At 41.4% G+C, this 288,358-nt stretch overlaps 3 protein-coding genes across 10 annotated transcripts; 1 reads left to right on the top strand and 2 right to left on the bottom strand.

Annotated features, from left to right (window-relative positions):
• Positions 1–86,164: 86,164 nt before the first annotated feature.
• Positions 86,165–196,193, top strand: RNF24 (ring finger protein 24). Its single transcript, XM_027559383.1, has 6 exons — positions 86,165–86,300; positions 154,140–154,289; positions 167,491–167,533; positions 169,663–169,704; positions 191,133–191,212; positions 191,974–196,193. Exons 2-6 carry the CDS (start codon positions 154,147–154,149, stop codon positions 192,110–192,112), a joined length of 447 nt encoding a protein of 148 aa, XP_027415184.1. The 5' UTR covers positions 86,165–86,300; positions 154,140–154,146; the 3' UTR covers positions 192,113–196,193.
• A 4,839-nt stretch (positions 196,194–201,032) lies between these two features.
• Positions 201,033–230,449, bottom strand: PANK2 (pantothenate kinase 2). 4 transcript variants are annotated; one of them, XM_027559377.1, is made up of 7 exons: positions 229,792–230,449; positions 216,650–217,002; positions 211,366–211,619; positions 210,154–210,330; positions 207,871–207,994; positions 205,371–205,496; positions 201,033–201,496 (listed from the first exon to the last, which is right to left on the bottom strand). In XM_027559377.1, the coding sequence occupies exons 1-7, from the start codon at positions 230,072–230,074 to the stop codon at positions 201,446–201,448; spliced, it is 1,368 nt and encodes a 455-aa protein (XP_027415178.1). In that variant the 5' UTR covers positions 230,075–230,449; the 3' UTR covers positions 201,033–201,445. The 4 variants fall into 4 exon arrangements, 3 of the variants coding, with proteins under 3 accessions (XP_027415178.1, XP_027415179.1, XP_027415180.1); XM_027559378.1 differs by lacking the exon at positions 229,792–230,449 and adding an exon at positions 229,267–229,677; XR_003514085.1 differs by having other exon boundaries at positions 201,042–201,496; positions 207,760–207,994; positions 229,792–230,158.
• Positions 230,450–258,962: 28,513 nt separating this feature from the next.
• Positions 258,963–274,627, bottom strand: MAVS (mitochondrial antiviral signaling protein). Of its 5 annotated transcripts, none has more exons than XM_027559375.1 (7): positions 274,523–274,627; positions 270,414–270,587; positions 269,329–269,503; positions 267,873–268,045; positions 267,008–267,164; positions 264,673–265,175; positions 258,963–260,916 (listed from the first exon to the last, which is right to left on the bottom strand). In XM_027559375.1, exons 2-7 carry the CDS (start codon positions 270,555–270,557, stop codon positions 260,419–260,421), a joined length of 1,650 nt encoding a protein of 549 aa, XP_027415176.1. In that variant the 5' UTR covers positions 270,558–270,587; positions 274,523–274,627; the 3' UTR covers positions 258,963–260,418. The 5 variants fall into 5 exon arrangements, with proteins under 5 accessions (XP_027415176.1, XP_027415172.1, XP_027415177.1 ...); XM_027559371.1 differs by lacking the exon at positions 274,523–274,627 and adding an exon at positions 272,809–273,084; XM_027559376.1 differs by lacking the exon at positions 258,963–260,916 and adding an exon at positions 262,209–263,799 and having other exon boundaries at positions 274,523–274,626.
• Positions 274,628–288,358: the final 13,731 nt, after the last annotated feature.

The following is a 288,358-nucleotide window of genomic DNA, read 5'->3' as shown; positions in this document are numbered from 1 at the left end:
TAACTCGGCTCTTAGAAGAGCTGAGGCTCTGAATGGAGACACAACTTGCCCCAAGACACAGAAGCAGAATTTGACCCAAGTTTGTTGTTTCCCAAGTTCTATTTCTGTGCTCCATCCTACAATGAATCCTTGAAGCTCCCCCAGGTCCACAGAGGTGGTCTCCAGGACCCAACCCTTGTTCTTTCCCCTCCATTTCATCCTCTTCTGTTCTGACTCGTTATTGTGGGAGCCTGCAGGGCTAGAATGTGCTTGGGCAGACATACACTTAAGTATCAGGGTTGGAGAATATCCACACCTGCCGTTAATGATACAGACACCTACAGGGCCCTACAAAACCTGAAATATGCCCTCTGTCTACTTGTGTTTTCTTCATCAGCCAAAATGACAGGTTGATAGAATACCTGGGGTGGAGGTGTGTGGGTGCACTGCAGAAGTTGGACTGTGTATCAGCTAGCTTTTCCTGTGTACAAACCACTCCAAAAAACTCTGTAGCCTGAAACAGTATCTATTTAGCTCACAGTTCTGTGGGTCAGCAGTTTGGGCTGGTCTCCGCTGGGCAATTTGTTCTTGGCTCAGTTCCCATGTACATATGCAGTCAGTTGCTAGGTTGGGTGGGGCTTGCCATCAGCTGGCACAAATCATCTTTGTTCTGCATGGTCTCTCATCCTTAGTAGCTAGCCCGATTGTTCCCTTGTAGCTGGGCATAATTCCAAGAAAGTGAGTGCAGTTGAGCAAAAGCTCTTGAGGCTTAGGCTCACGACTTACACATCACCACTTTAACCACATTCTATGGCCCAAAACAAGTAGCAGACCAGCTATGATGGTTAGTTTTTGTGTCAACTTGGTTGAGTCACAGTGCCCAGATAGTTGGTCAAAGGTTATTCTGGATGTTTCTGTAAAGATATTTTTTGGATGAGATTAACATTTAAGTCAGTGGGCCTTGAGTAAAGTAGATTGCCCTCAATAATGGGGGCAAATCTCATCCAATCAGTTGACAGTTAACCCCCCACCCTACCCTCCTATCCTTCCTTACTTCCCCCCACCCCCTCATCCCACAAGTAAAAAGGAATTTTGTCAGCAGACTGCCTTGGGCCTCATATGCAACTCTTCCCTGAGTCTCCAGCTTGCAGGCCACCTGGCAGATTTTTGGACTAACCAAGTCTCCACAATAGTGTGAGCCAATTATTTAAAATCTCTCTCTCAATCTCTCTCTATAGATGAGTAGATAGATAGTTCCTCTATCTATCCATGTTTCTCTGCTGCTGCTGCTGCTAAGTCACTTCAGTCATGTCCAACTCTGTGAGACCCCATAGACGGCTCCTCTGTCCCTGGGATTCTCCAGGCAAGAATACTGGAGTGGGTTGCTATTTCCTTCTCCATGTTTCTCTAGAGAACTCAAACTAATGCACAAGCCCAGATTCAATGTATGAGGAATAGATTCCTTGTGGGAGGAGCTGTAAAGCCATATTGCAAAAGGAGGGAAATGTTACAGTCCTTACAGGCTGGGTTTAGGAATGGGATAGATTTCCAGGGGATTCTGCTGGACCAGTCAGGTGGAGCTTCCAGTGACCCCCACTTCCTAATTTAGTATCAAAGACTTCGGAAACAAAACTATTTTCTAAGCGTCCCTGAACAGGGAGTGGCTCCACACCTGGATTTTGGAGTATGTCCCCCTGCTCAGACTAGAGGCTCCCTCAGAGCTATGCTGTCTTCCACCATCCAACTCAGGATTTGGTGTAGAATCGGCGAGTTCAGGTGGAAGAAAGCTGTCCTACTCCCACTGCAGGATGCAACAGGTTCTGAAAGTAGCCAATGCCCTGATTCCTCCAAAAGTTCCCCAAGGTGGTTGGCACAATACCTAGAATATAGGGGGCCTCACAAGTGATCCTCAAGTGGATGAACACCTGAATGATTAGACAATGCTCTATTCTGAACCAGGCAGACTTCAGTGTTGAAGCCTGAAACATCTGCTCCAGTTATGCAAAGGGGCCCAGGTCTCAAGTAACCAGGACATGGCACAGGGGACTCAAACCTGCCCAGCCCATTTCACAGTCCCCTTGGGTGCCCTCCACACCGACTCTATCCTGTCCTGTGTCTATCTCTGCTCAGCACACCCTGCCCTACAGCTTGACCAGTGGGCTACCTCCCAACTCTTGACCCACTCTGTTTCCCACTTACCCTTCTCCTCAGGCTCTACAAGCTCCATTTAGGCCCTTGGTGCATGCGTGCTAAGTCGCTTCAGTCATGTTCGACTCTTTGCGACCCCATGGACTGTAGTCCTCCAGTCTCCTCTGCCCATGGGATTCACGAGGCAAGAATACTGGAGTGGGTTGCCATGCCTTCCTCCAGGAGGTCTTCCGAACTCAGGGATCGAACCTGCATCTCCTGCATTGCAGGCAGATTCTTTACTGCTGAGCCACTGGGGGAGCCCTTAGGTAAGGAAGCCAAATACTGGCATATTTGCATGTCCTACATGCTCTCCCTTCCTCTAAATATGGCTCTGAAGTCTGGGTAGACTTGGAAAGTGGGGAGTATACAGGAGACTGAATGTAGCAGGTGGGTAGATGGAGCAACAGGAATCAACCTATGAGACACAAAGGAAGGGCCTCTCCTGCCCAGAAGCTCCATGACAGCAGGGACTGGCTAAAAACTAGTGGAAGACACTGGACCCACAGGTTCTGAGTTCTAAACCCACATTTGTCACAAACCTGCTGTATGATTTGGAGGTTTCACTTTGCTTCTCATTTTCCCTATGTGTCAAGTGGAGATGATAACCATCTTTAGTGCGTTCTATAGGTACCCTGCTCACCTCTTTGGGATCTTAGCACTTCAAGAAGCTCCAGCTGCCTCCCAACTTCAAGTGTGCATATCTGCACCTGAGAGCTTTCATTTCTGGGCTTCAAAAAGCCAGGTAGCCGGCTGCAAGTGCCAGAGATCCCTTGGAGGAGCCCTCCATCTGTGACTTTCAGGAATTAGTGGATGAATTCCCCAGTTCCCTTTCCATTCAGACAGCATAACTCGGTGGCATTTTTTCCACCCTGAAGGCCAGGACCCCCCATCAGGTTTAAGTTCCAACTGCCCACAGTTGGAACTGGCTCCATAATACATTCCTTATGGGCTGCTTCTCTCCCCTTCTCTCCCCTGTCTCTCTTCCCTACTCCCTCCCAGTGCAATGAACTCTTGCCACTCAAATCCTTGCCTCTTATTTTGGGAAACCCAAACTAAGACCACATCCCAGCCTTGCCTGTGCTGCAATCAGCCTATGATCAAGATGATGGCAGGGGCTACCAGCAAGTGTCTGAGCCTAGGGCCAGGGAAGGGACTTCCCAGTCCTCATTTCTGATCTGGACCAAATGCCACAAGGAGTATCACAGAATGTTGGTGGGATGTCCCCTGTCATTCTGGAATGGCAGCCAAGGCCTAAAACTGAAGACAGGAGATGCCTTTGTACCCATATTCTACTACAGTAAGCAACCAGTGAGTCACCAACAGCTAAGCAACCGACTCCTGGCTTACTAAGAGGCAGCACAACCTGCTCTTCCACTTTTCTACGTAGAGCAGAGCGCAGAGCGTAGAGCGAGTGGGTGGGGTGGGGGCAGGAAGTACACTGCCAACAGGACAGGATTTCTTATCACTCCCTAAAGGTTTAGCTTGGAAGGGGTTCCAAGGTAATCAAAAGAATATTCAATGTGTCACTTTGCAAATCCCTCCAGACCCAGCCAAGTCCTACTGTTTAGACCAGCCACTCTGCATTCTGTCCATTTTACATATCTAACTCATATCTTCTCTTTACCACTATGATTGCCACTGGGGCTCCTGCCATTTCTTTCCCAGCATGTTCAGTAACCTCCTTTCCAGCCTCTGTCTCGTGTCTGTTTCATGTCCACCTGATCCATCCTTCTGTTAGGGGAAGCACACTGATTGGAACCACCCACCCTGGCCAGGCACCACAGTAACCATTTGCATGAGTTGTTTTATGACAGGAGATCCTGATAAGGAATACAGAACTAATAAGCCACCACCAACCGGAAGAGTTTGGGAAAGGTCTAAAGGAGACACCATGTGTCTGTCCACTTCCCAGAATCCCTCTCGCTAGCATCCATCTTGGCTGAGCGATGCGTGCGCCACCAGGAAAGACTCTGAATTAGAATGATTGGTCAAAGGCCACCCAGAAACTAATCCCATCACCATAAAACCCGAGACTGCGAGCCACGGGGCAGAGCAGTTCTCCTGGGTTCCCTTACCCTACTGCTCTCCGCCCGGGTGCCCTTTCCCAATAAAATCTCTTGCTTTGTCAGCACATGTGTCTCCTCGGACAATTCATTTCCGAGTGTTAGACAAGAGCCCAGTTTCCGGCTCTGGAAGGGGTCTGCCTTCCTACAACACTTCTAAAGTGGATCTTTCCGAAAGAGGCCATCAAACTACTATGGGCCAAAGGCTGCCTGAGGCCTATTTTTGTGCAGCGTTTGAGCAAAAAATGGTTTCTACATGTTTGTGTGCTGTGCTTAGTCACTCAGTCATGTCCAACTCTTTGCGACCCCATGGACTATAGCCTGCCAGGCTCCTCTGTTCATGGGGATTCTCCAGACAAGAATACTGAAGTGAGTTGCCATGCCCTTCTCCAGGGGATCTTGCCAACCTAGGGATCGTATCCAGGTCTCCTGCATTGCAGGTAGATTCTTTAACGTGTTTACATGTTTTTTAAACAAAAGGATAAAACTATGTGACAAAGATATTTGCCCACCTCTGTTCTAAAGCATAAATCTCATCCCACTTAAAGAAGTGGCTTGCCTGCTGGCCTCATCCCATGCACTTACCCCTACACACCTTATGCTTGCTTTCTGTGCCTGAAACATCCACCTTTCCTCTCCCAATTTTCTGGTCAACTACCAGCACTTCAAGTCTCATTCTAAGTGTCCATTTGACTGGCCCTTGACCTGTTGGCCTCAGACCATGCTTGACTTCTCCTGCTTTATTCCATATGACAGGGGTTGGCCCCTACAGCTTCCAGTATAGATTGGATCACAGATGAGTTTGGCCAATGGATGGAAGATAGGAAGGCAAGAAGAAGGATGTTTCCAATGATATTTCTCCCCAGACTCTCCAGCCATGTGTCTTCACCACAGCTCCAGCTCCCATTGGGTGACCTCAGCCCCAACAATACCATCTCCTCTCTTCTCTTCCCTGGGGTGGTAACAGCTTCCTGCTATTGCTAATCTCTCAGTTCCCCTGGTAGACATCTCAGCTCTTCCATTAACTGTGCAAAATTTCTTGCATTTAATTACCTTGGTTTAAAACCTGGTGTTTGTTTTCCTGGTAGGACTCTGACTAATACACCATTCCTCCAGGCACCATGGATCACAGGGACTCAGGTGCCTGCGGCTACTCAAATAGCACACTTCAGTCGTTGCTTCAAAAACAGCTATTGGATGCCTGTGCTATTCTAGACTGGGGGTCAGCAATCCATGGTCTGCTGGCCAAATCCAGCCACCGCCTATTTCATAAATAAACTTTTATTGAAACAGTCTTGTCAGTCCATTCACATATTGTCTATGGCTGCTTTCAAAGACAAAGTAAATAGCTAAAACAGAGATTATGTGTCCCACAAAACCAAAAGTATTCACTATCTGGTTTTTTACAGAAAAATCTTCATAGGCCCTAGCTACTCAAAATACAGTCCTGGGACCAGCAGCCTCAGCTTCACCTGGAAACTTGTTAGAACTGCAGCATCTCAGACCCCGCCCTAGACCTGTGGAGTCAGATTCTGTACTACAGCAAGATCCTCCTGAACACGTTGAGGTTTGAGTAGCACTGTCTTAAGAAGTCGCCCCCCCCTTATCATAGCACTCTTCCTGCCTATCAGGAATTATTGACTAATTAATTGTCTTTCCTACTAAAGAAAAGCATAAGGATTATTCATGTGTTGTTTTCCTTTGGATTCCCAGCACCTGATAAGATACCTGGCCTACAGAAGATGAATTCAATGATTATAAGACAAATGTAGTTGAAGAGAACCATGGAAACTAAAGAAAGAGAGAGCTTCATAAAGAAGAGTTTTGGGGACTTCCCTTGTGGCCCAGTGGTTAGGACTGCTGGTGCTTTCACTGACATTAGTTCCTGTAAGCTGCTTGGAGCAGTCAAAAACAAATGAATAAAAAAAAAAGTAGTTATTTCTTACACATCAAATTGGCAAATATCAGAGTTTAACATGTGGCATTGTGAGAGTAAGGGAAATAGACCCTCTGTTATGTTGTTAACACAACTCCTCTGTGGAGATCAGTTTGACGTATTCATCAAAATTACAAATGCATATATCCTTTGATCCTACATTTCCACTTGCAGACATTTATCTTCCAAATAGACTCACATCTGGAAGAAGTAATAGGATACTAAGATATTTATTGCGCCACTAGTAGCAAGAGCAAAAAATTGGTATCAAGTATCCATCAAAAGGGATTTGCCCAGTAAGTTATGGTATATAATGAAACTGTGTGACTTTAAAAAGAGAAAAAAGGAACTAGAGTGAAGTTCAAGATATGCTGTTAAGTCAAAAAAGCAAACTGCAAAACAGTATATATCAGAAAAGATTACGCACGTTCAGGATGGTACTGCCCTAGACCAAAACAGTATGCATCAAGTAATATACAAGGGCAAGGAGAGAGAAGAGAAAATATATACTTGCTTGAATGTTTATAAAATATCTCTGGATGGATATACACAAAAATCAACAACACCGATTGGCCATGGAAAGGTATCATTGGGTTGTTGGGGACAAAAGTAGACTTTTTTCACTGTCTATGCTCCAGTACTTTGGGAACTTAAAAACAAAACAAAACAAAAAGTCAGGAAAACCTGATTTATATATAAATGTTTTAGTTTTTATATATACATTATCATGTGCAAAGTAGTTAGTGGGAAGTCACTATATAACACAGAGAGCCCAGCCTGGTGCTCTGTAATGATCTAAAGGAGTGGTATGCGGGAAGGTGAGAGAGGGAGGGTATATATATATATATATATATATATAATATATATATTAGAATCAGTCATAATTTATATATGTATATATGTTGTTGCCCAATATCTGATTCATGTTGTTGTATGGCAGAAACCAGCACAACATTGTAAAGCAATTTTCTACCAATTTTAAAAAATTTTTTAAGAATGGAAAAAAGAAGTTTAGACATGTTTTAGATGTCCAGTCTAGACTTTTGCTACTCAAAATATGGTCTACACGCTGGCAGCTTCAGAATCACCTAGAGCTAGTTAGAAATGCAGAATCCCAGGCCTCATCCTACATGGACTGAATCAGAATCTGCATTTGAACAAGAGCTTTAGGGAACTCAAGCACATAGTACACTCTAATACATACTTGTCCAGCAACAGGAGAACTCACTTCTACAGAACCACCTGGGTTGGTAGCATGGCCTGCTATTAATAAACAAGCTGCTTTTCTCCTCTAACTGGGGCTCCATCCTGGTGAGACACCAGGGCCTAGGCTGTTCCCATGAAGAGGGAAGATTTCAGGAGCTCCTCCCAGGCCCTGGCTGGCCCTGAGCCCAGTGCCCTGGCAGCTTCCCAACTAAAGAAACAGCTCACTTCCTTCTCCGAGAGCCTCTGGGAGTGGTCAGAATGGAAACATTTGAAAGTTTTCCACTCCCCCAGTTATAAGCTCTTTCCAACATGAATAAAGATGCATCTGTCTGGCTCAGGTTTATTCATAACTGGTATTTATTTATCCATCCACAAGGCATCTGGTACCCTGACCTAGTGAAGGAAGGGAAGCAGAAGAGGGAAAGCATTGGAAAGGCCCCACTGGACGAGGGAGGAGGAAAAGCCGGGAGACTGACTGTAGTCTCTGCATCCTTTATCTGCCTGGAACAGTTCCAGGCCACATCTGGAGGCCACATCTGGAAGCAGTGATGCCACTGGACTTTTCAGAGCAGCAGGCATAAGGAGGGAGAAAAGAAGGAAGAGTTTTACTGACCTTGGTCCAGACCTCCCAGAAGTTTGCCTTTGGAAAACTAAGCATGGAAAATAACTTCCACCACACTGCCCCTACTCTGGCTTCCAATTCTCTGAGCCCAGTATCTGAACAAGCAGAGAACAGCCATGAGTGAACACCCCACACTGTGGCTGTCCTGAGGCTTCCCCAACCCCAAGTTGTAGAGATGGTGGACTCGCCATGCTCTTTCTTTCTCTGGATCCTTCTTTTCTTCCCAGCTTCTAGTAGCAGGCCTTTCCCTCAAACCTTGTCTTCCTCTTCCCTCTTCAAGCTTCCTCTTCGTGAGTTAGGAAGAAGGAGGGCAGGGCACAACCTTTAAAAGAATGATAGAGCTGTTGAGAACATGATAAAAACTGGTTAGAACCGTAGAAGCCCAACACGGTGGGACATTCCTTGAGCCTTATTATATGCTCATTGTAATACATTAGCATAAACTAAATGACACACTCACCAGCACCATGACGGTTCTGAGATCATAAAAGGGCAAAAAGTGGGTAGTGGCCAGTTCCTGAAAATCCCCATCCCTCCCCAAATAGTTGGAATAATCCTCCCACTCTTTGCCTATGAAATTACCAAGCCCATAAAGTGAAAGTCACTCAGTTGTGTCCAATTCTTTGGGAGTTCGTGGACTATTGAATTCTCCAGGCCAGAATACTAGAGTGGGTAGCTGTTCCCTTCTCCAGGGGATCCTCCCAACCCAGGGATCGAACCCAGGTCTCCCGCATTGCAGGTGGATTATTTACCAGCTGAGCCACAAGGGAAGCCCAAGAATACTACCCTGATAGCTCAGTTGGTAAAGAATCTACCTGCAATGCAGGAGACCCTGGTTCGATTCCTGGTTTGGGAAGATCTGCTGGAGTCCATAAAAACTATCTTACGTTTTGGGGCCGCTCTCACCTGTTCATGGAGTGTGTCTCCCAGGGCCACTCTTGGCTTAAGAGACAGATTGTGTTCTGCCTACGGGATGTATTTTCGTTTTCACTTTACTGTGATTCACTCTTGAATTCTTTCCTGCGGGAAGCCAAGGACCATCACTTGGGCCCATCCCAGGAACTTGCTCAAGATTTGGGACATGACCAACTCCTTGTGCCCCATTTTCCTGCAACCTCTTTACAAAGGTTATTAATAAATCTATCTGCTTATTATCTTTACCATTCATTGAATTCCTTCTGAGACTTAAAGAACCTGAGCTTCATTAAGTCCTGAGATAAGGTGGGTGGTTTCAGTTGGAAGGTTGTGGGTTCAAGTCCCATCTGAGGTGTGACTGGCTTCGAGTGAGTCCCATTGCTTAGGTCCCTCCTAACCACCATCCCTAGGTGACTAATATCTCTTAAGTTAAAAACAAAACCAAGCCATGAAACCACTAATAAGTGTTCATCCCAAAAAGTTTACAAAATGCTTCCACATATTGTGCCTCTAAATCTATCATCTAACAGCCCTTTAAGGTTTGAATTTCTCTCCTTACTCTATAGAGGGAAAAGCCAAGCCCAGGAAATGTTAAAGGGTTTGACAAGATCTCCAAGCCTATAGACAGCAGAGGCCTCAGGTCTCAAATGCACATGATAGCTGGCATCTCTCAAAACCTCCAAGGCCCTTCCAGTGTAGGGCTCCAAATCAGACAGGTCTTTCACCAGAAGCCACCTGCTGACATGTCAGCTCTGTAAATGGCTTTGTTTGTCCTTTGCCTGGCCTGGTCAGCCTCCAAATTCAGAGACCTGTTTCATCCCCATTTCCTCTATTGTCTCCCATCTAGGTCTACTCAATCTTAGAGTCTGGGCAAACATCTTATCCTTCTCTTCCTGATAACTACTGAAATTGTTTTCCAGTCAGTCTCCCTGTCCTTGGGGCTCTTCTCTTACTCTTTCATGTTGTACCAACTACCATCAAAACCCTGTGTGATAATTAATTGCAAACATGGCTACACTGTTTGTAATGTGACTGTATCTCTTCCCATCAAGAAGCAGAGTCTATTTCCCTATTCCTTGAATCTAAGTTTGCCTTGTGAGTTGCTTTGGCCAATAGAATATGGTAGAAATGACAAAGTACCAGTTCCACATAGGCTTCAAGAGGCCATGTGCATTTCCACTTCCTGGAAATCTATCCAGTCACCATGTGAACAAGCCCAGGCTAGCCTTCTGAAGAATGAGAAATCATTTGGCCCAGAATCCCACTGGCCCAGCCAATAGCTAGCCAAATGCCAACCATGCGATGAGGCCATCCTGAATCAACCAGTCCCTAGCCTACCCATTAACTGACCTAATATGCTTGAGGGAACCACCATAATCAGCTAAGCCAACCCAGACCAGAAGAACCAGCTAGCCAACTCAAAGATTAGTGAGAAATAATCATTGTGGTATTAAACCAATAAATTTAGGCTTACACAGCAAAAGCAAACTGATATAACCTTTGTTCCCTCCTCACTGACTCTAAGGGGCTTCCCAGACCAAGCTCCTCATCCCCGGAATTCACAGTCTTCCTAATGAAGTTGATACCTCAGTTTCATTCACTGCAGTTTCTCCAAAGCCTGGTCTCCACAGTGTCCCCTGATATTTCTGGCTCTTTCCACTCTTGAGCTTCTCACCTTTACCCCTCCACACACACCTGAATACCATGTCACCCTCCTCTCTCCATCTCTCAAAATTATGTTTTTCCTTCAATACTTCACTCTGGAGTCTTCCACGATAGTGCCTCTTGTTGCTTTAAGGCCTTTGCATGTTAGTCTCAAACTTCACTCTATTTTGCTGTGCTTGCCAAAGAAGCACTTAATCATATCCCTGTCCTGCCTTGCTTTATTCCTAATTGGCTTATATAGTTCATTATAGAGCAGGAAGAACAAACTTGGCCTCACATGTCTACACGGATGAGTTAGCAGAAGATGCCTGCAGAGGCATCTGCTGGAAAGATTGCCATGATTGATTAATAATGTCTGCCACTGGGACAGACAAGAGGGGTCCTAGCATGCAGGTCAATATTGGCCTTTCATGGTCTAATACAGGGACTCTTGAACCATTTGTCTGATGAACCCTGTAGATCCTTTCTAAAAATAACAAAATGCATAAAATAAAATACATCAGATTATAAAGAAAACCAATTATTTTGAAATACTTTTATCAAAATATTTAAAAATATATAACATGTGCTTCATCTTTAATATACTATACAACAAGATCTAGTGGTGGGAAGGATAGTGTCTAATAACTATTGCAATTTTGATATACAATGATCTTTCAAAGTATTTATAACTGTACTGTGATATGAAGATACTGTGGCTTCTGTTGGGAACAAAGATTCAGCTATGTGATGTGTTGCCTATACTCAAAAAGGAAACTTTTTATTTAATTTGGAACAAAATATAGATTTAATTTTTTTCAATTATGTCTCATGGACCCCCTAAATTGTATCCATAGTATCTTAAATTAAGAACCCCTGGCCTAGGCTGTAATATACATAAAAGGCAGGGGCTGCTTTCAGATTGATTTACATCCCTGAGACAGATCAAGGTTAGATATTGATATGACGGTGGATGATCAGTAACACTGTAAAAGAACAAAACCCACTGTTGCCATGCAGGACCTACAGGGGTTTGACACCAGGTTAAGGAGACTGTGGTCTGGTTTGTCAGTGTACCTTTTCTGTTACATATTGTGGCTTCATCAGTTTTCTTCTCCTCACAGGAGCAAGGCCTCAGGTACCTATTAGGACACACTTCACTTCACACCTGGCCCAGGGGATCACTCCTGGCCATTTCCTCTTCATCTCCTAGAACCCATTACCTTTCCCACTATCTTGCTTGGGCCTCTTTGCCTAGCCCCGATGAACTACCTTGATAGAGCCCCTTCTTTGCTCAGCAACCTTTCAGGGTTGCCCTACTCCTTGGCCTTCCCTTAGCCTCACACTCTAGATTTAGAGGGGGAGGTCTGCCATAGCCCTTGCACTACCCAGGACCTCAGAATCCAGGCTCTGTGTTATCTAGGCATTGAATTCAGCCCAATCCTTACAGAATCTCTTTCTTATTGTAAAGATGAATGTGTCCAACACTCTTTACATACTGCCTCAAAAACTTTTTGGCCAAACCTCTGCCTCCAGTCAGTGCTTAGCTGACCTGTTTTAGGAAGCCCTCACCCTAACCTGAGGCTTCTCCAATACAGCCAAATGGAACCCCAAGAGAGCCTGCCTGGCTCTCATGCATGATCAATACAGAAATGTGGGAGAAGTATGAGTCAATGGGGTTTCCCTTGGCTAATGGGAGTTAAAAAGCAGTGAATGCTTGTTGTTGTTTAGTCACTAAGACATGCCTGACTCTTTGCAACCTGATGGACTGTAGCCCACCAGGGTCCTCTGTTCATGGGATTTCCCAGGCAAGAATGCTGGAGTGGGTTGCCATTTCCTTCTCCAGAGGATCTTCCCAACCCTTGTCTCCTGTTTGGCAGGTGCATTATTTCCCACTGAGCCCTAACTCATGTGTACTTTAAGAAAACAGAGGGTTTTTAATCATTTTTTTTTTAAGTGAGCTGAACTTTTTGATGTCCCTTTAAAATATAATCCTATCATTCCCTACTTCTCCAGGCACACGTAGCTGAATACCCAGATTTACAAAGCAGGCAAAGCAGCTTCCCTTGATTTATAGGAAGTTGCTTTTCAGCCTCGGAGAAGGCAACGGCACCCCACTCCAGTACTCTTGCCTGGAAAATCCCATGGATGGAGGAGCCTAGTAGGCTGCAGTCCATGGGGTCGCTAAGAGTTGGGCACGACTGAGTGACTTCGCTTTCACTTTTCACTTTCACGCATTGGAAAAGGAAATGGCAGCCCACTCCAGTGTTCTTGCCTGGAGAATCCCAGGGACGGCGGAGCCTGGTGGGTTGCCGTCTATGGGGTCGCACAGAGTCGGACACGACTGAAGCAACTTAGCAGCAGCAGCAGCTTTTCAGCCTCCTTTAACCCGTGAGCTCTTTCAACAAAAAAACAACAATGAATCAGTGGGGTTTCCCTTGACCAATGACAGTTAAGAGCCAACGGATGAATGCTTTTCCCTTTTGCTCCTCAGTATGTTTTTCTTGGCAAAATTCTGTTAGCCTTTGCCCTGCTTCATTTTGTACTCCAAAGCCAAACTTGCCTGTTACCCCAGGTATCTCTTGACTTCCTACTTTTGCATTCCAATCCCTTATGATGAAAAGGACACCTTTTTTTGGTGTTAGTTTTAAAAGGTCTTGTAGGTCTTCACAGAACCATTCAGCCTCTTTGGCATTAGTGGTTGGGGCACAGATTTGGATTACTGTGATGTTGAATGGTTTGCCTTGGAAACGAACTGAGGTGATTCTATTGTTTTTGAGATTGAACTCAAGTATTGCATTTTGGACTCTTCTGTTGATTATGAGGGCTACTCCATTTCTTCCATGGGATTTTGCCCACAGTAGTAGATATAATGGTCACCTGAATTAAATTCACCCATTCCTGTCCATTTTAGTTCACTGATTCCTAAGATGTTGATGATTACCCTTGCCATCTCCTGCTTGACCACGTTCAATTTACCTTGATTCATGGACCTAACATTCCAGGTTCCTATGCAATATTGTTCTTTACAGCATCAGACTTTATTTTCACCACCAGACACATCTGTAACTCTGTGTCATTTTTGCTTGGCCAAGCCTGTTCATTCTTTCAGGAGCTATCTCCCCACTCTTCCCCAGTAGCATATTGGACACCTACCAGCCTGGTTGGGTCATCATCTGGGGTCATATCTTTTTGTTTTTTCATACTGTTCATGGAGTTCTTGACACAAGAATACTAGAGTGGTTTGCCATTTCATTTTACAGTAGACCACATTTTTTCAGTACTCTCCACTCTGACCAGTCCATCTTGGGTGAATCTGCACAGCATGGCTCATAGTTTCATTGAGTTACACAGGGCTGTGATCCATGTGATCATTTTGGTTAGCTTTCTGTGATTATAGTTTTTGTTTTGGATGCTGTGGAATTATAGTTCTTGCTTCTTCTGTCTGTCCTTTGATGGATGAGGATAAGAGGCTTCCTGATCAATTGCAAACTTCCTAATCAGAGAGATTGGGTGTAGGGAAAACTGGGTCTTGCTCTGGTGGGCAGGGCCAAGCTCAGGAAATCTTTAATCCAATTGTCTGTTGATGGATGGGGCTGTTCTCCCTCCTTGTTAGTTGTTAGGCCTGAGGCAACCCAGTCCTGAAATCTATAGGCTCTATGGTAGGGCTAATGGTGACCTCAAAGAGGATTTATCCCAACACACACCTCCCAGGACTGATGCTGCCAGTGCCCCTGTAAATGTGGTAGGCCACTGCCAACCTATGCCTCCACAGGAGACCCTCAAACACTCACAGTCAGGTCTGGCTCAGTCTCCTTTGGGGTCACTGGTGTGCACAAAGGTTTTGTTTGTGCCCTCCAAGAGTCTGTTTTTCCCATTCCTGTGGAAGTTCTGCAATCAAATCCTGCTGACCTTCAAAGCCAGATTCCCTGGGTATTCCAACCCTCTGTGCTGGATTACCAGCTTGAGAAATCTGATGTGGGGCCAGGAACCTTCAGAGCATTGTGAGAACTTCTTTGATATTATTGTTCTTCAGTTTGTAGGTCACTCACCCAGCAGGTATGGAATTTGATTTTAACATGATTGCCCCCCTTCGACCATCTCGTTGTGGATTCTCATTTGTCTTTGGACATAGGATGTCTCTTTTTGGTGGGTTCCTACGTCCTCCTGTCGATGGTTGTTCAACAGCTAGTTGTGATTTTGGTGTTCTCACAGGAGAAATGAGTGCATGTCCTTCTACTCCACCATCTTGGAATTGAAGGTATGCAACTATAATTAATCCAATTCACGGACCACAGCCTTATCAAGGCAAAGGGGCTTGTGCAACTCAATGAAGCTATGAGCCATGCCATGCAGGGCCACTCAAGATAGATAGGTCTAAGTGAAGAGGTCTGACAAAATGTGGTACACTCAGGAAGGAAATGGCAAACCATTCCAGTATTCTTGCTGCAAGAACCCCATGAACAGTATAAAAAGATGTGACATCAGATGATAAGCCCATCAGGTTGGTAGGAGAAGTAAGACAGGGAGATTGAAGCCTCCCCACAAACACATCAAAAACTCATCAAGATATGGAACAACTCCTACAAAGCAACCTCTAGGAGACAGCAGAAGATGCCAGGCCTCCAGGGGGTACAGCTAAGCTCCCTGAAATGAGGTAGCAGAGAGGATGGAGACATATAAAGGGAAAAGACTGAGAACTTCTGTATGGAAGCTTGTGCCCTGAGGGAGGGAAGGAGTCTTGAAGAAGGAGGAGTTCCCATGTACTGGGAAGCTCCCTCGCAAACGAAGCCCAAGGGGGAGCTGTGGAATCTCAGGAAGCTGGGTAAAGCAGGGACCGAGAGAGCAGAAAACAGAGAAAGCTGCACTTCTCAGCCCATAAACAGCTCACATACTGTGGCCCTGACCAGATGGCGGGCTTGGGGAACTGAGAGAAGCCCACAGAAACCCAGCAGTGCAGAGGGTGGGTCCAGGGTGCCAAGAGAGGCATTCACACAAACCTCTGCAGTGCGTACAAACCATGCAGCACAGACTGTGGGCCCCCAGAACCAAAAGAAGAGTGCACAAGCCTCACGACATAAAGGGCGAGCTCAGGGGGCTGAGGGAAGCCCCATACAAGTCTCTGAGATGCAGAAGGCAGGGTTGATGAGTTGAGAAAAGATCCAAACAAGCCCCTACCTAGCAAGTTTAAGCCTGCAGTGCAGGCCAGGACAGTGGACAGAAGCACTGGCATACATTCAATGGACAAGTAAGGGGCTAGCAGCAGTGAAGATACGCTGAGAGGGCCACTTTGACACGGCTGCAGAAATAGACGTGTTTAACACTGCCAAAGTCAGAAGGACTGCCCAAAGACATACTGAACCCATAGACACCCCGAAACCTACTACTGGACACTGCCCTGCCCTTCAGAGAGATGAGATCCAGCTCAGTCATCCAGAACACAGGCACAAGCTCCCCCAACCAGGTAAACTTCACAGGAAACTAATCCAGACCCATCCACAGGGGCAGACTCCACAACCAAGAAGAACTACAACCTTGAGAAGCTTTTTTTTTTCCCCCTCTTTTAAATATGCCTATTCTCCCTACATATTTTTAACTTCACATTAGCCTTTTGTGGCACTGTGGAGTTCTTCTTTGTTTTTCTTGTTAAAAAAAATTTTTTTAAGATTTTTTTCATCCGTTTTTTGGTGATTTTTCTGATTTTTATTTTGATATATTTGATTGCTTTTCTTATAGCTCTTTAAAGGCTGTAGCTATTCCTGAATACATATAAATCTTTTTCACATATGTATATTTAGCTTTGCTTTTCTATTTTTATTTTCTTTATTTTTTACCTTTTCTTTCAACCCTTTTTCTCTTTTCTTTCCCTTCTCCTCTTTTTTTTTCTTTTTCTTCTCTCTTTTTTCCTTCACTGTTTCTTTTTTCACCATATAAGTTAAATTGTTGTACTCTCTTTACTATATTCCCCAACTGGCACTCTGCTCAGTCTCAGTTTTTCAGATTGAGTGTTAGTTAGTGCTGCTTTTAATTGACTGATATCACTTTTGGTTTCCTTCTTCACCAAGTCAATCTCCTGTACTCTTTTCTTTAGAATACTCTGGTTATATCTGTGTGTGTGGAAGTGTGTGAAAATGTACCATTATTTCTGTAATTACCTGCTGGATCTTGTATTAACTATCTGGGTTCATCTTTTATTTCATGTCATGCTTTGCACTTTTGTCTTGGTGAGTTTGCTTTAACTCCCTTTAATCCCATAACAAGCGACTTATGGAGCCCCGATCTCCTGACCAAGGATCACACCTGAACCACTGAGGTGTGAGCATTGAATCCAAGATCCCAGACTACCAGACAATTCCTAAGCCCAGGGGGTATTAATTATTAAGAACTTCAACAACTGTACACAAAGCCTACTATCACCCTATGTTGACAGCATACACTCCAGGACACTTTACCCAAACAAAAAGCAAGACAAAAACACAGAAACAATCATCAACAGACAGGAGTCCCATAGACACTCAAAAATATACCACCTTACACAGTCCTGCCCATTATAGGAAAAAAAAAACCTCACTTCCTCCCACTAGAACACAGGCACAAGTCACCCTTAACAAGAAATCAACACAAACCACTCAACCAACCTTTCCCTCGAAGGGCAAAAACCAAGAGGAGAAGGAATACAAACCTAAAGCCTGGAAAAAGGAGACCTCAAACCTCAAGCAGAGTAAGTTAGGGGGAAAAAATGAAAAGACAGAAATACAGCACAATGAAACAACAAACTCACAAGACCAAATAAACAAAGAGGAAATAACCAATCTACATGAAAGAGCATTCAGAATAACGATAGTAAAGATGATCTGAAGACTTGACAATAGTATGGAGAAAATGCAAGAAACCATTAATGTAGTTAATACAATTACCATGGACATAGAAGAAATAAAGAATAAGCAGTGATGAATAGCACAATTACTGAAATTAAAAATACTCTAGAAGAAACCAGTAGCAGAATGACTGAGGCAGAATATTGGAGAAGTGAGCTGGAAGATAAAATGGTGGAAGTATTTGCTGAAGAGCAGAATAAAGGAAAAAGAATGAAAACAATTGAGGATAGCCTCAAGACCTTTGGGACAATATTAAATGCATCAACATTCAAGTTATAAGGGTCCCAGAGGAAGAACAAAAATAGAAAGGCCCTGAGAAAATTATTGAAGAAATTATACTTGAAAACTTCCCCAATATAGGAAAGTAAGCTCAGTAGCTCGGTCATGTCCGACTCTTTGCAACCCCATGGACTGCAGAAAGCCAGGCTTCCCTGTCCATCACCAACTCCCAGATCTTGCTTAAACTCATGTCCATCGAGTCAGTGATGCCATCCAAACTATCTCATCCTCTGTCATCCCCTTCTCCTGCCTTCAATCTTTCCCAGCATCAGGGTCTTTTCCAATGAGTCAGTTCTTTGCATCAGGTGGCCAAAGTATTGAAGTGTCAGCTTCAGTATTAGTTTTTCCAATGAATATTCAGGACTGATCTTCTTTAGGATGGACTGGTTGGATCTCCTTGCAGTCCAGGAGACTCTCAAGAGTCTTCTCCAACACCACAGTTCAAAAGCATCAATTCTTCTGTGCTCAGCTTTCTTTATGGTCCAAAGCACACATCCTTACATGACTACTGGAAAAACTATAGCTTTGACTATATGGACCTTTGCCTGCAAAGCAATGTCTCTGCTTTTTAATAGGCTGTCTAGGTTTGTAATAGCTTTACTTCCAAGGAGCAAGTGTCTTTTCATTTCATGGCTTCAGTCACCATCTACAGTGATTTTCAAGCCCAAGAAAATAAAGCTTGTCACTGTTTCCATTGTTTCTCCATCTATTTGTCATGAAGTGATGGGATCAGATGCCATAACCTTAGTTTTTTGAATGTTGAGCTTTAAGCCAACTTTTTCACTCTCCTCTTTCACTTTCATCAAGAGGCTCTTTAGTTCCTCTTCACTTTCTGCATAAGGATGGTGTTATCTGCATATCTGAGGTTATTGATATTTCTCCTGGCAAAATTGATTCCAGCTTGGCTTCATCCAGCCCAGCGTTTTGCAAGATGAACTCTGCATATAAGTTAAATAAACAAAGTGACAATATACAGCCTTGATGTACTCCTTTCCCAATTTGGATCCAGTCTGTTGTTCCATGTACAGTTCTAACTGCTGCTTCTTGATCTGCATACAGATTTCTCAGGAGGCAGGTCAGGTGGTCTGGTATTCCCATCTCTTTAAGAATTTTCCACAGTTTGTTGTGATCCACACAGTCAAAGGCTTTGCCATAGTCAATAAAGCAGAAGTAGATGTTTTTCTTCAACTCTCTTGCTTCTTCTATGATCCAACAGATATTGGCAACTTGATCTCTGTTTCCTCTGCTTTTTCTAAATCCAGTTTGAACATCTGGAAGTTCTCAGTTCATGTACTGTTGAAGCCTGGCTTGGAGAATTTTGAGCATGACTTTCCTAGTATGTGAAATGAGTGCAATTGTGCAGTAGTTTGAACATTCTTTGGCCTTGTCTTTGGGATTGGGAAGAAAACTGACCTTTTCCAATCCTGTGGCCACTGCTGAGTTTTCCATATTGGCATATTGAGTTTTCAATATTTGCATATTGAGTAAAGCACTTTAACAGCATCACGTTTTACTATTTGAAATAGCTTAATTGGAATTGCATCATCTCTATTAGTTTTGTTCATAGTGATGCTTCTTAAGGCCCACTTGACTTTGCATTCCAGGATGTCTGGCTCTAGGTGAATGATCACACCATCGTGGTTACCTTGGTCACAAAGATCTTTTTTGTATAGTTCTTCTGTGTATTCTTGCCACCTCTTCTGCTTCTGTTAGGTCCATAGTGTTTCTGTCCTTTAATGTGCCCATCTTTGCATGAAATGTTCCCTTGGTATCGCAAATTTTCTTGAAGAGGTCTCTAGTCTTTCCCATTCTATTGTTTTCCTCTGTTTCTTTGCATTGATCACTGAGGAAGGCTTTCTTATCTCTCTTTGCTATTCTTTGGAAATCGCTCATTATTAGAGAAATGCAAATCAAAACTACAATGAGATATCACCTCACACTGGTCAGAATGGCCATCAGTAAAAGGTCTACAAACAATAAATGCTGGAGATGGTGTGAATAAAAGAGAACCCTCTTGCAATGCTGATGGGAATGTAAATTGATACAGTCACTACAAAAGATGGTATGGAGATTCCTTTAAAAACTAGGAATAAAACCACCATATGACCCAGCAATCCCACTACTAGGCATATACCCTGAGGAAACCAAAATTGAAAAAGACACATGTACCCCAATGTTCACTGCAGCATATTTACAATAGCTAGAACATGGAAGCAACCTAGATGTCCATCAACAGGTGAATAAATAAAGAAGCTGTGGTACATACATACAACGTAGTTAAAAAAGGAATGCATTTGAGTCAATTCTAATGAGGTGGACAAACCTAGAGCCTATTATACAGAGTGAAGTAAGTCAGAAAGAGAAAGATAAATATTGTATACTAACACATCTATGTGGAATCTAGAAAGATGATACTGATGAATTTATTTGCAGGGCAGTAATGGAGAAACATACATGGAGAACAGACTTATGGACATGGGAGGAGGGGAAGAATGAGAGGGTGAGATGTAAGAATGAGAGGAAGAGAGTAACATGGAAACTTACAATACCATATGTAAAATAGATAGCAAATGGGAATTTGCTGTATGACTCAAAGAACTCAAAGAGGAACTCTGTAACAATCCAGTGGGGTGGGATGGGGAGGGAGATGGGAGGGAGTTTCAAGAGGGAGGGGACATATGTATACCTATGGCTGATTCATGTTGATACTTGGCATAAAACAATAAAATTCTGTAAAGCGATTATTTTTCAAATTTAAAAAAAAAAGATATGACACCAAAAGATTCCCCCCGGGTTGGATGGTGTCCAATATGATACTGGGGAAGAGTGGTGAGCAATTATTAATAGTTCCAGAAAGAATGAAGTGGCTGGGCAAAAGCAGAAACAACACTCAGTTGTGAATGTGCCTGATGGTGAAAATAAAGTCTGATGCTGTAAAGAACTATATTGCATAGGAACTTGGAATGCTAGATCCGTGAATCAAAGTAAATTGAACATGGTCAAACAGGAGATGGCAAGGGTAATCATTGACATCTTAGGGATCAGTGAACTAAAATGGACAGGAATGGGTGAATTTAATTCAGGTGACCATTATATCTACTACTGTGGGCAAAAATCCCATAGAAGAAATGGAGTAGCCCTCATAATCAACAAGAGTCCAAAATGCAATACCTGGGTGCAATCTCAAAAACAATAGAATCATCTCAGTTCATTTCCAAGGCAAACCATTCAACATCATGATAAGCCAAGTCTATGCCCCAAGCACTAATGCCAAAGAAGCTGAAGATGAATGGTTCTATGATGACCTACAAGACCTTGTACAATTAACACCAAAAAAAGGTGTCCTTTTCATCATAAGGGATTGGAATGCAAAAGAGGAAGTCAAGAGATATCTGAGGAAACAGGCAACTTTGGCCTTGGAGTACAAAATGAAGCAGGGCAAAAGCTAACAAAGTTTTGCCAAGAGAACACACTGGTCATAGGAAACACCCTTTTCCAACAATACAAGAGATAACTCTATACATGGACATCACCAAATGATCAATACCAAAATCAGATTGATTACATTCTTTGCAGCCAAAGATGGAGAAGCTCTATACAGTCAGCAAAAACAAGACCTAGAGCTGACTGTGGCTCAGATTATCAGCCCTTATTGCAAAATTCAGGCTTAAGCTGAATAAAGTAGAGAAAACCACTAGGCCATTCAGGCATGACCTCAATAAAATGCCTTACGATTATACAGTGGAATATACAAAATGCCTGTAGAACTATGGACAGAGGTTCATAACACTGTACAGGAGGCATTGACCAAAACCATCCCAAAGAAAAAGAAATGCAGAAAGAAAAAATGGTTGTCTAAGGAGGTTTAAAAAGCCTCTTGATGAAAGTGAAAGAGGAGAGTGAAAACGTTGGCTTAAAGCTCAACATTCAGAAAACAAAGATCATGGCATCTGGTCCCATCACTTCATGGGAAATAGATGGGGAAACAGTGGAAACAGTGTCAGACTTTATTTTGGGGGGCTCCAAGATCATTGAGGATGGTGATTGCAGCCATGAAATTAAAAGATGTTTACTCCTTGGAAGGAAAGTTATGACCAACCTAGACAGCATGTTAAAAACCAGAGACATTACTTTGCCAACAAAGTTCTGTCTAGTCAAGGCTGTGGCTTTTCCAGTAGTCATGTATGGATGTGAGAGTTGGACTGTGAAGAAAGCTGAATGCTGAAGAATTGATGCTTTTGAACTGTGGTGCTGGAGAAGACTCTTGAGAGTCCCTTGGACTGCAAGGAGATCCAACCAGTCCATTCTAAAGGAGATCAGTCCTGGGTGTTCTTTGGAAGGAATGATGCTAAAGCTGAAACTCCAGTACTTTGGCCACCTCATGAGAAGAGTTGACTCACTGGAAAAGACTCTGGTGCTGGGAGGGATTGGGGGCAGGAGGAGAAGGGGATGACAGAGGATGAGATGGCTGGATGGCCTCACCAACTTGGTGAACGTGAGTTTGAGTGAACTCTGGGAGCTGGTGATGGACAGGGAGGTCTGGCATGCTGCAGTTCATGGGGTCGCAAAGAGTGGGACATGACTGAGCGACTGAACTAACTAACTAAGGGAAAAACAGAAGTGAAAAGCAAGAGAGAAAGGGAAACATATACCCAACTGAATGCAGAGTTCCAGAAAATAGCAAGGAGAGATCGGAAGGCCATCTTCAATGAATAGGCCTTCAAAGAAAGAGAGGAAAATAATAGAATGGGAAACACTAGAGATCTCTTGAAGAAAACTGGAGATGTTAAAGGAACATTTGATGCAAGTGTGGGCACAATAAATGACAAAAACAGTAAGGACCTGACAGAGGCAGAAGAGATTAAGAAGAGGTAGCAAGAATACACAGAAGAACTATACAAAAAAAGGTCTAATGACCTCAACAACCACAATGGTGTGTTCACTCACCTAGAGCCATATATCCTGGAGGGTGAAGTCAAGTGGGCCTTAGGAAGCATTACTACCAACAAAGCTACAGGAGGTGATGGAATTCCAGCTGAGCTATTTCAAATCCTAAAAGATGATGCTGTAAAATTGCTGCACTCAATAGGTTTGCAAACTTGGAACACTCAGCAGTGGCCACAGAACTGGAAAAGGTCAGTCTTCATCCCAATCCCAAAGAAGGGAAGTGATAAAGAATATTCAAGCTACCAGACAATTGCACTCACTTCCTATGCTTGTAGGGTTATGCTCAAAATCCTTCGAGCTAGTCTTCAGTAGTACTTGAATCAAGAACTTCCAAATGTACAAACTGGGTTTAGAAAAGTCAGAGGAGCCAGAGATCAAATTGCCAACATCCACTGGATCATAAAGAAAGCAAAGGAATTCCAGAAAAACATCTACTTCTGCTTCATTGACTACATGAAAGCCTTTGACTGTGTGGATCACAACAAACTGGAAAATTATTAAAGAGGTGGGAACACCAGACCATCTTACCTGTCTCCTGAGAAACCTGTATGTGGGTCAAGAAGCAACAGGCAGAACCTTACAGGGAACATCTGACAGGTTCAAAATTCAGAAAGGAGTTTGGCAAGGCTGTATACTGTCACCCTGTTTATTTAACTTAAATGTACAGTACATCATGCAAAATGCTTGGCTAGATGAGTTACAGGTTAGAATCAAGCTTGCCAGAAGAAATATCAATAACCTCAGATATACAGGTGGTATCACTCTAGTGGCAGAAATTGGAAAGGAACTAAAGAGCCTCTTGAAGGTGAATGAGGAGAGTGAAAAATCTGGCTTAAAACTCAGTATTCATAAAACTAAAATCATGACATCTGGACTCATAACTTCATGGCAAATAGAAGAGAAAAAAGAAAAAGCGACAGAAAAAAGAAAAGTGACAGATTTTCTTTTTTTTTTTTTTTTTTCAGATTTTCTTTTTGAATTCCATAATCATTACAGATGGTGACTGCGGCCATGAAATTAGAAGACACTTGCATCTTGGAAGGAAAGATATGACAAACCTAAACAGTGTATTAAAAAGCAAAGACATCACTGCTAAGAAAGGTCCATATAGTCAAAGCTGTGGTTTTTCCAGTAGTCTTGATTGGATGTGAGAGCTGGACCATAAAGAATACTGAGTGCCGAAGAACTGGTGCTTTCTAACTGTGGTACTGGAAAAGACTCTTGAGAGTCCCTTGGACTGCAAGGAGGTTTAAACAGTCCATCTTAAAGATAATCAACCCTGATTATTCATCGGAAGGACTGATGCTGAAGCTGAAGCTCCAATACTTTGGCCACCTGATGCGAAGAGCTGACTCTTTGGGAAAATATCTTGATGCTGGGAAAGATTGAGGGCAGGAGAAATGGGGGGCAGAGGATGAGATGGTTGAACAGCATCACTGACTCAATGAACTTGAACTTGGGCAAACTCCAGGAAACAGTGAGGAACCGAGTGGTCTGGCATTCTGCAGTTCATAGAGTTGCAAAGACTCAGACAGGGCTTAGCAACTCAACACCAAAACCACTATAATTAATACTGCCTGCCTGAGCATTTGAATGGGTAAGTAGTGATGTTATGTCACTGCCCCAGCTCTAGAAGCAAATTGGTAAAGTTGCCCAAATTTTTCTTTAGCATTCCTAGTCCACCAAGTCTATCTCTGTCTCTTGCTGAGTTATTTCCTTCATCTGACTTGCCCCATCCCAGATAATATCTCTGTGCATTAAGCATGGCCACCCATTTTCTGGATGAGGAAACTGAAATTCTGAAATATTCAGCAACTTACCCAGCATCACAAAATTTATACAAATAGAGCAGATGTTTTTAATCCGGTCTACTTGACACTATAGTTCCTACACTATAATGTTTAACATAGAAGGCAATAATAAAGGTCTTCAACCAAAGAGAACAGCCCAACCTTCCTCTTTTTGTTAGGAGACGTCTTCTGCCAATAGGTGCCCCATCTTTTCTTGTATCCAATCAGATGAAGTAGAAGGCTCTAAGGGGTCCAGCAAGGAGCCCTTCCTCCACTCCACAGCCATCCCCAGCAATTCCTCTGCCAGGCTTTGGCTCCCCTCTCCCAGTTACAGTCTCTCTCATCTCACCTATTTTTTATCCTTTAAGCATCTGTCTCTTGGAGAGGGCTGGAGACCATCTGGTAAAGAAAGAGCAAAATTCTAACTGGAACAGTGTCAAACCTCCAACTTATGGAAAAATCCATGGTGACTGAACATTCCCACAGGCAGGGGGCTATAAATAGGGGTCTCAGACCACAGCGTAGGCCTGGAGGCTGCTGACAAGGAGGTCTACCTGCCTGGATTGGCTAATACTTGCTCCCAAGGAGCAGTTCAGGATTTTTGAGTCCATTGTTGCTGTACATCTGGCCTCCTACTCCTGAAAGCTGAGACTCAGCTCTGAGAGTCTGAAAATCCAGACCCAGAGTCTATGATAAGTGTAATCTTCAACTTGTCCCTTCCTATCCCCGTGAAACTACGTAACTGGGCAGCTTGTTGCTGGTGCTGTGTTTTGTCACCAGCTGGGGGTGAGCAAGCAAGGGAAGAGTGACAAAGCCACCAAGACCTTCCTAAAAGCTAAGACTCTTCTCTTTTCCTCAGCTAAGACCCCAGCTCCCCAGGAATGCATGCATACCTACCAGCTTACCATCCTCAATGATGGACAATGCAGAGGTTCAATGGGCCAGCTCTGAACCCAGCTAGACTTGACTTTAAATTCCTCACTGACAGGTATCTTAAATCCCATTCCCTAGAATCAGAGCCTGATATGGAGATTCATGAGTACATGATTTGCAGAGGAAATGATCTCAATAAAAAATGAAGAAGGGAACTAGGACAGGAAGGGGGGAATGATCAGCAAAAGATGAGGTCTCAGCTGGAGTCTAACCTCCACCTGATCTCATGTGGAGCTCTGCAGGGGCTCCTTAAAAGGAGTTGACCCCTTTTAAGGAAAACAAGTCAGACTCTTACATTCCTGTGTCAATCTGTCATTGTCCACCTTTGAAGAACAGGATGTGTGATGGAAGAGGACGACAAAAGTTCTCAGGAGGTTCTGGACAAGGACGTCAGCCCAGAGAAGGTCTCAGATGGAAGCTTTAAACCACTGCACTGGCAGCAGCTGAAGAAGGGATTATTGGATGGGAAAAGAGAGCCAGCTGAGGTTCAAACATTAGCTATCACACTGAGCAAGATTCAGCCAATTCTCTATAAAACAAGCATAACACTTATCATGTGGGTGTGTTAGGAGGTAAACTCAAGGTTGCCAACACAAGGTAAGTTCTCAGTGGCTGCAAGCTACCATTCCTATTGCTTGGTGAAGTCATTTTAAGTCAGGAGGTTAGCTTGACTAGTCTGTGGGGTGCCCATACATTTGGACAAACATTATGCTGAATATTTCTGTGAGGGAGTTTTGGATGAGAGTAATATTCCAATCCCCAAATAGGGCAATGCCAAACAGTGTTCAAATTACCAATTGTGCTCATTTCACATACTAGTAAGGTAATGCTCAAGATCCTTCAAGCTAGGCTGGCTTCAGCAGTACATCAACCAAGAACTTCCAGATGAGCTGTGGTACATATATACAATAGAATATTACTCAGCCATAAAAAGGAACCCAGTTGATTGAGTCAGTTCTGATAAGATGGATGAACCTAGAGCCTATTATACAGAGTGAAGTAAGTCAGAAAGAGAAAAACAAATATCGTACACTAATGCATATATGTGGAATCTAGAAAGATGGTACTAATGAAATTATTTTCAGGGAAGCAATGGAGACACAGACATAGAGAACAGACTTACAGACATGGGAGCAGAGGGAAGAAGGGGAGGATGGAATGTATGGAGAGAGTAACATGGAAACTTACATTAGCTTATATAAAATAAATAGCCAATGGGAATTTGCTGTATGACACAGGGAACTCAAACCAGGGCTCTGTAACAACCTAGAGGATTGGATGGGAGGGGGGTGGGTGGGAGGTTCAAGAGAGAGGGGATATATATGTGCTTATGGGTGATTCATGTTGATGTGTGGCAGAAACCAACACAATTCTGTAAAGCAATTATTCTTTGATTAAACAATAAATAATTTGGGACTTCCCTGGTGGTCCAGTGGCTAAGACTCTATGTTCCCAATGCAGAAGGCCCAGGTTTGACCCCTGCTCAGGGAACTAGATCCAACATGCCACAACTAAGACCCAGCAAAGCCAAATAAAATAAATAATTTTTTAAATTAACTATTTTTTTCAAAAAAGAACTTCCAGATGTACAAGCTGGGTTTAGAAAAGACAGAGAAACCAGAATTCAAATTGCCAGCATTCACTGGATCATAGAGAAAGCAAGGGAATTGCAGCAAAGCATCTACTTCATTGACCAAGCTAATGCCTTTGACTGTATGGACTAGAATAAACTATGGAAAACTCTTAAAGAGATGGGAATGCCAGACCACCTTACCTGCCTCCTGAGAAACCTATATCCAGGTCAATAACAGTTAGAACCAGACACAGAACAATGGACTGGTTCAAAATTGGGAAAGGAATACATCAAGGTTATATATTGTCACCCATGCTTATTTAGCTTATGCAGAGTACATCATGCAAAATTCTAGGCTGCATTACTCACAAGCTCAAATCAATATTGCCAGGAGAAATATCAACAGTCTCAGATATGCAGATACCACTCTAATAGCAGAAAGTGAAGAGGAACTAAAGAGCCTCTTGATGAGAATGAAAGAGGAGAATGAAAAAGCTGGCTTAAAACTCAACATTTAAAAAAACTAAGATCACAGCATCCAGTCCCATCACTTCATGGCAAATAGATGGGGAAAAAGTGGAAGCAATGACAGATTTTATTTTCTTGGGCTCCAAAATCACTGCGGATGATGACTGCAGCCATGAAATTAAAAGACACTTGCCCCTTGGAGGGAGAGCTATGACAAACCTAGAAATCATATTAAAAAGCAGAGACATCACTTTGCCGACAAAGGTCCATATAGTCAATATACATATTGTCAATATTGGTTTTTCCAATAGCCATGTACAGATGTGAGAGTTGGACCATGAAGGCTGAGCACTGAAGAATTGATGCTTTTGAATTGTGGTGCTGGAGAAGACTCTTGAGAGTCCCTTGGACTACAAGGAGATCAAAACAAGCAATTCAAAAAGAAATCAACCCTAAATATTCATTGGAAAGATTGATGCTAAAGCTCCAATACTTTGGCCACCTGATGCAAAGAGCCAACTCATTTGAAAAGACCCAGGTTCTGGGAAAGATTGAGGGCAAGAGGAGAAGGGGACAGCAGAGGATGAGATGGTTAGATAGCTTCACAGACTTAATGGACATGAATTTAAGCGAACCATGGGAGTGAAGGGCAGGGGAGCCTTGCGTGCTGCAGTGCATGGGGTAGCAAAGAGTCGCACATGACTGAACAACATTCAAATCAGTGACTGAGTTGTTCAGTCGCTCAGTTGTGTCCGATTCTTTGTGACTCCAGGGATTGCAGCACGCCAGTCTTCCCTGTCCTTCACCATCTCCCAGAGCTTGCTCAAACTCATGTTCACTGAATCGGTGATGCCATCCAACTATCTTGTCCTCTCTCATCCCCTAGTCCTCCTGCCTTCAATCTTACCCAGCATCATGGTCTTTTCTAATCAGTTGACTCTTTGCATTAGGTGGCCAAAGTATTGGAGCTTCAGCTTTAGCTCCAGTCCTTCCAATGAATGAAGTCCTTCTACAAGGGCTTCCTTTGTGGCTCACCTATAAAGAATCTGCCCACAAGGCAAGAGACCTGGGTTCGATCCCTGGGTTGGGAAGATCCCCTGGAGAAGGAAACGGCCACCCACTCAGTATTCTGGCCTGGAGAATATCATGGACTGTATAGTCTATGGGGTCACAAAGAGTCGGACATGACTTTCACTTCACTTGCAATGAATATTCAGGGTTGGTTTCCTTTGGGATTGCCTGGTTTGATCTTCTTGCAGTTCAAGGGACTCTCAAGAGTCTTCTCACCACAGTTCAAAAGCATCATTTCTTTGGTGCTCAGCTTTCCCTATGGTCCAACTCTCACATCCTTACATGACTACTGGAAAAACTATAGCTTTGACTATATGGACCTTTGTCGGCAAAGTGATGTCTCTGCTTTTTAATAGGCTGTCTAAACTTGAAATAGCTTTTTTCCCAAAGAGCAAACGTCTTTTAATTTCATGGCTTCATTCACCATCTGCAGTGATTTTGGAGCCCAAGAAAATAAAGTCTGTAGCTTTTTCCATTGTTTCAACGTCTATTTGCCATGAAGTGATGGGACCGGAGGCCATGATCTTAGTATTTTGAATGTTGAGTTTTAATACAGCTTTTCCACTCTGCTCTTTCACTTTCATCAAGAGGCTCTTTAGTTCTTCTTTGTGTTCTGCCATAAGGGTGGTGATTCTGGGGTTACTGATATTTCTCCCTGCAATCTTGATTACAGCTTAGCTTCATTCAGCCCAGCATTTTACATAATGTATTATGCATATAAGTTAAATAAGCAGGGTGACAGTACAGCCTTGACATGCTCCTTTACCAATTTGGAACCAGTCCGTTGTTCCATGTCCAGTTCTAACTGTTGCTTCTTGACCTGCTTACAGGTTTCACAGGAGGCAGGTGAGGTGCTCTGGTATTTCCATCTCTTTAAGAATTTTCCACAGTTTGTTGTGAACCACACAGTCAAAGGCTATAATAGTCAATAGAGAATAAGTAGATGTTTTTCTGGAATTCTCTTTCTTTTTCTATGATCCAACAGATGTTGGCAACTTGATCTCTGGTTCCTCTGCTTTTTCTAAATCCAGTTTGAATATCTGGAAGTTCTCGGTTCACATACTGTTGAAGCCTGGCTTGGAGAATTTTGAGCCTTACTTTTCTAGCATGTGAAATGAATGCAACTGTGCAGTAGTTTGAACACTGCCCTTTGGCATTGCCCTTCTTTGGGACTGGAATGAAAACTGACCTCTTCCAGTCCAGTGGCCACTGCTGAGTTTTCCAAATTAACTGGCATATTGAGTGCAGCTCTTTCACAGCATCATCTTTTGGGATTTGAAATAGCTCAGCTGGAATTCCATCACCTCCACTAGTTTTGTTCATAGTGATGCTTCCTAAGGCCCACTTGATGTCACACTCCAGGATGTCTGGCTCTAGGTGAGTGGTCACATCATTGTGGTTATCTGGGTCATTACGATGTTTTCTGTATAGTTTTTCTGTGTGTTCTTGCCACCTCTTCTTAATGTCTTCTGTTTCTGTTAGGTCCATAGTGTTTCTGTCCTTTATTGTGCCCATCTTTGCATTAAATGTTCCCATGGTATTTTTAACTTTCTTGAAGAAATCTCTAGTCTTTCCCATTCTATTGTTCTCCTCTATTTCTTTATATTTTTCACTTAGGATGGCTTTCTTATCTCTCCTTGCTATTCTTTGGAACTCTGCATTCAGATGTGTATATCTTTCCTTTCCTCCTTGACCAATCACGTTTCTTCTTTTCTCAGCTATTTGTAAGGCCTCCTCAAACAATCTTTTTGCATTTCTTTTTCTTGAAGATGGTTTTGATCACTGCCTCCTGTACAATGTTATGAACCTCATGAACTCCTTATTGCCAAATTTGGACTTTAAATGAAAATAGTTGGGAAAACCACTAGGACATTCAGGTATGACCTAAATCAAATCCCTTATGATTATACAGTGGAAGTGACAAATAGATTCAAGGGATTAGACAGAGTGCCTAAAGAACTATGGACAGAAGTTCCTAGCATTGGACTTTGAGTAAACCAGCGGATTTGAAGAAAGTGTATTGCCTTCCATAATGTGAATGGGCCTCATTAATTAGTTGAAGGCCTGAATACAGAAAAAAAGCCTCATCTTCCCTGAACAAGAGGAAATTCTGCTAGCACTTGGCCTTTGGACTTGAACTGCAACATCATGTCTTACTTGGGTCTCTAGCCTGGTGGTCCGTTCTGCAGATTTTGGACTTACTATGAGAGTCAGTACATATAACACACATATATATATACTTGTATTTTATACATTAAGATACATGTGTGTGTGTGTTCAGTCATTAAGCCATTGGAACCCCATATACTACAGCCCACCAGGCTTCCCTGTCCTTCACCATCTCCCAGAGTTTGCTCAAACTCATGTCCATACAGTCAATGATGCCATCCAACTATCTCATCCTCTGTCACCTACTTCTCCTGCCCTCAGTCTTTCCCAGAATCAGGGTCTTTTCCAGTGAGTCAGCTCTTTGCATTCAGTGGCCAAAGTACTGAAGCTTCAACTTTAGCATCAGTCCTTCCAATGAATATTCAGTGTTGATTGCCTTTAGGATTGACTGCTCTGATCTCTTTACTGTCCAAGGGACTCTCAAGAGTCTTCTCCAGCCTTGGAGAGAGTTTGGCCCTCTTAGCACTTTGATTTCAGATTTGCAGCTTCTAAAGCTATGAGAGAATAAATTTCTGTTACTTTAAGTCTCCTGTCTGTGGTTCTTTGATATGGCAGTCCTAAGAAACTAATGGATGCGAGAGTTGGACTGTGAAGAAGGCTGAGCGCCAAAGAATTGATGCTTTTGAACTGTGGTGTTGGAGAAGACTCTTGAGAGTCCCTTGGACTGCAAGGAGATCCAACCAGTCCATTCTGAAGGAGATCAGCCCCGGGATTTCTTTGGAAGGAATGATGCTAAAGCTGAAACTCCAGTACTTTGGCCACCTCATGTGAAGAGTTGACTCATTGGAAAAGACTGTGATGCTGGGAGGGATTGGGGGCAGGAGGAGAAGGGGACGACGGAGGATGAGATGGCTGGATGGCATCACTGACTCGATGGACGTGAGTCTGAGTGAACTCTGGGAGTTGGTGATGGACAGGGAGGCCTGGTGTGCTGTGATCCATGGGGTCGCAAAGAGTTGGACACGACTGAACGACTGAACTGAACTGAAGAAACTAATACAGTGAGTTTAGTAGATACTGCCTAACAGTTTGACAAAGTGCCACTCTCTAAATTTCTGAGAAAAGTCGAGGATTAGAGTCCATAAATTAATGGCCACATCCAGGTACTGCCCTCTTCAAGGATCTGTCAGGGCAGACAGCTGCACTTCCCCAGGCCAATCCTTCACCTTGAAACTACCACCATTGACCCTACCTAGAAACAAAGTCTCAGAAAAGATTACTTATCTAAGGTCACACAGCTGGCAAGTATTGGAACCAAGACTTCAACTCAGACTGATTCTAAAGCCGGGTTTTTGTTACATTTAGGCCCCAAAGTATATTCCCACCTGACACCACATTATGTAGGCCACCAGGCAGACTCCTCCTCAGAGCCCTACCCTCTAGTTCACCCCATAGATGTCTCATGCTGTGAGTCAGAGCAGCTGGAGACTTTATGAGGCCTCTAATGTACTATCTGCTAACCTGATTATACAAAAAAAGCCATATGTGAAACTCCCACTTTTATAACCACATAATTTATAAAGAAATGAGTGTACTTTTCCTGGGGCCTTTGCCTGTCCACCCTTCATGAGGGCTCAAAGATACCACAAAGCTTTTAAAATACAACAGGATTATAGGTCACTGTGAAGCAAAACATTCATTTAACCAAAGTCACACACACACACCCACAAAACGAATACAGATGACTTAGGGCAAAATTCATACAATCTGTTATCAAAAAGGAGCACTCTATGAAACTTCATTCTTTTAACAGAGAAAGAAATCAAATTCCAGTCTTGTACTAGATTACTTAACAATAAAATCCACTCACTTAATCAACTTCAACCTAAATTTAATAATCCTGACCACATATAAAATTTTTCCCTCAGGATTCCTTTCTACAACCTTTCATCACTTTCTGTATCAATATCAGTTTGTCCTGTTTTTCCATTCAAAACAGTCAGCTCTAAAACATACTTTCTTTCTTTTCCCTCAATAAAATGTATTTCACTCCTCATACCTTCTTTACTGAAAACACACATTCTACTTTCCTACTGTATAGTGAAATGCTTCGTTATTTCTACTAGCTTTAATTACATGTTTAAATTAGAATCCTCAATTCTTAAAATCTTAATATCTAGTGAAAACTAAGAAATAAGCAGTTATGAACTATCTTTTACTTTAGTATTTGAAGATTGGTGAACATAAATTACCTGTAATAATTTCTTCTTTTTGTCAATGCAATTTTTATAACTTTAAAATTTTTATTAAAAGTTCAAACTTATAGAAAATTTGAAAAATCAGAACAAAAATTCCTATACACCTTTCCCCAAATTGACTACTTATTGATATTTTGCTCCCTTCACTTCATTATCAACCTAATTTTATAAACATGCTACTGCAGAAGAAAATTATTTCATAGCAACTACAATTAATCAATATTTTTAAAAATGGTTCAGTCTAAATTTAAAGAGAACACCACTTTGCTACCAGGATCATCAAGTGGAAATTAACCCACAGGCTTGAATTGGAAAGTTTACTGGATTCAACCAAATCTGAAGCCCATACTTAATTATGGACAACCATCTATGTCAGGACACCCGAACATTTCCAAAGTGACCAAGTTGATGTCCATTTCAATGTGAGTTTTATTGTTTTCTTTTTCAATGGAGAATCACTCTAATGGCCTTTGAAAAAAGAAATTATTATTGTTAAAACAATATTTCATTTTGAAAAAAAACTCGCAAATTATAAAAGACTCCTACTCAAAAAGTAATTGAATGCTAACATTCAATCCCACCAAACTTACCAGCAACAGCAACTATATGGCCACCACCATGAAATCTCTTTCTGTTGTGACGTTTGAATCTCCATTTCCTCTAGAAATAACAAGAAGTTTCATTTTGATCATCTGGTATTTTTCAAAACTAACCATGAGAGCCAACGTGACCTCACAACTTTCCACATCTGATTCCACAGATACTGCAGTGATCATATATCTGTGATTCACTTAAAGGGCTGCATATGGACAGGATCTTTTTGGGAACAGGAGAGACAGTTGGGTTAGAACTGGTTCATGTGATGCACGAACTGTGAAAGGAAGAGCTAAAATCACAGTCCTGGTGCAGACTACACAACACCTAGGTATAACTTTGTTAGAGGACATCGCCTGAGTACACAGCCTTCCCTGGGAGAATGCACTGTACAGATTCTTCACCGAGTAGTTAATCAGACACCTGAAAGAAAGCAGACATATTTCCTGGCTTCTTTAACTTGTTTCTTATTGCCTGAAGTTCCTGAAAATACAACCTAGATTCCCTCCGTATCGGCCAATGAAGTCACATGAACAGTTTGCTCCTATTCACTCTTGTTGGTGGATTTCCAAAGGTAAAAGAATGCAGTCCATGTCTTCTCAGTCATGAGGAAACCACTGTCACTGAATATCCCTGGGATACTTCCTACATCCAACCAACAAAGAGAGTGACAACTGAGGTTTTCTAATCAAAAACAAATGTGTCCCCTTGCTGAGAGATGGTGGCAGTGATATTTGCCTTGCAGAGCCCCTCAGCATCCCTTAGTGAAAACAGGAAGTGATAATTGGTTGGGCTGAAGAGTTCCCTGTAAGTTGACAGATAAAAGGAAACCACACAGCTTTGTCGTGTACAGTTGGTACATCCTCTTAACAAGTCAGGTGCTGGCTTACTATAAAGAAGAGTGGACTTCCCTGCATCCATTTAAAAAGGCTTAGTCATCTCAGAGCACACAGGCTCCAGGGAACTCCATGTGTGGACTCGCACAGTGAGCGTCACATTATGGTCTGAGTGAAGGTTGACGCACCAGAGATGAAAAACATATCTTCATCCTCAAAACCCACAGGCAACAGCAGAAGGAAAATGTGCTGTCCAAAGTAATAAAGCATTTTCCACTTTCCTCCATACTCTAGAAAAGACCAAGAAGAGCCTGCCAGATATCATTCAGCTCCCAATAAAATGCCCCCATGGTGTGCCTTTCTCCATTCACTATCTCTCTGCAACTCTGGCAGTAGAATTCAATTTCTGTTTTGACACAGTGGGCCTTTGTCACTCACACATGCAAATTATGAATAATAGCATACAAAAAGGCTATAATATTAACCTCAGAAATGGTGGGGAGTGATCAGTGCAAAAAAAAAAAAAGAGGAAAACAATAGAATGGGAAAGACTAGAAATCTCTTCAAGAAAGTTAGAGATACCAAGGGAACATTTCATGCAAAGATGGGCACAATAAAAGACAGAAATGGTATGGACCTAACAGAAGCAGAAGATATTAAGAAGAGGTAGCAAGAATACACAGGAGAACTATACAGAAAAGATCTTCATGACCCAAATAATCACGATGATGTGATCACTCACCTAGAGCCAGACATCCTGGAATGCAAAGTCAAGTGGGCCTTAGGAAGCATCACTATGATCAAAACTAGTGGAGGTGGTGGAATTCCAGTTGAGCTATTTCAAATCCTAAAAGATGATGCTGTGAAAGAGCTGCACTCAATATGCCAGTTAATTTGGAAAACTCAGCAGTGGCCACAGGACTGGAAAAGGTCAGTTTTCATTCCAATCCCAAAGAAAGGCAATGCCAAAGAATATTCAAACTAATGCACAGTTGCACTCATTTCACACACTAGAAAAGTAATGCTCAAAATTCTCCAAGCCAGGTTTCAACAGTACATGAACCATGAACTTCCAGATGTTCAAGCTGGATGTAGAAAAGGCAGAGGAACCAGAGATCAAATTGCCAATATCCATTGGATCATCGAAAAAGCAAGAGAGTTCCAGAAAAACATCTACTTCTGCTTTATTGACTAGTCCAAAGCCTTTACTGTGTGGAGCACAAAAAAACTGTGAAAAATTCTTAAAGAGATGGAAATACCAGACCACCTTACCTCCCTCCTGAGAAATTTGTATGCAGGTAAAGAAGTAACAGAAGAACTGTACATGGAAAAACACACTGGTTCCAAATCAGGAAAGGAGTATGTCAAGTCTGTATATTGTCACCTCACTTATTTAACTTACATGCAGAGTACATCATGAGAAATGCTGGGCTGGATGAAGCACACACTGGAATCAAGATTGCCAGGAGAAATACAAATAACCTCAGAATCACAGATGACACCAGCCTTATGGCACAAAGCAAAGAGAAACTAAAGAGCCTCTTGATGAAAGTGAAAGAGGAGAGTGAAAAAGTTGGCTTAAAACTCAATTCAAAAAACTAAGATCATGGCATCCAGTCCCATCACCTTATGTCAAATAAATGGGGAAACAATGGAAACAGTGACAGTCTTTATTTGAGGGGGCTTCAAAATCACTGCAGATGGTGACTGCAGCCATGAAATTAAAATATGCCTTCTCTTTGGAAGAAAAGCTACGACAAACCTAGACAGCCTGTTAAAAAGCAGATACATCACTTTGACAACAAAGGTCCGTCTAGTTAAGGCTATGGTTTTTCCAGTAGTCATGTATGGATGTGAGAGTTGAACTATAAAGAAAGCTGAGTGCTGAAGAATTGATGCTTTTCAACTGTGGTGTTGGAGAAGACTCTTGAGAGTCCTTCAGACTGCAAGGAGATCCAACCAAGCCATCCTAAAGGAAATCAGTCCTGAATATTCATTGGAAGGACTGATGCTGAAGCTGAAACTCCAATATTTTGGCCACCTGATGCAAAGAACTGACTCTTTGGAAAAGACCCTGATGCTGGGAAAGATGGAAGGCAGGAGGAGAAGGGGATGACAGAGGATGAGAGAGTTGGATGGCATCACCTACCTGATGGTCATGAGTTTGAACAAGATCTGCGAGTTAATGAAGGACAGGGAAGCCTGGCATGCTGCAGTCCACGGGATCACAAGTAGTCAGACGTGTCTGAGCAGCTGAACTGGGAGTGAAAGCAGGGTATTGTGCATGATCCCAGCACACAGCACCACCACAGGGGTGGACAGACCACCTAAACTCTGCCTCCTGCCCAACCCTATCAGTGATCATTTCTAAAAACATCTCAAGGTGACACCAAACATTTTCATTAATAGTCCTAAATACTCTTGTTTCTCTGTTTAGTAATTGCTCTCTTAGTATCTTATTTTATTTGGGAATGACTGACATATTCATAAACTTCTGTCACTTCAATGAGCAAAACTCTAGAACTTTGTTACCAAAGTTCATTTTAAGTAGACATTTAAACAGACATTTCTTCCTAAGAAATCATTTTAAGTAGACACTTCTTTTTTAAAAAACAAATAATTCAGGTTGAAACTTTTTTCATTTTATTTCTTTATTTATGTATTTTTGGCTGCACTGGGTCTTGGTTGCTTTTGTACAGGCTTTCTCTAGTTGCGAGAGTGAGGTCTAATCTTCTTCGTGTTGCGCAAACTTCTCATAGCAATGGCTTCTCTTGTTGCATAGGCTCTAGGCACACAGGTTTTAGTAGTTTCAGCACGTGGGCTCAGTAGTTATGGCTCATGGGCTCTAGAGCATGGGCTCAGTTGCTGTGGCACACAGGCTTAGTTTCTCTGAGGCATGTGGGATCTTCCCAGACCAGGAGTCAAATCCATAGCCCCCACATTGGCAGGAAGATTCTTATCCACTGTGCCACCAGGGAAGTCTCTAAGTAGACATAGCTAAAATATAATTATTCTGAAAGAGTTTACTCAAAAGCTCTTCTCTTATTTACATTTACCTTAAAGTTTCATCATGTCAAGTTATTTTCCTTGCAACAGATACATTGTCTCATTGTTGTTTAGTCACTAAGTTGTGTCTCTCTTTTGCAACCCTATGAACTGTAACCCACCAGGTTCCTCTATCCATGGGATTGCCCAGGCAAGAATACTGGAGTGGGATGCTATTTCCTTCTCCAAGGGATCTTCCAACCCAGGGATCAAATCTGCATCTCTTACATCTCCTGCATTGGCAGGGGGATTCTTTACCACTGAGCCACCAGAGAAGCCCCTGCAAAAGATACAGTAAGGTCTTATTTGACTTCTGTTAAACCTAGATACAATAAAGTATTATACTGATACTTAATGTTGATGACTCTAAAGACATGTCTATATAAATTAGATCAACAAACTTTAACTTTAGTACCAGATATCAATTTAATATTGAATATTCCCCAGCATGAATGAATCTGAGTCATTTTGGCTGGTTTCTTTTATATTTAATTTGTAAACACTTTCAAATTAAAATGAGCTCTTTATAAATTCAGTTTTGATAATACTTTCTGGAGGTAAAGATATCTCATATGTATAATGTGTACAGTTCAGTTCAGTCGCTCAGTCATGTCCGACTCTTTGCGACCCCATGAATCACAGCACACCAGGCCTCCCTGTCCATCACCAACTCCCGGAGTTCACTCAGACCCACGTCCATCGAGTCAGTGATGCCATCCAGCCATCTCATCCTCTGTCGTCCCCTTCTCCTCCTGCCCCCAATCCCTCCCAGCATCAGAGTTTTTTCCAATGAGTCAACTCTTCACATGAGGTGGCCAAAGTACTGGAGTTTCAGCTTTAGCATCATTCCTTCCAAAGAAATCCCAGGGCTGATCTCCTTCAGAATGGACTGGTTGGATCTCCTTGCAGTCCAAGGGACTCTCAAGAGTCTTCTCCAACACCACAGTTCAAAAGCATCAATTCTTTGGCGCTCAGCCTTCTTCACAGTCCAACTTTCATATCCATACGTGACCACAGGAAAAACCATAGCCTTGACTAGACGGACCTTTGTTGGCAAAGTAGTGTCTCTGCTTTTGAATATAATGTGTACACAGACCTATAAATGGGCAAAACTAGAGATCTCATGGCTTACCTTTAGAAAGAAAACGTAGTTATGAATCAGGTAGTACAATATAAGCTTACTATTTTACAAAGGACAATTGGAATCATTAAAGTTGCTTGCTCAGAAGACTAAGGTTTTATTCTTTGAAAAGCTTGGCTGAGGGAGCATTCCCAGTGGCTTGAACAGCCACTTTGTCATTTTTTTTTCCTTTGTTTCAAATTCTGCCTGATTGAGCTAATTAGGCTCAGCCTCGGGTCCATGTGACCTCTGTTTCCATTTCTGGTCTGTAGAGCTTTATAAGTGATCAACAGTTGCTTTAGTTCCCCAAAGAACTGGTCTGTCACCTGCTGCTGCTTTTGCTAAGTCTCTTCAGTCATGTCCAACCCTGTGCGACCCCATAGACAGCAGCCCACCAGGCTCCTCTGTCCCTGGGATTCTCCAGGCAAGAACACTGGAGTGGGTTGCCATTTCCTTCACCAATGCATAAGAGTGAAAAGTGAAAGTGAAGTCACTCAGTCGTGTCCGACTCTTCGCGACCCCATGGACTGTAGCCTACCAGGCTCCTCCATCCATGGGATTTTCCAGGCAAGAGTACTGGAGTGGGTTGCTATCTCCTTCTCCAGTCTGTCACCTAGATGAATTTAAAAGATTGATTTGTCTGACTATATATCAGTGAAAAGATTTCTAACTAAACTGAAATTTATGAATTCTATCTTCTAGAGTTTAATTAATCATGCCTTCAAAAGACTGTATAGGACATTCAGCAAAGACCTTTCACCTTCCTAAGTTTACAAGTTAAACCCAGAGCAAAAGTCACTAATTTTACTTTAATTAACCCCTGAATGCTAGTTTCCAGTTTTTGCTTATTTGTGTGGATCAGATTATCCTATTGGTTTCTTTTAGTATGTTTAGTTAATACTTCCTGAGAGACAGATCTATATGCCTTGTTTTATAATAACACACAAGGGAAGCATTTCTCAGTGCTATCAACTTTTATACAGTTAAATTTAGCTTTCATTAGGATCCAGTTGACAAGTTTCAATCTTTTTTTTTTAATAGATCAGCTTAATTTTATTTATTTTTTAATTTTTTATTCCTTTATTTCTCATGTGTTCCCCATCCTGAACCCTCCTCCCTCCTCCCTCCCCATACCATCCCTCTGGGTCGTCCCAGTGCACCAGCCCCAAGCATCCAGCATCGTGCATTGAACCTGGACTGGCATCTCGTTTCATACATGACATTTCACATGTTTCAATGCCATTCTCCCAAATCTTCCCACCCTCTCCCTCTCCCACAGAGTCCATAAGCCTGTTCTATACATCAGTGTCTCTTTTGCTGTCTCGTATACAGGGTTATCGTTACCATCTTTCTAAATTCCATATATATGCGTTAGTATACTGTATTGGTGTTTTTCCTTCTGGCTTACTTCACTCTGTATAATAGGCTCCAGTTTCATCCACCTCATTAGAACTGATTCAAATGTATTCTTTTTAATGGCTGAGTAATACTCCATTGTGTATATGTACCACAGCTTTCTTATCCATTCATCTGCTGATGGACAACTAGGTTGCTTCCATGTCCTGGCTATTATAAACAGTGCTGCGATGAACACTGGGGTACACGTGTAGGAGAAGTTCTAGAAGTTTTTCTCCTTTATTCCCTAACCATTTTATCTAATTTTATATAAAGTACTCTGGGGTCCCCAGAGGGGGTGAGAAATGAAATATTTCCTGCCATATCAGTAAACACGGATGTCGCAGTCACCAGCAATTGCAGCCACCACAGATGGTGAGCTGGTGAGCCCTGGGGGAACTCAGGAAGATAATAATTCTTGCCATATAGCAGCCATCAGACAGTTCAGTTCAATTCAGTTGCTCAGTCGTGTCCGACTCTTTGCAACACCATGGACTGCAGCACCCCAGGCCTCCCTGTCCATCACCAACTCCTGGAGCTTACTCACACTAACGTCCATGGAGTTGGTGATGCCATCCAATCCTCTTATCCTCTGTTGTCCCCTTCTCCTCCTGCCTTCAATCTTTCCCAGCATCAGGGTTTTTACAAATGAATCAGTTCTTCACATCAGGCCAAAGTATTGGAGGATCAGCCCTTCCAATGAATATTCAGGACGGATTTCCTTTAGGATGGACTGGTTGGATCTCTTTGCAATCCAAAGGACTCTCAAGAGTCTTCTCCAACACCACAGTTCAAAAGCATCAATTCTTCGGCACTAAGCTTTCTTTATAGTCCAACTCTCACATCCATACATGACCACTGGAAAAACCATAGCTTTCTCTAGACAGACCTTTGTTGGCAAAGTAATGTCTCTGCTTTTTAATAGGCTGTCTAGGTTGGTCATAACTTTCCTTCCAAGGAGCTAGCGTCTTTTAATTTCATGGCTGCAGTCACCATCTCTAGTGATTTTGGAGCCCAAAAAAATAAAGTCTGTCACTGTTTCCACTGGTTCTCCATCTATTTGCCATGAAATAATGAGACCAGATGCCATGATCTTAGTTTTCTGAATGTTGAGTTTTAAGCCAACTTTTTCACTCTCATCTTTCACTTTCATCAAGAGGATAATAATTCTTGCCATATAGCAGCCACCAGACAGTACACACTCCCTACGTTGAGCCCTGAGGAAACTCAGAATGTGAAAACAGAGGATACTGGTCCCAGATAGCTGACGTGCATATCAAAGGAATGCTTCAGTGAGACAGACTCTTGCATCTTCCCATACATAGAAAAGCACAAAATTCCTTACCTTTGGATATCTGGTTTTCTTTAACAATAATCTTTTGATGTCCAGACTATTTTGTTGCAAAACTTCCATATAAACTGGCTCCTCCCTTTACTTACCTCCTCAGAGTTCTGTCAGTGTTCTTTGAGATGCTCTCTCTCAGCCTAAAGTCCTAAAAATTCCTCCTGAATAAAACATAATTCTCAACTTTTAGGTTGCTAATATTTTTTAAGTCAACAGAGGTTTGAGTCAAGGAATTCAGGCTCTTGGCCTAACTGTTGCCCCAAGTAATTGTTGGTTAAGCATCTCAGTGTAAAAAAAAATTTTCCAGCCTCTTAAATATATATTTTAAAAACTGGGGTAAATAGAGCAGACTCATGTGATTTTTAATGTTGGAGATTAGTAGGGGATCCCTTTTGGCCCATTTAATCTTAGTTAATATAATATCAAAACCTTGTGTTTTAATCACATACATGTCTATTTTATTTATCCCATTTTAAATAACCATCTGAAGATTTCTTTATTTTTTGAGATAAGTCCTTTTTAAAATTTCTTTCTTGTCCCAACAAGTATCTAGACTTTCCTCACAGGTTTTTTTCTTGTTAACATTCATTATTCTAATGTTTTATTGGCATCTGTAAAACCCATTGAGGGGAAGTGAAGACCACAAATAAAGCTTCCCAAACTGGTTTTTCTTACTTGCTTTAAACTAAAGAAGTTTGTAGGTTAACCATTAAACATATTTCTTTTTTCTCCCTTTAATTTGATTTTTATACAAGTACCAATAAAAGAGCTATTTGTAATGAGAGTGCTCTAAAATTTTACCAATTTAGAAGTTTCTCCAGTTTAAAGGATCCATATTTGGCTATTAATGAGATATATATTAATAGTAATTCAAACCATTAAGACATAAGAGGCTTTTCCATAAAAGAATGGGGGACGATGTCACCTAAATAAAAATATCCAGAAAGTTTACTCTTAAAAATAGTATGACAGAGATCAAGATTTCTACACACACACACATACACACAAAACCCCCTAAGAAGATCAGGTAGAACATTTTCATCTCAAAGACACAAGAAGAGAAATGCAAGTTTCCCCAGAAGGCCTTTGTTTACAGTAAGAATTCTGAAAAACTATTTTTATCAAGCCAGTGTTTTAAACTTAACTACGTATGCAATAAAAGAGCCTCCTCATTTTTAATGTGGATTTCCTCTAATTCCCAATGAAAGTACTTGTAAATTTTGCAGATATATAAACCTGGGTGGGATATTAGGTGGGGGCTGGCAATATGTCTTTCTTGTTTTGAAAACTTTTATTCCCCATTCAGAGGTCAGTTTGTCAAAATAATATCACTAGTGTAGCCAACTCAAGGAAAAATGGCAGGCCAGTCTTCTTAATTACCCAATCCAACACTACTCAGTCTTTTAAGTGAACAAAGCCTTCCCAGTCCTTCAACCAAGGATAAACCAGTCAGTCTAAACTGAGTAAAATCTTCCTAGTGGCTTTCACTGAGGATAATCCACTCAGTGTCTAAACTGAGCCCCAGTGTTTTTCAACCAGGCTCCCCCAATATCTTTCAATTGCAGGGGTCATTCCCCAATATCTTTCAACTGCGAAACAAATTACTTGTTAGACACTGCCAAATAAAACTCAGGATCATCAACCAAAAATAGGGAGATCTGAGAACCAGTAGAGACTCACCCAATTCATCTGGATTCTCCAAGGAGACAGAGAGGCACAGGAGGCCTCTGCTGGTATCAAGGCTCTGGATCCTTCTAGAGTTCAGGCAAAGGAGAGAAAGTTGCTCTGGTCCCTTCGTGGTTACCATAACTATCAACTGAAAAAAAAAAATGCACAACCTAAAAGTTGAGAGTTATGTTTTCTTTTTTTTAATATATATATATTTTTATTGAAGTATAGTTGACTTACAATGTTTCAGGTACACAGCAAGGTGATTCAGTTATACAAATACACATATATTATTTTTGAAATTATTTTCCATCATAGGTTATTATAAGATATTGACTATGGTTCCCTATGCTGTACAGTAAACCTTTGTTGCTTTGTATATACACTTTTAATTAGAAATCTAGCATTCTATTCATACTAAGTCAAGCAAGTAGAATCACAATGTCATAACTTTTTAATTTAGGCAAAAATTCATACATTTTCTAAAATATATATTATAAATATTTATATATATATGTATACAAAAGTTTTTCTACTACGCTTGATAAAAGCTTGAGAAAACATCAAAGAAAAAAAAGAACAGATGGAAAAATTGGAGAACATAAATGAAATGGGAGCACTGAATATGAAATAGAAAGAGTAAAACAAACATAAAAGTAAAAGATCATCATAGAGTCCAGTTGTTTTTAAATATGACTGCTCATTAGAAACTATCTGGAGCTCTAGAGAAAAAAGGCAACACCTGAGCATTTGTATTTTTCAAAAAATTTCCATATAATTCTGACAAGCATCTGCATTTTAAAAAGTGATTACAGGTGTTTGTTTGGTTTTTTTAGATACTAGTTTTAGGGCTTCCCTGGTGGCTCAGAGGTTAAAGCGTCTGCCTGGAATACGGGAGACCCGGGTTCGATCCCTGGTCGGGAAGATCCCCTGGAGAAGGAAATGGCAACCTACTCCAGTACTCTTACCTGGAGAATCCCATGGAGGGAGGGGCCTGGTGGGCTACAGTCCATGGGGTTGCAAAGAGTCGGACATGACTTAGCAACTTCACTTTCTTTAGTGATATAGAGTTCTATTATTTTTCTGTTGACCAATCATGATACAATGATATTAAGTGAATAATAGAAACATAGCCACATGAGACAGGGTGCTCAGGGCTGGTGCACTGGGATGACCCTGGGGGATGGGATGGGAAGGGGGTTCTGGATGGGGAACACATGTGCATCCATGGCTGATTCATGTCGATGTTTGGCAAAAACCACTACAATATTGTAAAGTAATTAGCCTCCAATTAAAATAAATTAATTAATTTAAATTTTAAAAAAAGTTACATAACCACAATAGAAAAAGACATTTATCAGTTTTCACAATCAATAACCAGACAAATTAAGAAAAAGATAATTACAATTGCAAGCCATAATGGGAACGTGATTAACTTAACAATTTAAAATAATTACGTACAATTGGGGTGGAGGGTGGAGAAGGAAATGGCAACCCACTCCAGTATTCTTACCTGGAGAATCCCAGGGACAGAGGAGCCTGGTGGTCTGCCATCTATGGGGTCGGAAAGAGTCAGACACAACTGAAGCAACTTAGCAGCAGAAGCAGCAGGGAGCAGGGTCAAGCAGAGTGATGTGGTAAATGGAAGTGCATACAGGCACATGTTTTCATTCACCCAGTCAGTCTGTGTCTTTTGGTTGGTGCGTTTAATCCATTTGCATTTAAGGTAATGATTGATATATATGATCCCATTACCGTTTTCGTAATTGTTTTGGGTTTATTTTCTGTAGGTCTTTTCCTTCTCTTGCATCTCCTGCCTAGAGAAGTTCCCTTAGCATTTGTTGTAAAGCTGATTTGATGGTGCTGAATTCTCTTAATTTTTGCTTATCTGGAACCTTTTGATTTCTCCATCAAATCTGAAGGACAGACTTGCTGGGTAGAGTAGTCTTGGTTGTAGGTTCTTCCCTTTCATCACTATAAATATATCATGCCATTCCCCTCTGACTTGTAGAGTTTCTGTTGAGAAGCCAGCTGATGGCCTGATGGGAGTTCCTTTTATGCTATTTGTTTCTTTTCCCTTATTGCTTTTAATATTTTATCTTCGTCTTTAATTTTTGACAGTTGGATTACTATGTATCTTGGTGTGTTTCTCCTTGTTTATCCTTTTTGGGACTCTCTGTGCTTCCTGGATTTGGTTGATTATTTCCTTTCCCATGTTCAGGAAGTTTTCAGCTATTATCTCTTCAAATATTTTCTCAGGTCCTTTCTCTCTCTTCTGTTTCTGGGACCCCTATAGTGAGAATGCTAGAATTTAATGTTGTCCCATAGGTCTCTAAGGCTGTCCTCATTTCTTTTCGTTCTTTTTTCTGTATTCTGTTCTGTGTCAGTGATTTCCACCATTCAGTCCTCCAGGTCATTTATCCATTCTTCTGCCTCAGTTATTCTGCCTCTGCTATTCTGCTATTGATTCCTTCTAGTGCATTATTCATCTCTGTTTGTTTGTTTTTTAGTTCTTCTAGGTCTATAGAAAACATTTCTTGCATCTTCTTCATTCTTTTCCCAAGATCCTGTATCATCTTCACTATCATTATTTTGAATTCTTTTTGGGGAAGTTTGCCTATCTACACCTCACTTAGTTGTTTTTCTTGGATTTTATCTTGTCCCTTCATTTGGGACATAACTTTCTGCTTTTTCATTGTGATTAACATTCTGTAATATGGTTTTTGTTTTAGCCTCCGTGGGACTGTGTTTCTTTTTGCTTCTGTCTGCCCTCTGATGGATGAGGCTAAGAGGCTTATGTAAGCTTCTTGATGGGAGGGACTGGTGATGGGAAAAACTGGGTCTTGCTCTGGTGGGCAGGGCCTTGCTCAGCAAAGCTTTAATCCAATTATCTGCTGTTGAGTGGTGTTGCACTCCCTCCCTGGTAGTTGTTTGGCCTGAGGCGACCCAGCCTGGGGTCTACAGGCTCTATGGTAGGGTTAATGGTGAACTACAAGAGGGTTCACCAAAGGGGACCTTCCAGTGCCCCCATCCCTGTGGTGAGTCCCTGCCAACTCACACCTCCATAGGAGGCCCTCCAACACTAGCACATAGTTTTGATTCCTATGGGGTCACTGTTCCTCTTCTGTGGGTCTTGGTACATGCAAAATTTTATTTGTGCCCTCCAAGACTGGAATCTCTGTTTCCCTCAGTCCTCTGGAAGGCCTATAATAAAATCCCACTGGTCTTCAAGGTCAGATTCCCTGGGGATTCTCAGTCCCTTTGTCAGATCCCCAGGCTGGGAAGCCTGACATGGGGTTCAGAACCTTCACAATAGTGCAAGAACTTCTTTGGCATTATTGCTCTCCAGGCTGTGGGTCACCCACACAGCAGATATGGAATTTGATTTTACTGTGATTGTGCCCCTCCTATCGTCTTGCTGCAGCTTCTTCTTTGTCTTTGGACATGGGCTATCTTTTTTGGGTGTGTTCCAGCATCCTCCCATCAATGGCTGTTCAACAGCTAGTTGCAGTTTTGGTGCTCTCACAGGAGGAGATGAGCTCATGTCCTTCTACTCTGCTATCTTGAACCAGAACTGACAGTTATGTTTTTTTCAGCAGATATTATTAGGACTTCAAGCCTAGGAGACAGGCTTTCACATAAGCTCTAAGAAAACTGTTCTGAAGAGGAAGTGAGGGGTTGGGGGAGCCAGGATATACAGAAGTTTTTGCAAAAATACCACATAGTCAGAACAAAAGGCTACTGCTTTGTTTCTGTTTGGGGGAGGTTGAGAATACTTTATTAGTTTCTGTATCAAACTCATTAGATAAGATCTTACATATTTAATACCATTAAATACATTGCCCCTATACAAATGGAAAAAATTATGTTAATGTTTCTAGACCAATATGGCTGTTAGTTGCTTTTTTTTTATCATTATATAAACCATGTGCCAGGGCATATTAGTTACCTATTGCTGTGTTACAAATTACCCTAAAACTTAGCAGCTTAAAATAACAATACTGATACAGTCTCACCCAGTTTGGGAGGGTCAGAAATTTGGAAGTGGCTTAACTGGGTAGTTGTAGCTCAGTGTCTTCTATGTGATTGCAGCCAAGAGCTTGGCCAGGGCTGTGGACATCAGAAGGCTTGACTGGGGCTGGAGGGTCCATTTTCAAGTTGGCTTTTCCATGCAACTGGCCAAATAGTGCTGGCCGTTAGCAGGAGACCTCAGCTCCTCGCCTTATAGACCTGCCCAGAGGGCTGCTTGAGTGTCCTCCTGACATGGCAGCTGTTCTTCCAAGAGAAAAGGATCCAAGAGAGAACAAGATGGAAGTGGCAGTGTCTTTTGTGACCTAGCTTTGGAAGTTACACATTGACATTTCCACACTGGTTACACAGCCCAGCCCTAGTCCGTGTAAGAGGGGAACACCAGGAGGCCAGGATCACTGGAGCCATACTGGAGGCCAGCTGCCACACAGGGACTCTATTGGCCACTTATATATATTGCTTCTAATCCTACGACACTGCTATGGGCTGGGTTTTTGGTCCTCGCTGAATGGATAAAAAAAAAAAAAAAAAAATCCCCAAAGTAATTAAGTGTCTTGGGACTTCCCTCGTGATTCAGTGGTTAAGAATCCACCTGCCAAATGCAGAGGATTCGGGTTCAATCCCTGGTCCGGGAGGATTCCCCATGCCAAGGGGCAACTAAAACCATGCTCTACAACTATGGAAGCCCACACGTCTAGAGCCCATGCTCCAAAATAAGAGAAGCCACCACAATGAGAAGTTCATACTCTGCAGCTAGAGAGTAGCTCCTGCTTGCCTCAACTAGATAAAGCCCGAGTGCAGCAACAAAGACCCAGCACAGCAATGTGGCTGTCAGTTTCTGTACAATGTCAACCAACATGTACAACTGGGATATTTTTCCAAAGTTGACAGCACAGCTGAAGTTTCTAAAAATTCAAGTTAGATATAGATAGATTCATTTATTCACATAAAAGACCAATAGCAGTATGTCATACATCAATATCATCCACAGCTTTTCTAGGTTCTGCAGTCATCTGAGCAAAATTAGAGACACATCCAGCATTCTCCATTAAAAAAAAAAAAAGATGAAAAACAAAACTCCAGAAAATAGCAAAGTTCTGTTACTGTTGTGGTACTTGGCACCATTTTTTTATTAGCTTTTCAATCATAATCCAGAAAGAAAAAAATTCTAGAACAGTGTCATTAAAAATAGCTGTGATATAGCATAGTCCCTACTACATGTCATAAAGCAGGTACAAGATATTTTACATTCACAGAAGTATGATACAGTACTGTCCTACATGTATAATATTAGCAGATGTAATTTAAAAGATTTTATTTGAGACTTGATTCTACTTTTGCAGCAGAGGACCCAAAGGATGGCTATGACACAGCTCTGGCTACTGTTATAAAAAGAAAACTAGATATCTCAAGTTAAGGAGTTTATCACTTTTCTATGTGTGGAAAGATGCAAGAGTCTGGGCTCACTGAAGTCATTCCTTAGATGTGCACCTCAGCTATCTGGGATCAGAATCCTGTGTTTTCTCATCCTCAGTTTCCTCAGGCTGCACCTTTGGTGGTAGCTACAGTCTGATGGCTGCTAGATGCTTGGCATTCCTTGTTTCCTTCCTGAACTCCCTCAGGCTCACCGTTAAGGGTGGTTGCAATTGCTGATGACTGTGACATTCTTTGTTTACTGATATGGCAGGCAATATTTTATTTCTCACTGTCCAATCCCCTTTAACAATCTCTTTCTCTGGTATTCAGGGTGAGGGATCATCATTTTTTTTCTCTCTGACCTCTGTCTCCTTCACTGCTTCTTCCTTCCTTTCCTGTGCACCCCAGGAGCTTTCCTCATGGGCAGACATGTCACTGGGGACATTGCAATGAGCAGGACCACAGTTCCTACTTCTTCCAGTCTACAATTGAGTCTCCATCTTCTTCCAGTTGCCTAAATGCCAGTGCTCCCTGGGGGCCCAGTCTATAGCACTCCTCTCTCCCTCTCTATAAGACTCTTCCATATGTAAAGAAATCTCTAGGGTATATGACTGGAAGTGGAAGCACTGGGTCATAAAACACTTTGTCTTCTACTCTGTAAGATATTCGGAGAAGGCAATGGCAACCCACTCCAGTATTCCTGCCTGGAAAATCCTATGGGCGGAGGAGCCTGGTAAGCTGCAGTCCATGGGGTCGCAAAGAGTTGGACACGACTGAAGAGACTTAGCAGCAGCAGCAGCTGTAAGATATTATCAAATTGATCTCCAAAGTATTATACCAATGTGCATTCCCTCCAGCCAAGTATAAGTTTATCTGCTACTTTACAAATGTTTTTGTGGACACTGTTGCTGCCTCATACAGATCCCCTTTACAATCTGATATACCCTGTTATAGCTTTTGGGCACATTGGCTGCTAATGGCTCCCAGATGACCTTTGCTGGACAACTGCCCTTGGCAATGGGAGTCTCCTATCTTGTATTCCCTGCAGTAGGCCTCTACACATTTTTGTTTTTTAAGTTGGGTCCAAGATGGAAAGAAAAAAGTGGAAGCAAGAGAAGGACACCATAGTCTCTGTCTCTTCCAGGCTTGGTCCTCCCAAGCTCCAGGAAGACATGGGAAGAAGAAAAGGAGGAAGGAAAATAGAAAGGACTTCATGGAGGAGGAGAATGGGGAACGCTGGTTTAAATCTGCTCTCCAGGCCAGATGGGCAGGAGGATGGGAGCTGGGCAAGCCTCTCTTTGCAGATGTCAAGGATACTGAAAACCCACATCACCTCCTGCCAAGAAAAGCCTTTTCTGCCTCTGTCATCTACTCACCCACTCCCTCACTCACCCACTTGTCTTCTCTTTCTTTTTTAGCTATTTCCCTGAGTCCTTTCACTCTCCTTCTTTGTTCACTGCTTCTGTCTCCAGTGCAGAGAACTGCTCAGTGCCAAGCAGCAGCTCAATGTTTGTTACATGAATTCATGGATGAATCTCACTTGATATGCAAGGATTTTTAATAAAGAACAAAATGTTTTATAGAAGTTGCAAGTGTAATATTTCTTCCTCAACCTGTTGCTAAACCCTACACTTACTCATGACACAGAGTGAAAAGTAAAAGTTACAGTCCCTCAGTCATGTCTAACTCTTTGCAACCCCATGGACTGCAGCCTGCCAGGCTCTTCTGTCCATGGGATTTCCCAGGCAAGAATACTGGAGTGGGTTGCCATTTCCTTCTCCAGGGGATCTTCCCTACCCAGGGATTGAACTCAGGTCTCCCAAACATAAGCACTTCCAAATGTGAAACTGCAGCCTTATTTCCCATGACAAACCTAGCTTCTCCTTTTTCGTCTCCCTGGTCTCAGAGCCTTGCCTCTTTGTCTCTCTCTGCAATCCTGGACACTTAGGGAAGGCTCTACCAACCATCTGGTCTGCCTGGAGCCACAGACCACATACCCTTTCATTTTTTTTTTCATCTTGTGCACCTTCCTGGTGGTTTTTAAGATGTCTGTCTATAAAATCCATTGGCTTCACTTCTCTGCAGTCCTACCTCGAATAGGGCCACTTCCTTAGACACAGACCCATCCTACCTGTTTTCTCCTTAAAGTTCCTCTTGTTCCTTCCAGATCCTATCACTATTCCATTCACTCCACCTCACTCCCCGAAGCCACATGTGAGTGAGCACATGCACACACACACATTCTTTCTCTCTGTGTGTATTTATACACCAATAATTTGTTGATAATATATTATATACAAATTGTATAAATATATGATATGTATGTTGATGCTTAGTCTCCCAGTTGTGTCCAACTCTTTGCCACCCCATGGACTGCAGCATGCCAGGCCTCCCTGTCCTTCACTATCTCCCAAAGTTTGCCCAAGTTCATGTCCGTTGTCTTAGTGATGCCATCCAACCATCTCATCCTCTGACACCCTCTTCTCCATCAGCCCTCAATCTTTCCCAGCATCAGAGACTTTTCTAATGAGTTGGCTGTTCATATTCCATGAGCAAAATACTGGAGCTTCAGCTTCAGCATCAGTCCTCCCAATGAGTATTCAGGTTTGATTTCCCTTAAGATTGACTGGTTTGATCTCCTTGCTGTCCAAGGGACTCTCAGGAGTCTTCTTCAGAACCACAATTTGAAGGCATCAATTCTTTGGTGCTCTGCCTTCTTTATGGTCCAGCTCTCACAACCATACATGACCACTGGGAAGACCATAGCCTTGACTATACGGACCTTTGTCAGCAGAGTAATGTCTCTGGTTTTCAACACACTGTGTAGGTTTGTCATAGCTTTCCTGCCATGTAGCAATAACCTGATTTCATGGCTGCAGTCACCATTCACAGTGATTTTAGAGCCCAAGAAGAGGAAATCTGTCACTAGTTCCACCTTTTCCCCTTCTATTTGCCATGAAGTAATGGGGTTGGATGCCATGATCTTAATTTTTTAATATTAAGTTTTAAGCCGGGTCTTTCACTCTCCTCCTTCACCCTCATCAGGAGGCTCTTTAGTGCCTCTTCACTTTTGCCATTACAATGGCATCATCCACATATCTGAAGTTGATGTTTCTCTGGCCTATCTTAATTCCAGCTTGTAACTCATCCAGCCTGGCATTTCTCATGATGTTCTCAGCGTATTAGTTCAGTTCAGTTCAGTCACTCAGTGGTGTCCGACTCTTTGCGACCCCAAGAATCCCAGCACGCCAGGCCTCCCTGTCCATCACCAACTCCCGGAGATCACCCAGACTCACATCCATCGAGTCAGTGATGTCATCCAGCCATCTCATCCTCTGTCGTCCCCTTCTCCTCCTGCCCCCTATCCCTCCCAGCATCAGAGTCTTTTCCAATGAGTCAACTCTTCACATGAGGTGGCCAAAGTACTGGAGTTTCAGCTTTAGCATCATTCCTTCCAAAGAAATCCCAGGGCTGATCTCCTTCAGAATGGACTGGTATCAGTGTGTAGGTTAAATAAATAGGGTAACAGCAGACAGCCCTGTCATACTCCTTTCTCAATCCTGAATCAATCAGTTGTTCCATATAGGTTTCCAACTGTTGCTTCCTGACCCACATACAAATTTCTCAGAAGACAGGTGAGATGGTCTGGCATTCTCATCTCTTTAAGAGCTTTCCACAGTTTGCTATGATCCACACAGTCAAAAACTTTAGTGTAGTCAATGAAATAGAGGTAGACTTTTTTTGAAATCCCCTTGCTTTCTCTACAATCCAGCAAATATTGGCAATTTGATCTCTGGTTCCTCTGCCTTTCCTAAACCCAGCTTGGACATCTGGAAGTTCTTGGTTTGTGTAATGCTGAAGCCTAGCATGCAAGATCTTAAGCATGACCTTACTAGCATGGGAGATGAGTGCAAATGTCCAGTGGCTTGGACATTCTTTAGTTCTGCTCTTCTTGGGAACTGGGATGGGGACTGACCTTTTCCAGTCTGTGGCCACTGCTGGGTATTCCAGATTTGCTGACATATTGAGTGCAATACTTTGATAGCATCATCTTTTAGGGTTTTGAATAGCTCTTCTGGAATTCCATCACATCCACTAGCTTTACTGACAGCAGTGCTTCCTACGGTCCACTTGGTCTCACACTCCAGAATGTTTGGCTCTGGGTGACTGACCACACCATCATAATTATCTGATTCATTAGGATCTTTTTTTGTACGATTCTTCCATGTATTCTTTCCATCTCTTCTTTTGTCTTCTCTGTCTACTAATTCTCCAATGTTTCTGTCCCTTATTGCGCCCATCTTTGGGCAAAATGTTCCCTTGATATTTCCAATTTTCCTGAAGAGATCTCTAGACTTTCCCCTTCTATTGTTTTCCTCTATTTTTATGCACTGTTCATTGAAGAAGGTCTTCTTGTCTCTGCTTGCTATTCTTTGGAACTCTGCGTTTAGTTGGATGTACCTTTCCCTTTCTCTATATGTATATGTGTGTGTGTGTAAGTATATTATATATGAAAGTGAAAGTCGCTCAGTTGTGTCTGATTCTTTGCGACCCCATGGACTATACAGCCCATGCAATTCTCCAGGCCAGAATATTGGAGTGGGTAGACTTTTCCTCTCCAGGTGATCTTCCCAATCCAGGAATCAAACCCAGGTCTCGCTCATTGCAGGCAGATTCTTTACCAGCTAAGCACAAGGAATAATGTGTGTGTGTGTGTGTGTGTGTGTGTATACAGAAATATGTATATATATAAGAAATATGTCTTCCTCTATGTATTTCTCCATTTTATATCATAACTCTTTGGCCACCTTCCTCTCCCTCACTGTGCTTTCTCTGCACAGGTGTTGCCACCTCATACATAGGCTCTTTATTCTGGACCTTTGACTATGGATGCTGTGGTAAGCAGACTAATAACCCCCCAAGAAGTCTACATCTTCAGAACCTGGGAATATGTTACCTTATATGGCATAAAGGTCTTTGTGATATACTTAAATTAAGTATCTTAAGATTATCCTGGGTTATCCAGCTGAGTCCGACGTAATCACAGGAGGTCTTTTCAAAGGAAAGAGGGAGGCAGAAGAGTCAGATAAGGAGATGTGATGGTGGAAACAGAGGAGTAAAAGAGAAAGAAATTTTAAGGTTTTACACTGCTGACTTTGAAGATGGAGAAAAGGGCCACAAATCAAGGAATACTGGAAGTCTCAAGAAGCTTGAAAAAGGCAAGGAACAGATCCTTTCCTAGATAGAGCCCTAAAATGAACATACATCTGCCAATACCTTGATTTTGGTGCAGTGAAACACATTTTGAACTTCTGACCTCCAGAACTGCTAGATAACAAATCTGTGTTGTTTTAAGCTACCTTGATACAACAGCAACAGGAAACTAATACAGGCATCAATTTGTACAACTCCAGTACCTGTATAGTGCACCACCCGAGAAGCTATTCCTGGCAGCTTTGTTTGGTACCACTCATGCATAATGCCTTGGCTAACTTCAATCAGTCTGTGACTGGAGAATAACGGTGTCCTTCAAACATTGCCTTAGGTGAGGTTCTCCCAGAAGCAAACTCTCAAACAAGGAATTAGATGCAAGTAGTTTAATTAAGAGATGATGCCAGGAAACATGAACAGGGGAGTAAGGAAATGAGACAGTGAAGGGAAGGCAGTCAATAAAGGTAGATTATCAATAAGCTGCCAGTGGGCAGTTAGGGCTCAATCCTACAGAGGAACTCTGGAAGCCAATGAAGAACAGTGTTACCCTTGCCCCCCCAAACCTCTGCCCAATGGGAAAAGGAAATGAGTGGGATATTTATATACCTACTCCTCTTGGTCATTCGTTGAGGGCCATGTAGGAATGATGGGAGGGTGTTCTTTGGCCAGCACAAACAGAACTACCTTCACACTTTTGAGAAAGCCCTTAGAGAGAGATATGTGGATTCCAGCCACATAGAGCACTGAAGTAGTGAGTACCAAGCAGTGAAGTATCTGTCCAGTCAGCACTGAGGCAAGTGCATGTCCTTTCAGAAAGGAGACACCTCCATATCCCTGGCTTCCATACCTCTCCTGACTAAAGTGGAAATAGTATGGGCTCTGGGTTCTAATCCAGGCACTCTATGGGACTCTGCAGAGTGTGTCTCAATTTGGGTTTACCTGTTTTATCATGATTAGACTGCAGTGAGAAGCAATAGTGTACCCTTCATGTCAGGGGATATGTAATGTCAACATTGTTAATATTAGTGATCTTTACCTTGATCCCTTGGTTAAAGTATTGGCAGCCAGAATTCTCCACTTTTATATTATCCCTTTATAATTAATAAATATGCTGAAGAGATACTTTCAGATTTTGTTTCTCATTGATTTCTATCCACTAATTTTAGCCACCATCAATGGATCTTGCCTGCTACTGTTATTACTGTAGAGTTGGCTTGTGGCAACTTTCTATTTCCCTCATTTTTTGACCTAATTTTGTTGTAGTGTTTTCTGTTTTCTTTTTTTTTTTTTTTGGCCACATAGTGTAGTATGTGGGATTTTAAGTTCCCTGACCAGGGATCAAACTTGTACCCCATGCAGTGGAAGCATGGAGTCTTAACCACTGCAAGTCCCTAGACCTAGTTTTAAATTCTTTCACAGCTCAGTTTCCTCATCTGTAAATGAGGATAATAATTTTCCTGCTAGAGACAAAGAGCAACATGACATAAGAATAAAAGGATTCATCCTCCAGGAAAGTACAAGGATCCCAAGTGCATACTTGCAAAAGAGTCTCAAAATATATGCTGTAACACCTGATAGAGCTGAAAGGAGAAATAATCAAATCCACAATGATAAATGAAGACTTCAACCCCATTCTCAGCAAATGATTAAATTATTAGAAAATCGATAAGAATGTAGAAAAACTCAACAACACTACCAACCAAAAGGATATAATTGACACACAAAGAATACTGCAATTGTAAAACAACTATACTCTAATAAAAATTAATTTTAAAAAGAATATCACAACCAGTAATAAAAGCACACACATTCTTTTCAAGAATTCATAAGATAAACCATGACCTGAGCCATGAAACAAATCTCAACCAATTTAAAATAACTGAAATCATACATACAAAATATAACAAAAGGATAGATACATAGATCAATGGAACAGAATAGAAAACCCACAAATATATCACACACAAATATGCCCAACTGATTTCTTACAAAAAATTGTTTCCTGCAAAAACAATTCAACAGAAGGAGGATAGCCTTCTCCACAAATGATGCTGGAACAACTGGATATCCAAAGGCAAAAAAACAAAACTTTCAATTTAAAAATCACATCTTACACAAGAATTAAGTCAAAATGAGTCATGAGTCATGGACTTGAATGCATAATTAAATCTTTAGGGAAAAATTTGGGAGAAAACCTTCAGGATCTAAGATTAGGTAAAGAGTTATTAAATTTGACATCAAAAGCACAATCCATAAAAGAAAATTTTTGATAAATTGAACTTAATAAAAATTTAGAACTTTTGCTCTATGAAAGGCCTTTTAAGATGACTAAAAGAAAAACCACAGACTAGGAGAAAATACTCAAACAGTAACTCAACAGTTAAAAAAACATACACATCAAAAACAAACAAAAAAAAAACCTAATTGGTTTTCTTTCTTCTAACTGATAAGATGAACAATTAGAAAATGAACAAAAGATCTGACCTAACATTTCACCAGAGAAGATATACAGATAGTAAATAAGTAAATGAAAAAAAATACAGTATCATTAGCCATTAGGAAAATGCAAAATAAAAATACAATGAGATAGCACTACACACCTACCAGAATGGCTAAAATTAAAAGCTGTGACACCAGAAGCGGACAAGAATACAAAGTAACCTGAATCACTCATACATTGATGGTAGAAATGTAAAATTAAACAGTTGCTTGGAAAACAATTTGGTAACTTCCATATGACTCAGCAGTTGCATTCCTGGGCATTTATCCCAGAGAAATCACATTCACACAAAAACCTGTAAACAAACTTTTGTATAATTTTGACTACGTGTAATAGTCAAAACTAGAAACAATTTGAAAGTCCTTCAACAGGTGAACTAACACCCAAAAAAGATGCCCTTTTAATTATAGGGGACTGGAATGCAAAAGTAGAAGTCAAGAAACACCTGGAGTAACGGGCAAATTTGGCCTTGGAATACAGAATAAAGCAGGGCAAAGGCTAATACAGTTCTGCCAAGAGAAGGCACTGGTCATAGCAAACACCCTCTTCCAACAACACAACAGAAGACTCTACACATGGACATCACCAGATGGTCAACACCGAAATCAGATTGATTATATTCTTTGCAGCCAAAGATGGAGAAACTCTATACACTCAGCAAAAACAAGACTGGGAGCAAACTGGTTCAGATCATGAACTCCTTATTGTCAAATTCAGACTGAAACTGAAAAAAGTGGGGAAAACCACTAGACCATTCAAGTATGACTTAAATCAAATCCCTTATGACTATACAGTGGAAGTGAGAAATAGATTTAAGGGACTAGATAGATCTGACAGACAGAGTGCCTGATGAACTGTGGACAGAGGTTTGTGACATTGCACAGGAGACAAGGATCAAGACCATCCCCATGGAAAAGAAAAGCAAAGAAGCAAAATGGCTGTCTGAAGAGGCCTTATAAATAGCTGTGAAAAGAAGGGAAGTGAAAAGCAAAGGAGAAAAGGAAAGATATACCGATTTGAATGTAGAGTTCCAAAGAACAGCAAGGAGAGATAAGAATGCCTTCCTCAGTGATCAATGCAAAAAAATAGAGGAAAACAATAGAATGGGAAAGACTAGACATCTCTTCAAGAAAATTAGAAATACCAAGGGAACATTTCATGCAAAGATGGGCTAAATTAAAGGACAGAAATGGTAGGGACCTAACAGAAGCAGAAGATATTAAGAAGAGGTGGCAAGAATACACAGAAGAACTATACAAAAAAAGATCTCACAACCCAGATAATCATGATGGTGTGATCACTCACCTAGAGCGAGACATCCTGGAATGTGAAGTCAAGTGGGCCTTAGGGAACATCATTACAAACAAAGCTAGTGGAGGTGATGGAATTCCAGTTAAGCTATTTCAAATCCTGAAAGATGATGGTGTGAAAGTGCTGCACTCAATATGCCAGCAAATTTGGAAAACTCAGCAGTAGCCACAGGACTGGAAAAGGTCAGTTTTCATTCCAATCCCTAAGAAAGGCAATGCCAAAGAATGTTCAAACTACGGCACAATTGCACTCATCTCACACGCTAGTAAAGTGATGCTTAAAATTCTCCAAGCCAGGCTTCAGCAATACGTGAACCATGAACTTCCAGATGTTAAAGCTGGTTTTAGAAAAGGCAGAGGAACCAGCGATCAAATTGCCAACATCCGCTGGATCATCAAAAAAGCAAGAGAGTTCCAAAAAAACATCTATTTCTGCTTTATTGACTATGCCAAAACCTTTGACTGTGTGGATCACAATAAACTGTAGAAAATTCTGAAAGAGATGGGAATACCGTAACACCTGACCTGCCTCTTGAGAAACCTATATACAGGTCAGGAAGCAACAGTTAGAACTGGACATGGAACAACAGACTGGTTCCAAGAAGGAAAAGGAGTACGTCAAGGCTGTATATTGTCACCCTGCTTATTTACCTTATATGCAGAGTACATCATGAGAAATGCTGGGCTGGATGAAGCACAAGCTGGACTCAAGATTGCTGGGAGAAATATCAATAACCTCAGAATCACAGATGACACCACCCTTATGGCAGAAAGGGAAGAAGAACTAAAGAGCCTCTTGATGAAAGTGAAAGAGGAGAGTGAAAAAGTTGGCTTAAACCTCAACATTCAGAAAACTAAGATCATGGCGTCCGGTCCCATACTTCATGGCAAATAGATAGGGAAACAGCGGAAACCATGGCTGGCTTTATTTTTCTGGGCTCCAAAATCACTGCAGATGGTGATTGCAGCCATGAAATTAAAAGACGCTTACTCCTTGGAAGGAAAGTTATGACCAACCTAGATAGCATATTAAAAAGCAGAGACATTACTTTGCCAACAAAGGTCTGTTTAGACAAAGCTATGGTTTTTCCAGTGGTCATGTATGGATGTGAGAGTTGGACTATAAAGAAAGCTGAGCGCTGAAGAATTGATGCTTTTGAACTGTGGTCTTGGAGAAGACTCTTGAGAGTTCCTTGGACTGCAAGGAGATCCAACCAGTCCATCCCAAAGGAGATCAGTCCTGGGTGTTCATTGGAAGGACTGATGTTGAAGCTGAAACTCCAATACTTTGGCCACCTGATGCGAAGAGCTGACTCACTTGAAAAGATCCTGATGTTGGGAAAGATTGAGGGCAGGAGGAGAAAGGGACGACAGAGGATGAGATGGTTGGATGGCATCACCGACTCAATGGACATGGGTTTGGATGGACTGCAGGAGTCGGTGACGGACCAGGAGGCCTGGCATGCTGTGACTCATGGGGTCACAAAGAGTTAGACAATGACTGAGCAATTGAACTGAACCGAACTGAGTCTGTATCTGTTAATCTCCAATTCCAAATTTATCCCTCCTCATCTTTTCCCCTTTGGTAACCATAAGTTAATTTTTGATGTTTGTGAGTCTATTTCTATTTTATAAAAAAAGTTTGTGTCACTTTTTTTAGATACCACATATGAGTAATATCATATATTTCTCTTTTTCTGTATGAGTCATTTGACTTAATATGATAATCTCTAGGTTCACTGATGCTACAAATGGCTTAGCCTTTTATAGTAATATTCCATTGTAAATATATATATATTTTTATTTGTCAATAGACTTGTAGGTTGCTTTCATGTCTTGGGGATTGTACGCCATGCTGCTATGTACATTGGGGTACGTGTATCTTTTATAATTAGGTTTTTATCTTTTCTGGGTATATGCCCAGAAGTGGAATTTCTGGATCATATAGGAACTTTATTTTTAGATTTTTAAGAAAACTCTATACTGTTCTCCCTAGTGGCTGCCTCAGTGTACATTCCCACCAGCAGACTAAGAGAGTTCTCTTTTCTTGGCACTCTCTCCACCATTTATTATTTGTAGATTAAAAAAAAAAAAAAAAACATTAAATTTTATTTATTTTTTTCTTTTTCTGTTCTTTTTTTTGGCTTTGCTGGGTCTTTGTTGCTGCACAAGCTTTTCTCTAGTTGTGGCCTGCAGGGGCTACTCTCTAGTTGCTGTGCATGGGCTTCTCATTGAGGTGGCTTCTCTTGTTGTGAAGCACAGGCTCCAGAGCACATGGGCTTCAGTAGTTGCGGCACATGGGCTTGGTTGTTGTAGTTCCCAAGCTCTGGATCACAGGCTCAGCATTTGTGGGCCGTGGGCCTAGTTGTCCCATGGCATGTGGGATCTTCCCAGACCACAAATCAAACCCATGTCTCCAGCATTGGCTGGAGAACTCTTTATCACTGAGTCACCAAGGAAGCCCTATTATTTGTAGATTTTTGCTGATGGTCATTCTGACTGGTTTAAGATTATACCTCATTGTAGTTTTGATTTGCATTTCTTTAATAATTAGTGATGCATTTAATTGCATTTCTCTAATAATTAGTGATGTTGAACATCTTTTCAGGTGTCTGTAGGCCATCTTTAGGCTTCTTTGAAGAAATGTCTATTTGGGTTTTCTGCCCATTTTTTGATTGGGTTGGTTGGTTGTTTTTATATTGAGCTATATGACCTGTTTGTATGTTTTAGAAATTAATCCCTTGTCAGTGACATCATTTGCAAATATTTTCTCCCATTCAGGAGATGTCTTTTCATTTTAAGGTTTTCTTTGCTGTGAAAAACCTTTTAAGTTTAATTAGGTCCCATTTGTTTATTTTTGTTTCCATTACTCTGGGAGATAGATCTAAAAATTTGCTGCAATTTATATCCAAGAGTATTCTGCCTATGTTTTTCTCTCACAGTTATAGAGCATCTGGTCTTGCATTTAGGCTTCCCTAGTGGCTCATATGTAAAGAATCTGACTGTGATGTGGGAGACCTGGGTTCAGTCCTTGGATTGGGAAGATCCCCTGGAGGAGGGCACGCAACTCACTCTAGTATTCTTGCCTGGAGAATCCCCATGGACAGAGGAGCCTGGCAGGCTACAGTCCATGGGGTCACAAAGAGTCAAACATGACTGAGCGACTAAGCACAGCACAGCTTAGGGTTTTCTGGGGCTTCCCTGGTGGCTCAGTGGTAAAGAATCCACCTGCCAATGTAGGAGACATAGGTTCAATATCTGAGTCAGGAAGATCCTATGGAGAAGGAAATGGCAACCCTCTCTAATATTCTTGCCTGGGAAATCCCCTAGACAGAAAAGACTGACAGGCTACAGTCCATGGGGTTGCAAAAGAGTCAGACACAACTTAGTGACTAAACAAAGACAACCACATTAGGGTTTTTTGTGTACACTATCATGTCATCTGTCAGCAGTGACAGTTTTACTTCTTCCTTTCCAATCTAGATTACTGATTCCTTCTTTCTGATTGTTGTGGCCACAGTTTCCAATACTATGTTGAATAAAATGGTGACAGTGGGCATCCTAGACTTGTTTCTGATTCTAAAAGAAACGCTTTCAGCTTTTTACTATTGAATATGATGCTAGCTCTGGGCTTGTCATATATAGCTTTTGTTTTACTGAGGTATGTCCCCTCTGTGGGTTTCCCAGGTGGTGCTAGCGGTAAAGAACCCACCTGCCAGTGCAGGCAGCATAAGAGACACACACTCGATCCCTGGGTCAGGAAGATCCCCTGGAGGAGATCATGGCAACCCACTCCAGTGTTCTTGCCTGGAGAATCCCATGGACAAAGGAGCCTGGTGGACTACAATCCAAAGCATCCCAAAGAGTTGGACACAATGGAAGCGACTTAATATGCAGGCACACACCATGAAGTTTATATACAGCAATCTATACTTATATATGATTATTTTCAGTTGCAATCTCTTAAGTCAAATGCATTTTAACAACTTTGTCTTCTTATACTCAATCTGCTCCTCCCCCATATTTACTGTGTTAACATCATATTTTACATCATGTTGTTTTGTATATCCCTTAACTACTTATTGTAGCTATAGATGATTTTACTCCTTTTGTCTTCTAACCTTCCTACTAGCTTTATAAATGGTTCATTTACTACCTTTACTGTATATTTGCCTTTACCAAGTTTTTACTGACTTTTCCATCATAAGTTCTATATTTCTAGTTGCAATCTTTTCTTTTTTGCTTACAGAAGTCCCTTTAACATTTCTGGTGAAGCCAGTTTACTGATGTTACATTCTTATATCCTTTGCTTGTCTGTAAAAATTTTGACTTCTCCATAAAATCTGAATGAAAGCCTTGCCTGGTAAATATTCTTGGTTATAGGTGTTTTCCTTTCATTACTTTAAACATATAGTGCCCTCCCTTCTGGCCTGCAGAGTTTCTACTGAAAAGTCAGCTGATAGCCTTATTTGTTGTTGTTCAGTTGCTAAGTAATGTCCGACTCTTTGTGACCCCATGGACTGCAGCATGCCAGGCATCCCTGTCCCTCACTATCTTTTTGCCCAAGTTTGCCCAAGTTCATGTCCATTAAGTCACTGATGTTATCTAACCATCTCATTCTCTGCCACCCTATTCTCCTTTTGCTTTCAATCTTCCCCAAAGTAAGAGTCTTTTCCAATGAGTTGGCTGTTCACATCAGGTGGCCAAAGCATTGGAGCTTCCACATCAGTACCTCCAATGAGTACTCAAGGATGAACTCTTGTAGGATTGACTGGTTGGATCACCTTACTGTCCAAGGGACTTTCAAGAGTCTTCTACAGCACCACAATTCAAAAGCATCAATTCTTTGGCACTCAGCCTTCTTTATGGTCCAACTCTCACATCCACACATGATTACTGGAAAGAACATAGCTTTGACTATACGGACCTCTGTCAGCAAAGTGATGTTTCTGCTTTTCAATACACTGTCTAGGTTTGTCATAGCTTTCCTTCCAAGAAGCAAGCAACTTCTAATTGCATGGCTGCAGTCACCATCCACAGTGGTTTTGGAGCCCAAGAAGAGAAAATCTGTCACTGCTTCCACTTTTTCCCCTTCTATTTGCCATGAAGTGGTGAATCCAGATGCCATGATCTTAGCTTTATGAATGTTGAGTGTCAAATCAGTTTTTTCCCTCTCCTCCTTCACACTCATCAAGAGGCTCTTTAGTTCCTCTTTGCTTTCTGCTATTAGAGTGGTATCATCTGCATATCTGAGGCTGTTGGTATTTCTCCTAGCCATCTTGATTCCAGCTTGTAACTCATCCAGCCCAGCATTTCACATGGTGTACTCTGCATATAAGGTAAATAAACAAGGTGACAGTGTACTCCTTTCCCAGTTTTGAACCAGTCAGTTGTTCCACATAAAGTTCTGTCACTTCTTGACCTATGTACAGGTTTCTCAGAAGACAGCTAAGATGGCTTGGTATTCCCATGTGTTTTAGAATTTTCCACAGTTTGTTGTGATCCACACAATCTTCTCCTGCAAGAACACCAGAATTGCAACTAGATGCTGAACAACCATTGGCAGGAGAATGTTGGGATCCACCAAAAAAGGATACCCCACATCCAAGGGCAAAGGAGTAGCCACAACAAGACAGCAGGAGAGGTGCAATCCCATTTAAAATCAAACCTCATACCCACCAGAGATGCTTGGAGGACACAAACAAAACCTTGTGTGCACCAGGACCTAGGGGAAGGAGCAGTGAACCCCACAAGAAAATGAGCCAGATCTGCCTTTGAGTGTTTCAGAGTCTCCTGTGGAATCATGGGTCAGATGGCCTGCCACAGGGACAAGAGCTCTGGCAGCAGCTCCTGGGATGCACAGCTTGTGGTGCAAGTCCCACTAGAGGATGTCACCATTAATCCCACTATAGAACCACCAGGTGGGTGACCCACAAATGGGAGAATAATTACACCAAAAAAGATCTTGCACTGTTGCAAAAGTTCTAGGCCCCACAACAGACTTCCCAACCTGGGGATCCAGCAAAGAGATTGAGAATCCCCAGGGAACCTGACTTTGAAAGTCAGCAGGATTTGATTACAGTACTTCCACAGGACTAGGGGAAAATAATTTCTTGAAGGGCAGAAACAAAATCTTGTGCACACCAGGACCCAGGAGAAAGGAGCACTGACCCCACAAGAGACTCACCCAGACTTGCCTGTGAGTGTTTGGGAGTCTCTGGCAGAGGCATGGATCCACAGTGGCCTGACAAGGGGTCAAGGACACTGATAACAGCAGTCCCAGGAGATGTGGTGTGCTGGCATAACTCCTTTTGGAGGAGGTCACCATTACTCCTACCATAGGACGGAACATAGCCCCACCATAAGCAGAAAATGGGATTAAAGATTTACTGAGCATGGCATTGCCCACCAGAGCAAGACTCCTTATCCTCACAGACAGTCCCTCCCATCAGGAAGCTTGCACAAGCCTCTTATCTTCATCCATCAGACAGAATAAAAACCACAATCACAGAAAACTAACCAAAATGATCACAAGGATCACAGTTTTTTGTAATTTAATGAAACTATGAGCAATAGTGTAGGGCCACCCAAGACAGACGGCTCAGTGTGGAGAGTTCTGACAAAATGTGGTCCACTGGAGAGTTCAGTTCAGTCGCTCAGTTGTGTCTGACTCTTTGTGACCCCATGGACTGCAGCAGACCAGGCCTCCCTGTCCAAAAAACTCCCGGAGTTTACCCAAACTCATGTCCATTGAGTCGGTGATGCCATCCAACCATTTCATCTTCTCATCCCCTCCTCCTGCCCTCAATCTTTCCCAACATCAGGATCTTTTCAAGTGAGTCAGCTCTTCGCATCAGGTGGCCAAAGTATTGGAGTTTCAGCTTCAGCATCATTCCTTCCAAAGAACACCCAGGACTAATCTCCTTTAGAATGGACTGGTTGGATCTCCTTGCACTCCAAGGGACTCTCAAGAGTCTTCTCCAAAACCACAGTTCAAAAGCATCAATTCTTTGGCACTCAGCTTTCTTTATAGTCCAACTCTCACATCCATACATGACTATTGGAAAAACCATAGCCTTGACTACATGGACCTTTGTTAGCAAAGTAATGCCTCTGCTTTTTAATATGCTGTCTAGGTTGGTCATAACTTTCTTTCCAAGGAGCAAGCATCTTCTAATTTCATGGCTGCAGGCACCACCTGCAGTGATTTTGGAGCCCAAAAAAATGAAGTTTGCCACTGTTTCCACTGTTTCCACTCTTTCCTCATCTATTTGCCATGAAGTGATGGGACCGGATGCCATGATCTTAATTTTCTGAATGTTGAGCTTTAAGCCAATTTTTTCACTCTCCTCTTTCACTTTCATCAAGAGGCTCTTTAGTTCTTCTTCTATCTCTCATCTTCATATCTGAGGTTAATATTTCTTCCAGCAATCTTGATTCCAGCTTGTGCTTCCTCCAGCCCAGCGTTTCTCATGATGTACTCTGCATAGAAGTTAAATAAGCAGGGTGACAATATACAGCCTTGACATACTCCTTTTCCTTTTTGGAACCAGTCTGTTGTTCCATGTCCAGTTCTAACTGTTGCTTCCTGACCTGCATACAGGTTTCTCAAGAGGCAGGTCAGGTGTTATGGTATTCCCATCTCTTTCAGAATTTTCCACAGTTTATTGTGATCCACACAGTCAAAGGCTTTGGCATAGTCAGTAAAGCAGAAATAGATATTTTTCTGGAACTCTCTTGCTTTTTTGATGATCCAGTGGATGTTTGCAATTTGATCTCTGGTTCCTCTGCCTTTTCTAAAACCAGCTTGAACATCTGGAAGTTCACGGTTCACATATTGCTAAAGCCTGGCTTGGAGAATTTTGAACATTACTTTACTAGCATGTGAGGTGAGCACAATTGTGCAGTAGTTTGAGCATTCTTTGGCATTGCCTTTCTTAGGGATTAAATGAAAATTGACCTTTTCCAGTCCTGTGGCCACTGCTGAATTTTCCACATTTGCTGGCATGAGTGCAGCACTTTCACAGCATCATCTTTTAAGATTTGAAATAGCTCACCTGGAATTCCATCACCTCCACTAGCTTTGTTCACAGTGATGCTCCCAAAGGCCCACTTGACTTCACATTCCAGGATGTCTGGCTCTATGTCAGTGATCACAATACTATGGTTATCTGGGTCACTAAAATCTATTTTTGCATAATTCTTCTATGTATTCTTGCCACCTCTTCTTAATATCTTCTGCTTCTGTTAGGTCCATACCATTTCTGTCCTTTATTGAGCCCATCTTTGCATGAAATGTTCCCTTGGTATCTCTAAGTTTCTTGAAAAGATCTCTAATCTTTCCCATTCAATCGTTTTCCTCTATTTCTTTGCACTGATCACTGAGGAAGGCTTTCTTATCTCTCCTTGCTATTCTTCAAACTATGTATTCAAATGGATATATCTTTCCTTTTCTCCTTTGCTTTTCGCTTCTCTTTTTTTCACAGCTATTTTTAAGGCCTCCTCAGACAGCCATTTTGCTCTTTTGCATTTCTTTTTTTCTTAGGGATGGTCTTAATCCCTGTCTCCTGTACAATATCACAAACCTCCATCCATAGTTCATCAGGCAGTCTGTCTATCAGATCTAGTCCCTTAAATCTATTTCTCACTTCCACTGTATAATTGTAAGGGATTTGATTTAGGTCATACCTGAATGGTCTAGTGGTTTTCCCTACTTTCTTCAATTTAAGTCTGAATTTGGCAATAAGGAGTTCATGATCTGAGCCACAGTCAGCTCCCAGTCTTGTTTTTGCTGACTGTATAGAGCTTCCTCATATTTGGCTGCAAAGACTATAATCATTCGGATCTCAGTGTTAACCATCTGGTGATGTCCATGTGTAGAGTCTTCTTTTGTGTTGTTGGAAGAAGGTGTTTGCTATGACCAGTGCATTTTCTTTGCAGAACTCTATTAGCCTTTGCCCTGCTTCTTTCTGTACTCCAAGGCCAAATTTGCCTGATACTCCAGGTGTTTCTTGACCTCCTACTTTTGCATTCAAGTCCCCTATAATGAAAAGGACATCATTTGGGGGTTTAGTTCTAAAAGGTCTTGTAGGTCTTCATAGAACCATTCAACTTCAGCTTCTTCAGCATTACTGGTCGGGGCATAGACTTGGATTATCATGATAATGAATGCTTTGCCTTGGAAAGGAACAAAGATCATTCTGTCATTTTTCAGATTGCATCCAGTACTGCATTTCAGACTCTTTGTTGACTACGATGGCTACTCCATTTCTTCTAAGGAATTGCCCACAGTAGTGGATATAATGGTCATCTGAGTTAAATTCACCCATTCCAGTCCATTTAAGTTCCTTGATTCCTAAAATGTTGATGTTCACTCTTGCCATCTCCTGTTTGACCACTTCCAATTTACCTTGATTCATGGACCTAACATTCCAGGTTCCTATGCAATATTGCTCCTTACAGCATTAGACCTTGTTTCCATCACCAGTCACATCCACAACTGGGTGTTGTTTTTGTTTTGGCTCCATCTCTTCATTCTTTCTGGAGTTATTCTCCACTGATCTCCAGTAGCATATTTGGCACCAACTGACCTGGGGAGTTCATTTTTCAGTGTCCTATCTTTTTGCCTTTTCATACTGTTCATGGGGTTCTCAAGGCAAGAATACTGAAGTGGTTTGCCATTCCTCTCTCCAGTGGACCACATTTTGTCAGATCTCTCCACCATGACCCGTCCGTCTTGGGTAGCCCTACACGGCATGGCTCATAGTTTCATTGAGTTAGACAAAGCTAGGCAAAGTTAGACAATCTAATCACATAGTCAAAGTCCATGTGATTAGATTGGTTAGTTTCTGTGACTGTGGTTTTCAGTCTGTCTGCCCTCTTGTGGAGAAGGATAAGAGGTTTATGGGAATGGTAAACCACATCAGCATTCTTGCCTTGAGAACCCCATGAACAGTATGAAAAGGCAGAAAGTTATGACACTGAAAGATGAGCTCCCCCACTCCAGGTCAGTCAGTGTCCAATATGCTACTGGAGAAGAACAGAGAAATTGCTCCAGAAAGAATGAAGAGACTGAGCCAAAGTTGAAACGACACCCAACTGTGGATGTGTCTGGTGGTGAAAATAAAGTCCAATGCTGTAAAGAATAATATTGCATAGGAACCTAGAATGTTAGGTCCATGAACCAAGGTAAATTGGAAGTGGTCAAACAAGAGATGGCAAGAGTGAACATCGACATTTTCAGAATCAGTGAACTAAAATGGATGGGAATGGGCAAATTTAATTCAGATGACCATTATATCTATTACCGTGGGCAAGAATCCCTTAGAAGAAATGGAGTAGCCCTCATAGTCAATGAAAGAGTCCAAAATGAAGTACTTGGGTGCAATCTCAAAAACAACAGAATGATGTGGGTTCATTTCCAAGGAAACCATTCAATATCACAATAATCCAAGTCTATGCCCCAAACATTAATGCCAAAGGAGCTGTAATTGAATGGTTCTGTGAAGACCTATAAGACCTTCTAGAACTAACACCAAAAAAAAAAATAAGTCCTTTTCATCTAGGGTGCTGAATGCAAACATAGGAAGTCAAGAGATACCTGGAATAACAGGCAAGTTTGGCCCTGGAGTACCAAACAACGCAGGGCAAAATCTAACAGAGTTTTGCCAAGAGACTACACTGGTCACAGCAAACATCCTTTTCCAACAACACAAGAGATGACTCTACACATGGATGTCACTAGATGGTCAATATCAAAATCAGATTGATTAAATTTTGTGCAGCTGAACATGAAGAAGCTCTATATCTATACTATATTCAATATCCTGTGATAAGCTGTAATTGATATGTAGTATGTATATATATGTGTGTATATATATATATATATATAACTGAGTCTGTCTGCTGTACAGCAAAAACAACACCAGCATTAGGTTGATCTTGTTTGGAACTCTCTGTACTTCTTGGTCCTGCATGTCTATTTTCTTTCCCAAGTTAGGGAAGCTTTCAACTATTATGTCTTCAAATATGATCTCTGACCCTTCCTCTGTCTCTTTTCCTTCTGAGATCTCTATAAAGTGAATATTAGTATGTTTGATGTTGTTTGAGAGGTTCCTTAAACTGTCCTCACTTCTTTTTATTCTTATTTGTATTCAGTTTGAAATGATTTCCACTACTGTGTTTTCAGTTCACTGACCCATTCCTCTGTATCATCTAATTTACTGTTGCTTCCTTCTAGTTATTTTTTTATTTCAGTTATTGTATTTAGTTCTATTCAGTTCTTTTTATATTTTATAACTCTCAGTTTAAAAATTCTGTCTATCAAAGGGAACCCTCCTACACCATTGTTGGGAATGTAAGTTGGGATAGCCACTGTGGAAAACAGTATGGAGGTTGCTCAGAAAACTAAAAATAGAATAACCATATGATCCAGCAACTCCACTCCTGGGCATACATCCGGACAAAACCATAATTCAAAAAGATACATACATCCCAATGTTCAGAGCAGCATTATTCACAGTATCCAAGACATGGAAACAACCTAAATGTTCATCAAGAGATGAATGGATAAAGACGTGGCATATATATATATATATATATATATATATATAATATTATATATACACACACAATAGAATTTACTCAGCCATAAAAAAGAACAAATTAGTGCCATTTGTAGCAACACAGATGCAACTAAAGATTATCATACTAAATGAAGTAAGTCAGAAAGACAAATACGACATGATATCACTGATATGTGCAATCTGAAATATGATGCAAATGAACCTATCTATGAGACAGAGGACAAAATCAGGGACACAGAATAGACTGGTGGTTTTCAGGGGCAAGGGAGTTTGAAGAGTGTCAGAGAAAGAGTTTGGGATTAGAAGATGAAGACTATTATACAAAGAATGGATAAATAACAAGGTCCTACCCTATAGCACAGGAAACTATATTCAATATTCCATGATAAGCCATAATTTATAATAGAGAATATATATAAATATGTATATATATGTATAACTGAGTTTATTACTGTACAGCAATAGTTAACACATTGTAATTCAAATATACTTTAATAAAAAGTAAATTTTAAAAAATTCTATCTCTTATTCAGTTTGTCTATTCTTCTCCCAAGTTCTTTGAGCGTTTTTACAATCATTACCTTGAACTCTTTATCCAGTAGATTGCTTATCTCCACATCACTTAGTTCTTCTTCTGGGGTTTTAGCTTCTTCCTTCGTTTGGAACTTACTTCTTCATCTCCTAACTCCACCTAATTTGTTATTTTTATTTCCAGGTGTTTGGTAAGTTAATTATATTTTCCAGTCTTAGGGAAATGGCATTTTATAGGAGATGCCCTATGCCTCCCAGCAGCATACTCCTCTAGTCAGCAGATCTATATACCCTAGGGGTGCTTCCCATGTGGGCTGTGTGGCCCTTCTATTGTGGTAGGCTAACTACTTTGGGTCGTCTGGTACATGTGCTGGTCCCTGGTCTGGTTGGTTGCCAGGTCCTATTTGCACAGAGACTGCTGGCTGCTGGTGGGTGGGGCTGGGTCACAAAGTGACTGGCTATGCAGCCCCGGTTACCCAGGCTACTGCTGGCCCACTGGTGAGTGAAACTGGGTTCCAGAGTCAAAGGCTGAGGGGCTGGGAGAACTGGATCTAGTGATGACATGTTGATGGGCGGTGTCCACTTCCAATACAGCTGGCTGTGGGGTCTGAGATGTCTCACACCTAGTGCTGACCCACTGGTTAGTGGGGCTCGATCCCAGGGCAGCTGGCTGAGGATTCCAAGGTGTCTTGGAGCTGGTATCAGCCTGTTAGTTGGTGTGTCTGGCACCCTGGAAGGGCTCCCTGTGGTAATGTCAGCCTGCTGATGGGCAGAGACAAGTCCCTGAGTCTCTGGCTACAGCCCCTGTGTGTCCTAGTGTTGACCCACTGGTGGACAGGGCTAGGTCCCAGCAACTAGCAGGGGAACCCCAGAAGTCCATAACTAGTGCTGATGAACTGGTGGGCAGGGCTAGATCCTGGGCCCACTAGGGCAGCTGTGTGCTCAGGCTGGTAGGAGGGGCTGTGTCCCTATCTGACTAGCTACTTAGCCTGAGGTTTCTCAGTTCATGTGCAAACAGGCTAGTGGACAAGGCTTTATCCAAGTGCTAATAAGCTAGAGGGAGGATTCCAAAATAATGCTTGCCACCACCAGAATCCTCATGGATGACTGCTGTTTGGGGATGTGCTGTGCTGTGCTTAGTTGCTCAGTCGTGTCTGACTCTTTGCAACCCCATGAACTTCAGTCCCCCAGGCTCCCCTGACCATGGGGATTCTCTAGGCAAGAATACTAGAGGGGGTTGCCACGCCCTCCTCCAGGGGATCTTCCCAACCCAGGGATCAAACCCAGGTTTCCAACATTGCAGGTGGATTCTTTACAGACTGAGCCACCAGGGAAGCCCAAGAAAACTGGAGTAGGTAGCCTATCCCTTCTCCAGGAGAACTTCCCAACCCAGGAATCAAACTGGGGCCTCCTGCATTTCAGGTGGACTCTTTACCAGCTGAGCTACCAGGGAAGGTTTAACCACCACCTAAACTTCTCAGAACTCCTTAAAACACCCATATCCCACTATATGCATTTTGCCTAAAGAAACAGGTGTTGGGAGGCATGAGTGGAAAATAGAACCTTCTGTACCACTAAGCAGATAGGATCACGTATCAGTCAGTGAATCTTCAGCAAATGACACCAGGAGAACAAAAACATTCACTGCTTCCCCAAACAGGATAAGAAACAATTCACTACTACAGATAGAAGAGTGGGATCCTGCTTTATATATTGTGAAAACTGTGAGGACGGGTTCCACCTGTCCGGTTCCACCTGTCCAGTCCCAAGGCGAGACTTTCTCCCTGACCCCAAAGGGCAGTTGGACTAGCTGATACCCCAACAAAATTTTAATATGAAAATTAAAACAGCAATTGAACATGGCCCCTACTCTTTACATTTTTAAGCTTTCTCTTTCTGTATCCTTCCCTCCTAATTTTCATGAGGATAAAGGACAAGAAGCTGGAGCTTTACCCTTTATCTTACAGTCTGTTTAGACTAGCAAATTCCTAGCTGAGCCTTCTAAACAAAACAGGTTTCCAAACATGGGGCAGGGGGAGGAAGAAGGGAAGGCAGGAGAAATCAAAAGGAGTTTTACCCCTTCTTTCCCCCGTAGACCCTCCCTGGCCCACAAGGGAACATCATCACCAATAACCATTGCACACCCACTGTATGCCAGTCATCTGCTGGGTCTTCAAAAGGCGTTCTTCTCACATTCTGGTTAGGGAAGAAAATATGCAAAGTAGGAACCCTAAGTGTGGCTAAGAAAGTCTGTAACAAGGGGGGACAGAAAGAAATACTACAGGGAAGAGCCAATACTGACTCCATGTTGGATCTCTTTCTTTGACTTTAACCTTCGCTTTTTACTGCTTTTGGTTATTTTGAGATATTTTCTCAGTCTGCTGGCTTTCTGAAAAAAGTCCTAGTCCTTGCCCTAACACCTCATCTCATGATTCATTGGCCTACTGTGCAGCAAGCAGAGCAAGCTTGAACTCAGTGACAGAAAGACTTCATTTAAAAAAAAAAAATAGTGACTTTACAGAGTGGCCGTCATCAAAAAGTCTACAAACAATAAATGCTGGAGAGGGTGTGGAGAAAGGGAACGCTCTTACACTGTTGGTGGGAATGTAAATTGATACAGCCACTATGGAAGATGGTATGGGGATTCCCTAAAACACTAGGAATAAAATCACCATATGACCCAGCAATCCCACTCCTAGGCATATACCCTGAGGAAACCAAAATTGAAAAAGACACATGTACCTCATTGTTCACTGCAGCACTATTTACAATAGCTAGAACATGGAAGCAACCTAGATGTCCATTGACATATGAATGGATAAAGAAGTTGTGGTACATATACACAATGGAATATTACTCAGCCATAAAAGGAATGCATTTGAGTCAGTTCTAATGAGGTGGATGAACCTAGAACCTATTATAAGTAAGTCAGAAAGAGAAAGATAAATATCTTATTCTAATGCATGTACATGGAATCTAGAAAAATGGTACTGAAGAATTTATTTACAGGGTAGTAATGGAGAAATGGACATAAAAGATAGACATTTGGACATGGAGAGGAGGGGAGAAGAGGGTGAGATTTATGGAAAGAGTAACATGGAAACTTACATTACCAATATGTAAAATAGATAGCCAATAGGAATTTGCTGTATGGCTCAGGAAACTCAAACAGGGGCTCTGTATCAGCCTAGAAGGGTGCGATGGGGAGGGAGATGGGAGGGCGGTTCAAAAGGGAGGGGATATATGTATACCTGTGGCTGATTCATGTTGAGGTTTGACAGAAAACAACAAAATTCTGTAAAGCAATTATCCTTCAATTTAAAAAAAAAATAGTGACTTTTGAGTGTTGCTAGATAAGTTGCCTCCCTAATCAAGGGAACAGCAGGAACACAGGTACTGAAGGTGAAACACCCTGGTGCTGCTCTGGAAATGGCTAGAAAATAAGGGCTAAAGAGTCACTGAGGCAGGGACAGAGAAAAGACAGTAAAATGGGCAAATCTGCATATCATGAGAATTGACTTTCATGAGAATGGGTTGAGATTTCAGCAATAGGCTTGGACAGGGATGAGGAGGCCTGATTTAGACAGAGAGAGAGGTATCAACCAACTGGAGTTGTGAAGGCCCTCCTGGTAACTGCTCCAATTGAGCTAGGAAGGAAGAGAGAAAGGAAAAGGACTCCAAAGTTCTTGGTGTCAGGAGCTGGGAGATAGGTGTTGACAGGCATCCTTTCTTTTGCCACACTCTACCCAGCACATGCCTCCACCTATCTCTTACCTTGGGGGACTGTGACTATTTGGTAACTTGAGATGTTTGCAGATGTTTGTCTTTACTTCCCCTCTTACCTTGGACATTTTTGGTTTGCCAGAGCAGAAGGAACTTGCCTGCAGGCTCTTTTCACAAGGACCTTTGCTTCCCAAAGCACCTGAGCTGTTTATGGTTTTTGTTGAGGAGACCTGGAGGGTAGGAGAAGGAAGTGAAACAAGAAGGGGGCAGGACACAGCCTTTAAAAGAATGACATTGCCCAAGGACATGGTCCAAGATGGCAGATGAGCCAACTCCCATTGTAACACATCAGCAAGCTAAATAACACACCTCCTGGTACCCTGACAGTTCCAAGGTCAACCATAAGGTCAAAAAGTAGGTAGCTGTCCCAATTTCTGGAAATCCTCATCCCTTCCCCAAAATATCTGGAATACTCCTCCCACACATTGTTGTTGTTTAGTCACTAAGTCCTGTCTCAGTTCAGTTCAGTTCAGTCACTCAGTCGTGTCCGACTCTTTGTGACCCCATGACTGCAGCACGCCAGGCTACCCTATCCATCACCAACTCCCAGAGCTTACTCAAACTCATGTCCATTGAGTCAGTGATGCCATCCAAACTATCTCATCCTCTGTCATCCCCTTCTCTTCCTGCCTTCAATCTTTCCCAACATCAGGGTCTTTTCCAGTGAGTCAGTTCTTTGCATCAGGTGACCAAAGTATTGGAGTTTCAGCTTCAGCAACAGTCCTTCCAATGAATATTCAGGACTGATTTCTTTTAGGATGAATTGGTTGGATCTCCTTGCTGTCCAAGTGACTCTCAAGAGTCTTCTCCAACACCACAGTTGAAAAGTTCAAAACTCTTCCAGTTGGTGGTGGCTTATTAGTTCCATGTTCCTTACCAGGACCTCCTGTTGTAAAACAACTCATGCACATGGTTACTATGGTGCCTGGCCAGGGTGGGCAGTTTCAGTCAGTGTGCTTCCCCTAACAAATCCCCCAAGAGGCTTGGTACTCAAGATACTTCTTGGGAATTTGGTGGAGGTCTCTTTCTTCTATAACTTTTTCCTGCTATGCATAGGCTAAGCCTGCCTAGTGGAACAGAAGTCTCTCTCTATCTTATCTAAGTCAAGGTATTCTGTGCCGAAACCAGCATTCACCCTTGTAGGAACAGCAATTTAGCCCTGTAAGAGATGAAATAGACAGGGGCCAAACAGGAGGCCTAACAAGATGGTCATCGCTGGGCCCCGGAAACAGAAGGCAACATTTGGTGTGAGGGCTGCAGGGTATGTGACTTTCTTCTGATGGTAGTGAGGCAACAGAGCAGTGCTCCAGGAATCTTGTGCTCAGCCTGAAGTTACCATCCTTCACCGGGTTGGGGGCCCCAGTTCTGCAGAACTCAAAGACATTGTTATGGGTATTTCTTGAGCAGGAACCAGGACCCAGCCACAAGGCCATACCATCATTCGATTGCTCCTTCTCTATTTTCTGTTTCCCCTCCCTTCCATGATCAGCAACTGTTTGAATCTGCCCTCTGGGACTCAGGGAAGGTGAAGGAGGCTGAATGAAGCCTATGTCCTACAAACAAGAAATGGGGAACAGAGAATGGATCTGTACTCCAGAGCCCCACGCAGTCTTGCTCAGTTTTAATTCAGGGAACTGGGCAACTATGACTCTGTTAAATTCCTATCAAAATGGGGCACAGGACTGCCTCAGTTTGGAGAATAGACATGGAAACAGAAGTATTTCTGAGTTCCAAGTCTTAGATCTGAGTCTTGATGATTAAAATCTCAATACCTTGGTTTGCCATTTTGGTGTAACACACCCAATTAGAAGTAGTTAGAAAAGTGACAACTGGAATTTTAATAGACAATATAAAGCTCATTTCTTTTCAGAAGACTAGGCCTGAAACCCAGTCCAGAACTGGCACTTCAGGGAGACTTGTAGCCAGGTAGTCAGTTGTCTAGTTTTATAAAAGGTAAGGTTACAGTTACCAGCAGACATTGTTGTGAAAATGTTCGGCAGCATCCATGCCTGACACGACTCAGAAAACTCAAGCTTTTAGCAGTAGAAGGACTAGTCTGAAATTGCATCCATAGTGTCACCTAGTTATTTCCTTGGATGTCTGAACCATAGCTACTCTATCTTGACTTTTAATTGTAATATTCTCCTTAATAGCCAATGCAGATGTCACCATAAACGATGTCAGAGTTTCTCTAGGTATGAGAAGATATAAGAACTGGGACTCATAAAATCTTCTCCTGAAAAGATCTAACTATCTGAAGGCCTGTTCACAAGTTTTTCCCATAGCACAGAGTGCCTTATTACTGATTTTTACCCTGAATTCCTTTCAAGGGTATTGAAGGTCAGCAGCTGCAGTGGCCATGATTTAATCTTTGAAGAGGTAGATGGCAAGTGCCAATTTCCAGTTGGCAGGGTTCCTTCTTGGTCATAAACTTGACCATGATTTGGGGGTAAAGGGGCATTTCATGACCATTTAATCCCACAGTGGTGAGAATGCTCATTTTCAAGTCTGACAAAGATTTTGCTGACAGGCTATTCAATGTGCTGTTACTGGACTAGGCCATAAAATTGTATCCAAAATTCTCTGGACCACCTGTCTTACTAGACTCTCCATCCAGGAAAACATTCCCTCTTACTGCTCCTTCTGGTATCTAGAGTTACACTGTTACCATCATCGATCTCATATGCAACTATATATTATTTCATCAGAGACTCAGTCACACATTTGGCAGTGTTGTTGCTGTTTAGTTGCTCAGTCCTGTCTGACTCTTTGCAACCCCATGACTGTTGCCTGCCAGGCTCCTCTGTCCACACGGTTCTTCAGACAAGAATACTGGAGTAGGTTGCCATTTCCTTCTCCAAGGTTTGCTCCTAGTGTGAAAGTGAAAAAGTGAAAGTGCAGTTGCTCAGTTGTGTCCGACTTTTGGCAAATCCATGGACTGTACCTGACAGGCTCCTCCATCCATGGGATTTTCCAGGCAAGATTACTGGAATGAGTTGCCATTTCTTCTCCATTGGCAATGTAAGACTCAGCAATTTTGTAAAACAGGTGAAATACAAATAACATAGCCAACAGTATTTGTAAAGTCATAAGTAAGAATTAAGCTAAGAGCTTCCATTAGATGTAGCCCAGTAAGGAGGAGCCTGGTAGTCTGCAGTCCATGGGGTCGTGAAGAGTCCATGGGGTCACGAAGAGTCGGACATGACTGAGCGACTTCCCTTTCACTTTTCACTTTCATGCATTGGAGAAGGAAATGGCAACCGACTCCAGTGTTCTTGCCTGGAGAATCCCAGGGATGGGGGAGCCTGTTGGGCTGCCGTCTATGGGGTCGCACAGAGTCGGACACGACTGAAGTGACTTAGCAGCAGCAGCAGCAGTATATCCCAGGTCATCTGACTTAGACTATTCTGTAATCTTTATTTTCTAGGGAAATTGTATATTGGCACTGTCTATAAGCCACATAGCCCAGTTTTCTAGTGTTTTTAGACTGATTATCATTAGTATAATATAATTCTTCCCAGCAGAGAGGAGACTTTAAACCTAAATTGCCATAGCCTGGTGTTATCTATATAAATCCATCCCATAATTGAGGGAGATTTTTTTCCTTTGCTGAAACTTTACTTATTGCTCTAATTGAGCTTTAGTAATAGAAGAAAACTCAAGTTCATGGCCAGTGTCAGAGCAGGCTTTATTGACCAGGTGAGGGGATCTCATCTAGTAATACCAATAGTGACCTATACATGACTATAACTTTCCTTTTAAAGTAAATTTCTTCAGGGCCAACCAATTTGAGCATTGGAATAGAGAAATTCACCAAGGTAACCCAGAACCACACACAGGTAATTGGCCACGATCCCAACAACTGGATTGATTTCTAAAACTAGCATAGGATCATGCCGATGATAGAAAAATATTTGATTTATATGTAAAGGTCCAAGAAGTCAAGAAAACATTATAAATGATTATACAAATCAGGTCCAGCATCTTGGGCAAGCTGTTTATTTCTGATGTCTTTTTCTTGTCCTGGTGTAGTGCAGTTTCTCCTCTGATAAAAAGGTCTTTCCCTCCAGGTTGGAGACAGTCCCTTAAATTATGTCTTTTTCCAGTCCTGTTTGTGGGTTGTGAGGCAACTGATCTTTGTCCAAAGATAGATTACTGAAATAAGCTTCAGAAACAAATTTAGGATATCTTTTAATAATTCAATTAAATTTTAAATTAATATACCCTAACAGCAAAGAACTATCCAGGAAATGAGTCTTAGTAGATACAGACCTTTATTAACAAACTGGGATTTAACATTCATTGAAACATCCTTTTCTCCCTAAAATCACCCTCATTTTTGCCAAATATAACCAAATTAAGACTAGTTTGTGAAATAGGTCTGGTCTCAATAAACTTGGCCTGATGATATATATAACCATAACTGATCATTGAGTTTTTACTTTGCTGAAACTTTTATAGAGTCTCAGGCTGAACTTTTCAAACTGTTAGGTAGGTAGAATAGGGAAAAGGAGTCCAAAATGGCGGTGGCCGGAAGACAGGGAAAGTCCGAGGACCAGAGTGAGGACTTCAGGCAGAACAAACAAAACAAACAGCACTCCTGGCTAAGCCCAATTTGCATAGGGCAGGCCCAGGTGGAGGAAAAAACATATAAAAGGAGGAGCCAAAGCGCTTTCTCTGGGACTCTCTCTCCTGCGTGCATGCGCACGCTCTCTCTCGCGCTCGCGCTCGCTCTCGCGCTCTCTCTCTCTCTCTCTCTCTCTCTCTCTCTCTCTCGCACTCTCCCTCTCTCTCTCTCTCGCTCTCTCCCTCTCTCTCTCTCTCTCTCTCTCTTTCTCCCTCTCCACGCACTCCTCCACTCTCTTCTCTTCGAGTCTTGGATTCTTCTGCTATCTTCTAAATAAAATGGAGCTGTAACACTGATTTGCCTAAGAGCTGTAACACGGTTTGTCCAAGACCCGAGAGCTGTGATGCGCCGAGGGCTTTAATGTCCGTTGCTCCAAATCTTTGTTGTGATGAGACAAAGAACCGAGGAACATACACTCTCACGTGACAAAACAAAACCTTTCAGGGATAGGAAAATCTTGCCAAAGGCTTATCACAGATTTCACCTAACAAATCAATGTGAATTCCTCTCTTTTCAAGGTCTTAAAAATTCCTTGAGATTTCTGTACTTGTTAGTGACATAACCTTCTTAACTTATCTGATAAAGTTACTGGAAACCTAAGAGTTTCCAATCTCTGGAGGGGTCAGGAAGACAAGACAGATGTTTCCATCTGTTTATAAAGTGTAATTTTACCAAATTATTGTCATAATTAGTTTGAGGGGAAGGTTTTCCCTACTCCTGGAAAACACAGATTCAAACCCACAACTTTCCAGATAGAAACTGTAAAAGTTATAAGCATATTTACCAGTTCAGTTCTTCTGTTAACCTTTGTAAAGTCATCAGGCTTCTCCTTAGAATACCAGAACATGTCAGAATTTTAGGAAATCCATATAATTTCTGCTGCTAAGTCACTTCAGTCGTGTCCGACTCTGTGCGACCCCATAGACGGCAGCCCACCAGGCTTCGCCGTCCCTGGGATTCTCCAGGCAAGAACACTGGAGTGGGTTGCCATTTCCTTCTCCAATACCTGAAAGTGAAAAGTGAAAGTGAAGTCTCTCAGTCATGTCCAACCCTTAGCGACCCCATGGACTGCAGCCTACCAGGCTCCTCCATCCATGGGATTTTCCAGGCAAGAGTACTGGAGTGGGTTGCCATTGCCTTCTCCATATAATTTCTAGGATACCTATATTAGTTATACTTACCATACAATATAACCTGAGAGGATTCATTACTCATCTGATAACATTTCCCATGTAATTTAACCAACCAAATAAACCCAATTAATTTAATATCTCTCTTTGGGATGTTTCAGGGGCCCTTTGAAGCATCCCAAAGGTAGCTAGAGGTCAAAAGAACTTCAAGAGAATTTGATTTAGGAAATTTTGTCCAAAAAAATCAAAAGGGTTTAGAACATTCAGTGAGATCTAGCCAATGTTGATGGGTGTGTCACTTAGCCTGCTGATATCTTGCAATGGGTGTACATACAGAGGCTCAAAGTCTAGTCAAAGTCGATTCCACCATCTTGGACCTAGTTGGTTTTAACCAGTTTTCCTATGACTGAGTCATTCCTAATGAAATCCATTTACCTAATGAATTTTAATCCAATTTTAGAAAATCCTGATCATGTATAACTCTTTTCAGTAATTTTTTATATCTTCTTCTACTGAAAACACATCTTAGTTTCCCTAAAGTATTTTCCACAATGAGGTACATTTCTGGCTGACAAATTTGTAAGAGTACAATCTTATTTGACCTCTAGTAAACCTAGGTTTGGCTTCCGTGGTGGCTGAGACGGTAAAGCATCTGCCTACAAAGCCAGAGACCCGGGTTCAATCCCTGGATTGGGAAGATCTCCTGGAGAAGGAAATGGCAACCCACTCCAGTATTCTTGCCTGGAAAATCCCGTGGACAGAGGAGCCTGGGAGGCTACAGTCCATGGGGTTGCAAAGAGTCGGACACGACTGAGCGACTTCACTTCACTTCACTTCAAACCTAGGTACAACAGAAGTATTATACTTGTTGATGGTTTGAAAAACCAGATATTAACTTAATACTGAATATTTCCCAGTTCACATGAATCCGGAATTCATTTAGCTTAATTTAGAATTGTTTGCTTTGTTAGCACTTTTATTTTTTAAGCCAATTAAATAATTAAATATTATCCAGAGACAAAGACATACCAAGACAGACACATATTCAGACAGACACAACGTGATATCTAGCTTTATTTCTAAACTTAGTCATGAATTAGATATTACAGTATAAAATTTACTAGTTTATAAATAATAATTGGAGTAAATAAAATTTTTAAAGTCTTCTTCCCATTTTTCCTCAGTCTCAGGAGTTAGAGATGGCCTACATAAGTGTTCCTGAGGGCCCTGGTCTCAAGGCACAGGGAAAGAAAATCAAGTTCTAACAAAATGGCAGCAGGTCTAAACCAAATGGTGGCCACACAAAGCCAAATGGCCATCACAAATTACAACACCAAACACAGAGTATAAAACACATACATAGACCTGGCAGTCCTAATCAGAAACTCCCTTAAATACAAGATTACAGTCTCTCAGAAAACATCCTGTAGAGACATAGAACTTCAGATCCAAGTACTAACAGAGTAAATGAAAATATGTCAGGTCTTCAAAGATTTCAAAGGGAGAAAAGGAAGCCAAGTTGAAAGAAGAGGGGAGGAGGTGGGAGAGGAAGCAAAATGGGTGGCCTTTCTGATATCTCTTGCAGATACCCAGGCATTAAGGGACTTTACCCTGAGCCTCCAGAGAAGGGAAGACTGGAATTCAGCCCTACTAGAAACCAGACCAGAATAGAACAGAACCAGAATTCGAGTTCTCTGCCAAGAGGAGGTGATCAGCCTCCAATCCTCAGCTCAGGCTGAGGCTCTTCGACCAGATTCCTGCGTCCAAGACCAGGGGACTAGAAAAAAGGGATAGGATAGGAAGGGTTAAAGCGAGGAAAGAGAGAAGGGAGGCAAGAGAGGTCAATAAAGTCTCTTGTTACTTACCCAGTCTGGGCACTCTGGCTAGTTGTCTGCATCAGGAGGAGACCAGGGACAAAAGGGTCCGGTTGCGGCCACTGGTCTGGTCCATCAGCAGGCAAGCTAGTCTCCAAGTACCCCAAGTGGTCAGGATGTCAGTCACAGCAAAGAAGAGAATCACCATTTGTTGCAGGAAGGGAGACACCCACCCCCACCCCCAATCAGGGCCCAAGACTGGGCTCTTAGTCTAACACTCAGAAATGAACTGTCCAAGGAGACACATGTGCTGACAAACCAAGAGATTTTATTGGGACAGGAAGCCTGGGTGGAGAGCAGTAGGGTAAGGGAAACCAGGAGAGATGCTCTGCTTGCAATCTCGTGTATTATGGTGATGGGATTAGTTTCCAGGCTGTCTTTGCCCAATCATTCTGACTCAGAGTCCTTCCTGGTGGTGCACGCATTGTTCAGCCAAGACGGATGTCAGCAAGAAGGATTCTGGGAGGTGGTCAGACACGTGGTGCCTCCTTTTGGGAAACTCAGAAGAGTTTCCTAAACTCTTCCGGTTGGTGGTGGCTTATTAGTTCCATACTTACCAGGACCTCCCGTCGTAAAACAACTCATGCACATGGTCACTATGGTGCCTGGCCAGGGTGGGCAGTTTCAGTCAGTGTTCTTCCCCTAACACACCCACACACCCCCCACTCTCTTCCCTGCAACAGAAGGAGAACCTCAAAGGGGGAAAATGAGGGAAAGTGAGCAATCATTTCTCTAACTTCCCTCAGCTGCAGTGCCCACACACTCAACTGAAGCGCCTCAAATGAGATCACTATGAGGCCTGTTGCAGACTCCCAACAGCACCAACGATTTCTGTGGCCCAGGAATAGCAGAGCCAAGGAGCTGGGAACAGGAGGGTGTCTCTTGAGAATACACTCCATGCTGAAGAAAAAACACCTCTTCTGCTCTTGAAGCAGCACTAGATTGACCCTAGGCTTTGTTGTTACAGGATGCGCTAAACCATCCCCCCTCCAAGTGTTAGTTGCACAGCCACATCCGAGTCTTTGCAACCCCATGAACTGGGGTCCCATCAGGCTCCTCTGGCCATGGAATTCTCCAGGTAAGAACACTAGAGTGTGTTGCCATTCCATTTTCCAGGGGAATCTTCCTGATCCAGGGATCAAACCCTAGTCTCCTGCACTGCAGGCAGATTCTTTACCAGCTGAGCCACCAGGGAAGTCAAACCCCTCAAAGGTAAGTTTTTTGGTTTTTTTGGTTTTTTTTTTTACTTTACAATATTGTATTGGGTTTGCCATACATTGACATGAATCCACCATGGGTGTACATGTGTTCCCCCTCCTGAACCCCCTTCTCACCTCCCTCCCCGTCCCATCCCTCTGGGTCATCCCAGTGCACCAGCCCTGAGCACCCTGTATCATGCATTGAACCTGGACTGGCAATTCGTTTCACATGTGATAATTTACATGTTTCAATGCCATTCTCCCATATCATTCTGCCCTCTCCCTCTCCCACAGAGTCCAAAAGATTGTTCTATACATCTGTGTTTCTTTTGCTGTCTCACATACAGGGTTATCATTGCCACCTTTCTAAATTCCAAATATATGTGTTAGGATTGCCGGGAGAAATATCAATAACCTCGGATATGCAGATGATAGCACTCTTATGGCAGAAAGTGAAGAGGAACTAAAAAGCCTCTTGATGAAAGTGAAAGAGGAGAGTGAAAAAGTTGGCTTAAAGCTCAACATTCAGAAAACTAAGATCATGGCATCTTGTCCCATCACTTCATGGCAGATAGATGGGGAAACTGTGGAATGTCAGACTTTATTTTGGGGGGCTCCAAAATCACTGCAGATGGTGATTGCAGCCATGAATCACATGAGTAAGCATTCAGTAAGCACTCAGTCGTGTCAACTCTTTGCGACCCCATGAATCGCAGCACGCCAGGCCTCCCTATCCATCACCAACTCCCTGAGTTCACCCAGACTCATGTCCATGGAGTCAGTGATGCCATCCAGCCATATCATCCTCTGTCGTCCCCTTCTCCTCCTGCCCCCAATCCCTCCCAGCATCAGAGTCTTTTCCAATGAGTCAACTCTTCGCATGAAGTGGCCAAAGTACTGGACTTAAGCTTTAGCATTATTTCTTCCAAGGAAATCCCAGGGCTGATCTCCTTCAGAATGGACTGGTTGGATCTCCTTGCAAGTCCAAGGGACTCTCAAGAGTCTTCTCCAACACCACAGTTCAAAAGCATCAATTCTTCAGTGCTCAGCCTTCTTCACAGTCCAACTCTCACATTCATACATGACCACAGGAAAAACCATAGCCTTGACTAGACGGACCTTTGTTGGCAAAGTAATGTATCTGCTTTTCAATATGCTATCTAGGTTGGTCATAACTTTCCTTCCAGGGAGTAAGCGTCTTTTAATTTCATGGCTGCACTCACCATATGCAATGATTTTGGAGCCCCCCAAAATAAAGTCTGACACTGTTTCCACTGTTTCCCCATCTATTTCCCATGAAGTGATGGGACCGGATGCCATGATCTTCGTTTTCTGAATGTTGAGCTTTAAGCCAACTTTTTCACTCTCCTCTTTCACTTTCATCAAGAGGCTTTTTAGTTCCTCTTCACTTTCTGCCATAAGGGTGGTGTCATCTGCATATCTGAGGTTATTGATATTCCTCCCGGCAATCTTGATTCCAGCTTGTGTTTCTTCCAGTCCAGAGTTTCTCATGATGTACTCTGCATATAAGTTAAATAAGCAGGGTGACAATATACAGCCTTGACGTACTCCTTTTCCTATTTGGAACCAGTCTGTTGTTCCATGTCCAGTTCTAACTGTTGCTTCCTGACCTGCACACAAAAGAAGACTCTACACATGGACATTACCAGACGGTCAACACCGAAATCAAATTGATTATATTCTTTGCAGCCAAAGATGGAGAAGCTCTATACAGTCAACAAAAACAAGACCAGGAGCTGACTGTGGCTCAGATCATGAACTCCTTATTGCCAAATTCAGACTTAAATTGAAGAAAGTAGGGAAAACCACTAGACCATTCAGGTATGACCTAAATCAAATCCCTTACAATTATACAGTGGAAGTGAGAAATAGATTTAAGGGCCTAGATCTGATAGATAGAGTACCTGATGAACTATGAAATGAGGTTCGTGACATTGTACAGGAGACAGGGATCAAGACAATCCCCATGGAAAAGAAATGCAAAAAAGCAAAATGGCTGTCTGGGGAGGCCTTACAATTAGCTGTGAAAAGAAGAGAAGCGAAAAGCAAAGGAGAAAAGGAAAGATATACCCATTTGAATGCAGAGTTCCAAAGAATAGCAAGAAGAGGTAAGAAAGCCTTCTTCAGCGATCAATGCAAAGAAATAGAGGAAAACAACAGAATGGGAAAGACTAGAGATCTCTTCAAGAAAATTAGAGATACCGAGGGGATATTTCATGCAAAGATCGGCTCAATAAAGGACAGAAATGGTATGGAACTAACAGAAGCAGAAGATATCAAGAAGAGGTGGCAAGAATACACAGAAGAACTGTACAAAAAAGATCTTCATGACCCAGATAATCACGGTGGGGTGATCACTGACCTAGAGCCAGACATCCTGGAATGTGAAGTCAAGTGGGCCTTAGAAAGCATCACTATGAACAAAGCTAGTGGAGGTGATGGAATTCCAGTTGAGCTATTTCAAATCCTGAAAGATGATGGTGTGAAAGTGCTGCACTCAATATGCCAGCAAATTTGGAAAACTCAGCAGTGGCCACAGGACTGGAAAAGGTCAGTTTTCATTCCAATCCCAAAGAAAGGCAATGCCAAAGAATGCTCAAACTACTGCACAATTGCACTCATCTCACATGCTAGTAAAGTAATGCTCAAAATTCTCCAAGCCAGGCTTCAGCAATATGTGAACCGTGAACTTCCTGATGTTCAAGCTGGTTTTAGAAAAGGCAGAGGAACCAGAGGTCAAATTGCCAACATCCGCTGGATCATGGAAAAAGCAAGAGATTTCCAGAAAAACACCTATTTCTGCTTTATTGACTATGCCAAAGGCTTTGACTGTGTGGATCACAATAAACTGTGGAAAATTCTGAAAGAGATGGGAATACCAGACCACCTGACCTGCCTCTTGAGTAAGCATTAAAAGACTTTCCTTGGAAGGAAAGTTATGACCAACCTAGATAGCATATTCAAAAGCAGAGATATTACTTTGCCAACAAAGGTCCATCTAGTCAAGGCTATGGTTTTTCCAGTGGTCATGTATGTATGTGAGAGTTGGACTGTGAAGAAAGCTGAGCGCCAAAGAATTGATGCTTTTGAACTGTGATGTTGGAGAGAACCCTTGAGAGTCCCTTGGACTGCAAGGAGATCCAATCAGTCCATCCTAAAGGAGATCAGTCCTGAGTGTTCATTGGAAGGACTGATGCTAAAGCTGAAACTCCAATACTTTGGCCACCTCACACAAAGTGTTGACTCATTGGAAAAGACCCTGATGCTGGAAGGGATTGGGAGCAGGAGGAGAAGGGGACGACAGAGGATGAGATGGCTGGATGGCATCACCAATTCGATGCACATGAGTTTGGGTGAACTCCGGGAGTTGATGATGGACAGGGAGACCTGGCGTGCTGTGATTCATGGGGTCGCAAAGAGTAAGACATGACTGAGTGACTGAACTGAACTGATACTGTACTGATGTTTTTCTTTCTGGCTTACTTCACTGTGTATAATAGGCTCCAGTTTCATCTGCCTTATTAGAACTGATTCAAATGTATTCTTTTTAACAACTGAGTAATATTCCATTGTGTGTATGTAGCACAGCTTTTTGCCTGCCCTATGAAATGGGAGCTGGTGACTGAACAGACTAGGTCAATGCAAATAAAGTAATGCGCTCTTTCTTGCACACGCTGCTGTCCACTATTTGGGCAGATTCTGGGTCTCAGAGGTCTAAGAGGACCTGCTGCAGATGAAGCAGTCGGAGGAGGGGGCGGTGTCTTCCTTATTCATGCTACTCTGTGTCCCCGCGATGCTGGTGGACTGAATGCTAGGAAGAGGTGGCAGTTCCAATTTTTCACTTTAAAACTTTATAGGTCGAGCAAAAATACTAAACATAAGAAGCAGAAAGCCGCAACTCCTCCCTAGGACATCCCCAGCGGGTAAGGCAGGCTCGGAGTCCAGAGAGCCGCGCCTGCGCACTACGGACTCTGAAGCACAGGCCAACTGAGGGAGGTGGGCGGGGCTGCCCGGCCATCCGGGTTCCCTCACCCCGCCCCCGCTGCATGAATGAGAGGCGCGGCGCCCGCCCCTCCCCCGCTGGGCCCGCCCCTCGCCGGGGCTGTGGCGCGCCGTCTGCCGCTGCCACCTCAGCCGCGCTTGGTTCAGCCAGACGCCCGCTGCTTACTGCCCGGAGCTGACGGTCCCAGCACGCTCGCCGCCTCTGCCAGCACGACAGAGTAAGTAAGCAAGCGAGGGTTGGGCCGCTGAGCGCCGTCGCCCCCTGGTTTGGGGAGTAAGGGACCGGGCAGGTCCGGGTTCGGGATGCTAAGGAGACCGTGGGCCCGCGCCAGCCTCCCCCACTCACACTCCCGGCGCCTCGGTCGGGAGCTGGGACGGGTAGGACAGCGGCCCTGGGCCGGGAGGGGCGCGGAAGAGGGTCCGCGCACGAACAGGAGGGTGAGTCCCGCACAAAGGGAGGCGCGGAGCTGTTACCGGGGGACTACAGAGAAAGGTTCGCGGCGCCCTGTGCGCCCAGCTAGCCCGTGCCCCGCGTCTGGTCCCCGGGCGTGGGAGCTGCTGGGATGTGCCCAGAGCGAGGACGAGGATGGCGAAGACTGCTGCCTCCCTGTTGGCCGTGGGAACGCGCCTTGGGGGGGCGCGGCGTGGCAGTGTTTTCCTGGTCCCCGTCTGCTCCTCCCCTTTCTTTGTGGCGTCTGTCTCATGCCCGTTTGTCACTGGGTATAAGCAGTGGTCTGGGATGAGACCTCTTGCCTCGCTTACTCATTAATGAAAGTCAGGTGCTGGCCTCATATTTGTGAGTGGGGGGCCGTGTGTGCTTCCACAGGGCAGAGAATTAAGGCCCCTCTTTTGTTTCCAGAGATTTAATGGTTTGTATGTGACCTCTGAAATGAGCGAATTGGAGATCATTTAAAGGGGATGAGGGAAAAAAGACATATTCCTTCATCAGATCTTCAGGCAATTCTGTCTCTGGCATTCTTTCAAACAGTATTTCTTTGTTTCTTGCTGCAAAACCAGTGGGTTTTTTTAACTGAAAATATGTGTCTACATTCTCAATGTATTTCTATATTCTCAGTATATCCGGAACACTTGCTTTCCGAGTGTTGGTAAATGGTCATATACTCATGTATATGTACAGGAGAATAGTACATATAGAACACTGCTTTTTAGTTAATTGGTAATTATGTCTGTATATTGATATACGTTGTCTATAGAAATGCTCCAGTATATCTAGGACACTTTTTTCAGCTCCTCAGTACAGGCAGATTTTGTTTCTTCCTGCCTCCCGGTGTTAATAAGAAGGTGGTCCAGCAGGTTCTCTCCGCCTCCTTGCCTTTTTTCCCCCGTAATTCTGTGGCAAAGGGTGTTACTGCATATTTCCCTGGCATGCGCCCTTGCTTTGATCTGAATTTTCCTGTGCTCTGTTGTCTGGTTGTGCAGCCCAGCTCAGTGGCACCTCTTACAGGACTATTGGAAAACAGAACACCTTTTTTTTTTTTTTTGTCCTCATCCCCAGAGAGAGGAGGAAGCTCCGCAGTTTCCCACAGACCTTGGCTCTGTGGGGACTGACTGCCTGACTTTGTTTGCTTGGTGAAGTTATGAGGAGTCACAGATGATATGGACCAATTAAAAAGAAGCAGTTATAATAGCACCAGCTATTCCTTGCTGTTTCACCTGGACCTTTTACTCTGTTAAACGTATAAGTTTTAGAAGATAGTTGGTTGCATTTGCTGTTTCTTTTGTGTACCCTTATAATTTTGCAGAGTGACAGGAAATTAGCTAAACTCAGTTGTTGTAAGGAACATACCTCCAAATATTAATACACTTTTGTTATGATCTTTTGATTCAGAATAGCAGCAGTAAAAAAAAAAAAAGTGAGGAGCTAATTAGAGGATATGAATAGTTGAATTGATTCAGTTTTAAGATTCCCTTTAAGGTTATTTTTAGTAACATGTATTTTAATTCCTGGTAGTTTTCGGTGCAAAATGAAATTGAAACTAAGCAGTCTTCCATAGCATCTGTTTATGTATATTCCCTCTGTTGCAAACATTTGCTTTTAATTTGAAAGAGAAATTTTCCATTTGGTTGGAACAGGATCCATTATTCTTGGTAAAAATCTTACCTTATGTTAGCATGATCAAATTCTTTCTTTGTAAAAGTTAAAATTAATAAAAGTTGATTTTTTAATTTGAAATTTTGGTTCTATGATGTCAGATTTAAATAAAATTTTTATGAATTAACTCAAAATAAGGCAACTTATAAATGAGTGCTTCATTAATTACATTAACTAGTGTCACTAATACTGAAGCAACCCAAATAACTTATGAATTGCCTGCATAAGATTTTTCTCTTTTAGGAAGCCCTTTAAAACAAATTATAAGGGGAAGTCTTAAATAAACAGTGTAGTGTAACCGGAATTATCACTGAAATAGGCTTGCATAGTACTACAATATTGGGCAACTTTAATTTTGCAAGCATGACTTAGCTATTGTTTGTACCAACAAAGGAAACTAAAAACATCCTGGCCTTGTTATTCAGCATTCTGTTAATCAAAATCTTTACCAGTCCATAGTTTTGCATTTTTGTAGGATGATGATTGAGGAAATATTCCAAAGTAATATCTATATTGCCAAAATAGGTTACATGCTGTTTTATTAATAAATATAATCTTTATATTCATTAGAAATACTGATATTGTTATGTTAGTAATAGTATATATGATGACACTTTGTCACCCAAACTGGGATACATTATCCTCCCAGTATTCTGTCAGTAATTGTTTTCTGGGAATTCCCTGGTGGTCTAGTGATTAGGACTCTGCTTACACTACAGTGAGCATGGATTGATCCCTGATGGGGGAACTAAGTTCCTATATGCTGTGCAGCCAAATACTAATTGTTTTCTGTTTCAAATGGCAGTTTATTCTAAAATCAGTAATAATCTTATCATAATGTATTATTAGATCAGTGCAAACGTAATTACAATTTTGCATTGTTGAAGTTTGCCATTTGATATTGGAATACATTCTTAAATAAATATGGTTATTTTATACTATAGAAATGATGTCAGACAAAAAGCAAATTCCAGTGATTTTTTTTTATTGGAGTTCAAAATGGGTCATAAAGCAGCAGAGACAACTCGCAGCATCAACAACGCATTTGGCCCAAGAACTGCTACCAAACATACAGTGCAATAGTGGTTCAAGAAGTTTTGCAAAGGAGACAGAGCCTTGAAGATAAGGAGCGCAGTGGCTGGCCATTGGAAGTTAACAACAACCAATTGAGAGCAATCATCAAAGCTCTTACAACTACGTGAGAAGTTGCTAAAGAACCCAATATCCACCGTTCTACAGTCATTCTGCATTTGAAGCAAATTGGAGAGGTGAAAAAGCTCAATAAGTGGGTGCCTCATGAGCTGACTGAAAATCAAAAAAAACCATCATGTTAAAGTGTAGTCTTCTCTTAGCCTATGCAACAACAATGAACCATTTCTCGATCAGATTATAATGTGTGATGAAAAGTGGATTTTATATGACAACCAGCTCAGTGGTTGGACCGAGAAGAAACTCCCAAAACACTTCCCAAAGCCAAACTTGCACTGAAAAAAGGTCATGGTCATTGTTTGGTGGTCTGCTGCCTATCTGATCAACTACAGCTTTCTGAATCCCAGCAAAGCCATTACATCTGAGAAGTATGCTCAGCAAATTGATGAGATGCACTGAAAACTGCAATGCCTGCAGCTGGCATTGGTCAACAGAATGGGCCCAATTCTCCTCCACAACATCACCTGACCACACGTCACACAACCAAAGCTTCAGAACTTGAATGAATTGGGCTATGAAGTTTTGCCTCAAACGCCATATTCACCTGACCTCTTACCAACTGACTACCACTTCTTCAAGCATCTCAACAACTTTTTCCAGGGAAAATGCTTCCACAACCATCAGGAAGCAGAAAATGCTTTCCAAGAGTTTATCTAATCCCAAAGCACAGATTTTTACACAACAGGAATAAAAAAACTTGTTGACAAAAATGTGTTGATTGTAATGGTTCCTATTTTGATTAAAAAAGATGTGTTTTAGCCTAGTTATAATGATTTAAAATTCACAGTCTGAAACCACAACTACTTTTGCACTAACCTAATAGCAGCTTAAACTATATGAAATTGCCATTTTTTTTTTTAGATTGGGGAGTTACCAAAAATCAGTGGTTTCATATGGTTCATTTTTTAAAAATTCTTAGCAGTTCTTTCTAGTATTTACCTTTATATTTATTTCATTTTCAATGTTTAAACTGCAATTCCTTGATTTTCTACCTTTGTATATTATCCATGGAGTTCTAGTTTGGAAGTTGAGTACTTAATTGTTCCACATAACCATCCTTCAACTCCCCCACCTCATATCTATACTTTACAGTTTCCAGTTAAGTCAGTATTCAGTATTTATATGACTGTGGCAGTATACCTAAATTCACAGATGAGCCGTATTGAATATGTATTACCTATTATGTTTCTTTTTTGTACAACTTTATTTCTCCTGAGTTAAATAATTGCCACTTTTGTTTGTTCTTCATTTGCCTAGTTTTCTTTTTACCAGTCACAAATTCTCCTCAAATTTTATGACAGAAATGATCATCTTTCAATATATTCAGATAATCTGTTTCATTTCTATTTCCTAGCTGTCATACAGGACCTCCCTTTTTATCTTCTTGTGAATTCTCTTTGCCTTCCTCCTATGTTTCCTGGATCCTGTGTCTTCCTTATTCTTTAGTAGTTTCCTGAGAAAGAACATCTACAAACTCTGAAATTTCTTCCTGAATTCAGAAGTTGCATGTCTGAAATGTCTTCATTTTACCTACACACTTGAATGGTGGTTTCACTGGATGTTGAATTCTAGATTGAAAATTAGTGTCTGTCTCTTGAAGGCTTCCAGCTGTAATCCCCATTCTCTTTTTCCTCCCACTCTGAAAGACTGGGAGGATCTTCTAGTTATCCCTGGTGTTCTGACATTTCATGGTGTTCCTCAAAATGGTGTTTCATGGTGTTCCTTTTTCATTCCTTTTGCTTGTAAGGCAGATAATATTTCCCCAAATATCTATGTATATGTGCACACAGGCATACATACTGTCTCACTCAATATGCTATTCTTCATGATGTTGACATGCATCCATCAAGAGGTGCGGTGTTTGTTTCCTCTACTTGAACCTGTGCAGACAACCTGTGCTTCCCAGGATGTTTTGGGTCTTGAGCCAACATGATGGTTTAGGAATACAGTTGGATGATCAAAAGCAGCCACTTTGAGGGGATGTTTTATTTATTTATTTATTTTTTACTTTTAAATGAAGTCATCAGTTTACTTTTGACTAGAAATATGAGTTAACACCAGAGAAAGTGTCTTTCAGCATTGAAATGTAATCACCTCTGGAATCAACATGAAGACCATCAGTTGCATTTTTTTAAAAATCTGCTTTAGGAAGTGATAGAGCCGTTTATGACCAAAAAAAAAAAAAAAAAAAAAAACCAATCTATAAGCTTCATGATTAAATACGTCATGACTATAACTAAAACAAACACATTATTTGCAAGAATTTCTCTGATAAGAAGATAGAGGCAAATGGAGTTACATAAACCAGGGCTTGTTTGGACATTGTCAGTGACTTAGTGTTTATCTCAGGGATGCATATTTTTAAATATTTTTTAACCCATGAATTTTTTTCTATTTACAGCTGCTTTACTCCTCATCTAGCCTTCCCCAAGGGCCCATATCATATAAGTTGACTATTACTAGAGAACTTCAGATTCAGGACTAAAAATCTGAAGTGGACTACTCTCATCACTGGCCCCAGAAAATTGCCAGATTCTTAATAACTTGTAATTCTTAATTTTGGCCTATATTAATGTCTCCACACTCTTTAACTTCATGAGCAGCCTACCCATCCCAATGCTGATAAGTGGGCTGTGTACTTACTTCATTGAGGGTTTAAAAGTTATCAGACAGATACTCTTCATCCTCTCCTCACCAAATCTATAAATCTACCTTGTTTAGGATCCTTATTTTCTGTTTTCTTCCCATCAGAGGCCAATTTGCCTCCCCACCTTACACCCCCTCGAGCTAGTCAAAAACTTGACTTCTGCTTTTGTGCTGTCTTTCACGTCCTCAACAACTTTCCAAGGCACCACCAATATCAGCATACATACATGCTCTAATATTGCCCATTTTTAAAAACAACAAAAAATTAAAACAACTTTCCCCTGACCTTACATCCATCTCTTTCTGTTTACCTTCATGGTTAAATGTCTCAAAAGAGTAGTCTACACATTTCCTCCCTATCTCCTCTGTACTATGTGTCACTCTCTGAAATTCTGTTGTTGACTGAATTTTTTTGTCTCTTACCCTCCACTGGAAAGTGAGCTCCAGGAAAGCAAGACCTCATCTATCCTGTTTACCACTATGTTCCTAGGACAGCAACTGACACAAGTACCTACTCAGTACATGGGCAAAAAAGGCATAACTGACATATTTAGCTGGGTAGAATAGCTCTTTTTAAAAAAATTTCTAACAAGAAAATCAATTTTCATTTATTTTTTAAATTATTCTCTACTTTTTGCTACACTTGAAAGTTGAAAAATTATGAAGACTATATTAATGGTTGAATTTTACCTACGTTACATTACATTTTGTTCTTTCCTAAAGTGAAAGTGAAGTCGCTCAGTCGTGTCCGACTCTTTGCAACCCCATGGACTATAGCCTCCCAGGCTCCTCTGTCCATGGGATTTTCCAGGCAATAATACTAGAGTGGATTGCCATTTCCTTCTCCAGGGGATCTTCCCAACCCAGGGATCGAACCCCGGTCTCCCACATTGTAGACAGGCGCTTTACCGTCTGGGCCACCAAGGAAGTCTAAGTATAATTTAAATTGTCAGTCTTACACCTGGATTGATTGACTGATCAGTCAGACTGATTGGAGTTGAATTTTAGTTCTTTTCACTTTTTGCCATGTGACCTTGGGCAGATTAACCTCTCTGTTTCCTCATCTGCAAGGTGGAAATAAGAAAGTACCTACCTCATATGTTGTGTAGGTCAAGTGAGATAACATGTAAAATGCTAAACCCAGTACTTGCCATGGTGGCTAATACAATGAAAATAGTTACAGTTATTGTTTGTGTACTCTTCTCTGCTTTCTAATATTTGATCTGACTTGGTCACTGTAGTTTTGTGTTTTCTTTTTTGTCACTTTAGTATTTTTGTTTGAAGTATTTATATCTAGAGTATATTGACTATGAATGTGACTCTCCTGTTTTTAGTTTTGTTGGAGTATATTGACTATGAATATGTTGACTGCTACTGATGCTGCTAAGTCACTTCAGTTGTGTCCAACTCTGTGCGACCCCATAGACAGCAGCCCACCGGGCTCCCCGGTCCCTGGGATTCTCCAGGCAAGAACACTGGAGTGGGTTGCCATTTCCTTCTCCAATGCATGAAAGTAAAAAGTGAAAGTGGAAAGTGGAAAGTGAAAGTGGAAAGTGGAAAGTGAAAGTGAAGTCACTCAGTTGTGTCTGACCCTTAGCAACCCCATGGACTGCAGCCCACCAGGCTCCTCTGTCCATGGGGTTTTCCAAGCAAGAGTGCTGGAGTGGGGTGCCATTGCCTTCTCCAAATATATTGACTACCTAGAGTATATTGACTATGAATGTGACTCTCCTGTTTTTAGTTTTGTTGGATTTTTTTCTAATTCCTTGCTCCTCTATTCCTCACATTACCCCCACATAATATCAATAAATTGATTAAATGATCTTCACTGACAGATGAGCACCCCCTAGCACTTCCCAGCAGTTTGGTCACTGAGAAATCATTTTGATAACTTGATGAAATATTTTTATTTCAAGCCAAATTCTGTACTTTGTTTATTTGGCTTGCTCAGAGGTGAGGCTGCTTCTTTGTGTTAATTCATGTTATTTTTCATTAAATTTTCTTATTTATGCTAATGGAACTTTTAAAACACCTAGTGTATCATCAACAGATTTTTTTAAGTAGTTATAAGATACTGTTCTTTTCACTTACTAGCTAGCTAGGAAGATAAATATATGATACAATACAAAATCCATTCTACAGGCCTCACTGAGGGATAAGGACAGGCTATGTATTAATAGAAGTCCAAAGTAGGGAGAGTTGTGTCCAGCCAGCCTTAAGGGAGTCTTAAAACTTTTCCACATGTTAAATTGTCTATACCCCTTATTTTCTGTCTTGATTTTTAATTTTAGAAATTGTTTCCTGAAGTAATTGACTTACCAGTTACTCTGCCTGTTTCTTATCTAGGTTGGCAGTGGAGACACCTCCAATTATCTGAGCATTTCAGACATTAGAATGTAGTGTTAGATAAATTTAAGATACAAAAAGAATGCCAGATGGTTTGAAAGGAAATGTAAACACTAGTGCAGGCAGTCCTTTGAAAGCCAGCTGACTGAGCTTTATCTGCTCTGAAGGTAGGAATCAGACACTGTTCCATAGTAGCTGGCCTAGGAACAGTGGCCTTACTTTTGGTTGGGAAAGTCAGCCTAGGCCCTCCCTCCACCTGCTGTAAAGACAGTATGACACCAGATAGTTGCTCTGCACCTCCATGGATTTGAGTTGGAACAAACCTGAATGGCAAGGAAAGGAAGCTACTTTTTAGATAGCATTACAAGTAAACATATTACATAGTGATTTTGCTCTGAAAAAGTGTAATGCAACTTGAATTTTTATGGATTCAATGCTGTTAGGTGTATTTTGAGTTGCTTACTATTTTAGCAACTATAGAAGTTTGTGGCTTCTGTAGAACATTAGTTATACATGTTGTCTTAAAATCATTTTGTCTGTTATTTATGTTTTCCTAACTAGACAGGTGTTTGTATCAGATACAGTTCTTCTCTAGCAAACTTAATGTTATAATTATTTAATTGAGAACAAAAGAAGTACAAATATGGCACTGCAGGTATAATGATGATAGTGTTTATTGAATTCTCAAAGTTAATAACTTCACCAGTAGTCTATCAGTATGCTTTATGTTATCTTTAATTTCTTTTTAAATTTGGAGATTGAATGGTGCTGTATTACCTGTTTGTTAAGTTCATCTAGGCAAACCAAAATATTATAAATTACTTGTACCTCTTTATTGTTCTCTCCTAACTCTGAGCATGAAAAATTTTGCTCGGTGGTATAAACTTGAAATATCCAAATAGGCTCTTCATCTTAGACTGAGAGAAAAAGTTTGGCAAACATCAAAGTATGAGCCAGTATAATTTATGGAAAATTGGTGAAAATGTAAATCAAAAGTGTAGGCTTTCATTCTTTTCCTTTAGTGCAAAAGAAATTGCAAAACTTATTCAGAAGTGTGTTGGAAATTTTATGCTTGGCTATAATTAAATAAAAGAGTTTACTTAAATTTATTAATTGTCCTTGAAAGCAGTCCAGAGGAAATTTTGTGGTAGTAAGATTTTTTTTTAATATAGTAGAACAGTATATCAATAGCCAGAAGCAGTATTATACCCAGAAATCATCTTTTGCACTAGCTAGATGCGATTCATGGGGTCGCGGAGAGTCAGACACGACTGAGCGACTGAACTGAACTGAACTGAACTGAAACCTATAGTAAAAAACCTTTCATGTCAGTATTTTTTGGGCTTCCCAGTTGGCTTAGTAGTAAAGAATCCACCTGCCAATACAGGAGATGTGGGTTCAATCCCTGGGTTGGGAAGATTCCCTGGAGCAGGAAATGGCAACCCACTCCAGTATTCTTGCCTGAAAAATCTTCCTCTTGCAGAGGAGCATGGCAGGCTACAGTCCATGGGGTTGCAAAGGAATCGGACACAACTTAGCAACTAGACAACAAGGTCAGAATCTTTACACGCATTTCTTCTTTACTACTTACAGCATCTCTCAAAGGGTTATTAATGAATGATAAAGCAAAAAGTCAAAGCAGTAAGCTGTTTAGGTTCACATAGTCACCTGGGTCAGGTTTAGAACCCGGGCTTTTATTCTCCAACCCACCACATGTCTCAGTTGATACTGTCAACTTTCACAAGAACACAGATCTTTTCTATTCAGTTGGTATCTTGCTATTCAGTTGGGACTTCCCTGGTGGCTCAGATGGTTAAGAATCTGCCTGCAATGTGGGAGACCTGGGTTGGGAAGATCCCCTGGAGAAGGGAACAGCTACCCACTCTAGTATTCAGGCCTGGAGAATTCCATGGACAGAGGAGCCTGGCAGGTTACAGTCCATGGGGTCTCAAAGAATCACACCACTGAGCGATTTTCACTTTCACTTGGTATCCTGCACTGGGACTTTTGGAACAATCTAGGGTAGGGGGTGCACACCAAGTGGCTTATGAGATCCTAGTTCCCTGACTAGGGATAGAACCCAGGCTATTACAGTGAAAATGCCAAGTCCTAACCACTGGACCGCCAGGGAATGCCCTGAAAGACTATTGATAAAGGAAACTTAGAGACCTTTGTAGGAAATGGCTGGCAAATAAGGAGAGATTTGGCAGCATATATATTTTTTATTTCTTTTGATACTCTTGAACTAATTAACCATTATAGATCTTTTGCAGTAAATAAAAGTGAGGTAAATAAAAACGATTTGTTAGAATGCAGCAAAGAGGCTGTATAGTTTTCTAGCATTGCTGTAACAAATTACTACAAAATTGATGGCCTTAAACAGTAGAAATTTAGTCTCTCACAGTTTGAAAGGCCAGAAGTCTGAATGAAATCAGAATGTCAACAGAGTTGCTGCACTCCCTCCAAAAACTAGGAGAGAATCCTTCCTTGCTTCTTCCAACTTTTCATTGCTCCACACATTCCTTGATTTTTGTCTACATAACTCCATTCTTTGCTTCCATGTTCACATGGTCTTCTTTTTCTTTCTTATAAAGACATTGTCATTGGATTTAGAGTCCACCTGGATAATCCAAAGCTCACACAATTCAGTTCAGAATGCAAACTGTGATTTCTGTTTTCTGTGTTTCAGTTTTCTCTATTTCAATTCACTGCCTCTGTCTATTTAGAACTACAGAATTATATGAACTCCACAGTTTTGAGGAGAGGAAAAAGTTGGATTCCTAAAAAAAATTTTTTTTAATGTATCCTGTAAAACTTCTTAGTCTTTGCCATGGGCTTTCAGTAGTATAACCTACCTCAGGAATAAAACTTTATATTTCACAGGTGTCAGATTGTCTTAATCTGTTATGGCTGCTATAACAAAATACCCATAGAAATTCCTCATAATTCTGAAGGCTCAGAAATCCAAGACCAGCAGTTTCAGTGTCTGGTAAGGGCTCACTTGCTGGTGCATAGATAGTATTTTTCACTGTCTTTTTGCTTTGTCTTCCTGTGGTGGAAGGGGCGAGGAAGCTATCTAGAGTCTTTTTTATTGAGCCCTCTTATATAAGGGCGTCAATCCTATTCTTGGGGGTGTCACCCTCAACAATCACTTCCAGATACCATTACATTGGGGATTAGATTTCAGTGTGTGAATTTGCAGAGCAGTGCGGGATATTTGCTTTATAGCACAATTTCTAGCACTCACCATATGATACAGAGAGAAAATTGATATTTTCTGTATAACTCATTCAGTATCTAAATAAGCACTACAGCATTAATTTTTTCATTGATCCATTTATTTTCTACCCAAGATTAATATTACTAGATTGACCTGTACTATTTTTCAGGTTTCTCCACTAATGAGGTTCTTCTTTTTAATTTTTTTATTATAGGTAACTGTAAATACATTTAAAAATAGGTCATTTATCCTTTTTCCTTTTACTTTGTTTGCTGAGGTATTTTAAAGCAAAGCCAAGGCATTTTTGTACATATTTCCTGACATACTTCTATATGCATCTTTTTAAAATAAGGATGTTGTCTTATAGAACCAAAATGCTATTCTCGTACCTAATAAAATTAACAGTTACTCCTTGGTATCATCTAATAGCTAGATGCTGTTAAGGTTTGCCGGAGATGATTTGTTCACACCAGGATTTCAGAGTCCACAGATCATGTTTGGTCATTTTGTGCCTCATGCCTATTTTAATTTAGGGCAGTTCCTCCTTCCTTTCTCCCCACTTTTTCTTTGTGTGTTATGGACTAGTTACAGGAACCAGGTCAATTGTCCAATGGAATTTCTCATATTTGGGATTTGATTAAAACAGATTTAAATTTTTTGGTAAGAATGCTTAGGAGATGCTTAATATTGCATCACATCCAGAGTCCTGCTGGGGTACTGGGGTGGTTCTGGCTACCTCACTTCTGGTGATGCTGAAAGACCACACTGATGGTCATGTCAGCATCCTTTATGACAAAATGGTAATTTTTTTTTAATTTTTATTTATTTATTTTTGGCTGCGCTGGTCTAAATTGCTGTATGCAGGCATTCTCTAGTTGCAGCCAGTAGGGGCTACCCTCTAGTTGCGGTGCTTGGCCTTATTGTGGTGGCTTCTGTTGTTGGAGAGCACAGCTCTAGGCAGGAGGGCTTCAGTAGTTGTGGCGCGTGGGCTCAGTTGCTGCAGCTCGTGGGTTCTAGAGTGCAGTCTCAGTAGTTATGGCGCTAGGGCTTAGTTGCTCCTTAGCATATGGGAGCCTCCTAGAACAGAGATGGAACCCATGGATCCATCTAGAACCACTGGACCAGCAGGGAAATCCCAAAATGGTGATTTTCTTCTCCTGTCCTCTCTTCTACATTTATTATCAGGAGTTCTATAAAGAAATACCTGTATATCATCAACTAAGACTGTTTTGGGTTACTCTGAAATACATTTTGTATGAGAGACTGCCAAGTAATCTTACACTGCTAATGTTCTTGATAAGAGATGAATTTGAATCAGGATAAAAGGAATTGTGTAATCTTTTGTTTTAATAAATATACAACAAACTTCTGAGTACTGTAGTAAAAATGTGAATGATTTCTTTTTTTTTTTTTTTTTTGCTGCTCTGGGTCTTCATTGCCACATGTGGGCTCTTTGTTGTAGCATGAAGGCTTTCTCTAGTTGTGGCACGTGGGCTTCTTTTGTTGCAGAGCACAGGTTCTGGAGCAAATGGGCTTAGTAGTTGTGGCACACAAGCTTCTCCAGTTGCCATGCAAGGGCTTAGTTGGCCTGTAGCTTGTGGAATCCTAGTTCCCCAACCAGAGATCAAACCATGTACCCTGCATTGGAAGGCAGATTCTTAACCACTGGATCACCAAGGAAGTCCTTTTTTTTTTTTTTTTTTTAAACAATTGAGAATGTACACTCTAATTGCTTTGGAAGTTACAAATAAAGATAAATGAAAGGCTTTTATAAATTAAAATCAAGCAGCAAAGAGGAAAGAATACTAACTAGATTAAAATTTAAAAATTGGAAGAGAATAGAGCCAATATTTTGTAATAACTATAAGTGGAGTAGTTTATAGTATAAATAGCCTTTAAAAATTATGAGTCACTCGATTGTAACTTATACACTATTGTACACCATCTGTACTTCAATTTCTTATTTAATTAGTTTTTAAAATTGAGAGATTTCCAGAGTCAGCATGACGCAGCCCCTGAATGTCTAAACCATTCACTCTTCTTAGACTGATCTTTTCACATAGTATATCCCTAACATGTGGTGAGTGTTTTCATGAGATTGTGTCTAGACTAAAGAAATCAAGGTTATATATTATAGAATTAATGCTTAAATATCTTCAAAGGCAGGGAGAATTCTTCATTGAATATCATTCTTTTTCTTTAAATTTTACTTTATGGGAAAAAATCTTTTGATTACTATTTCTCATAATACCTCTTGTTTAACTTCATGTCTTGATATTCTTATTCAGTAAAATTACTGAATAAAGTCATGCAAATATAAAGCCTTACTTATTTTTCTTGCTTCATTTTACTTTAAGCCAGTTGTGTTTATTTATCTTCTGAATCTGTGTATTCTGGGGAAAGTCACTTTGATATCAAATGAAAATTAAACAAGTGTTTTTAGCTTCATAACCATCTCTATACAGCCTCTAATCATAGTTGAGAGATCATTAAATGTATGTGCTATTATGATTTGTCCATCGGCAAAATATTACTATGATTATGCTGTTTTATTTTAAAATAATAGTACTATGGGTCTTTTCTGAAAGATAAAGAATACCTTTATAGAGGGATGCCTTAAAAGACCATAGTATAATAAAATCAGTATAATCATTTTTAGTCAGTTGAGCTGATTATTCCTCATCAGGACTCTAAAATGGTTTTAGTGCTGAAAATTACATTTCCCTACCTATTGAATTAAAACAGATGATTGCAAAACACTTACTCTATGCAAGTCATTATGCTTGGTGCTGAGTAGTATGGCTGCTTTCACTATTCAGATAAAGAAGAAAGTACATACTTCTTCAACATCCATTTATGATAAAAAGTCTCCATAAAGTGGGCATTCAGGGAACCTATATCAACATAATAAAGGCAATATATGACAAGCCCACAGCTAATATCATTTTCAACTGTGAAAAGCTGAAGGCACTCTCTCTAAAATCAGAAACAAAATACTACCAGAAGACTACTAGAACTCAATAATGAATTCGGTAACATTGCAGGATAAAAATTAATACATGGAAATCTCTTGCATTCCTCTACACTAACAATGAAAGATCAGAAAGAAAGATTAAGGAAGCAATCCCATTTACCATCCCATCATGGTAATAAAATACCTGAAAATGACATGCCTAAGGAGACAAAAGACCTGTACTCTGAAAACTATAAGAAGCTGATGGAAGAAATCAAAGATGATATAAACAGAAAGATATACCATATTCTTTGATTGGAAGAATCAATATTGTCAAAATGACAATACTCCCCAAGGCAATCTACAGATTCACTGCAATCCTGTGTCAAATTACCAATGACATTTTTAACAGACTATAACAAAAATTTTTGTTAATTTGTATGGAAACTCTAAAGACCCCAAATAGCCAACGAAATCCTGAGTAAGAAAAACAGAGCTGGAGAAATCACATTCCCTGACTTCAGACTTTACTACAAAGCTACAGGTATGGTACTGCCCAAGGATGGAAATACAGATCAATAGATCAGGATGGAAAGCCCAGAAATAAACCCACACACTTATAGTCAGTTAATCTGTGATAAAGAAGGCAAGAATATTAAGTGGGGAAAAGACAAGTTTCTTCAGTAAGTGGTGCTGGGAAAACTGCAAAGCTACGTGTAAAAGGAGATTAGAACATTCCCTAACACTATACACAAAAACAACTCAAGATGAATCAAAGACCTATGTGTAAGGCCAGACACTATAAAACTCTTACAGGAAAACATAGAACAGTCTTTGACATAAACTGTAGCAATATCTTCTTTGATCCATCTCCTAGAGTAGTGCAAGTAAAAACAAATAAATGGGACCTAATTAAACTTAAAAGCTTCTGCACAACAATGGAAACTATAAACAAAATGAAAAGACAGCCCACAGAATGGGAGAAAATTGTTGCAAGCAAAGCAGTCAACAAAGGATAATCTCCCAAATATACAATAAAATAGCTCATACACTGTATATCAAAAATAAAACCCAATCAAAAAATGAGCAGAAGATCTAAATAGACATTTCTCCAAATGAGACATATAGATGGACAAAAAGCACATGAAAAGATGCTCAATATCACATTATCAGAGAAATGCAAATCAAAACTACCATTAAGTATCACCTCACACCAGTCAGAATGGCCATCATCAAAAAGTCTACAAATAAATGCTGAGTAGATGTGGGGGAAAGGGAACTCTCCTAACTCTGTTGGTAGCAATGTATTAAAAAATTGGTACAACCACTATGTATAACAGTATGGAGGTTCCTTAAAAAGCTGAAATTAGAACTACCATATGATCCAGCAGCCCCTCTCCTGGCATATAACCAGAGAAAACTATAATTTGAAAAGATACATTCACCTCAGTTCATTGCAGCACTATTTACAATAGCCAAGACATGGAAGCAACCTAAATGTCCATCAACATCAACAGAGGGATGGATAAAGAAGATGTGGTACATATATACAATAGAATATTAACCAACCATGAAAAGATTTAAAATAACGCCATTTACAGCAACACAGATGGACCTAGAGATTATCATACTAAATGAAGTAAGTCATACAGAGAAAGACAAACACCATATCACTCATATGTGAAATCTAATTTTTAAAAATTATACAAATGAACTTATCTACAAAACAGATGTCAAAAAAGAAACTTATGGTTACCAACAGGAAAAGGTAGTGGGGAGGGATAATTCAGGAGCTTGGTTAACAAGCAGACACTGCTATATATAAAGTAGATAACTAACAAGGACCTAATGTAAAGCACAAGGAACTCTACTCAGTACTCTATAATAATCTTTATGAGGAAAGAATCTAAGAATGAATATATGTATGAATAAATCACTTTGCTGTACACATGAAACTAATACAACATTGTAAATTAATTATATGCCAATACAAAATTCAATACAAAAACATTTTTTTTCATACATACTTCTTTTATTCAGAGAACCCTCTGGAAATATGTGTTTCAACTGTGTTGTCTCCTTACCCTCATTTGCAGCCAGAAGCCTCTGGGCTTGTGCCCCACCATGCAGCCTTTGTCCAGTTTCCAATAATATTTATTGAGTATCTTTTAAGTGCCAGGTATTGTTTAATCTGAATTTATAGAAATCCTACATCTCATGATAAGACACTCTTGTTGAATAACTCCACTATATTTAATGAAGTTATAGTATGGGTAACATCTGAATTTATTAGATCTGAGGTTGTAATTTTAATATTCTTTTTCTGACATTTTATATATTATCTGACTTAAAGGTTCCTGTAAAACTGAAGAAAATTGGCTCCTCACGAGGAAGTTCAGGACTTTTTTCAGGCTAAGATAACTAACCACAAGTGCAATGAAATCAGTAGAGCAGAGGCTGCATTTAGATTTTATTCAGACCAACTTCTAACTCTTGAAAACCTAAGCATATATTTTTACACAGTAAGTTACAAGTTTATTTTTATATAGGCAAAAAAGAAATAAGGTGATGTGGTGGAAAGCATGTGGCATTTAAGTAAGTTGTTTCTTTTTTTTTTTTTTTCAAGTTGGGATTTAAGTAACTTAAGTGGCCCTGTGTGTTAGGGTAGCTAAGTCATGTCTGACTCTTGTAACCCCATGGACTATAGCCAGCCAGGCTTCTCTATCCATGGGATTTCCCAGACAAGAATACTGGAGTGGGTTGCCAATCCCTTCTCCAGGGGCTGAATCTTCCCAACCCAGGATCAAAACCAGTCTCCTGCATTGCAGGCTGATTCTTTACCATCTGAGCTACCAGGGAAGCCCTTGTGTGGTCCTTCTATTTATTAACTGCTTGGCTTTGGTGAAGTACTACCTCTCTTAGCCTCAAAAGGAATAATTACAATGGAATCTTTAAGAATTATTGAATTTATAATTGAGTAACTTCAGAGGTTATTGTGAGTATAGTTTATCACCTTTAATAAAGTACTGTCCTAGTAATTGTTGTAAGGCAAGGGGTGGAGCAATGGAAAGGGTGAACACAAGAACAATCTTTTCTGTTACTCAGGTCTGTCCTTTTCATAAATATGAGACCAGTTATGCTGCCATTTCAACCTGGCTGCCTAACTGTGGCTGGTTAGAAGTTCAGTTCCAGTAGTGGTCAGATGATATAAGAAATTGTTACCACTTAACAGTACTATATACTTTCTTAAGTTGTTAGGAGGTTTTGGGTATCTCATTTCTGATGGTTATCTTAAGTCAGTTTTCTTCCCTCCCTTTTTTTTCAGGAAGTAACTTAAAAAAATTGAGGTATACTTGATTTATAGTATTATGTTACTTTCAGATATACAGCATAGTGATTCAAAAGTTTTATAGATTATATACCATTTAAAGTTATGAAAAAATGTTGATTATATTCCCTGTGCTGTACAAATATTTCTTTGTACCTTATTTATTTTATACATAGTAGTTTGTACTTCTTAATCCTCTGCCTCTATCTTGCTCCTCCCTGCTTCCTTCTCCCCACTGATAACCATTAGTTTGTGAGTCTGTTTCTGTTTTGTTATATTCACTAGTGTTTTGGGGCAATGGATCAGCCCCAGGGCAGCAAATGGCAGTGAAGAGGCCAGGGTGCCCTCTGCTCCTGGGTGGCAGATCAGCCCCAGAGTGGCCAGTAGCAACAGTGAGGCCAGGGAACTTTGTGTTCCTGGGCATCCTCCAACATCAGCTCCAGCCTTCACCAGACCCCCTTTTCTGCAACTCCAGCAGAGCCGCTGCCTCGGCTCCCAGGTGACACATTGACCAACATCCAACAGTCAGTGAAGGGTCACACACTCAACGAGGCCAGTGGTGGGACAACCTGAGCGCCAAGCATACCATCCACCTATGTGAAGTGGCTGAAGGACATGTCCCTGCTAGTCAGGGCCTGACAAACTGTGGTCCACTGGAGAAGTGAATGGCAACCACTTCAGTATTCTTTCCTTGAGAACCCCATGAACAGTATGAAAAGGCAGAAAGATATGCCACTGAAAGATGAGCCCCCCAGGTCATTAGGTGTCCAGTATGCTACTGGGGAAGAACAGAGAAATAGCTCCAGAAAGAATGAAGAGTCTGAGCCAAAGCAGAAATGACTCTCAGTTGTGGATGTACCTGGTGGTGAACGTAAAGTCCAATGCTGTAAAGAACAATATTGCATAGGAACCTGGAATGTTAGGTCCATGAATCAAGGTAAATTCAATGTGGTCAAACAGGAGATGGCAAGAGTGAACATCGACATTTTGGAAATCAGTGAACTAAAATAGATGGGAATGGGTGAATTTAATTCAGATGACCATTATATCTACTACCATTTGCAAGAATCCCTTAGAAGGAATGGAGTAGCTCTCACAGTCAACAGAAGAATCTGAAATGCAGTACTTGGGTGCGATCTCAAAAATGACAGAGTGACTTGTCCGTTTCCAAGGCAAACCATTTAATATCACAGTAATCCAGTCTATGCCTCAACCACTATGCTGAAGAAGCTGAAGTTAAACAATTCTATGAAGACCTACAAGACCTTTTAGAACTAACACCAAAAAAAAGATGTCCTTTTCATCATAGGGGACTGGAATGCAAAAATAGGAAGTCAGAAGATACCTGGAGTAATAAACAAGTTTGGCTTTGGAGTACAAAATGAAGCAGGGCAAAGGCAAATAGAATTTTGTCAAGAGAGCACACTGCTCATAGCAAAACCCTCTTCCAACATCACAGGACATAACGCTACACGTGGACATCACCAGATGGTCAATACTGAATACAGATTGATTATATTCTTTGCAGCCAAAGATGGAGAAGCTCTATACAGTCAGCAAAAACAAGACCTGGAGCTGACCGTGGCTCAGATCATCAGCTCCTTATTGCAAATTTAGGCTCAAATTGAAGAAATTAGGGAAAACCACTAGGCCATTCAGGTATGACCTAAATCAAATCCCTTATGATTATACTGTGGAGGTGATGAATAGATTCAAGGGACTAGATCTGGTAGACAGAGTGCCTGAAGAACTATGGATGGAGTACACCATTGTACAGGAGGTGGTGACTAAAACCATCCCAAGAAAAAGAAATGCAAGAAGGCAAAATGGTTATCTAAGGAGGCCTTAAAAATAGCTGAGAAAAAAGAGAAGCGAGAGGCAAAGGAGAAAGGGAACAATATACCCAACTGAATGTAGAGTTCCAGAGAATAGCAAGGAGAGAAGAAAGCTTTCTTAAATGAACAATGCAAAGAAATAGAGGAAAACAATAGAATGGGAAAAAATTAGAAATACCAAGGGAACATTTCATGCAAAGATGGGCACAATAAAGGACAGAAAGGACAAGGACCTAACAGAAGCAAAAGAGATTAAAAAGAGGTGGCAAGAATACACAGAAGAACTATACAAAGAAGGTCTTAATGAACCGGATACCATGATGGTGTGGTCACCTAGACCAGACATCCTGGAATGTGAAGTCAGGTGGGCGTTAGGAAGCATTACACGAACAAAGCTAGTGGAGGAGATGGAATGCCAGCTGAGCTATTTCTAATCCTAAAAGATGATGCTGTTAAAGTGCTGCACTCAGTATGCCAGCAAATTTGGAAAACTCAGCAGTGGCCACAGTACTGAAAAATGTCAGTTTTCATTTCGGTCCCAAAAAAGGGCAATGCCAAAGAATATTCAAACTGCCACACAATTGTGCTCATTCACTTGCTAGCAAGGTAATACTCAAAATGCCTCAAGCTAGGCTTCAACAATAAGTGAACCAAGAACTTCCGTATGTATAAGCTGGATATAGAAAAGGCAGAGAAACTAGATATCAAATTGCCAACATCGGCTAGATCATAGAAAAAGCAAAGGAATTCCTTTAAAAAATCTAGTTCTGCTTCATAACTATGCTAAAATCTTTGACTGTGTGGATCACAACAAACTGAGGAAAATTCTTAAAAAGATGGGAATACCAGACCACTTTACCTGCCTCCTGAGAAACCTGTATACAGCATGAGAAGCAGCAGTTAGAACCAGACATGAAACAATGGACTCATTCAAAGTTGGGAAAGGACTATGTCAACGCTGTGTATTGTCACCCTGCTTATTTAACTTACAGAGTACATCATGCGAGATGCCGGGGTGGATGAGTTACAAGCTGGATTTAAGATTGCCAGGAGAAATGTCAACAACCTCAGGTATGCAGATGATATGACATTAATGGCAGAAAGCAAAGAACTAAAGAACATCTTGATGAAAGTGAAAGAGGAGAATGGAAAAGCTGGCTTAAAGCTCAACATTCAGAAAACTAAGGCCACGGCCTCTGGTCCCATGATTTCATGGCAAATAGATGGGGAAAAATTGGAAACTGTGACAGATTTCTTTTTCTTGGGCTTCAAAATCACTGTGGATGGTGTCTGCAGCCACGAAATTAAAGGACACTTGCTCCTTGGAAGAAAAGCTATGACAGACCTAGAAAGCATGTTAAAAAGCAGAGACATCAAAGCCAACAAAGGTCCATATAGTCAAATTTATGGTTTTTCCAGCAGTCATGTGTGGTTGTGAGAGTTGGACCATAAAGAAGGCTGAGTGCTGAAAAACTGATACTTTCAAACTGTGGGTGCTTGAGAAGACTCTTGAGAACCCCTTGGACTGCACGAAGATTAAACCAGTCAATCCTAAAGAAAATTAACCCTGAATATTCATTGGAAGGACTTATGCTAAAGCTAAAGCTGCAATATTTTGGCCACCTCATGCTAAGAGTCGACTCATTGGCATAGACCCCGATAATGGGAAAGATTGAGGGCAGGAGGAGAAGAGGGTAACAGTGGATGAGATGGTTAGATTCCATCACTGACTCAGTGAACATTAGTTTGAGCAAACTTGAGGAGATAGTGAAGGACAGGGAAGCCTGATGTGCTGCAGTTTATGGGGTCACAAAGACCCAGACATGACTTAGCAACTGAACAATAACAACACTAGTGTGTTGTATTTTTTAAATTCTACATACATGTTATGACATACAGTATTTGTTTTTCTGTGACTTATTTCATTTAGCATAGTTCCCTGCATGGAGAAGGAAATGGCAATCCACTCCAGTGTTCTTGCCTGGGAAATCCCATGGACAGAGGGGCCTGATGGGCTATGGTCCATGGGGTTCCAAAGAGTTAGATGTGACTTAGCAATTAAATCGGAGAAGGAAATGGCAACCCACTCCAGTATTCTTGCCTGGAGAATCCTGTGGACAGAGGAGCCTGGTGGGCTGCTGTCCATAGGGTCGCACAGAGTCAGACACAACTGAAGCAACTTAGCATGCATGCATTGGAGAAGGAAATGGCAACCCACCCCAGTATTCTTGCCTGGAGAATCCCAGGGAGAGAGGAGCCTCGTGGGCTGCTGTCTGTGGGGTCACACACAGTCAGACACGACTGAAGTGACTTAGCAGCAGCAGCAGCAGAGCCCTGCAAGTCCATCCATGTTGCTGCAAACGGCAAGATTTTATTCTTTTTTATGATGGAGTAGTATTCCATTGTGTATACATTCCACATCTTCTTTATCCACTCATTTGTTGATGGACACTTTAGATTGCTTCCATATATTGGCTATTGTAAATAATGCTGCTGTGGATGTTGGAAGGCATTTATCTTTTTGAATAAGTGTTTTGGTGGGGGTTATTTTTTGTTGTTGTTGTTATGTAAATACATAGGAGTGAAATTGCTAGACACTATGGATGTGAGAGTTGGACTGTGAAGAAAGCTGAATGCCGAAAAATTGATGCTGTGGTACTGTGAATGTTTTTGAACTGTGGTACTGGAGAAGACTCTTGCGAGTTCCTTGGACTACAAGGAGATCCAACCAGTCCATCCTAAAGGAGACCAGTCCTGGGTGTTCATTGGAAGGACTGATGCTGAGGCTGAAACTCCAATACTTTGGCCACCTCATGCGAAGAGTTGACTCATTGGAAAAGACCCTGATGCTGGGAGGGATTGGGGGCAGGAGGAGGAGACGACAGAGGATGAGATGGCTGGATGGCATCACTGACTCAATGCACATGAGTTTGGGTGAACTCTGGGAGTTGGTGATGGAACAGGGAGGCCTGGCGTGCTGCAATTCATGGGGTTGCAAAGAGTCGGACACAACTGAGCGACTGAACTGAACTGAACTGAATGTAGTTCTGTTTTTAGTTTTTGGAGAAACCTTATACTTTCCATAGTGGCTGCACCAATTTGCATTCCCACCACGAGTGTACAAAGATTCCCTTTTCTCTACATCCTCACCAAGATTTGTTATTTTTGTATTTTTTGATGATAGCCATTCTGACAGGTGTGAGGTAATATCTCAATGTGGTTTTGATTTCCATTTCTCTGGTGATTAGTAGTGTTGAGCATCTTTTCATGTGTTCATTGGCCATCTTTGTGTCTTCTTTGGAAAAATGTCTATTTGGGTCTTCTGCCCATTTTTAAATCAGATTGCTTTTTTTTTTTTAATGTTGAGTTGCATGTGTTATTTATATATTTTGGATATTAACTCCTTATTGGTCATATCATTTGTGAACATTTTCTCCCATTCAGTAGTTTGTCTTTTTGTTTTGTCATTGCTTTCCTTTTGTCATGCTTTTTGCTGTGCAAAAATTTTTGAGTTTAATCAGGTCCCACATGTTGATTTCTGTTTTTGTTTCCTTTGCCTAGGAGACAGATAAAAAAAAAATGTTGCCACAATTTATGTCAAAGAGTGTTCTACCTATGTTTTCTTATGGGAGTTTTATGGTTTCCAGTGTTATATTTAGCTCTTTAACCAATTTTTATTTTATTTTTACATATAGTATGAGAAAATATTCTAATTTCATTCTTTTACATGTAGCTGTTCAGTTTTCCCCACTTATTGAAGAGACTATAATTTGTCTGTTGTATGTTCTTGCCTCCTTTGTCATAGATTAATTGGCCATAAATCCATGGGTTTATTTTGGGGCACTCTATTCTATTTCATGGCTTCCTAGGTGGCCCATTGGTAAAGAATCCACCTGCCGGTGCAGGAGCTTTAGGAGACACAGGTTCGGTCCCTGGGTTGGGAAGATTTCCTAGAGGAGGAATGTCAGCCCACTCCAGTATCCCTGATAGGAGAATCTCACAGATAGCGGAACCTGGCAGGCTGCATTCTATGGGGTCACAAAGAGTCAGATACAACTGAGCACATTCCAGTTCTATTCCATGGGCTTCCAAGGGGGCTCAGTGATAAAGAATCTACCTGAGAATGCAGGTGACACAGGAGATGTGGGTTTGATCCCTGGGTCGAGAAGATCCCTTGGAGTAGGAAATGGCAACCCGCTGCAGTATTCTTGCCTGGGAAATCCCACAGACAGAGGAGCCTGGTGAGCTGCAGTCCCTGTGGTCACAGTGTGTTGGACATGACTGAGCATGCACACACACATGCATGCATTCTATTCCATTGATCTGTGTGTCTCTTCTTGTGCCAATACTGTACTATTTTGATTAATGTAGCTTTGTGCTGAAATCCGGGAGCATGATACCTCCAGCTCTGCTCTTCTTTCTCAAGATTACTTTGGCTATTCAAGGTCTTTCGTGATACAAATTTTATATTTATTTGTTCTAGTTCTGTGAGAAATAGATTGCTTTTGACAGTATTGTCTTATTGACAGTATTGTCATTGTCTGTTAAAAATCCATGAACATGGTATATCTTTCCATTTGTTTGTGTCATCTTCCAATTTCTTTCATCAGTGTTTTATAGTTTTCTAACTACATGTCTTTTACTTCCTTAGTTAGACTTATTTTTAGGTATTTTATTCTTTTTGAGGCAATGGTATATGGGATTGTTTCCTTAATTTCTCTTCCTGATAGTTCTTTGTTAGTATATAGAAATACAACAGGTTTTAATTTTGTATCCTGCAACTTTACCAAATTCATTGATGAACTCTAGTAGTTTTCTGGTGATGTCTTTATATTTTCTGTGTATAATATCATGTCATCTACAAACAGTGACAGTTTTACTTCTTCCTTTCCAGTTTGGATTCCTCTTATTTCTTTTTCTTGTCTGATTGCTGTGGCTAAGACTACCCCTCTCCTTTTTTTAACAGCTTTATTGAGACATTGTTTACATCCAATATAGTTCACTCATTTAAATTTTACAGTCCAGTGGTTTTTGGCATATTCAAAATGTTGTGCATCTGTTATTACAATCAATTTTAGAATGTTTTTATTATCATTATCCCCAAAAGAAGCCCTACTCACATAGCCATCATTCCCAGTGCTGCCACTATCCCCCAACATACACCATTCCCACCCTTGAGAAATTACTAACATACTCTTCCTATAGATTTGTATAGATGGTATCATACAATAGGTGATCCTTTTTAACTGGCATCTTTTACCTAGGCATGATGTTTTCAAGATCTCTCCATGTTCCCTTTTTGGTTTCTGAGTTTTTTATTTGGTTGCATCAGGTCTTAGTTGCAGCATGAAGGATCTTTGTTGCAGCATATGGGCTCTCTAGTTGTGGCATGCAGACTTAGTTGTTCTGCAGCCTGTGTAATCTTAGTTCCCCAACCAGGACTTGAACACATTTTCCCTGCAGTGCAGGGCAGATTCTTAACCACTGGACCACCAGAGAAACACATCCCTTTTTTGTTACATTAAGATTTTCAGAGGCACACCAATATTGAGAACAGATAATGTGACTTTTTTAAAATAAAGTTGATTGGTGTCACATGACTGGTGTTCAGTCAGAAATGATGAGAAAAGCCATATAAACAGTTATTACTGTGGCTGCAAAACAAAGAATGGTGTTTCAGTATAAATGTGGGAAAGATTTATGTCCCAGAGTTCTTTTTTGCTGCCTTGCTGCTAAGTCACTTTCAGTCGTGTCCGACTCTGTGCGACCCCATAGACAGCGGCCCACCAGGCTCCCCCATCCCTGGGATTCTCCAGGCAAGAACACTGGAGTGGGTTGCCACTTCCTTCTCCAATGCATGAAAGGGACAAGTGAAAGTGAAGTCGCTCAGTCATGTCCGATTCTTTGAGACCCCATGGTCTGCAGCCTTCCAGGCTCCTTATTGTCCAGGCAAGAGTACTGCAGTGGGGTGCCATTGCCTTCTCCATTTACTGCCTTGATGTACATTAATAATGTATGATTATAATAATGTGTAACTCAATGGGACTATTTAACTAAAACTGTTGCACCACCATTATTTTTATTTGCTATTTTCCAGTTGTAACTAATTTTCCTGCTGAGCATTTTACATAATTCAGTCACTACACAATATCTGTGGTCACATGCTACAAGTTACATACAATTGTCTGTTGTTACATGCTACATTTTTCATTTTTATGTGAGCTTGATGAGCTAAGTGCTAGGTATTTTATTTGGTGATAACCAATGATTATATATTAGTAGAAGTGAATTGTTAGAAACAGGATACATAGAAATACATTCCTCAGAGCATATTTTTGTCAAGTTTGTGGCTGCAGTTAAAAAAGAAAAAAATCAGCTTTTTTAATTTGAAAAAACCAGCCTCTCTGTGCCTCAGATAATGTGGTATCATGACAGAAAGCTAATGAAATGTTTTAGCAAAAGTCATATTTTTCTGAACTGGAGCTAAGATAGATGGTCTGCCTTTTACCAATGTCTTAATACAAAACAATTTTTAATAGTACTCATCCAGAACACCTGTATATTAGATACATGGGTTCAGCTGTAACAAAATCCAAAACAATTGGTTTCACACAAGCTTAAAATTTATTTCTTATGCATATAAGAGTTGGCACTGATGTGATAGGGAACTTGATGGCATTTTACCATTTTATCCCCTTTTTCTTAGTATTCTGTTTTCCCCTTGAGTGAAACCGTGTTCTTATTAAGCAAGATCATGGCATCCACATTACAGGCTGGAGAAAGGAATAAAACAGAATATGGTGGATGATACCTTCAGTGCTCTATTAAGCATAATTCCCATTTACTTCCTTGGGAGTCATCATGTATGAATCCATGAAACACGTGGCCATGTACAGCTGCAAGGAAAGCTTGGAAGCTAAAAATTGTGATTACAGTGGGAGAAAAAGAGAAGAGATATTGGAGGGAAGGTGTGTCTCTGCTGTCTAGATATATAGAAAGGAAAATCAAGGAATATATGTCATTATATCTCTTCCACTAAAGAAGGATGCTTCTGTTTTTAGTTGCTGATACTGGTTCTCTAAATGGAAATGTCCTTTAGAAAAAAACTGACAATATAATAAAACATCTGTTAAGAATATGTTATTCTTTTTTCTGTAAATTGGGGTTATCACAAGATCTTCCAAGAGAGAACTGCTAGACACATTTCCTGGTTTGAATTCATCAGTTGACATTATGATGTATGAGCCAGCCTCATACAAATTTAGTTAGTGTATATTTTTCCCACTGAGCCCAGTAATGCCAGGGGAAATTGATTAAGCAGAGAATAGACCCAACCCTAGATGTACAGTGACCTTACTGGGAACATATACCTTGTAAGGCTTCATCTGACCTGAGCCACCCATCTCATTCCTGATCTTGAAGGAGGGAAAAAAATCACAAATTTGTACCATCTATAAAATCAAAATAATACTGCTTTGCATGACTAGTGGTCTTATAACATGTTTTTATATATGAGCTTCCAGGGCTGATGATAAAGCAAATCTTGACCTTTAATATCCTATTTAGTGGAGAATTATTCACTATTCTGGAATGATTGTGATTTTTTTTTTTTTTTTAGAATTTTGGAAAATACAAAATCAGCAGAACCAGACTCACCCCCCAGAATATTGAAATAAGATATTTTACCTGTGCCATTGTCTCATCTGTTCTATTAACTGCCTGAAATCATCTTAAAGATATTTTCTCATATCTTTCTTAAAAGAACAAAATGATTCCCAGTAGACAAAGGGCAGAGACTTTCAAGCCATGCTTAGGACTGTAATCTGTAGCAACTTAAAGCTATCATGAGTGTCAAACTATCTGGCAACATGCACACTTTGCTGTATTCGTAACTATTTGGGGTTTGCTGAGTTAGTCATAAGCATGCTAGATGCTGTTTTAAGGCTATAGAATTTTCCTTCTACAAAATTAAGATCCAAAAATGGATAGGCTTTTGATTTATACAAATTACCCATCTGGAAATCGTTATTGAAGAAATGTACCTAACCTAATTCGTTTCCCAAAATTCTCTGCTATATCTGAGTCAATTCAGAAAGGAGTCCACTTGTGGCCCAGTCTCAAACATTTGTATCTGAACCAGAGTGGCCCAGGGAAGTGTGACTCAGGCCCAATTCCAGCCAGCAACTCAGGCTCTGGCTAGGAAAATTTAGACACGAACCCCAATGCTAATCTTGCACCAAAGAACCAAGAGACCTTAGTGATAATAAGCACTCACTATATGCTAGGCACATCCCTCAGAAACAGATGTTGTAACTATCCTCATTTTATACATGTGAAAATTTAGACTTGCCAGTCTTAGTGACAGGTATGGCTAAGCTCAAGTCTGAAGTCAGTGCCTCTGCTATGGCATCTTTTGTGGAGCCCACTTACTGCCATGGATCCTTCCGATTTACCCTCATTTCCTGACTGATAAATTTTAAAACCACAAAGACATTGTTTTCTCTTAGTTTTTAAGGCTGTATGCTAACAGAATCTTTTTATTTGTTAGCTTGTTTTCATTCTTTTCTTTGTTGTTCAGTTGCTAAATCATGTCCAACTCTGCGACTCTATGGACTGCAGCATGCCAGGCTCCTCTGTCCTCCACTGTCTTCTAGAGTTTGCTCAAACTCATGTACACTGAGTCTGTGATACTATCTAACCATCTCATCCTCTGCTGCCCCTTCTTTTGCCTTCAGTTTTCCCAGCATCAAAGTCTTTTCTAATGAGTCGGCTCTTCACATCAGGTGGCCAAAGTATTAGAGCTTCACTATCTGTCTTTCCAATGAATATGCAGGGTTGATGTCCTTTGGGATTGACTGGTTTGATCTCCTTGCAATCCAAGGGACTCTCAAGAGTCTTCTCCAGCACCACAGTTCAAAAGCATCAATTCTTCAGTGCTCAGCCTTCTTTATGGTCCAACTCTCACATCCATACATGACCACTGGAAAAACCATAGCTTTGACTATACGGACCTTTGTTGGCAAAGTGATGTCTCGGCTTTTTAATATGCTGTCTAAGTTTGTCATAACTTTCCTTCCAAGTAGCAAGCATCTTTTAATTTCATTTGTCTGTAGTCACCATCCACAGTGATCACTCCAGATTTGCTTGTGATTTACTAAACATCCTTGTTTCGGTTTTAATACACAGTTATATCTTCTAATCTTTCCTCTTCAGGGATTCTAAGCTCCAATAGGAATTCTGAAAAACCATTACCTTTTCAGGTAACTGAGAATCCATTAGTAAAGTATAATTATATTTATATTTAATCATTATCATTATAATCATCATTATAATTAATGTGCTCCAACCCAGAATCCTGAAGAATAGGATGTAACCTACCCACGTTTGTAGAGGACCATCTTGCCACTTTTCCCTGAGTAGCTTAAATAGTGTGTAGAGATTGTGTACCTTCCAAAGGGTTAAGGGTTTCAATTAGAGTCACGCACAACTCAGCAACTTTTATGCTATAGTTGAGAAAAGAGAGTCCATATGTAGGGGAAATTTAGTGCCTTCTAATAACCTTTTGTATACTTGCATTTAGTTATTAGGTTCCCTTATCTGTAGATGGAACACATTCAGGTCCTTTAAAAACAAATTAATATTTCATGACTACTCTGTTAAACGGAGTTGTATTGATTTCTATCTGGTACCCTGTGCTTTTCCAGGGAGTTATAACTGATTGTTGACTTCTTTTCTGTGGACAGGTATGTTAAATATAACTGACCGATTCAGACTATCTCAGCAAAGTCTTCTTTTTATTTAAAGAGTGATTCTTTTTTTCCATCTGTAAGACCACTGTAGCTTTTTAGTAGCTCTTTATTTTAGGATGTTTTCTTGATTATCACATAGACCCAGCAATTCCCAAGGCAGGTTTTCAATATTTAATGCTGTTTCCAGAAATGCCATGACTTTTTCAGAATCAAATTAACCTTGACTAATTTTAATTTAAAAGTCATAGTTCTTTATCACAGATTGAAGACTAAAGAGACATAACTAAGTGTGATGCAGGATCTTAGATTGGATCCTTGAAAACAAAAAGGACATTAGTGGGAAAACTGGTCGAATTTGAGCAAAGTCTGAAGTTTAGTTCTATGATTTCCTGTCATTGTATTGTGGCTGTGTAAGATTTTAACATTAGGGAGGACTTCCCTGGCAGTCCATTGGTGAAGACAGTGCTTCCACTGCCCAGTGTGTGGGTTCAATCCCTGATTAGGGAACTAAGATCCGGCATGCTGCATGGAGCAGCCCAAAAAAAAAATCAGGGGATGGATTTTAACATGAGGGGAAGCTAGGTGAAGTGTATATGGGAATTAGTGAACTTTTCTGTAAATCTAAAATTATTTCAAAATTAAAAGTTTTTTAAAACATTTTTTTTCACTGTTCCAAATTGGGAATTATGGTACAGTATTGGGCTTTCTTGGGCCTCTTTCTCTAAGGCATTGAAGATAACACAGGATGTATCAGCATATTCATAATTACGTATGTGAATGCTAGTCATCAGCTCTCTAAAACATTTTGCATATTGTTTATTTTGATTAATAGCCTAAAGAATTGTTTGAAGAAAAAAAGATTCCCCAGCTTAGAATATGTTAGACTGGCTCTCCTGCAGTAATTTTTCCTAGATTAATTGTACTGCTGCATTGAGTGCAGTCAAAATCTATAGGTGATATATTTATAATTGTGCTTTTGATATTTTGAATATTGTATTATTAACAATTAGTTTGAACTTGAACCAATATGATTAAGAAACACAAAGCAGTAAGCTGAAAATTATAGTCTATTTAATATAGAAATTTTACATGCACATTTTTTTACTTACTTAAGCCAGTGTTGCTTAAACCTTGTTGCTCTGGAAGTCATGACCCTAGGAAGAGAATTTCAAATATGAAAGCCCCAAGGTTGTTAGTTTTACTGAAATTTAAAGCAAAAACTATCAATGGAATCTGTGGAGTTATTTTCAAGAGAGACGTCGGAAAGATACAGTCTCCAACTTGCCAATTATATGAGACCTCTAACCTTGTAGTTCATTTCCAAAAGTAAATTATTCTGTAACAAATTGAAAGCAAGGAGCTCAGTGAAAATATTTAAGTAGTATTGCCAACTGTCTGTGATGAAATTTTGTTTTTTTTAAATCTACACTTGAGAGATGTAAAGTTGATTCTAAGTCCATATATCAGATGGTTAAATACTCTGATTTGATATTTGGTAAAGAGCTGCTGTAAATGGATTCAGTTAGATCTTAATTATTCTCTGTGCTGTGTCTAATGTCTATTGATTTACTCACTTCAATAAAGCAGCCTCACAGAGATCAATGAAGTTCTTTTTCAAAAATCTCAATCTAAAGCCAAGACCAGAAGAGGTCAAAGAAATAGAAGATCTTCAAGTGAAGTCAGAGTTACTCATAAGTAGTCCGTAAGTGATTTTTTTGAGTAGAGAGAAATATTAAAAAGACTAATTGTTACTGCGTTGATAAAATGAGTAAGTAAAATCTATCCTCAAAGAATGTATTTTCCAATTCAGTAAGAAGTACTTTATTAGACATAGATAGAAACTTCTTAATATGGTAAATGTGTTTGTTTTAAGCTACATACATCCTATTTACTGATAAAACAGCAGTCTCATTAGATTATGAATAAGACAAGAATGCCCACTCTTAATGTTATTTTTAATATTGTTCTAGAGACATTAGACAACTTAGAGAAGAAATAATTTATATATACATGATTGTAACGGAGGAAAATTATCGTTCAGTAATCACCTTATGTAAGGAAATGATGATTTAAGACAGCTACAGGATATTTATGAAATATCTAATAATCTTTGTGGAAAAATTTTCTCACCAAATCTATCCAGAAAAGGCCAGGATTTTCAACCAAGTCTTTTAAATAAGAATTGAGTTTGAGAGCTTCCCTGGTGGCTCGGTGGTAAAGAATCTGCCTGCCAATGCAGGAGACACAGGTTCGATCCCTGGTGCGGGAAGATCTCACATGCTGTCGAGCAACTAAGCCCATGCACCACAGTTATTGAGCCTGTGCTCTAAAACCCGGGAACCACAACTACTGAGCCTACATGCAGCAACTACTGAAGCCCATACACCCTGGAACCTGTGCTCTGCAACAGGAGAAGCCACCACAATGAGAAACCAGCACATTGCAACTAGAGAGTAACCCCCACTCGCCATAAGTAGAGAAAATCCTGGACAGCATTGAAGACCCAGCACAGCCAAAAATAAATAAATAAAATTATTTTTAAAAAAAAGAATTGAGTTCGAGAAAGCCTTTCAAAACTTTACAGACAACACAGGGAACCTTTCTTTCTGTTTCCATTTACAATTAAAATTTTATTTTACCCTGGAGAAGGGAATGGCAATCCACTCCAGTATTCTTGCCACTTCAGAACTCCATAGACAGAGGAGCCTGGCAGGCTACAGTCCATGGTGTTGCAAAGAGTGAGACATGACTGTGTGACTAACACTTTCAGGTATGAAGTCTGGGGCCAAGTGTTGGGAATGCTGACGCACCCTCTCACTCTGAGAAGACCTGGCTCGGACATAATTGAGGGGTATGGATTCTGGCAGGAAAAGTAGGGAAGGATGAATGAAAGGAAATTAGTTGCTCCACTCTTTTTTTTTCCTAATATCTAGAAACAATGATCTGACAGGTTTTTGAAATATATTTTCAGTGGAATAAACTGGCAAATGGCCTGATAAGTTTTCCTTGTGGAATGTTTGCTTTTTCTTGTATAAATATACTGACTAAGTACATTGTCCTGAACTTTTATTAAATGTTTTGAATGTTAAAAAAAAAATTTTTTTTTATTTTATTCTCTGTAATACATAATATGTGTACATACTATAAAATACAAAAGGTATCATAAGCAAGTATTCAGTGAAAAGTCAGTCTCCTCCCAGCCCTGTCAGAGGCAATCACCACTACCAGTTTTTTATGTTCCCTTCCAGAGAATTTTTAGACATATGCAAAACTAGCTTCTCTCTTAATTCTTTTTACATTACTAGTAATATGCTACATACACTGTTCTGTACCTTGTTTCTGTTTTATTTACATAGTAATATTGTAATGGAAACTGCCAGATGAACAGATCTATAAATCTATAACACTTTTTAAATAATTGCTGAATTAGATTATGGTTATATGCTCTAACCATCAAAGTTAACTGCTTAGCAGTTGCATGTTTAGATTGCTTCCAGCCTGTTGCTAATAAAGGCAAAGCTGCGAAAAAACCTTGGTACATGTGTGTCATTTAAGGTAGAAGGTAGACAGGCCCCTGGGCTGAGTTGCTAGAGTTTGTCATGCAGAGTAAATTGGAACTTTGTTTTCCCTGAACACTCCAAGGACAAAGTTAATGGCAGGAGCTGAGGTCTGCTGGAATAAAGAAATAAAAGGACCACATCTATCACTCCTGAGGTCAAGGAAATCTCCCTGACTATACACACTCAGGAAGGCTCCTTGGTGATCAAAAAGGGAGGGGGTATCATACCATAATATGTGTGCCCATACTCCTTTTAGCCTTTGCAGTGGAATTCATCTTGACAAAAGATGCATATGCATATTGGAAGGAGTCCTAGGGCAGGTCACATGTGGAAAAGAAGAGATAATTGGCCAGAGGAAAACAAAATTTAACCACTAAGGATTAGGGGCAGGAGGAGAAGGGGACGACAGAGGATGAGATGGCTGGATGGCATCGCCAACTCGATGGACATGAGTTTGAGTGAACTCCAGGAGTTGGTGATGGACAGGGAGGCCTGGCATGCTGTGATTCATGGGGTCGCAAAGAGTCAGACACGACTGAGCGACTGAACTGAACTGAATTTACTGCACTCCTATTAGGGGGGATATCCACACCATTTCTCTGTGAGTGTGTATTCCTGCTTTGTTTCTGCCTTGAATATACTTCTCCAGTGTGCTCTCCCACATGTTGTCTTGTGCTTCTAATAATAAACTTCATACCTGTCTTACAATTTTTACCTCCTTGAAACATTCTTGCTTTCAAAAGAGGCAAGAACCAAGGCAACTTTGCTTCTAGCCTCTGGCCCCACATAGACTGCTGCTGCTGCTGCTGCTAAGTCGCTTCAGTCATGTCCAACTCTGACTAGTGGCTAGGATTTCTGGTTTGTCATCCAGGCTATTCAGGTTCAATTTCTGGGCAAGAAGGTAAGATCCTGCTTCAAAACCATTCACCATGTCTCTCCAAGAACACTTTGAATGTACATGTAAACACATTTGAAAGATAAATTTCTAAATGTGAAATTGCTAGGTCAGTGGGTAAGTCCCTGCATAATTTTGTTCATTTGCTCTCATGGAGGCTGCCAATTTTACTGATTGACAGTTTCACTAAAAATGTGTTATGAGAGTGCTTTCTCTCACTAATGGGTAATATCAACTTTATGACATACTAGGTTTCTGCTTGAATGTGGGCTGCTCTTCAACTTTCTGTATCTGCCAGGGTAGGCTATTATGTCTTAGTAAAACAACCTCAAAATCCTAATGGCTTGTAACAAGAAATATCTTTACCTTTGATACATGCCCCCTAAGGGTTGTTCAGGGGCTCTGCACCACATCTCCCTACTCAAAAACTTAGGCTAACAGGGAAGCCACCATCTTCAGTTCAGTCACTCACTTGTATCTGACTCTTTGCGACCCCATGGACCGCAGCATGCCAGGCCTCCCTGTCCATCACCAAATCCTGGAGTTTACTTATTGAGTCGGTGATGCCATCCAATCATCTCATCCTCTGTTGTCCCCTTCTCCTCCTGCCTTCAGTCTTTCCTAGCATCAGGGTCTTTTCTAATGAGTCACTTCACATCAGGTGGCCAATCAGGTGGAGTTTCAGCTTCAGCATCAGTCCTTCCAATGAATATTCAGGACTGATGTCCTTTAGGATGGACTGGTTAGATCTCCTTGCAGTCCAAGGGACTCTCAAGAGTCTTCTCCAGCACCACAATTCAAAACCATCAATTCTTTGCCACCATCTTGAGCATTGCCAGTTGTCCTGGCTAAGGAAAATAGGGCTCTGGAGAGTCTTACACCATCAACATATACATTGCTTAGCCTGAAAGTAACAAATATCGATTCCCTTTACAACTTGTTGACAAGTATTTACTTCATGGCCTCACCCACTATAAAAGAACCAGGAACTGCAGTCATATGTGAGCCTAGTTGGAAAACTGAAACTATTTGGCAAACAGCAGCTATGACTAACAACTTTATCTCTGTCCCGTCCTGTTAATCTGTCAATTCATGTGGTAATAACACAGTTTTTTTCTTTCTTTGGGACATTTCTGGCTGTTGTTTCATTTTCATTTTTCTTGTTGAACTAAAATTAGCTTCTCTAACCACCCTCCTCTCTCCAGAAACAGCCAAATTGTCAGAATTTTTTAATTGTGTCTGCATTAAATTTATGGATCTTCCAGGTGGCACTAGTGGTAAAGAACATGCCTGCCAATGCAAGAGATGTAAAAGATATGAGTTCAATCCCTGAGTCAGGAAGATCCCTTGGAAGAGGAAATGGCAGCCCACTCCAGTATTCTTGCCTGGAGAATCCCATGGACAGAGGAGCGTGGTGGGCTACAGTCCATAGGATCACAAGGAGTGGGACATGACTGAAGTGATTGGCATGCATTAAATTTATAGATTTAAAGAAATTGCTGTCTTTCTAATATTTGCATTTCCACAACCAAGAAGCAGATACATCTTTTTAGTTATTCATATCTTCCTCTGTATATTTGTTCTTATCTTTTCTTTTTCTAAAATTAATTAGTTATTTTTTTAGTTGCACTGGGTCTTTGTTGCTGTGCACAGGCTTTTCTCTGGTTGTGGCAAGCAGGGGCTACTCTTTGTTGCAGTGTACAGGCTTCTCTTCTTGCAAAGCACAGGATGTAGGATCATGAGCTTCATTAGTTGTAGCATGCAGGCTTAGTCGTGGCTCGTGGGCCCTAGAGCTGTGGGCTTCAGTAGTTACAGCTCGTGGGCTCTAGAGCACCGGTTCAGTAGTTGTGGCACATGGGCTTAGTTGTTCTGTGGCATGTGGAATCTTCCCAGACCAGGAATCAAACCCATGTCTCCTACATTGGCAGGTGGATTCTTGACCACTGGATCACCAGGGAAATCTCATTGTTTCTTTCCCTTTTTTTTTTTTAATGCTACAAAGCATTTTATTAATAAATATCAGGATTGTTAAATAAATATATAATGAGTCAGAGAAGGCAATGGCACCCCACTCCAGTACTCATGCCTGGAAAATCCCATGGATGGAGGAGCCTGGTAGGCTACAATCTATGGGGTCGCTGAGGGTTGGACATGACTGAGCGACTTCACTTTCACTTTTCACTCTCATGCATTGGAGAAGGAAATGGCAACCCACTCCAGTGTTCTTGCCTGGAGAATCCCAGGGACGGGGGAGCCTGGTGGGCTGCCATCTATGGGGTCACACAGAGTCGGACACGACTGAAGCGACTTAGCAGTAGCAGCAATGTGGTTAATGTGTAGCATTTTTTCCTCCCGTAGAGATGATCAACGTTATCCACATCATTTTTTTATTTTTTAATTTATTTATTTTTAATTGGAGAATAATTGCTTTACAATATTGTGTTGGTCTCTGCCATACATCACATAAATCAGCCATAGGATACATATGCCCCTTCCGTCTTGAACCTCTCTCCCACCTCCCACCCATCTAGGTTGTCACAGAGCACCAGGTTTCAGCTCCCTGTGTGAAACCCAAGGAGCTAATTCCCACTGGCTATCTAATTTTACATATGGTAATGTGTATGTTTCAGTGCTGCTCTTTAAATTTGTTCCACCCTCTCCTTTCTCCACTCTGTCCATTATTCTGTTCTCTATGCTGTTCTCTATCTCCATTGCTGCCCTGCAGATAGGTTCATCAGTACATGCAATATTTTTCTCTTTCTGATTTTCTTTACTCTATATAATAGGCTGTAGGTTCATCCAACTCATTAGAACCGACTCAAATGCATTCCTTTTTATGGCTAAGTAACATTCCATTGTGGATCACAATAAACTGGAAAATTCTGAAAGAGATGGGAATACCAGACCACCTGACCTGCCTCTTGAGAAACCTATATACAGGTCAGGAAGCAACAGTTAGAACTGGACATGGAACAACAGACTGATTCCAAATAGGAAAAGGAGTACGTCAAGGCTGTATATTGTCACCCTGCTTATTTAACTTATATGCAGAGTACATCATGAGAAACGCTGGGCTGGAAGAAGCACAAGCTGGACTCAAGATTGCTGGGAGAAATATCAATAACCTCAGATATGCAGATGACACCACCCTTATGGCAGAAAGTGAAGAGGAACTGAAAAGCCTCTTGATGAAGGTAAAAGAGGAGAGTGAAAAAGTTGGCTTAAAACTCAACATTCAGAAAACGAAGATCGTGGCATCTGGTCCCATCACTTCATGGGAAATAGATGGGGAAACAGTGTCAGACTTTATTTTGGGGGGCTCCAAAATCACTGCAGATGGTGATTGCAGCCATGAAATTAAAAGACGCTTACTCCTTGGAAGGAAAGTTATGACCAACCTAGACAGCATATTGAAAAGCAGAGACATTACTTTGCCAACAAAGGTCTGTCTAGTCAAGGCTATGGTTTTTCCCAGTAGTCATGTATGGATGTGAGAGTTGGACTATAAAGAAGGCTGAGCGCCAAAGAATTGATGCTTTTGAACTGTGGTGTTGGAGAAGACTCTTGAGAGTCCCTTGGACTGCAAGGAGATCCAACCAGTCCATTCTGAAGGAGATCAGCCCTGGGATTTCTTTGGAAGGAATGATGCTAAAGCTGAAACTCCAATACTTTGGCCACTTCATGCGAAGAGTTGACTCATTGGAAAAGACTCTGATGCTGGAAGGGATTGGGGGCAGGAGGAGAAGGGGACGACGGAGGATGAGATGGCTGGATGGCATCACTGACTCGATGGACATGGGTCTGAGTGAACTCCAGGTGTTGGTGATGGACAGGGAGGCCTGGCGTGCTGCGATTCATGGGGTCGCAAAGAGTTGGACACAACTGAGCGACTGAACTGAACTGAACATTCCATTGTATATATGTTCCACAACTTCTTTATCCATTTATCTGTCACTGGGCATCTAGGTTGCTTCCATGTCCTATTGTAAATAGTGCTACGATGAACACTGGGGTACATGTGTCATTTTCAACTATGGTTTCTTCAGGGTATATGCCCAGTAGTGGGATTATTGGGTCATATGGTAGTTTTACTCTTAGTTTTTTAAAGAATTTCCATCCTGTTCTCCATAGTGTCTATCAATTTACATTCCCACAGACAGTGCAAGAAGGTTCCCTTTTCTCCACACTGTCTCCAGCATTTATTGTTTATAGATTTTTTTGACAATGGCCATTCTAACCAGTGTAAGGTGATACCTTACTGTAGTTTTCATTTGTATTTCTCTAATAATGAGCAGTGTTGAGCATCTTTTCATGTGTTTATTAGCCATCTGTATGTCTTCCTTGGAGAAATGTCTGTTTAGGTCTTCTACCCATTCTTTGATTGGGTTGTTTGTTTTTCTGGTATTGAGCTGCATGTGCCACTTGTATATTTTGGAGATGACGCCTTTGTTGATTGTTTCATTTGCTGTTTCATCTCTCATTCTGAGGGTTGTCTTTTCACCTTGTTTATTGTTTCCTTCACTGTACAAAAGCTTTTAAATTTAATTAGGTCCCATTTGTTTATATTTGTTTTTATTTCTATTACTCTAGGAAGTGAGTCATAGAGAATCTTGCTGTGGTTTATGTCAGAGAGTCTTCTCCCTGTGTTTTCCTCTAAGAATTTTATGGTTTCTGGTCTTACATTTAGGTTTTTATTTTGTTTTTTGTGTATGGTGTTAGAAAGTATTCTAATTTCATTATTTTACACATACCTGCACAGTTTTACTACCACCACTATTGAAGAGACTGTCTTTTCTACATTGTTATTTTTGCCTTCTTTGTCAAAGATAAGGTGTTCATAGCTGTGTGGGTTTTTCTCTGGGATTTTTGTCTTCTTCTTTTGGTCTATATTTCTGTTTTTGTGCCAGTACCATACTATCTTGATGACTGTAGCTTTGTAATATTGTCTGAAGTCAGGGAGATAGATTCCTCCAGCTCCATTCTTCTTTCTCAAGATTATTTTGGCTATTCGGGGTCTTTTGTATTTCCATGCAAATTGTGAAATTTTTTGTTCCAGTTCTGTGGAAAATACCTTTGGTGGTTTGACAGAGGTTACATTGACTCTGTAGATTGCTTTGGATAGTATAGTCATTTTCACAGTATTGATTTTTCCAATCCAAGATGGTATATCTTTCCATCTGTTTGCGTTGTCTTTGATTTATTTCATCATTGTCTTAATGTTTTCTGCATGCAAGTCTTTTGTCTCTTTAGGTAGGTATATTCCTAGGTATTTTATTCTTTTTGTAGCAGTGGTGAATGAGATTGTTTCCTTAATTTCTCTTTCTGAATTTTCACTGTTAGTGTATAAGACTGCAAAGGATTTATGTGTATTAATTTTATATCCTGCAAGTTTCCTATATTCACTGATTAGCTCTAATAATTTTCTGGTGGCATCTTTAGGGTTGTCTATGTAAAGAATCATATCATCTGCAAACAGAGTTTTACTTCTTATCCAAACTGGGTTCCTTTTATTTCTTTTTATTCTCTGGTTGCTGTGGCCAGGACTTCCAAAACTATGTTGAATAACAATGGTGTGATTGTTTTGTTCCTGATCTTAGAGGAAATGCTTTCAGTTTTTCACCATTGAGAATAATGTTTGCTGTGGGTTTGTCATATATGGCCTTTATTATGTTGAGGTATATTCCTTCTGTTTCTATTTTCTGGAGAGTTTTTATCATAAATGGGTGTTGAATTTTGTCAAAAGCATTCTCAGCATCTACTGAGATACTATGATTTGTATCTTTCAGTTTGTTAATATAGTGTATTACATTGATTGATCTGTGCATATTGAAGAATCCCTGCATCCCTGGGATAAAGCCCACTTGATCATGATGTATGATCTTTTTAATGTGTTGTTTGATTCCTTAATGTGCTGTTGTTTGCTAGAATTTTGAGGATTTTGGCATCTATGTTCATCAGTGATACTGGCCTGTAATTTTCTTTTTGTGGCATCTTTGGTTTGCTATCAGAGTGATGGTGGCCTCGTAAAATGACTTGAGAGTTTTCCTTCTCCTGCAATTTTCTGTAAGAATTTGAGCAAGATAGGTGTTAGCTATACTCCAAATGTTTGATAGAATTCACCTGTGAAAACATCAGGCCCTGGGCTTTTGTTTGTTGAAAGATTTTTCATTACAGTTTTGATTTCCATGCCTGTGATTGGTCTGTTCATATTTTCTGTTTCTTCCTGGTTCAGTTTTTGGAAGGCTTATGTTTTTCTAACAATTTGTCCATTTCTTCCAAGTTGTCCATTTTATTGGCATATAGTTGCTCATAGTTGTCTCATATTATCCTTTGTATTTTCGTGTTGTCTTTTCCTTTTCCATTTCTAGTATTATTGATTTGAGTCTTCTCTTTTTTTTTTCTTTATAAGTCTGGCTACTGGTTTATCAATTTTGTTTATCTTCTCAAAGAAATTGCTTTCGGTTTTACTGATCTTTCCTTCATTTCTTTTTCTTTTATTTCTGCTTTGATCTTTATAATTTATTCCCTTCTACTAACTTTGGAGTTTTCTTGTTCTTCTTTTTCTAGTTACTTTAGGTATAATGTTAGGATGTTTATTTGATGTTTCTTGAGGTAGGCTTGTATTGCTCTGAACTTCACTCTCAGCAGTTCTTTTACTGCATCCCATAGGTTTTGAGATGTGTGTTTATTGTCATTTGTTTCTAGGTATATTTCAGTTTCCTTTTTTATTTCTTCTGTGATTTCTTGGTTATTCAGAACCATATTCGGAAAAGGCAATGGCACCCCACTCCAGTACTCATGCCTGGAAAATCCCATGGACAGAGGAGCCTGGCAGGCTGCAGTCCATGGGGTCGCTAAGAGTCAGCCACAACTGAGCGACTTCACTTTCCCTTTTCACTTTCATGCATTGGAGAAGGAAATGGCAACCCACTCCAGTGTTCTTGCCTGGAGAATCCCAGGGACAGGGGAGCCTGGTGGGCTGCCGTCTATGGGGTCCGGACACGACTGAAGCGACACAGCAGCAGCAGCCGCAGAACCATATTGTTTAGCCTCCATGTGTTTGTGTTTTTATGCTTTTTTTCTAGTTGATATCTAATCTTATAGTGATGTTATGCAGATGACACCACTCTTATGGCAGAAATCAAAGGGGAACTAAAGAGCCTCTTGATGAAGGTGAAAGAGGAGAGTGAAAAAGCTAGCTTAAAACTCAACATTCAAAAAACTAAGATTATGGCATCTGGTCCCCTAACTTCATGGCAAACAGATGGGGAAACAATGGAAACAGTGACAGACTATTTTCTTGGGCTCCAAAATCACTGCAGACAGTGTCTGCAGTTATGAAATTAAAAGACACTTGCTCCTTGGAAGAAAACTCCTGACAAACCTAGACAGCATATTAAAAAGCAGAAACATTACTTTGCTGACAAAGGTCCGTCTAGTCAAAGCTATGGTTTTTGCAGTAGTCATGTATGGATGTGAGAGTTGGACTGTAAAGAAGTTTGAGTGCTGAAGAACTGATGCTTTTGAACTGTGATGTTGGAGAAGACTCTTGAGTTGCCTTGGACTGCAAGGAGATCAAACCAGTGAATCCTAAAGGAAATCAACTCTGAATATTCATTGGAAGGACTGAAACTGAAGCTGAAGCTCCAATACTTTGGCCACTTGATGCAAAGTGCCAACTCATTGGAGAAGACCCAGATGCTGGGAAAGATTGAAGGCAGGAGAAGGGGATGACAGAGGACAAGATGGTTGTATAGCATTACCGACTCAATAAACATGAGTTTGAGCAAGCTCCGGGAGATGGTGAAGGTCAGGGAAGCCTGGTGTGCTGCAGTCCATGGATCACAAGAGTTGGACACGACTGAGTGACTGAACAACTTGTAGCATTCTGGTCAGGAAAGATGCTTGAAATGTTTTCAATTTTTTTTAATTTACCAAGGTTTGGTTTATGGCCCAAAATGTGATCTATCCTGAAATATGTTCCATATGCACTTGCAAAAAAGTGAAATCTACTGTTTTTGGATGAAATGCCCTGTAGATATCAGTTAGGCCCAACTGGTCCAGTGTATTGTTTAAAGCTTGTGTTTTCTTACTAGTTTTCTGTCTGGATGATGTATGTGTCTTTTGGTATGAGCTGGGCAGTAAAGTCCCTCACTATTATTGTACTGTTGTTGATGTCCTCTTTAACAGTTGTTAGCATTTGTCTTATGTATTGAGGTGTTCCTGTGTTAGGTGCATGTATATGTTTATAATTGTTATGTCTTCTTCTTGGGTTGATCCCTTGATCATTATGTAGTGTTCTTCCTTGTCTCTTGTAATGGTCTTTATTTTAAAGTCTGTTTTGTTTTGATATGTGTGTTGCTACTCCCACTTTCTTCTGATGTGTGTTTGCATGGAATATCTTTTTCCAGCCCCTTGCTTTCAGTCTGTATGTGTCTCTAAGTCTGAGGTGGGTCTCTTGTAGGCACCATGTATAGGGGTCTTATTTTTGTATCCATTCAGCCAATCTGTGTCTTTTGGTAGGAGCATTTAGTCCACTTACATTTAAGGTAATTATTGATATGTATGATCCTGTTACCATTTATTTTATTGTTTTTGATTTGTTTTTGTAGGCCTTTTCTTTCTCTTATGTTTCCTGTCTAAATAAGTTCTTTAGCATTTATTGTAAAGCTGGTTTGGTGGTGCTGAATTCTCTTAACTTTTGCTTATCTATAAAGCTTTTGATTTCTCCTTCAGAGGAAACTTCTGAAATGTAAGCAGTGAAGACTAGACCACTTTGAAGGAAATGAGGTAGTGGAATTATCCAGGAGTGGCAGCTTAAGTATTCAGGAACAAAACCTCTCAGTGCAGGCACTCCACTCGAATTGCTGCATTCTAGGGTCTGGGCCTCTTACATATACAGAAATGCAACGTTACCTTTTACTCAGGGCTAACTGAAGCCTAGAAAACTCTTGCTACAAAATTCACAAGACTGCCAATTTATAGATTCGCCATGAGAAATTGAATTTTCAGGTAAACTTGAATGTTGACTAGGGGAGTCATGTGAGGAAAACAGAATTTAAAACAGTGTATAACTTTGGTGAATTTAGAATTAGAATAAACATAGGTGGTTGTTAGAAGTGTTTCTCTGTGACACGTGAAGTATTATTCACTGATATAGGGGTGCTTTCTGGGGGACCTAACTGTTTGAAATTAACTGTCACACTCTGGAAATGGCAGAAAATATATGCTTAAATATATATATATGTAATTTATGCTTCTATACAGATGGACTTCTACTAACATTTTCTTTGTTAAATTTCTTTAGTAACATTGTCTCAGCTAGCTTTTATATGCAGCTGTAGACAAATTTTGGTCAAGTATTTCACAGATTTTTTTTACTTTAAAAGATATAAAAGATATATATATATATGAATAAACAAAAAGTCATGAAATTAAAACATGCTTGCTACTTGAAAGGAAAGCTATGACAAACCTAGACAGTGCTTTGAAAAGCATATATTAAAAAATAAAACAATTACATCTTCTAAAGCACAGTGTTTGGGCACTGTCCTGTTTGGGTAGAGTCTTTTTTTTTTTTTTTTAATTGGAGGAAAATCACTTTATAACGTTGTGTTGGTTTCTGCCATGTAACAACATAAATCAGCCGTAATTATACACACATCACCTCTCTCTTGAGCCTGCCCCCTATTCCACCCATCTTGGTCATCACAGAGCAGCACACTGAGCTCCCTGAGTTATATAGTAACTTCTCACCAGCTATCTACTTTACACATAGTAGTGTATATATATATATATTGATGCTACTTTCTCTGTTCGTCCCACTCTTTCCTTCCCAAACTGTGCCCACAATTCCTTTCTGTAAGTCTGTGTCTGCATCCCTTCCTTGCAAATAGGTTCATCAGTACCATTTTTCAAGATTCCATATATATGCATTAATATTCTATATTTGTTTTTCTCTTTCTGACTTACTTCACTCTATATAACAGGCTCTAGATTCATCCACCTCACAAACTGACAATTTCTTATTTTATTGCTAGAAAGATGATGTCTAAATCAGTTATTTCAGAATGAAAGTTGTATTCGGTGATATAAGTAAAAAGTCACTGTGTTCAGTTGACTCAGTGTGTTTTTGCAGCTAGTTTTTCATGGAGTACTCACTGCTCAGAGATGAGTGTTGTTCTGTGGGTGCTTTATAAAGATTTATTTTTATGCAGGCAATTAGTTACACCTGCCCTAAAAGTTTCTTGAGGTTAGGCTCCAAAATAAAAATACAGAAAGTAGTAGCTTTACTCCATGCCAGGAATAACCAGCTCAGAAAATATAATGGAAAAAAGTTCCCAATCTTAACAATAAAAGTATATACAATAACTGAAATAAACTAACAAAAAGTGTAAAACGTGTATGACTAAAGCTATGAGAATCTACTGAGAGCCATAAAATGAGACTAGAATGTATGAAAAACATATCATGTGCCTGGCTATGAAGACCCAGTCTCCCTAAAGTAAGCTATAAATTTAATATACTTTCAGTCAACTTCCCAACAGGATATTTTTTTTAATTGTTTATCTGGAAAAGATTGTGTAATAATAGCCTTGAAAATACTAAAGAGGTAGAGTCATGACGGAAATATTGTCCTTATGCTAAAGTTATGTTAAAACTTTTGAGTGCTGATCCAGGTCATCATGAACAGAAAAAAAGAACAGACTATAAAATCCAAAAACAGACCCAGGAATGTATAAAAAGTGACTCTGTGAAAGAAGTAGAAGTTTAAAACAGTGGAGAAAAAAATCTTACAAATGCTATTGGAATAAATGACTGTTTGGAAAAACAGTTTTAGATCTTTTCTCCATACCATAGATTTGGCTCAGTGGTAAAGAATCTTCCTGCCAATGCAGGAGAGAGGGATTCAATCCCTGATCCAGAAAGATCCCACATGCCACAGAACAACTAAGTCCGTGCAACACAACTGTTGAGCTTGTGTGTGTTTTAGAGTCCAGGAACAGCAACTACTGAGCCTACACGCTGCAACTGCTGAAGCACATACACCCACCCTAGAGCCTGTGCTCCACAGCAACAGAAGCCACTGCAATGAAAAGCCCACACACCACAACTAGAGAGTAGCCCTTACTCACGGTAACTAGAGAAAAGTCCACTCAGCAATGAAGACCCAGCACAGCCAAAAATAAATAAATAAAATTATTTTCACACTTTCAATTTCAGTACTTGTGACTGGTCTATTCTTATTTTCCATTTTCTCCAAGTTCGGGCTTGGAAGATTATACCTTTCTAAGAATGTGTCTATTTCTTCTAGGTTGTCCATTTTATTAGCATATAGTTGCTTGTAGTAGTCTCTTATGATCTTTTGTATTTCTATGGTATCAGTTGTAAGTTCTCCTTTTTCATTTCTAATTTCATTGATTTGAACCCTCTCCCTTCTATTCTTGATGAGTCTGGCTAAAGTTTTATCAATTTTGTTTCTCCGTTTCAGAAAACCAGCTTTTAGTTTCTTTGAGCTTTTCTATTTTTTTTTCTTTGTCTCTATTTCATTTATTTCTGCTCTGATCTTTATGATTTCTTTCTCTCCACTTTTGTTTTTGTTTGTTCTCCCTTCTCTCGATGCTTTAGGTGTAAAGCTAGGTTGTTTAGGGATTTTTTCATTTCCTCTTTGACATTTTCAATGATCCACTGGGTGTTTAGTAGCATATTATTTAGCCTCCATGTGTTTGTGTTTTTTTACAGCTTTTCTTTTCTTGTCATTGATTTCTAATCTCATAGTGTTTACTTGGGAAAGATCCTGGATATGGTTTCCATTTCCTTAAATTTACCAGAGCTTGCTTTCTGGCCCAGCATGTGATCTATCCTGGAGAATGTTTCATGTGCACTTGAGAGGAATGTGTATTCTGCTGCTTTCAGATGGAATGTTCTAGAGATATCAGTTAAGTCTACCTGGTACAATGTATAATTTAAGGCCTATGATTCCTTGTTGATTTTCTGTCCATTGGTGTAAGTGAGATGTAAAGTCCTCCACTACTATTGTATTACTGTTGATTTCTCCTTTTATGGTTGTTAGCATTTGCCTTATATATTGAGATGCTTCTATGTTGGGTACACATGTATTTACAGTTATTACATCTTATTGTTGGATTGATCCCTTAATCATTATGTATAATGTCCTTCTTTGTCTCATTTAATGGTCTTAAGAGGAGAGTGAAAAAGTTGGCTTAAAGCTCAACATTCAGAAAACTAAGATCATGGCATCCGGTCCCATCACTTCAGGGGAAATAGATGGGGAAACAGTGGAAACAGTGTCAGACTTTATTTTGGGGGGCTCCAAAAGCACTGCAGATGGTGATTGCAGCCATGAGATTAAAAGATGCTTACTCCTTGGAAGGAAAGTTATGACCAACCTAGATAGCATATTCAAAAGCAGAGACATTACTTTGCCAATAAAGGTCCGTTTAGTCAAGGCTATGGTTTTTCCAGTGATCATGTATGGATGTGAGAGTTGGACTATAAAGAAAGCTGAGCACCGAAGAATTGATGCTTTTGTACTGTGGTGTTGGAGAAGACCCTTGAGAGTCCCTTGGACTGCAAGGAGATCCAACCAGTCCATTCTAAAGGAGATCAGTTCTGGGTGTTCTTTGGAAGGACTGATGCTAAAGCTGAAACTCCAATACTTTGGCCACCTCATGCGAAGAGTTGACTCATTGGAAAAGACTCAGATGCTGGGAGGGATTGGGGGCAGGAGGAGAAGGGGACGACAGAGGATGAGATGGCTGGATGGCATCACTGACTTGATGCACATGAGTTTGAGTGAACTCCGGGAGTTGATGATGGACAGGGAGGCCTGGCATGCTGAGATTCATGGGGTTGCAAAGAGTTGGACACGACTGAGCGACTGAACTGAACTGAACTGAAAGTCTATTTTGTCTGATGAGTATTGCTACTCCAGCTTTCTTTGGGTTTCCATTTGCATGGAATACATTTTTCCATCCCCTTACTTTCAGACTTTGTGTGTCTCTAGATTAGAAGTAGGACTCTTGTAGACAGCATGTATCCATTTGCCTTGTTTTTGTATCCATTCAGCCCATCTGTTTCTTTTTGTTTGGAGCATTTAATCCATTTACATTTAAGGTAATTATCAATATGTGTGTTCTTATTGCCATTTTGTTGATTGTTTCAAATTTGTTTTTGTAAGTCTTTTTTTCTTCCCTTACTCATTTGCTCTCTTCTCTTATGACTTGATGAATATCTTTTGTGTTATGTTTAGATTGCTTTTTCTTTTGTGTATGTATATATCTATTGTAGACTTTTGGTTTGCAGTTACCATGAGGTTTTGATATAGTAGTTTGTATATACACCAGATTGTTTTAAGTTGCTTGTCTCTTAATTTCAAATGTATTTCCAATATCCTACATTTGTACTTGACCTCTTCCCACAATTGCTGGTTTTGAGATCATATTTGTGTGTGAATGATCCCCTACCTTTACTGAATGTTTACCTTGCCAATGAGCTTTCCCACTTACAGTTTTCTTGTTTCTAGATGTGGACTTCTCTCTTCCACCTAGAGAATTTCCTTTAACATTTGTTGTAAAGTTGGTTTGGTGGTGCTGATTCTCTTAGCTTTTGCTTATCTGTAAAGCTTTTACTTTCTCCATCGAATCTGATGAGAGCCTGACTGGATGGAGTATTCTTGGTTGTAGTTTTTTCCTTTTTACCACTTTAAATATATTGTGCCACTGCCTTCTGGCCTGCAGCTTCTGCTAAATAATCAGCTGCTAACCTTATGGAGATCCTTTCTATGTTATTCGTTGATTGTCCCTTGTTTTTAATATTTTCACTTTGTCTATAATTCTTATCAATTTGATTAATATGTGTCTTGGAATGTTTCTCCTTGGGACTCTTTGTGCTTCGTGGATTTGAGTGAGTGGTTTTATCCCCCATTTAGGGAAGTTTTTGACCATTACTGCTTCAAGTATTTTCTCTGGCCCTTCTCTCCTTTCTCCTTCTGGGACCTCTGTAATGCAAATATTAGTATGTTTAATGTTGTCCCAGAAGTCCCTTAGACTGTCCTCATTTCTTTTCATTCTTTTTTTTTTATTTTGTTCTGTGGCAGTGATTTCATCAATCTTTCTTTTCACTTATTCTTTCTTCAGCCTCATTTATTCTGTTATTGATTCTTTCTAGTGTGTTTTTAATTTCAGTTATTGTATTGTTCAACTCTGTTCTTCAAATCTTCTAGCTGTTTGTTAAACATTTCTTGTATTGTCATGTACTGTGCCTCCATCCTTTTTCTGAGGTTTTGGATCATCTTTACTGTTGTTATTATGAATCTTAGTTGTTATTCCTGGGTTTTATCTTGTTCCTTCATCTGGAACATATTTCTCTTCTGTCTCATTTTGTCTAACTTTCTGTGTTTGTGGTCTCCATTTCTCAGGCTACAGATTTGTAGCTCCTCTTGCTTCTGATGTCTGCTTCCTGGTGTATGAGGTTGGTCCTGGGGCTTGTGTGGGCTTCCTGGTGGATGGAACTGATGTATCCACACTGGTGAGTGGAAGTGGGTCTTGTCCCTCTGGTGGACAGGACTATGTCAAGGGATGTGTTTAGAGGCAGCCAGGAGCTCAAGACAACTTTTGGCAGCTTGTCTGTGATGGGTCAGGCTGTTGTCTGGCCTGAGGTGTCCCAGTATTGGAGCCATCAGGCAGTTGGGTGGTGCCAGGTCTCAGTGCCAAAATGGTGGCCTTCAGGAGCTCATGCGGACGAATATTCCATGGGGCCTCCACTACCAGTGTCCTTGTCCCACAGTGAGCTACAGCTGATGCCTGCCTCCACAGGAGACCCACAAAGACCCACAGGTAGGTCTGGCTCAGACTCCTATGGAGTCACTGCTTTGGTCCGGGTCCAGTGTACATGAACCCTCCTGCAAGAGTGGAGTCTTTGTTTCATCCAGTCCTATGGAGCTCCTGTACCCAAGCCCTGCTGGCCTTCAAAGCCAAATGCTCTGGGGATTCCTCCTCCCAATACCAGACCCCCAGACTGGAAAGCCTGACATGAGGCTCAGAACTCTCATTCGTGTGGGAGAACCTCTGTGATATAACAGTTTTGTGGGTTGCCCACATGGCAGTTTTAAGATTTGATTATATTGTGAAAGTGCCCCTCCTACTGTCTCCTGGCTTCTTCTTTGTCTTTGGATGTAAAATATCTTTTTTGGTAGGTTCCAATCATTTTTGTTGATGGTTGTTTATCTGTTGGTGGTGATTTTGGTGTTTTTGTGAGAAGAGGTGAGCTCAAATTCTTTTATCCCACTAGCTTGTCTTCAGTCCTAAGATGAGTGAATCTTAGTGGATCCTGGTGACTGCCACCAGCACGAGTGCAAGCTAGCACATCCGCATCATGGTCCTGTCCTAGTCTCTGGAGGTCATGAGGCAGGGCAGCTGCAGAGAGCTCTAACAGAAGGTTAGATCACCAGCCTTAGAGGCATGTATATAACACATTTTTTATTCATATAAAATGTTATATATATTTAAGGTGTACAACATAATGATTTACAAATTTTAAAGGTTATATCCCATTTATAGTTATTAACTATTTACTGTTGTTGCTTATTTATCTTAGACATACTAGTTTGTACCTCTTAATCCCCTACTGCTATCCTGCCCCATTCCCTTCTCTCTCCCCACTGGTAACCACTCATTTTTTTCTCTGTATCTCAAGTCTATTTCTGTTTTGTTGTAGTCATTAATTTTATTTTTTACATCTCATGTATAATTGATATCATAATTTGTCTTTTCTGCTTGACTTATTTCACTTAGCATAATACTCTCGAAGTCCATCTGTGTTGTTTTAAATGGAAAAATTTCCTTCTTTTTTATGGCTGAGTGGTAGTATTCCATTGTCTGTATATGTATGTGTATACACACACACCACATATTTATCCATTCATTTGTGATGGACAGGTTGGTTCCATAACTTGCACACAATTATATAATCATATAATCTCATAATGCTGCTGTGAACACTAAGGTGCCTGGATCTTTTTGAATTAGTGTTTTTGTGGATTAAGACCCAGGAATGAAATTGCTGGATCACATGGTAGTTCTATTTTTAGCTTTTGGTGACACCTCCATACTGTTTTCTATAGTGGCTGCACCAATTGCTTTCTGCCAAACAGTGTGCAGTGGTTCCCTTTTTCCATATCTTTGCCAACATTTGTTACTTGTGTTCTTTTTGATAATAGCTGTTCTGACAGTTGTGAGGTGATATCTCATTGTATTTTTAATTTGCATTTTTCTGATGATTAACAATGTTGAACATCTTTTCATGTCCCTGTTGGCCATCTGTATGTCTTTGAAAAAAAAAGTCTATTTGGGTCTTCTGCCTATTTTTTAATCAGATTGCTTAGGTTTTTTTGATGTTGAGTTGTATGAGCTGTTTATATATTTTGGTTATTAATCTTTTATTGGTCATATCATTTGTAAATATTTTCTCCCAATCAGTAGGTTGTCTTTCTGTTTTGTGAACAGGTTCCTTTGCTGTGATCTCTCTTTCTTTCCTTGGTGTACCACAGTTTCTTTTTTTTTATATTGAAGTATGCCTGATTTACAACATTGTGTTCATTTCTGTTGTACAGCAAATTGATTCAGTTTTATATATATATATATGTAATTTTATATATATAAATCTTTTTCATAATCTTTTCCATAATGCTTTCCATTATGGTTTATCACAAAATAATGAGTATAGTTCCCTGTGCTATACTGTAAAACCCTGTTGTTTATCCATTCTGTATATACTGGTTTGCATCTGCTAACCCCAAATTCTCACTCCATCCTTGCCCCAACTCCTGTCACCCTTGGCAACCCAGATAAGATCATTTGTGCTATATTTCAGGTTCCACATGTAAGTCATATCATATGGCATTTGTCTTTGACTTTCTGACTGACTTCATTTAGCATGATCATCTCTAGGTCTGTCCATGCTGCTGCAGATGGCATTTATTGAACTCTTTTTTATGGCTGAGTAGTAGTCCATTTTGTGTGTGTGTGTGTGTGTGTGTATACATATATATACCACACCTTTTTATTAACTTTCTATTTTCAAAAGCTTTTTTTAAATTTCTCTGTCTTACTTCATTTAGTGTGATAATCTCCAGGTTCATCTAAGTGCTGCAAATGACGTTATTTTATTCTTTTTAATGACTGAGTAATATTCCATTGTATATATGTACTATATCTTCTTTATCCATTCATCTGTCAATGGACATTAGGACATTTAGGTTTCCATGTCCTTGCTACTGTAAATAGTGCTGCTATGAACATAGAGGTGCATGTATGTTTTTGAGTTAGTTTTATCTGCCTATATGCCAGAAGTAGTATTGCTAGATCATACGGCAACTCTATTTTTAGTTTTTTAAGGAAGCTGCATACTGTTTTCCATAGTGGCTGTACCAACTTACCGCCCACCAACAGTGTAGGAGAGTTTCTATTTCTCCACCTCTCCTCCAGTATTTGTTATCAGCCTTTTTAATGATGGCTATTCTGACTGGGGTGAGGTTGTATTTCATTGTTGTTTTTATTTTCATTTCTCAAATAATCAGCAGTGTTCAGCACCTTTACATGTGCCTGTTGTTTATCTGTGTATCTTCTTTGGAAAAATGTCTCTTTAAGTCTTCTGTCCATTTTTTTATTGGGTTACTTGTTTCATTGTAGTTGTTGTTCTGTTGCATGAGCTCTTTGTATATTTTGGAAATTAAGCCCTTGTCAGTCACATTATTTTCAAATATTTTCTCCCAGCAAAAGGTTGTCTTTACATTTTGTTTGTGGTTTCCTTTGCTGTGTAAAAGCTTGTAACTTTGATTAGATCCCATTTGTTTGTTTTTCCCTTTATTTCTGTTGCCTTGGGAGACTGAACTAAGAAAATATTGGTAGAATTTATGTCAGAGAATGCTTTGCCAATGTTACCTTCTAGAAGTTTTATGGTGTCCTGTATTATATTTAAGTCTTTAAGCCATTTTGAGTTTATTTTTGTGTACAGTGTGAGGATGTGTTCTAACTTCATTGATTTACATGCAGCTGTCCAACTTGCCAAACACCACCTGCTGAAGAGATTGTCTTTTTCCCGTTGTATATTCTTATCCATTTTGTCAAAGATTAATTGACCATAGGTGTGTAGGTTTATTTTGGGGCTCTTTAGTCTGTTCCTTTGATCTATATGTCTAGGTTTGTGCCAGGCTCCTCACTAATGCTTATTATTTTCTGTGCTGTTTTCAAAATACCCATCCTTGTGGATATGAAGTGGTATATCATTATGGTTTTGGTTTGCATTTCTCTAATGATGTGGTTGTAGTTGTTGTTCAGTCACTCAGTCCGATTCTTTGTGACCCCATGGACTGCAGCACACTAGGCTTCCCTGTGCTGAATGTAGAGCATCCTTTTATGTGCTTGCTCCACAAATATGCTTACTTGTATTTCTTGTGCATCCTTTTGATGACTTCTAATTTAATTCTATTATGATCAGAGCACATACTTTGTTGAGTTTCAATATTTTTAAATTTATTGAAATTTATATTATGACCTAGCACAGGAGTTTGCAAACTAAGCACAACCTGCTTGTTTATGTAAATAAAGTTCAGTGGAACGCAGTCATGCCTGTTGATGAAAGTGTTGTCCATGGCTGCTTCTGAGAGGAGAAGAGCTGAGTAGCTGTGACAGAGACTATATAGGCAGCAAGCCTAGTATATTTACTGTGAGGTCCTTTAAGAAACTTTTTTGCCAGCCACTGGCCTACCATATAGTCTATGACTGCAAATTGTGCTTAAGAAGAATGTGTATTCTGCTCATTAGGTAGAGTGTTCTTTAAGTGCTAGTTAGGTCAAGTTAGTTGATAGAGTTATTTAACTCTTGTTATCTTTGATGAATTTTGGTCTAATTGTTCTACCTATTATTAAGCATGAGATATTAAAGTTTTCAACTATTATTGTTGAGCTATTTTCCCCTTTAATTTTGTCAGTTTTTGTCTTGTATTTTGGGGATCAGTTGTTACGCTGACCTATCTTACTGATGAATTGACTATTGTAAAACATCTTTGTCTCTGGTAAATTTTTTTGTCTTCAAGTATATTTTGTCCTATATTGACATAGCCACTCTATCTCTCTTATGCATATTTTTTGCAAGATGTAGCTTTTTCCATCATCCTATGTCTTTGAATATAAAGTACAATTCTTGCTTAAAAAAAAAAAAAAAAACCATGTAGCTAGATCTTGTTTTATGGGTTTGGGGCTTTGGTTTTGCTTTTGCTTTTTTTTAATCCAGTCAGCCAATGCCGGCCTTTAATTGGAGTGGTTGATTCACATATATGTTATTCTTACTGTGCTTAATTTATGTACCATTTGGTATTTGTTTTCTATATGTTTCATCTCCTTTTTCCTGAATTTTTACATGAAATGGATATTTTTCATTTGAATTTGTTATTTGAATTTTGAAACATTTTTTCTTAACTGATTTTTTAAAATAATTGTAGATTCATAGGCAGTTGTAAGAAGTAATACAGAGATCCCTTATATACTTTGCCAAGTTTTCGACAATGGTAACAACCATTCTTGTTGTTGTTCAGTCACTAAGTGGTATCTGACTCTTTGCAACCCAACGGACTACAGCACACCAGGCTTCCCTGTCCTTCACTCTTTCATGCAGTTTTCTCAAACTCACGTCCATTGAGTCAATGATGCCATCCAACCGTGTCATTCTCTGTCATCCCCTTCTTCTCCTGCCCTCAGTTCTCTCAGGATCAGGGTCCTTTCCAGTGAGCTGGCTCTTCACATCAGGTGGGCAAAGTGCTGGAGCTTCAGCTTCACCATCAGTCTTTCCAATGAATATGCAGGGTTGATTTCTTTTAGGATTGACTGGTTTGGTCTCCTTGCTGTCCAAGGGACTCTCAAGAGTCTTCTCTCGCACCACAGTTTGAAAGCACCAGTTCTTCAGTACTCAGCCTTCTTTATAGTCCCAATCTGACATCCACACATGACTACTGGAAAAACCCATAGCTTTGACTATACAGAACTTCATCAACAAAGTAAAGTCTCTGCTTTTTAATACGCTGTCTAGGTTTGTCATAGCTTTTCTTCCAAGGAACAAGTGTCTTTTATGACTGCAATCACCATCCACAGTGATTTTTGACCCCAAGAAAATAAAATCTGCCATTCTTTGCATTTTTTCCCCCATCTATTTGCCATGAAGTGATGGGACTGGATGCCACAATCTTTGTTTTTTGAATGTTGAGTTTTAAGCCAACATTTTCAGTCTCCTCTTTCACTTTCATCAAGAGGATCTTTAGTTCCTCTTCACTTTCTGCCATTAGGGTGGCATCATCTGCTTATCTGAAGTTGTTCATATTTTTCCTGGCAATCTTGATTCCAGCTTGTGAGTCTTCCGGTCTGGCTTTTCACATGATGTACTCAGCATACAAGTTAAATAAGCAGGGTGACAATATCAGCCTTGATGTCCTCCTTTCCTGATTTTGAACCAGTCTGTAGTTCCATGTCTGGTTCTAATTGTTCTTATTTTCTTGAAGAGATCTCTAGTCTTTCCCATTCCATTGTTTTCTTCTATTTCTTTGCCTTGTTCATTTAAGAAGGCCTTCTTATCTCCTTGATGTTCTCTGAAACTCCACATTCAGTTAGGTGTATCTTTCCCTTTCTCCCTTTCCTTTCATTTTTCTTCTTTCCTCAGCTATTTGTAAAGCCTCCCCAACCATTTTGCCTTCTTGCGTTTTTTTTTTTTTTGTTTGGGATGGTTTTGGTCACTGCCCCTTGTACAGTGCTACAAACCTCTGTCCATAGTTCCTCACACACTCTGAAGAACTGATCTGGTCCCTTGAATCTATTTGTCACCTCCACTGTATAAGGGTCATGATTTAGGTGGCTCAGACGGTAAAGCATCTGTCTACAATACGGGAGACCTGGGTTCAATCCCTGGGTCAGGAAGATCCACTGGAGAAGGAAATGGCAATCCACTCCAGTACTGTTGCCTGGAAAATCCTATGGAGGAGGAGCCTGGTAGGCTACAGTCCATGGGGTCTCAAGGAGTCAGACACAGCTGAGCTATTTCACTTTCCTTTAAATAGCCTAGTGGTTTTCCCTACTTTCTTCAGTTTAAGCCTGAATTTTGCAATAAGGAGCTCACTATCTGAGCCACAGTATGCTCCAGGTCTTGTTTTTTGCTGACTGTATAAAAATTTTCCATCTTCAGCTGCAAAGAACACAATCAGTCTGATTTCAGTGTTGACCATCTGGTGATGTCCATGTGTAGAGTTGTCTCTTGTGTTGTTGGAAAAGGGTGTTTGCTATTACCAGTGTGTTTACTTCACAAAACTCTGTTAGCCTTTGCTCTGCTTCATTTTGTACTCCAAGGCAATCTTGCCTGTTCTTCCAGGTATCTCTTGACTTCCTACTTTTGCATTACAATTCCCTATGATTAAAAGGACATCTTTTTGTGTGTGTTAGTTCTAGAAGGTGTTGCAAGTCTTCATAGTCAACTTCAGCTTCTTTGGCATCAGCGGTTGGGGCATAGACTTGGATTACTGTGAGGCTGGACGGTTTCCCTTGGAAATGAACTGAGATCATTCTGTTGTTTTTGAGGTTGCACCCAATTACTGCATTTCAGACTCTCTTGTTGACTATGTGACTATGTATTTGTTAGTTATACATGTTTCCTATCAACAGATGTATAGGACAATAGATGCATAGGGTTTTTTTCATGATTATATGGAAGTAAACAGTGAAAATAATCAAAGAACAACAGCATAAATGAAAGAGACTGTGTTTATCCACTTTCTTTACATTGCTGCTGCTGCTGCTGCTAAGTCGCTTCAGTCATGTCCGACTCTGTGCGACCCCGTAGATGGCCTCCTACCAGGCTCCCCCGTCCCTGGGATTCTCGAGGCAAGAACACTGGAGTGGGTTGTCATTTCCTTCTCCAGTGCATGAAAATGAAAAGTGAAAGTGAAGTCGCTCAGTTGTGTCCGATTCTTAGCAACCTCACGGACTGAAGCCTACCAGGCTCCTCCATCCATGAGATTTTCTAAGCAAAAGTACTGGAGTAGGGTGCCATTGCCTTCTCTGTTCTTTATATTACCTCCTGGCTTAATGCAGGAACCCACCTAGGCTCGGAGAAGGCAATGACACCCCACTCCAGTACTCTTACCTGGAAAATCCCATTGACGGCGGAGCCTGGTAGGCTGCAGTCCATGGGGTCGCTAAGAGTCGGACACGACTGAGCGACTTCCCTTTCACTTTTCATTTGCATGCATTGGAGAAGGAAATGGCAACCCACTTCAGTGTTCTTGCCTGGAGAATCCCAGGGATGGGGGAGCCTGGTGGGCTGCCGTCTATGGGGTCGCACAGAGTCGGACATGACTGAAAGCAACTTAGCAGCTGCAACAGCAGCACCTAGGCTAGGCTGCAAGCTTGAGTTTGTGTTCCCTTGGCCCCAGGAGACATGTCCATATCAGCAGATATCTCACCATAAAAGGGGCTTCACCATTCCAGTCTTGAGCACCTTGGAGTTCCTGCTTTGCCTTAGATTTTGACTGAGGCAAAATATGATGAGTGAATCAAGCTATACATTTCCTCTGCTGAAGTCTTTAAAAAAAATAAGAGGTAGAAAGTATTGCACTGAAGAAAGACTTAAAAATGGAAAGGAGCACCCATGTAAAGGACATGGTGAAATGTTCTTCCTTGAAAATAATGTTGTTGTTGTTCAGCCACTAAGTTGTGTCCAACTTTTTGTGACCCAATGGATTGTAGCATGCCAGGCTTCTCTATCCTCCACTGTCTCCTGGAGTTTGCTCAAAGTCACATCCATTGAGTCAATGATGCTATCTAACCATCTCATCTTCTGCCACCCCCTTCTCCTTTTGCCTTTAATCTTTCCCAGCATCAGTCTTTTCCAATGAATTGGCTCTTTGCATCAGGGGGCCAAAATATTGGAGTTTCAGCATCACTCCTTCCAATGAATATTCAGGGTTGATTTCCTTTAGGATTGACTGGTTTGATCTCCTTGACAGTCCAAGGGACACCTAAATAGGATAACCAGGAATTTTGTTTTAGAAATAAATATCCAGGGCTTCCCTGCTGGTCCAGTGGTTAAGATTCTACCTGCCAATGCAGGGGATGGGTGTTTGATATCTGTTCCAGGAAGATCCTACATGCCCTGGAGCACCTAAGCTCATAGGCCATAATAACTGAGCCCGTGCGCTAGAGCCTGCAAGCTACAACTACTAAAGCCAACTTGCCTGAAGCCTGTGCTTCAGGAGAAACCACCACAATGAGAAGCTCACACACCACAATGAAGCATACCCCATGCTTGCTTCAACTAGGGAAAGCCCGTGCACAGCAACAAAGACCTACCACAGCCAAAAATTAAAATAAATAAATCTTTTTTTAAAAAAAAAGAACTACCTAAAAACCATAAAATTGATACATTCAAAGATGAAGTTAGTGATCTTTGAAAGTGAAAGTGAAGTCACTTAGTCGTTTCCGACTCTTTGTGACCCCTTGGACTGTAGCCCACCAGGCTCCTCGGTCCATGGGATTTTCCAGGCATGAATACTGGAGTGGGTTGCCATTTCCTTCTCCAGCAGATCTTCCCGACCCAGGGATCGAACCTGGGTCTCCTGCATTGTAGGCAGACGCTTTACTGTCTGAGCTACCAGGGATGATCTTAGTGATCTTTAGGAGATACAAGTTGTGGATAATAGAATAACTAGGACAGACTAGGGATATAACATGAATTATTTTATAGAGCTGTTTGTTAAGAGTCTCTCACCTATTGAGAGACTAAAAGCTAAACACAAAAGAATATATACTGTGTGATTTCATTTAAATATGAAATCCTAACATAAGGAAAATTAATCTGTAATGATGGAAATCAGATCAGTAGTTAGGAGTGGTGATTAATGGCAAAGGGGTACAGGGAACTCTCTGGGGATAAAGAAATGCTCTGCATCTTGATTAGAGTGGTGGCAACAAGGGCATATTCATTTGTGCAAATTCCTTGACCTATACACATGGGTTCATTTTTAATATGAATTTATATGTCTGTTTTTTTAAAGATTAACAAAGTCTAAAATAATTTTTCTTAGAAAGTTTTTCTTGAATGTCTTGTATTTATAAGAAATATATGGTCTTTAATAGTTTATGAACCATAAATTAAAGAATACAGCAGTCTAATTACTGGTGTAATTAGAAATGACCTGTGTCTCTTCTTTTTCTGAGCATTTTTAAAACAAAAGTAGAGTACTGGCTACTGGGAGGATGCTGGCTAGGGTCAGTTCAGTTCAGTTCAGTCGCTCAGTCGTGTCCGACTCTTTGTGACCCCATGAATTGCAGCATGCCAGGCCTCCCTGTCCATGACCAACTCCTGGAGTTCACTCAAACTCATGTCCATCGAGTTAGTGATGCCATCCACCCATCTCATCCTCTGTCGTCCCCTTCTCCTCCTGCCCCCAGTCCCTCCCAGCATCAAAGTCTTTTCCAATGAGTCAACTCTTCACATGAGGTGGCCAAAGTACTGGAGTTTCAGCTTTAGCATCATTCCTTCCAAAGAACACCCAAGACTGATCTCCTTTAGAATGGATTGGTTGGATCTCCTTGCAGTCCAAGGGACTCTCAAGAGTCTTCTCCAACACCATAGTTCAAAAGCACCAATTCTTTGGTGCTCAGCTTTCTTCACAGTCCAACTCTCACATCCATACATGACTACTGGAAAAACCATAGCCTTGACTAATGGACCTTTATTGTCAAAGTAATGTCTCTGGTTTTGAATATGTTATCTATGTTGGTCATAACATTCCTTCCAAGGAATAGGCGTCTTTTAATTTCATGGCTGCAATCACCATCTGCAGTGATTTTGGAGCCCCACAAAATAAAGTCTGACACTGTTTCCACTGTTTCCCCATCTATTTCCCATGAAGTGATGGGACCAGATGCCATGATCTTCGTTTTCTGAATGTTGAGCTTTAAGCCAACTTTTTCATGCTCCTCTTTCACTTTCATCAAGAGGCTTTTTAGTTCCTCTTCACTTTCTGCCATAAGGGTGGTGTCATCTGCATATCTGAGGTTATTGATATTTCTCCCAGCAATCTTGATTCCAGCTTGTGCTTCTTCCAGCCCAGCATTTCTCATGATGTACTCTGCATATATGTTAAACAAGCAGGGTGACTCTATGAAGAATGAGGCCACCAGACATACTTCAACAAAACACCTGCTGCAGCCCATCTAACTGTGGTGTACTGTGTTAAGCTAAGGTCCTCAATGGGGCCAAATGTATATTCCTTTTGTATCTTGGTGGAAAAAAAAAATCCCATTGCTGATTTAAAAAAAAAACAACAACAACTCAGATATTTCTGTCTTTTTCTTTCTTTTTTAATAAACTTATTAGATAGTTTGAAATTTACACTGAGATTAGAGATTTCAGGGACTATGGAATTGCATAAAGGGGGAAAAGATTTTCATGGGAATGAAGTCAGAAGTGCTAAGTAAGATCCAACAGTTTATTATATCTTCTATTTCTTCTCTTCATTCCCACAAAGAGCAGTTACTAGGTAACTTTTATATTTGTAATAGCTAAATAGCAAAGAATACTTAGCTTATTATGAAGATCTTGAATAGTAGCTTTCTTTTTAAAGATTGACTTATTTTTTAAAAATTATTCATATTCATGCCCAAAATTTTATAACAAAAATATTATAAAATTAATATATCTAGACCAGGTTAACATCTTGGAATAATACACCATCTACTTAGACTGTTGGGAAATAGATCAGTTGTAGCTAAGCAATTCCATTTACCAGAAGAAAGGGTAGGGATTCCCAAAATGTGTTCTACATCAGTGTATCCCCTGTCAACCCCCATTCCTCTGTGAGAATGGAGGACTCATAAGAAACAGCTAGCCTCCAGGAGCACTGAGGCAGACATCTCTTCCTTCTGATGACAGTGCTACCTCTAGTACTCCCTGTCTGTATCTCCGTTCAGAATTCCCTCAGAGTTTGTTGGTGGTGCCACCCAATACAAGGATCCCTACAGGATGGGATTCTCACACCACTGGCTCCCAGCTGGCCTATATGATGATTGCCTTTGGCCAGGATAGGTTTCCTGCCTCTGGTGGCCAGTTTGGCACAAGTTATGTGTGTTGGCACAAGTTGGCAGTGTGTGCAGAGGAGTTCCTTGAGGAAGGAGCAATTGGTTTGGTAGAATCCTTTATAGAGATTTGATCTTTGCCAGGGAATCTTTTATGTTCTTTACTTTTTTTTTAAATGTCATCCCTTTCCCCTGCTGCTGCTGCTGCTACTAAGTCGCTTCAGTCGTGTCCAATTCTTCGTGACCCCATGGACTGCAGCCCACCAGGTTCCTCTGTCCCTGGGATTTTCCAGGCAAGAGCACTGGAGTGGGGTTGCCATTTCCTTCTCCATCCCTCTCCCCTGCCCCTTGCCAAAATGTACACACACACACACACACACTTTTTTTTTAACTTTTTATTTTGTATTGTGGTAGAGTCAATTAACAACATTGTGATAGTTTCAGGTGAACAGTGAAGTGACTCAACCATACATCTGCATGTATCCATTCTCCGCCAAACTGCCTTCTCATCTGGCAGCCACATAACATTGAGCAGAGCTCCATGTGCCATACAGTAGATCCTTGCTGGTTCACCTTTTTAATTAAAGCAGTAAGTACATGTCCATCCCAAACTCCCTAACTATCCCTTCCCCCTTCTCTCCCACCAACCACTCTCCATCACCCCTGCCCTGGCAGTTCTAAGTTCATTGTCTAAGTGTGTGAGTCTCTTTCTGTTTTGTAAGAAAGTTCATTTGTATCATTGTTTTAGTAAATCTTCACATATATCTTAACAGTGTTTTTGCTTTCACTAAGGCACTTCTCAGTCAGTCATCTGATAAAAATAACACATTTTTAACAATAATAATCAACATTTATTGGCTGCTTTTTATTTGCCAAGTACAGAAAAGATCCTAGATACATTATATGAATGCATTTCTAGCACTTAAACGATCCTATTTTAAATAAGAATATATTTTGTAGCTATTTCTATTACTTAAAGATTTTAACTCTTTTGGTTCTCTGATTCTTTTGGCAAACATTTTTTTAATTGAGATATTATTGTGTATAACATTACATAATCCCTGCACTGTACAGTATATTCTTTTTTTAAAAAACTTTTTATTTTGTATTGAGGTATAAATGATTAATAAACAGTGTTGTGATAGTTTCCAGTGAACAGTGAAAGGACTCAGCAATGCATATACATGTATCCATTCCCCTCCAAACTCCCCTCCCATCCAGGCTGCCACATCACATTGAGCAGAGTTCTGTATACTATAGAGTAGGTCCTTGTTGGTTATCCATTTTAAAATAGCAGTGTGTACATGTCCACCCTAAACTCCCTAATTATCCTTCTCCACCCCATCATTCCCCTTCCCCCACAACCATAAGTTTGTTCTCTAAGTCCATGAGTCTCTTTCTGTTTGGGGGGGGGGGGGGGACGGTTATAATTTTATTTATTTTTGGCTGTGCTGGGTCTTCGTTGCTGCTCACTTTTCACAAGTTGCAGCGAGCAGTGGCTACTCTGTAGTTGTGGTGTATAGACTTCATAGTTGCAGCTCAGTAGTTGTGATTCCTGGGCTCTAGAGCACAGGCTCAATAGTTGTGGTGCACTGACTTAGTTGCTCCTTGGCATGTGGAATCTTCCTGGACCAGGGCTCAAACCTGCAACTCCTTTGTTGGCAGATGGATTCTTTACCACTGAGCCACCAGAGAAACCCCTCTTTCTGTTTTTTAAGTAAGTTCATTTGTATTGTTTCTTTTTAGATTCCACATATAAGGGATGTCATACAATATTTCTTCCCTGCCTGACTTATTCACTCATTATGACAATCTCTAGGTCCATGTTGCTGCAAATAGCACAATTTCATTCTTTTTAATGATTGAGTAGTATTACAGTGTATATATGTACCACATCTTCTTTATCCATTCTTCCGTCAATGGACATTTAGGTTGCTTCCACGTGTTGGCTATTGTAAACAGCACACGCACACATACATGTTTTGTCCTTAGTATTTTGTCCTAACTCTTAGAGTTTTCAGATACTTCAGTATCTATCATCTATTTTATCCTTTCAGGAATCCTTTGAAGCATTGTCCCAGTGAGGTATACAGATTGACCAAATATTGACATCTACCTAGTGACATTCTGGAAACAATATCCAGAGTTGCTGACTGCAAACCTGTCCCTTTTTCCACCTGTTTGCCTATTTTTTCTCTTAGTCTTCCCAACATGTGCATTTAATCTCGTATTTCCCTTTTTTTTTTTTTTTAAACTTTACATAATTGTATTAGTTTTGCCAAATATCAAAATGAATCCACCACAGGTATACATGTGTTCCCCATCCTGAACCCTCCTCCCTCCTCCCTCCCCATACCATCCTTCTGGGTCGTCCCAGTGCACTAGCCCCAAGCATCCAGTATTGTGCATCAAACCTGGACTGGCATCTCGTTTCATACATGATATTTTACATGTTTCAATGCCATTCTCCCAAATCTTCCCACCCTCTCCCTCTCCCACAGAGTCTATAAGACTGTTCTATACATCAGTGTCTCTTTTGCTGTCTCGTACACAGGGTTATTGTTACCATCTTTCTAAATTCCATATATATGCGTTAGTATACTGTATTGGTGTTTTTCCTTCTGGCTTACTTAACTCTGTATAATAGGCTCCAGTTTCATCCACCTCGTTAGAACTGATTCAAATGTATTCTTTTTAATGGCTGAGTAATACTCCATTGTGTATATGTACCATAGCTTTCTTATCCATTCATCTGCTGATGGACATCTAGGTTGCTTCTGCCTTATGATCCAGCAATCCCACTGCTGGGCATACACACTGAGGAAACCAGAAGGGAAAGAGACACGTGTACCCCAATGTTCATCGCAGCACTGTTTATAATAATCTCGTATTTCCTAATGTGAGAATTGTTTTACCAAGCAAAATTTGTCTACTGAGGGGTATTTCTAAAGGATTGAGGGATAGTCTTGACTGTAGCAGGAGTCAAATGAAGCCCTATTAGCAATGTGGAAGAGTTAAGTTTGCATAGCTGTTACTTTCTTAGAGCTGTACAATTTGTGTGCTAGATATATTTGGTAAAGTACTCCTTAACAACTGCCTTCTCTTCCTAGAAGATTTGAGTGTAAGAAAAAGGAAATTATATATTTCAATAAAATCTGCAGAAAATGGCTGAAAATTCATAACTAAATATTACACATTACTTACATCTGGAAGTTCTTAGGAGTTTCCTTGAGATGAAATAGTTCTTTGCAGCTGTTGACTTCCTGGTATAAGTTATTAGAAGTTGGAAATTAAGTTGATAATAAACTGAGGTTTCTGATACAACAAGTCAGTATCTCAACGTTGTCTATAATATAAATATACTCTTCCAGGAACCAACAAGGACACTAAAGATTTGCAAACACATTTGTAATGTGCCTTCTATTAATAAAAGTAGAATCATTTTGTTTGATGGGGTTTTATTTTGTTTTGATTTTGGCAGTAGTTGTAATCCAGTTACCATTATGGGTCTTGATAATCAAGCCTGGCAGTTGCTCTTTATATTCTAGTGAATCAAAATGACAAGAAAAATTCTAACATGAAGGTATGATGAGCCACTTTATCACTATAGCTTATCACCTAAAGAAGGAGGCAACCTTCATTCATGGTATTTTAACTATACAGTGATCAGTAAGTATTATTAAACTAATCAGCAGAAATAGTCCCCTTATAGTGCTTAAACAATATTTGCTGTTTTCTGATTATACAGACTAGAGCATATAGGCTGAGGGCACTGGCTTTGGAGTTGGAGAGTCCTTGACTCCCATACATACTTGGTCAGTCATGGCTATGTGACCAAAACTCCTTATCTATAAAATAGAGGAGATGTGTTTTGTTTTTTTTTTTCACCACGCCACACAGCTTGCAAGATCTTAGTTCCCTGACCAGGGATCAAACCTATGCCTCCTGCAATGGAAGAACAAAGTCCTTACCAATGGACCATCAGGGAGTTGCCCATAATCTGATTTAATAAAGTATTTAAAAAAAAAAAAAGAAGACGAAAATCAAAATGACTAGTAAGCCACAAGCCATTATTAACATTTTGATATGTTGGAGCTTCCAGTTCAAGATGGCAAAGTAGAAAGATGTGCGCTCATCTCATCCTGCAGGAGCACCAAAATCACAACTAGCTGTTGAACAGCCACTGACAGGAGGACACTGGAACCCACCAAAAAAGATACGCCACATCCAGAGACAAAGAAAAAGCTGCAGTGAGATGGTAGGCGGGGCACAATCACGATAAAGTCAAACCCCATACCCACCAGGTGGGTGCCCCACAAACTAGAGAACAATAATACCAAAGAAGTTCTCCCACTGTTGTAATGGTTCTAAACTCCACCTCAGGCTTCCCAGCCTGGGGATCCAACACAGGAACTGGGAATCCCCAGGGAATCTGACCTTGAAGGCCAGTGGGATTTGATTATAGGATTTCCACAGAACTGAGGGGAACAGAGACTCCAGTCTTGGAGGGCACAAACAAAATCTTGCCCACACCAAGACCCAGAGGAAAGGAGCAGTGACCCCATAGGATACAGAACCAAAACTACCTGCTAGTGTTGGAGTCTCCTGAGGAGGCATGGGTCAGCAGGGGCTCACCACAGGAACAGGGGCACCAGCAGCAGTGGGGCGGGAAGGTCCCCCTTGGCGTAAGCCCTCTTGGAGGTTCCCATAAACCCTACCATAGAGTCTGTAGACCCAAGGGCTGAGTCACCTCAGGCCAGACAACTACCAGGGAAGGAGTGCAGCCCCACCCATTAGCAGATAATTGGATTAAAGTTTTACTGAGCAAGGCCCTGCCCACCTGAGCAAGACTCAGTTTTTCCACCTCCAGTCCCTCCCATCAGGAAACTTACACGAGTCTCTTAGCCTCCTCCATCAGAGGGCAGACGAAGAAGCAAGAAGAACCACAGTCCCACAGTGGCTTAAACAAAAATCATATTACAGAAAGTTAATCAGGATGAAAAAGCAGAAAGTTATGTCCCAGAAGAAGGGACAAGATAAAACCCCAGAAAAATAATTAAATAAAGTGGAGATAGGCAACTTCTAGAAAAAGAATTCAGATAATGATAATGAAGGTGATCCAGGATCTCAGAAAAATAATGAAGAAGATGCAAGAAATGTTTACCAAAGACCCAGAAAAACTAAAGAACAGAGATGAATAATACAGTGAGAAGAATCAATAGCAGAATAGCTGAGGCAGAAGAACAGATGAGTGACCTGGAGGACAGAATGGTGGAAATCAGTGCTGCAGAACAGAATATAGAAAAAAGAATGAAAAGAAATGAAGACAGCCTAGGAGACCTCTGGGGCAACATTAAATGCCCCAACATTCACACTGTAGGGCCCCAGAAGGAGAAGAAAGAAAGGACCTGAGAAAATATTTGAAGAGATAATAGCTGAAAACTTCCCTACCATGAGAAAGGAAATTGTCAACCAAGTCCAGGCAGCACAGGGAGTCCAGGCAGGATAAACCCAAGGAGGAACACACGAAGACACATAGTAATTGAACTGACAAAAATTTAAAACAAAGATAAAATATTAAAAGCAACAAGAGAATTCCCATCAGGCTATCAGCTGATTTCTCAACTGAAACTGTACAAGCCAGAAGGGAATGGCACGATATATTTAAAGTGATGAAAGGGAAGAACCTATAACCAGGAATACTTTACCCAGCAAGACTCTCCTTCAGATTTGATGAAGAAATCAAAAGTTTTCCAGACAAGCCAAAGTTAAGAGAATCCAGTACCACCAAACAAGCTTTACAACAAATGCTAAAGGAATTTCTCTAAGCAGGAAACACAAGAGAAGGAAAAGACCTACAGAAAATAAACCCAAAACAGTTAAGAAAATGGATCATATATATTGATAATTACCTTAAATATAAATGCACCAGCCAAAAGACATAGATTGGCTGGATGGATGAAAATATGTTCGTGTATGCACTTCCACTTACCACATCACTTTGCTTAACGCCCCAAATTGTATGTAATTATTTTATATTAGGTTAATCATGTTCCCATTATGGCTTGCAATTATAATTATCTTTTATTTTTTTCTGGATATTGATTGTGAAAACTAATAAACATCTTTTACTATTGTGATTATGTAACTATTATTCACTTAATACCATTGTATCATGATCAGTTAACAAAAAAATAACAGAACTCTATATCACCAAAATTACCATGTAATGGAAAAACCTGCAATCACTTTTTAAAATCCAGAGGCATATCTGAATTATCTAGGAATTTTTTGAAAAATGGAAGTGCCGAAGTATTGCTTTTTTCTTCACCAGAGCTCTAGATATGTTTCTGATGATCAGCCATGTTTAAAAACAACTGAATTATATGATGATCTTTTACTTTTATCTAGTTTGTTTCACTTTTTCTATGTCATATTCAGTGCTCCCATTTCATTTAGTTTATGTTTTTCAATTTCTCCATCTCTTTTTTTGTTGTTCTTTCTCAAGCCTTTATCAAATGTAGTATAAAAGCTTTTGCATATTATATATAAATAATGTAGTATAAAAGCGTTTGCATATTATATATAAATAATATGCATAATATATATATTTTAGAAAACTTACGAATTTTTGCCTAACTAAAAAATGTATGACATTTTTATTCCACCTGTTTGACTTAGTATGAATAGAGTGCTAGATTTCTAATTTTTTAAAAAACATATGCAACAAGCAACAGAGGTTCACTGTATAGCACAGGGAAGTGTAGTCAATATCTTGTAATAACCTAGACCAACCTAGATAGCATATTCAAAAGCAGAGACATTACTTTGCCAACAAAGGTCCATCTAGTCAAGGCTATGGTTTTTCCTGTGGTCATGTATGGATGTGAGAGTTGGACTGTGAAGAAGGCTGAGCGCCGAAGAATTGATGCTTTTGAACTGTGGTGTTGGAGAAGACTCTTGAGAGTCCCTTGGACTGCAAGGAGATCCAACCAGTCCATTCTGAAGGAGATCAGCCCTGGGATTTCTTTGGAGGGAATGATGCTGAAGCTGAAACTCCAGTACTTTGGCCACTTCATGCAAAGAGTTGACTCACTGGAAAAGACTCTGATGCTGGGAGGGATTGGGGGCAGGAGGAGAAGGGGACGACAGAGGATGAGATGGCTGGATGGAATCACTGACTCGATGGATGTGAGTCTGAGTGAACTCCGGGAGTTGGTGATGGACAGGGAGGCCTGGCGTGCTGTGATTCATGGGGTCGCAAAGAGTCAGACATGACTGAGCGACTGAACTGAACTGATATTCACCTTGCTGTGCACTTGAAACATTGTAAGTCAACTATACTTCAATAAAATATAAATATTAAGAGAAAAACACAAATTAAAAAAAACATTTTGCTCTGTTGGCTTTAAGGCTTTTTTCTGCCACACATGTCCACACCTATATATACACGTGTATTTACATATGTAATCCACCAAACTGGGATCACATTTTGTATACAATTTATATATTGCTTAATTTTTCCTGCATATGTTTATTAAAATTTAAAAGTTAATGAAAACAGCTTTTCATGACCAAATAATATTGTAACATATGACTCTATATAAGTATTTAATCATTATCTTCTTGTGACACATTAAGTTATTTCCAGTATTTTAGCATTATAAATATTATTACTTTAAAAGTTCAAGAGTTTTTAAAAATCTTTAAACTTCTTTTATTTCCCTTTCCACTTCCATGAAAATAAATACATTTTCTTGTATTTATTGATTATTGCCTTTATTTCAGTGAAGTACCTCTCTGTGAATACCTTTTTGTAAAGCGTTTTAGGTAGGATCACAAGCTTCTGGAATAGTGCCAGATACATAGTAAGTACTAAATAAGTATTTGTGGTGTGATAAATGAATTAATTGCAAGGATATTAACCCTCGTCTATCATATTTGTTTTAAATGGGATCAAGCCTTATGAAAAAATTTTCCTCTATACCTGTATTATACAAAATAATGTGATCATGGTTCTTAGTCTTTATAACCTAATTTTTTTTCATTCTTTTGTTTCCCCACAGTTCATCCATGAGCTCGGATTTCCCACATTACAACTTCAGGATGCCTAATATTGGATTCCAGAACCTGCCACTCAACATATATATTGTGGTTTTTGGCACTGCTATATTTGTCTTCATCCTTAGTTTACTCTTCTGTTGCTACTTGATTAGGTAATCAATTTTCATTCTATGTTGCTTTAATATATGTTAAACAGTCAATAATAAATCAGCCTTCTGCCCTTAAAGTGTTTTAAACCTATGGTAATTAACAAATGTTCTAAAATTAAGGTGGGTCCATGATTCATTCATTCTCACAAATCCTCCACAACTAGCTCGTTCTCTTTAATATTATATTTATAGATATAATATTTATAAATTTTTACTAGTCACTAAGCCATGTCTGACTCTTTGCGACCCCCTGGATGGTAGCCTCCAAGGCTCCTCTGTCCATGGGACTTCCCAGGCAAGAATACTGGATTGGGTTGCCATTTCTTTCTCCAAAGGATCTTCTCAACGCAGGGATTGAACCCTCATCTCCTGCTTGGCAGACAGATTCTTTACCACTTCGATACATTTTAGGAATTAATATTTATTAGGTACTTACTGTGTGCCAGACCCTGTGCTGTGTGTGCACTGCAATTAAACAAGGTAACCTTATTATCTTTATTTTTCAGAAGTTAAATAATTTCCCTATAGTCACACAGATGAAAAATTGGTTAGACTTGGTACCCAAACCTAGTTGTGTCTGACCTTAGAGCATGTGCTCTTAACCACTGAAAAAATGAAAATAAATCATATTTATCAGGCTTCATTTCCAAAATAACCGTTTCAGAATTTCATAATCACTCTCAAAGGACAGATTTGTACACTAAGGATATTCTAAAACTTTTCTATTAAAGTACAGTTGATTTACAATATTAAAACAATTTTGAGCCTGGAATTTTTTAATGAAGACGAGAACCTACTTTACTTTTCTTTTAGTAGCGGATGGCAGGCTGTTAGGTTGGCCAAAAAGTTATTTCAGGTTTGCCCGTAATTTGCTATGGAAAAAAAAACAAACTTTTTGGCCCACCCAATACTTAAGAAAAACAAAATATTCCCCATTCTTACCTCCTTTTGAGCTTCCCTGGTGGCTCAGATGGTAAAGAATCTGCCTGCAATGCAGGAGACCCAGGTTCGATCCCTGGGTCAGGAAGATCCCCTAGAGAAGGGAATGGCTAAATAAGTCACAATTTATTATTACTAGAATGTTTTCTGGAAGAATAGCAAAAAGATATTTCTGTTAAATGCACCTGCCATAGCAAATGCAAGATAAAATAGTGCAATCTAAAATATTAGTTAAGGCTTCCCTGGTGGCTCAGTGATAATCCAGCCTTGTCCAGGAAGATCCCACATACCATGGAGCAACTAAGCCCATGAGCCACAACAGTTGAGCCTGTGCTCTAGAGCCTGGGAATTGCAACTGCTGAAGCCTGCACACTCTAGAGCCCATGCTCCACAACAACAGAAGCCACTGCAGTGAGAAGCCCACGCACTGCAATTTGAGAGTAGCCCCTGCTCACAACTAGAGAAAAGCCCACGCAACAAAAAAACCCAGCACAGCCAAAAATAAATAAATAAAATTTAAAAAATAATAATAAAAAAGAAGTTCAACAAACCACAGAAAAATGGGCTTTTGGCAGGAGAGTGTTTTCTTGTAAAATGGCTGACAATCCATGACTAAGAGCAAATATTACACACATGCATACATGCACACATATACACAGAGAGAGAAATGCATTTCTGTAAAAAGAGAATTTTGCTACATGGCATATCTAAAATATTTGAAAACTTACATCCTCACAAAAACCAACACACTGATGTTTGTAGAAAGAAGCTGTACCCATAATTACCAAAGCTTAGAAGCAACCAAGATATTTTTCACTGAATGAATGAATTGTAGTGATCTAGATAATAGAATGTTATTCAGCTCTGAAAGTAAATGAGTTATATCTAGCATTGAAAAGACATAGAGGGATCTTAAACACATATTTCTAAGTGAAAGAAGCCAGTTTGAAAATGCTACATACTATATGATTCTAACTATATGACATACTGAAAAAGGCAAAACTATGGAGACAGTAAAAAGATCACTTGATGCCAGGAGCTAGGGAAGAGGGAGGGATGAACAGGTGGAGCAAAAGAATGTGTAGGTCAGTAAGACTATTTTATATGTTACTATAATGGTGGATTTCGTTTGCATGGTCTAGGACATCTTCATTTTGTTATCCATAAGGAGTATTTCTAGCATATCCAGTAAAAGCATGTATGTTTTATTTATTTATTAAAATTTTTAAATTTTATATTGGATATAGCTGGTTAGCAGTGTCATGTTAGTTTCAGGTGTACAGCACAGTGATTGTTATACATATATATCTATGCATGTAATTGCTATGACTTTGGTTATTTTGTTTTTCTGTAACAGTAAATCAGCTTTCTCTCTCTCTTTTTTTTTCTTATTCAGCTTATTCTGATTATTTCCATCATAATAAGAGTATGATTGGAGTAGTAAATAGCAACCCACTCTAGTATTCTTGTCTGGAAAATTCCACAGACCGAGGAGCCTGGTGGGTTACAGTCCATGGGATTGCAGAGTTGCACACAACTGAGCACACCAAGAGTACGATGGAGGACTGATAGTGCTTTGGGGATAGTATTTGCAATCAGGCACATGTTATGTTTAGCTTAAAACTAACAAGATTGGATATTAATAGATTTGTAGTAGTGATCATACTCTGTTCCTTGACAAATTGAGTCATTGTTAACTGAGTAATTCTTATTTGGGAAGCATCTCCGACTTTGCTGAATAACCGTTTGGTGAAGTAGTTATTACAGTTTCTCAGTAGCATTCCTTCTTTTTCTTCCATCTCATGCATGGATGTCTAGTTCACTCCAGTGAGTTTCCCCGGGGTCTCAGATGGTAAAGAATCCGCCTGCAATGCCAGAGACCTGGGTTCAGTCCCTGGGTTGGGAAGATCCCCTGGAGGAGGGCATGGCAACCCACTCCAGCATTCTTACCTGGGGAATCCCCATGGACAGAGGAGCCTGGTAGGCTATAGTCCATGGGGTTGCAAAGAGTCAGACACAACTGAGTGACTAAGCACAGCATAGTGGTAGATACCTGTCATTGTGTATTTTAAAAAAAAAAAAAAAAAAAGGATCTGATTTCTCAACAGAAACAGTGGGGGGAAAAAAATAAAAGCATTGATATTCATTAAAAAAAAAAAAAAAAGAGGCTCACTTTCACCATTACCATTCAACATTGTACTAGAAGTTCTAGCCAGAAGATTTAGGCAAGACAAAGAAATAGAGGGTATTCAATTGGAAAGAAAGAAGTAAAACTATCTCTTTTTGAAGATGACCTGATTCTATATATAGACAATCCCATAGAATATATATACACACACACACACACAAAAAAAAAATCTAGGAGTAACAGACAAGCAAACTTTGAGAATATAGAAGTAACACAAAAAAAATCAGTTATATTTCTTCTCACCAGCAAGGGACAATCTGAAAAGGAAATAGATGAAACATTTACAGTAGCATCCAAAAGAATTAAAATCCTAGGAATAAGTTTAACCAAGAAGGTGAAAGACTTACACACTGAGAACTATAAAATATTGCAGAAATAAAGAAAACCTAAATTAATGGAAAGATTTCAGGAACTGGAAGACTTAATATTATTAATATGGCAGTATTCCTCAAAGCAATCAACAGATTCAGTGCAAAGACTCAAAATTCTAATAACCTTTGATACAGAAATGGAAAAACTGATCCTCGGAGGTCTTAATGATCCGGATAACCACAATCATGTGATCACTCACCTAGAGCCAGACATCCTAGAGTGTGAAGTTAAGGGGGCCTTAGGAAATTTTACTGTGAACAAATACCAGACCACCTTACCTGCCTGCTGAGAAACGTGTATGCAGATCAAGAAGCAACAGTTAGAACCAGACATGGAACAACGGACTGGTTCAAAATTGGGAAAAGAGTACATCATAGCTGTATATTGTCACCATGCTTATTTAATTTTAACTTATATGCAGAGTACATCATGCGAAATGCTGGGCTGGATGAAGCACATGCTGGAATCAAGATTGCTAGAAGAAATATCAATAACCTCAGATATGCAGATGATACCACCCTTATAGCAAAAGGTGAAGAGGAACTAAAGAGCCTCTTGGTGAAGGTGAAAGAGGAGAGTGAAAAGGCTGGCTTAAAACTCAACATTCAAAAAACAAAGATCATGGCATCCATGATCACTTCATGGCAAACAGATGGAGAAACAGTGGAAACAGTGACAGACTTTATTTTCTCGGGCTCCAAAATCATTGCAGACTGTGACTGCAGTCATGAAATTAAAAGACATTTGTTCCTTGGAAGGAAAGCTCTGGCAAACCTAGATAGCATATTCAAAAGCAGAGACATTACTTTGCCAACAAAGGTCCATATAGTCAAAGCTATGGTTTTTCCAGAAGTCATGTATGGATATGAGAGTTGGACTATAAAGAAGGCTGAGTGCTGAAGAATTGATGCTTTTGAACTGTGGTGTTGGAGAAGACTCTTGAGAGTCCCTTGGACTGCAAGGAGATCCAACCAGTCCATCCTAAAGGAAATCAGTCCTGAATATTCATTGGAAGGACTCGTGCTGAAGCTGAAACTCCAATACTTTGGCCACCTGATGGGAAGAACTGACTCATTTGAAAAGACCCTGATGCTGGGAAGGATTGAAGGCAGGAGGAGAAGGGGATGACAGAGGATGAGATGGTTGGATGGCATCACCAACTTGATGGACATGAGTTTGAATAGCTCCAGGAGTTGGTGATGGACAGGGAAGCCCAGTGTGCTGCAGTCCATGGGGTCGCAGAGAGTCAGACACGACTGAGCTACTGAACTGAACCTTGGTGACTGCTTTTGATTGAGGTTCCCAGGGGTAATGACTGTATTACTGGTGTTATTTTACATTTAGTGTAGCATAATACTATTATTATGCGTATTTAATGGTGATTGTTCTATTAAAAATCTACTGTGGTGTCAGACACGAGGAAGACTTATTCTGATGTCTACCCTTAATTTTTTGTAAAACAGTTTAAACTAAGGAAGAATATTACCTATTTAGGCTTTCAAAATACATTATAAAAATTTTTTAACATATTATATTCTCCTTAATTTTAGAAAATAAAGAAAAATAAGATTTTTCTTAACTCAACAGCAAGAAGACAGCTGAATTTAAAAATAAGTAAAAGGGATTTCCCTGATGATCCAGTAGTTAAGAATCCACCTTGCAATGCAAGGGACACCAGTTCAACCCCTGGTCCAAGAAGATCCCACATGCTGCAGGGCAACTAAAGCCCATGCACCACAAATACTGAGCCCAAACACCACAACTACTGAAACCTGTGTGGCCTAGAGCCCATGCTCCCCAACAAGAGAAGCCACCACAACCCAGCACAGCCTAAATAAATGAACATTTTTAAAAACATACGTGAAGGGCTTAAATAGCCATTTCTCTAAAGAAGATATATAGACGGTCAACAAACACATGAAAAGATGTTCAACAGCATTGGTCATTACGGAAATGTAAGTTAAAATCACAACAAAATTCACAACAGGTAGATGCTGTAGTCAAAAATATGGAAAATGATAAGTGTTGATAAGGATATGGAGAAATAGGAACACTCATACATTGCTGGTGGGAATGTAATATGGTATAGTCACTGTGAAAAAGAGTTCATCAGGTCTTTGAAAGTTAAACATAGAATTCCCATAAGACCCAGAAATTTCATTCCTAGGTATATGCCCAAGACAAATGAAGAAGTATGTCCACAAGGAAGTTTGTATACTATGTTCATAGCATTATTCAAGAGAGCCAAAAGGTGTAAACAACCCAAATGCTCATCAGCAGATAAATGGGTAATCAAATTGTGGCATATACATACAGTGAAATATTATTCAGCCATAAAAAAGTAGCAGTGTACTGATACTTGCTACAACTAGAAAGAGGCTTGAAAACATTATACTAAATGAAAAGCCAGATACAGAAAGGTCATATGTTGTATGATTTATTTTATGTAATGTATCTATAATAGACAAATCCATAGAGACAGCAGGGAAGGTGGGATAGGGACCAACTACTTAATGAGTACCAGATATTTTTGATGAATAAATTTTTTTTAAGATTTATTTATTTATTTTATTTTTTGGCTGTGATGGGTCTTTGTTGCTGCACTCAGGCTTTCTCTAGTTGTGGCAAATTGGGGCTACTCTTCACTGCAGTGTGCTAGCTTCTCATTACAGTGGCTTTTCTTGTTGTGGAGCATGGGCTCTAGACACACAAGCTTCACTGGTTGCAGTGTGTGAGCTCAGTAGTTGCAGCTTTCTGGCTTAGTTCTTCCACAACCTGACTCTTCCTGAACCAGGGATTGAACTGGTGTCCTTGCATTGCAAAGCATATTCTTAACTACAGGACCACCAGGGAAGCCCGAAAAAGTTTTGAAATTAAAGTGAACTAGTTAAAAGACGCTTACTCCTTGGAAGGAAAGTTATGACCAACATAGATAGCATATTGAAAAGCAGAGACATTACTTTGCCAACAAAGGTCTAGTCAAGGCTATGGTTTTTCCAGTGGTCATATATGGATGTGAGAGTTGGACTGTGAAAAAAGCTGAGCGCCAAAGAATTGATACTTTTGAACTGTGGTGTTGGAGAAGACTCTTGAGAGTCCCTTGGACTGCAAGGAGATCCAACCAGTCCATTCTAAAAGAGATCAGTCCTGGGTGTTCTTTGGAAGGAATGATGCTAAAGCTGAAACTCCAGTACTTTGGCCACCTCATGAGAAGAGTTGACTCATTGGAAAAGACTCTGATGCTGGGGGGGATTGGGGGCAGGAGGAAAAGGGGACGACAGAGGATGAGATGGCTGGATGGTATCACTGACTCAATGGACGTGAGTTTGAGTGAACTCCGGGAGTTGGTGATGGATAGGGAGGCCTGGCGTGCTGCGATTCATGGGGTCGCAAAGAGTCGGACACGACTGAGCGACTGAACTGAACTGAACTGAGTGGTTTCACAATGTTGTGACTATACTAAGTACTACTGGATTATATACTTTAAGATGGTTAATTGTGTGTTATATGAATACAAATAAAAGAATGATAGTATTTTTAACTAAGTCAAGAAGAAATAGAAAGTATTAATAACTATATATCTAATAAGAAAAGCATTCCCACAAAGAAACTGCAAGCCAGGTAGCTTCACCAGTGAATTTCTCCATTTAAGGAAAAAATATTACTCTTATATGACTTTTCCAGAGAACAGAAGTGGAAGAAGTATTTCTTAACTCAAATAATGAGGCCAAATAATTTTTATTCCAAAGCCTGACAAGGACATTATAAGAGTGAAAATTATAGACTAATCTCTCTCATGAACAAAATATTAGTAAATCAAATTCAGGGGTGTGCAAACTGGTGGTACATCACAACCAAATGGAGTTTTGTTCCAGAAATGAAGGTTGTTTTAACATCTGAAAATCAATCAATACAGTGTACCACATTAACAGTAAAAAGGAAAAGTATGATGGGAAAAAAAAGCACTTGACAAAAATTAATACCTATTCATGACTTTTTTAAAATCTAAAACAAGGATACAGGGAACTTTATTTATTTGAATAAATATATCTACAAAAAATTTAGAGAAAACATTGTATTTAATAGTAACTATTGATAAGGACGGGAGAAGGCGATGGCACCCCACTCCAGTACTCTTGCCTGGAAAATCCCATGGATGGAGGAGCCTGGTAGGCTGCAGTCCATGGGGTCACTAAGAGTCGGACACGACTAAGCGACTTCACTTTCCCTTTTCACTTTGATGCATTGGAGAAGGAAATGGCAACCCACTCCAGTGTTCTTGCCTGGAGAATCCCAGGGATGGGGGAGCCTGGTGGGCTGCCATCTATGGGGTCGCACAGAGTCGGACACGACTGAAGCGACTTAGCAGCAGCATTAATAAGGACATTCACTGTCACCACTTTTATTTAATATTGTAGTCAAGGTCCTAGCCAGTGCAGGGGGAAAAAAGTAAAATAAAGAATAAAGAACAAAATCTGTGAAGGTGCTGTTACTATATGCAGACAAAATAATTGTATATTTTAAAATCCAAAACTTCCACAGATAAGCTGTTTATAATTAATAAGTGAACTTTGCAAGTCACTAGATACAGGATCAATGTACAAAAATTGAATTTTTTCTATGTAGTAGCAACAAAGAATTCGAATTTAAAAAATTTTAAATACCATTTACAGTAAATCAAAAACTATCAAATATCTCGGAATAAATTTAGTGAAGGATATGTAAGTGTTATACATAGAAATGTGTACAGAGAAAGAAGACCTAATAAATAGAGTATGCTATATTCATAGGTTGGAAATTCAATCTTACAAAGATGTCAGTTCTTCTCCCCAGTTAATCTAAAAATTAAACACAATCTCAGTCAAAATCCCAACAGGTTTTTTGTGGAAACTGATGAGCTCATGAAATTTATATGAAAATGCAAAGGCCCCAAAATAACCAAAATAGTTAAGAAGAACAAAGCTTGAGGACTTACACTACCAGACTCCAAAATTTGTTACAAAGGTCCAGGACTGAAAACAGAGTGCTCTTCACCCAGCACCCAGATATTCTGTAGTAAAAGGAATCAAAGCTCTTTGAAAGAAGTCATTAACTCCACAACTGAGCATGGAAAGTAAAAGATGAGCTTGTAACATGTTTTGGTGCCAGTGAGCTAGAAAATGCATGGAAAAGGATGAGGATATGTTGAAAGGCCACAAGAGTCAATCTGAAGGAGGGCCTAAAAGCCTAAATCTGAGCAACAAAATAATGATCATATTAAATTATAACCTGTAGATTAACACAAATATCCATGAGTCCATGCTGATATAAACAAATGAGGGAAGAAGGGCATCTTTTCCTTACAGAATAATCCCAGTTAATGGACAAGGAATTAGGAAACCACGAAACCACCACTAGGCAAACAATACAGAATTGTTGCAAGCAGGATGTCTTGATGCTAAAATCAGTGGGCAAAAGCTTGAGAAAAAATAAATTTTCATAATTTCAACATCTCTCCCCCAACTATATTGATATTTGCAACTGGTATCGATCAGTTGCAAAGGGGAAAATAGTAATTTTACAATGGGGAGACCCAGTAGACACTGCCATAGCCAAGTGATACATCGGAATCCTGAAAAACAAGGAAAAATTAAGGAACTGTCACAGATTAGTAAAAGCTAAAGAGATGTAACTAGAGGCAAGATGGGATCCTGAATTGGATCACAAGATAAGAAAAAAATATTAATGAAAAAACTGGTGAAATTCAAATAAATCTGTTTGGTTAATATTGCTACTGCTGCTGCTAAGTCGCTTCAGTCGTGTCCAACTCTGTGCAATCCCATAGATGGCAGCCCACCAGGCTCCCCCGTCCCTGGGATTCTCCAGGCAAGAACACTGGAGTGGGTTGCCATTTCCTTCTGCAATGCATGCAAGTGAAAAGTGAAAGTGAAGTCGCTCAGTCATGTCCGACTCTTATCGACCCCGTGGACTGCAGCCCACCAGGCTCCTCCATCCATGGGATTTTCCAGGCAAGAGTACTGGAGTAGGGTGCCATTGCCTTCTCCTTGGTTAATACTATATGAGTATTAATGTCAAAATATCAGTGTTAATTTCCTGCTTTTGATCATTGTACTACGGTTGTGTAAGATGTGAATATTGGAAAACTAGGGAGAGAAGTATCTGTGAACTCTGATATTTTTTGCAGCTTTCCTGTAAGTCCAAGATTATTTAAAAAAAAAAAAAACCAGCATGGTATTGACACAAGGTGCATTAGTTTCCGAGGGTTTCTGTAACAAAGAACCACAAGCTAGATGGCTTAAAACAATAGAAATGTATTAATCTCTTGCAGTTCTAAAGGCTAGGAGTTCAAAATTAAGGTGCTGGCAGGGCCATGCTACCTCTGAAGGCTATGTGGGGAGGATCTTTCCTTGCCTCTTCCTAGTTCCTGGTGGTTATCAGCAATCCTTGATGTTTTTTGACTGGTAGGTGCCTCACTTCAGTTTCTGCCTTTGTCCTCACCTGGCCTTCTTCCCTGTGTATGTCCTCTCATCTTCCTGTAAGAACAACAGTCTTATTGGATTTATGGTCCACCTTCATCGTAATATGACCTCATTTTAACTAATACATAGTCTGCAAAAATTATATTTTCAATTAAGGTTACATTCTGAAGTAGCAGTTTTATATTAATTTTGAGGGGGCTCTGTTCAATCTAGTACACAAGAACTGACAAATAAACCAATGGGAGAGAACAGAAACTCTAGAAACAGAACCACATACTGGTCTGACTTAAACAGCAGATATATCATGGCAACACGGTGGGGAAGGATCTTTTCAATAAATGAGTCAAATGAAAATCTGCATGTAGGTAAAAAGAATCTTGACCTCTACCTCATGTCATACATACAAATTTCAGATGGATCATAAACCTAAATGTGATAGGTAAAATAAATTATTTTCACAGTACACACACGAGATTATCTTCATGATCTGGAGGTTGACAAAGATTTCTTTAACTGCACACAAAAAGAACTGATGTTATTGGAAAGAGGTGATAAACTGGTGCATGTGCTCAGTCATTGGTGCTCAGTCATTGTCCAACTCTTTGTGACCCCATGGACTGCAGCCTGCCAGGCTCCTCTGTCCATGGGATTATCCAGGCAATAATACTGGAGTGGGTTGCTATTTCCTCCTCCAGGGGATCTTCCTGACTCAGGAGTTGAACCTGAGTCTCCTCCATCAGCAGGCAGATTCTTTACCACTGAGCCACCTGGGAAACCCAACTGGGCTTATTAAATTAAAAGCTGTTGTTCATCAAAAGATAACATTAAGAGAATGAAAAAAGCCATAAAGTAGGAGAAAATAATTGCAGTACCTAACAAAGGACTTGCATCTAAAATATTTAAAGAACTTCTACAAATCAATAAGGAAAAGACAGTCAACTCATTTTCTTAAATGGACAAAATATTTGAATAGGCATTTCATAAAGAATATATCCAGGCAGCTCTCACCTTCTGAGTTGGCCCACACTCTGTCTGTGGAGTGTTTCTCTCTAAATAAACCCACTTCTTACCGATTACTTTCTCTCACTAAATCTTTCTGCAATGAGACTTTAAAGTCTTATTGTAATGAAGCAGAGCTTCATTACATCCAGAGATCAGGTGTGATCTTGAAACCAGGCAGGGCCCTTTGGGGTGCCCAAGGATGGAGGCCTTTCTGTCTCCCATTTCTTTTTTTTTTTATTTATTTATTTTTTGGTTGAAGGATAACTGCTTTACAGAATTTTGTTGTCTGTCAAACATCAACATGAATCAGCCATAGGTATACATATGTCCCCTCCCTGTCTCCCGTTTCTTGTAGGCAAGACTTCAGTCTCCCATTACCTTCCCTGAGTTTCAAAGGGTGGATTAAAACAGTTGCTAATCAAAGAAGGAGCAGCAGCCAAGAAACCAGTGAGGCAAGATTAAAGGGACCAGAGAAGCCCATCAAGATTAGGAGACCTGTCACCTGAGATGAGATTAAGTGAAAGTCTCTCGTGTCTGACTCTGTGACCCCATGGACTATACTGTCCATGGAATTCTTCAGGCCAGAATACTGGAGTGGGTAGCCATTCCCTTCTCCAGGGGATCTTCCCAACCCAGGGATAGAACCCAGGTCTCCCACGTTGCAGGTGGATTCTTTACCAGCTGAGCCACCAGGAAAGCCCAAGAATATTAGAGTGGGTAGCCTATCCCTTCTCCAGCAGATCTTCCCAACTCAGAAATCAAACCCAGGTCTCCTGCATTGCAGGATTATTGAGATTAAAGGAGTGCAAGCCCTGCTTACACCCTAATCTTGTCAGATACCACCTTTGAGCCCTTATAAAAACCCTCATCAAGTTCCCTGGGGTTGAGACACATAGTTTTTCGAGGCAGAAACCTGTCCTGTCTCCCTTTGCCTGACAAAACTTTAATAAAGCTATCCTTTTCTGCTTCACTGCCCTGCCTCAAAAAGAAGTATCCAATCAGGCAACAGGCATATGAAAGGGTTCTAAACATCATTTGGGAAATGCAAAATTAAAACCAAAATGAGAGGGTACTTCTCTGGCAGGCCAGTGGTTAGGACTTCACCCTCTAATGCAGGGGATGTGAGTTCAGTCCCTGGTCAGGGAGCTAAGATCCCACATGCCTTGTAGCCAAAACACCAAAACATAAAACAGAAGCAGTATTCTAACAAATTCAATTAAGACTTTTTTAAAAAGTCCACATCAAAAAAAAAAAAAAAAAAACTTAAGAAAAAGAAAACCAAAATGAGATACCACTGAACACTCACCAGATTGGCCAAAAAGTTTTAAACTGACCTTACCAAGCTGTGGCAAAGATGTGGAACAACTAGAACTTTCATGTATACTACCTATCCACAGGAGTAAAACTTGTACAAGCACTTTGGAGCAGCAGTTCTACTCCTAGGTATATACTCAACAGAAATGAGTCTGTGTGTCCACCAAAAGACATGCAGAAGAATTTGTATAGCAGCTTTATTTGTAATAGCCCCAAACTGAAAGTAACCTAAATATTTGCCAACAGTGAAATGGATAGTTTCATATTTATTCATAAAATGGAACACTATGTCAGTCAAAAATAACAATTACTGCAGCAACATGGATGCATTTCTCAAGTAACTGTTGACTGACAGAAGTCAACACAGAAGAGTATACACCAAATGATCCATTTATGTGAAGGTCAAAAACAATCATAGTTAATCTACAATGATAAAAATTAGGAGTTTTAGGGGTGAATGTTGATTGGGAAGAATCATTTAAGGGATGCTGGAAATGTTCTATGCACTGATCTGGGTGATAGTTAAACTAGTGTGTATAATTATTTTTTAATATGTGTATTTTTGAGGCTTTTGTTCATTGTTAGATGTATATTATACTTCAATTTTTAATTAAGAAAAATGTGATAAATATTATAAATAGGAAAAGAATTGACACTTCATTAAAATATTTTAGATTTTGTTTTAATGAGATTGCACTTGATCTTATATGTTTGGATAATGTTCTATGGTTCACTGGTCACTTTCTCATAACATAGTAGTGGGTATGTCATTTGAGTGTATTCTAGAATAAAGATTCTAGATTTTAAACCATAAATGATACAAATTAATACCAAAAATAGGAAATTTAAAATTTTTTTCAAAGTCTTATATGGAAATCTCAATATTGCATTGCTCATTTCTGTCTTTTAGGCTAAGACATCAAGCACACAAAGAATTTTATGCCTACAAACAGGTGAGAGAGATTTACTTAAGACTGGCTTTCATCTTGTTTTTCACCAAATAATGAGGGCTCAGATTTCCACACATATTTTGAACTGAGACTGGATTTTCTTGTGTTCATTTTAGCATTTTGCTTGTCAGTTTGCAGTACAATACACTTCACTTTAAGTATTCTTAAGTATTACTTGAAGTTATAGAAAGTTCAAATGATAAAATAATACAATTTAACAGGGAACTCTGGAGAACATTTTGCTAAAGGGAAATGCTGTAGCTTAAAATCCTAAAGTTACTATTATTCTAATGGAGTTCAGAGGTCCAGTAAATGAATTTTTTACCTTCCTCCTTGTTAAAATACATACTAGTTCCTTGGAGGTAACCAGGTGTATTATACTGATCTCATCTCCTCCCTTTTTACTTTAAATATTAGTTCACATCATACCACTGAGAAGTCCAGATACTTCTGTCATTGTTGTTAATTCCTTGCCCTTAGTACTGTCCCTTTGCTGATTTGCTCTTTAAGGTAATAAATTTAGCTTTTCTTGAAGGCCTGTAAAATTTTTTTTTCTTCCATGTGTCATCCATTAATATTTTACCACTGACACCAAAATTAAGGGCCTAGGTGTTCCTTAATTTTCTTTTGAAATTATTTTTGTCATCCTTAGTAGTTTGGGAGGGGGAAAGAAGTGGGGGCACAAACTTCAGTTTTTTTGGGTCTTTAATCTTGCTGATACTGATGTTACAGAACCATGTCATCATTTTAGAATTACATATCTTTTTGTCCATCTTTTGTCTGTGTTGCTTTGAAATCTGAGCTCATTGGTGAGTTCCTTGGATGTCCACACTGATATTCATAGGTAACCCCACTCTTCTCCATGGGTCCCGTGGGATTCATTTACAGAGATAAATGTCTTAGTTTTCTAATGGAATGAATCTGTTTGTCTCAATTTTGTCTCAAATTGTTTTTTGAGAAACCTTTATACTGTTTTCCATAGTTAGTGGCTGCACCAACTTAGGTTCCCACCAACAGCACAGGAGAATTCCCTTTTTTCCCACACCCTCTCCAGCATTTGTCATTTGTAGATTCTTAATGCTGGCCTTTCTGACTGGTGTGAGGTGGCACTCACTGCGGTTTTGATTTGCATTTCTCTGATAATTAGTAATGTTGAGCATCTTTTCACATGATTGTTGGCCATCTGTATGTCTTCTTTGGAGAAATGTCTATTTAGGTCTTCTCCCCATTTTTCAATTGGGTTGTTTTTTGTTACTGAGTTGTAGGAGTTGTTTGTATATTTTGGAAATTAAGCCCTTTGCAGTCACATCATTTGTGACTGAAATGTCAATTGTGACACATATTTTCTCCAGTCTGTAGATGATCTTTTCATTTTGTTTATGGTTTCCTTTGGGCTTCCCAGGTGACTCAGTGGTAAAGAATCTACCTGCCAATGCAGGAGACGAAGGAGACATGGATTTGATCCCTGGGTTGGGAAGATGCCCTGGAGGAGGAAATGGCAACTCACTCTAGTATTCTTAGGGGAAAATCCCATGGACAGAGGAACCTGTTGGGCTGCTGTCCATGGGGTGGCAAAGAGTTGGACACAATTGAGCACACATGCATGCAGTCTCCATAAAGTTAGGTTAGGGACAGCACCTGGATGAATTTCAAGCCCATTTATATAACTCTAGATAGAGCTAAAGTTTTCTGAGGATAGTCATGTATAATAATAAGCAAAGCTTCAAAAATTAAGGTTGACCTTACCTTTCATTCTTTTATAAATTACCAGTCAGTCCCATGAGTCAAAACTGTGTTTTACCAAATCTTGAGGCAAGCAGTCTCATTTACTTTCCCCCCATATTAGCAATTACTCCAGATTGCTGTGTATTAATGTTGTCTCCCAGAATTTAGTCTGTTCTCAAAGAGATTTTAAAATTGCTTTTAAGAATATTGCTCCATTGCTCAAGTTAAAAGAATATTGCTGAAATGTTCTGTCTCAAACTGTAAAAGAAATTCTCCCCAATACTGAATATGAGGTGATATGAGCTATATAAACAAGAATATAAAAGAAAAATATTTGTGAGTAAAATGAGACATATTTCAAATTACAGATATAAATGGGCATAAAAGCATACTTTTTTGTCTTACAGGTTATATTAAAAGAAAAAGTAAAAGAACTGAATTTGCATGAGGTAAGTTGCCTATAAGTATTTTAATCTGTTCTTGATTATTTGGGGGCTTCCCAGGTGGCTCAGTGGTAAAGAATCCGCCTGCTAATACAGGAGACATGGAAGACTCATGTTTGATCCCTAGGTCAGAAGATCACCTGGAGTAGGAAACAGCAACCCACTCCAGTATTCTTACCTGGAAAATTCCATGGACTGAGGAGCCTGGTGGGCTACAGTCCATGGCGTTGCAAAGAGTCAGACATGACTGAGCACACACACCACCACTGAGTATATTCTAATATGCTTAAATGTCTTTATTTTCAGAAGCTGAAAAAAAAAATTAGGCTTATTTTGATCAGCTTAATAGAATATTTGAGGGTGAGGTCACATAAAAATCCATTTTGTAAAGACTTACAAGAGAGTAAAATAACTCATTTTTAATGGGATTGTTGCCAACATAAGATATCATAGCAGCAGAGATGCTGCTTACTGTCCATACTATGTGAGTAGGAGACAAATCTAAACAAGTTTTTCTACTCAAGGTGAATTTGCATTAATTTCACTCTTGAAAATGTTCCCAGAAGTTTTTTCTTACCAATGCCACAAAAAAGGCAGTGATTGCTTCATGACAGTGGGGATTTGGGGAGGTGAGATGGAAAGATGGAATGGGGCAGAACATACAAGGAGAAATAAGAACTCTTGCAGTTGTTACTTAGTGATGAAGTTGTGGGGTTGGAATATTCACTATGTTGTTATGCTATCTAAATTAAATACAAAAGTGTGCGTGTGTCCTGCTGTACACCTTAAGACAAATAATCTATAATAATTCTTGTTTATTTTATTCCTGTGTTGCCTCTGATTATAAATGTTCAGAATTTTTATTTTTAGAGCCCTATCTCTTCCACCCTTACTGAGTTGTTTTTTTTTTTAATTTTATTTTATTTTTAAACTTTACATAATTGTATTAGTTTTGCCAAATATCAAAATGAATCCGCCACAGGCATACATGTGATCCCCATCCTGAACCCTCCTCCCTCCTCCCTCCCCACACCATCCCTCTGGGTCATCCCAGTGCACCAGCCCCAAGCATCCAGTATCGCGCATCGAACCTGGACTGGCAACTCGTTTCTTACATGATATTCTACATGTTTCAATGTCACTCTCCCAAATCTTCCCACCCTCTCCCTCTCCCACAGAGTCCATAAGACTGTTCTATACATCAGTGTCTCTTTTGCTGTCTCGTACACCAGGTTATTGTTACCATCTTTCTACTGAGTTTTTTAATTGGTATTTAAAGTAAGGACTTGAAAAGCTTCACATTATAATACCTATGTTTTATATAACCTAACTATGGTGAAGCTACATTGCCAATCCCTTCAAAGAGAGTTAATTTGTAAAAGTATTTGAATAATAATAAAAATAATGATTTGTGTTATTGTTGAACACTTTGAAGTCTCTGCTGGTTTTGGGCGCTTCCCTGTTGGCTCAGATGGTAAAAAGGAATCTGCCTGCAATGCAAGAGACCTGGGTTCAATTCCTGGGCCAGAAAGATTATCTGGAAAAGGGAATGGCAACCCATTCCAGTATTCTTGCCTGGAGAATTCCATGGACAGAGGAGCCTGGCAGGCTACAGTCCATGGGGTCGCAAAGAGTTGGACACAACTGAGCAACACACACACACACACTGCTTCTTTGCTCTTTCTGCATATATTTTATCAAAGAGTTGATATGGTTACACCATCCTCATTGCACAGTGGTGAGTATCCCCGCCTGTCATGCGGGAGACCAGGGTTCCCCATCCAGGAGGCAACACGCCCTTTGGGCTTCCCTGGTAGCTCAGCTGATATAGAATTTGTACAGCATTTCAGACCTAATCATGGATTAAACTCAAGCATCAGTTACTATTTGACTTTAAAATTTTTCCCAAAACAGTAATAGAAAGTGATCCTCTTCTGTTTGGGGTCATTTTGATGACCATAATTGAAAAGATCAAATTCTAATACACATTAACAATATTGAATAACCATGTTTGTCAGGAATAGAAGTCTTCCTTATTGGTTTGACCCATTAGTTTAGCATCTTTATCCTGAAAAAGTACATTGTGGTGTATCATTTTGTGTCAGAATTGTTATCCCAGCTGCACCTATCAATTCCAGTTTCACTGTAACTAAGAAAACCTAACCTGGCTGTACAACTGTTTTCAGAGGCCGATCATATATTTTTCACAGTTCATTTGGTTCTTTTTGGATGCATTTCTTTGTGTGGAAACTATTTTCTGTCAGACTTCTTTGTGTTGTTTGAATCTGTGGATACAGAGGAACTAAAGATACAAAGGAACCATGGATACAGAGGGCTGACTAGAAATTATACATGGATTTTTCAACTGCATGGAGGGTCAGCACCCATAGCCCCCTGCGTTATGTTCCAGGGTCAACTGTAATTTTAAAAGTTACTGAATAGATAAAACATGTCAGACATTGTAATAAACCATGGAGACACAAAGAAACATAACTAATCTCTGCTTTTAAGACATTAACCATCTATTACAGAAGACTATAAATGAGAATCACACAAGAGTGTACAGAAGGGTGCCTTGTGTTATCTGAAGTAACAGTGAGAAGCTCTTCAGGGCTCCACTATTGCACAATTGCTTCTTCTTGGCTTTTGCTCCCCTAATGGAACGTTCCTGGGACCTTGCAGACTCAGCTGCCCAAACACCACCCACCCTTCCAACTTCTTAGACCACTCTACAGCTACAATTATTTATATCACTTTTTGTTTACATTGTTCTACCAGTCTAGGAGTCGAGCAACACTCAACATGTGAAACTAAGGAGATGATGTGTACATATTAAAATCATAAGAATATATTGCCCTTCTGTAAACAAAAAATACCTTCTTTTAAAACCCATAGTCTTCCTTGTTTACCTTTTCTTCCTCCATCTTTTAATAGAGACATGGATCCAGAGAAACAGATTTCTGAGAGAAAACAATAGGACAGTCATGTAAGTGGGATAATAAATTGCATCTAATGGAATCTTGGTATCAAGAGAAACAGAAAGGTGCCCTGGAAGCTGTGACACACTGGGGCAGGCATCAGATCAGATCAGATCAGATCAGTCGCTCAGTCATGTCCGACTCTTTGCGACCCCATGAATCGCAGCACTCCAGGCCTCCCTGTCCATCACCAACTCCCGGAGTTCACTCAGACTCACGTCCATCGAGTCAGTGATGCCATCCAGCCATCTCATCCTCTGTCGTCCCCTTCTCCTCCTGCCCCCAATCCCCCCTAGCATCAGAGTCTTTTCCAATGAGTCAACTCTTTGCATGAAGTGGCCAAAGTACTGGAGTTTCAGCTTTAGCATCATTCCTTCCAAAGAAATCCCAGGGCTGATCTCCTTCAGAATGGACTGGTTGGATCTCCTTGCAGTCCAAGGGACTCTCAAGAGTCTTCTCCAACACCACAGTTCAAAAGCATCAATTCTTCGGCGCTCAGCCTTCTTCACAGTCCAACTCTCACATCCATACATGACTACAGGAAAAACCATAGCCTTGACTAGACGAACCTTGGGCAGGCAAGGTCTTGTGTTAAAGAAATCGTCAGCACTTAGCTCCAGGGGAATAGAGGCCAGCTATCGCCAGATCTGAGTTTTGTTTTGTTTTAAGAAAAGCCCGAGAGCCTTGTCATTTGCATTTAGTCTTTGATTTGTTCACCACAGTATCCCCAGCTCTGGTTATGGTGAGTGGTTGCTTTCTCCATTAAATCTTTTTTGCACCTTTATCAAAAATCAAAGGGCCATATTTTTATGAGTCTATTTCTGGATTCTGTTCTATTTATTTTTGTGCCTGTTTCCTTCACCAGTACCACAGTTTTGATTATTGTACCTTTATAGCAAGTCTTAAAATCAGGTGTATGATTCCTCCAACTTTAGTTTTTTTTCCAAAACTGTTTTAGCTGGTCTAGTTCCTTTGCTCTTTCATGTAAACTGTAGTAGCAACTTGTCTATAACTACACACACAGAGAGACACAAACATCCTGCTTTTTTATTATTATTTGCATTAAATATGTAAATCAGTTAGGGGGAAATTGGCATCTTTACCATGTTGAGTCATCTAATCTGTAAACACATTATGTCTATTTATATTTGAAGTAGTGTTTTTATAAACAGCATATAGTTATGTTTTTTAGTCCACCCTGCCAATCTGTCTTGTAATTGATGTGCTTAGACTATTTATGTTTAATGCAATTATTGCTATGTTTGGACTTAGGTCAACTCTTATTTATCATCTGCTTTTCCCTCTCTTATTTATTCCTTTGTTTCCCTTTCCTACCTTCTTTTGGGTCATTTAAACATTCATAAAATAATATTATGATTTTATCTTTTTGTATAATTTTTTAGTGGTTGCTTAGGGATTACAAAATAAATGCCTAGAATCAATTTTTTAGCACTTCAGTTGGAATGTAGAAACCTTCCCACCATATAGATCCCTTTACTTTCACCCCTATATATATAGTAAGTATATAGCATCTATATACATTGAAAATTCCATCAGACAGTGTTGTATTTTTTACTTTCAACCATTAGATATATTTTAAAGAATTCTGGAGGGGAAAAATAGTTTGTTGTTCCAAGTCTCCTTCTTATGTAATTTTCCTTCTATCTGATGAATCTCGTTTAGCAATTCTTTTAGAGTAGATCTGCTGGCTATGAATTCTGTTACTTTGCTTTCAGCTGAGAATGTCTTTATTTCATCTTTATCCCTAGGTTGATGTTTCTTTTCCTTCAGCCCTTTTAAAATGTTGTGCCGCTTCCTTCTGAACTCTGTGGTGTCTGATGAGAAAAACGTCGTCATTCAAATCATTGATCTCCTGTCAATAATGTGTCCTTTTTCTCTGGCTACTTTCAAGATTTTTTTCTTTGCCTTTTGTTTTCAGCATTTTGATTATGATTTGTCTCAGCATGGATTTCTTAGGATTTTTCCTGTTTGGAGTTTACTCAGCTTCATAAATATGTAGATTTGTCTTTCACCAAGCTTTTTAGCTATTATTTCTTAAACTATTTTTTCTGTATTGTACTCTTTCTATCCTGCCACTCTCCCAGAGCAAGCCTCATCCACCTTCTGTGGCCACGTGAGCCAATCAGAACGTTAGGCCTGTATCTACACAGTACAATACAGTGATACAGACATCCACGTAGCTTCCAAATTTGAGCACGTTTGGGTCCATCGCCTTTTCTGTTAGGGTGATACTGCAGAAAGGAAAGGAGAATCTGCTCCTTCCTGCATCTCAGCAGCTAGGATCCTAGCTGCACAAGGACCAGGAAAACTCCTGGGTCAGGCAGAGAGTGAATGAGGAGTCATGTGTCAAACACGCTATGGCCTTGCTCTACCCTAGTTTCCACAGGAAGAGACTCTAGGAAGGTAACCCCTTGAAGTCGCCCCTTGTGTAAAATGAAGTTAAAAACATCTTTTCCAGACTTCCCTGGTGGTCCAATGGTTAAGAATCTGCCTGCCAGCCGAGTTCTTTACCACTGGCGCCACCTTTAACATCTATATACATATACATACACATATATATAAAAAATTGAATCACTTTGCTGTATACCTGAAACACTGCAAATCAACTATATTTCAATTTAAAAAGTTAACATTAAAAAATATTTTAGGGACTTCCATGGTGGTCCAGTGGCTAAGACTCCATGCTCCCAATGCAGGGGGTTCAGTCCCTCTTGAGGGAACTAGATCCCACAGGTCACAATTAAGACCTGGTACAGCCAAATAATAAAATAAATATTTTTTAATTAAAAAGAAAAGAATCTGCTGTCAATGCAGGGGACACAGTTTGATCCCTGGTCCAAGAAGATCCCACATGCCACAGGGCAACTCAGCCCATGCAGCACCACTACTGAGCCCAAGTGCCACAACTGCTGAACCCAGAGGCCTAGAGCCCATGGTCTACAACAAGAGAAGCCACGGCAATGACAAGTCTGCACACCACAACTAGAGTAGCCCTCTCACTGCAACTAGAGAAAGCCCCTGGGCGGCAACAAAGATCCAGCACAGCCAAAAATAAATAAAAAAAATTTTTTAAGAATATCTTTTCCTTCTCACTTCCCTACAAGCCCACTCCTTTCCCTTTGGTCCAGTGAGGAGGTGACTCTGTTGCTACAAGTTTTACCACATCCCTTTCTTATGTGGGAGGAGATTTTAAACCCACTCATCTTTCTGAGATTACTGATCAATCTTCTTATAAATCACATTACTGAAATTTATTTTTAAATTATAAGTACTTAGAACCCAACTGAGGTTTGTCCCAAGTTTACATTGTAAAAAATTGTTTAAAAAAAAAAAAAGCCCAAAGCATGTATAGGGAACTGACAATATTTAGGACCCTAGAGACTGAGTGAGCAGAGTATAGTCCCTCCCTTCCCTCAAAGAGGGAGAGAAAGTCATAAGCCAATGAGGCTAGGACAGTAATGGGCTGAGCACACGAATACATGAAGGCCATGGCAGGAACTGCCCATTGTACTTCAGTCTGGAGCAAGAAAGTCAGATCTCTTCTGAGCAGCACAGCCATGTTTAGGTTGCTTTCATAGCTTTCAAAGATTCCAACATTAAATGACACCTCTGAATTGGGAATGCTGCCTTTGCAAATATATGATTATCCTTGTAACTATTCAAGGAAAAGTGTAATAATTATTGTCCACTACCACCATCAAAGAATGATTGTCTATTTAAAAGAAAACCATTTTGGCTAAATGACATCAGCTGTGGGTCATTTGCATTGCATGACATTGTCTTCCCCATGTGATTCTCCATCCCTAGCTCACATTTGAGGTACATTTACAGGTTGTGTCAGCCCGTTGGGAAATGTCAAATCCTTCCTTCTTGGGCATTTTAGGGATCATATACTCTGTGAGTACTAGATAATTAGTCTTCTTCCCAGTGTGCTATGGTCCCTAAAAGCCATTTTCCCTTCAAGTTTGTTTTATTTATGGGTATAATGTCAAAGTTAAAAAAAAAATGGAATCATGTATTCCAGGTGGTAAGATTACCAAGATGTCTGTTTCTTCATATAATTTATCTCAGGAGCAAGGGAACTCACACTATAAAAAAATTAGGTTAGGTAGCTGCTGCTGCTAAGTCGCTTCAGTCGTGTCCAACTCTCTGCGACCCCGTAGACGGCCTCCTACCAGGCTCCCCCGTCCCTGGGATTCTCCAGGCAAGAACCCTGGAGTGGGTTGCCATTTCCTTCTCCAATGCATGAGAGTGAAAAGTGAAAGGGAAGTCGCTCAGTCGTGTCCAACTCTTAGCGACCTCATGGACTATAGGCCACCAGGATCCTCTGTCCATGGAATTTTCCAGGCAAGAGTACTGGAGTGGGGTGCCATTGCCTTCTCTGAAGGTTAGTTAGGGTAAGTGTTATTCCTTGTTTTGCTTTTATAGCAGTTGAGGTTTAAAAAAGTTGAGGAGAATGGACATATCCTCCAACTTCTGAGTGTGGAGAAAAATAGATGGCCCTTTATCTTTTTTAGTCTAGAGCCTTCACGTTATGATGCCCCTGTTGTACCCACAAACGTGAAGCTTCTGCTGTTCCCCAAGCTGCAAAAATTACTCTGAAATGCCAGCTCCCTTCTATTCTCTGAAGAGCTGTCAGTTAACTTGCTATTGACTAGCGGATTTTTGCCGAAACTAATGCCTGTGGCTGGTGATTTGTATTTTCGCTGGCCAAAAATCAGTTCTGTTGCCTCACTTACACTTTGCAGGTTATTACATTCAATAGTTACACCTGACACACCTGTGAAGTCTTCTCCAGCACCACGAGCTTCATTTTCACTTTCCTTATCATAATCAATCACTAAGGTCTTTTGTCATTTTTGTTGGTCTAATAAGAGAAGCGAAAAGCAAAGGAGAAAAGGAAAGATATAAGCATCTGAATGCAGAGTTCCAAAGAATATCAAGGAGAGATAAGAAAGCCTTCCTCAGTGATGAATGCAAAGAAATAGAGGAAAACAACAGAATGGGAAAGACTAGACATCTCTTCAAGAAAATTAGAGATACCAAGGGAACATTTCATGCAAAGATGGGCTCAATAAAAGACAGAAATGGTATGGACCTAAGAGAAGCAGAAGATATTAAGAAGAGGTGGCAAGAATACACAGAAGAACTATACAAAAAAGATCTTCATGACCAAGATAATCACGATGGTGAGATCACTCACCTATAGCCAGACATCCTGGAATGTGAAGTCAAGTGGGCCTTAGAAAGCATCACTACGAACAAAGCTAGTGGAGGTGATGGCATTCCAGTTGAGCTATTTCAAATCCTGAAAGATGATGCTGTGAAAGTGCTGCACTCAATATGCCAGCAAATGTGGAAAACTCAGCAGTGGCCACAGGACTGGAAAGTGTCAGTTTTCATTCCAATCCCAAAGAAAGGCAATGCCAAAGAATGCTCAAACTACCGCACAATTGCACTCATCTCACACGCTAGTAAAGTAATGCTTAAAATTCTCCAAGCCAGGCTTTAGCAATACGTGAACGTTCAAGCTGGTTTTAGAAAAGGCAGAGGAACCAGAGATCAAATTGCCAACATCCGCTGGATCATGGAAAAAGCAAGAGAGTTCCAGAAAAGCATCTATTTCTGCTTTATTGACTATGCCAAAGCCTTTGACTGTGTGGATCACAATAAACTGTGGAAAATTCTGAAAGAGATGGGGATATCAGACCACGTGACCTGCCTCTTGAGAAACCTCTATGCAGGTCAGGAAGCAACAGTTATAACTGGACATGGAACAACAGACTAGTTCCAAATAGGAAAAGGAGTACATCGAGGGTGTATATTGTCACCCTGCTTATTTAACTTCTATGCAGAGTACATCATGAGAAACGCTGGGCTGGAAGAAGCACAAGCTGGACTCAAGATTGCTGGGAGAAATATCAATAACCTCAGATATGCAGATGACACCACCCTTATGGCAGAAAGTGAAGAGGAACTAAAAAGCCTCTTGAGGAAAGTGAAAGAGGAGAGTGAAAAAGTTGGCTTAAAACTCAACATTCAGAAAACAAAGATATGGCATCTGGTCCCATCACTTCATGGGAAATAGATGGGGAAACAGTATCAGACTTTATTTTTGGGGGCTCCAAAATCACTGCAGATAGTGACTGCAGCCATGAAATTAAAAGACGCTTACTTCTTGGAAGGAAAGTTATGACCAACCTAGATAGCATATTGAAAAGCAGAGACATTACTTTGCCAACAAAGGTCCATCTAGTCAAGGCTATGGTTTTTCCAGTGGTCATGTATGGATGTGAAAGTTGGACTGTGAAAAAGCTGAGCACCAAAGAATTGATGCTTTTGAACTGTGGTGCTGGAGAAGACTCTTGAGAGTCCTTTGGACTGCAAGGAGATCCAACCAGTCCATTCTAAAGGAGATCGGTCCTGGGTGTTCTTTGGAAGGACTGATGCTGAAGCTGAAACTCTAGTACTTTGGCCACCTCATGCAAAGAGTTGACTCATTGGAAAAGACTCTGATGCTGGAAGGGATTGGGGGCAGGAGGAGAAGGGAACGACAGAGAATGAGATGGCTGGATGGCATCACCGACTCAATGGACGTGAGTTTGAGTGAACTCCAGGAGTTGGTGATGGACAGGGAGGCCTGGCGTGCTGCGATTCATGGGGTCGCAAAGAGTCGGACACAACTGAGTGACTGAACTGAACTGAACTGAATATTCATATCTGAATTAGAAGTGTATTCTGAAAAATCATCTTCTGATGCACTAGTATATATGTTGCACAGACAAGAGAGAAAGTATCTGCATAAAATTTACCGGAAAATTCTTATTTACTCAAAATTTCACAATGTGTCATTTTTGAAAATTTTACAGTAATAAACTTGCATTTATAACATACACAAAGTTGGAAGAAAAATCCAACAGAGCAAAATGTGAATGATCATGACAATCATAAGTTGTATAATGACGCCTTGATCAATTTTAAACTCTTAACAACTTCACATGGTAATGTTAATTGTATCACTCTCAAAAAATATATTAATACGTCTCTGGTCAATAATGTTCAGGTAACAAACGATGAATTAATATATCTCTAGTCAACAATGTGTTAAGGACCTTTCTGCCTTTTATCATGCAAAACAAATGGCCTCAAGTATCTATGCAGTGACCAATCAGTAAATGTATGTCCTAGCCCAGTTTCTAACAGGGCTGATAGGATCTATTCTTTGACTTTGAAAAATGAAGAGTGATTTCCTGTCTCATTCTGTAAGGCCAATATCATCTTGATATCCGGACCAGTCAGTGATATCATAAAAAAGAAAAAACTCCAAATCAATATCACTTATCAATATAGTTGTAAAAATCTTCAACAAACACTAGCAAACCAAAATCAGCAGCATATAAAAAGGATTATAATTTGTCCCAGGAATACAGAGTTGGTTGAACAAAGGAAAATCAGTCAATGTAATACACCCAGTTGATAGAATAAAGGGGTAGGGAGAACACATGACCACCTGAATAGATGTAGAAAAAGCATTTGACAAAATTCAACATTCTTTTATGATAAAAATACTCAATAAAGTAGAAGCAGAAGGGAACTTCTGCAACTTGATCAAGGTTTCTATGAAAAACCCACAACTAACATCATACTTATTGAAAGACTAGAAGCTTTTCTTCCTAAGAGGAAATTAGACAAGGATGCCTACTCTAATTGCTTTTATTTAACATTGTACTGGAGGGGTCAAGCCAGAGCAGTTGAGCAGGAAAAAGTAGTAAAAGGCATCCAGATTGGAAATTAAGAAGTAAAACTGTATTTGTAGATATGATTTTGTAGCCACAGGAACCCCAAAAGAATCCACCAAAAATCAAGAGATAAATGAGTTCAGAAATTTTTCAGAATAAAGATAAATATACAAAGTCAGCTTTGTAGTGGCAATGAACAATCTGAATGAAATGAAGAAAACAATTCCAATTACAATGGCACCAAAAAGGGTAAGATTCCTGGGAATAAATTTGACAAAAGAAAGATGCTCAGACTTGTACACTGAAAACTATAAAACATCACTGAAAGACATTAAAGAAGACATAAATGAATGGAAAGACATCCTGTATTCATGATTTGGAAGACCTACTGTTTTGGGTTTGTTTGTTTTTTCTGTGCTTGATGTCTGCTGCAGGTTTTCTCTAGCTGTGGCTACTCTCTGGTTACAGTGCACAGGCATCTAATTGCAATGGATTCCCTTGTGGCAGAGCACGGGCTCCAGGGTGCTCAAATTGTGGCGCACAGGCTTAGTTGCCCTGTGGTATGTGGAGTCTTCTCAGACCAGGGATCAAACCTGTGTCCATTGGCAAGTGGATTTTTAACCACTGGATCACCAGGGAAGTCCTTACTATTATTAAATACAGCAGTATTCCCCCAAAATATTTACAAAATCAGCACAACTCCTATCAAAACTACAGCTGCCCTTTTTTTATAGAAATAAACAAGCAGAACTTAAAATTCACATGGAACTATAACAGTCCCAAATGGCCAAATACAATCTCAAAAAGGAAGAGAACTGGAGGATTCACACTTCCCAATATCAGAACTTACCACAAAGCTACAGTATTTAAGACAGTGTGATACAAGCACATGGATAGACATAAAAATCAATGGAATAGAATTGAGAGTTCAGAAATAAACCAATACATTTATGGTCAATTGATTTTCAACAAGGATGCCAAGACATTCAATAGGAAAAGAACCATCTATTCAACAAATGGTGCTGTAGATTGGTTCAAGGTGGTGGAGCAGAAGGACATGTGCTCATCTCCTCCTGCAAGAGCAGAATCACAACTAGCTGTTGAACAGCCATCTACAGGAGAATGCAGGAACCCACCAAAAATAGATACCCCATGTCCAAAGACAAAGGAGAAGCTGCAACAAGATGGTAAGGAGAGCTGCAGTCACCATAAAATCAAATCCCATACTCGTGGGGTGAGTGACTCACAAACTGGAGGACAGTAATACCAAAGAAGTTCTCCTACTGTTATAAAGGTTCTGAGACCCATGCCAGGCTTCCCAGCCTGGGTATCTGGCAAAGGGACTAGGAATCCTCATAGAAACTGACCTGGAAGGCCAGTGGAATTTGACTATAGAACTTCCACAAAACTGGGGGAAACAGAGACTCCACTCTTGAAGGGTACAAACAAAATCTTGTGTGTGCCAAGACCCAGGGGAAAGGAACGGTCACCTCACAGAAGACTACCTGCTTAGTGCTGGAGGATGTCCTGTGGGTTGGCCATGGCTCACTGCAGGGATGGGGGCACTGGCAGCTGCAGTCCAAGGAGGTGCCCCTTGGCACATGAGCCCTCTTGGAGTTCACCATTAACCCTAGCTTATAGACTCCAGGACTGGGTCACCTCAGTCCAAAAAACTGCCAGGGAGGGAGTGCAGCCTCACCCATCAGCAGACAATCAGATTAAAGTTTTACTGAGCACAGCCCTGCCCACCAGAACAAGACCCAGTTTTTCCCACCTCTCGTCCCTCCCATCAGGAAGCCTATACAAGCCTCTTAACCTCATCCACCAGATGACAGACAGAATAAGGAAAGACTACAATCCCATAGCCACCAAAACGAAAACCACATCACAGAAAGTTAATCAAAATGAAAAGGCAGAGATTATGTCCCAGATGAAGGGACAAGATAAAAGCCCAGAAAAAAACAACTAAATGAAATGGAGGTAGGCAATCTTCTAGAAAAAGAATTCAGAATGATAGTTAGACAATCCACAATCTCAGAAAAAGAATGGAAAAGATCCAAGAAATGTTTACCAAAGACCTACAAGAACTACAGAATAAACAGAGATGAACAATACACTAGAAGGATCAACAGAATAACTGAGCAGAAGAATGGATAAGTGACCTGGAAGACTGAATGGTGGAAATCACAGCCACAAAGCAGAACATAGAGAAAAAAAAATGAAGACAGCCTAAGAGACCTCTGGGACAACATTAAATGCACCAGTGTTAGCATTATAGAAGTCCCAGAAGGAGAAGACGGAGAAGACTCAAGAAAATATTTGAAGAGCTAATAGCTGAAAGCTTCCCTAACATGGAAAAGGAAATAGTCAACCAAGTGCAAGAAGCACAGAGAGTCCCAGGAAGGATAAACCCAAGGAGGAACACACTGAGACACACAGTAATCAAACTGACAAAAATTAAAGACAAAATATTAAAAGCAACAAGGGAAAAACAACAAATAGCATACAAGAGAACTCACATGAGGCTATCAGCTTGTTTCTCAACAGAAACTCTGTGCCAGAAGGGAAGGGCACAGTGTGTTTAAAGTGATGAGAGGGAGGAGCCTACAACCAAGAAGACTCATTCAGATTTGATGGAGAAATCAGAAGCTTAACAGACAAGTGAAAGTTAAGAGAACTCAGCACCATCAAACCAGCTTTTCAACTAATGCTAAAGGAACTTCTCTAGGCAAGAAACACAAGAAAAGGAAAAGACCTACAAAAAACAAAACAGTTAAGAAAATGGTAATAGGATCATACATATTGATAATGACCTTAACTGTAAATGGATTAAACATGCCAACCACAGAACATAGACTTGCTGGATGAATTAAAATATATGCATGTCATAAGCACTTCCAGTTACCACATCACTCTACTTAATCCCCTAAATTGTATGTAATTATTTTATATTGTTAGGTTAGTCATGTTTCCATTATGGCCTGCAACTGTAATTATCTTTTATTTTTGTTTGGATATTGATTGTGAAAACTAATAAACATCTTTTACTGTTGTGATTATGTAACCGTTGTTCACTTAGTACCATTAAATCATGATTGGTCAAAATAAATAATAGAACTCTATATCACCAAAATTACCATATAATAGAAAAACCTGTAATCACTTTTTTAAATCCAGATGCATATTACTTGGAATTTTTTGAAAAATACAAATACCCAGGTATTGTTTTTTTCTCCAAAGCTCTGGATGTGACTCCAATGAATAGCTATCTTTAAAAACAACTGGATTATATGATGATCTTTTACTTTTATCTAGTTTGTTTCATTTCTCTATTTCATATTCAGTATTGCCATTTCATTTAGTTTATGTTTTCCAATTTCTCCTCTGTTCTTTCTTAATATCTAGTATAGTAAGAAAGCTTTTGTGTGTGTGTGTGTATATATATATATATATAATATATATATTATATAGTATATATAATATATACATTTTAAGAAACTTAGGATCCTATTTTTTTTTTTTTAGGATCCTATTTTTGCCTAGCTAAAAATTTTATGACATTTTGGTTTCACTTGTTTGACTAAGTATGAGTAGAATGCTAGATTTCTAATTTATATTCACTCAAAACTTTGATATAGTTCCACTTAGTATTACTGCTAAAAGTCTAGAAAGCTTATTATCTTCGTGATTTTTTTTTAATGTGAATGAGGCTTGAAACTTCTAATCCAATTCTGAGAATATAAAAAAATACTATGTTGTAAAAAAAAAACAACAAGAAACTAACATGTGATACAGTATTATTAACTACAGATTTTGTTCAGATTTCACCAAATTTTATGCTCATGTCCATTATCTGTTTTCATACCTTATTTAAAATTCCACATTATATTTAGTTGCATTGAGCAGCTTCAGCTTCATGCAACAAATTCTGATAAATTCTTTTCATTTTTATTCTACTACAAATATTTTTCTAATTTTCCTTGTTATGGCTTCTTAGATACACACATCATTTAAAAGTGGACATTTACTTTCCGAATAACATGGGATTTTGTTTAAAGTATTTTTAATATTAATTTCTCATTTTGATACTAATTTCTCATTTAAACGTTTTCTTCTCTGCAATCGCCCTCTGTTTTTTTTAGTCTTTTAACTTCATTGAAGCTTTCAATGGCTAAGTCAAAGGTCTCTCTTGGTAAATGTCACATTGCACTTGAAAATATGTGGGTTATTTTTGAGTATCTTTTGATTTTGATTTCTAACATAATTCTACAGTGATAAGAGAACAGACTGTATGATTTCAATACCTTTAGACCATGAAACTTTTGCACCTTGTTATGTGTCTCTGGATATGTTCCAGTGTCTCCTAGTTTATAGTCTATGGGAACTGGAATAGAATTTGTATCCTGTTGTGTGAAAATTATATAAATCTTAATCATATTGAATTGGTTCATAAGGCTTTTCAGGTCTACTACATCCTTCTACTTTTCTGTCTTTTCATTCTATTAATTTTTTAGTGTTTGATATTGAAACTCCAATTAAAATCTTAATTTATCTACTTAAAAAGTAATTATAATATATAGTAGAACTATATGTAACTTTGTGTTTTCCAAGTCTCCTGTAAATGTGTTGCCTTACTCCCATAATTTGAAAAAGTGGGGAGAACAAATGGTCCTGGGATAACTAGATACCCACACACAAAAGAATGAAATTGGTCATCATATATAACTTTGTGCTCAACTTGCTAATATTTACTCATGTGCAGAGTATTTTTCTTTCCTTGGAAATGAAAATAAGTCAAAGGATGTTGACTGGATTATATTGATTTGATTATATTATTCTTACTACAGTCAAATAAAAGTTTTTAAAATAATAACTTAGAAGTCATATTGGGGGTTTTAACTCTACAAGTTTTTGCAAAAGAAAAAAAAGAATGAAATTGGAGCCCTCCTTCACAGCATACACAAAATAACTCAAAAATGAATCAAAGACCTAAATGTAACAACCAAAATAACCAAACTCTTAGAAGTAAACATAAATATCTATCTTCATGGCTTTGGATTAGACAGTGGTTTCTTAGGTATGACACCTAAAGCACAAGCAGTCAAAGAAAAACCTAGATAAATTGAACTTCATCAAAACTTAAAACTTTTGTGCTTCAAAGAACATTATCAAGAAAGTAAAGAGACAAATCACAGGAAGGAAATATTTGCAAATCTTTTATCTGAAAAGTTTGGTATTTAGCATATATAAATAACTTTTACAACTCAATAATAAAAAGCCTACAAAATAAAAAGATCTGGGACTTCCCTGGTGGTTCAGTGGTTAAGAATATAAGTGCTACTGAGGTTCAAGAGGGAGGGGATATATGTATACCTATGGCTGATTCATGTTGACGAATGGCACAAACCAGCACAACATTGTAAAGCAATTATCCTCTGATTAAAATTTTTTTTAATATTAAAAAAAGAATCCACCTGCCAATGCAGAGGATGTGGGTTCAATCCATGGTTCCAGGACGATTCCACATGCTGCAGGGCAACTAAGCCCATGTACCACAACTACAGGAGCCTATGCTTTCTAGGGCCCATGTGCTGCCGCTACTGAAGCTCACACACCTAAAGCCTGTGCTTTGCAACATGAGAAGCCAGCACAATGAGAAGCCTATGCATCCCAACAAAGAGTAGCTCCCACTTGCCATACCTAGGAAAAGCCTATGTTCAGCAACAAAAACCCAGCACAGCCATTCATTTACTCATTAATTAAAAATTAAAAAGATTTGCAAACACTTTATCCCAGTATTTTTATCCTAACAGATCTTTCATAGAACAAAAGTTTTTAAATTTGATGAAGTCCACTTTACCATTTTTTTTTTGGTTGCTTTAGAGATCCTATCATACTTCTGGTGCCTCTGGATGTCCAGTTGCTCCAACACCGTTTGCCGAAAGGCCATCCTTCTGCCATAGAAACTCTTTTGAACCCTTGTCAAAATCAGCTGGCTATCTGATAAAGGATTTGTGTCTAGAATATATAAAAAACTCATACAACTCAAAAAGAAAAAGAAAAATTACCCAACTAAAAAATTGGCAAGAATCTGAAAAGACATTTCTCCAAAGAAGGTGTATGAATGGTCAATAAACACATCGTTAGTATTAGGGCAATCCAGTTTAAACATAAAGTATCTCTTCATACCATCTAGACTGTATATAAATCAACAAGATATAATAACCTGAAGATACAGAGAGATTGGGGCCCTAATACACTGCTGATGGGAATGTGAAATGGTTTGACCACTTTGGAGAACAGTTTAGTAGTTCCTCAAAAACTTAAACACAGAGTTACCGTATGACCCAGCAATTCTACTCCTAACTGAAAACTCCAAGAGAACTGAAAACTCTAACAGATGCTTGTACACTAATGTTTCGAGCAATATTCACAATACCCAAAAGGTAGAAACAACCCAGGTTGCTGTCAACAGATGACTGGATAAACAAAGGTGGTATATTCAATATAACAGAATACCATTTTGCCGTTAAAATGAGGTGTTGATTCATGCTGCAATATAGATGACCCATGAAGGTATCATTCTAAGTGAAAGGAGGTAGACACAACAGACCACGTGTTGTATGACGCCATTTAGTGATTCCAGTCCATTTTGAAATGACCAGAATAAACAAATACATTAAGCCAGGAAATTAATCAGTGGTTACCAGGGGAAAAGGCAGAATGGATAGTGACTGCTTATTTGTTGTTGTTCAGTTGCTAAGTAATGTTCAACTCTTTGCGACCCCATGAACTGAATGCAGCACACCAGGCTTCCCTGTCCTTCACTATCTCCTGGAGTTTGCTCAAACTCATGTCCATTAAGTTGGTGATGCTCTCCAACTATCTCATTCTCTGTTGCCCCATTCTCCTCATGCTCTCAATCCTTCCCAGCACCAGGGTCTTTTGCAGTGAGTAGGCTGTTCACATCAGGTGGCCAAAAGTACTGGAGTTTCAGCTACATTATCAGTCCTTCCAATGAATATTCAGGGTTGATTTCCTTGAGGATTGACTGGTTTGATCTCCTTGCAGTCTGAGGGAATCTCAAGAGTCTTCTCCAGCACCACAATTTGAAAGCATCAATTCTTTGGTGCTCAACCTTCTCTGTGGTCTAACTCTCACATCTGTACATGACTACTGGAAAAACCATAACTTTGACTAGACGGACCTTTGTCGGCAAAGTGATGTCTCTGCTTTTTAATATGCTGTCTAGGTTTGTCATAGCTTTCCTTCCAAGGAGCAAGCATCTTTTAATTTCAGAGCTGCAGTCACCATCTGCAGTGACTTTGGAGCCCCCAAAAATAAAGCCTCTCACTATTTACATTTTTTCCTATCTATTTGCTATGAAGTGATGGGACCGGATGACATGATCTTATTTTTTGAATGTTGAATTTTAAGCCAGCTTTTTCACTCTCCTCTTTCACCGTCATCAAGAGGCTCTTTAGTTCCTCTTCACTTTTTGCCTTTGGAGTGGCATCATCTGTATATCTGAGATTGTTGATATTTCTCCCGGTAATCTTGACTCCAGCTTATAAGTCATCCAACCCAGCATTTCACATGATGTACTCTGCATATAAGTTAAATAAGTGAGGTGACAATACACAGTCTTGATGTACTCCTTTCCCAATTTTGAAACAGTCTGTTGTTCCATGTCTGGTTCTAAATGTTGCTTCTTGAGCTGCATACAAGTTTCTCAGGAGACAGGGATGGTGGTCTGGTATTCTCATCTCTTTAAGAAATTTCCACAGTTTGTTGTGATCTGCACAGTCAAAGGCTTTAGAATAGTCAATGAAACAGGAGTAGATGTTTTTCTGGAATTCCCTTGCTTTCTCTGTGACCCAGCAAATGTTGGCAATTTGATCTGTGGTTCATCTGCCTTTTCTAAATCCAGCTGATACATCTGGAAGTTTTTAGTTCATGTACTGCTGAAGCCTCGCTTGAAGGATTTTGAGCATAACATTGCTAGCATGTATGAGTGTGTTAGTCGCTCAGTTGTGTCCAACTCTTTGTGACTCCATGAACTGTAGTCCCAAGTTCCTCTGTCCATGGAGATCTCCAGGCAAGAATACTGGAGTGGGTAGCCATTTCCTTCTCCAGGGGATCTTCCCGACCCAGGTATCCTGCAATGCAGGAAGATTCTTTACCATCTGAGCCACCAGCTAGCATGTGAAATGAGCACAATTGTATAGTAATTTGAACATTCTTTGGCATTGCCCTTCTTTGGGATTGGAATGAAAACTGACCTTTTCCAGTCCTGTGGCCACTGCTGAGTTTTCCAAATTTGCTGACATAGAAATTAGATAGTGGTGATGGTTGCACAACTCTGTGAATATATTTAAAAAAAAAAAAAAAAAACACTACTGAATTGCTTCCCTGGTAGCACAGACAGTAAAGAATCTTCCTGCAATGCAGGAGACCCAGGTTCAATCCCTGTGTCAGGAAGATCCCCTAAGGAGGAACCGGCAGCCCACTCCAGTATCTTGCCTGGAGAAGACCACGGACAGAGGAGCCTTATGGGCTACAGTCCATGGGGTTGCAAAGAGTCAGACACGACTGAAGTGACTTAGCATGCACTGAACTGTATGCTTTACAGGGTGAATATTATGGTGTATGAATTATATCTCCATTTTAAAAGACGGAGTGAAAAAAACAGTCTCATTGAAATACTGCAGAATAAAGCTCATTTGCAAAGTACAATCTGTAAATTTGTAAAATTAGTTGGACCCTTGAGGGAACTGCTAAGTAGTCAGATCTAAGCTTTTTTCATCATGACTGCCCTTGGCTTCTGGTCACCTTTAGCACTTAACATGTCAGAGTTTATCTTGTTCTTTTTTTTCAGGTGACTATGGTTTTAGAATTTTTTTAAAAGAACATAATAGCCATTAATAGTAACTCCATTTGAAAAAGCTACAAATCTAATTTTGGATTCTGGGAAAATAACCAAATAAAAATGAATGACTCATCCAACATCTTGCCCTTTGGTAGGATCAGCACTGAATCTCTACAGGACAGAGCCAGCAGTCCTCAATTTTTTTTTTTTTTTTTCAGAAGGTTATGCCAGGAAGAAAGCTGGATGTTAAGGCCAGAGGACCTGTTCACACAGTGTAGGGGGTGGGAACATCATTCCCCCTTTACAGATGGGAAGCTGAAGCCCAAAAGATCATCCCAATACCAAAACTGCTAGTTTCTCATCTTTACTCACAGGTTGTTCTTAACCTTCCTCCAGAAAACAAAAATGGGCTTGAAAATAGTGTTCCCATCACTCAATTTAAGTATGAATAAAAACTGGTATTGGTAGAATGCCTTCCTACCTCCTCAGGCCTGCCCCCAGCCTGAGCTGATGACATGATGCCAGTCTCAGGTGGAGAGAGGGAGAGGCACATAATGTCCTTACCCTGCAGATGAAGGAACAGAGCTTGAGGGGCATCATGATGGCAGAAGTCACACAGCTTGGGTGTCCCAGCCGAGGCCAGCCATCTGTCCTGCTCTCCTCCCTCCTCTCATGCTGTCTCAGCAGTAATCCAAGCTGATAAGGCACTTATCCATTCTCCTCCTCCTGTGAAGATCTTGACTGCTGTATACACAAGGCCCTGAGAGTTCTGTGAAGGGTGATGGAAGACCAACATTCATAGCACTGGCCACAGGGCACAAAGAGCCACGTGTCCTGTCACAAAACCTGAGAATATTGGATTACATATTATAGGTTAAGAAATGGGTGACAGGGAGGCTGGTCAGCAGTCTGGACAAGAAATGGTGATGGCTTAACCAGGATCCCTGGAGATGGACAGGGAAGCAAGCAGGGAGGAGTTCAAGCTTTGGGCAAATGAAAGTGTTTACAGACCTGGATCCTCAGCCAGGCCTGGCACTCACCAACTGCATTGCCTCCAGGCAACATGGTTACTGCTCTGAGTTTCTGTTTCCCCATCTGTAAATTGAGTAAATGGGACGATACTTGGTGTCCCTTGGCCCTGGTAAGTGCTCAAGAAGTAGTGGTTGGAACCCAGCATCTGGGTTTGAATAAGGCTTCTTTCCAAGCAGTTGAGGCTAGCCACCTATCAGAGCAATCCTGGCCCCATCTGCACGTTTTCCCAAGTTTAAATTCAGTGACTCTTGAATCAGTTTTTATATGACAAAAACAGACACTGACAGGACAGTGTCAGAGTGAGGGACCCCAGGAACTACGAGAAGCGTATTACCGAAGGCTGTGCTATGGTTTATAGATTCCACATTATGAAGAGCAGAAAAAGGAGAGCCCCAGCACCTGCCTCAGGATCCAAGCAGTCCTTTCAGGGGCTCTACTACTGAGTAGGTAGAGCATTTCCTACAAAAAGTCAGCTCCTTGGCACAGCACAAAAAATTATGTTCAGTCTATCTAATAAGAAAAAACCTAAGTCAGACTCTTCTGATAGACTGAAGTAAAGGAACCTGCCTCTTGCTTTCTGTCTTCTCCCATCTGCCCTCAAATTTTGAGATATGTGCAGGAAGAGCAGGAGACTCTTCTTCAGAAGACCTTGCCCATTTGATCCTGTTTCTTTCACTCAGACCTGTGGGATACTGAAGTCCCTTCAAATGGCTGGGCCTCAGGGGCCTGCACTTTACATTGGCCTGGGGAATGACTTAGCAGATACTTTGCCTCATTTGCAAATCTGTCTTTCAGCTCTGTGCAGTGTGTCTAGAAGACTTCAAGCCTCGAGATGAGTTGGGGATTTGTCCATGTAAGCATGCCTTCCACAGAAAGTGAGTATTGGCATGGGATTATTTAAGAGGACCTGAGTTTGAGGCACATTGACCAACTCACCCATGGGCTTGGGGCAGTGCCAGACAAGTTTGATGACTTCATGATTGGTTTATAATGTAGAAAGCTGAAAGCACCCTACTGAGTGGCATTTGTATTTATGTGTGTGTATGTGTGTAAGAGAAAAGAGACAGACAGACAGACATTAGGAGGGATCAGGGTAATGGAAATGTGACTACCAAGGCAGGACTTAAGGCAGAGTCAGACAAGCCCATACCTCCTTGGAGACCCAGGCTATAAAAAGTTATTTTACTGGAACTTTTCAATAAGAATTTCCTTTCCTAAAAGTTTAATCAAAACCATAATTATTTTAAATCAGAATAAATAAGTCAGTGTAAGTAGCAGACATGCTTTCCTACAGACATGCTTAAGACTCCCCCCTCTCTTACAATTTTATGTTTTGTATGCGTACTAGAACACTTTACTCCCCTCCTTCCCACCACCCTCCTCAGTGTACTTCATTCTTTAAGAAGTCATGGACTGAGGATGTATGCTGACTGTAGCTTCTTGGAAAACTGGAGTCTCTGGTTCCTCCAGAGAATGAAATGCATTCTCCACCCAGTGGTAGGGCCCTTCGGGACCTGGCTGTTGACTCTGCTCCCCAGATCTGGGTTTCCAAAATGTTCAGCATGTGAGGTGTGTGGGCAGGTGGTGCCACAGACACGGACTGACATCTTGCCTCTTGTGGTGTCTCATTCTGCAGGTGCCTTATCAAATGGCTGGAAGTTCGCAAAGTATGTCCACTGTGCAACATGCCAGTTCTGCAGCTGGCCCAGTTGCACAGTAAGCAGGACCGTGGACCCCTACAGGGACCCCTCCCCGGGGCAGAGAACATTGTATAGCTCACCACAAGGATCAAACTGTTGCAGGATCTGGGAGGAGCAGAGCTGGGAGGAACACAAGTGGTCTCTGTGTTGGCTGCTCTACCTAGGGCACCAGCTGCTGCTCCCTTTGTCTCATGAAGAACTCTCGGGCCAGCTAGGCTGGGAACCCAGACTTCTGGGTCTTGTGACAACCAAAGTACTCTGACACTACCCCGTGCCAAGAGGAATGGATGAGCCCGCAATTTGGTTCAAGAAACCTCATGAGGATCTCTTGCTAACTCCATTACATTCTGTCTCCCAGACACTCATCTCCACGCCAGGATGAATCTTTATCAACCAGAAGGGAAGATAAACCCAAGTGTTTCAGAAAGGAACTGAAGGCAGGTCTTTAAAGCCCCTACCCTCCCCCCCACACACACACCCTGGGGACACACGAGCTTCTCTGCAGACCCTGCACACCTTTGCAGCAGCAAACCCTCCCAGCAGCCTCTAAGCCAAGTGAAAACAGCGGTTACCTCAGCCCAGGCGCAGCCGGCTGCAGTGCCAGAGGCAGTGTCAACAAGGCCACTCACATTACGTTCCTTTGGTAAGGCCATCTTGGAAACCAGGGGCTTGGTTACAACAAAGCAGCAGTGGCTGCCACCACTGATTCTTCCTCAAGTCCACATTTGCTTATCCAATCATCTGAGCTAAAAACAGTACACATGCTTGGAAAGGTCTGGTCAAAAGCCATTTCCTCTTATTTCCCCTCCTACTCACCAGTGAGGCACAGCCAAGCCACCATCAGGAGCCCCAGCAGGGGGTGGGTCTCTGAGCCCATGCTGTCCCTGTATGACCCGAGCACCCCAGGGTGCTGCCCACATCCCCACATATACAACGTGGCTCCAGTGTAGCTGCTAGTCTTGGCCCACTGCCCCAGTAGGAAGCTGCTGTGAGCCCTTCCCATGGCTCTGGAAAGGAGCATCTCTCTGATAATGGCCAGTCCTCCTGGCCTTGCTGAGCTGGGGAGGCTGCTAACCCCTTGCCTCTCCTTGTCCTGCCGTCTGTTCTCTTCCCTCCCTTCCCTTCCCTGTCTGTCTCTCCTCAAGAGAAAATGCCTGTCGTTGACATTTTAACTATTTAAAGCATCGCAAATAAGATCCCAATGTAATTCTGAAGCCAGGGATGCACTTGCAATTGTAGTTTCAGGAAGCTCCTGCAGGGCTATTCATCGTTGGCCTGTGCCTCAGTATTCAGACGACGATAACTGAGTGTCGTTACAGGAGAAAAACGCATGCTGCTCTTTGGTTCTTTGTCCTACTTTTCATGTTCTTTGTCCTACTTTTCTAGAAATGACTGAGTCCAGCAGGATTCATGACTACTTTATAGGTTCACTATGTGAAGCAGCATTGGCTCAGACAGCAAGTTCTCTTCCACAGCCCTGCTCTCCACCTCCTTCCATTTTAGGGGTGGCCTCCTCAACAGCGCTGCCTCTGCTCCACCCGACAGGTGCGAATAGGGGCAGCTTCTCATGGGAAATGCAGCGTGTATGACACGGAGTGGGGGTGGAGGAAACTTTGCTACTCTGTTCAGGGAATGTCTCCAGGAATATTTTTGGAATCCAGCCTCTACTCTCTTAGGATGGGAGAGGGAACCTATCCTTGGCTCAGATGGCTGGGATCAGATGAAGAGGAAAATTCCCATTAGCCTAGAAAAGTGCTGGGCAGAATCCAGTTTGGAAAATTACAAATCCATTGGTCAGAATTGGCTGTACCCTATGTGACCTATTTGTGGTATGCCAACTGGACTGCTTCTTTAAACAGGGCAAGGGAAGTGTGGAATAGTTTTATATGAAAGCCTTATTAGCCTGTCTGGCGCCCATGCAAAGAGCTATTTGCACACTCGTACTTTCACCCTGTTTCTGCACTCACTGTAGCACAGTAGAGGTGAATGCTGGGAAGCACTCAGTTTCCAGTGACATGTTTTCAGTGACCGATGTCAGAGGCAGGCTTGCTTCTGGACTTGCCTCATTAATAGCCAACACTCACCGTTTTCATGTAACAGCCTTGGGACAAATGTCACATCTTCGTTATAAAGTTCCAATAGGAAAAACAATTTTTCCCTTCAGAGGAGGAATTCTTGTGTTCTGTGCTTGCAAATTATTTTCATCTCACAGCTTTCACAGGATTTCAGTGTATCAGTACCAAGGAGACAGACTCACGAAGTCCCTGTATTTGTAGTAATCTCAGCATTTGTGAACGTGCAGGGCTTTTAAAAACTCAGCTCTTCCACTAAGGTGGGGCTTGACACTGACGTGCTTGAGTGTTCACTCTGCTAGTAGTCAGCGTCCCTTTCCTGGCTTAGTGTCCTACTGTGTCACCTGGCCAGTGTCACTCATGAGTTCTTATGCCTCCAAACAACGCAACACAAATGTTTGCTCCCCACATCTAGGTCCTCCTCCAGGACTTAACTGGGCTGCACTGCTGTAACAGAGTGGCCAGGGTTTAATTTACATCTTCAATTCTGATTAAAATCAGTTTTATGTGAAGGACAAGGTCAAATCTCCATTATTAAGGAAGTTAAAGATTCCTTAATACTCTTTGATCAGGCTCAGTGAGACAGTGAGGCTGTGCTGTCCAGATCTATCTCCATGAGTTATTCACCTTTTGTTAATCTGTGAGGACTCTGGTCTGCTTTGGGGCCGCTGGCAGGTGACGTGGTTTTATAACTTAGTCTTAACATGTCTTAAGCAGCTCAGAGTTGGGTGTGGCTTGTGTACCATGGGCTAGAGGAGCAGAACTTAGCCTCAACTCAACTCCACAGGTGGGTCAATCATTATCTAGTTGTTACTAGGGGTACAGCTGAATTCAGCTGGCTGCAGGAACAGGAAACAAAACCAGCCTGACCTGATTCCTGACTGAGTAGGTACAGAGATTTGGTCAGGCCAAGAAAGTAATGGTCAGATAGGAGCAGGTGGCCCATGCAGAGTTCTGTGCTGAGGGATACTGAGGACCTCCCACCGTGGCTAAAGGCCCTGTTCTTAACAAAGATCCTTTCTTTCCACATCCCTATTCCAAAGCCTCTCATCTTCTAGGCCTGATTCCACTCTAAGTTACTTAACAACTACAGTAACTGTTTCTGAGAGGTTTTCTGGGAAGTATGAAATGCACACGAGGAGACATCCCCAGAGTTCTGGACAGAAAAGCTGCTCAGGTTTTCAGCCACCCCCTTGCCACTCACTAGCCATGTGCCTTTCTACAAGTTAGCCTCTCAAAGCCTGTTTCCTTAGCTGCTCACCCAGGAGTGTGTACTAAGGGTGTCCCCACCAGCCCTTATGGGGACTACCATGTCTGGAGCCCAGCAGGCAGGCCTGGGGGGTCATAGGAGCTGGTGCTACTAAGTGACATCATGCTGGCCACATGGGACTCCCCTGTTGTCCTGATAGAAACCACAGCTGAAAGCCTCCTGAGATTTAGGGGCTCTCCACTGAGCCCCAGTTCACCTGGCTCCCTTCCCTTTCCCCTCCTGATCTGCCTCAGTCATTTCCATTTACCTTTGCCCACTGTGCTCAATGTGGTTTCGCTCAGCGCTGAATATTCCTTCTAAATTCTTTGAATAGGTAATCCCTTCACGTGGTTCACAAATCATAAAGTTAAGTCGTCCTTGCATTCCTGAACTCCAGTAAGCCAAGTTTCCCACCCCTTGAGTACACACTATTAGTTGGTTCCTTGTGAACCTTCCAGAGTTCGTTCATGCATATACAAGCAAGTACACACACACGTACATGTGTGTAGGTATGTGTGTGTATATGTATCTATATATACACAGCTGACTCTTGAACAACAGAGGTTAGGTGTGCTGACACTCTGTATGGCCTGCATGTAACCTGACAGTCAGCTATCTGTATCGGTGGTTCTGCATCTGTGGATTCAACCAACCTTGGACCGTGTAGAATGTATTTATTGAAAAAAATCCATGTGTAAGTAGACCTCAGTTCAAATCCATCTTGTTCCAGAATCAACTGTATGTGTATAATTTTTTATTTTTCCACTTATGTAATACCAGACAAGTACTACTCAAGAACCATTCCCAGTCATGGGAAGACCCATCCCAGAAGTCAGAATATCTGTAAAAGGTGAGCCAGAATTGGGGGATGTTTTTGTAATCACATTCCTTTTTAATAAGGCATATTTTCCACTGATTGCAGCATGATGAAATCTTCATTTCCTACACAAATCGAACTACAGTCCCTCCCTGACCCTAACTACAGATGCCCAAATAACAAGAGAGCACAACCATTTTTTTTTTTCCTTTCCCCCCATGTGGGATGTGGGATCTAGTTCCCCGACCAGGAATTGAACCCGGGCCCCCTGCACTGGGGAGAGCAAAGTCAGCGGCAGCACAGGCTGCAGGCCCACCCCAGCCCCCAATCCAGTTTCCAGCGAGGACTGACAGCCCAGCAGTGACATCTGGCTACAACTGCCATGGTTTCTTATGCAAACCCATGTTTCTGAGAGGCGGGAGTTGGAGCAGCAGGCTGAGCAATTCGTTTTGTGGGGCAGATATCTCAAATGTTGCTAAGCAAATAGGTGGTCAGCTGCCGTATAGCTGAATGTTCAAGTTCGTGAACCTATTCCCTTTCCCTCCCAACTCTATGCACACACTAAAAAGCAAATGTTCCCACAGAACTTTCTCCTCGCCCAACATTTTTTCCAGTCAATGAGAAATTAACCCCACCAATTTTTTTTAAGTTCATTCTTCCCTCTGCAGATCAAAGTTAAAGATTCTTCCTCCAGGCAGCCCTTGGCGGGAGGGGCAGGGACCTGTGCCTCTCATTCTTTACCCACCTCCCCTATCCTGCCACCCACAGCAGCAGCCCAGGGATTCACTGGATTAAAAGTGTAACTTAAGCCTGTGACCAGAAATTTGGAAAGGAACTATGTGTGAAACCACCCTTCTTCTATCCGTGAACCTCTTTCATTATTAGTATTTAGGAATTTGAGCAAAGGAGATGAATGTGTCTCAATTCTGATGAAATCTGCAGTTGCTAACTGGAAAATGCTGGGCCACGTTCCTTTAGTGTCTTAATGAAGGCTCCAGTGTGCCACAGAATGTGCTTCCATTTGATTGGAACATGAGGAGGAAAATAGAGAGGCTTATTCAGTAAATCTGTTATTGTTCCAGTTCGGCTTCAGAGCCTGAATTCGTTATTGCAAGATGCAGAGTTTTATTCCACTTTTAGACCAAGCATCAGCACATGTGGCTTACCAACCCAGAAATCACTTCTGTGGCTATACAGTCAGGGGCTCCCTGCTCCAGAGACACATACCTACCAGCGTCAAGGGCCTTGGCTATACTTCGATGAAGCCCCTCGCAGTTCCCTGAGCTAGTACAAGCCTAGAAAATCTGCATCTCAGGCCAGGTGCACACCATCCCTCCATCCATCCTTCCCTCTCAGGCCCAGAACAGGAGAATAAGATGGGGCTAGTGTTTCTTTCCTGATGATAGCTCAGTCTTCCAAGAAAGTGTTCCTCAACTGTCCTCTCTCGGTCTCTTGACAGATCTTTGCCAGAAAGAGGGGATATTAGTCTTGTAGTTTTAAGCCTACTGGGGTTTACTCACTAGATATTGTATAACTCCTTCAAAAAAAAAGAAGTTTATGAAACGCTGAGCCTCAGGTTTCATAGACATGTTTGTACACTATGAATTCTGCAGCAGAATATTTTTAAACATTTGCGGTTTTTTTATAAGCTATATATTTTTGTATATTTGCTATTTTAAAACTTTAATGCATTTTGCTAATTACTCATTTAAAAAATAAAACATGCATGTAATTGACTTAAATGTAAATAAAAAGCAGATTTAAAAAATACTTTGTGCTAAGCACATACATACCCTTGGTCACCCACATCCCCTTTAAGCCCATGTGGCAAGAGCTGTAAAGTCAAGGTAAGTGCTTCTGAACAAATGGAACTGATCACCAGCAACAGGTGACTGAGGGAGCCGCCAGCCTGTCTCCTTGTGGTGTGGGGTGCCAGTCAGGGATGAGTAGTACAGCATCAGGCCACAGCAAGGGAGAAGGCAGAGAGGCCAAGGGCTCCCTGCCACCCTGGCCTCAGCACCGGAGACGTGGGGGGACACAGTCAAGCAGTCTCCCGAATGTGGACGCCAGTACTCAGGAGGGTTGCAGTGGTGGAACCAGCCCACACCTCACTCCTCTAGCTATATCCCAGGCCTGGACATGCCAACTATTCTGTTGGAGGAGAAACAAAATCTCAGTCCAAAGCCATCCTGTGGCAGCTACTGTTTCTACTCACCAACCCTCACTCCCTAGGACCTCTGCACAGCTCAGCTTTGGCTCCACAGCTTCAGGGAAACTGCTCCCCTCACGGTCATCCATGACCTGCAACCAAATCTGTGCCAACTCTGAAACCTCCTCCTAGTGGAAGTGCCTGCAGGGTTCCTCTCTCCTCCAGTCTCCTGAGCCATGGGCCACCTGCGCTAGTCCCCTCTTCAATGTTCTCTGCAGCCCTGTCCTCCTCCGCCCATCTCTGGTTCCATCACTCTACCTTAGGACTCACTAAATCCCCACCTACATGCACATCATTCTCAGGTCTATTGTCCCCAACCTAAATATCCGGCTGCCTATTTGGCATCAAAATTCAGGCAGCCCAAGATCAAGCCCCCCCAGCAAGCCTAAGTACCCTCACAGAACCTCCTTCCCCCGCTTCCAATCTCCACATCTCTAAAGCCACTACCACCCCCACTGCCTCTAGTGGGGGAGTGTGGGGTGAGACCCTCAGGCTACCCAGGCTGGCAGACTGGAAGGGATAACTGCTGAGATGAGACAGGGCAGTGGTTTAGATCAGGGTGGTGCCTGTGGTGAAGAGAGATTGAGCATCCACGCATCTTACAAACTGGAGTTAGTGAAGTAGCAGTAACTGGGAGAAGATGCTGCCGGAGGTTCAGGGGAGAGGATGGAGACATTTCTGTGTAAAGATGACCTGGAAATACAGAAGAAAAGGGGGAAAGGGGCAAAGGAAAAGGGCAGTCACTGCCTTGAGATGAGCTTAGAGGCAAGGACTAGGCCAGACATGCTACCCTGGAAATCAAAGTGAGTGATGTCTGCTTAAGTAGATCCAGGATTTAGCCTGAGAGCTGGCGATCTCTGTCTTCAGTGGAGAATAAACTGGCAGAGATAAAGTGGCGTAGGAGATAGAAGGAAAAGCAAGTGTGGACTGCAATGATAGAACTAAAGATGAGAACATGAAATGTCCATCAGATTTAGCAATGAGATTCGCTGTAGTAAAAGGATCGGCTAATCAGAAGTACAAAGTGTAGCCACAGAAGCAGTTTCTCCAGAGCAGGAAGTGGTGAATCCATGGAGGTGGAAGGCCACTGCAAGGCGTAAGAGGAAAGGGGGCTCTGCCGGATCCTAAATGTGTGACTTTCGGCAGGTGCCTTCTTCTGTTAGATGGTGGGGATGACAAGGGCTGCATGACATGACCCACAAAAAGCACTGGCACAGCCTCACGAACACGGTAAGTCCAAGGAGAAAAGGCAGGACCCCACGAGGCCTCAGAGGCCAACCTGGGTGTCCACGGGCAGCAACCAGGCTTACTCAGGCTCCCTTCCTCTGCCCGGTGGAAGTAGGAAAGAGGGTCTGGCGTGCAAGGGGCTTGAAAAGCATGACTATGGTACCAGTGAGTGGGTGGTGGCACTGACTCTGGTGGCCGCGGGGGGGAGTTGGGGCTACAAGCCCATGGTTGGAATGGGCAGAAGGCAGAAGGACAAGACTGGAGGTGACTCAGGCTGAGGCCCAGGAGGGGCAGCAGCAACAGAGGAAGCTGATCACATGGCCCTGGGCGGCAGTTCCCATCCCCCAGTGTCCCTCCAGCTCCACAGCCTGCCCTAGCCAGCAGCACCACCACCTGCACGTGCCCAGGAAAGTGTGCAAGGTGGCCACCCTTGGGAAACGGCGCTGGGCTGACCCCGCGCAGGCTGTGCCCTCCCTGCAGGTGGGCAGACCATGACTCTCGACAACAGCCAAGAGAGGGAGGGGACTGTGGGGTCAAACTCCCTCCTCCCTCAGTGATCCAACCCCACTCTCCTGTGCCCCTCTGTCCCTTGGAACATTGCCTCCCATATGTGGTCCCTCCCAGGCCAGTCTCCTCGCCTGAAGCCAAGGGGCACAAAGAGGCCAGAGAGCCTTGGAGTTTGCTTCTGTTTCAAAGGCTGCTTTATATAAAACCTTCATTGCCTTCAGCAGGGATGCAGGCCAAATAATACCAAAATGAGATACAAATGTTGCTCTCTCTCCAAGGAGGTTTTTAAATCATTTTGCACAGCAGAAACAAAAAATTCAAAGTCAACCTCCGCCAAGACTCCATCTAAAAATCTGCCTCTCCTCAAGCAGCCTTTTGAGCCTCCCACATACAACCCCTCCGCTACTATATCCAACTGAGGCAAACTCCCAGGCAGTTTCAGGCAAGCACAAGGCAAGGAGTAGAAGCCCCGCCCTTTCTCCATGGGCTAATCGATGGGCAGCTCCATTCCTCCTTTTCTACTGGCCTGAAATAACCAGACTCCCCCCATTCCCTGAAAAGATGTCAACACTAGCGGCCCTTTCTGTTTTTCTGTCTGGCCCTTTCAGATATGCTTTTTCTACTAGCTTACTCACTTCTGTCACATCCATAATCTGTGCAATACCCAAGGAAATCCTGCCCAGGGGAGAAGTCCTGTCATTCCAAACAGACCTTCCCAGGATCTACAGTGTAAACAACCTGGAACTGCCCTTCCAAAAGTACCTTGTTAAAAGTTACAGGCACAGAATTAAGAATTCATCTACCCAGGAAGTTTGCAGAACCTTGAAAAGTTTTTCAGTGTTCACACAAGGCTATACACACCGAAGTTAACACAAAGACGACACTCTCCAAGGCCACACTGACAAAAAGTATGATTAGACTAATACAGAGTTGCTTGCCTTATATTTACCAAATTCAACACGACACAAAACTAAAGCCAGCTGAACAAAGAACAGCTCTCTCCCGAAGTGGCTCCACTGAGTGATGCTGAATTTCAAAACTACACAGCAAGTTGAACAAAGCTATACTGAAGAGCAACTTAAATACAGAGAATCCTCACCGACATGGTCCACTTTTTTTTTTTTTTTAATACATATATATTTCCTTACTGGTTATTAGTTCAGACTGAATTTTTAAGAATTTATCTTGATGTCTTAGAAAAATACACTTGTCCTTTCTCGCTTTGATTCAGGTAGTAGACAATCATAAAACTGAGTAAGTCTTAAAAAAAGAGTCCATCCACAGATCCCATTGTGGAAGGTTCCAGGAACCCCTCCCCAGGTAACAGTCAGGGGATCTTCAATAGCTCAAGGAGTGCTCCAACAGCTCCAAAATAACCCTGAAAACAAAAAGAAAGAAAAATAAGAGCAATTCTCCTTAGACTTACTTATACTACCATAAATATGATTACTAGTATTAAAGCCAACAACGGCCCTTAATTCCTGCCACTCATTTCCTGATGCCCATTTTGCTGAGCCCAAGGCCAGCAGAGAAGTTCTGAGGAGCTCCCAGGCAGAGGAGGGCACTCTGGCACATCAGACCAGAGCCCTCAGTGGGGGCCCCACAAGCTCTGAGGCCCACAGTGGCCATTACCTCTGGTTAAGAGAGAGTACCTGGGCCATCTCCTGGGGAATGAGGCGATGAGAAGCAATGGGGGCCTGGAGCATTTCAAGACAATTCCAGAATGAAGGGAAGATGAGATATGAAGTGCAATGTAGGAGGAGCAGGGACACTGAGGGTGAGGGCCCTGTTGGGCTGGAGGTGGAGAGCAAAGAATGGGGTGGGATGGGTTCAAGACTTGGCCTAAGAAGAGAAGGAGGGTGGCAGGGAGGCTGAGGTCCCTCCCCCACATCCGGTCACACCACCCCTGAGAACAAAGACACAGGAGCAAGAGATGTAGAGAGCAAGGAAGGGGGCTCCATACAGGATGTGCAAAGCTGAGGTACCCTAGGCAGCCAAGCAGCCACACCCACCAGATGTCTAGATCTGGAGCGGGGCAGCAGCCAGGACAACAGAACCCTCAGGCACCATGTAGAGACGGGTGAGGTCAGGAGCAACATCTGAAGAACAGAGGCACCGGAGGGGAAGGCAGAAACGTGAGACAGAGAAGCAGCGGCTGAAGAAGACCATGCTGGACCAACTCCTGAAGTAAGCAATTAAGGTCAAAAACAACCAGGACGTGAATAAATTAAAAAGAAAACAGAAAATGAGACAAAACCCACACTGGGAGAGAGGAACTGCCAGTAACAGAGAATAATCGTACAATGATACAGGATCTGTCAGTCTCCAAAGGATGCGATCACACAGTAAAGCACTGCGAGAGAGAAGTGAACACAAAGGGAATGGGAAGATCCTGAAAGACCTGCTGTGGAAGAGAAGAGCACATGGTAAGCCTCTGAAACACTATAAATAACTAAGGTTCTGTCTATTTTCCAAGAAAAGCTTCTCCAAAGAGCATGCGCCCACACAAGAGAGGCCTGCCCTTTCACTCTATTTCTTGGCTTTAAAAGAAAAAGCAGCCACAAGAATACACAATAGAGAAAAGACAGTCTCTTCAAAAAGTGGTCCTGGGAAAACTGCACAACTATGTGTAAAAGTATGAAATCAGAACACTTCCTAATACCATACACAAAGATAAACTCTAAATGGATTAAGACCTTAACGTAAGACCAGAAACTATAACTCTTAGAGGAAAACATAGGCAGAACACTCGATGACATAAAGCAAGGTCTTCTATGACCCATCTCCTAGTGTAATGGAAATAAAAACAAAACTAAAATAAACAAAAATTTAAAAATTAAAAGCTTTTGCACAGCAAAGGAAACTATAAACAAGGTGAAAAGACAACCCTCAGAATGGGAAAAAATAATAGCAAAGGAAACAACTGACAAGGAATTAATTTCCAAAATATACAAGCAGCTCATACAACTCAGTATCAGAAAAACAAACAACCCAATCAAAAAGTGGGAAAAAGACCTAAAAAGACATTTCTCTAAAGAAGACATACATAGCCATAGCCATAAACAGATGGCTAACAAGAACATGAAAAGATGCTCAATATCACTCATTTTTAGAGAAATGCAAATCAAAACTTCAATGAGATACCTATCACCTCACACCAGTCAGAATGCCCATCATCAAAAAGTCTACACACAATAAATGCTGGAGAGGGTGTGGAGAAAAGGGAACCCTCTTGCATTGTTGGTGAAAATTTATATTGATACAAACACCATAAAGAACAGTATGGAGATTCCTTAAAAAACTAGGAATAAAATTTCCATATGAAATCCCCTTACGAGGCAAATACCCTAAGGAAACCAGAACTGAGAGTGAACCCAATGTTCACTGCAGCACTATTTACAATAGCTAGGACATGGACGCAACCCAGATGTTCACCAACAGACGAATGGATAAAGAAGCTGTGGTACATATACACATACATATACACAATGGAATATTACTCAGCCATACAAAGGAACACATTTGAGTCGATTCTAATTAGGTAGATGACCCTAGAGCCTATTATACAGACTGAAGTCAGAACAAGAAAAAACAAATATTGCATATTAAAGCATATATATAGAAACTAGAAAGGTGGTACTGATGAATCTATATGCGGGGCAGCAACAGAGACACAGATGCAGAGAACAGATGTGTGGACGGGGGCTGGGGTGGGGAGAGCAGGACAAACATGTAAAGCTGCCAGGGTAATTGCTGTGTGACTCAGAGAGCTCCCACTGTGCTCTGTGACAGCCTAGAGCGATGGGAAGTGGGAGGAGGTTCAAGGAGGGCACATATGTACACCGATGGCTGATTCATGTTCGTGTATGGTAGAAATCAATACAATACTGTAAATCAATTATTCTTCAATTAAAAATAAATTAAAAAAAAAAAAGTGCCCACACAGACATGTTACGACAAAGTCAGAAACTGTAGGAGGACACAGCTGAGCAAGACTCCACAACACTCAGAAACCCTCAGCCACAGCCAGAGGACAGAAGTCAAGGGCGTTCACTTTATTATTATTATTAAATTTTTGGCCATGCCCTGCAGCATGCAGACTTAGTTCCCAATTCAGGGATTAAACCAGAGCCTCCTGCAGGGGAAATGCAGAGTCGTAACAGGTAGTTACACACTTTATTTTACATGATATTCTATATCTGGGTTTTATTTTACAACACAAGAAGGGATAAAGGTAGCCATTATACTGAGTTCCACTCCAGACCCAAGCTACTATCTAGTAAAAGACAGAGGTTGTTACAAGCCAAGAAGTGTTAAGATGAGAATAGTGAACAATGAAAAAGAAAGGCTTGAAAACAATCTATACAAAGCTTTCACAACAGTAATCACAATGACTTCACTGTGCAGGCAGGAGTATATTTCATGACTCAGAGAACCTAAAATAATCAGAGCTCCACAAGTACAGAGATCAACATTAGAGCCAGAGGCCTAAATGAAAATGGAAAATACAAGGACAAACAGCAAACAGGTTAGCCAGAAAGGAAAACCAATCATAAAGGGTTCATATCATAAAGTAAGTATGCAAACACAATTTTGAGAAGTGTTCATGCTAATACTATCTACAATCCACTTTAACACTTGAAAGAGTCCAACTGCCCCAAAACCAAGGGGAGGAAAGACAAAGTCCCTTTCATAGCTCTGGTTTTACTGTTCCTCAAATCAGAAAGACACTTTCCAAAATAGGATATCAGGTTGAGCAATTCAAGTATTCTTTTTCACATAGCCTATGTCTTAAGTTCTTACAATGTGTGGCTCTAATCCTGGAATGCTTTTTACTGATGGAGTTGGTTTGAGGACATACATCTTAAATAAAATAATTGGCACAAGAACTATATTAACATGATAAAAACTGACATCGAAAAATGAAAAAAGAACTCAGAGTTAAGTACACTTACAACGTAAGTACAAACTGCAACGGGGAAAATACAAAGGATGGTTCAGAAAAGAAAATGGCATCAGGAATATTGCTGGATGTTTGTCAAGACTTTCTTCTTTAAAATTGCTAAAGCTCACAATGAAATTAACCAAATATTTACCTTACGTTAAATCAGGTAGAAACAGCTTTTGAACATGAACAAAGTTAACCATATTATACAAGTACAGAAACAATAAGTACTGCTTTAAATTCCAGCATAGCGTGAACAGCATGCCCTTTGTGAAGGTAACATGTCACAGGAAATAACTCTGCTTACCTCATGTTCCGAAAAAAGTGCTTTCAACTGTCCCTTGGACCAATAATCCAAAGCATATGCCAAAAGCCGCATGGCGATCGTATTAATTCTCAAGAAATTTCCAACAAATACCACCTGGTTAATGTTCTGAGCACATCAAAAAAAAAGCAATTAGTTTTCATGCTAATTTCTGCTTTCTCATAAAAGCTACCCCAAAGGCGGTGTCATGTACATAGTTTCTGTTAGTTAGTTGACTGCTGATCCAAAAAAAGTGTTTACATTTACTTCGGTTGATCCAGGGCTACTTAAATTTGAGCCCCAGACAACTCTAAACCCACTTCAAAGCATGCCAGAAAATGTCACAGGAGAATAAAGATTAGGAAAAGCATTTGAATTAACATGACAAACTATAACTACAATTTAATACAAAATTTTATACAGATAAGTTAAAAAAAAAAATACTAAGACCAATTCAAAGAAGAAAAGTAACACACAGGCAAATTATAAGAGAAAATATCACACACACAAAAATTCGACCTCACTAAATGAGCAAAAAAAGTAAAATTTTAGAGCCATTAAAAGTTAGCAAAGACTCTAGATGTTGACAGTTTCCTTCCTTGGATGTCTGAATGACCCAAGATCTTACATACTACATACTGTGAAGGAAGAATCGAAACAAAGGCAGACAGAGCTGGAAAAAAGTCTGCAAGTCTGTCATTACTAAGCTGTACCAGAGCACGGGAGGCCAGCCAGGAGGAATGCCTGGGGGCTTCCCTGGTGGCAGAGCACCTCCATCTGGGCCCACCACTCAAGCTTGACTACACCAACGTAGTATGGATTTAGCATTGTTTCACACAAAACACTGAAGGCCAAGCAAATTCCAAGGCAGTTTTAAAGTTGAGCTCCTATAGCGAACAACTGGGCATTCTTGATAATGCTGAATATCCACACAGGGAAAGGAAATAACATTGTACTTTATAAGCACTGTAAGTAGAAAACAGTCTTAAATAAAACTGTATTTTAAATAGACACTAAAGGAAAAAAAAGTCAGCAAAACAACTCTAACCAACCCCCAATATTAGTCAAGTTGTAGTAAAACCGATCCACTCATTCATTGCTAAAAATGATCTAAAATGGTGTGGCCCTTGTGCAGAGCATCTTGGCAATATCCATCAAGATTCATAACCATGGTATCCTTTTTTTAAAATATTTATTTTATCTCTTTACTTACAGCTCCAGGTCTTAGTTGCATCATGTGGGATCTAGTTCCCTGACTAAGCAGCAAACCTGGGCCTCCTGCACTGGGAGCGTGGAGTCTCAGCCACTGGACCACCACGGAAGTCCCACAAGTATGATATTCTTTAGATGAGAAATCTCACTCCTGAATAAATCCCTTATCAAGAATAAATCCAAGGACTTCCCTGACGGTCCAGTGGTAAGACATCAAACTCCCAATGCAGGGGGCCTGGGTTCAATCCCTGGTCAGGGAACTAGATCCCACATGCCGCAAGACCACCCCATTGCAGTCAAATAAACAAAAATAAACATTAAAAAAAAAAAAGAATAAATCCATCCAAGGAAATAGTTTCACACTTAAAAATGTTTTATCGCAGAGTGATCACTGACAAGCAACCAAATGCTCAATTCTATGTGAATGACTTATGATATAAAAAGAAATCAAATATACAACCCTGCAATTTATAATACATAAGTAAAAAACAAAATTGTATGTACATCAAGTAAAATATCTTAAAATACATAAGCACAGGAAAAGGAACGTGCAACAAAGAAAATAGAAGTGTTAAAACGTTCAAATAAAGAATTTTAAATTTCTTCATGAAAATAGTGTCTTTTTAATTAAAAATGAGACAACCCTTTTGTAACTTGAGATTTAAGTCACATGCCTGAATTATCTATTCAAAAGCCTTATTTTAAACAAAAGTGTATAAATAGGGACAAGTTACACCAACTGGATCCCCAAGGGAAGGCCATTCTTAGTTCTTTCATAGCCCTGTACAATGCTGCTTGACCTGAATGCTACAAGGCAGCACTGTAAAGAAGCTGAAAGCACAAAGACAGCTCTGCTGCGGTCAGCGGGAGCGGAGCAGGGTGGGCGCGCCTCGGCCCACTCAGTGTCTCCCAGCTTCAGTGCCTTCCTCTGGATTCACTCCCAGGGCCTCTTGAGCTCAACAGTGAGCATGGCATCTATATTCAGCATCACCACCCTTCACCACCACCCAACAGTCCCCTGTATCTGCAAAACTGGCTACCTTCCCTACCTTCCTCTGCTTTCTGCTCTACTTCTAGACAGTAGCAGTGTTTATTTTGAGTAAGAAAATAAAAATCTGTTCAGGTTAATCTACATGTGAAGCAGTTTAACTATGCCAATGAAACAAAATCCACCACTTACAACTACATTTAGGCACTGTTCGGAGAAGACAGACGTTGTATACAAGGTGGGGCCCACACAGTAAGTTCTGTATTTTCCTCAGAGCAACTAAAGAAATCCATGTCCCCTTACTTCATTAAGGGCACACATTCTTGCTATTGAGCCAATGTTGTTGGTGATGGTGATCAAAGTCGCTCTGGCAAGGTCCTCTTTACTCACAGCCTCTCGCTTCTCCTTGCTCATCATGTTTCCAAAGCTGTGATGGAAAAAAAAAAATAAATGGTTGCTAAACCAAAGGTTCAGGGCAACACTGTTCAAATCTTTGAACTTTTGTTACAAAATAACAGAACATCTGCTCAAAAAGAAAGGCAACTTGAAGAACTCAAGCATTCTGAATGAGCAAATGGCATTCCCTGAGGTCTCTATGAAATCCAGCTTTGACACCAGGTTCAGCCTGCAATGGGGAGACCCAAGTTCGATTCCTGGGTGGGGAAGATCCCCTGGAGGAGGTGGGGGAGGCATGGCAACCCACTCCAGTATTCTTGCCTGGAGAATCCCCATGGACAGAGGAGCCTGGAGGGCTACAGTCCATGGAGTTGCAAAGAGTCAGACACGACTGAGCAACTAAGCACACACATGTGCACATTAAGATCCACTGAAGGCACCACGCTCCTTCTGAAACCAGGCTAAGTTCCAGGAACATGCCTCAATTAGCGATCTTCTCCCAACTGTAGAGCTGTTCTACTCAGCTGAATGGTCACATTCACATCTGGTAAACTGCTTTATCTGAGCAAAGCAAAGTACAGACAGCTGAGTCCCTGAGTAAACTAAGAGTTTCCGATTTCCCTAGAAGATCAAGTATTTCAAAGCACCTGACGAGCACAGAGAGAAGTCGCTCAGTCATGTCTGACTCTTTGCAACCCCAGGGACTGTAGCCTACCAGGTTCCTCCGTCCATGGGATTTTTCAGGCAAGTGTACTGGAGTGGATTGCCATTTCCTTCTCCAGGGGATCTTCCTGACCCAGGGATCGAACCCAGGTCTCCCACACTGAAGGCAGACACTTTACTGTCAGAGCCACCAGGGAAGCCTGATGAGCAAAACGGATACATAAATAACTATGACTTGATCACAAACCCAACCAATCAGAAAAGGGATCTTATCATTGATCAAATGTTGCAAACACAGAAAATGAAATCTACAGAATTTACAAAAGACCTAAAATTAGTAAACAAGTATACAAGTGCCTTTTCTTAGTATTAAAAGCCTTGCACCCAGACGTCCCTGGTGATACAGTGGATAAGAATCCGCCTGACAATACAGAGGCCACGGGCTCCATCCCTGGTCCAGGAAGATCCCATAAGCCAAATCTTATTAAATATTTAAAATGTTTATTAAAGTATTAAACTTATTAAACATTAAAAAATGGTGATCATCATTAGTCATCAGTAAAATACAAATCAAAATGAGACATCCTTTTACACCTGTTAAGGCAGTTAAAACCCAAAAGATACATGTTGTATATCAATACAATTGGATGTTACTCAAATAAAAGGAACAAAGTACTGATTTATGCTACAACGTGGATGAACGTTGAAAATGTTATGCTAAGTAAAAGAAGTCAGTCACAAAAATCACTTGTATGATGATGCCACATAGAGACAAAAAACAGACTAGTGTTTACCAGGAACTATGGGAAGAGGGAGGGAATGGGAAGAGAGAGCTAATGGAAACAAGGTTTCTTTCTGGGATGATGAAAATATTCCAAAATTACATTACAAAGATGACTGCAAAATTCTATAAATATACTAGAAACTACTCAATTGTACACTTTAAACAGCTGACTTCATAGCATGCAAAGCTATTTAAAGAGTAAAAAAAGACCCAATACTTAGTATTTTATTCCCGAATTATTTTAAAATTTTAATTGAGGTATATATAACTGATTTACAATACCGTGTTAGTTTCAGGTGTACAGTAAAGTCTGTTATACAAACACACGTATCTACTTTTCAGATTCTTTCCCACACAGGACACTGGAGCACTGAGTCGAGTTCCCCGTGCTGTACAGCAGGGCCTTACTAGTGGTCTGTTTTATGTGGAGCAGTGTGCATGTGTCAACCCCGATCTTTCCATTAACCCCTCCCTCCTCCTCTTACCACTCCCCCCACCATAATGGGAAGTTTATTTTCTACATCTGCAACTCTGTTTTGGTTTTGTAGGTAAGTTCATTTGTAGCTTTTTTTAAGATTCTGCATGAAATATCATGTATTTGTTCTTCTCTGACTTACTTGACTCAGCATGAGACTCTCTAGGTTCGTCCATGTTACTGCAAGTGATTTTGTTCTTTTTTACAGCTGATAACATTCCACTGTACATCCTGTATGTCTTAGAGCATACATGCCCCCTTCCCTTACCTTGAAGCCACAGCCCAGCCTGGCAGTCCAAACCTCTCATAGTCCCCTCCATAAATGTCTCGCACCAGTTTATCCACTTTGGTGCTATCTCCACGTGATGCCATTTCCAGAGCTTCTTCAAATGTGGTACAACCAGTAAGAAGACAGCAGAGACCAAAAAAAGTTCCTCCTCCAAGACTGTGATTAAAAACAAACATAGTATTGAAACATTTTTCAAAAGAAGAGGAAAGTGGAGTTTATGAACTGAAGACCATATTCACGTGTCTATCCAATCTTGCCCCATCTCCACTATGCAGATGCCACTAGTAGAAAACAAGTCTGTGAAAAGATAAAAACAAAGCACCTAACAGACACTTTGAGGATAACATATTCACATAAGCCAACATAGTGGCAAAACACAGGGCCCACCTCCTTATGTTCCCAATGCACGCTGGGCACCTGCTGGGTACCAGGAGCCTCAGGTACAGATCAGCCCACCAGGACCACGGTGGCACCTCTTTCCTTTCTCCAATTACAAGCCCCGCGTCATCCTCATCCAAGAGTCTTGTCATCCAGGGTCTTTAGCCCCCTCTACCCTACTAGAACTCCTCCATGAATATGTCTTCTCTCTCAAAATTATTCCTTTCTTTAACTTACACATGTTCGAAACTTGTTTATCCCAATCTCCAGCTCCTGTTTTTCAAGTGATCACTAATCCTTAAACCAAAAAGTATTTATGTTCATCTGCCACCTAATCCTCCCTTTTAACTACCTTCCCCCAATTATCTTTCCACTGCTCAGCACCTCAACTTTCAGCTCACAACATCCCCTAGCTACATATGTGTATGTATGCATGTAAAATCTAGACCAGTTTCAAAGGCTGGATCTTGCCTTGCCCTCCCCTTATAAATGCCACCTAGCAGCTTTGGTTACTTTATGGTATAGACACAGCATACACTACCTGAGGACAGGGACCATGGGCGCAATGAGGCTGTGAGATAGTTTGTAAAACTATGGCAATGAAACTTCAGGATTAGAGATTAAAGAAAAGTAGATCATGAAATCGTAATTTTCAAAGAGTAACAATATTTGCTTGCATAATCCCATAGAAATATACCTTTCACATAATTTTAACAAGTTCTTGAAGATGTACTGATAAACAATACTGGAAAACTCAGTTTTAACCCATTATGATATCAAGAATAAACAATGACCTTTATATAAAAGACCTACCTGGTACCTGTGACCCTCTTATAATTATCTTTGGAATATACTGCTAAGATGCTAACCCCAGAGCCAATGTTCACGAGCAGCAGAGGGTATGGATTTTTCAAATCAAATGGTAACTTCTGACATTTTTCAGAATCAGCAGGGTTTTCAAAGTAATAGCACTGTGACCGTCCATTGAATCCAACTGAGTCAATATATAAAATTCCTTTTATTAAGCAATCGAGTTCATCAAGTTTGCAAAGCTGAAGATCCCCTATCTGTAATGAAATAAAAATATATGCAGATTTTTTTAACAAGCCAAACAGCAATAAAAATTCCATTTAATAAGGCATAATATGTCCTTTACATAAGACAAACCACAAAAGTGCTCATTGATGTGTATTATTTGTGCATTCTTTACAGAGCAGATCACAACAAACTGTGGAAAATTCTTAAAGAGATGGGAAATACCAGACCACCCGACCTGCCTCTTGAGAAATCTGTATACAGGTCAAGAAGCAACAGTTAGAACTAGACATGGAACAACAGACTGGTTCCAAATAGGAAAAGGAGTACGTCAAGGCTGTACATTGTCACCCTGCTTATTTAACTTATATGCAGAGTACATCATGAGAAACGCTGGGCTGGATGAAGCACAAGCTGGAATCAAGATTGCCAGGAGAAATATCAATAACCTCAGATATGCAGATGACACCACCCTTATGGCAGAAAGTGAAGAACTAAAGAGCCTCTTGATGAAAGTGAAAGAGGAAAGTGAAAAAGTTGGCTTAAAAGTCAACAGTCAGAAAACTAAGATCATGGCATCCAGTCCATCACTTCATGGCAAATAGATGGGCAAACAATGAAAACAGTGACAGACTTTATTTTCTTGGGCTCCAAAGTCACTGCAGACAGTGACTGCAGCCATGAAATTAAAAGACGCTTGCTCCTTGGAGAAAAGTCATGACCAACCTAGATAGCTTATTAAAAAGCAGACTCATTACTTTGCCAACAAAGGTCCATCTAGTAAAAGCTATAGTTTTTCCAGTAGTCGTGTATGGATGTGAGAGTTGGACTATATATTAAGAAAGCTGAGCACCAAAGAACTGATGCTTTTGAACTGTGGTGTTGGAGAAGACTCTTGAGAGTCCCTTGGACTGCAAGGAGACCCAACCAGTCCATCCTAGAGGAAATCAATCCTGAATATTCATTGGAAGGACTGATGCTGTAGCTGAAACTCCAATACTTTGGCCACCTTATGCAAAGAACTGACTCGTTGGAAAAGACCCTGATGCTAGCAAAGATTGAAGGCAGGAGAAGGGGACGACAGAGGATAGGATGGTTGGACGGCATCACCGACTCAATGGACATGAGTTAGAGTAAACTCCAGTAGTTAGTGATGGACAGGGAGGCCTGGCATGCTGCAGTCCATGGGGTCGCAAAGAGTCAGACACAACTGAGCAACTGAACTGAACTGAACTACACAACAGATCTGCTTTTGTTGTCTGGAGACAACAAATACAGGGAAGGACTGACAAGATTCCTGCTCCCACAGATCCAATACACTCTACCTATAAACCACTGCAGGAGCTGAAGAAATGTGCCAAAAACCCAAGCAGAAACCAAGATACCTGTTATGGGGACCACAGGGCAGGAGCACAGCTAAGGCCACAGTCCCATCAGAAATCAAATTCTAAGAAATCTAAGACGCAAGGACCTAGAAACATATGGTGCGAACAACAAGCACTCTTAACATCTACCTTCCAAAGACTACCTTCAAGGCTATACAGCAGTATTAAAGCAGGCCACAATTTATATTAATAACAACCAGCCAAAGGACTGAAAGTGGCCAGGGGACCTCCCTGGTATCCAGTGATTAAGATTCCACCTTCCAACGCAGGGGGCCCAAAGAAAGTAAAGAAAGTAAAAGATTTCACTATTTAAACTGGTGATAACCTGCAGGGGGTGGAGGGAGTTTAGCACAATCAAAATTTAAAAGTTAAAAGTGTCATTTTCTAGTCATAAGATACATAGTTGAGAATTCACCACTCAAATTAAGCCTTCTTAATAAAAATTCCAGATATTGGAGTCCCTGTGATAGAGGCAAATAACATTAATGTTATCTGCTTTATGATCTAAATGACTGTATGTAAATAATTACTGGATGTTGTCCATAAAAAGGACAAAAGAAGCAATGAAACAACCACTAGAAAGTTAGGAACAATGTTATTTGTATTGTGGGTGTATAAATAAAATAAGTCTTTCTCGGGCCATAAAACATAAGTAAGTGTTATCAACTTAATTTCATTTAAATAATTCAGAAAGAATGATTACATTATTATTCATATTATGGAACACTGTATAGTAATTAAGAATGAAGAGGATCCTTATGCACATTTTTTTGTTTATTTTTCTCTTGGGCATGCTATGCAGTGTGTGGGATCTTAGCCCCCCAACCAGGGACAGAACTCATGCCCTGCACAGTCGAAGTGCGGAGTCTTAACCACTGGACACCACCCGGGAAATCCCAAGAATGAAGAGGATCTTTACTCAATTAAGATGAAGTGGGAAGAATTCCAAGACAAGTCAAAAAAAATAAGTAAGCTGAGAAATTCTTTATAAAATGATTCAATCTGCCTAGCTTTAAAACCATGTTTAGATGCCCATGTTTATGTCATACACAGTCATGCACAGAAAAACAAAAAAGATACACAAACCTGTAACAGTGCTAACTTGAGAGATGATATAAACTTTCACTTTTTACTTATGAACTTCTACCTCAACCTTCAAACAAATGCTACCAGCATATCTATGTATTCAATATATGCAACAAAGATGCCTCAACTCCATAAAACAACTATTTCTGTTTACAACCAAGTTTAGCCCCGTTAAGTCCTCCTTCTTTCATTCAACTCTTGTTTGATTACATTTATATTCAATTTATTCTGATCCAGAGGAGATGGAAGTTAACAGGTAACTTCATTTTAATCCTTAATTAATCCCTAATTAAGAATATTAAGTTACTCCTCGGATAAAACCCAAACCCTTGAAAATGTTCATGGCTGTCCTTATTTCATCTGCTCATGCCCTCCCTGTCACAATGAATTCAATTTTGACTTCCTGACACTTGAATCTCAAGTGTCAGCATTTTCATTAGTGGCCTAACAGAAATCAAAGTAGTTTTCTGCCACTATATGCCAACTAAGACCTCCTTTTATCTTTCCCATCCTGTTGTGCCATTATTCCTAATGAATTTCAGTCTAATTGACATAGTTATATGTCTAATACATAGGTTATTTCATCAAATTACTCATAATGTAGGTGTTGTACCAACAAGAAAACTCAATACAAGGAAATCTGATTCACATCAAAAAAGAGACAGGATAAACTCCATATTATTAGAAATATTTCACTGTGGTTTATTAAATCATCATCACTCCCAATGCACAAGCAGCATTAGTAAGGCATTTCAGTTTCATACAGTTTTCAAGAACAGCACTGATGCATACAGATTAGAAACCCCAACCGCCTAGGAGGCAACTAAGGTCTAAAAGCTACTCTGCCTCTCTCCTTGGATTACCACACAACCTCTGGTGGTGGTTTAGTTGCTAAGTCACGTCTGACTCTAGTGACCCCATGGACTGTACCCTGCCAGGCTCCTCTGTCCATAAAATTCTCCAGGCAAAAATACTGGAACGGGTTGCCATTTCCTCCTCCAGGGGATCTTCCCAACCCAGGGATTGAACCCAGGTCTCCTGCATTGTAGGCAGATTCTTTACCTACTGAGCTATGAGGGAAGCCCTTATTCTCTCTGAATGGTTTTTGAATATGTTTCAAAGGCACCTCTCCAGTTAGAGAAATACATAGGTTTTCTTCTTTCAGTCAGTTCAGTCGCTCAGTCGTGTCTGACTCTGTGACCCCATGGACTGCAGCACGACAGGCTTCCCTGTCCGTCATCAACTCCTGGAGCTTGCTCAAACTCGTGTCTGTCGGGGTGGTGATGCCTATCAGTTTCACCCTTACCTATCAGTTACAATCCAGAGTCCACTACGACCTCAAAGGAAGGGGACCTCCTCTCCTCCTGCTATCTTCCCATTAACTCACAGGGAGAAAAGAAACCATGAAAAACTCAAAGCAAAACCTCATTTTAAAATTCATGTCAAAAAAATATAAATGAAAATAAAATTCATGTCAATCCTATTTATGGTTATACTCAGGTTATGGGAGAAAGAAGATAGAGGACAAACAAAGAAGTCACAAACACACACTGACACTCAAGCGGGGAGATGGATGAAAAATAACATAAGACAGAATCTCTGCAATAACATTTTCACTGGTGGCATAAAAACCATGGTCACTGAAGATATTTTAAATCTACACTGCTCCCTGAAGATCAGAGTCCTGGCAAACTCGTTTATCAATTCTCCCATCTATGCCCACATCCACCCTCAAAAGACCTAGCCTCAAGGACTTACAGACGCTTACTGAATGAAAACAAAATCAAGTGCCCAATGGCGCTCCCCCTAGTGTCCAGACTCCTGGTAACAAGCATGCAGCTCAGGATACACCAAAAGGCATTTGGGGAAAACAAAATGGTACTTTCACGGTGGCTCAGTCGGTAAAGAATTCGCCTGAAATGCAGAAGACCTGGGTTCGATCCCTGGGATGGGAAGATTCCCTGGAGGAGAGCATGGCAACCCACTCCAATATCCTTGCCAGGAGAATCCGAAAGGACGGAGGAGCCTGGCGGGCTGCAGTCCATGGGTTGCGAAGAGTCAGACGCAACTGAGCGACTAAGCACAGAGAGTACTGTCAACATCTCTGACTAGCCCTGAGGCCTGGAAAAAACACTGCTTTGGACCTGAGCTCCTCATATTTCCAAATAGTAAAACCACCAAGAAACAAGGAGGTTAAGAAAATTAAGTGGTAGATAAGACTGGAAACAACTTTTTAACATGAAATGACTAATTTTTTAAAATTATTTTTCAATTTAGTTGTTCAAAACAATGATATTAGCTCCTCACTCGTAGTTCCGTACTCTGCTTATTACAATTTTATTGTTTTTTCATACTAAAATAACAACAAAATGCTATGCTTACAGTGGTTCTGATTCTCAACTCACCTGAATTGGGCAAAAAGTAAACTATACAACAATCTCTAAATGGCAATTCCTATCACTATTTAATCTTAATTTGACTCAAGAAAATTCAAATTCCATTAGAGATGGAAACAATTCCACCACTTGCTATTGGTATTATTTTTAACAATCAAATGCCCATAAATTGTATATAAGCTAAAAAATGCATACTGTGAGAAAATCCTGCTCAAATTTGTACGCTCCACCTCCAGTGGCACAAAAGACAGTGTGGAGACTCGAGAAGTTTTTATCTCTGCCCATTTGAATAAAAGCAGGCATGTCATGAGTGGGAAAGCGTATAAAGTGCAGATTGCCTTTGCGTCCACACAGAGTCAGGTCCTTCAGCTCCAGGTGCACGTCCCGAATGCCCGTGGACCCGTAAGCCACATTGGAGGTCAGGTACTTCCGAATGCTTTTAAGACTTTCCACTTCTTCCTCTTCTTCTTCAGCAGTGATGTCTTTGGGTTCAAAATAAACCAGCTTGACCAGGGTTCCACCAATATCCAAGCCAAACCAAGGAAAAACTAAATGAGGAAAGGAAAAAAAAAAGTCAAAACAGCTTTTCTCCCCCTGAAAACTAAATTCACACTTATTAACCATTTCATACCCTGAGGTTTCCAAGAACCATACAAAATATAAACAAAAAGATCTGGGGGAGAAGAAATATGATTGTCTGATCTGGAAGCAAATCTATAAAAAAAACTACAAAGATCAAAAAGAAAAATATCACGGTGACAGCCAACCCAACTTACAGGCAGAGGAAATTCCAAACCCTGTGTAACATTATAAGCTCCAGCGGTCAATGTCAGTCAATCAGGGTTAAATGGCCATCAATAGAACAGGTATTTCAAAGTTAATACCCAAATTTGTTGTTTAGTCGCTAAGTTGTGTCCAACTCTTTTGCAAGCCCATGGACTGTAGCCTGCGCCAGGCTCCTCTGTCTACGGGATTTCCCAGGCAATACTGGAGAGGGTTGCTGTTTCCTTCTCCAAGAGATCTTCCTGATCTAGGAATCAAACCCGCATCTTCTACGTTGGTAAGGTAGATTCTTTACCAGTGACTCAAATATCCATCTCCAAAAATCTACCCCACGACTCCCCTGAAGGTTCACTGGTTAAGACTCCCATGATTCCAGTGCAGGGGGTGCAGGCTCAAGCCCCGGGCGGGGAACTAGGATCCCACGTGCCATGCGGCACAGCATCCCCCAAAAATCCATCCCCAAAAAATGCCTTAAGGAGACTGGATCAAGATAAAACTACATTAGCTATACATGTCTTCTCCTCCCATCTTAAATCCTTGAAATGACTAAAGACAGATGTATTGATTTTCTAAAATAATTCTGAGAAACAATAAGTGACACTATCACCAGGACTAAGCTGACAGAGGCAGTAACTGTCCAGAACCCTCAAGAGAAAAACGCTATTAAAATGGGAAGCAGCTATGAAGGTGAGGGAAGCAGAGGAGTGCTCCATTCAAGGTGTCGATGGGGTAGCAGCCACGGGGAAACAGAAGCAGGCTCTGGTGCAGCTGTAAGTCATAAGGTGGGAAAATGCATTTGGCACAACTGCACAGGCCAGTCACTCCCCTCCTCGGCCTCCAAGGAGGCAAATTCTTCACTGAGCACAGGCACTTGAGCTCAACAATCAGTATGGCATCCACACAGCTACTATTACCCAGAAGTGGGAAGCACCTACAACTGGCCACACTTCCCCTCTCTCCCCTACAATCCATCCTGACAGATGAGTAAACTCACAGGGCACCCACCGACAGAAGAACAGCATTCCTTAAACCAGAGACTATCACTTTACAAACCAGAATTACCAAAAGGGAAATCAACACCACAAAAACAAGATGCTAACATCTTAAGAAACAGTTGCAGGAACAAAGAGGAGGCTTTAAAAGAACCATAAGTATTGGCCAAGGTAAAAGGTGATTTCATCCATGAAAAATAAGCTATTGCAAATCAATTCAGATCAGATCAGATCAGTCACTCAGTCGTGTCCGACTCTTTGCGACCCCATGAATCGCAGCACGCCAGGCCTCCCTGTCCATCACCAACTCCCGGAGTTCACTGAGACTCACGTCCATCGAGTCAGCGATGCCATCCAATTATACTTCAAAAAAAAATAAATTAATTTTAAAAATGAATAAGCTGCCATAAAGAAAAATTAGAAATTAAGATATTATTGCCAAGTATGGTTTTGGCTGCAAGAATCTACACATGTGATAAAAGTATATAGAACTAAATACACATTCACATAAGAGCTAAGGTAAAACTGGCTCAATCTAAATAAGGTCTGTGGTATCAATGTTAATTTCCTAGTTGGGGGAGGGGGGGTCGTTGTTTTGTCACTCAGTCATGTCCAACTCTTCTCGACCACATGGACTGCAACATGCCAGGCTCCCCTGTCCTTCACCATCTCCCGGAGCTTGCTCAAACGCATGTACATTGAGTCGATGATGTCATCCAATTATCTCACCCTCTGTTGTCCCTTTTTCCTCCTGCCTTCAATCTTTTCCAGCATCAGGGTCTTTTCTAACCAGTCAACTCTTCACATCAGGTGGCCAAAGTATGGAGATTCGGCATCAGTCTTTCCAATGAGTATTCAAGGTTTGATTTCTTTTAGGATTGACTGGTTTGACCTCTGTACATTCCAAGGGACTCTCAAGAGTCTTTTCCAACACCACAGTTCAAAAGCATCAATTCTTTGGTGCTCAGACTTCATTATGGTACAACTCTCACATCCATACATGACCACTGGAAAAACCATAGCTCTGACTAGATGTACCTTTGTCAGCAATGTCTCTGCTTTTTAATACGCTTTCTAAGATTGCCATAGCTTTTCTTCCAAGGAGCAAGCATCTTTTAATTTCATGGCTGCAGTCATCATCTGCAGTGATTTTGGAGACCAAGAAAATAAAGTCTGTCATTATTTCCCTTGTTTCCCCATCTATCTGCCATGAAGTGAAGGAACCGGATGCCATGATCTTAGCTTTCTGAATGTTGAGTTTTAAGCCAAGTTTTTCACTCTCCTCTTTCACTTTCATCAAGAGGCTCTTTAGTTCCTCTTCAATTTTGCCATAAGGGTGGTATCATCTGCGTATCTGAGGTTATTGATATTTCTCCCAGCAATGTTGATTCCAGTTTATGCTTCATCCAACCCAGTATTTCGCGTGATATATGAAGCTTTCAAAACCAAAAAAGGATTCTGGGGAATGGTAACAATACCCTTAAGGTAATAATAACAATAAATAAGAAAGTAGCTCAATCGTGTCCGACTCTTTGCGACCCCATGGACTTGTATATAGTCCATGGAATTCTCCAGGCCAGAATACTGGAGTGGGTAACCTTTCCCTTCTCCAGAGGATCTTCCCAACCCAGGGATCGAACCCACATTGCAGGCGGATTCTTTACCAGCTGAGCTACAAGTAACTCTCAAAAACAGGGTAAGTGGGGATATCCCTGGTGGTTCAGTGGCTAAGACTCCAGGCTCCCAATGCAGGAGGCCCGGGTTTGATCCCTGTGTGGGAACTAGATCCCACACGCCACAACTAAGACTTTGCAAGTGGCAACTAACTATCCCGGCATGCTGCAAATAAGACCCAACACAGCCAAATAAATAAATACTTATTTAAAAAAAAAAAAAAAGGCTGAGTGAAAGACACTCTCCGCAAACATATGAGTCCATTTATATGAAACGCTAGAAAATGCAAACTAACCATTTCTGCATCTGATAGAAAGCCAATCACTGGCTTAGGGAAGGAGAGAGGGAAGGATTGTACAGGGGTAGGAGAAAACTCTCTGTGATAACCCAAATCTTAATTGTTGGGGGCAAGAGGGGAGATTTATGGCTGTGTATATCTATCAAAATGCATGGAACTGTACACTTCGAGTGGATATAATTTATTATATGTAAATTATATTCAATAGTCACTTTTATAATAGAAAAATGAAAATATTTCTTTCCAAAATAAAGTTCAACAGATACATTTAATAACAAACAAGCTGCAGGAAAAAAAAAAAGGGAAACAAAACAAAGAAATTCTCCCAAAATGCCTCAAGTATGAAAGAAAGGTAGATATATAAAACACAGAACCAGAAAGCACAACAATCTATGTTTTAGGAGTTCTAGAAATTTTCTGTGGGGAATAAGGGAAGATTTACAGTGACATCTTATTGAAATTTCGGGAAATCCTGAAAACTCCCAAAGGAAAAAAGTGAATTCCTACAAAGATACATAGATCACATAAAGGTAAAATTAGACTTCACATCAGTAACACAGACACTAGATGACAACAGAACACCAGCAAAGTTAAAAGGAAAATAATGTGAAACTCGTATTCAGTCAAATCAGCTCTCAAGTGGGAGTACAAGAGAAAGGCAATTCCACGCATGAAAGAGCTCAACATTTACTATTCAAAGACCTTCTCTGAAAGTTAGTAGATACACTCCAATATAATACTGTAGATCACCCAAGATAGGAGTTATAAGGAACAATGATAAGCACAGGAAGCAATACATGCTGACTTTTAGGAAAATAAGCAACACGGAACTAAAATATTTACATGATTTCAACATAGGAAGTCGAAGAGGGAAGAGAAAGGAGAGGGAAGTCAAAGCAAGCAGCAGCTCTGTCTTGTGGGGGAACAGAAAATATAGATTCTGATTATTTCTAAACAAGAATAAAGAAGTGATGGTTTAAATGTGTTAAAAATTTACAGGCAACTCCAGAAGAAGAGAAAATGAACATAAGACCTTCAAACAACTGGGGCGGGGGGGGGGGGGGGGGGGGGGGGGGGAACGGGAAAACAGTTCAAAAACAGAGAATTCAACTATATGCTTATATAAAACAAGACATCTAAAATAAGATAATACAAATAGGTTGAAGGTAAATAAACAGTAAAACACTCACAATGGAGTCCCATAAGGAGGAGCTGGATGCTTTAAGATGAAAATAACATTCAGTCAAAAATGAGTAAATCAAAATCTTAAGCTCCTCACTGCAGACTGATAGAGCAGCTGACTTACATTCAGGAAACACGATACAGTAAAAGTCAAACCTCATGTTTCAAGACCAACACTGCATTTATCAAGGGCTCACAGTATAAGGGGTGCCCCTCCAAACAGTGGTCTACCATCCCTAAACTCACCTGCATTATATATTCACTGACTAAAGCAGTAAGCAGTCGTTGGCACCATGCTTTGTCACATTTATACAGCTGAATTCGGGTAAGCAAAACAAATGCCTGGACAGCGTTACTCCACTCTATCAAGCAAATATTAACAGAAAGCAAATACAATACTAGAAGTCTACAAAGCATTCAAAACAAAAAGCGTTATAAGGGGACAAAAAGAAATTATGTCACATGCATATAAAAGTATAATTGATATGACCCTGACATATGCGTCAAAAAACATTAAAAACAAGAAATTATCAAATCTACAAATCAGCAGATCTAAAATTCCAAATAACAAAACCACACACACTTTCCACAATACCTCAAAATAAGAAATTAAGGGGACTTCCCTGGTGGTCCAGTAGTTAAGAATCCACCTTGCAATGCAAGGATGAGGGTTCAATCCCTGGTTGGGGAACAAAGATTCCACATGCCACAGAGCAATTAAGCCCACATGCCACAGTGAAGACCCGACACAGACAAATAAATATTTTCTTAAAAAGAAATGAATCCAACAGACACAAAGAAATAAGTCTATCCACCTGGAAATCTTCAAACTCACTTGTATTAATTCTGAGATTGAAGATGAAATCGAAACAAAATGTGTTTTTAAATGAATGACAATGAGAACTCTATGTGTCAAAAAGAATAGGATATCTACCCAAGGTGGAACTCCGATGGAAACTTCTAGCCTTAGATATCAAATGTATTCAAAATATGGAAGTCTAAATGAAAGAGAATGTCACATACAATTTGAAATGCTAAAAAAATAAAACAGACCCAAAATAAGCAGAAGAAAGTTATTAAAGATGAAAGCAAGAAGTAAATGTAATTAGAAAAACATTGTGAACAAAGCCACAACAGAGCTAATCAGTAAAATCAAGCTTTGAAAAAGCCATTAAAACAAACAAATTTCTAAGTATATCCAAAAAAAAAGATATAGCTTTTCTTTAGACCAAAAAACAAAAAAAGTCAAGGAAGATGAAGTACATAACCAGAGATTGTACAAATAAGCCAACTTACAATCTATGTAACAGTGAATTTAAAATGTACCATAAACAGAGGATTAGCAAGGAAAAAAGAGTACAAAGAGAGACTCAAAATGAAGTAGAAAACTCAGTCAAAAGCACTGAAAAAATTTTAAAAGGTCAAAGATCTACCACACAAACAACAACAAAAAGTACCAGGCCCTGACAGTTTCCAGGCAAACCACTAACAGCTTCTGGGGCACATACACACACAAATCTAGAAAGATTCTCAAGTCATTCTAACCTCATCAAAACTACAAAAGAGGTGTCCCACAACATAAATGCAAAAACATTAAAGTATTAAACAGAATCCGGTTGTGCAGTAAGAGTAATACACCACAGCCAAAAGGGATTCTTCTCTGGAAGGCAAGGACAGTTTTCACAATTAAAATTCCACTTAAGGAGAAAATGTACATTAGTACATTGAAGGAGAAAAATCATGATTATCTCGATAAGACTCCATAAAACAAAAATTAAGATAAATCAATTAAGCCAACAGAATTAAAAAATTTTTAGTAACTGGACACACCAAAAAAAAAAAAACACATACCAATAGCTTTTCCTATATAAGCAAAATCCAGCAAGAAAACAATATGAAAAAAATGTCATGCATAAAAAAAAATTTAGAAATAAATACTAAAATAATATGAAAAATGTCATGCATAACAAACCCATAAAATATTTAGAAATAAATACTAAAACATGTATGACTATTATTAAAATGGTGTACTGAAAGACATAATGATGGGAAGATATACCATGTTCCAGGAAGGAAAACTTAAATACTATTAAACACCAATTCTCCCCCAAATTAAACCAACAGTGTCAGTGCAATTCTAAAGAGAACACTGGCTGACTCCCCAGCAGCCATTCACCTCAGTTGCAGGGAGTCATGATTTTGTCTTTTTTTAAATGCCCACAGAAACTCCATTCGCAGTGATAAGGGACAAACTGAACCTTTCACTGCGTAAGTCATGAAGTCTGGCCCTGACTGGAAGAATAAAAAGTTTCTGCAATCATGGAAACAACAATGTTAGGTATGAGATTCAATTCCTATTTTTCTACCAGAAGCACCATTCTTTAAGTACCAACTTTAAGATGATGCCAACCTTGTGGATAGCAAAGACACAGCACTCTACTAACAAATATATCTCATCAACAGCACTGGAATCTGAAGTTTTGGACATAACTAACACCAATGGTCTTTAGATTGCAAGGCTTAAAACAAATTAAGCCTTTTTCCCCTTTCCTTAGATTAAAAAGGTGAAGCATTAGTTTACTGGCCATTTTGTTTTAAATGATCATCTATTAATAGCCAAGCACTTCACTGCATGAACTTATTTAATGTTTACAATAACCAAGCAAGGTAATCACCCCACTTTACTTTCAGTTAAGAAACTGAAGTGCAAAGAAAGGAGCCCAGGGTCACAGTCAAGAAAAGGAAAAGGTGGGACTCAAGCCCAGATTTCCTAAATCCTTTAACAAGTATTTTTTAACCAGTATCTATACAAACCTATGAGCACAAAACACGTATTTTTGGGTTAATTTTTTTTTTTTTTTAATAAAAAGTAGTTTAAAAAAATACACATACCTTAGGAAAAGAGGACCAACAATCTATAAGAAAAAGTAAGGGGTCTCAGGCTGAAAGAGTAAATAGCTCAGTTCATATTCTTATTCACTGGTTTCAGACTGCACTGGTTTCTGGCTTTTCCATTATACTACTAGTCAAACCATTTACACACCCCTAAGAACTGAAAGACAGTGAAAGACATGGGAGGTCCATCAGAAGCACACTCTCTGATAATCTCTCAGCCCATACATTCCGTGCCTGTCAAAGGGGGGTTAGATCCTTCTCAATGACCGAGAGACTGCCCCATATACTATAACATCACTGGATTAAGCCTCCCAATTCTCATTCAAAAATTACGTATTTCTGGCAAGAAAAGACATGGGAAAAGTAGCTTTTGCTATCCCACCACACTCATCTCTTAAATGAAGGCCTATTTTATCACTTTCAGTTTTCATAGATATTTGAGTCTGTTTTCAGCCTTCAGCGTATTTTCTGATGTATTTCCTCCAAGGCACTCTGTCTAGACAAAGTGCACTTGACTTAGGATACTTTCCTAGAAAGAATTTAAACTTTCTCTCACAAATCTATGTAAAATCATTATTAGCACTCTGATAATAGGTGCCAACAACTGAAATGCTTTCCAATGAGAAATATATGATTTATAAAAGTGTGCTCAATTTTTCAACATTATGAACTACATCTTTACCAGACCACAAATGGTTAAGACACTGCAAACCCAAACCCCTAGGCTGCTCTAAGCAGAAAGCTTTGGCCTCAGATTAAAAGCTAGACCTCAAAAATATTCCCAAAATAGTTTAACTCAGGGACCAGATACTTATAAAATACTACCTACTAAAAAACCAGCAGACTCAATAATAAATTTTATATTCAAGAAGTATGAATAACAAAACCTAATAGCCAACTAAAATCTGCAAGATAGCTTTCACCTTTAGAAAGCAAACTTTAAGCCATTATAAAGGACTTTCACATCTTAGAGAAAACATCGAGAAACAAAATGTTTAAAGTTACGAACTTCATACCCCCAAGTTATGAACCTGAAAAGAGCTCACAAGGTTATAAATTTAAGCCCAAAGAACCTCAATACTTTTTTTTAAGTATTTATTTTCGGCCGCGCTGGCTCTTCCTTGCTGCTTGGGGGCTTTCTCTAGTTGCTGCAAGCGGGGACTGCTCCCTAGTTGCAGCGCCTGCTTCTCACTGTGGCGGCACCTCTTGTGGGGCACAGGCTCTAGGGCGCACAGGTGCAGTTGCCCTGCAGCATGTGACATCTTCCCAGGACCAGGCATCAAACCCCTGTTCTCTGCACTGGCAGGGAGATTCTTAAGCACTACACCAGGGAAATCCCTCAATGCTCTTTTAAGTGACTAGTCAATGAACTTCCCTGGTGGTCCAGTGGTTAAAAATCCACCTTGCAATGCAAGGGATGCAGGTTCTATCCCTGGTGGCTGAACTAAGATTCCACACACCACAGAGCAACTGAGCCAGAGTACAGCAACCACCAAGCCCATGCCACAGCTAGACAGTTCATGTACCACGAGGGAAGACCCTCTTGCCGCAATTAAGACCAGATGCAGCCAAATTTTTTTTTTTTTTTTAAAGCATCCTCTCCTACTCTTTCCCTCAAAAATGGGCTACAAAGAAATAGAAATCTAACTTTTTCCCTGAGCTCCTGGTGGTGGCCCTTTCTAATTCCCTAACTGAAGAGAAACACTGCGCCAGATGAAAGGCAGCCTCACAGGACCCAAGCACCAGTCTCATTCTGACAACACTGATGCGCCCCCAAATATCAAGGAAAGCTAACTATTTTCTAGATTAGTACTATCAAGCTACAAACAAAAGCTTTATTTTCTAGACTAATGGAAGTTAAGGACATTCAATGATTGGTATGAGTTCAAAATCAGCACGTCATGAAGCTTTCCCTGGAGTGCTGAAACATGCTTCACATGCTTAAACATCACCTTCCAAGATCCAGCTCATCCCCCCCAACACTGCCATAAAGCACTGTGATCCCCAAGTTCCACACACCTCCTGCACATCTGCTGTACATCTGGGGCTCCAGATTAAAATGTATGTTCTCTTGTTACATTTGTCAAAATTGTACATTTTACTGTATGTAATTATGCCTCAATAAAATTTTTTAAATTGGAGCTTCCCTGGTGGCTAAGTGGTAAAGAATCCACCTATCAATGCAAGAGACATGGTTTGAACCCTGACCCGGGAAGATCCCATATGCCTTGGAGCAACTAAAGTCCGTGTGCCAAAACTACTGAGTCTGCGCGCTAAGGAGCCAAAACTACTGAAGCCTGGGCACCCTACAGTCCCTGCTTCTCAACAAGAGAAACCATGGCAGTAAGAAACCTGTGCACCACAATGAGAGAGTAGCCCCTTCCTGCTCTAACTAGTGAAAACCCCATGCAGCAATGAAGACCCAGCACGACCAAAATAAATAAACTTAAAAAAAATAAGATTTTAAAAATTAAAAGATGTTTTTGGACCTCTCTGCAGATCAGAGTTTTTGTTTTTTAGCTTCTGAGTGATTCCACCACTACTCTGGATTATGTTGCCTGTACCTTTCAAGATGGAGAAAGTCCAAGAAACACCAGGTCTGACGTCAGACACCCGCAACTAGAATCAAAACACAGCTCCCTTACTAACTCTCTATAATGGCCTTGGACCAAGGGAAAATTTCTGAGCCTGTTTCTTCATCTGGAAACTGGAGATCACAAATACCCATCTCAGAGAATAACTGCAAGACTCAAAAGAAATGTTATTTGGCACAGTGTTTAATATAAACGCCTAAGTATTATGTTACTATCATTAGCATCTTTGTTTCCATCATTTTAAACCAATCTTTATATTTCTCTCAGACCTATGAGAAGGAAATGGCAACCCACCCCAGTACTCTTTGCCTGGAAAATCCCATGGACGGAGAAGCCTGGTAGGCTGCAGTCCACGGGGTCGCCAAGAGTCGGACACGACTGAGTGACTTCACTTTCACTTTTCACTTTCATGCATTGGAGAAGGAAATGGCAACCCACTCCAGTATTCTTGCCTGGAGCGGCCCAGGGAAGGAGGAGCCTGGTGGGCTGCCATCTATGGGGTCACAGAGTTGGTCACGACTGAAGCGATTTAGCAGCAGCAGCTGCAGACCTATGAAACATACTCCAGCTAATCTAAAATGTTCAAAGAACTTCTTAGACACACACACACCTAGCCATCTCTCTAATGACTGCGATGTGTGGTGTTAAGTCTGAGATGGGGACAGATTTGGGAATCATGCTGCTCTAGGGAACATGTGTAGCAGAACATGACTATAATCAGGGTTCATAATTCCTAAGATAAACCAAACAGCTCTTTCTAATTTCTAATAACAACTAGCCTCCTATACCTTTAGATAAGTAGTACAATAACATCAGAATGAAGTTTCCGAACAAAAGAAAGGTGGCACCACCCTATACCTAATTCTAATAAAAAATACAAAGATTTCACCTTTATTGAATTCTCTCAAAGTTAACACCAAAGCATAACTCTTGAAGGGATCAGCAGTCAATACAGCTAACTGGTGTGAAGTGAAGTGAAAGTCGCTCAGTCATGTCCCCATGAACTATAGCCCGCCAGGCTCCTCTGTCCATGGAATTCTCCTGGCAGGAATACTGGAGTAGATTGCCATTCCCTTCTCTAGGGTATCTTCCTGACTCAGGGATCAAACCTGCATCCCGTGTCTCCTGCGTTGGCAGGCAGGTTCTTTACCACTAAGTCACCTGGGAAAGCCCTTTGTGAGTTTATAATGAACTCACCAGTCCTTATAAAAATCATGAAAAGCCACCTCTCAGATAACGAGACCTAAAGAAATAGACATGGTAGTGTTTTTCCTTCCATTTGTTCTTTCTGTATGGTCCAGTGGTACACCTGTTAGCGGGCTTCCCTTGTGGCTCAGCTGGTAAAGAATCTGCCTGCAAGGTGAAGACCTGGGTTCGATCCCTGAGTTGGGAAGATCCCCTGGAGAATGGAAAGGCTACCCACCCCAGTATTCTGGCCTAGAGAATTCCACGGACTGTATAGTCCATGGGGTCAAAAGGAGTTTATTAAAGCTTTCAGAAGAGTAAATGAAAAAAAATTTTAAAGAGTGCGTGACTTGTGGCAAACACCCAAATTACAATACTTACTTAGAATCTTTGTAGTCAGTGGTCACAAAGAGCTGGCTGCCTGGCTTCGATTATTTGCTGAATTTCTGGAATTGAAGCAGTTCAAAACCATGAAGGAGTTTTGCATCACTTAAAAATCAGGTGCTTCTCAACACCAGGCTCTAAAAATGGCATAGGCTGAGAGTATACAATTTCTTTTTTTTTTCTTTCCTAACTTTCTTTCAAGAACACAGGGAAAGACAAAAGAACTGAAAACTCTCCAACTTTTCATAGCCAACTAGAGCTGCATTTAATATTTAATCATCCAAATCACAGAAGAGTAAAGCAAATGGGTTGTTGGGCTGAGGTACTATCCAATAAAGACTGAGGTACTATCCAATAAAGACCTTACTGCCACTTTCTCACTCTCAAATTCTGCGTTTAAAACAAGTTGGTTTCCTGAAATAGGAATCTGGAAACAAGCGAAAAAAACAGTATAACCATATGGATTAGTAAACTGTTATTATATCCGAAAGTTCATATTAGAGTATCAAGACAGTGGATATTTTCAAGAGTTGCAATGGCTGCTTGATAGAAGACTTGAACTGAAGATCCGTAAAGAAAAAGGGAAAAAAAAAAAAAACCTATATATATATCATCTATATATATATAGACTAGATCACAAAGCAGAAAGAGACGCTATAATAAAACAGGGAAACCGATTCTTTAGGAAAGGCATGTGCAATCGCCTAGACGATATTCAGGAAGATGTCTTTTTCCCTCAAAAGAAAAATTCCTAAAAAGCCCAGAATGCAACAGTACTGAATTGTGAACATCGGCAATGAGATGGAAAGAAAACAGAGACAATACCTGGATGAGAGAAGACCCGAATTCTCATGGGAAGAAAAGCAGCCAAAGCTTAGCGCACAGAACACGGAATCCAGTTTTAGGCTTGCAACAACTCAACCATCTCCCTTGAGCCCAAAATCTCCAGATAAAAAGGATGTAACGTCTTGGAGAGACATCGGTGATTCAAACAACTCGGGGGGAAGGGAGGTGGTGAAAGAGAGTGAAAAAGAAGCCTTCTCGAGGAAAAAAAATCATGTGACTCTCGGACAAAGAATGCACAAGGAGCTAAGAACCGGAGAAAAGGTCCTGAGAAAAGACGCTCCACTCGGACAACTGAGAAGCAGAAGAGCGAACCACTGCACAAAATGGGCGGACGGAGCCGAACCCAAGGCCCGCGTGTTGGGGGGCCTGAGGCCTGCAGCCTCAAGCACCAACTGAGACCACCGTGCGGGGGCACTGTCTCCGCGCCGGCGCGCGCGGGAAAAACGGCGGCCGGGCCGGAAGGGGGCAGGGCGAGGCGCGAAGGCGCCCCCGCCGGGCACTTACGCGGCCGCTTCTTCCGGAGGCTTTCGACTCGCTGACGGGAGGCCGAGGTAGCGCCGCTGTAGGAGCCTGGCCGATCCCGCCTTACGCCCTCCGCCGAAGGCGAGGCCGAAGCCGAGGCCGAGGCCCCGACGGCAGGAGCTGACGCGCTGTTCGCCCGGCGCCGCAGTGGCTCCCGCCGCCGCCCATCGGGGCCCCCGGGCACCGGCTCCCGGGCGGACGAGGCAGAGGTGGCGGCGGCCCTGCCGTGGCGCTCCATGGGCGCGGCAAGCCAACCGGCTCCCATCCGCAGCAGCCACCGCTGCCGCCCGAGCCAGCCCCCCAGCGCTGGTCCCCTCTTCGCCTCCTCCGCGGCAAGCCAGTCAGAGCAAAAGAGCACCTTCGGCAGGCCGCCTCTTCCGTTGCGCCAACGCGAAGCAAGCCAATCCAAGCTGGTTGGGGGCGGCCCGACGGCCTCCTGTCCAATCGGCTCTCTTACTCGAGGCGAATCGACCGCGCCTCCGTCCAATGAAAAGCTCCCAGGACGGGGCGGAGCAGAGGACGGCGGGGGAGGGGATCCTGGCTGGGCGGAGGTGGAGAGCGGTATTGCCGAGCCGAGTGTGATGGTGCCGCCGCCCAATGGACAAGTGGGTGGAGGGGCCTGCACCTTCTTCCAGCCTCTGCACCCTCCTGAGCTAGTGCACAAGTCGGCGCTCCGGTCCCTGGAACTCTCCCGGGAGCCGCCTCGCGCCCCGAGCCGCACCCCGCTGTTGCGTCCCGTCGTCTCGGCTTGCCCCTCCCCTAAGCCCAGCAGTGTCCCGCAGGGTCTGGTCGCAGGTGTTGGCGAACGGAAGGACTTGAACCGCGGCTGAACTTAGCTTTTGTCCTGATTCTACCGCTGCAGTCTAGACCACCAGTCCTTCGTGCTCTGTTTAACCGCCACCCCCTCCCCCATCACTCCCAGTGGCGGGTTTGGTAAAGAGCCCTCCATTCCTCTTGCGTTAGAGACTGTTGCAGTACCAGAAGGAATGAAAGGACTGGGGTTGGTATCCATGGCAACCGGAAGAAAGAAGTGGGTTGTAAATCCTTCACCACCCTCCTGTAGTGAAGGAGGGAGGGTGTGAGAGCCAGGAAGTAGGGTTGGCTTTTGCATGGAATCTGGACCCTCCTGTGTGGTGTGCCCTGGGGGACGTAGAAGGGTTTGGTGGTCGCCTCGGGGCCTGGGTTGTTGGGGATTTTGCTTAGTTGGTTTTTTTGTTTTTTTGAATCAACACCTTTTGGGGGGCGAGAACGTGGTCACCACCAGCCCTGAGATACTCACCTGAGATACTGAAGGTCCATCCAAGCAGCTCTTCTCCCATAGGTTGCCCACGCCTGGAATGATCCACAACGCTATTCCCCCTAGGCACTCCATCACGTTTACTGGGATCTGGCTCACTAATTATATCATAAGTGCTTTCCCTCAGAGACTGTAATGCCCCTTGTGTTCATCTTTCCTGTTAGTTAAGACAGCTAGTGGTAGGTTGAACAAGAAGGATGAGCTTTTCTCTTGTTTGTTGAATAGAATTACCGTGTTCACCTAAAACTAGGTCCCCTCACTGTAGGAATAACTCTGGAAATGCAATTTCCTACCTCTGGAAATTCTGTCTCCTGCAGGAAGCCACACCATAGGGATCCTACAAGAACCAAGAAAACCTATAGCTACTCTTCTAAATCTCGGTGCCCAACAATGCATATTCTGCCTTCCCCAACAAAAAATAATATTGTTTTCCTTGACTTGAGGGACTTTCCATCAAGTCTCTGAGCTACAATAAATCATTCTGAAGAATCAAGAATCATCACCTGAGACACCAAGACAAACCCAACATTAAAACAACAGTTGAAATATGTGTACCCTTTCTTTTTTATATATCTTTCAGTTCAGTCGCTCAGTCATGTCCAACTCTTTGCGATCCCATGAATCACAGCACGCCAGGCCTCCCTGTCCACCAACTCCCAGAGTTCACTCAGACTCATGTCCATCAAGTCGGTGATGCCATCCAGCCATCTCATCCTCTGTCATCCCCTTTTCCTCCCGCCCCCAATCCCTCCCAGCATCAGGGTCTTTTCCAATGAGTTAACTCTTTACATGAGGTGGCCAAAATATTGGAGTTTCAGCTTTAGCATCAGTCCTTCCAATGAACACCCAGGACTGATCACCTTTAGAATGGACTGGTTGGATCTCCTTGCAGTCCAAGGGACTCTCAAGAGTCTTCTCCAACACCACAGTTCAAAAGCATCAATTCTTCAGCACTCAGCTTTCTTCACAGTCCAACTCTCACATCCATACATGACCACTGGAAAAACCATAGCCTTGACTAGACGGACCTTTGTTGGCAAAGTAATGTTTCTGCTTTTGAATATGCTATCTAGGTTGGTCATATCTTTCCTTCCAAGGAGTAAGCATCTTTTAATTTCATGGCTGCAATCACCACCTGCAGTGATTTTGGAGCCCAAAAAAATAAAGTCTGACACTGTTTCCACTGTTCCCCATCTATTTCCCATGAAGTGATGGGACCAGATGCCATGACCTTAGTTTTCTGAATGTTGAGCTTTACATGTCTTTACGTGTTACTTAATCCTCCTAGGAACATTTGGATGATGTGGCAAGTTATCCAGAGGCATACAGCTTGAAAAACTGACAGTCTGGATTCCTGAGAAATTCAACTACTCACTGCCTTATGAAAACCAAAAGGCACAGGTTCAGTGACATTCCAATAAATTACTGGGAGGCTTTTTCTGCTCTTAAATACATACACACAGCTTCACTCACTAGTGTGGACTTGCAGTCTGTGGCTGTCATTAAAGTTTACCCAAAATAAAAGATGAAGCAGACACAAATGACAATTAGGCAAGGTGTTTATAATCCTAAGTAAAAAAAATATAAATAAATTGGGGAAAAGAAATCATACATGAAAGAATACATAGTATATGTCTCCACTTATGTGAAGTTCAACATTGATAAAAAATGTTAGGGACTTCCCTGGTGGTCCAGTGGTTAGGACTCCATGCTTCCACTGCAGGGAACTCACGGTTGTGCCTAGTGAGGGAATCAAGATCCTGCAAGCTGTGTGGCACAACCAAGAAAAGTAAAAGTTAAAAATGATCAAAAATCCCCAAACAACAAATGCTGGAGAGGATGTGGAAAGAAGGGAACCCTCCTGCACTGTTGGTGGAAATGTAAATTGGTACTGCCACTATGGAGAACGGTATGGACGTTCCTGAAAAAACGGCTACCATATGACCCTGGAACCCCACTCCTGGGCATATATCCAGAGAAAAACATGGCCTGAAAAGATACATGTACCCCCAATGTTCATTGCATCACTGTTTACAATGGCCAAGACATGGAAGCAACCTAAATGTCCATTGACAGAGAAATGGATAAACAAGATGTGGTATATATATACAATGGAATAATACTAAGTCATTAAAAAGAATGAAATAAGGCCATTTACAGCAACATGGATGGACCTAGAGAGTGTCATACTGAGTGAAGTAAGTCAGAGAAAGAAATATCATATGACACCCCTTGTATGTGGAATCTAAAATGATACAAAAGAACTTACTTAAAAAACAGAAAGAGACTCACAGACTTAGAAAATGAACTCAAGGTTCCTGGTGGAAGAAGGGATAGTTAAGGACTTTGGGAAGGTCATGTACATATTGCTATATTTAAAATGGATAACTAACAAAAACCTTTTGTATAGCACATGGAACTCTGCTCAATGTTGTGTGCCACCCTGGATGGGAGGGGGTTTGGGGGAGAATGGACACATGTATATGTAGGGCTGAGTCCCTTCACTGTTCACCTGAAACTATCACAACATTGTTAATTGGCTATACCCCAATATAAAATGTTTTTGGTGTTAAAAAATAATAAAAATAAAATAAATAAATAAATGATTTAGAAGGAAGAATACGTGTTACTTTGAGGGGTGAGAAAAGAGTAGTAGGTAGAAATACCAGATAGGCTTCTAAAAGGCTGCTAATGTTTGGTTTCTTTGGTCTGGATGGTGGTTACATGAGTGTGTCCACTTTGTAATATTTCATCAAGATGTTCACTTTTTTTGTATGTGTATTACATCTAAGTAAAACTTATTTTTAAAAAAAACTGTAGATTTGACTTGGAGCAAAGTAAATCCATGATTAAGCTTCGGGGAGGGGGGCAGTTTGCAAAAAAAAAAAAATGAAGGTAGCAAGTAAGAGGTTTTCTTTCTCTGTGATTATTAGTTTATTTTATAGGGAGAGCATTATTAAGTTCTTTATCACTTCTCTCAGTTATTAAGTTCTTTATCATTTCTCTCAATTATTTATCCTTGGGGAGAAGTGAATATTGTGATGTACACACCAGAATAAGAAGAACAGGGGTCACGGTAAGCATAGTGCTTCAGAAGAACTAATCAAATTCTAAAGTAATGACTTGCAAATTTAGAGCCATTTCAGCAACAAAACGACATTTAAAACACACTTCTACCACATTGGTGGTTTAGTCGCTAAACCATGTCCGACTCTTGGAACCCCATGGACTGTAGCCCACCAGGCTCCTCCATCCATGGGATTCTCCAGGCAAGAATACTGGAGTGGGTTGCCGTTTCCTTCTCCAGGGTATCTTCCTGACCCAGGGATTGAACCTGGGTCTTCTACATTGCAGGCAGATTCTTCCAACTGAGCTGTGAAGAAAGCCCAATACATGAGTAATTCACCCAGTTATAGTACAGAGAAATCAAGAAAAATCAAGAGACGATATATATTATCTATACACACACACACACATGTGTGGGAATTTGATTATTAGGTAAAATAACCCCAAATTTAGTAGCTTAAAATAGTAATACATATTATCACACTTTCTGTAGGTCAAGAATTCGGAGTGACTTAGCTGCGTGGTTCTGGCTTAGGGTCTTTCATTTGAGGGCATAATAGGCTTCAGAATCCACTTCCAACATGACTTACCCACAAAACTGGCTGTTGGCAGGAGGCCTCAGCTCCCACAACATGGGAGCTCTCCAAAGGACTGTCTGAGTATCCTCACAACATGGCAGCTAGCTTCTAGAGCTAGTGATCCAAGAGAAAACAAGGAAGAAGTTGCAATGTCTTAGGATCTAGCCTGTGAAGTCATATTCTGTCATTTCTACAATATTCCACATATTACACAGACCAGCCCAACATGAGTTGGTAATACACAAGGATAAGAATACGAGGAGAGAAAGAATCACTGGAAACAATCTTGGAGCCCGCAGTGTGTCTTCTGGTTCCTAATGAGTCATATCCTCTTAAATACTTTTCAAAAACCAGGGGACAGACTCTCTGAGTTTCCAATGAGTTTTCTTGCAGCTAAAGTAAAGGATCACTGGAAAGTAAAAAGGAAAATATGATCACAAGCATGTGAAGCCACAAGTTTTTTCTCCTTTCATCAGACTCCATTAGTGCCAAGGAAATAAAAAGTGTAGATCAGGCCTCTTTCAAGCACAAGAACTTTTTTCAGAGTATAATAGTGTAGGGAGTTTGAGAAAAACCTTGCCTACAGTCTTTCCCAAAGGACAAAGATATATAGAACATGAAGTTCTTAAGCTCCTAGACAGTCTTCCAAGGCCTGACCCCTGGCCCACAATCTACTATTGAGGAGGGATAGAGATCCTAGATATGGAAGAGTCTATTCCTTCCCAGGTATTGAAAGGACTGAAATTTTCTCCTAGTTTGCAAGCTCAAGGCCTATCTTATCTTTAACTGAATGTCTCTGATGTGGATTGGCTTCCCAGCAGCGATAAGGAATCCACCTACCAACACAGGAGACACAATAGATGCAGGTTCGATCCCTAGGTCAGAAAATGGCAACCCATTCCAGTATTCTTGCCCATGGACAGAGGAGCCTGGCGGCTTACAGTCCATGGGGGTCACAGAGTCGGACGCAATCTAGCGACTGAGCACACCCACACACTAGATAAGCACTAATATTTTAGCACTTAATAATTGTTAGAAAAGCAATCTATGGTCAAATAAGTTTGAGAAATTTAAGGTAAAGTTAAGTACAACTTCTTATTTCACTCCCAAATAAATCTATGTAAAAGCATTTTTTTTCTGAAAACAAGCTTATCCTCTTTTCTCACAGTCCCACTTTCCTTAGCTCTCTTATTGATAGTGCCATTTCCATTGCCCTGAGCAACTTGATTTATTTCCCTCTTTCTTTGAATCCAGCAGTGTTCAATAGAAATATAGTGCAAATCATGTGTGTGATTTAAAATTTCTAAGGAATTCCCTGGTGGTTCAGCGGTTAGGACTACATGCTTTCACTGTGGAGAGTGAGGTTCAATCCCTGGTTGGGGAATTAACATCCCACAAGCAGCATGGCCTCCACCCCTCAAAAAAAGTAAAATTTCTAGTAGCCATGTTTTAAAAAGTAAAAAGAAACAGGTAAAATTCATTTTAATATTATATTTTATTTAATCCAATATATCCAAATACTATCATTTCAACATATGACAAGTGGTCAAACACCACAGTGCCTAGGGGCTATCATCTGGACAAAGAGGCATTATCTAATCAGTCATTTCTTTCAGTTACCTCCTAAATGTGTGCTCCACTTCTAGTTTCTCTACTTTCCGGCCTACTGGTCAGTCAATCTTACTAAACCATTGTGCTGTTATTTTACATCTTTTGGACATGCTGCACATCATATGGGATCTTATTTTCCCAATCAGGGGTCAAACCTGTGACCCCTGCTTTGGAGTCTTAACCACTGGACCACCAGGGAACTCCCCATCGTCCTATTTATAATCTCTCCTCTGTTTAAAAGGTTTTGATGGCTTCTTTGCCTACAGAATAAAGTCCAAACAACTTAATATCCAAAGAACCCCATTATTTGGCATTTTTCCACTTTTCCTCATTACTTCTCATATGCTTATACAACATGCAGCAAAGTAAATTTCACAGTTCTCCAGATAAACACCTTACTTTTATTCTGCTCTAAGACTTGGCTCATCCAACATGAAATTCCTTCCCACCCTATTTCTGCCTATTGAAATCCAACCCAACTTTCATGGCCAAATGATACCTCCTCCTTAAAGTCTTCATTGATTACAATTAGCTGTAAACCTTCTGATCTTTTATAATATTTCACTTTTTCTGCTTTAAAAAAAACTTTTATTTTGAACAATTCTTCAATTTACAGAAAAGTTTCAGGAATAATACAGAGAGAGTTCCCATATACCACTACTCAGCTACTCCTAACGTTAACATCCTGCACAACCATAGTATAAGGATTAAAATAAATTAAAAGTTAATACTTTCATACTCCCATCACTTCATGGGAAATAGATGGGGAAACAGTGGAAACAGTGTCAGACTTTATTTTTGGGGGCTCCAAAATCACTGCAGATGGTGATTGCAGCCATGAAATTAAAATATGCTTACTCCTTGGAAGCAAAGTTATGACCAACCTAGATAGCATATTCAAAAGCAGAAACATTACTTTGCCAACAAAGGTCCGTCTAGTCAAGGCTATGGTTTTTCCAGTGGTCATGTATGGATGTGAGAGTTGGACTATAAAGAAAGCTGAGCACCGAAGAATTGATGCTTTTGAACTGTGGTGCTGGAGAAGACTCTTGAGAGTCCCTTGGACTGCAAGGAGATCCAACCAGTCCATTCTAAAGGAGATCGATCCTGGGTGTTCTTTGGAAGGAATGATGCTAAAGCTGAAACTCCAGTACTTTGACCACCTCATGCAAAGAGTTGACTCATTGGAAAAGACTCTGATGCTGGGAGGGACTAGGGGCAGGAGGAGAAGGGGACGACAGAGGATGAGATGGCTGGATGGCATCACTGACTCGATGGACATGAGTCTGAGTGAACTCTGGGAGTTGGTGATGGACAGGGAGGCCTGGCCTGCTGCGATTCATGGGGTCGCAAAGAGTTGGACACAACTGAGTGACTGAACTGAACTGAACTTCCATAGTATTAACTAAATAAAAAATTTATTCAAATAGTCAAAACTAGAAATAATAAAAAGGGAAATATCTCAAATTTTAATTATTTGTGAAGAGATGTTATATCACTCTTAATGGCATTTACAACAATTCCTTGTCTTAAAATTCTTGGTATACTTAGTAATCCCAGCTAGATTACGAGAACTACTAAAATAAGAGTTTGCATCTTCATATCAACTACAGTGCCTGTCACAGAGTAACACACACACACACACACAAATGTGTTGATAACGAAATAATTACAGTGCCAATAGCAACTTTGCGTGCTCAGTCACTAAGTCATGTCCAACTCCGCAACCCCATGAACTGTAGGCCACCAGGTTCCTCTGACCATGGGACTTTCCAGGCAAGAATACTGCAGTGGGTTGCCATTTCCTCCTCCAGAGAATCTTCCCAACCCAGGGATCAAACCCACATCTCTTAGGTCTCCTGCATTGGTAGGCAGATTCTTTAGCACTGTACTACCTGGGAAGCTGACAGAGCAGCTTTGGGATTCTTTAAGATACTAACATCTTTGTAATAAACAAGTTTGGTATCTGCCTAGCTTCCAACCATCCGCTCTTCTCCAAGAAATCCCCCTATCCTTGGATAGATTAGGCCCCAACAGCCAAGTCTGTATACTTCATAACCATGCCACTTTGAAATGAGGACTCACTTCCGAAAGTGTAATATTCCCCATGAAGGCAAAGAAACAGAGAAAGCTGGTCTGCAAATAAACCCAAGAATAAACAGATACACAAAGCAAAACAGAATGCTTTTCCAGCTCTCCCAGTCCTGCCTATTTTCATCTTTTCCTGAACTAAACACATGCATGTCTTTTGGTTCTTTCCATAACATTCAAAGACACTTCTAAAGTCACCCTATCCCCCCCTTTTTCTTAATCTAGCTTTCATTGTTTCCTGAAACCAGAGCTTTAAAATAATAATGATGGAGACCAAGCCTTCATTGTCAAGGCCACTTACGCTCTCCTCTCCCTAGATCTAATGTCCTGAATTATAACTTTCTTACCTTAAGGGCTGAGACTTCCCTGGTGGCTTAATGATAAAGAATTTGCCTTTATGCAGGCGACTAGGGTTCAATCCCTGGGTTAGGAAAATCCCCTGGAGAAGGAAATGGCAACCCACTCCAGCATTCTTGCCTGGGAAATCCCATGAACAGAGGAGCCTGGTGGGCTACAGTCCATGGGGTCACAAAAGAGTCACATATGATTTAGCAACTAAACAACAACTATAAGGGCTAAGAATCCATTTCTGAAGGAACCTTAAATTTCAGGCAGCTGAAGAGACTGAAATGCACAAAAGAAGAAATGTCTACCTTATTTTGGCAAATAGAGTCTTCTGTAGAACTTTCTCTATTATGCTCTCCTCTCAGAATCCCTACTACTGGTCATAGTCACTGAAAGAGAACACCAATCTACATTAATGAAAGTGATTTTAATGAAAATTATTTTCACTACTCTCAAGTACGCTCTTACATTGACTTAAGAGTGGCTTATAAAGTATCAAGAGGTCTTTATGGGACCTGTACCAGTGAATAGATGAAGATGCTTTGTTATTAATCATTAATGTCTGCAGGTTATGGGGGTGCTACTCAAATTTCTCAGATATTTTGTTACTTTAAGTAGGCCAGACATCTCCCAGTCAATCTTCTTCATCCAATTAACTATCATAGCCAAAGCAGTTTTACTTTCTCTTCCCTACCTCAAGGCCTTTGTATCTGCTATTCTTCCTGCCTGGAGAACCCCTTTCCCCACTCCAGCCCAACTATCTTCATCCTTTATTCCTTTAGCCCTTTCCATGCATAGCATGGTGTGCTCAGAAGCTCAGTCATGTCTAACTCTTTGTGACCCCGTGGACTATAGCCCACCAGGCTCCTCTGTTCATTGGATTCTCCAGGCAAGAATACTGGAGCAGGTTGTAATTTCCTCCTCTAAGGGATCTTCCTGAACCAGGGATCAAACCCGCATCTCCTGTGTCTCCTGCATTGGCAGGCAGATACATTTAAGCAGAACATTCAGCTTAAATGTTCTCCCTCAGAGAATCCCCTCACCACCACCCTCTCTAAATAGGTATTATTCCCTTTCCTGCCCATTCTTCTTTTTTTCATTTCCTTTCTCTGTACTCTAATTGCATTTTGATCAAATTTCAGTTCAGTTCAGTTCAGCTCATTCACTCAGTCATGTCCGACTCTTTGCAACCCCATGAACCGCAGCATGCCAGGCCTCCCTGTCCATCACGAACTCCCAGAGTTTACCCAAACTCATGTCCATTGAGTCGGTGATGCCATCTAACCATCTCATCCTCTGTCATCCCCTTTTCCTCCTGCCTTCAATCTTTCCCAACATCAGGGTCTTTTCAAATGAGTCAGCTCTTTGCATCAGGTGGCCAAAATACTGGAGGTATAATTTATATAACAAAGTGCACCCATTTTAAATGCACAGGTTGATGAGTTTTGATAAATGTAGCCACCATCACCAAAATCAAAAACTTTTTCATCATCCTACAGATTCCCTTTACCCCTTCCCAAGCATTCCCACCCCTGGACCCAGCCAATCACTGATCTGATTTCCATCTCTTTGGGTTATATTTGATTTTTCCAGGCTTTCATATATAGAGAATCATTCAGAATATATTCTTTTCAGGCTAAATTCTTTTTGTCAGCATAATGTTTTCGAGAGGCATCCATGTTGGTGTATCAGTAGTTAGTTCATTTTTATTGCTGAGTAGTACTCCACTATACAGAAAATACCTCTTTTCACCACCTGGTGGGCATCTTTGGGTTGTTTCCAGTTGTTGGCTATTGCAAACAAAGCTACTATGAGATTCATGTACAAGTCTTTTTGTGTGTATGTGATTTCATCCCAAGGACTGAGTCATATGGCAAATGTTTATAAGAAAGTTTCTCTTCAAACAGGGAGTTTGGGATGGTCATGTACACACTACTATATTTAAAATGGATAACCAACAAGGACCTATTGTATAGCACATGGAACTCTTGCTCAGTGTTAATGGCAGCCTGGATGGGAGGAGGGTTTGGGGGATAATGGATACATGCATATGTATGGTTGAGTCCCTTCACTGTTCACCGGAAACTATCACAACATTGTTAATCAGCCATACCTCAATACGAAATAAAAGGTTAAAAAAAAGAAAAGAAACTTTCCCTTTGAAATTCTCTGGCTGTCCAGTGGTTAGGACACTGTATTCTTATTGCCAAGGGCCCAGGTTCAATCCCTAGTTAAGGAACTGAGGTCCCACAACCCATGCTGCCAAAAAAAAAAAAGAAACTTTCCCTCATTTACTCTTCGTTACAGATTTCAATAACTTAAAACTCCTTTTTGTTGCATACTTGTTTCTTTTTTCATTTCCCACTCAGCTCTCTTCTAGACTGAAATACCATGAGGCAAGGACCCTGTGTCACTGGTGTTTCACTGAGCCCAGAGGGCCTAGTCCAGTGCTCTTAATAAATATCTGAGCAGAAGAAAAATCAGATTGGCCCCTGCCTGAAATATCTTGAATTTGAAATCAAAGGTCTCCAAGTGAATGAGGCCTTAACTATAAACCCCAAAGGAATTAAATGATTTGTAAAACAAAACAAAGCAAAAACAAAACTCTTCCAAAAACACCTATCAATACTCAAGGATGAAGCATGCATAGTGACGTACCTTTCCTGAAGACCACAAAAGTCAGAGCAGCTGAGGTTCTGGGAAGTTAACAAATAAACCTGACAGACTCCACGAGCCAGTAAGCTCCAATCATGTGCACAACTATCCATGGCACTGGGGCCGGCCCTGAGCATGGCCAGAGATGGCAGCTACCCATGTGGTACAAGATAAGGATGCTTCTCTCCCCATAGAAGGAGAAGTGTATCATCTCACTGATAAATTTGAAAGAAGGAACTGGGCAGGCTTCAGTTCAGTTCAGTTGCTCAGTCGTGTCCAACTCTTTGCGACCCCATGAATCACAGCACGCCAGGCCTCCCTGTCCATCACCAACTCCCGGAGTTCACCCAGACTCATGTCCATTGAGTCAGTAATGCCATCCGGCCATCTCATCCTCTGTCGGAATCCCTCCCAGCATCAGAGTCTTTTCCAATGAGTCAACTCTTCGCATGAGCTGGCCAAAGTACTGGAGTTTCAGCTTTAGCATCATTCCTTCCAAAGAAATCCCAGGGCTGATCTCCTTCAGAATGGACTGGTTGGATCTCCTTGCAGTCCAAGGGACTCTCAGGAGTCTTGGCTGGGCCCTAACTCCCTCCCCTGTCGGTGTCAGGGGCTTGTGGGGTGTGTGCTTTCTGCTCTGCTACCTAGCACCTGGTAAGAAGTTACCCCTGTGGGGATGAGGGGGAGGCCTGAAGTATACAGAACACTGTGAACAGATGGACAAGACTGTCAAAATCAAGGCTTGAGCACAAGCCATAGACCTAAAACCATACTCTTCAACCAGCTTCAGAAGTTTAGAAGGATGGTATTTTGAACACTATCGGACTCCTGTCTCTGTCTCCTAGAAAAATATTAGAAAGGGGTGTGGTGCTTTGGGCTCATAAACTCAATACTCTCTATTCTTCTTACTCTTTCTAGGGCTTACCTCAAGGAGAAAAACAGCTGGTTCACAAACACTTTTGAGAGAAAGAGCTGTGGCTTTATCATCTTTGTATACCCTCTCCCAGCCCAAAAGATACATGGTTAGCACACAGTGGGCCAAAAATATAAAAGCAGAACTAACTTCAGATAAGATGATTGGAGCAGGGCTATAATATGACATCAGACTACTCTCAGTTAGAATTCTTCTGATGCCAATCAACTCCTGAGCAGAAGCCAGCTTGATAAGGAGCAAGTTAATGATAGCAGAAGAATCCCTCAGAACAATCCAACTTCTGGGGCAGTAGTGAGTAGCCCAGGCTGCACCCAGGAATCACCTGGGGAGCTTTGGGGAAAAAAAGATAGCCAGGCTATATCCCAGACAAATAAAGTTGGCACCTCTAGAGGTGGGACCCAGGCATCAGTAATGTTTAATACTCCCCAGGTGATTCCACAGAGAAGGCAATGGCACCCTACTCCAGTACACTTGCCTGGAAAATCCCATGGATGGAGGAGCCTGGTGGGCTGCAGTCCATGGGGTCGCTAGAAGTCAGACACGACTGAGCAACTTCACTTTCTCTTTTCACTTTCATGCATTGGAGAAGGAAATGGCAACCCACTCCAGTGTTCTTGCCTGGAGAATCCCAGGGACGGTGGAGCCTGGTAGGCTGCCATCTATGGGGTCGCACAGAGTCGGACACGACTGAAGGGACTTAGCATAGCATAGGTGATTCCAATGTGCAGTCAAGATTGATAGCCAGCATACTAGGCTGACTTTCTTTGGCATAATTAATAATTTGTAAGAAATGAATACTCTGAGGCCACACCCCCAGACCCTCTTTATCTACTTTTTTTAGCCAGAGCCTCAGGTGATTAATACATGTATTAAAGTTTGAGACAGAGTAGTTTCAAATGTATATTTAAGAGTCAACAAAAACTTTTGTAATCTTGGCTGCACCAACTGAGTGATTTAGGTTAAGCTGCTTAACCTAGCTAAACTTATTTGAATAAACTATGACAGGTCTAAACAATGGAAAGCTATACAGCCATCAAAAGGAATTTATAAAATTTTTTTATGCTATGGAGTGATTCCTACAATATTTTAACTGAAAAAATATATATAAACACATATATAGTCTGTGTTATAGAAAGATAAAAACTTTTAAAATGGGCTTTGGCGATGATTAAATAATATACATTGAGTAGTTAGCATTTTTTCTACAACAGAGTAAGTGCTTAACAAATATCAGCTATTTAACAAGTATTAACAAATATTCCTTTGTTGTACAGTTACTATTTGGTTGTTGTTCTTCAGTCACTGTCATGTCCATCTCTTTGCGATTCTATGAACTGCAGCACACCAGGCTTCCCTGTCCTTCACTGTCTCACAGTGTGCTCAAATTCACAACTACTAACTTAATGATGCTATCCAACCATCTCATGTATGTCCACCCTTCTCCTCCTGCCCTCATCTTTCCCAGCATCAAGGTCTGTTCAAATGAGTCAGCTCTTCACATCAGATAGCCAAAGTATTGGAGCTTCAGCTTCAGCATCAATCCTTCCAATGAATATTTAAGGTTGATTTCTTTTAGGATTGACTAGTTTGACCTTCATGCAGTCCAAGGGACTATCAAGAGTCATTTTCAGCACCACAATTCAAAAGCATCAAAAAAGCATTCTTTGGTGCTCAGCCTTCTTTATGGTGGAACTCTCATATCCATACATGACTACTGGAAAAACTATTGCTTTGATTTTTATGGACATTTGTAGGCAAAGGTCCTACAAAGGTCTGCTTTTTATACGCTGTCTAGGTTTGTCATAGCTTTTCTTCAAAGGAGCAAGAGTCTTTTGATTTCATGGTTTCAGTCACCGTCCACAGTGATTTTGGAGCTCAAGAATATAAAATTTCACTATTTAACTTTTTCCCCATCTATTTGCCATGAAGTGATGGGACTGATGACATGATCTTAGTTTTTAGAATGGTGAGTTTTAAGCCATATTTTTCACCCTCCTCTTTCACCCTTATCAAGAGGGTCTTTAGTTTCTCTTCACTTTCTGACAATAGAGCAGTATCATCTACATATCTGAGGTTGTTGATATTTCTCCCTGCAACCTCAATTCCAGCTTCTGATTCATCCAGCCCAGCATTTCACAGGATGTACTCAGCATATAAGTTAAATAAGCAGGGTGACAATATACAGCCTTGATGTACTCCTTTCCCAGTTTTGAACCAGTCCATCATTCCACGTCTGGTTCTAACTGTTGTTTCTTGACCTGCATACACTTTCTCAGGAGGCAAGTAAGGTAGTCTGGTATTCCCATCTCTTTAAGAAATTTCCACAGTTGTGACCCACACAGTTAAAGGCTATAGCATAGTTAATGAAGCAGAAGTAGATTTTTGGGGGGAATTCCCTTTCTTCTTCTGTGATCCAAAAGATGTTGGCAATTTGATCTGTTTCCTCTGCCTTTACTAAATCCAGCTTGTACATCTGCAAGTTTTTGGTTCATATACTGTTGAAGCCTAGTTTGAAAGATTTTGAGGATTAACTTGCTAGCATGTGAAACGAGAGCAATTGTACAGTAGTTTGAAAATTCTTTGGCATTGCCTTTCTTTGGGATTGAAATGAAATCTGACCTTTTCCAGTCCTGTGGCCACTGCCGAATTTTCCAAATTTGCTGACATATTGAGTGCAGCACTTTAAGAGCACCATCTTTTAAATTTTAAATAGTTCAACTGGAATTTCATCACCTCTATTAGCTTTGTTTGTAGTAATGCTTCCTAAGGCCCACTTGACTTCGCACTCCAGGATGTCTAGCTCTAGGTGAGTGACCACATCATCATGGTTATCTGGGTCATTAAGACCTTATTTATATAGTTCTTGTGTGTATTCTTGCCACCTCTTCTTAACATCTTCTGCTTCTGCTAGGTCCATACCATTTCTGTCCTTTACTGTGCCCATCTTTGCATGAAATGTTCCCTTGGTATCTCTAACTTTCTTGAAGATATCTCTAATCTTTCCCATTCTATTGTTTTCCTCTATTTCTTTACATTGTTCACTTAAGAAGGCTTTCTTATCTCTCCTTGCTATTCTCTGGAACTCTGTATTCAGTTGGGTATATCTTTCCCTTTCTCCCTTGCCTTTTGCTTCTCTTCTTTTCTCAGCTATTTGTAAGGCCTCCGCAGACAACCACTTTGCCTTCTTGCATTTCTTTTTCTTTGCAATGGTTTTGGTCACCACCTCCTGTACTGTGTTACGAACTTCCATCCATAGTTCTTCAGGTACTCTGTTTACCAGATCTAATCCCTTGAGTCTATTGTCACCTCCACTGTATAATCATAAGGGATTTGATTTAGGTCATACCTGAATGGTCTAGTGGCTTTCCCTACTTTCTTCAATTTAAGTCCAAATTTTGCAATAAGGAGCTCATGATCTGAGCCACAGTCAACTCCAGGTCTTGTTTTTGCTGACTGCATAGAGTATCTCCATCTTTGGCTGCAAAGAATAAAATCAATCTAATTTTGGTATTGACCACCTGGGTCCATGTGTAGAGTCATCTCTTGTGTTGTTGGAAGAGGCTGTTTCCTATGACCAGTGCATTCTCTTGGCAAAACTCTGTTAGCCTTTGCCCTACTTCATTTTGTATTCCAAGGGCAAAGTTGCCTGATACTCCAAGGATCTCTTGAATTCCCACTTTTGCATTCCAGTGCCCTATGATGAAAAGGATATGTGTGTGTGTGTGTGTCTGTCTGTGTGTTCTAGAAGGTCTTGTAGGTCTTCATAGAACCGTTCAACATCAGCTTCCTCACCATTAGTTGTTGGGGCAAAGACTTCGACAACTATGAGTTTGAATGGTTTGCCTTGGAAACGAACCAAGATCATTCTATTGTTTTTGAGATTGCACCCAAGTACTGCATTCAGACTCTTTTTTGTTTTTACTATCAGGGCTACTCCGTTTATTATAAGGAATTGTTGCCCACAACAGTAGATATAATGGTTATCTGAATTAAATCTGCTCATTCCAGTCCATTTTGCAGTCCATCAGTTCACTGATTCCTAAAATATCAATGTTTACTCCTGCTATCTTCTGCTTGACCAAATCCTATTTAACTTGATTCATAGAACTAACATTCCAGGTTCCTATGCAATATTGTTCTTTACAGCATTAGGCTTTACTTTCACCAACAGACACATCATTCTCAAGCTATTTCTCCACTCTTCCCCAGTACCAAATTGGACACCTACCAGCCTGGGTGACTCATCTTCTGGTGTCATCTTTTTGCCTTTTCATACTGTTCATGGGGTTCTCGAGGCACGAACACTGAAATGGTTTGCCATTCCCTTCCCCAGTGGAACCACATTTTGCCAGAACTCTCCACCATGACCCACCCGTCTTGGATGGCCCTGCACAGCATGGCTCAGAGCTCATTGAGTCACACAAGGCTGTGATCCATGTGATCATTTCGGTTAACATTCTGTGATTGTGGTTTTTGTTCTGGAGACTGTAGGATTATTGTTCTTGCTTCTTCTGTCTGCACTCTAATGGATGAGGATAAGAGGCTTGTACAAGCTTCCTGATCATGGGGGACTGGTTATGGGGAAAACTGGGTCTTTCTCTGGTGGGCAGGGCCATGCTCAGTAAATCTCTAATTCAGTTGTCTGCTGAGTGGGTGGGGCTGTGCTCCCTCCATGTTAGTTGTTTGGCCTGAGGCAACCCAGTCCTGGAGTCTACAGGCTCTGTGGTAGGGCTACTGTTGACCTCCAAAAAGGACTTAAGCCAACACATGCCTGCCAGGACTGCTGCTGCCAGAGCCCCTGTCCTTCCTGCAGGCCACTTTTGATCCTCCCTCCATAGTTCAGTTCAGCTCAGTAACTAAGTTGTGTCTGACTCCTTGTGACCTCATGGACTGCAGCACGCCAGGCTTCCCTGTCCATCACCAGCTCCCAGAGTTTGCTCAAACTCATGTCCATCAAGTCAGTGATGCCATCCAACCATCTCATCCTCTGTCATGCCCTTCTCCTGTGCTTTCAGTCTTTCCCAGCATGAGGGTCTTTTCCAATGAGTCAGTTCTTCACATCAGGTGGCCAAAGTATTGGAGTTTCAGCTTCAGCATGAGTCCTTCCAATGAATATTCAAGACTGATTTCCTTGAGGATTGACTTGTTTGATCTCCTTGCAGTCCAAGGGACTCTCAAGAGTCTTCTCCAACACTACAGTTCAAAAGCATCAATTCTTTGGCACTCAGCTTTCTTTATAGTCCAACTCTCACATCTATACATGACTATTGGAAAAACCATAACTTTGACAAGATGGACCTCTGTTGGCAAAGTAATGACTCTTTTTTAATATACTGTCTAGGTTGGTCATAGCTTTTCTTCCAAGGAGCAAACGTCTTTTAATTCATGGCTGCAGTAACCATCTGCAATGATTTTGGAGCCCAAGAAAATAAAGTCAGGTCACTGTTTCCATTGTTTTCCCATCTATTTGCCATGAAGTCATGGGACCAGATGCCATGTTCTTAGTTTTCTGAATGTTGAGTTTTAAGCCAACTTTTTCACTCTCCTCTTTCACTTTCATCAAGAGCCTCTTTAGTTCCTCTTCGCTTTCTGCCATAAGGCTGGTGTCATCTGTATGTCTGAGGTTATTGATATTTTTCCCAGCAATCTGATTCCAGCTTGTGCTTCATCCAGTCCAGCATTTCCCATGATGTACTCTGCATATAAGTTAAATAATCAGGGTGACAATATACAGCCTTGACATACTCCTTTCCCAGTTTTGAACCAGTCTGTTGTTCCATGTCCAGTTCTAACTGTTGCTTCTTGACCTGCATACAGATTTCTCAGGAGGCAGGTAAGGTGGTCTGGTATTCCCATCTCTTGAAGAACTTTCCACAGTTTGTTGTGATCCACAAAGTCAAAGGTTTTGGCATAGTCAATAAAGCAGAAATAGATGTTTTTCTGGAACTCTCTTGCTTTTTTGATGATCCAGTGGATGTTGGCAATTTGATCTCTGGTTCCTCTGCTTTTTCTAAATCCAGCTTCAACATTTGTAAGTCCATAGTTCACATACTGTTGAAGCCTGGCTTGGAGAATTTTGAACATTACTTTGCTAGTGTGTGAAATGAGTACAATTATGCAGTAGTTTGAACATTCTTTGGCATTGCCTTTCTTTGGGACTGGAATGAAAACTGACCTTTTCCAGCCCTGTGGCCACTGCTGCATTTTCCAAATTTGCTGGCATACTGAGTTCAGCACTTTAATAGCATCAACTTTTTCTCCCTCCACAGGAGATCCTCAAAGACTCGCAAGTAGGTATGGCTCATTCTCTTGTGGGGTCAGTGCTCCTTTCCCCTGGGTCCTGGTGCACACAAGGTTTGTGCCTGCCAAGAATCTCTGTTTCCCCCAGTCCTGTGGAAGCTCTATAATCAAATCCTGCTGTGCTTCAGATTCCTTGGGGATTTCCAGTCCCTTTGCTGGATCCCCAGGTTGGGAAGTCTGATGTGGGCCCTAGAACCCTCACAACAATGGGAGAACTACTTTGCTATCCTTGTTCTCCAGTTTGTGAGTTGCCCACTCAGCAGGTTTGGTATCTGATTTTATTGTGATTGCACCCCTCCTACCATCTTGTGGCTTCTCCTTTGTCCCTGGATGTGTGGTATCTTTTTGTGGTGGGTTCCAACATCCTCCTGTGGATGGTTGTTCAGCAGCTAGCTGCAATTTTGGTGTTCTCACAGGAGATAAGCACACATCCTTCTACTCCACGATAAATGACGTGGGGAACATGGCTCTCTGGTTTCAGCAAATTGATTTGGGAAGTCATGTTATCAGGACACAAGAAAAATGTGGGTTCCTGGTATTCAGACATTAAAGAGTCCACCTGCTAATGCCCGAGACCCGGGTTCGATTCCTAGGTTTAGAATATCCCATAGAGAAGGGAATGGCTGCCCACTCCAATATTCTTGCCTGAAGAATTTCATGGACAGAGTAACCTAGTGGGCTACAGTCTATGGGGTCACAAAGAGTCAGACACGACTGAGCGATTAACACTTAAGATTTTATTCTGGAAAACATCAAAACTGTACAAAAGTCAGACATCATGAACATTTACTTCCTATCATGCAACTTCAACAATATTCAATTCATAGTCTTTCTTGTTTCATCTTTGCCCTCACCCCTTCTATGCCTGCGTGGATTATTTTGAAGTAAATCCAAGACACATCACTTTATCATAAATACTCTATTTTCTTTTTGGCTGCAAGTTGCAGCTTATGAGATCTTAGGTCCCAATTAGGGATCAAACCTGGGCCCCAAAGCACTGGGTCCTAACCTAAAACTGCCACAGAATTCCTTCATCATAAGTACTCTTATAGATACTCTTAAAGGATAAAGACTGTTTTTTTAACACTTTCATAGAGCACATTATAACACAAAAAATTAATTTTTACAGTATCATTAACTACAGTCAGTGTTTAAACTTACATTATTGTCAGTCTTTGTTTAAACAATTGTTTTGCTCAAATTAGTTTCCAAATAAGGTCAACATATTGCATTTGATTATTTTGTCTCTTAATCTTTTTTAACCTATAGGTTTTCCCTCAATTTTTTCTTTGCATTTTATTTATTGAAGAAACCAGGTTGTTTGTTTGAAGAGCTTCCACATACAGGATCTTTATGACTGAATTTTTGTAATTTAACTTGTTCTTCTCTCCCCTATAGTTCTTATAATCTGATAGAGCTAGAGGTTTGATTAGATTTAGGTTTGCTTTCTTTAAAATAATTCCTCACAGGTGGAGCTATTTACTTCTTATTCATCTCATCAGGAGAACAGAAAAATTCTAGTTCATAACATCAACTACTTTGCATCACTATCTCTTTTTTAAAATATATTTGTTTACTGCTTGCTTCTGCATCACATATACTAAATGTTTAATTTTTTGGCTGCACTGGGTCTTAGTTAGGGCATGAGGGATCTAGTTCTCTGACCAGGGACTGAACCCATGCTCTCTGCATTAGGAGCATGGAATCTTAACCACTAGACCACCAGAGAAGCCCCTATGATCTTTTTTTGATTTGGTTCAGGGATCATCAGACTGGTCCATCCAATATAAAGTTCTCCATCCCAGCTTTCCACCTACTGGAAAGCTATTTACCTATTACCTGTTGGTGATACTGCCTAATGGTGATATTTGATTAAGGGCTACAAAATTGTGATATTTTAATTCTGTTGTCTCTTCTGCCTTTGATTAACTGGAATTATCTAATAAACAAGAAACTTACCTCATCAACTCTATGGTATCCTGAAGTACAACTTATATGGAAAATGCAGGATTGATTCTTTCCTTTTATTGACCATGAACATGGTATTTTGGAATGAATTCATTATCTAGCATCTTCTACAGGTGACCAATGAATTATTTTAAGTACTGTTAAGTATTAAACTTAAGCCTTTTAAAAATGTATTCAATTAATTTCAATACATTAGAGTCACTCTCCCTTTTGAGTTCAAATTGTTCCATATTTGCCCTTTAGATTGACTCCTTGGTCATTTAAACATGACTCTAGACACTTCCCTGGTAGTTCAGTGGCTGGGGCTCCATGCTTCCTTTGCAGGGGTCATGGATTTGACCCTGGGTCAGGGAATTAGGATCCCACATGCCATAGGACATGACCAAAAATTTTTTAATTAATTTTAAAAACGTAAAAAGCAAACAAAAAAAGTGACTCTAGTAGTCTTAAACAGCTGCCTTGTATAACAAGAAGTTCCAATCTCAACTCTAAATTTTTAGTCCAAATCTTGAATCAGCCATTTCTTCAAGGAGTAATTGTTCCTTTCAATGGAACATGGTATTTAAAAGCTACAATTGGGACACTCAGAGTGAGCATTGCTACTGGGCTGTTCATTTTTTCTAGGCCATCTTGATGGATAGAGCTAGAAAATTTTAAAGAAAAAAATATATCATGGATTTATACTAATTTGCATTCATTTTTGAGGTTACAGAGTTTTTATTTAATTTCTTTTATTTTAACCTGAAAATCAAAGGACTTAACATTCACTACTTATTTGCTTTATCTTTAAATATACAGATAATAGTTTCAGAGTAAAAATATCAATATTATCAATAATATAATTACTAAATACTGTTTAAGATTTTTATGCAGTCCTTTCTGTCCTTAGAATGCCTTCTACTAGGAATGAAAAAGCAAATTGTGGTTTAAAGCCATTTGAAATAATTTCTTTCTGTGTAGTTCAGCCAACAACTCAATATATAACTGAGTCCATTTTTTTTTCCATTTTGATTCTATTTTTAGAGATTTAAATTTCTTCTTACTTGCTCTAATGAAGCAAGCTCCCATGTTACATGCCACCCTATAGCATATAACAGAAGCAGAAGATATTAAGAAGAGGTGGCAAGAATACACAGAAGAACTATACAAAAAAGATCTTCATGACCCAGATAACCACGATGGTGTGATCACTCACCTAGAGCCAGACATCTTGGAGTGCGAAGTCAAGTGGGCCTTAGGAAGCATCACTACAAACAAAGCTAGTGGAGGGGATGGAATTCCAGCCAAGCTACTTCAAATCCTAAAAGATAATGCTGTTAAAGTGCTGCACTCAATATGCCAGCAAATTTGGAAAACTCAGCAGTGGCCACAGGACTGGTAAAGGTCAGATTTCATTCCAATCCCAAAGAAGGACAATGGCAAAGAATGTTCAAACTACTGCGTAATTGTACTCATCTCACATGCTAGCAAAGTAATGCTCAAAATTCTCCAAGCCAGGCTTCAAAAGTACATGAACCAAGAACTTTCAGATGTACAAGTTGCATTTAGAAAGGCAGAGGAATCAGAGGTCAAATCACCAACATCTGTTGGATCACAGAAAAAGCAAGAGAATGCCAGAAAAACATCTACTTCTGCTTCACTGACTACGCTAAAGCCTTTGACTGTATGGATCACAACAAACTGGAAAATGCTTAAAGAGATGGGAATACTGGACCACCTTACCTGCTTCCTGCAAAACCTGTATGCAGGTCAAGAAGCAACAGTTAGAACTAGACATGGAACAACAGAGACATGGAACAACAGACTGGTTCAAAATTGGGAAAGGAGTACACCAAGGCTGTATATTGTCACCCTGCTTATTTAACATATGCAGAGTACATCATGCAAAATGCTGGGCTGGATGAAGCACAAGCTGGAATCAAGACTGCTGGGAGAAATATCAATAACCTTAGAAATCCAGATGACACCACCCTCATAGCAGAAAGTGAAGAGGAACTAAAGAGGCTCTTGATGAAAGTGAAAGAGGAGAGTGAAAAAGATGGCTTAAAATTCAACATTCAGAAAACTAAGATCATGGCATCCAGTCCCATCACTTCATGGCAAATAGATGGGGAAATAGTGACAGACTTTATTTTCTTGGGCTCCAAAATCACTGCAGATGGTGACTGCAGCCATGAAATTAAAAGATGCTTGCTTCTTGGAAGCAAACCTAGACAGCATATTAAAAAGCAGAGACATTACTTTGTGGACAAAGGTCTATATAGTCAAATGGCACCCCACTCCAGTACTCTTGCCTGGAAAATCCCATGGATGGAGGAGCCTGGTAGGCTGCAGTCCATGGGGTCGCTAAGAGTCGGACAGGACTAAGCGACTTCACTTTCATGCATTGGAGAAGGAAATGGCAACCCACTCCAGTGTTCTTGCCCGGAGAATCCCAGGGATGGGGAGCCTGGTGGCTGCCGTCTATGGGGTCGCACAGAGTCGGACACGACTGAAGTGACTTAGCAGTAGCAGCAAGGATGTGAGAATTGGACCATAAAGAAAGCTGAGCGCCAAAGAATTGATGCTTTTGAACTGTGGTGTTGGAGAAGACTCTTCCCTTGGACTGCAAGGAGATCAAACCAGTCAATCCTCATGGAAATCAGTCCTGAATATTCATTGGAAGGACTGATGCTGAAGCTGAAGTTCCAATACTTTGGTTTCCTGACAGGAAGAGCTGACTCATTAGAAAAGACCCTATGCTGGGAAAGATTGAAGACAGGAGAAGGGGATGACAGAGGATAAGATGGTTGATGGCATCACCAACTCAATGGACATGAGTTTGAGCAAGCTCCAGGAGATGATGAAGGACAGGGAAGCCTGGCGGGCTGCAGTCCATGGAGTTGCACAGAGTCGGACATGACTGAGAGACTGAACAATAATAATGGATCAACCCATGTGGTAAGGGACTGAGCACCACCTCTGGTCAACAGCCAAAAAAGAAGTGCAGCCCTCAGAGCAACAATTCAATGAGGAACTAAACCCTGCAACAACTACATGAGTAAGCTTGAAAGTGATCCTCCCCAAACTGAGCCTTGAGATAGCTGCAGCTCTGGCCAGCACCTTGACCACAGCCTTGTAAGAGACCCTGAGCCAGAGGACCCATCAAACCTGCACCTGAAATCTTAACCCACAGAATCTGAGATACTAAATGTGTTGTTTTAAGCTATAAAGTTTTGGAATAATTTCTCTTGCAGCATTAGTTAATGAGTACACCTCCATAGCAGTTGTGTTATGTATACTTAGCTTTTAGATGAGTAGGCAAAGTAGAGTGTTGCTTAATCAATAAATGATGAGGTCAGTTGACCAATGGTCTTGAGTAGCATTGTGTGTGGGGGCCTCTGGCTTTGCCCTCTTCTCCATTTCATTAGTGATTTGGTGGCTTATCCTACACATGGTGGAGAAAAATCCAGAATCAGAGGGCCCTCAACCAACTGAAACAATGACCAAATTGTTTTGATTGTTGCATGAGCTAAATTCAACTCAACAAAGACTCATTAAGTTTGGTAACAATAGTTTGTGGAGCACTACAGGGAGCTGTAGAAAAGGCCAGAGGCCAAAAGGCCCTGCACCCCAACTGCTATGAAAAGGACTTCAGAGAACATCTCCAGCCCCAGGCCAAAGATAGGATTAAGTCAGGGCTACCAAATAGCACAGAAGTACAAGAGAGAGGCCAGGAGTGATGTCTATCAATCCCCTTAAAAATGAAACAGAATTGCAAGGGATTGAAGGACATTATCAATTGTTGCTCTTTTGTCCTAAGTCACAAAAGTCTTCTTAGAAATGCAGTGACTCAATGAGTCAGCACTTGCTTTTAAGAAGATCCCCAAAGGATCTGTATCTCTAATGAAGTTTGAGAAACTCTGGCCTATATAACTCAGTATAATTTGCAATTTTTTATCTCACGTTTTTAAATTGAAATATAGTTGATTTACAATGTGTTCATTTCTTCTGTACAGCAAAGTGACTCACTTATACACATATATACATTCTTTTTTGTATTCTTTGCCATCATGGTTTATCCCAAGATATTGAATATAGTTCTCTGTGCTATACAGTAGGACCTGGTTGTTTATCCATTCTACATGTAACAGTTTGCATCTACTATTTCATACATAAATTTTATTTTAGATTCCACATATAAGTGATATCATGTGGTATTAGTCTTTCTCTTTCTCTAGCTGTGGAATTTTTTTTATTTATTTATTTTTTGGCCATGTCGTGCAGCTTATGGGATCTTAGTTCCCTAACCAGAGATTGAAACTAGACCATGGCCATGAAAAGCTGGGATCCATGAGGCTACCAGGGAAATCTCTGGAATTTAAACTTTTTACTGTGAGCACATATTCATGTATTACCTGTGTAATTAGAAGATGATTTAAAGAGACTGGATTATGGGATTCCCCTGGTGGTCCAGTGGTTAAGAATCCACCTGCCAGTGCAGACACAAAAATGTAATCGTCGGTCCAGGAAGATCCCACACGCCACATGCTGCAGAGCAACTAAGCCTGTGCACCACAACTACTGAGCCCTTGTGCTGCAGCTACTGAAGCCCGAGCACCTAGAGCCCATGCTCTGCAACGAGAAGCCACTGCAGTGAGAAGCCACTCACTGCAACTAAAGAGTAGTCCCCTACTCACAACTAGAGCAAGCCTGCGTGCAGCAATGAAGACCCAGCACAGCCAAAATTAATAAATACACTCTACGGACTCAATATTAAATATAAATAGATAAATAAAGACACTAGATTATAAGGAAGGTGAAAATCCTGAGGAGAGACTGACCCCCTCCACCCCTGGCCTGCACTGGGTGGGAAGGAAGGAGTCTACTGAGGCCAGAAGGTGAGGGCCACATGTAAGGAACAGAGGTGCTTGTCTCCTGAGGAGAGATTCTTGAAAGTGAAGGCAGGAGGGAAATGGCGGGGGGGGGGGTCCTGAACAAGCCCCCTAGATTTAAAGTTTTGTTTACATTCACTGCAGAAGCCTCGCTTGAAGCAGCTATCTGGCCAGGGTAGATCCTCAGAACCGTGGGCTTGAATAAAGAAAATGTTAAAGGATCTTAAGTCATAGAGGTAATAATAGCTGAATTTCTGCAAACATGTGCCCATCATTCTAAAGACATTGTCCTGACAGCAAGCAGGGAAAAAAGCATTCTTTCAATAATTACCACATTTTCTCTCTTTTCTGATTCCTTTGGACAGGTCTCCTGCAAGAAGCTCATTTCCGGCTGCATGTGATAATGAAAGGATTTTTCTTTCTTCTGATGTTAAATACAAGTAAATTGATTAAATAGGAAACAGCATCTGATTGCTAGGAAGTCAGCGATTCAGACAGTAGGGCATTGGCACCTGGGGATGGGGAAGGGGGACACAACAGGGGAAGCCAGGACAGCCCGGCTGTGCCAAGGACACTCAAGGGCTGATGGGACTGAGCTCTGCAGGAGAGAGAATTTGCCATCACCTGGTCTAGCCTCACAGTTTATGGATCCAGGGAGGAAAGAGATGCCAGAAGTTGGCTGTGGACCCAAAACTAGAACACAGGGCTCCTTCCCTTCTTCATCTTTCTCAACACCCACCCCCCATTTTCTCTCTCCACCACCACCCTTCTGGCTGCTTCCCCCACCGCCTCCCTTCTTTTTCTGAGTACCCTTTTCAGCATGTATATTTTACTTCAATAAAAAGCTGTGGGGTTGAAGGGGTATTTTGGTTTTGTTGCTGTTTTTAAAGAAACAGCATTGAGTAAGTGAAAGGAAGATATTCAATGTAAGTTTTCAAAACACAGGCAGGAAGATGAGAATTTGCTCTGAAGAATCTGAATTAAGCCACGAGAATTAGGAAGGCTAATAACTGAGAGGGATCTATTCAAAGAAAACTTCCAATAGGAGCTGGGCTTTAAGCTAGGCCTTAAAGAAAACAACTTTAGTGGGTGCAGTAGATAAGCAATGAATTGGAGCACAGTCCTCCAGCCTTATCTTCACAGGCAGCACCACTGACCTCAGGGAGGGATGGGGAGCTGGATAAAGTGTGTATGTGTCCATTCCCATCCTATTCCAGCAGTTCTTTCCCTCTAAGAGACTGAATACACAAAAGGACTGTGGCCAGACCATATATGACCATAGAACTCGCTGCAGTAATCAGCCTGGAAAGCCAGACCACTTCTGCAGCAATCATCCCAGAATCATCAGGTCTTGGATAAAGTGTGCCACCTTCTTCCCAATCCACAACCACCTCTTCCCTCTTTTCCAATTCAGGACCAACCAGAGGAAGCCAAATATGCTCACCAACAAATCATAATAAGATGCCTCTCTTCTAGTTAGCCAACCTCCAGTGTCCCAGGCAAACAACCTCCTATTATAGTACTTCTGAAGCCTTCCCTTTCTTTCACTCACCATGTTTTCCTAGTCCCTGCCTGTCTTTGATTCCCTCCCTGCCAAATGCAAATGATGGTAGGTGCTTTTGCAAGCTCAGAATGAACAGCCTCTGTTTATTCTCACTTGGATGACCTTGGTTTACCTCCATTATCTCTAACAGCGAGTCTGGACACAAACTCAAAGTACTCATGAAAGCTGACACCCAAATCAAATGTAACAAAGATAAACTTTCAATGCCATAGATCAGTTTTATTTCTGTATTTTTTATAGGAATAGAATCACATATTCCATTCCATTCCAGTCAGTATACTGACTTCTTTCTCAGTATCATGTCTGTAAGATATATCCATGCTGTGTGTAGCAATATTTTCATTCAAACTCATTGTTAAAAGACACTTGCTCCTTGGAAGAAAAGCTATTACATTACTTTGCTGACAAAGGTCCATATCATCAAAGCTATGGTTTTTCCAGTAGTCATGTATGGATGTGAGAATCGGACTATAAATAAGGCTGAGCATCGAAGAATTGATGCTTTTGAACTGTGGTGTTGCAGAAGACTCTTGAGAGTCCCTTGCATTGCAAGGAGATCCAACCAGTCCATCCTAAAGGAAATCAACCCTGAATATTCATTGGAAGGACTGATGGTGAAGCTGAAGCTCCAGTACTTTGGCCACCTGGTACGAAGAACTGACTCATTAGAAAAGACCCTGATGCTGGGAAAGATTGAAGGCGGGAGGAGAAGGGGACAAGAGAGGACAAGATGGTTGGGTGGCATCACCGACTCAATAGATATGAGTTTGAGCAAGCTCCAGGAGATGGTGAAAGACAGGGGAGCCTAGCATGCAGCAGTCCTTACGGTGGCAGAGTCGGAAAAGACCGAGTGAATGAACAACAACAATATTCTGCTGTATGACTTTACCCCAACTTATATATGCATTCTACTATGGATAGGCCTTGTGGATCGGTTCCAGTTTGAGGCTATTATGAACAGTGCAGTTAGAAAAATTCTTGCACATATCTTGGTAGACATGAGCTCTTGTTTCTGTCATGTATACACCCAAAGTAGAATTGCTGGGTCGTACGTTATACATGTGTTTAGCTTTAGTAGATACTGCCAATTTTCCAACAGGTTTTACTAACTTACATTCCTCCTAAAGTTTAAGAAATTGCTCTGTATTTCCATCAACATGTGATCTTTTATTTTTTCAGCTGTGCTGGGTCTTCGTTCCTTTGCACAGGCTTTCTCCAGCTGTCAGGAGCAGGGGCTCACTGAGGTGCACAGGCTTATCTTGGTAGCTTCTTTTGTGGAGCACAGGCTCTAGGTGCACAGGCTCAGAAGTTGTGGCACACAGGCTTAGTTGCTCTGTGGCATGTGGGATCTTCCTGGACTAGGAACCCATGTGCCCTGCATTGGTAGGTGGATTCTTAACCACTGGACTATCAGGGAGGTCCTCATCAACACTTGATCTTGTCAGACACTTTCATTTTAGCCTTTCTGGTAGGTGTGTGTAAACTTATACTTAAAATTTTTCTTGTTCCCTAGAGGCTCTAAGTTTTACTGTTTTCCTGGATTTCATTGTTGTAATTGTTAATAGTACATGACAGTAAAGAATCTGCCTGCAGTGCAGGAGACCCAGGTTCAATCCCTGGGTTGGGAAGATCCCCTGGAGAAGGAAATGGCAACCCACTCCAGTATCCTTGGCCTGGAAAATCTCATGGACAGAGGATCCTTGTGGGCTGCAGTCCATGAGGTCACAAAGAGTAGGGCACGACTGAGTGACTAACATACATACATAATCAAAACAACATTTTTCTCTCCCTCTATCCCACTCTTGCTCATGCTTTTAAGCCACTCACAATTAAATTGAAGACAGTAAGTGATAGAAGGGGGCACTGAAGGTAGGCTTTTTGCTTTATTACTATGTGTCTCCAAGGCCTATCCTCATACTCTGCACTCAGTAGGAGCAAAATAAATATTTGTTGTAAATACATGGAAAAAAAAATGACATGAAAGCCTATTTGTCTCCACCATACTTCCTGGCCTCTGAAGGGTACAATTGACTTACTCAATTTAGGCCTTCGACCTGGCACACGGGAATCCTTTAACAACATCTATTAAACCAAACTGGCCTCCAGAGGACCGGCTTGTGCCTGCTGCCTCGCTTCATGCAGCCTCAGGCCATTGAGTCTGGACACACATATGATTATATTCATATTGTCACAAATCCCCGAGACTATATTAAATTATATATTGAATATTATTATACTATTAGTGCAAGTGGCAGTTCTTGGAACACCAGGAAGAGATGTGTGAAATCTCACCTGAAATGGGGCCCCAGGTTCTGACACCTGATCAGCTGAGGGTCAGGGGCATGGAAAACATCCAACTCAGGCTCAGGGGCCAGTTCTCTCTTGCACTGTCCTCTCTGACCCTTCCTCCCTCTCGGTCTTGCAGATCAGCTATAAACTGGGTCACAATTATATCCCCCTTCATAGGGTCATTGCGAGGACTAAACAAGTTAATCCATGTAAGGCACTTTGCCTAGCACCTGGCATGCAACAAGGTATGGGGAAGTGGCAGCCCTTTTTATTTTTGCTGTTGTTAACAGCAACAGCAGCAGGAGTGAGGAATGCTGAGTGACCATGCCTTGCACCAAATGTGAACTTCATGACCCTGGGCTATAGGGAAAGGGCAGAAAGGGGAGCACAAGGGAGCATGTGCTTTTCACCCATAATGAGTTATCACAGCATAGATTAGCCCAGGGATCCTGAACACTACCATAGTGCACTGGTAGGAAGCAAGGAACCTTAAGGCCTGAATGACTCCATCCCAAGGAGACTCCTATAAGATCAGGAGCCATGCTGTGAAGTTTGAATCTGGCCAAGGATGGGACTTTCTGCCAGATGGAAGGGCTCTGTGAAAGCCTAATGGAGACCCCTAATGCAATGGAGCAAATTGCCATTGGACACACCCATTGGTCCCCACCTCTCTGGGACAGGAGCAGTAGCCAAACACCTTCAAGGAGCTTGTCAGTGAAGGAAATTCCTCTGGTTATCTCCTCCTAAGACAGAGAACCAGTGCTGCCCATACTCTGAACTGGTTCAAAAGGGATGTCACCTACTGAGGCTAAAAAGACAAGTGGAGAATGCCTTGGGAAAAAAAATTTTAAAAGAGGGCCTTGGCTACAAAACCTCCTGTCCTAAGTCTTCCCCTTGACTTTCTGAACTCTTCACTTTCTGACTTACAAAAAGAACTTGTACAAAAAACGAGGGATCAGGCAGGGATGAACAAGACAGGACTCATAATTTTTTTTTTTTGGCCTTACCCCACGGCATGTGGGGGCTTCCCTCGTGGCTCAGTTGGTAAAGAATCCACCTGCAATGCAGGAGACCCAGGTTTGATCCCTGGGTGGGGAAGATCCCCTGGAGAAGGAAATGGCAACCCACTCCAGTATTCTTGCCTGGAAAATCCCAGGGACAGAGGAGCCTGGCAGGCTACAGTCCATGGGGTCACAAGAGTTGGACACGACTGAAGCGACAGTACATAGCACAATGGGCATATGGAGGGGAGGAGTAATTATTGTATTTTCTATACTTCTGTGTGTCCTTAAAAGTTTTCCACAATAAAAAAGTTTCATAAAATAGACTATGAATAACCCAAGGCCTGAAAAGTAAAGGGCATACTGCTCTCTGACTAGAAATTCCCCTGAATCAACTAAATCTGAGCATGTCCAACCAAGGAAACAAGGTGAGAATGTGGTATTAGCCTGCTTCCAGTGGGTCATCAAGCGAAGTTGGCAGGTGTTTCCCAGGGCAAGAGAAGCAGTGGTGACTCTTAGGCTTTGAAGGAAATGCTTCAACAGGGGAGAGAAAAGATGGAGAGAGATTTATATGCAGATACCTATTGCCAAGTCTGTCCTAAGTGCTTAGGGCCCTCTGACCTCACCCCTGCTTTTACCCCAAGGTGAAGGTACTTTCCCATCTCCAAGTATAGGTGACTAGACCCCTGTCCGGGGGTAAGGTCCTTCCTCACTCCCTTCACATCATCCAGGCCACGGTGACCTGCCTGGGTTTCCCTCCTACATGCAACCTCCTGCAACTGAAACCATATTCCAAACCCAGGACTCTTAAGATCTGACGCATCTCATCAACTACCCCAAGCCCTCTCCTTGCCAACAGCCAATCCCAATCCTGCCTGAAGTTGGCATTTTAGTTACAACAGCCAAAATAGGAATGCTACACAATGCAGGCTAAGTCAGGGCTTCTGGGCAGCATAATTTGAAAAGTGCCAGGACAGTCCCTAAAGGTTTCCTACACACCTTATCTACAGATCTCTCCAAAACAGCTGGTCACTCTGTTTGAAATACTGCAATTTAAGAAGCATTCTTTGGGTTTACAAACTGCTTTCTGGAGATACTTTTTTCCAAAGCTATCTTGGGAGAATAACACATTAAAACCAATACCTGTTCATGAATTGTTCACTGATCTAGGTACCTAGGAAGAAAGAGCCCAGAAAGCTGGTTAAGAGTAAAGGTGACACATAGTGGTCGCAGACAGCTTCACTAGGGACCATTCCTGGCTTCAGGGTACAGGTGGTTCAGTCTGGAGAGAGGGCTGAAGATAAGTTCAGAGGCAGAGGTAGAAGCCATTAGGTTGCTGAACTCCCTGAGGGCAGTACAAAGAAAGACTGTAGTAGCCAAAGCAGGGTGCAGGACTCTGCAGACTGACAGCTTGGGGGTGGGCCACAGTGACCCCCTAACTCTTATGTCTCCCTAGAGCTCTAGTCCCTATCCCTTCCAGAGCCCAGAAATGAAGGTAGCTCCTGAGGCTCCTGTGCCTGGCCCTTGTCCAGCAATGGCTGCCTGGAAAGCACCCACAAGGATATCCTTCAATCCATCTGGCTGCTGCAGGGGGCACCCTAGCCCCAACCCTGCACAGATGCCCCAGTAGACATGTCTCCCTCCTCACTCCCCAACAATCCCCAATGCATGGAACAAAGTAAGGGATAAATATGAAAGGGGCATAGGCAGGAGGGGCTGGGTCTGCTTCTAAATGTGTGGTTAAGTGCTCCAGCCCCTCCACATTTGAATAGTGACAAAACCAACATGCATGCAAACTTCAGTAAGTAAAATGCCAGGAACCATTCTAAGGTTTATACAGATAAACTAATTTAATCCTCACAATATTAGGACATGTATATCTATATAATTTTACTATTCATACCAATTATACAGGTGAGAAAACGGAGGCATAGAGAGATTAACTCCTTGCCCAAGAGCACAGAGTTAGTAAGAGACAGAACAGGGCCTACCTTACCCTACACTGCAGCAGTGCATACTTAAACCCACTGGGCACTCTGCCTCTCATGCCCTCATCTCTACCTGGCTAGGCAGGGAAAGGTGAGGGGAGCATTTAGCAGCCTCCTGCTTTGGACCACGCACTTGACAAAGATCCACAGGCTCCAATCTCAGGAGAATTCAGTGAAGGATGAGATGCAATCCTCATTGTCCACATGTGTAAGCAAGACCAGAGAAGTCTGATTATCTGCCAAGGCCACACAGCCCACAAAGAGGTGGAGCTGAAATCCAAACCTTGGCCTGAGCTCTGTCCTGCACGTTCTCCCTCTCCAACCCCCATAGGGAGCTGAAGAGAACAGAGACTGGGATGAGGAGGCTGGAGAGGGGCTCTTTAGGTGCTCCTCACGTCTAGCACATGATCAGGCTTCCCATGGGGGTCCATGGGACTCTCTGGACCTCCTCCCATCCTTGTGTGGTAGGGAGGGGAACCAGACAGACAGGGGACTAAGTCCTTAAAAATGAGTAGCAGCTCCCTACTGCTCTGCAGGGGGCTACTGGGCCACTGGGGGCTACAGCGATGTCCCCTACCCCATCTATTGGTTGCAGGGACCAGGCAGGATGGGGAAGGTTTCTGACCCACTGTGGTCCCCAGTGGCACCTCCTGATCCTTGCACTTGGGTAAAGAGGGATAAGGCCTAGACAGGAGCACCTTCTCCAGGGATTAAGGGCAACAACCAGATGGCCAGCTGGGTGAGGACTGGAGCACCAGGAGCAGCCCAGGGACCGGTAAGCCAAGGATGGTGGGGGAGCCACCAAGGGCATGAGATGGGACAGAAATACTGCCCCCAAGGACTAGGCCTGTGGCCCCCTGCCTCCCATCTGACCCAGCTTCTGCCAGCCCTGAAAAAAGGGTCAAGGATGGTGAGACAGCTCGGCTCTGTGACTCGGGCAGATGTACCATGGGAAAGAGAGAAGATGAACAGCAAGAAGGACCCAGGAGCTTCACTGGGGTAGGCGCCGCCGGTACAGTGAAGCCAGGAGCACTAGAAGTGCCCCGGCCATGGCCACCCCGAGCCACGAAGCCCAGGGCATGGTCCTGACCACAGGCAATTCCTTCAGTTCATCCTCTTCCGGGGTAGTGTATGTCCCGGGGCTGTCCCCCAGGAGGGAGGTGCTGGGGTTCTCATGGATCCTAATGGTGTCTTCCGACACATACTCATTCTCCTCGGGGGCATTGTCAGGCCCCATGCCCAAGGAGTTACTGTGGCTGATGGCGAGATCCGCGGAGCAGACTGAGAACGGCTGGCTGTCCATCCTAGATACCAGCCTGCCAGGCTTGCTCAGCTCCAGCTCTGAGCCACAGCAGTCAGAGCTGCTGTCTGGCCAGAGTGATGTGCCTCCAGTGGCAGTGCCTGTGGGCACTGGTGATGCTGGAGTCTCCTGGGAAAGAAAGGAGGAACTAGAGGGACTGAGGATGGTAGGGTACAAGCCAGGTTGGGTAGCCCCACTCCCAGGACAGGCCAAAAACTGACACCCCAACCCCTCAGTAGCCAGCCCACAGTGCCAAAAGGCAATCGTCTCTTGGGGACTCAACTCACTGATGGTGCAGGAAGACAGTTGGGGAAGAGGGGACTAAGGCCTTGCAGGAGCATCAGTGGTGAGACTTCCTCCAGGGCTGAGAGCTCTACTCACTGGCCTGCTTCTGAGCTCACTTCTACCCCCAGGGAACCGTTGGTCATGTGTGGTCTGCTCTACTTTGACTTTCTGCCTGGGCTTGATGGCCATGAAGCAGCCACAGGGTCAGAGGTTGGGCCATAGACTTGGTTCCGCCAGGCAGACAGCAGCAGTAGGGTTAGATAAGCAGGCTCAGAGGCAACTGTGGAGGCTACTAGGTCAGAGTAGATGGGCCGGGACTAGAGTTTATAAAACCTTGGTCACGGTGGGGCAAGCCAGATATCCCAGCAGTGAAGAGCAAGGTGTTGAGGCAAATAGGAATGTTTCTTCATCTGCAAAATAACACTGCTGAGTTTAAAGGGGAGCCATGAGCTCTAAATGGGTTAATGCACATAACCAGCAGAGGTGGTCTAGCAAGCCTGACCCTCCTGAACCATCCACACTTGATTATTATTATTCTAAAGAATAGGGTGTTAGGTCTGGATGAGATTGGGTCTCAGTTCTCCCTATTCCCTCAAAAAGCAGGATTTTTTGATCCTGATCCCCGGATCAGCCCTGGATCAGGCTGGAGTCAGAATGGAGACTGAGAGGGGCTGGAGGGAATGGCTTGGATCACTGCTAGGAGGGGTAAGAACTCACCTTCACGAGTCTATTGCTGCTCCTGATGGTGAGCCTTGTGTTGGCAGGCACCTTACTGGGCACTGTGCTTGCAGGTATCCTGTGGTCAGGTATCCCACTAGTAGGCACTTTGGGTGGCACCATGCCAGAACGCACTGAGTTGATGGGCAATCTGGATGGTGCTAGATTGGTGGGCACTGCACCAGGGGGCTTCAAGCTGGTGGGCAACTTGGAAGGCACTGAGCTGCCAAATGCTGAGTTGGTGGGCACCTTGGAGGGCACTGTGCTGGCAGCCATAGGGTTGTTGGGCACCCCTGCCCCACTGGAGCAGATGGTACCTTCAGTCTGGTCACCAGCACCTCCTGCAGAGGTCAAGCCAGTGGAGGAGGAGGAGGTGCCAACAGATGGAGCTGACACCGGGGGTCCAGGCAAGCGGCTTGCCCTGGGGGTAGAACGGGCCAAGGGCTGGAAGGAGACAGTCGGAGACACAGGCCCACGGAGTGATGTGGAACTGGAGACCACGCCTGCAGTTGGTGAAAGAAAATGAGAAACACAAACCCACGGGAGTGTTATCCTTGGATCAGAGGGATAGAGAAGGGTCTCTCTGTCCCAACTCACACCATCCCTACTGCATCCAACCTCCCACCCACGGAGGAGTCTCCAGTCCCTTTAGTCACTGATCCCAGGGCTGAAGGCATAATGGTTGCAGACAAATCCTTGGTCCTGTCCCTCCTCGGTCTCTGACCTGTTGTCTCGCAAGAGCAAAGTGATCCCTCCCTCTAACAGGGTCTAGGAGCCTGAAAATCATTATTAGTTTTCCTCTCTGCATTTTTTTCTCCTGCCTGGGACACCCTCTTTTCTCTTGTCTGCCTCTTTCAACCTCTCCTTAGACTAGCAGAATCCTGGATGTTTCTCCCATTGCCATCTTTCTTCTCAGCAGGAACAATCAGAGGCCAGGGCAAGGGGCAGCAGGATGGCTCAAGCAGAAGAGCTCACCCCAGTCATATGGCACCAGAGGCCCATATGGTGCCCCCCTTCTAGGAGGCCTGAGGGCTTGCGGGTGCGGGGACAAAACCATCCCTGGGAAGAGGGCCTGAACTGGGGGAAGCAGGAGGGAGTAGGTGGTGATAGTCCATAAAGGCAGTTATGTAAGGATTTGCCACAGAACTCTGAAAACACACATGCCAGGCCCTACATCTGACAAAGGTCAGGGGTGATTCTGATGTCCACCCCACCCCTACCCCAAATCTACCACCATAACGTCTCATGGGACCTGTGTCCATACTTCTACTGAAATCAAAGTGCCCTTTGTCTCCCTGGTCCACAGCAATATTTTCTGAAAAGGTGTTTCACAGCAGGCTGGCGCTGCCAAGTGCAAAAGGATGCTTGAGATAGAGTGACAGGAGCATGGAACACTAAGGATGGCTTCTCTGAACCTTTAACTTCTCGTGTGCCTTGTGGCTGTTCCATGGGCACTGGGGGCTGGCTGGGTACCAATGTTATGTGGAACTCAATTTAGGAAATATGCCAGCCTTAAAGATCAGAGTAGACAGTATTATACTCCTGAGACGTCTGATGTGAGGGTCCAGGCACTTGAATGATGAAGAATATACTTCCTCTGGAGATTGAAATGTTTGAGTGATTTGCTGGGAGCTGGAGACCCCTTTGGGATGGGGCAATGCTCCCTGCCAACAGCTGGCCCAGCCCTGTACTCTCCTTACACTGTCCTCTAGGTCCTGGCGCATCCCTTATATAGTCCCTTAGGCATAGTGCAGACATGGCCCTAATTCACTTCTACCTGTATCCACGCCCTCTGCAATGTGACCTTATCAGTCCTCTCGAGGGATGGAGTTTATCTTTCTACTCCTCGATGCTGGGCTGGCCTGGTAATTTGCTTTATCCCACAGAAAGAAGCAGGAAGAAAACCGCATCAGTTTTGAACCTATGACCCAGGAGTCCTCTCTCCCTCTCTCAGAACAGAGCTCGGCTCAGGTATATGAAATGGGCTTGTTTACTGGGAGACGAGAGGTTCATGGAAGAGAACCGAGATGCTCCAGCCAAGAGCCATAAACAACTTATATGTAAACTGATGTGTATACAAAAGGGAATTCAGCCCAGCCGAGCCAGCCCAAATTGCTGACCCACACAATCACGAGCTGAATAAACAGTTGTTATTTTAAGCTACCAAATTCTGAGACTGTATGTTACAAGCAGATACTAATCAATATGTCCTCTGAGGAAGGTTGCTCCCTGGGGAATACCACCTTTGCCTCCTGTCCAAGAAAGCCAGAGGGATAACCCTCTTACCCTCACTGGGAGGTCAGAAAGGCACTATAATTTCAGAGTCCATGCATACCTGCTGTGTGGGTATTGCCCAGTTCTGTGTCTTGCTCCTGATGTACACTGGAGGTCAGAGTGCTGAGGGCCACCGTGTCAGACAAGGGCTCCAGGGGGCCACCCAGCCTCTTCAGGACAGCCCCAGAATGGGATGGTTGTGGGGCTTTCTCTGAATTCTGCAAGAGGGAATATAGGAATAAGGCAGTCGCTTCTTCCAGGAGCTGGCAAAGGGCAACTTATGCTTGAGACAGCTCCTACAGGCCACAGTCCATGCCACAGAGCACAGGACCAAGGAAGCCTTTACCTCGGCCTTGGCCATTGCCAGAACGTCTGTCTACAGGTGACTGTGAACCTCCTTCATAGAAAATCATCGTATGGGAGAGTCTCTACTCATCTGTCTGGCCCTAAAGAAAAGTCTTCCTCTCTGGGGCCACTGCACAGACCCTTTCTCAGGCTTCAAGTTCATGATTTGGTATCTCCTGGACATCTAACTGCCCAGTCATCATATCCCAATAGAATCAGACATATTTCCCCAAAACTTGGCTTTACTGGTGATGATTACAGCTCCAACTATCCATCTCTTACCCCACCACCTCCTGCTCCCTCACTCCCCCTATCTGGTCATACCCTGATCCCTTGACTCAGCTCAACATCTCAAATGGACCATTGCAAAGACCTCAAAATTGTGACCTCACAGCTGACTGATGACAGAGGGGTGAGGCTGCCATGTGGTGAAGACCTGGTCAACAGTCTGGCAGCTGGTCTGGGGCAGATGCACATTGTTCTGAGCAGAGTTTAGGCAGGATCTGTGAGGGGCTTCCAGAAGGCTGGGTGGGCAGAAGCAAAAAGACAGGAACACAAAAGCAGGAGGTGTGTGGACGCACCTCTCCCAGGGACTCTGGTGGCTGGGTATCCTGGACAGGCACAGGGTAACTTGGCTCGTACTCTGTGTGGCCATTGTCAGGGATGCTGGGGGCCACAGCAGGTGTGGAGGGCCTTGGAATCTCAGCAGGAATTGATGGTGGCTCCAGTGGGGCTGGAGGGTGGTTTGGACTCCCTGAAGGATAAAGATAAAGTCAAGTCAAGGAGGAACTGGAGACTCTCAGGGACAGGAGAGGCCTGGGTGCTCCCAGGTCATGGTTATCAGTTTCCCCACAGCATCAACAGCTACCCTGAGGTGGAAGGCATCCCTCAGGGGAGACCCGTGTCGCCAAGTGGAAGGCAGGTACTAGAGGGAGAGTAGAGATGGAGAGGGCAAGGAGTGGTAGAGGCAGGAGACGGGAGAGCGCGGGGGGCGCCTCAGAAGCCTCTCACCACCCTGCCTGTATCAGCAGTCACCACTTCTCTGTCCCCAGGCATTCTAGACACAGTGGCTTTCTTCTCCTCCTTGTGGGTGGCTTTCACCACTAACTGACCCTTGACCTAAAGCTGCTTCCTTAACCCCTCCCCTTGGCCCCCACCAACCATGCCTGGTCCTACCACAGCTGTTTGTGTCTGGGGAAATCACAAATTGTTAATCTCCACAAATGAAGAGATGAGTTAGGAAGGAAGGAAAGAAGGGGGGTGGGGAGAAAGAAAGGCAAACATGGTGATATTTTTAAGGCTGTGGATCTGAGTAGTGTGTCAGGAATTGTCTCTATCTGAAATATAGACAGGTCTTGTGTGAGTTTTCTTCCTGCCTCAGGCCCTGAGACCCTGGCCCCAGTGGACCCCCTCTGAGTACTTGGCTTGGCAGGGAGCATTGAGAGCACAAGGAGGGATAGCAGGGCAACTGGGGGTTGGAGGGAGTGGGTGGTTAGGAGGCTCTAGGGGAAACGAGGGGGAGGGGAGGAGATGAGGGGAAAGGAAGGAAAAAACCCATGAGGAGGAAAGCAGAGACAGTCATGGGATGGGGAGAGAAGAGATGAATAGAGAGAAGGAAGGTGAACACGGGAGAGGAGACAGGAGGAAGTGAGAAAAGCGTAGCAGGCAAACATCATAGCTGCAAAAATTAGAGGAGGCTGCATTTGCTGGGCACGTGGAAGGTGCCAGCTCCTGCTAAGTGCTCAACATGTCATCATCCTGTGGTTTTCACAGCAGCCCTACAAGCTAGACGTTGGCATTAGTCCCATTTTACAGAGAAGACTGAGACTTAGGGAATGAAGAGGCTTGGTCAAAGGGTTAATAAAGATTAATAAGTTGCTAAGTAGGGATCTACACTCAGGTTTTCCCACTGCCCAGGAGTGATGGGAGAGAGGGTGACAGAGGAAGACAGCAGGTATAGGGTAAGGGGAGAGGGAGAGCAAAGGCCAGGGGAATCAGAGAGGAGTTCCAGAAGAAGGGCCAGGGCAGGTGGCTCACGTGGCAGGTTGCTTTGGTAGACATGGGCCACTTCATCAGCGAGAACAGTGTGCTCACAGGCCCTCAGTGCCCGGATGAAGGAATCCACCCAGCCGTTCCTCCGCCGAAGACTGTCGAAGAGGTTCCAGAGGGTGCCCTGGTTCCCCCAGCGGTCAAAGTGGGCCCGAAGTCGGTCCTGAAAGACACAGCCCCGCCACCCAGATCAAGTCAGGTAGCCCTGACCCCCTCCCACAGCTACAAGTGGAGGTACCTAGAAAGCTACAAGAGGGAGGCAGCCATCTGAAGCTGGGTCAGAGCCCAGGACAAGGCCAGAGTTTTGAGCCCAAGTTCCCAGATCCAGGAAATAGGTCTTTACTGTGTCCCAGGCTCTCTTCTCAGGGCTTTGCGTGAATTGTCTTATTTAATGCTATTATTATCCCTACTCAACTGATGAGGAAACTTGAGGCTTAGCACATACAAACAAGTGACCAGATAACAGAAATCCACAGAATACATTTACAGCAGAACTAAATGATAAGGAATTCCTGCAAACACCAAAATACAAGAGAAAGGAGCCAAACTCCACCAGCCACGAACTCAAATACCACCAGCATCTGCATGCAGGAAGCTGAAGGAGGCCTCGGGGTTCAATGTGGAGACAGCTAAAACTGGGAGGGGCTGGGCTCACCTCACTAGGAGCCCGCAGAAGTGCCAAAAGGGCTAGCACCATCTGGCTCCCAAGGACTCTGAAAGCTGAGCCCTGGGACTCTGCCAGAATGGGTCCCATGACCAGGAGAAAGGAATTGAGACTAAGCAGGAAGAAGGACAAGAGATGGAGAAGGTTCCAGTGAAAGCGAGTAAGGGGCCCCGAGCCCAGAAATCTCAGTGCTATATTTTGGAGCACTATACCAAAACAACACAAGAACCTCAGTGGGGTTGGAAAGGACACCCCGAGCCACACGTCATTCTGAATGTTAGAAAACTGTCAACAATGGGAAGCAGGATACAGACGACAGAGAAGGAAGGAGTTGGTCCTGGCCTGGGAGAAGCTCTGAATTCCACAACCCTGCCCCCAGTCAGTGCCTGGCTGTCGGGCCCTGGCTTACCTGGTCATTTATTGTGAGGCAGGACAGGTGAGGCAGAATATCCAGAACATGAATATTGCAAAAATTGCTGTGATTGTAGCGGATATACTCATAAGTTTTGTCCTCGGCAAACGTCATCACTGTCTGGGTTCTGAACTGGCCCATGAAGGGTGAATGGACTGAGAGGAATAAAGGCTGGAAGAAAGCAGAGCATTCATGGCAACCAGGTTGGGGGTAGGGTTGGACAAAAGGCAATTCTTTCTTTTCCACCTCTTTGGAACATTCACTTTCTTAATCATCCTACTTTATTGCTTATTTTTATTTGGCTGCGTCAGATCTTAGTAACAGCATGTGGGATCTTAGTTCCCCAACAAGGGATAAAACCCGTGAGCCCTGCATTGGAAGGCAGAATCTTAACCACTGGACCACCAAGGAAGTCGCCAACCTACTTTATTATTGTCTTAGTATCAGAGGCCCTCAATGAATTTACTTAAAAACAAACCAATAGGGGAAAAAAAAAAATCAGATTCAGAAGACCTAGGGCCCAATTCTGCCCATCAGGTTGGTCAGTGTTTGGGAAGAGCTCTGGCTCCTGCCTCATCATCCCCAGGTCTGAATGTGCCCCCAGCTGCTGATAGCAACAGGGCTGCTTCTTTGGAGAATACTGAGAGGGAAGGGGAAGACAGGGAGGAGGGGAAAGAAATGGGGGAGGGGGAGGGGGAGAGGATGCGGAGAACAAGGCACCCAACATAATAATGGGATCAGGCCTATTCCTACCATGAAGAAAATGCAGTACCAAAGAATTAAGGGGGCTTGCTAGTTAGTAGAAGAGCAAAGAACTGAGATCTTTAGGATCTGGGATCAGGTTCTTCCCAGAACTTGACTGCAGGACCACCATTACATTAAAACTTGCCACGTACATATTTTCAGGGTAGGAGGCTAAGTTCCATTCCTGAGTGTGACTCCAGGAAAGTTATCAGCCTTTCCCAGGTTTATCCTCACCCCTAAAATGGCTCAAGAGGTTGTTCTGAAAATACAGTAGTTCAGTCTTATAAGCCTGAAATTTTAAAATGCCCCAGGGACTTCCCTGGCATAACAGTGGTTAAGACTCCATGCCTCCATTGCAGGGGTCACTGGTGGGAACAAAGATTTCATACGCCACAGGTCGTGGCCACACACACACACACACACACGTGCTCCAAATACAATCAATCGCTGCTGGTTGCTTATGTAGCGCTCACCACAATTTTCAATTTTAGATCTGTTTGTTTGCTTGCTCCCTTTTTTAAAAAAATTTTCTATTTTATTTATTTTTGCTCCTCCAAGCAGCATCAGGGATCTCAGTTCCCCAACTAGGATCCAACCTGCGTCCCCTACAGTGGTAGGAGTCTTAACCATTGGGCCACCAGGGAAGTGCCTGCTTGTTTCTTATTTGTCTTTCTTATGGGAGAGAGCTGCAGGGAATAAGACAGACAATATCTCTGCCATGGAATGGGACAGACAAATCAGTAAAAATATACATAAATAAGGATTTCAGTTAGCAATAAAGGTTATAGAGAAAATAAAGCAGATGAGACAGTCCCTGAAGATGGGGATGCTTCTTGAACTGGAGTGGGGAAGGAAGCCTTTTTGAATTGACATTTGAGCTGAATGGTTCTTGGCCGCAGTATTTTGGGCATAGGACACAGCAAGTTAGAAGTCCTAAGGTGGGAACAAGCTTGACATGTTTAAAGAATAGAAAGTAGACTGGAGTTGTCCAGGTTTAGAAAGCGAGGGGGAGGGGCAGATATCAAGGTCAAGAAGGTTGGGAAGGACTGCTGATGTAGGACATTATAGGAAAGGACTTTGTGTTTTATTTGGAGTGAAACAGGGAGCCGTTGGAGGGTTCTAAGCAGGAAAAGGAGAGGATTTGATTATGTTAAAGACTTCTATGGTGGTTTTAAGGACCCTGAGCTGTGGCGGGATCATGATGGAAGCAGGGAGACAAGTCAGGAGGTCACAGCATGACAGGTATGGCCAGGATGATAACCATGGAGGTGGTGACAGGTGACTGGATTCTGATATTTTGTGGATATGGGAGGTGAAGCAGAGAGAGGAATCAAGGATTACTCCTTAGGCACTGGGTGGATGGAGGGTGTCACTTAGCAAGCCAGAAAATCCGGGGGAGAAGCAGTGGTGCAGAGAAGACTCCAGAACTCCATTTTCAACAAGTGAAGCTTGAGATGCTATCAGATATTCAAAGGGGTTTTCAGGGAGAGAAGTGGGCAGAGGATAGAGGGGGAGACTGGAGTCGAAACATGGGTGTCAAGCTTGGTGAGACCTCTAGGAGACAGTGTTGCAAAGTAGAGAGTGCCCAAAAGTTGCTGAGGCTCCCAGTCCCCTGCCCCGTGGGAAATGGTGCAGATGTCCTGCCTACCTGCTGCCCACTGGCCCCATGGCCGCATGCTGCGTGACTTCCTTTGCCAACCACAAGTGCTATACCTCTTGTGGGGCGAGAACCAACAACAGAAGTCAAGAGGATCAGGGAGCTCTGAGCCTTCAAGAGAGGAACAGAGAACTCTGTAGTGGTGACCAGATCCCTTCTTCCCTCCCACAGGATCCAGGGAGGCCCCAGGAGAGAGTCAGGTGATACATTCTTCTGCATTCCAACCTCAGCCCTCAAGGCATAGAGTTTGGGAAGTATGGATGTATAAAACAGTCTCAACCAAAAAAAAAAGGAAGCTCGTATTTGTTCACACTTACTGAAGGTCTACTAGGTAAAGTGAAAGTGAAAGTCACTCAGTCATGTCTGACTCTTTGCGACCCCGTGGACTATACAGCCCATGGAATTCTCCAGGCCAGAATACTGGAGTGGGTAGCCTTTCCCTTCTCCAGGGGATCTTCCCAACCCAGGGATTGAACCCAGGTCTCCCGCACTGCAGGCAGATTCTTTACCAGCTGAGCCACAAAGGAAGCCCAAGAACACTGGAGTGGGTAGCCTATCCTTTCTCCAGTGGATCTTCCCCACTCAGGAATCCAACCGGGGTCTCCTGCATTACAGACGGATTCTTTACCAACTGAGCTATCACGTAAGCCCTCTACTATAGGCAGGCACACCCTAATTTCTTTCATTAGTTCTTGCCATAATCCTAAGAGGAGAAGTGATGCCAAGTTGTCCAGCTGAGCAGTGGCCTAACAGAATTGGAACCCAGGACTTGCTGCCTCATTGCATGTCTCACCATACGTCTTGAGGGCAGAGACCTCTATGGCAAGTGAGACTCACACAGCCCCCTCCCTGCCTTCAAGCCCTCAGAGAGGCGAAGGACACGGCCTGGGTGAGGAGAGGTCGCTGAGTGAGAGTGTGCCAAAGCGCAATATTTAGTCCCTTCTCTTGTGAGAAATGGAAGTCTTTCGGCCAGGTCTGAGGACGTTTTAGCCCTGCCCTCCACAGGTGCCAGTTCTCAGGTCCTTCCAGATGTTTTTGAGTCCTCAAAATAAGGATGTCAGTTTTGTTTTTTCCAAAGTTTTCCTGGCACCTCCTTCCGGGTCTCAGAGAAGATTGTGCTTGGAGTGTTCTGGAGTGTTCCTGACCGCCGCCGCTAGGAGGGCACCAGAGTCTCAGAGAGCACCCCCCGCACCCCCCCACCCCCCACCCCGCCCCCGATCCCGGAAGGGACGAGGCCTCACAACCTCTGCTCGGAATCCAGAATTCCTGGGCCAGGGTCAGGTCCGCCGAGGGCCAAGAGGCTGTTCTAAGGTGTCATCTCCGAGAACAGCCAAGACCCGGGGAGGGCAGCAGTCGCGACCGCTGAGACTGGCGCACCGGGGCTAGGCCTCGCCTTGGGGTCACCCTGGGCCTGCGGATGGCTGGAGGAACTCAGTAACCACAGCCCGTCTCCTTCCGGCCCAACTTTCCCTACAGCCCGGGCAGACGTCCGCGCCACCCACCTCCAGAGCCCTGGGTGCTGGATGCGGCACGCGGAGCTCTCGCTGCCGCGAACCCCGCTGTTTCCAGTACCCCCGCGCCCTAAGCCTCTTGCGCCCCGACGGACTCCGAGTCCCACTCGGCTTCTGCGCCGCGGACCACCTCTCCGAAAGGCGTCCGTGCTCCCTGAGCCCAGAGGACCGAGCTCCTGAGTCGGCGATCTTACCTTGGGTAGCCGCGACCCGGCGACCTGCCTTCAGCTGGGCCTGCTGGGAACCTTCCCCCGCTGGGAGGGAGGAGAGAGGCCAGGACCGCGCGGCCATTGGCCAGACGCGGGGGCGGGGCTTCGCGGCCTGCTGTCGCGGCTGGTCAGCATGGGCCGGCACTTGACCTCGCTTGGCAAGCCTGGCGGCGCTGGACCTGGGATCGGAACTGACCTGGTTTTCTACTGCGTGATCGGAGGGGAAGATGATCTCTCCTCCTTTCGAGCAACTTCCAGGGGGAAGTCTAGGGTCTGGCTAGAAACCAAGTAGAAACCGAGCTGGGCTCAGTCCCAACGCTTCCTACACGAACCTACCCTCCTCCGAGGAATAACGAGGGTTGAGGGCTTTTATGTCTTTCGCTCCTGGACTCACAGGGCCTAGCATACAGTCAGTGCTCAATAAATGTCGGGTGTCACAAGGGTTCGAGTGCTCAACCAAGTGACACCCTTTCTGGGCCTGAGAAGGCAGGATCGGGATGTGTAGGTGTATGCAGATGGAGATGTATGCAGAGCAAGGGCGCCAAGATTGGCTCGCTGTGCACACAGGGTGTGGGCCTTGAATGCTGCGTGGGAAAGGCCTCTAGGCTCAAGGATTTAGGGCGGTACCTCCCGACAGTGCTCGCCCTTCCTCTGCTGGGCCAAAGGACAATTACCGAGTGCCCACTCTGTTCCAGGTACAGACTTAAAGTTTTGTATCTTAGGGCCCATTAAATATTTTCAAAATAACCACATAGAAATTTATTTTTTCCTGTTTTAAAGGGAGATGTAAAGATCTGGGGAAATGTTTGGCAATTTTTAAACATATGCCAACCCTATCACCCAGCAACCTCTCCTGGTTGACCTATGAGTCCACCTAGGAACATGCACTATACTGTTCATGGTGGCTTTATTCACAATGGGCAACTCTGAAAGCAACCCAAACGCCCATCGACAGAAGGGAGAGACAAACCTGGTGTATAGTAGTAGCGAAAAGTAACGAAGGACAAGAACTATTGATACAGACAATAGGATGAATCTTCCCAGGATGAATAGGCACTACGACTAACCAAGCTAAGTACAAAAAGAACATGCTGTCTGTTCCCAGTCACAAGGTAAGATAAGGTTCAAAAACATGCAAAACTCATCTTTATAAATAGAATTCATACCACTGGTTACCTCTGGGGAATGCTTAAGGGTTGCATACAAGAGAGCCTTCTGGAGTGATGTAACTATTCAATATCTTGATGTGCTGGTGAGTACCTGGGCTTGCACATATGCAAAAATGCATCAGCTGTACACTTAAGATCATTACATTTTATATTGTGACTTTAAAAAGAAAGACAACTGAGGGCTAAGAGGTTTGGCTGATCAGATCAGATCAGTCGCTCAGTCGTGTCCGACTCTTTGCCACCCCATGAATCACAGCACGCCAGGCCTCCCGGTCCATCACCAACTCCCGGAGTTCACTCAGACTCACATCCATCGAGTCAGTGATGCCATCCAGCCATCTCATCCTCTTCGTCCCCCTCTCCTCCTGCCCCCAAGTCCTCCCAGCATCAGAGTCTTTTCCAATGAGTCAACTCTTGGCATGAACTGGCCAAAGTACTGGAGTTTCAGCTTTAGCATCATTCCTTCCAAAGAAATCCCAGGGCTGATCTCCTTCAGAATGGACTGGTTGGATCTCCTTGCAGTCCAAGGGACTCTCAAGAGTCTTCTCCAACACCACAGTTCAAAAGCATCAATTCTTCAGTGCTCAGCCTTCTTCACAGTCCAACTCTCACATCCATACATGACCACAGGAAAAACCATAGCCTTGACTAGACGGACCTTTGTTGGCAAAGTAATGTCTCTGCTTTTCAATATGCTGTCTAGGTTGGTCCTAACTTTCCTTCCAAGGAGTAAGCGTCTTTTAATTTCATGGCTGCAGTCACCATCTGCAGTGATTTTGGAGCCCCAAAAAATAAAGTCTGACACTGTTTCCACTGTTTCCCCATCTATTTCCCATGAAGTGGTGGGACCGGATGCCATGATCTTCGTTTTCTGAATGTTGAGCTTTAAGCCAACTTTTTCACTCTCCACTTTCACTTTCATCAAGAGGCTTTTTAGTTCCTCTTCACTTTCTGCCATAAGGGTGGTGTCATGTGCATATCTGAGGTTATTGATATTTCTCCTGGCAATCTTGATTCCAGCTTGTGTTTCTTCCAGTCCAGCGTTTCTCATGATGTACTCTGCATAGAAGTTAAATAAGCAGGGTGACAATATACAGCCCTGACGTACTCCTTTTCCTATTTGGAACCCGTCTGTTGTTCCATGTCCAGGTCTAATTGTTGCTTCCTGACCTGCATACAGATTTCTCAAGAGGCAGGTCAGGTGGTCTGGTATTCCCATCTCTTTCAGAATTTCCCACAGTTTATTGTGATCCACACAGTCAAAGGCTTTGGCATAGTCAATAAAGCACAAATAGATGTTTTTCTGGAACTCTCTTGTTTTTTCCATGATCCAGTGGATGTTGGCAATTTGATCTCTGGTTCCTCTGCCTTTTCTAAAACCAGCTTGAACATCATGAAGTTCATGGTTCACATATTGCTGAAGCCTGGCTTGGAGAATTTTGAGCATTACTTTACTAGCGCGTGAGATGAGTGCAATTGTGCGGTAGTTTGAGCATTCTTTGGCATTGCCTTTCTTTGGGATTGGAATGAAAACTGACCTTTTCCAGTCCTGTGGCCACTGCTGAGTTTTCCAAATTTGCTGGCATATTGAGTGCAGCACTTTCACAGCATCATCTTTCAGGATTTGAAATAGCTCAACTGGAATTCCATTACCTCTACTAGCTTTGTTCATAGTGATGCTTTCTAAGGCCCACTTGACTTCACATTCCAGGATGTCTGGCTCTAGGTCAGTGATCACACCATCGTGATTATCTGGGACATGAAGATCTTTTTTGTACAGATCTGTGTATTCTTGCCACCTCTTCTTGATATCTTCTGCTTCTGTTAAGTCCATACCATTTCTGTCCTTTATCGAGCCCATCCTTGCATGAAATGTTCCCTTGGTATCTCTAATTTTCTTGAAGAGATCTTTAGTCTTTCCCATTCTGTTGTTTTCCTCTATTTCTTTGCATTGATCGCTGAGGAAGGCTTTCTTATCTCTTCTTGCTATTCTTTGGAACTCTGCATTCAGATGCTTATATCTTTCCTTTTCTCCTTTGCTTTTCGCTTCTCTTCTTTTCACAGCTATTTGTAAGGCCTCCCCAGACAGCCATTTTGCTTTTTTGCATTTCTTTTCCATGGGGATGGTCTTGATCCCTGTCTCTTGTACAATGTCACGAACCTCATTCCATAGTTCATCAGGCACTCTTATCCATCAGATCTAGGCCCTTAAATCTATTTCTCACTTTGCTACCCACCCCAAATTCAGTTACCTCGTATCTAATTCTCACAGGAAAACTATTGGGAATATGGTGATTGAGTTCCAAATGCAGTTGTCACTCCCTGTCTGCTGAACCTTGCAGAGCATTGAAAAAAATACAGCTTTCTCAAAAACACTATGAGATATTGCCTCAATCCATTTGGGTCTATCTAACAAAAATAGCATAGGCTGGGTGGCTTATACAACAAACATTTATTACTGGAGGCTGGGAAGTCCAAGATCAAGGTCCAACAGATTACGTATCTGGTAAGTACTGTCTTCCTGGATCACAGATGCAGTCTTCTTACTGTGTCCTCAGACAGCAGAAGGAGCAAGGCAGCTATCTGGGGTCTGTTAAAAGAGCACTAATTCTATTCATGAGAGCTTCACCCTTATGACCTAATCACCTCTCAAAGATGCTGCCTCCAAATATCATCACATTGGGGATTAGTTTTCGATATATGAATGGGAGGAGGAGTAGACATAAGCATTCGGTCTATAGAAATATTAACCATTAGCATGGATATTTCAGAACAAACAAAATGGCATATCAGCAAGGATATGGAAAAACTGGAACTCCTATACATCACTGGTGGGAATGTGAGATGGTACAGCTGCTATGGAAAATAGTATGGAAGTTCCTCAAAAAAGTAAACAGAATTACAGTATGATCCAGGAATTCCACTTCTAGATATACACCCAAAGTAAAAGCAGAGACTCAAACAGTACATCTACGTTCATAGCAGCCTTATTCACAACAGCCAAAAGAAGCAGCAACCCAAGTCTCTATTGATGGATAAATGGATAAAATATAGTATATACATAGTGGAATATTATTCATCAAATCAGATCAGATCAGTCGCTCAGTCATGTCCGACTCTTTGCCACCCCATGAATCACAGCACGCCAGGCCTCCCTGTCCATCACCAACTCCCGGAGTTCACTCAGACTCACATCCATCGAGTCAGTGATGCCATCCAGCCATCTCATCCTCTGTCATCCCCTTCTCCTCCTGCTCCCAATCCCTCCCAGCATCAGAGTCTTTTCCAATGAGTCAACTCTTGGCATGAACTGGCCAAAGTACTGGAGTTTCAGCTTTAGCATCATTCCTTCCAAAGAAATCCCAGGGCTGATCTCCTTCAGAATGGACTGGTTGGATCTCCTTGCAGTCCAAGGGACTCTCAAGAGTCTTCTCCAACACCACAGTTCAAAAGCATCAATTCTTCAGCGCTCAGCCTTCTTCACAGTCCAACTCTCACATCCATACATGACCACAGGAAAAACCATAGCCTTGACTAGACAGACCTTTGTTGGCAAAGTAACGTCTCTGCTTTTGAATATGCTATCTAGGTTGGTCATAACTTTCCTTCCAAGGAGTAAGCGTCTTTTAATTTCATGGCTGCAGTCACCATCTGCAGTGATTTTGGAGCCCCAAAAAATAAAGTCTGACACTGTTTCCACTGTTTCCCCATCTATTTCCCATGAAGTGGTGGGACCGGATGCCATGATCTTCGTTTTCTGAATGTTGAGCTTTAAGCCAACTTTTTCACTCTCCACTTTCACTTTCATCAAGAGGCTTATTCATACTTAAGGAAAAAAATTCTAACACATGCTATAAAAGGTTGAACTTTGAAGGCATTAGGCTAAGTGAAATAAGCCAGTCACAAAAGGACAACTGTATGATTCCACTTACAGGAGGTATCTGCTGCTGCTGCTGCTAAGTCACTTCAGTCGTGTCCGACTCTGTGCGATCCTGTAGACAGCAGCCCACCAGGCTCCGCCATCCCTGGGATTCTCCAGGCAAGAATACTGGAGTGGGTTGCCATTTCCTTTTCCAATGCATGAAAGTGAAAAGTGAGAGTGAAGTCGCTCAATCATGTCTGACTCTTAGCGACCCCATGGACTGCAGCCTACCAGGCTCCTCCATCCATGGGATTCTCCAGGCAAGAGTACTGGAGTGGGGTGCCATTGCCTTCTCCGACAGGAGGTATCTAAAGTAGTCAAATTCATAGAATAGAAAGTAGAGTGGTGGTTGCCAGGGTCTTGAAGCATTGGAGAATGGAGAATTGGTGTCTAATGGGTAGAGAGTTTCAGCTGGGGAAGAATAAAAAGTTCTGGAAATGGATGGTGGAATGCATAAAATGTAAATGTACTTAATACTACAGAACTTTATAATTAAAAATGGTTAAAATGGTAAATTTGACATTACATATATTTTGTCACACACACAAAAATCCAGATCTAGGTGGTTTCCTGCCACCTTTGTCAGGGAACCAAAAGGGCACAACATCACATCTGTGGTATTTTTACTAAAACTTATAATCTGAAGTGAATTATGAGGAAACAGTAAACAACCTAAAATAACATCCAACAGCTCTCCAATACAGTAGCCAGTTGCCACTATTAAATAAAATTAATGGTGGCTCAGCTGGTAAAGAATCTGCCAGCAATGCAGGAGACCCCAGTTCAATCCCTCCCTGGGTTGGGAAGATCCCCTGGAGAAGGGAACGAATACCCACTCCAGTATTCTGGCCTGGAGAATTCCATGGACTGTATAGTCCATTGGGTCACAGAGTCGGACAAAATGGAGTGACTTTTACACACACACACACACACAATTTTAATCAAAATTAAATAAAATGTAAAATTCAGTTCCTCAACCCTAATAGCCACATTTCAAATGCTATTTTCACATGGCTAATGGCTATCATATTGGACAGCACAGAGTATTTCTATCATCACAGAGAGTTCTATTAGTTTTTTTTTATTATTATTTGTATTGGACAGCACTCATCTACAGAACAACTTTCCAAAGATGTGAAGGCCATGAAAGACACGGAAAGACTGAGGAACTGCCTCAGATTAAAGGAGAATAAAGAGACTGAACAGCTAAAAGCAATGTGGGATTCTTGGTCGGACCCTGAATCTGAAAAAGGACATCAGTGGGACAAATGGACTCTTACGGAGGCCTTTAGATTAATTAATATTCTATTACAGTTAATTTTATCGTCTTGGTCATTGTACTGTGTGGTTACATAAGATATGAACATTTGTATTATTTTTGCAACTGTTCCTAAGTCTGAAATTATTTCAAAATGAAAATTTTAAGTGAAATAAAATTTTAAAATCATCTAGCTGGCTATTTATATTTTATTGTTGATTGCATCCCATCCTATTTCATGAATAGGATTTATTGATCATTTTCCATTTATTAGAGGAAGGGCAAGTCCAGGGAGCATCCTCAGAGGCCCCTTCCCCAGTAAAAGTGGCCCAGGCTTCCAAACCAGTGCTCCAAGAAAGGCTGTGGCTCACATGTGATAAGTCGACAACCACCTAGCTCATGTTTCCCACCAGAGAGCAAAGTCAAACCCAAAGATAAGTCCCAGAGTGCCCCAAAAATGGACATTTTTCATGTCTAAATCCCTTAAGGGGACTCTCCAAACTGAAAAACAAAATACAATCCTTGCCTTTACAATTTAAAGTAAGTTTTTAAACTGCATTTCTTTAAACTATTTTTTCACACTGTCAACTTTATTGTAAAAAAAATTAATATATGCTTACATATTTAGTACGGAGAAAACCAGAAATATTTGATGAAGAAAATCAAAATTCATATTCATAATGCCACCACCCAGAAAAAATCTGCTGGTGACACTCTGGTGTCTTTTCTTCTAGTATTTTCTCTTCTACAATATGAGACCTCTGAGTCCTCAGTTCTGGAATCACCCTTGCCTCACCTAGCTGCATAGGAAGGACATAAAAGGGTCTGGTATGAATCCACCTTACCTCTCAAGGGTCTCAGGAGAAGGCAGGGGCTTGGTCTGTGTCAGCTTGTGGGTCAGCTCCCTGCTGCAGCCAAGCTCCTCTGGGGCTATCCAGCCCCCTATGGTCAGTATGGCCTCGTCAGGCTCAGGAGATCATGTTGCTCATCCATCACCTGCCACTCAGGGGCTGCCATCCTGCCCTTCCTTTCTGAGAACTACTGACATAAGTTGTTTGGCAACAGACATTTACTTGGAGTTGCGGCAAAAACAGGAAAATGAGTGCATGGGTAGGACATGCCTTTGAAGTTACAAATTGGAGTTCCTAAAATTCATACACATCTCCCAGTGCAGAAGACACTCCCTGGCCCTCCCTGCAGACACATCCCTCCAAGACCCCAGCTTCCTGCCACTCTTTTTAAAAATCAATTTATTATTATTTTTTGGTTGCTTCAGGTCTTAACTGGCATGCAGGATCTTCTTTGCAGTGTGCAGAATCTTCTGTTGTGGTGAGAGCTCTATAGTTGGGACATTCAGGCTTAGCTGCCTCATAGCACGTGAGATCTTAGTTCCCTAATCAGGAATCAAAGCCACATCCCCTGCACTGGAAGGCGGATTCTCAATTACTGAACCCCCAGGGAAGTCCCCTTCTTGGTGCCCAACCTGCATTCAGCCCCTCTTGCCATCTGCTTTCCTAGGGCCCTTCCCCCAGAATCTGGAACTCAGTGAAGAAAACAGAAATCCCTCAGAATGGGAAACTTCGTGCGCAATGAAAGATACTTCATGATACAACTAAGACCTGACACAGCCAAATAAATAAATGTTTTTTAATAGAAATGCTTTATATATATAAAACATTGCTGTGAATATTTACATGAAAGTCTTTTTGTGGAGTTATGCACTCATTTAAAAATTGATGGACAGGTGGTCCAATGGTTAAGAATCTACCTGCCAATGCAGGGGACATGGGTTAGATCCCTGGTCCAAGAAGATTCCACATGCTGCAAGGCAACTAAGCCTGTGAGCCACAATTACTGAGCCCTTGCACCCTAGAGCTCTGCAATGAGAAGCCACAAGAAGCAGCCAGCGCATCATAATTACAGAAAGCCCATGAACAGCAATGAAGACTCAGCGCAGTCAAAAATAACAAAAGTAAATAATTTTTTTAATTGCTGGACAATAGGGTAAGGTATGTTTAACTTTATTAGAAGTTTCCAATCAATTCTCCAAAGTGGGTGCACCACTTTACACTACCACCAGCAAGTGTATCAACGGCTCCAGGTGCTCCAGGTTGCTTCTTCACCCACACTTGACATGCTCAGTTTTTTCACAGTAAGGAATTTCATGCAAGCAATTGGTGCAAAATAAGTGAAGGGGACTGGAGAAGCAGAAGTCAGAAGGCTGCCATTGGAGTAACTGAGTTCAAGAGCACATGACCATAACCACAGTGGGAAGCAAGGCCACTGATGCCACCTCCAGTTCTGCATAGCTCTGTCTCAACATCTGGTTGAGTCTGGCATCTGAGACTGGCTCGAGACCCTCCCCTCTCTGTCTCCTGCTGTGAGCATAAGTCTCAGCAAGAAAATGGGCTCTGCCCCCCAACCCCAAACTCTGGTGGGGCATCTAATTGTCAGATCTTAATATTCTTAATTCTAGCTGCAAAAGAATCTGGGAAATGTAATTTCTTACTTTGTAGCTTTTGCCCAATATAGGAAAGCATTCTGTAAGGAGATGGAGCCAGTTTTATCAGTTAGCTTTTGCTGATTAAAAAACTACCCCAAAATGTTAGAGTAAAACAGCAACTATTTATTTAGCTCACATTTCTGTGGGTTGGTGCTTTGAGGTTGGGCTTAGCTAGGTAGTTCTTATCTGAGCTCATTCGTGACTTTGCAGTCAGTTGCCAGTCTGTTGGGAACTCACTGGTTTGGATGTGTTCTGCTGAAATGGATCATCTCTGCTCCACGTGGTATCTCATCCTCCAGCAGGCTAGCCTAGGCTTGTTTTTTATGGTGGTTGGGCAGGTTTCCAAGAGACAGCAAAATGCTCTTTAGGCCTAGACTCCAAATGGCACATCACTTCAGCCACATTCTATTGAACAAAACAAGTTACAAGATTAGCCCAAATTCAAGGGTAGTGGAAATAGACTCCACCTCTTCCAGAAGGTAACGTAAAGCCACACTGCAAGGGTGGGAATAACGGTGGGTTGAAAAGTTAGGGTAATCTACCACACTAGTCCACAGCCCCTGCCATGTCTCCCACTTCTGGAACTAGCCAGCAAATCCCAAGTACCTGGATTCTCTTTTGTGCAAAGCAACAAGATTCTCTGTATTACCTTTTTCTGCCCTTTTATTATATCATGTTTCTTAGGTTCCTTAACCTTATTTTCTAAATCTTCTAATTGATTTTTAATTTAAGGAATAACAATTTATTGAGAACTCATTATCTGTTCTTCCTGGTGTTGTTTTATGGATGTGATCTCTTCCTGAATCGCATTACTGAGAAGAAAAATTAAAACATCTTCTTTAAAATAAAAAATTATTTTATGTTCCTACATGGTTTTTCTCTGAAGCCATTTCTTGCTGTTTGCAAAAAAACTAAATAAAGTCTCTCTTTTACACTGGAGGCTTTCCCCAAATATCTGGTGAACTTTGCTCATATTAAGATGAACCACCACTTCCTGGTAGTTTAGTGGTTAAGAATCTGCCTTGCAGTACAAGAGTTGTGACTTCAATCCCTGGTAGGGGAACTAAGATCCCACATGTCATAGGGCAAGTAAGCCCCAGTGCCACAACTAAGACCCAACATAGCCAAATAAATAAATATTTTAAAGAAAAGAGCGAGTCAATAAAAAGCATCAGGGAAGTTCTGTGCACATCCATGGGTTGGCTTGCTTTTGAAGGAGCAGATAGGGACTGGCCTGCGGAAGAGTCACATAGGCCAGAACAGGAGGGTCTTACACGTGGGGCTGCTCATCATAAAACATGAGCACTTAACTTGGTGTGGACCAGTGATTCCTTGGGCTGTCTGGTAACATTCATAGGCCAGAAAAATGTTTTTAAAGGCATTTAAAGATATATACGGAGAAGGCAATGGCACCCCACTCCAGTACTCTTGCCTGGAAAATCCCATGGACAGAGGAGCCTGGTGGGCTGCAGTCCATGGGGTCACTAAGAGTCAGACACGACTGAGCGACTTCACTTTCACTTTTCACTTTCATGCATTGGAGAAGGAAATGGCAACCCACTCCAGTGTTCTTGCCTGGAGAATCCCAGGGACGGCGGAGCCTGGTGGGCTGCAGTCTGTGGGGTCGCACAGAGTTGGACATGACTGAAGCGACTTAGCAGCAGCAGCAAAGATATATAGGGTTACAAAAAACAAAACAAAACTCACTACTGAAATACATTAAAGTATTAAACAATTGTTTCAGTAAAAAAATATGTAAGCAGTGTCATGCATAGATGATAATCTCAGGTATCTGCATCAACTCTATCGTAATACCAAAATACCCATAATTTCTTTTGGTGACCCAGTCTTAGATCCGGCTAATAGCATTCATTTTTAGCCAACATTTTAAATGGAAGGAAATTACAAAAAGCACACTTTTGGGGAGGAGTAATAGATATGTTCATTTTCATGTTTGTGGTGATTGTTTCATGGGTATACATACATATATCAAATCTCATCAATCGCACAATTTAAATGTCTGTAGTGTTGGGGAAACGCCTTCATGCACCAACACAGAGGCTCGAGAAAGCACTGAAAACGCAATCAGTTAAAACATGCAGGTACTTCACAAGACACTACAAAGTCTGGGCAGCATTTCACACATTTTCTATAATAACATAGGAAAAAGAACAATGAACATTTAATTTTAGCTAGTAATTAATGAAAAAGATGCATTTCTTCCTCATCTGCATTGCAGAATTCCATGAATTCTATCCATGGATCCACTGAGGGTCCTGGGCTTCCAGGTCCCATCACTGTCCAAATAATGCCCTGACAAAAACAATTTTTCCCAGATTCAGGATCAAACTTGTGATCACCCATTGCCTTGAGTTGTCATGTTTCTTTTTTCTCCTTTTCGACGAAGCAGTTCCTCAGCCTTTAACTGCCTTGATATTTTTGAAAACTATGTCAGAATTTTTCTCTTCTTGGGTTTGTCTGGTTTTATCCTCCTAATCAGATTCTGGATAAACATTCTTAATGCTCAGAAGTGACACTGTGTCCTTCCTGCACATCAGGAGGCACTGGATGTCCATTCGTCCCACTACTAAGGATATTCACTTCAATCACTTGATAAAGAGGGTGTCCTCCAGTTTCTCCACCATAGATTTACTATTTCCTCATTTGTAACTAATAAGTAATTCAAGGAAAGGCTACATAAAAATCCTGTTGCTCATCAATCTTTCACCGACTGGTTTTATAATAGCATCTCAGCATAGTTCATACATCTTCTTTGTACAGACAAATGTATTTCTAATTATATTGGATCTAGGCATTTTCTAATTTTTGTCTTTATCCTGAGTGAGATCTTGTCTTTCATTATATTTTCTAACTCATTATTCATGGACATAAGACAGTTATTTTTACTGATCATTTTTGTTATCCACCACCTACCTTAGGACCTTTCTGGATCAGAGAGGCCTCCTCTTGCCCATGATTTATTTTGTTTTCATTACCTGGATATTATGGGGCCATATGAGCCAGAGACCTATCAAAGGGTTTTAATGCCCTTTTGCTTCTGATTAAATATCAATCTCAAATAATGTCCAGATAGTAAATGCTCTGCTCCCAGCTCTAGCTGAAGGTGGAGTCTCTACTGGTCCAGACTTTTTGGGCCCTCAAGCTGATGTGGCTTGTATAATTAGGTGGACAAAGCCATCTCCAGGTGACTTTCAGAAAGAGGAGGATTTCTGCCCACCTTTTTACTCATTTTTCCTAGGGGCAGAAATTATAGGCCTGTAGTAACAGTCGATCGTAACTCTGACCTCTTTCAAAACACTGAGGGGAAAAACTATTCATTAATAGAAATGTGAAAGCAAGCAAGTATAACTTCTGAACACAGGGGACCTTGCAGCAGGAAACCTGCGGATGTTGCATGATGTTTCCTTTGCTGTAACAAGCAGCTTATCATCTGTGAAAGGGACCTTTGATTCTGGGCACTACCAACCTTGAGAGATATCAGACACAGTCTATTGTTTCTCTCTGCTCCCCAGGAGAAAGAAAAAGTTGTTACATGGTGATGTTGCAGAATTTCTGGTCCCAGGAGACTTCTGTAAACCAATTTTCATTCATTCATTCTATATTGTGTGGCTGCTATGTGCCAGGGCTAAGTATAATGTAGAAAACAAGAGACACAATATAAACCCTCTTGGAGGCTATAACATGATGGGAAAAAGAAACATTAAACTATAAAACACACAAATAAAACACACAATTGGAGTGGAGTGAACAAAGCTAGTAAAAATTAATACAGGGACTTCCTAGGTGGTCCAGCGATTAAGACCCCATGCTTCCCACTGCTGGGGGCACCGGTTTGATTCTCAGTCAGGGAAATAAGATTCTGAAAGGCTTATGATGCAAACCAAGAAGAAAAAAATTAGTACAGCTACACCTGCCCCTTCAGGGGAATATATAACACATGATTCATCTCTTGAAGATATACCTTTCTATGATCCTCTTCAGCTTATGTACATTAGTGACAAAGGAAGTCTTCCCTGAGAATTTAATCACATCCCATAAGAGTTTGGGATTTCAAAGCAGAATTCAAAATATGCTTTGAGCTGCTGAAGACGGAGCAGCTCTCATTTTTAGGTGGGCACAGCTATGCTATTAAAGTTAGGTGTGGAACCAAGTTGGATGGGGATGGAGACCTAAACTGTTTAATATGAACAGGGAAGAAGGAATGAAAAATGAGGTGCTGGAGACCAGAGGGTATAGAAGGGAGCACAGAGAGTTATTGTTTAATGGGTACAGAATTCCTATTTTGAATGATGAAAACCTTCTAAAAATAAATATAATAAGGACTTCCCTGGTGGTCCAGTGATTAAGACTCTGTGCTTCCACTGCAGGGGTCACGGGTTCAATCCCTGGTCAGGGAACTAAGAACCTGCATGTGTAGCTTGGCCAAAAAAAATAGATACAATCATATGAGTGTACTTAATGCCACTAAATTGGACACTTCAAAATGGTTAAGGGCATCCAGTTCAAGATGGCGGAGTAGAAAGACATGTGCTCATCTCCTTCTGCGAGAGGACCAAAATCGCAACTAGTTATGAACCGCCATCAAGAGGATGCTGGAACCCACCAAAAAAGGATACACTATGTCCAAGGGCAAAGAAGAAGCTGAAACAAGATAGTAGGAGGGGCCCAACATGATAAAATAAAATCCCAGACCAGCTGGGTGGATGACTCACAATCTGGAGAAGAGTGCTATCAAAGAAGTTCTCCTATTGATGTGAGCCTCATGTCAGGCTTCCCAGCCTGCAGATCATGCAAAGGGACTGGGAATCCCCAGGGAATCTGACTTTGAAAGCCAGTGGGATTTGATTACAGAACTTTCAAAGAACTGGGGAAAACAAGAGACTCCACTCTTGGAGGACACAAACAAAATCTTGTGTGTGCCAAGACCCAGGGGAACGGAGCAGTGACC

This window comes from Bos indicus x Bos taurus, chromosome 13 (genome assembly GCF_003369695.1).
Source record: "Bos indicus x Bos taurus breed Angus x Brahman F1 hybrid chromosome 13, Bos_hybrid_MaternalHap_v2.0, whole genome shotgun sequence".
Taxonomy (NCBI): domain Eukaryota; kingdom Metazoa; phylum Chordata; class Mammalia; order Artiodactyla; family Bovidae; genus Bos; species Bos indicus x Bos taurus.
The sequence above is the reverse complement of the archived record's forward strand: the minus strand, read 5'-3'. Positions and strand labels throughout refer to the sequence as shown.

Excerpts from the sequence above, each read along its gene's own strand:
- RNF24 (XM_027559383.1), top strand. The coding sequence starts at position 154,147 with ATGAGCTCGGATTTCCCACATTACAACTTCAGGATGCCTAATATTGGA. Across the intron at positions 169,705-191,132 it reads AAGAACTGAATTTGCATGAG|CTCTGTGCAGTGTGTCTAGA; the intron begins GTAAGTTGCCTA and ends TCTGTCTTTCAG. Across the intron at positions 191,213-191,973 it reads AAGCATGCCTTCCACAGAAA|GTGCCTTATCAAATGGCTGG; the intron begins GTGAGTATTGGC and ends CTCATTCTGCAG.
- MAVS (XM_027559371.1), bottom strand. The coding sequence starts at position 273,036 with ATGCAGAAGAATGTATCACCTGACTCTCTCCTGGGGCCTCCCTGGATC. Across the intron at positions 268,046-269,328 it reads CTACCAAAGCAACCTGCCAC|GGAGTCCAAACCACCCTCCA; the intron begins GTGAGCCACCTG and ends TTTATCCTTCAG. Across the intron at positions 265,176-267,007 it reads GGGCAATACCCACACAGCAG|GCGTGGTCTCCAGTTCCACA; the intron begins GTATGCATGGAC and ends CACCAACTGCAG.
- PANK2 (XM_027559377.1), bottom strand. The coding sequence starts at position 230,074 with ATGGGAGCCGGTTGGCTTGCCGCGCCCATGGAGCGCCACGGCAGGGCC. Across the intron at positions 207,995-210,153 it reads GGCTGGGCTGTGGCTTCAAG|CTTTGGAAACATGATGAGCA; the intron begins GTAAGGGAAGGG and ends TTTCCATCACAG. Across the intron at positions 201,497-205,370 it reads CACTTTTTTCGGAACATGAG|GGTTATTTTGGAGCTGTTGG; the intron begins GTAAGCAGAGTT and ends TTTTGTTTTCAG.